General features: G+C 39.6%; 3 protein-coding genes and 3 pseudogenes across 7 annotated transcripts; 2 read left to right on the top strand and 4 right to left on the bottom strand.

Moving 5' to 3' along the window:
• Positions 1-6,006: 6,006 nt before the first annotated feature.
• LOC118997082 (spliceosome RNA helicase DDX39B-like) lies at positions 6,007-7,353 on the bottom strand (annotated as a pseudogene).
• An 11,218-nt stretch (positions 7,354-18,571) lies between these two features.
• On the bottom strand, positions 18,572-19,039 carry LOC118997080 (probable ribosome biogenesis protein RLP24; annotated as a pseudogene).
• A 23,918-nt stretch (positions 19,040-42,957) lies between these two features.
• Positions 42,958-197,778, bottom strand: MYOM1 (myomesin 1). 2 transcript variants are annotated; one of them, XM_037060703.1, is made up of 39 exons: positions 196,935-197,778; positions 180,052-180,102; positions 175,863-176,211; positions 149,654-149,794; positions 144,214-144,445; positions 143,613-143,770; positions 135,252-135,344; positions 133,375-133,463; positions 133,182-133,244; positions 129,438-129,602; positions 126,945-127,106; positions 119,314-119,455; positions 116,351-116,550; positions 114,544-114,600; positions 111,934-112,058; positions 103,821-104,004; positions 103,282-103,456; positions 101,382-101,503; positions 99,344-99,640; positions 97,398-97,594; positions 91,557-91,683; positions 88,512-88,696; positions 84,065-84,179; positions 68,828-68,984; positions 67,145-67,251; positions 66,978-67,022; positions 63,937-64,073; positions 61,696-61,840; positions 60,882-60,941; positions 60,525-60,592; positions 59,118-59,231; positions 58,344-58,431; positions 57,286-57,324; positions 57,090-57,195; positions 52,123-52,286; positions 49,328-49,364; positions 49,049-49,071; positions 46,777-46,832; positions 42,958-43,747 (listed from the first exon to the last, which is right to left on the bottom strand). In XM_037060703.1, the coding sequence occupies exons 1-39, from the start codon at positions 197,086-197,088 to the stop codon at positions 43,457-43,459; spliced, it is 5,220 nt and encodes a 1,739-aa protein (XP_036916598.1). In that variant the 5' UTR covers positions 197,089-197,778; the 3' UTR covers positions 42,958-43,456. The 2 variants fall into 2 exon arrangements, with proteins under 2 accessions (XP_036916598.1, XP_036916599.1); XM_037060704.1 differs by lacking the exon at positions 180,052-180,102.
• LOC118997056 (sorcin-like) lies at positions 166,208-166,841 on the bottom strand (annotated as a pseudogene).
• Positions 197,779-198,080: 302 nt separating the features above from the next.
• On the top strand, positions 198,081-207,497 carry LOC118997067 (myosin regulatory light polypeptide 9). Of its 2 annotated transcripts, none has more exons than XM_037060699.1 (4): positions 198,081-198,198; positions 203,436-203,634; positions 204,301-204,462; positions 207,003-207,497. In XM_037060699.1, exons 2-4 carry the CDS (start codon positions 203,451-203,453, stop codon positions 207,173-207,175), a joined length of 519 nt encoding a protein of 172 aa, XP_036916594.1. In that variant the 5' UTR covers positions 198,081-198,198; positions 203,436-203,450; the 3' UTR covers positions 207,176-207,497. The 2 variants fall into 2 exon arrangements, with proteins under 2 accessions (XP_036916594.1, XP_036916593.1); XM_037060698.1 differs by lacking the exon at positions 198,081-198,198 and adding an exon at positions 202,351-202,427.
• Positions 207,498-210,668: 3,171 nt separating this feature from the next.
• LOC118997068 (myosin regulatory light chain 12B-like) lies at positions 210,669-225,881 on the top strand. Of its 3 annotated transcripts, none has more exons than XM_037060701.1 (4): positions 210,669-210,948; positions 220,356-220,554; positions 223,302-223,463; positions 225,400-225,881. In XM_037060701.1, the coding sequence occupies exons 2-4, from the start codon at positions 220,371-220,373 to the stop codon at positions 225,570-225,572; spliced, it is 519 nt and encodes a 172-aa protein (XP_036916596.1). In that variant the 5' UTR covers positions 210,669-210,948; positions 220,356-220,370; the 3' UTR covers positions 225,573-225,881. The 3 variants fall into 3 exon arrangements, with proteins under 3 accessions (XP_036916596.1, XP_036916595.1, XP_036916597.1); XM_037060700.1 differs by having other exon boundaries at positions 210,670-210,948; positions 220,350-220,554; XM_037060702.1 differs by lacking the exon at positions 210,669-210,948 and having other exon boundaries at positions 220,322-220,554.
• The last annotated feature ends 35,933 nt before the right edge of the window (positions 225,882-261,814 follow it).

Below are 261,814 nucleotides of genomic sequence, written 5' to 3'. Positions count from 1 at the left end.
TGATTTCCCTACACTTCCTGCCCCTGACACCCAAGCAGTGTGTGGTGAGCCACTGAATTCCCACCTATCTACTGGGAAGTCAGAGGAAGGAAGCTCTTCCTTCACTTGTCCTTTGACTCCAGTACCCTCCAGCTCCATCACTTAAGAAGAAGAGGGGAGAGGAAGTAAAGATTGAAGAGGAGGAGGAGAGAAGGAGAAGTAGGCTTTGTGTCCCTTTATTCCCCCTCAAGCTACCAATTTATCTCACAACTTTCTCCCTAGACAAGTTACCTAGGGAGAGGAGTCTCAGAATTTTTAACTTCTTCACAGTAGTTCTCCTGCTCCCCCTCCACCCCTGAAACAGCCCAGACTGAAGTCTCCAACAACTTTCGGGTTGCCAAATACAGTGGATCCCTCTCAGCTCCTCTTTCTCACGGTCTCAATAAGGAAAGACAATACTGACCACAATTTCCTCCTTGAAACTCCTTCCTCTCGTCAGCCAGAACGTCTCTAAGAGCCACACATGTCTGCGCGCAGTGACTTTCAACATTTTCACCAGCATGGTCTACAGTGACGTCAATTCAGGCCCATCACATTTGCTTTCAAACCTGCTCCTTCTGAAGCTGCTATTTTGGCTAATTGTACCATCATCACATTTAGTCACCCTGGCCGGAAACCTAGGAGGCAGTTTCATTGCCCTCCACTCCCATTCCATGTCCATAAAGTCCTATCATTTCTGCTCTCTTAAACTCTCTATAGACAATCAGGCCCTGCCTTGTGGCGTTTCTTATGATCCATTGCAGGAGTATTCAAGCTGGTCTCTCTGCCCAACATTTTTCTACAATTCTAAGTAGCCTCCCCCCTGAATTGCAGATCTGACCACAGCACAAATTATTGAAAATCCATCCCCTAGAGGAAAAAGTTCAAGTTCCCTAGAATGGCACCCAGAGTGCTCTTTTTCTTTCAAATCTCTCCTGCTTCTTGTGGCCAGTATCCTTTAGCCATTCCTTTTACAATGGGAAATTTTAAAAAAAAATTTACTTCTGTATTGCTCCATGTATTTCCTCTTTCTTTTCCCCCTTATAAGAAATGCACCGAGGCATTCTGTTTGTCTCAAGGAACTTCTGGAAAGCAGAAGTTGCCTGCAAGATATTTCCTTCCTGTCTTAAATTTCCAAAATCTAAATCAACAGGGTCTCACAGGGACCCCATAAAGAAAGGGCCTATTTGAGGGAGTCCAGAAGGGGGAAGGATTTCCCCTATAGTAAGAATCCAGTCTCCCCAGCTCAGAGTTGGAAGGGAAGTGGTCCTATGCCCTCTGTCTGGCACTTCCCAGGAGAGGTGATTAAGCCTTAGAGAAATTTTTGCTTCCAGCCTGTACATCTCTTCTGTAAGGATGAAGACTAGTTAGCACTGGCTGAATCATTACTATATGCTTAGCTCTTCTAGTAATTTTGACTACAGATTTCTAAGGTAGGTGCTATTATTAACACCAATTTATTGATGTGGGAACTGAGGCTCAGAGAGGTTCAGTGACTTACCTCAGGTCTTAGAGTCAGTAAGCAGTGACCCTGAGCTTTGTCTCCAATTTCCACCACCTTCCATTCATTGTCTCCACTGTCCTACCCGAATCACTGTCTCTTTTTTCTCATACTACTAGTGCACCTTGTAGACATCACTGTCATAACACTTATTTTGTACATAGTAGGTGCCCAATAAATATCTGATAAAAATAAATGAGGATTTCCATTTCTAATAATATGTTAACTTGGGTTTCTGGGCTGAATTTCACTGCAAACAGCAACAAAAATACTGGGTAAATATAACGGTTACAAGAATACTAGTTAAAATATATTCTGGAAGGTGCCTATAAACTGGTAAGAAGTTCAGAAATAGCACTAGGACAGAATAAAGGCCAGACCCCACAGAAGCAAGCAGAGCCCAAAGTCAGCTTTTGACTGGAAAGTATTTGCTGAATCAAGTGAATTTGAATATTGGTTTTTGCAGCCTTGGGAGCCTTGGGAGCCTTGGGAACAGGAGTGAAAACTTAGTGTCTGCTTGAGGCAGGAGTTTGATAAAACCCCAAAATCAGTTAAGGCAAATCTCAATAAATTTTGAAAACTTTATATGATATTCTCACAATTCAATTAAGTCAAAAATCCATTTTTTAAAGATAACTAGAAAAGCCTATTTGTTTGGAAATTCAGGATTAAAAAAAACAAATTATGGAAATATGACAATATTTCAATGCTATGTACCAAGCATTTGATACTATATGTGGAAGCTTGAGAGGTAAAACTGAACAAGGAGTTAAAGGGAAATTTATAGACCTAAAAACTTATATTAGAAGAGAAAATTGTTGGAAATACAAAGAGCAAAAGAGTTAGAAAAAGAACAGCAAAATAAAGTCCAGTAAAAGATAAGAAAGATAAAATTGAACATAGACATGCAATAGGAGGGACCAATTGAGTCAAACACTGGATTTGTAAAAGACTAATAAGTTTTATAAGCCTGTCATGGAAAATGATCAAGGAAAGAAGAGAATGTAAAACAACACCAGGAATAAAGAAAAAGCTATAATCACACATGATGTAGAAATTACAGAGATAAAATAATTTTTGAACATTTTTAAGCCAATTAATTTGAAAACTTAGATGAAGTGGAAAAATTCCAAGAAATAAAATTTCATAAAACTAATATAGAAAACCAGAATAGACTCATAACCACTCAAGAACTTGAATCTATTATTATTAAATATTTTCTGCAAAGGAAAAGCTGGGCTGAAACGCTTTTACTAGTGACTTTTATCAAACGTTCAAGAAATAAATCATTTTAATCTCACACAAGAGATTATTTCTCAACTCACTTTATGAGGGTAGCATTCATAACCTTATACCAAAATCTGACAAGGAGAATATGAGAAACAGCCATTTCCAGCCAATCTTACTTATAAATATAGACGTAAGTCCTAAGCAAAATTTCAGGAATTTGAATCCAGCAAAATGATACATCGTAACTAAATTTGTCTACCTAAGAATGCAATGTTAGTTTCAGATGAGAAAAAAATAATGTAATTCACCACATTAAAGTATTAAAGAAGAAAAATCACATGAAGATCTCAGTATATGCAAAAACAAAACAAAACAAAAAAACCTTTGGTAAACTTCAGTAGCCACTCAGAAAGAAATTTGTAGTGAACTAAGAAATCTTTTTAAATAAAAGATATTTACAAAAATCTATAGTGAACAACATAAGTAACCATTTATTTTATTTGAATTTATTTTTAAATTTTTTATTTATTGATTTGAGAGAGAAAGAGAGGAAGAGGGAGAGAAAGAAAGAGGGAAACGTCAGTTTATTGTTCCGTTTATTTATGCATTCGTTGGTTGTTTCTTGTAAGGGCCCCACTGCAGACCAAACCTGCAACCTTGGCAGTGTGGATGATGCTCTGACCAACTGTGCTACCTGGCCAGGACTAAAGAACCATTTCTTTTAAAATGGGGAACATGGTGAGAATGCTGCCCCCTCCACTTTTATTCATTATTGTGCCAGAGGTAATAAATAGGTTAGTGAGATAAGAAAAAGCAAATATATGGATGGGAAAGGAAGAAATCATGGCATAATAGTATTTGCAGGAATTCAAAAGAATATGTACATAACCTATTTGAAACAGGATAGAAAGTCCCCCAAAATATTCCCCATAGCCCACAGTTGGGGGAGGGGGCAGTCAATGATACAGCACTTAAGATACTTTGCATAACTATGGCAAGTTGATAGCTGTGTTTCAGCTTCAGGCAAAAGGTCTCTGAGGACATAGCCAGGGGAGGTGGCCCACCCCAATGTCCAGATGTCCAAGTGTGGTGGGCAACTCTTGCCCTTGCTAAAGATGACACCTTAGACAAGGTAATAGACAGGGGGAGCACTGGCCGGTGTAGCTCAGCGGACTGAGTGCTGGACTGTGAACTGAAGGTCACTGGTTCGATTCCCAGTCAGGGCACAAGCCTGGGTTGCAGGCCAGGTCCCCAGAGGGCACACGAGAGGCAACCACCCGTTGATCTTTCTCTCCCTCTCTCCCTCTCTTCTCTAGAAAAAAAATTTTTTTTAAATTTTTTTAAAGATATGGGGGAACTGGCAAAATAGCACACTGTAGGAAGGGCCAGATATGAAGTTACATAGGAAGCTCCGGGTCAGCATTTAAAATAAGGGAGGGCTGAGAGAGAAGAGGTAGCAGCCATGTGGTTTAAAGGGTGTAAAAGGGCCACCCCCATCAGCCATGAGGAAGGCAGCTCTGAGGAAGGAGCCACGAAGTAGGTCTGGTGTGTAAGGAGATGCCACGTGATTTTGAATTAAAGCTGGAGTAAGAAAAAGGAAGTCTGCTGGGAAACCTGCCTGGAGGACACGGTGGTGAGCAGATGGAATGGGACCTATCTAACCAAGCATGATTAGTGGGAGATGCCTGGGCTGTTGAACTGTGACTAGGCCTGCTGAGCTGAGGACTTCTGTTTTTCTGAAAGATGGTAACTCTGTCTGGAGTATTCTGAGACTGGCCTGGGTTGGCAAAGGGGTAGAATTATGCATTTTGGGTTGTTTTAAAGGAAGTGGGGCCTAATGGCATAAATCTACCATTATTCTGAATCTGTATAACGTGTAAATAAACAACCCCTTTCCTTTTTCACCAAACTTGTGCACTGGGAGTCATGCTTCTTGGTGGCAGGCAGTCAAAGGCCATAGCTGTTTAGGAACAGCATAGGCAGGGTACTCCAAGAAATTGGTATAAATTACGACAATAAGTTATAAATCATTTATAAATAAATAATAATTAGAAATTATTTTTTATTTTTAACAATAAAAAATCATTAGCATTTGTGTATCAAGTCTCTCCAGAAAGTATCCAGCCATGTAGTAGGAAAAATAGAAGCATTTATTGAAGAAGATATAAGGAACATTGTACATGGCACAATGACACTTTGGTCACCTTCAAAGTAGGCACCCTGGGACCTCACACAGTTCTCCCGATCACCATCAGCTGCTCCATTGTATTTTCCTGAATCTCATCGATGGTGTGAAATCTCTTCCCTTTCAAAGGTGATTTGAGTTTTTGGAAAAGTCAGGAGTCACAGGGTGCCAAATCCAGGCTGTGGTGGGGTTGAGTCACCTGAGTGATTTGATGTTTTGCCAAAAAAGACTACACGAGACGTGATGCATGAGAGAGTACATTTGATGAAGCTGCCAATTACCATTGCTGTAGAAAAATGTTCAAGCTCAATGCAACATTTGATTCAGATTTGTTGCTCTACTCACTCAGTCATTTTGAATGCAATGGCCACAAAGTACACGTGCTCACTCAACAGTGCCTACCACCCCCACTGACTAGCACAGTGAAGTTGTCATTGGTCATGCATGTGCATTTCAGTCCATTCTCCTTGGCTGCCAGGTTACACTGGTGTTGCACAAACTTCTTGTTTTATTAGCAATGGCTTTACTTTTTCTGGAAAGACCCTTATATGTGAGAAATAAAAGTCTTGGGAAAATGCCATGCAATGTTTACTATAATTACCTCATACTCCTTAACCTATCATATTTCTATAACACTGCCCATTCTTCATCAAACCTAGCATTAAAAACACAGGTTTAACTGTTTCTTTAGGTGTTCATTTCCTTACAAATCCTTCTGTGTCTTGTAAAACTTATATGAAATAAATTCGCACACTTTTCCCCCTGTTAATCTTCATTGGTTTAATTTTCAGACCCAGCCTGGGGTCCTGTAAGAGTGGAGGAAAACTTTCTCCTTTTCTACAATATCAAAAAAAAAAAAAAGTACTTAGAAATCAATCTAATAGAGTACAGTACTCACAAGACTTTCTTTTTTTTAATAGATGCATGTGTTTTTTAGTTTTGTTTAAAAAAAAGTTCTGACAAATAAGGAAACTGGGGTTTAGAAGGGATGATGCAAAGGAGGGAAGGCATGGGGGGCGGGGGTTGTCGGGGGTAGGTGGCAGTAGTGCACCCTCTGTCCTCATGCCTGGTATCATCTCCTGAAGAGGGACAGACTATCACATTCCAGAAGAGGGGGATGAGTCCTCTCTTGTGTTTGCTCAACATACAAGGAGATGTCTATCTCATCAGGGAGCTCACTGACATCGGCCTCAAAGCAATTCTGCACATCATTGAGGATCTCGGCATCATTCTCATCGGACACTAAGGTGATCGCCAAACCCTTGGTGCCAAACCAGGCTGCTCTGGCCACCCTGTGCAGGTAGGTGTAAGAATCTTCAGGCATGTCATAGTTAAAGGCAGTGTTCACTTGTTCCATCTCTGTGCCTTGGCCAAATAGGTTGGTAGCCAGAAGAATTTGTCATTGGAAATCTTTAAATTGCTGATACCGAGAAAGCCTCTCTTCCTGGGGCACCCAACCGTGGATGGCAATGGCTGGGAAGTTCTGCTCCATTAGGAGCGGGGCCAGGGCAATGCAGCGCTGCACAGACTTCACAAAGATCCCCCCCTGGTTGAACTCAAGAACATCCAGAAGGCCAACGAGCTTCCCATTCTTCTCATTGTCCTTCAGTTTCACATAGTACTGCTGCAACCCATGCAACATCAGCTTCATCTCATCATGCATGGAGATCTCCATTGGGTCTTGCATGGACTTGCAGCAGACTAGATGGACCTCTTTGTTCAAGGTAGCACTGAACATCATGACCTGCTTCTCATGGGGGGTCATGCAAAAAATATCCTGGACATCCTGATGCATGTCAAGCTGTTCAAGCATCTTATCACATTCATCCAAGATAAAGTGTTTAATATGTTTGAGGTTGAGGCTCTTATTTCAAGCAAGGGTAAAGATGCAGCTGGAGGTCCCCACGATGATATACAGGCAGTTCTTCAGCATCTCTTCATCCTTCATGATAGACAAACCACCAAAAAAACACCACAACCTTGATGTTGGACATGTATTTAGAAAAGCGCTCATACTCCTTGCTGATCTGAAAAGCCAGCTCCCGAGTGTGATACAACACCAGCACAGACATCTGCCCAGTAACTGGCTCCAGCTGCTGCAGTCTGGCCAGCACAAACACTGCCGTCTTTCCCATGCTTGACTTGACCTGGCATAGGACATCCATTTCCAGAATGGCCTGAGGGATGCACTCACGCTGAACTTCAGACGGGTCCTCAAAGCTACACTTAGCAATGCCCAGAGCAACTCTGGCTTGAGCAGGAAGTCCTGAAAGCCAGAGCTATGGATGGAGATATAGGAACCCTTAACAACCTTCTTGGCAGGGGCCTCAGTCCCATCTCCCCCGGCTATTGTCTCCATCTCATCATCTTCATTGTCCAAGAGCTCATTGTCCACATCACTCTCTCCCATAACCGGGAGACAGGCAGATAAGAGGGAAAGGGTCTCTGAATGGGTTCACACAAAGTAACAGAAAACAAGGGAGGAAAGTGGGGGTTTAAGAAATAGAAGATACACTAGTTTGACAGAAGAGCTGAGCAAGGTGAACACATGGCGGCAGCAACAGCAATGAAGAAGGCAACCTTGCAAGACTTTTATATAGAGTTTTATATAATTATATAATTATAAAACTTCATTGAAATGTTATGACGAATACCTAGTTAGGGATATATGATATTAATGGGTAGACAAGACCCAGTCTCATAAAAATATTCATTCTCCACAAATTATGGTAGGTTTAATGCATTTCCATTCAAAATCCCAACAGAAGTCTCTTCTTTAAAAAACTCTGGAAGCATTAAAGAGCTAAGGAGCAGACCCAACTTGTGCAGACACTTGATGTACTGTAGTGGTGGCAATTTCATTATTAGGGGAAAGATGAACTTTTCAATAAATGGTGAGAAAGTAGGTTGTTATCTACGTGGAAAAATGCATTTAGACCCTACTCTAAACCGTATCTCAAAATCAGCTTTAGTTGGATTACAGACCTATAATAAGAAAAACAAGTTTGCGCCTTCATTTTAAGGGTACATTTTCTTTTTTACATTTTACTATTTCTGAAATTGTAATGTTTCTTACTACCAATGTTAACTTATGTGTAATGATATGTGATATATACCTTTTAGGAAAAATATAGAAGAATACGTTAACAAATTCTGGGTAGGAAAAGATTTCTTAAGCGAGACACAAAAAGCACTAACTACAAAGGAAAAGATTGATACAATTAACTGATTTGAAATTAGAACTCCTTTAAAAGAGACAAGAAATAGAGAAAAACAAATTGAAACCAAAATAAGCATCACCTAGAAGGATACATTTACAACATACATAATTAACCAAATATTAGAATCCAGAATACGTAAAAAACTCATATCAATCAATAAGTCTAGCGGGCAGTAGAAAAATGAGCAAAGAAAAAAATAAAAGATTTTCACAAAAGAACAAGTACAAATCATCCATAAACTTATGGATGTCTTACTAAAAGACATTTAGTTTCATTAGTAATCAGGGAAACGTGAGTTAAACTTCAATGAGATACCATCACACACTTATCAAAATGGCTAGTTTGAAAAGCTATTCAACCCCAAGTGTTTACAAGGGTGTGGAGAGACCAGCCGGAACTCAGACATGCTGCTGGTTGGAATTCAAATGTGTAACAATTTTAGAAAACAGATTGATGTTATCTAGAGTGGAAATGCATATACATGAAAGCCAGAAATTCCGATGTTAAGGATATGCCCTTGAAAAATTCTTGCCCAAGTGTACTCAAAGTCACACAAAGGAGAACCTTTATGGCAGCATTGTTCATAATTTCAAAAAGTGAGAAACATCTAAATGTTCACAGACGGTGGGAGATACGATTAAGTTATGCTATAATCAAACAATGAAATACTACACAATTGTATCAACATGGATGAATCAAAAACTAAAACATTGAACAAAGGAGCAAAATAAGATTCAAGTATGATTCTATTTATGCTGTAGCATAAATGGGCAACTCTAAACAATATCTTGTTTAAGTATAAAAGCATAAGTGATTTTAAAAACTATTTAAAAGGCACAAAAGCAACAGAAACTTCAAGACAGGTTGGGGAGACTGACGCAATCTGAGAGGGGCAGGCAGAGAGTCCTGGGTAGGGTCATGTGCTATTTGCTGACTTGGGTATCTGGGCACATAGGTGCTTGTGTGTGTCTTTATTTCACAATAAAATTTAAAACAAATGAAAGACAGATAAAATGAATTTATAACTGAAATGTCTGTATTTTTTAATGTTATTGTATGCCTACAAACTTTACATGTTTACCTTAATCTCTTGTAAGACAAAGTTTTACATCTCGCAACTTCCCTTATAAGCTGCAAGGAATGGTTTCTTTCCAACAAAGAGTTGCACAGGTTCTTTGTGATAAACCCTTCTAAGTGATGGAGAAGAATAAGTAATGTGAGATAGGCCGGAAGTACAAAAGGAAGCAGTAGAAGCAGTAGAAGCAGGAGCACTGTTCTAACTAATAAGTCACTCATAATACACCTATCTCTAAATCTCTTCATTTAGGTTTGTTTGCATTGCTCTAAATCAGTGGTTATAATTCTTATCCCTGGGAACAAAAACTATTCCAGTCATTCCATGGACTTGCTAATTTTCACTGGTCATGTAAAAATGACTGGTTTATGACTGGCTGACAAGGCCATAAAACCAGGGATGTGGGAGGCCAACGGGTCCAAATGCTGCTGGAGCGGGAATCTCAGCTGTGCATGTTGTCCTGTCTTTGCCTGGTTCTCTCCAGTCCCGGGCAGTTCACCATGCTTGGGGCAACTCAGTACAAAAGTGGTTAGGACGATTGCCCTACTGAAGTCCATCAATGTCATCTAGGAGACAGACTCTCCCCAATATACTAGTCATTGCATTACCCACCATTTTTCACTGTTTTCAATTGATAGGAGTTTAGAGAAAATGTATTCTGTAAATTTTGTAGGATTTTTATTATCAACACCTTGAGATTTTTCTGCTCTTTCATAATGCTAAGTTTCATCAGCATGTATTTTACATTATAAGCAAAAAAAATTGTTAAGAATAAAATAAGATAACCATAATTTTAGAAGGGGAGAGGAGGAAAGATTTTAATTTGTCTAAGAAGGACTCTGTCCCCAGCCTGCCGGAGAGCCCTCAGCATTTCACGGCTACAGCAACATTGCTGAGACCAGCCTGGAGAATTTTTCCATATGTGAATATTAACCGTCCTGTGCTTCCAGATTGCCTGTTTCAGCAGCTACTGTCTTTATTTCTTTCCAAAATAGCCACTAATTTGAATGGAATGTCTGGACTACCATGAACTGTTCTTAAAGAATGCCTTTTCAGAGTATGTCTGCTCTCCTTACTCCCTTCCTTCAAAAACCGTCCTTCGTTCCTTATCAGTTTGGGGTTGTTAGTTCTGACCAATGATTCTTGATGATGTGTGCACCCTTCCCCATTTTCTCCCTCACAAAAGCTCTTCGTTAAGTTAATTTTCTTGGCAACACAAAATGTTTTTTTTCTATTTTTCCTTCACATTTCTCTAAATGGCTTACTAAAGATAGACACATTTCTTCCAGTGTTAGAAAAGTCAGGGGAAAGTATATGGCTTTGTAGATTTTCTCATTAGAACTTGAGTTTCAGTATTTCACTAAAGGAGTCTCTTGTCAGTAGGTAATAATCCCCAGAATTTATTAAATAAATGCTAAGCACATTTGGAGTGCTCTGTAGTTATTAATTAATTAGCTAATCTCGAGCCCGGTAGTTACTAAGTACCCTCCACAAACATTTATGAGGAAGTAGACTGCTTTTGAACTGAGGGATGGCCCAGTTGGTGCCTATTAATTTGTGGGTGGAGAAAAATACAGTACTCGTCTCGTACAGGGAGAAAGAAAAGGTCCAGTTGGAAAGGGGATTCTCAAATGTTTCCTTGTTGGAACAACTTCGATTCCCAACCGTCCTTCACCCTCAGCCAATACATCCCACTCCCTTTCCATTCTCCCTTCCAAAAACACGCCACAGGCTACTAAGACTTTCTGTTTTATCCAGAAGGGAAAAGATAAAGACAAGGCACAAACAGAGGAGTAGGGTCGGGGAGGAACACATTTTCCTCTCTGAAGTTTCTTCTATCTGGTCTAATCAAATAGACAGGAGACAGATTAGCAAGAGAAAATAACCAAGTTTAATAAGTATGGGAACTCCGCATGCAGGAGGGAGTCAGAGACCCCACGTGCAGGAGAGGTTCAGAGACAGAGACATCCTGAGCTAGAGGTGAGGTGAGGTTCCTTGGGAACTTCCAAGGGTCACTGCAGGACAATGAGAAGAGCAGATGCTTAGTAGATAGAGGTTTGTCCTGTCCTGCCCTTAGATGAATCAAAGAGGTTATCTCTGTTAATGGCTAATTACGGGCAAGGCCCCTAATTTAAGTTCTTCTAGGTAGTTAAGAGAGGGGCAGAAGTTTCTCTTGAGCCTGCGGCTGTAGCTCACAATGATCTGCATACCACGGAGGAACATTTGGGGGCAACTTGTTCTGCAGCCCCAGTAGCCAGGAGGAAGACAATAGGAGAGAACCCCACGCTTCTGCACACAGTCAGAAATCAGCTGTATTAAATGAGAAACAGGAGCCATTTGGAGGTGGGGGTAAGGAATGCTGTGGAGGAAAACCTCCAGAGCTGTTGTTATCACCACCCAATGACCTCCTTTCACTCTGAGTTTAATGTCTCCTCACATTTTCTGGAATTTTCTAATGATTCTGTACCAGAAAATATAACTCCGTGTGTCTATAGTCTGGAAGAAGAGGCAGCCTGGGATTTGAGGGGAGACATGGGGGTATGTTTTGAAAGGTTTCCACAGGATATTCAAGGAAAATTCAGACTGGGAATATGGAATTTACAACAGAAACACGTAGTTTATCCTCCTGTTCTTAGATTTGAGTCTAAATTTAGAGCGCTGTATAAAAGGGCATGGCAGGCTCCTCTTCTATTTCAGCTTCGGGAGGGAATTTTACATTGTTACTGTTGTGGAGGTAGAAGACTCCTGGGAAGCTAGCCCCCTCGGCATCAGAGAGTCTTACCAACACTTTGAGTCATACTCAGTAAAACCTCCTAATAATGTTGTGTTTGCTAAAACTTTCTCCATGTTGTTAGAGTGGTCGGTGTCATGGGCTGTGAAAGAATTCACAAAGAGAAGACACTGTAGAAAGTAAAGATTTTATTCACGCTCTAAAAAGGGAGAGGGGCAGGGGGTGGAGAGGTACACCAGCATTCAGGGCCCACCCCTGAATGAGTACAAGAGCCCACCCCCTCCAAGCCCACCCCCTCAGGGCTTTGAGCTCTCTCTGGGTTATAACTGGATTAAAAAAGGATGGGAGGGTTTGCTGCTGTTTGTGGCCCCTGGGCTTTTCTGGAGTTGTAACCGAGGCTGCAGTTTGTTTCAATGTTATCTTCTGCCTGTGGCTGTAGGGAGCCTGTTAGTTCTGTTCTTGCTTCCAATAATTTCCAGTCCTGGGGACAAGCTCAGAAGAGGAAAATGGCAGTCACATTTCACCACATCACAGGCCTGCTAGGCATGGTGCCACAATAGCAAAGGGGGGTGGCTTTGTCCTTTCAAATCTCCCTCTCCAGATACATGGTTCGTTTGGCTAGTTTGTTATAATTGCTTCAAAACTATCTAAACTGTGTAGAGCACATTGCAAAAGGGAAGTTAATAAATATTTGATGCACAAATGGAGCAATGGAAAGTTGTAACAGTGGGGAATTCTAACCCACCTCACTATTCTTTTGACATTCTTTCTATAAATGCTGACCCCGACCAGTATGCAGTTTATAGATAAACAGCATGTTCATATAAGAATCTTAGGAGCTAACTTCAGAAGATACAGACTCCCACCTTCCGGCATCTCAGCTCCGAGAGATTTGCTGAATTCCATCCGTGCAAGTGAGGATGATGTGAAGCTGGGATGACGTGAAGCCAGGATGACTAACCCAGGACAATGCACACCAGGCTGTCACTTGCCTTATCGGAATGGACTGTGCTCATCTGCCCGTAGAGAACTTTTCTGCCCTCTCCCTTGACCTCTTTGTTCTTTTTCCCTCCCCCTTCTTACAAAAACCTCTGCATGCACTGAGATGTGGAGATGGGCTTTGGCATGTGAGTCCTCCATCTTCCAGGTTGCCAGCACATGGAAATAAACCACTTTCCTGTACATCAGCACCTACCTCTGGAGTAGTGACTCTTGTACTGGCACCTGGACCTGCTTTTGGTTATACAAATACATGAATGTGGCCTAAAGTAAAAGCAAAGATGGATCTACTCAGTGAGTATATCTATACAGCTGTTGTACCATATAACTATGGGAAGAAATATACATGACAGTGAGAAGTGTCCCCAGCCTTGTCCCCAGCTAGAACAGAGCCCACTGTATTTGCCTCTAGCTGTGTTGCCCTCTTCTTCTGCATACCAGTCAGACTCATGCCGTCACTGCTGAGAAGCGTTATGCTCACTCCTGGGTCTGCAGCCCTTAGGATAATATTCTTCCTACCTGAAATACCTTACTTCTCTGCTTTTAATTGCATAAGTTTTGCCCTCCCTTCCAGCCTCAGTTTAAAGCCCACCTCCTCCAGGAAGCCTTCCTCGGTGTCCATTGGTAACAGTGTTATAAAGAAAGGGCAACAGATTAAGATTCACTGTCCTTGGATTCCAGTTTCTGCTCATCTGAACAATTTGCTTTGTAGGGCTTCGGATAGAGCAGCCCCAAGATGTGCCTCTGTGGTATGCAGTTTATGTAGAGCTAAAGGCCTTTAGCTGGGGTCTCAAGAGTTATTTCTGCCCTTCCTTTAACTGCCTAGAAGAACTTGAATTGGGGGCCTTGCCCGTAGTGAGAGATGATCTGAAATCACATGCTTTTCTCCATCTGTAGAGCAGGGCAGACTACTAATTACTAAGCATGTGCTCTCTCTGAGATGGCCCTTTAAAGCCCCCAAGGCACCTTCCCTCATCCCTAGCTCAGAATGTCATATATGCTCATTTTTCTTTTCTGTCTTTGAACCTCCTGTGCATGTAGAGTCTGTGACTCTCTCGTGTATGCACAGTTAACATATATATGTATTAAATATGGTTATTTTATCTTGTTAATCTGTCTCACATCTATTTGATTATTAGACCAGCCAAAATAACTTTGACTTTAGAGGAAATTTTCTTCCACTCCTACAGCCTTGTGTCTCTTGACTTCTCACTGCATGGTCTCTAAAACTCTTTCTTAGTTTATACAGTCTATGATACTAATCTCTCCAATCTTGGAAATATTAGCACATATATTGTTGTAGTCATTCATTTGGTACCAAACCTACTGTAATCTGCACTGTTACTGATCTTCTTTTATTCAACTCTAGTCCATTGAACTCATTTGTAATTCTGTCAAGGACCAAAAATATGTCCTCTAATTATTTGTAGCCTTATCATTTAGGGTAGAAGTTTTGGTGGTAAATATGAAGTCTGTCTGGAAAAAGTCCAACCATTGTTAATATAATGAGAATGGTTTGTGTGGACTATCACTGTAACCTAGCAGCCAAGGAGAGTGGACTGGAATGCTCATATGTGAACAATGATGACTTCACTGTAATAGTCAGTGGGTCAGTAGAAGCCGTTGAATAAATGTACTGTGTGGTTGTTGCATTCAAAACGACTAAGTGAGCAGAGCAAATAATCTGCATTAAAATTTTACATTAACCTTGAACATTCTTCTGTGGAAACTCTTGGCATGATTCAGAAGGCCACAGTTATAAGCAACTGGTGATTGGCAACTTCATTATGACAACACGCCCATTCATGCATCATGTCACATGCAGAAGTTTTTTTGGTGAAACATCAAATCACCCTGGTGACTCAGCCCACCTACAGCCCGGATTTGGTGCCCTGCAACTTCTGGCTTTTTCCAAAACTAAAATCACCTTTGAAAGGGAAGAGATTTCAGACCATCCATGAGATTCAGGAAAATACGACAGGGCAGCTCATGGTGATTGGGAGAACTGTGTGAGGTCTCAAGGTGCCTACTTGGAAGAGGACTGAGGCATCATTGACCTACGTACAAAGTTTCTTGTATCATGTAACTTATTCAATAAATGTCCCTATTTTTCAAAGCACATGGCTGGATACTTTCTGGGCAGACGTTGTATTTTAGGTAACAGTAGCAGATAGTTACCACCGATCTCTGTACAGTTTTTCCTGATGCTGCTGTTCTTATGGTTAGAGTTGGCTGTGGGGCACAGTTAACACCAGTGAGCAGAAATATAGAGCGATCCTGGGGTCCGCTGCAGCATCATTGGGCGGCTCTCCTAGCCCGGGACTGCATACCTTAGAAGTTCTTGTTATATGAGTGGGGACCCTCCAAAACTGGAATTTATTTATTAAAAACTGTGTATTTGTTCCTACATGTTTAAACTCCAGTCATCTTCACAGCACTCTGCCCTTAACGAGACATTTTTCCACTGCTCAAATCAGTTTTTGAATCATTGATTTTGATACTGTTTAGTGCTTCTATCATTTTTGTTGTTGTTGTTTTTACCTCTTTCACATCAGCCAAACATTTCTCTTTTAGGAATTTATCCATCCAGGGAGACAAAAAGTCACTTGGGGTGAGATCAGGTAATTAGGGAGGGTGGCTCATAGGGGTCATGCTGTTTTTGGTCAAAAACCACTGACCAATCAGAGTGGTGTGGGCAGGTGTGCTTGTAAATCACCCAACCTGAAATGGGCAAACGTGTTGAAAGAGTCTTGAAAAAAACTCACCGAAGCCGAATGCAGCCTCTCACAACAACACCAGCTGGTGCACTGATACGAATGGCCTCCTAGAACACTCAGCTAGCGGGGAAGCCTGTACTACAAGGGGTCTACTTTCCAGAAGATAATTCCGTTTTGGGGGGTCCCCCCTCGTATGAGAAGAATGTTCCCCTTCCTTATCTATTTAATCCACTGTCATTGAGGTTTTCTATTATTTGCACATGAGCAAGTCTCTAATGGATATACCAGTTCACTGGTTTGTTGTAAGGGTAAATGAGATACTGTAAATTCCTTATAAATCTCTTATAGGAAGCCCTCAACAGGTGGCTGCTTTTATTTTAAAGTTTGCTTCTATTACCACTTCCTTTCCCTCAGCCTCTACCCTATGGTATATGAGCTTCATAAGGAAAGAAATACAGGTGTTAATCTTTTTTTTTTTTTAAATCACTGACATATGACTCTCTGAAGACATACTATTGCGTTTGTCTGCTCAGGCTGCCATAATAAAGTAGCTTATACTAGGTGGCTTATAATCAACAAAATTTATTTCTCACAGTTTTGGCAGCTGGAAGTCCAAGATCAGGTTGTGTTCTGGGGAGGATCCTCTCCTGGGCTGCACTTATCACAGCCCCACATTATGGGAGAGAGCTCTGGGTCTCTTTCATAAGGGCACTAATCCTGTTCATGAGAGCTCCACCCTCTTGACATAATCACCTCCCAAAACACCACCTCCTGATACCATCACCATGGAGGTTAGGGCTTTAACACATGAATTTTGGGGGGAACACAACATTCAGTCCACACAGTCACGAGATTTCAAAGATGCCATCATAAGCAGCATTTTCTTTAGAAAGCAAGAGAACTAGAAAATTGAGCCAAGACATTGGCTTTCACTTATTTCCAATTTTCTCCTCTAGGGGTACCAGACAAACCCAGGTCCAACTAAAGACCCTCCTTGAGGCCTAACTTTGCTCCTGTGCTTACAGAATCTTGCCACAAGTCCTACCTAACTACCCCTCCCCCACTCCTCACATGCTGGTCATTCCTAGCCTTCCAGCCTTAGCTGAAATGGCCCCTCCTCAGAGACCTTAACTGATAACCTTTCCTAACTTTGCTTATCTTCTTCTATGACTGTGTGTTTGCTTGTCATTTCTCTTCCCTGCTGGGCTGTGCACTTCATTAGAGCAAGACCTTGTTTATTTTGTTATCATTGTGCCCTTCGTAGAGAGCACTATACCTGGCACTTTGTGGGTGTTTACTGTGGACTCAATGGAATGAGCTTCCCCTCTCTCTGCCATGTGGGGCCCAACAAGAAAGCAGCTGTCAGAAAACCAGAAACCACCAAGCTGGCGCCCTGATCCTGGACTCCCAGCCTCTAGAACTGTGAGAAACAAATTCACATTGTTCAAGCCACCCAGTTTATGGTGTTCTATAAGAGGAGCCTGAACTGACTAAGGTAGTGCTCCATAAATATTTGTTAATTCAGCAAACAAACTTCTTTTTTTAAATCAGTGATCAGTCTACTTTATTAGCAATACTAAAGTAAAAATTTAGCCATTACTGTATAATTATATAACCCTAAGAATTTGTAATTTATTCTAAATTCTGTCCTAAAAAATATAAAAACAGAATTACTTAATACTCTTTTTTTAAAGATTTTATTTATTTATTTATCTATCTTTAGATGGGGAGGAGAGGGAGAGAAACATCAATGTATGGTTGCCTTTTGTGCATCCCCTGCTGGGAGTTGGCCTGCAGGGAACCAGTCTGCAACCCAGGCATGTGCCCTGACTGGGAATCGAACCGCGATCCTCTGGTTCGCAGGCCCGCGCTCAATCCACTGAGCTACACCAGCCAGGGCTCTTAATACTCTTAACATACTTACTCATAGATAATGTACAGAAACATGAAATATCAAGTATGTATTTTTCTTTAAATATATCTCCTATTTCAGTAGCATATGTGGGGGAAGTTATTTTCTTCCAAGTAATCGATATTTTATCTTTAGTACCTTTAAATAATATCTAGGCACCCACTACAGAAATGATTTTATGTGCAAATAATATATAGACATTCTAGTCATGAATTCAATTTTCCCCCAGACAATTAACTCAAAAAAAAAAAAGCACACAAAAAATTTTAAAGGCTCTGGATTCCTCTGCTTCTAAATCATTGTTGAGCTGGAAAAATAAAGCTTGTTCTACCAGGAATCTCAAGTTAGAATTTTCTCCAAAGTGGAAATTGGAGAGCAAAGTGCCATTTCAGAAATGACTACTCAGCTCTCACACCCAACATACACACCTGCCCATGCTCACAGCTAAACCAGGAAGAAGTGGTGCAAGAGAATCAGGCTTCAACATATGAGGCCATTACATTCTTCTAAAATGTTAATTAACTAAAATATTAAATACTGAAATCAAAACAAAAGATACTAGTACATGAGGCTAATTATCATACAGATTGTTAGTTTCTTAAATGGATCCCTCCTTCTATGACATTATTAAAGAGAATACTGTTGCAAAAATACTGCAAAGAAAATTTTATTTTATATATCACTAGCTATGAATTTTTGTCATTAGTTATTACATAAATGGGGGCATTATCCAAACGGCATGATCATTTTATGTCCACAATTCACTTTGTATTTACAGAATTTTCATGATTTACATGAATCAATCTATGAGTGAAGGTCTAACAGTGAGATGCAATCTAGCATCCATATTATCTAGAGCAATAAAGAGAGAGATGCAATTTTAACAACCTTTTCATTCACGTCAGCTTATGTAAAAAATAAATGAATAACGTAAAACATCTAAATCTCTAAAAGAGATTTTCCAATGCGCTCAGAGAAACGGTTAAACAGCAAGATTGTCAGAAACAACTTCTCCGTCCACATCCTCTTGTAGTTTCTGTACCACCTTGTCTTCCAACTGCTTTCCTTTGCGTGCACGGGAGAGATGTTTTGCTTGACTTGTTTGATGTCCTGAGCTTTCTGTAGTTCTTTATTTTTCTTCAACCTGTACATTATAAATTTAGCGTGGGGTTTCTGTCTGATCTCTTCGACTCTTCATTGTGTCAGCCGTTTTATTTCGCAGCTCTCACTGGCGTTTGACAGGTTCATTTCTAACGAATCATCCGCGGTAAGCTCTTTACCAGCAGCTTTACGGAGGATTTAGCTCACCTGACCTTGCCCTTGCAAGGACTGCGCTTCTTTTTAAAGTTTTTAGGACTCTAGGATTCACAGAACCTGAACTCGTTCGACCACTGCGGACGAACGTCATGCCTTGGCCAGGGCGTGTGGGACAGAAATAACACTTCTCCATATGCGTGTCGAATGTGCGTGGGGACCCAATAAACAAACTTCTAAAAGCGGATGCAGTTTTAGTTTTAGGCTAAAGTCTATGCTGATAAAATATGGCAACGCAATGGCTTATTGCTCAAATGTCAGAAAGATCCTTTCTTTTATAAAAAGATTTTAAAATAATTAAACTTCACTTTCAAAAATTCCTTTAATGTTCCAATGTTCAAGAGCACGACAATCATATCAAGAAGTGAGGTACATCTCTATCCCCTCACACACATGCAGGATTTAATTTGAAGAGATTGCTAAAGATGCTAATGTATTTCAAAATATGTACACTTTTAATGAAATGTTTTTCTGTTTTATTTTGTTGGTCAAAGCCATAAAATGGTGGGCAGATCAATGTACAGCAGTGATATTTCTTTTAAATTTAGCACCCTAAATCACCTTGGCTTCAGAGAGGCACACATACAGGATGTGGGGGATTTATTTGGTCTGTTGTGGTTAGCGGCTGTTTACTTTTTGCAAAAATGTCAGAGGTGGATGAAAGTGGGAGGGAAAGCACGAGGCAGAGAGGTGCTTGCATGGATGTGTGTGTTCCGAATGCGATGTATGTGTGCACACCTGTTAAAAGATAGAGTTGGCTTATTCAACCTTGGGCACATAGTTTAGGACAGCTGGGTCGAAACACTTGAAGGAGACTGAAATATAGCAGTTCTTCCTTATCCACATTTTTGCTTTCTGTGATTTCAGAAAATATTACATGGACAATATTTCCAGAAATAAATGATTCATATGTTTTAAATTGTGTGCCATTCTGAGCACCTCTCTTCACCTCACCGTGTAGGCATTGTATCATCTCATACCACCACGAGAAGGGTGAGGTTAGTACAGAGGTACTTTGAGAGAGAGAGAGAGACCACATCCACATAACTTTTGTTCCAGTATGTTGTTATAATTGTTTTATTATTGTTGATAATCTCTTACTGTGCTTAGTTTATAAATTAAACTTTATCACTGGAAAAAACAATATATACAGGGTTCGGTACTAGCTGTGGATTCAGGCATCCATTGAGGGTCTTGGAATATATTCCCTACTGATAAGTAGGAACTACTGTAATAATTACAGGAGACATGAGAAAATTTTAATCCACATTTCTTAAGAGGTTAAGCGATGCATCTCTAGGGAAAAAAAAGAAAAACAAGACATAGGAACTGAATTTACAGAAACTCCTTAAAAGAAACAATAACAAAGAATATGGAATAGTACAATAGAAAATACACAATTTAACTAAAGCTGAAAAATGGTAGCTATTAAATAGATTCACAAATAAAAGGGAAGATTGAGGAAGAAAGGTTTTCCAAATATCCAGAAACTGGAATTAGGGAGTTTGGGCATGTAGTAGAAAATTTATTATACTTTCATAATTATATAAAGAATATAATAAGTTCATGTTTATAATACTACCTAGTAGAGAAATTTCTAGGAATTTTAATTAAACAAATTTAAAATCTGTAATGGGATAAGTATTTGTGAGTTAAACATATCTTATCTTTCACTTATTTTATCTTAAACCTACTTTATCTTCTAGTATACAATAGAAAGACAATTTCACTAAGGGAACCCCAGCTAATTTTCACTCACTGATTAATCCTTACATCATTCCAGTGAGGTGAGTGGGTTCATTTGCATTTGATATGTACTGACCTAGAAACTAGTAACTGACTGAGATAGTTGTGCGACTTCCCAAAGACACTCCCTAACGCAGAGTGGAGGTAGCTGGGAAGACAGCATAAACTCCTGACTCACAGTGCACCCTGTCCTCGTTGTAAAACTTTTCTTCTGGACTTCCGCCAAGATGGAGGCATAGGTCTAAACACTGTGCCTTCTCCCACAACCAGGTTTGAATACAACAAAGGTTTAGTAAACAAAGACACAGCCAAAGAACAGAAAATCGAACTATAAGGAAGTCCGACAACTAGTTCAACTGGACGGTAAGAGGGGCAGAGCCAGCAGCAGAGCAGGGTCCAGCAGGAAAGATCCCCTGACCCAGGCACGCGGCAGCTGGGGTAGCAGTGTGGACCCAGTGAGGGTGCGGGACAGACTGACCTTGGTCACACATTCGCGCACAGATAAACCATCAGAGTGAGCAGTGAGACAGATCACGCAGGCCCCCGCAGGCGAACCCAGCGGTGGAGGGCTGACCACGGTCGCACATTCACATGCAGTGGGACTGAACGCACGGACCCCAGTGATGGTGGCAGCTGCAGCAGCAGCAGCGGCTGCGGAAGGCGGCAGATGGGACCGCCATTGCTCCTCTTTGGCCCCACCCTCACATATAGCGTCACAACCCAGCGACTGAGTGGCCCCGCTCTGGTGAACACCTAGGGCTCTGCTCCTCATACATAACAGGCACAAACAGTCCAAAATATGGCTCAAGAAGAACTCAAAGCCCCAGAACCGATAACTCTAAGTGAAAAAGAAATAGTGAACCTCTCAGATGCACAATTCAAAATACTGGTGATCAGGATGCTCACAGAACTGGTTGATTATAGTCACACAGTAGAGGAACATATGAAGGCTAAACTAATTGAAATGAAGGGACATGCACAGGAAACCAATAGTGATGGAAAGGAAACTGGGACTCAAATCAATGGAGTGGACCAGAAGGAAGAACGAAACATCCAACCAGAAAAGAATGAAGAAACAAGAATTTGAAAAAATGAGGAGAGACTTAGGAACCTCCAGGACATCTTTAAATGTTCCAACATCCAAATTATAGGGGTACCAGAAGGGGAAAAAAAACAGCCACGAATGGAAAACTTATTTGAACAAATAATAAAGGAGAACTTCCCCAGTCTGGCAAAGGAAATAGACTTCCATGAAATCCAGGAAGCTCAGAGAGTGCCAAAGAAGTTGGACCCAAGAAGGAACACACCAAGGCACATCATAATTACATTAGCCAAGATACAAATGAAGGAGAGAATCCTAGAAGCAGCAAGAGATAAGAGGACAGTCACCTACAAAGGAGTTCCCATCAGACTGTCAGCTGATTTCTCAAAAGAGACCTTACAGGCAAGAAGGGGCTGGAAAGAAGTATTCCAAGTCATGAAATCCAAAGACCTACATCCAAGATTGCTTTATCCAGTAAAGCTTTCATTTAGAATGGAAGGACAGATAAAGTGCTTCTCAGATAAGGTCAAGTTCAAGGAGTTCATCATCACCAAGCCCTTGTTATATAAAATATTAAAGGGACTTATCTAAGAAAAAGAAGATGAAAAATATGAACAGTGAAAGAAAACAGTTATTAACAATCACAGCTAAAACAAAAGCAAACTAAGAGGACAGCTAGATCAGGAGTGGAACCATAGAAATGAAGAACACATGGAGGGTTAGCAACAGGGGAGTGGGAGGAGGAGAACGGGGGAGAAGATACAGAAACTAGCATTGACAGTAGGTAGAAAATAGACAGGGGGAGGGCAAGAATAGTAGGGAAAATATAGAAGATAAATATAAATATAAATAAAGAAGTTGAGACACGTGGTCATAAACTAAAGAGGGGGGAATGGTGGAGGAGGGGATGTGCAGGGTGGAGGGGACTGAAGGAGGGGAATAGAACAACTATAATGGTATAATCAATAAAATATATATATTAAAAAAACTTTTCCTCTTCCTGTTTACATATTCAGTTTAACCAACATAGATTGTATACCTGGAAGTGTTCTAAACAAGACAGAAAGAAATAAGGCAAGTTCTCTTTCTGGCTTTTCCCACCCAGATCCATACAGTGGAGTCTTCCCTGAACTTAGGAAGGGGATTTGGACGTTGAGCAGCCTGCAAATGGCAAGTGCCTACTGCAGGGCCAAAACTTGAAGCAGAGTTATGAAGTGAAGACAAACATTTTGCTTTTTAAAAATTGCCCTTTATTAGAAGTCGGTGCTAAATATATGTTAGCTTTAGATTCCAACCATGCTAAACAGGGTCTCTACCTCAACCATGTGGCTTACCATTTCATATTTTAACCTTTTGCAAGAAACTTGCAAATGAAATTCACTTTTTACACAGTAATAAAGAACATTTAAATATATATTAAATCTCATTTTTAACCAAAGATTTCTTGTAAGTATTCAAATGGGTATTACTTCTGACTTCTGTGGCTTCTCTGAATATAGCCTTCTCTGAGTATGGCTATAATTTATTAGCTAATAATAAAAGCATAGTCTTAATAAGTGCTTTATATTATACGAGCCCATTCTCATAACAACTCTAACAGGTAGGCATGATTATTATCTCCGTGCTACAGATAAAAAGCTGATGCCCAAAACATCAAGTACAACAACTTGCAAGTTCACACAGCTGACAAGTGGCAATAGCCCCAGGCTGGCAACCTGCAGAGCCTGTATCATTAGCCACCGCAATATTTGAGCCAAATTAGTATATGTGAGAAAGTCATCATCATACATGTTCAACTTTATGTAATGTCTGGGCAAAATTTAGTTTTTTCTGTGCATTGTTTTCTGCCCTGCTCCACTAAAATGGTGTAAACCTGAGATACGTTTTCTGCCATGGACCCCAGATTTAGTATTGGGGGCCTGTGTTAAAATGAAATGTGTTTTTCACTAGGAGTCCTATCACTCACCAGGAAGGACACTGAGGGAATGGAGCTCAGGACAGGGAAGTCACCGGGGGGCTGGGCTAGTTCTTGGGGCAGGAAGGCTGTAGTGGGACCATCAAAGCCCTGGGGGCTGAAGTTTGATCAGTCAGTAACTAGCATCAGGTGAGCGGCTTCCAGGCAGAACGTACAGATGGAAGGTGTGGGATACAAAATGGAAAAATAATGAAGGTAAGTTCCCAGCTTAATAACTGCTGCAGGGCCAACTCTGATTAGTTCTATTATACCAGGAATTTATATTATTGGAGAAATGAATAGTAACATTATTCCCTTGAGTCCCCATCAAACCTGAGAAACACAGAGTGAAACTCACTTCACAGAAAGAAATTTTCTTAGGTAAAGTGAATGGAGAAATGTGTTAGGCATCCATTGCTTTAACGACTTCAGTACACAGAATGAAAATATAATCCTATATATTTATTTGCCTACAACATAACTCTAGTAATCACAACAAACCAAAATGAAGAAGGAAGTGGGACTTGGAAGCGTATTTTGTACAGAGCTGCCATCTAGGAAAGTTTCTTCAAGAACAGAACTTCTCCCCTATTGTATTATCTTCTGTTTCACCCCCTCCCAGTTCTCCTCTTCCTTTCGAGTCAAAGCTTTCACTCACTTCAAGAGATACAGAAATAGAACTAGACTCCTTAGGGAGGGTCATGGGAAGTTGGGTTTTTCCATGGCAGTGTAATAGAGGAAATTAATTGGTGTTTGAGGCAGCTGACATTTCCACTCACCATCTTAGTCAAGGATGTTGTTCTCTTTATACTGCAGCAGCAAGTCACGAATTCCTCTCACAAAGGCTGGGGAGAGGGAGTAAGTGGCTTGAGGCTTTGAGAGGCCTGAGTTCCACTCTTCACCTACTCATTTGACATGTGACCTGAGCAAAGCGTTTCACCTCCCTGAGTGCTAGTTTGCTCATCTATAAAATGGGGACCATAACCTGAGCCTGAACTGCCTCACGGACTGTATGTATTGCTTCATGGACACCAAAGTGACACCCTAATGTGGAATCACTCAAAAACATATTTAACACAAACATTAAATAGCTTCATTAAAATTTTTATATAACCCAAGTAAGAAAAATATAAATTCCTAATTTTATGCAGTTGAAATGATTTCTGTTCTATAGAGGGGAACAGAGGCCTTCCCCATCTCCACAATTTCCCCTTTGAAAAGTTACCCTCAGGAAAACAAAGCAGGGAATAATGAAGCCCCTTACTATATACCTACTATGTGTTAGACCCCTGCCTGGGCACTTCTTAAATGAATTAACTCATCAGTCCTCACAAAATCTCCATGTGGTAGACACTGCAATATCCCAGTTTTCTGGGGGCTGAAGGGGGGCATCTAGCTTTCACACAGTAGGAAACTGGAGGGTTTGAGCCCAATCCGTATAGCTCTGTGATTCTGCCACTGGACTGTGCTCAACCCACTTGCTGATCTATAAGTGATAACAGTCACCAGGGGAGCAAAGTTACACACACAAAACTTAACTTTTGTGCCAATGGCCTTTGATCAAATTTTTAGCATAAGACAAAGAACCTTTGATTGCAAGTAGCAAGACTCATTTGAATAGATTCAGCTTAATAAAATGAGTAAGACTCCACCTCCATTGCAATATCTAATAAGATAAGGTAGAATTTCATAAGAGATCCCTTAGGTGACCTTCTGTTCCTGTCAGGAATGGTAGGTCCAGACTTTTGGTCCAGCCTGGGGACTGACTCTATAAAGTATTTTTTTCTGTGCTAACTTTCCTCCAGTGTAATAGCATGGATTCCTACGTAGGAAAGAATGGAAGTTATGACACTATTTAGCCTTCAGGAATAAAGATTTACTGAAAAGTATTGAAATATATATATATATATCTTTCATATATATATTTGAAAGATTAGAAAATATATTTCTAATATACTCTATCAGAATTCTAATATATATTCTAATATATTCAATTAGAATATATATTTTATATATATTCTATTTGATATATATATATATATAAAACAGCAGCCAGTGCTTCTGTTCTGACTTCCCTTGCATGGCTGTCATGGTAACTAGTGGCTTCACCTAGACTGTTTCATACACCTAAACTCCCTGTTAAAAGGACTTTTATTGTGGAAAAGTAGTCTGTGGATTCCAGAATAAAAGATCTAAAAGGTTTAACAATGATCAAAAGGTCTAGTCTAGTTCTTGCTTGCTGAAAGTCAACAGTGTGGACGGGCTACTCACAAATGGCCCAGGGTTGGGCCGAATGGAAAGTGTTTATTCAAGACCATCTGAACAGAAAGCAATTCCTGGTGGAAGGCAGTCAAGATCCAGCGAGGTAATGCTAAGCATGCTGGGAAGGAGTCCAGAGAGGACAGAGGCTCTGCCTGTGAAGAGGCAGGTGGAAAAGGCCACTCAGGGTAGAGGCTGGGCTGCACAAAGGTGGTGTGCTCTTAGGGATGCTTATTTCAAGGCCAGCCAAGGGTGGAAGGGGGAGAAGCTAAAAGGGACTGTACAGAGGCTGCCTAGGCAGCTGTAAAATGAGCAAGACAGTTTGGGTGATGAGGCCAAGGGATAGTCAGCAACAGAAAGCAGAAGGAGCAGCTCCTCTATTCAGTGGCTTTATGCTCCCAATGGACAAATGATCAAACAACAGCAACAAAATACCAATTATGGATTGGTTTGCATTCAGTTCTGTAAACATGCACGGAATGTCTACACTGTGCAAGACCCAGTGCTGGATGCAAAGAGGAGGAATTAACTCTAATAAAGTCATAAAGGAAAGGACAGAAGGGCAAAACACTAGTCGGGGGGAAAAAAGCAAGAAGTCTCTGAATAGAGTTCTCTCAACTGTCTGACCAGATTCGCCTGAAATGGCTTCTTTCTCTGAATATGTATGTCTGTATCACCCAGTAGGCACTTTCTTGAGGCTTTCTATCTTATTCTTAGCTCATTCATTTATCATGTAATATTTATGGAGAAGCTACTGTGTGCCAGGAATTAGGAGGTAAAATGAGGGATTAGACTCAGTTTCTGCTCTCAAAGAATTTTGCTCGAAGCCTCCTGTCTTTCTTTTCAGCTAAGCTCTTACTATCACCCTAGACCCCTGAGCCCTCAGTTCCCATGTTAGGGTACACACAGCACGGGGTTCCCAGTGCTTTGTGCTTCAGCTGCCACCCTGCTGACACAGCTGCAGGCCACAAGCCCACTGTGCTCCCCAATCTTCCTGCTCCCTGCACCTCGCCCCACAGGTCACCTTTTTAGCCTCACCTGGTGATCCTTTACACCTTCTGTTCCAAACTCTCCCACCCTTCCTTGCATTTCTATTGCATCTGCCACCTCACATCTCAGATTTTTGGAGGCTTGCCCAAGTATATCAAAGAATGCAATTGCCGGCCTGGCCAGTGTGGCTCAGTTGGCTGGATTGCCATCCCGAAACTGAAAGGTTGGGGCTTCAATTCGTGGTCTGGGCACATAGTAGGTTGTAGTTCAATCCCTGCTCAGAGAGCCTAGCAGAGGCAACCGATTGATGTTTCTTTCTCATAATAATGATTCCCTCGTTCCTCCTTCCTCCTTTCTCTCTCTCTTTAAAAAGCAATGCAAAAAATGTCCTCTGGTGAGGATAAAAATTGCAACTCCCTTCACACTTTCTCTTGTCTTTCCCTCTGGCCTCCATTTCTGCTCTCCTGTTCCAGAGGAAAACAATCTCTCTTGGTTACCCTTTAGCTTCTCCAGAGGGTCCTTCTCTCTGCTCACAAACACACTGAGGATGGGTCTCCTATCCCACTTTCATCTCCAGCTCTTCCTTCTCCCCAGTGATCACTCTCAACGGGAGAGAACATTTGAACTCTGCTCTCTCCTAGCCACTCCTACCTCATACCACTCCACATTCGGCAAAGGTCACTGCTGTCCCTTTCACTGTGAGACGATCATCGCTCACCTGCCCGTGAGTCTTAGGGCTGTCACCTTCCTTGACTCCAAAGACACAGAGCATTCCTAACTCTCCTTCTGTTTGCTGACAGCGCTCTTCCAGACCCTGTCTTGGCTCCTGGGTACTTGGTACTTGTTTTTTCCTCACTGTGTCCCTTCTTCTTGGGAGATCTCACGGACTCTGCACTACTGCTGTCACCCCCACATCAGTGTGTACTAAATGTGTGCAGAGGGAGTTGATGTTTTCCTCAGTGTCAGACCCGAGTTTATAATTGCTTGCTGGATATCAGTAGTAACTCAATACATCCCAAATCAAATGTGTTATGTTTCCCAAATTCTATTTCTTCTGACTGGTTTCTCTCAGATACACATATTTCCACCTTTCCGAAGGTTAGGTATGAACGTCAGTCATTTCTGATTCCTCCCCTCTCTCCTTCCCCACTCACACCACTTACTTACGTACCAGATCTGGCTCTTCCAGAACATCCTCATGTCTCTGTCCTCTTTCCTGTTCCTTCTGCTACTTCTGTAGTTGAGGACTTGGAGGCACATGGCATGGTTGGAAACATGGAGGCTTTGGAGGCCAGCAGAACAGATTAAAATTCAGATTCCACCGTGACCTGGGAATCGGGCCTAAGTTAGGTCACCCTCTAGTACAACATGTGGCACAACGTAGACACCAAAATATGTTAATTCTCTTTTCTTTACTTGGGTTATTTTGATATTCACTTTTATCTTCCTAGAACTCTGTTTAATATTACTTCATTTCTCTGGTCATCCACTTCTGGTAAGTCCCTGTTGCTGAATAAATTTTATAGCCCAAAACATGATAATCCAGGCCTTCCATGGTTTGCACCTACTTATTCCTATTAGACTGTGAGCACCTCTGCAGGACTGTAAACAACTACAAGATCATCTTTCTCCAACTCAGTGAGTGGAACACAGTAGAAGATTAATGCATTTGTATCACATGTTATTTCTGCTGATACATTTCTGACTTCACCAAGTGTCCATTCATTTTCTTCAATGAATTACTCCCTGGGACATACCCACTATGGCATAATTTCCTTGACGCCATTGCTTTTTAATCATTTCTATATTCCTACTTGAAAGACTACTTTATACCTCTTTATTGATTATTTTAAAATATTAATAGTTCTTAAAATTGTTGATGAGCACTAATGGTTCTTTATAGTATTCTCTGTACATTTGTGTATGATTTGAAAGTTCCATAATAAACAGTTCTTAAAAAATTAATAAATACAGAAATGAAATGGTGAATGAATGTATATTTTTCCACTTCTATACATTTGTTCATTCCCTTCACCCTACTTGTCATGTTCTCTTCATTTATACCAGTCCAAACCATATAACTTTGAAGACTCACCTTTCTTCCATAAAATGATCTCCAATTCTCCTAATTTTAAATTGACCTTTATCTACTCTTTGTTTATAAATTATCTTTGCCATTTGTGGATGAGAAGATAGTTCTACAATATCCATTCTCTCCTTCTTCCATAGAAAGATCCCCAATTTTTAGCTGAGCTTATGGTCACTCAGAAAAGATTTCATTTCCTACACTTATTTACGGCTTGAAGTAACGTGGCCATGAAGTTCTCCCCACTGAGATATAAGTGGGATTGTACCATGGTGAATTCTGGGACCCTTCCTCAAAAGACAATGCATCCCTTGCCTCTTCTTTTTTCTGTGACCTCTATCATACTGCCTGGAATAAGGGTGTGATAGCAGGAGATGTAGCTGCTATTTTGGAGTCCATAGCCACATCCTAGAGAGGCTGGAGCAATGACTTGGAAAGAGCTGAATCTCTGGGAAGTTCATGAAATAGACCCTGGAATGGATGCCTAACTGTGGAATTTTACACGAGGGAAAATATACCTTTATCTTGTTTAAATCATTGTTATATTGGGTTTTTATTTCTCAGAGCCAAAGCTATTCCTAACAAATACATATTTTTCAATAATATTTATTTTTTATATTCTATTTATTTATCTTTAGAGGGGAAGGAAAGGAGAGAGGGAGAGAAATATCAGTGTATAGTTGCCTCTCATGTATCCCCTGCTGGGAACTGGCCTGCAACCCAGGCATGTGCCCTGACTGGGAATCGAACCTCGATCCTCTGGTTCACAGGCTCGCACTCAATCCATTGAGCTACACCAGCCAGGGCTCTAATAATATTTCTGAGTTGTGAATATGCTGCAGGACAGGATGTTTCTTTTCTTTTCCAAGGAAAAGAAACCTTTGGCCCTCCGCTTTCTACCTTACTCACAGATTACAGAGATGTGTCAATATAAGCAAGGGGACAGTTTGCTTGCCTTATGGACCAAATGTGAAAGACCTAGGCCCAGCGGGAACTTATGGCTGCCCTGGCACCACGGAGCCTGAGACAATGCCTAGTATTTGGGATCCTGCAGGAGGAGGGCCATGGGTTACTTCATAATTACTGAAGAACAAACTAAATGACTATCATAATGGCATGGTTACTAATCAGTATTCCCCATTTGTCAATTTCTGTGTTAATTAGTGGGAGGAACCCACAAGACCCACCTTACAAATAGCAGGAAATACACAGGTAAATAGGGAATAATTTTATTCTAACATGTAAATATAATATGTATTATAAATGAAATGGGGGTTCAAAGAAGAAATATTCACATGGCCTAGATGGAAAAGTTAAAGATGACTTCATGGAACAGATGAGTAGCAAAGAACAATTAGGATTTGGCTAGGCAACATGGAGGAAAAAGTGATTCCAGAGCCTGAAAAATGATGAGCCAAGCTTATGGAACAGAGTGATGAGCCAATGTCTTGAGTTTTTGAGCAGAGGGATAACAAAAAAGTACATTCTAGAATACTGGTCTGGTTGTGTGCACCGAGATGGGAGGAAGATGCCTTTCTTTCTTGTCATAACATAGGTCCTGGCCATTGAGAGGGCCTAATCTACGTTTGTTGAGAAAATAAGTGAATAAGTAAATGTCTTATTTATAATAAATATAATCATCCTCCCTTTTTTATAACAGTGGAGATATAATATGTGACACGGTTCTCCCTTCTACTTCCCCTTTTTTCTTTTTATTGATCTTCTCTGTTTTTGTACATTTGGACTCATCGCCCACCTTTCTCTCCTCCTTTCCTTCTTGGTCTGTTTGGAGTCTAAGGCAGAATCACAGGAAATGGAATAGAAGGCAGCACAGCACTGGGCAACCTGCTCATTCCTGTGTCCAGCAAGATGGACAGTGGTCACTGTAATCACCATGTGTCATTTGCTCCTCACAATGTTCCTAATCTGACCCCAGAAAGATACAAGAACTGTTTTTGTTAAGCTTTACAATACAGAATGTCTTCTAGTTCTAGCTACTGCATTACCTACATTTTCCAAAATAGAATAATTTAGTTATCAGAAAAACTAAATAGTGTCAGGAAAAAAATGTTGTACCTTCTCATCTATTCATGGGCATCCTCATTTTCTGACAAGAGTAGTTTCTTTTTTACAATCAAGTAACTCATCTTGAGTCAATTACTACTTTATGATAGATGCTGTCAGAATACATGTTATAAATTAAAAGCTTTGTATATTAAAGTTAATGAAGTCCTGTGGTAGAATTTTAAGGTTAAAATATATATATATTACACAACTAGGAGATACAGTCAAGTTGGATATTTTCTTTGATGACTAAATATACTCATATTTGGTTTTGCTTTTGTACAAATTTAATAAAGCCAAAGACAGACCCCCCAAAGAATCACTCATAATCTCACTCTATACAGTTGTTAACAGTTTTGTATATGAACCCTTTATCTTTTCCCCCTGCATTTATTTACATGACTTTAAATTTTTAAAAAAGAAATGCACTTTCTTCTTCAATGAAGCAGCATATCAAATTAGTCAATATTGCTGCATAGCATCACCACAGATTGCTTTAGTTTTCTAAACTAATCTCCTATATTTTATCACTAAACTTATTTTTCACATTTTCATATTGTAAATGATATTAGGATGAACAGTTTTATTTAAATGTCTTAGTATGTCACCTCTATTTCCTTATGATAAATTGTTTAATGCAGATTTTCTGTGCCTAGGAGTAAACATTTAAAATATTTTCAATGCATATTTCTGCTTTCTATTCCCTTTTAGAAAACGTTTATGCTCTAACTTTAGGGAAACGATATACTAGGCCTAGGTAAATTGTGAAACTCAAACCTTCTCTTTCATGTGCTTTATCTGTCTGCTCTTTCCCACATCTAAACCTGTTCTCTGGAGATACCTCTGTCCCTTGGAATCATGAGGGAATTGGTTCCAGGAACCCCCACTCCTCCCAGCAGGTTCTGAAGTATCTGAATGTTCAAGTCCCTTTATAAAATGGTAGAGTATTTACATACAACCTATGCACATCCTCGTCCCAACCTTTTTGCCAGCCGTAGACACCATGGTCCACCTCTGCAATCACTTCCTTGCAAACTGCCCTTTACTCTGTTTCTCCATTCTTTCTCCATTCAGTCACCAGGCAATGCCCCAGTTCTCCATCATAACTACACTTGTGCAAGTGAATATTGAAGAGAGTTACACAACTGTGCTGATGAGTCTCATATGAAGTTCATGGCACGAATTTCAAACGGGCCCTAGACACTTCCTGAAAACTGTACTACATTTTCTGCTCTCTGATATACAAAGTCTGTCCAGAAAAAGTCCAGCCACTGTTCATATAACCAGAATGGTTTGCATGACATCGATGTAACCTGGCAGCCAAAGAGAGTGGACTGGAATGTGCATATGTGAACAATGATGACTTCACTGTACTAGTCAGTAAGGGTAGTAGACACCGTTGAGTGAGCATGTGTACTATGTGGCCATCACGTTCAACATGATTGAGCAAGTAAAGCAATGAATCTGCATCAAGTTTTGCATTAAGCTTGAACGTTGCTCCATGGAAACTATTCAGATGATTCAGGATTTCAGGGATGATGGAAGGAGTGCAGCACAAATACGAATGAGACAAATGCTTCAAAGGTGGTTGAGAATCTTTTGAAACTGAATCTTCAAACTGAATCAATCTTTTGAATCTTTTGAAACTTCCATGTTCTGGAAGGCCTACAATAAGCAGAACACCTGAGAATGCTGAATGCGTACAGGCTGCAGTCAACAAAGATTGGTGACCAACAGTGCAAGAACTAGAAGCTGATCTGCGGATTCTGAAAACTACTGTGTCCAAGATTTTGATGCAGGATTTTGGCATAAAATGTGTTGTGGCAAAATTCATTCCATGGCTTCTGCTACCAGAGCAGAAGGAATATTGTGCTGTAGTTGCTAATGACTTGAGTCAAACTGCTACCAATGAACCAGATTTCCTTACGTCCTTTCACAAAGGACATAACTGGAGATGCATTGTGGGTGTACAGCTATGATTCGGAAGTGAAGGCCCAGTCATTCTAATACAAGTTGCCTGGTTCTCCATGTCTAAAGAAGGCATGACAAAGTCACAGAAAGATCAAGACCATGTTAACTGTGTTTTTAGATCGGGAAGGTGTTATCCATCACCAGTACACCCCTCCAGGCCAAACGATTAATAAGAAATACTACCTCAATATTCTTCATTGGTTGAGAGATGCAATATGAAGAAAACACCCACAACTATGGGCAACTGGTGACTGGCAGCTTCATCACAGCAACCCGCCAGCTCATTTGTCATGTCTCATGCAGAGTTTTTTTTGCAAAATGTCAAATCACCCAGATGACTCAGCCCTGCAACAGCCCAAATTTGGCACCCTGTGACTTCTGGCTTTTCCCAAAAGCCACCTTTGAAAGGGAAGAGATTTCAGATTATTGATGAAATTCAGGAAAATATGATGGGGCAGCTGATGGCAATTCCAACAGAGGATTTTGCAGACTGTTTTGAAGAGTGGAAGAGATGCTGGGAGAATGGTGTGAGGTCCCAAGGTGCCTACTTTGAAGGGGGCTGAGGTGTCATTGTCCTGTGTACACTGTTTCTTGCACCTTGTATCTTCTTATAAATATCTCTATTTTTCATAGTACATGGCTGGATACCTTCTGAATAGACCTCTGTATTTATATCATAACTTTTCCATTTAAAAAAATTTTATTTTAAAATAAAATTTTAAAATAAAAAAATTATTTTAAAGATAAAGAGTAAGGTGAAATACAGGATTCAGGAAGATAAAGAGTAAAGTGAAATACAGGATTCAGGAAAGCCTGAAAGAAGTAGAAGCATTTTATGAGCTTTGATGGGCAGGTGGGTTTTAGCTATTTTAAGACTGAAGGGAGCCCTGGCTGGTGTAGCTCAGTGGATTGAGCTTGGGCCTGTGAAGCAAAGGGTCACTGTTTTGATTCCCAGTAAGGAGGGCACATGCCTGCGTTGTAGGCCAGGACCCCAGTAGGGGACACATGAGAGGCAACCACACATTGATGTTTCTCTCCACTCTTTCTCCTTCTCTTCCCCCCTCTCTAAAAATAAATAAATAAAATATTTAAAAAATAAATAATAAAAACTTTTAGTTTAGAATTTATTTATTTTTAGAGTGAGGTGAAGGGAGGGAGAAAGAGAGAGAGAACTCTGATGTCTGAGAGCTACATTGATAGGTTTTCTCTCACATGCCCCCAGCAGGGGACCTGGCCATAACCCAGGCATGGGTCCTGACTGGGAATTGAACTAGCAATCCTTTGCTTCGCAGGCCTGCGCTCAATCCACTGTGCCAAACCAGCCAAGGCTCCTTTCAGTCTTAAAATAGCTAAAACCCACCTGCCCATCAAAGCTCATAAAATGCTTCTACTTCTTCCAGCCTTTCCTGAATCCTGTATTTCACCTTACTCTTTATCTTCCCCTCACTATAGAGCAAGTATTGCACCCCTGAGCTAAGATAATAGCATGTTGTCTGTACTTTCCTTGTAAACTTGTTGCTTGTGTTATGGTACATCATATTCCCATATTGCATCTGTTAGATGTGGCACCCTGAGTGAAAATCTCCATCATAACTCGTCTTTGTATCCTCACGGTCTTTGCTCAATAAATATTTGTTGAAAGGATAAATGTATGATAACAAAAACAGCCAAACTCGCCTATATTTCCCAACTGAAGTCAAGTGTTGAGAAGATACAAAAAATGTCTAATCAATAATCGACTCATTTGAAAACATTACATGCTTAGCAAAATTTTTGCCAGCTACTCAAGGAGAGCACTTTGAAAGTTTTAGTGGAACAGGCATGACATACATGTGAACTTTTATACAGGCGGGTGAATACCTTCAGTAAGAGAGAATGTCATGCTGTAACCATGTGAAATTCTCAATGATTCATACAAGAGGCCCACAGCAGAGGTGAATTGAGTTAGATTTTTTTCCCAGTGACTTGCCTAATTTCTACATAAAATACTTTTAAGATTAGAGAAGTAAACACTTTCTGATATTTTTCCCATTTAATTTTAAAGGGAATTCCCAGAGTTTGACTCTTATTTTGAATGCTGTCTTTGTAACAAACGTTCTGAGTTGACAAAGAACACATGGCGTTTCTGTAGCTGTGGCTACCATGGAAATGAGGAGCATTCCAAAGCCTTTACTATTTTCAGGTCCTTATGTAATTTTTTTGAGAGCTCAATTCCTCTAATCTTTATCATGTGTGTATCTCTATAATATACAACTATAATACAGTACAACTATAATACAGTAATAATATACAACTATATATCTATAACATACCACTGTAATAAACAGTTGCAGTGATGTGTGTTCAGCTTTTTTTAAACATTAAATGTTTTTTAAACATTCAGTCTCTTGACTTATTTTGCTCTAAATTACTTATCAACAAAGGTCTGAGCACTTACTGAATATCCTCACCCTTTATTTTATTTTCGTATTATAAAGAAGGGACACATTAGCTCTATTTCTGTGTCATTGACTTGGATTCTAGCAGAACTAGGGACATCAAAGTGTCTCTGTTTTGTAAGATAGAGTGATTTTAGCATAGCCATATTTTAAAACACAAATAAAAAATTTTACTATTCTAGCTAAAATGGCTTATTATATTTTTACTTAAGGCTTTTCTATTTATTTTGTGGCTTATATTTTAAGCCAATGACCTTCTCTAGAACAGCATTAGAAGTACAGAGCAAGTTTGTGAACTGGCAAGAACCCTAAGGTAGCCTAGATAAGGACAAGAAATTGCTGATTAAAAATCTGAAGTAATATAAAATGGAGGAAAAGTCCAATTAAAAATCTTTACAGAAAATTGTCTAATTCTTTATAGATAAACTGTTTATGCATTAAAGCCAATAATTATTCTCTTCCCTTCTTTCTTTTCTCCCCTCACCTCCCTCTCAGGCACCAACACACTGAGCAACTCTCATCTTGCCTTACTCCTTGTCCATTGAGAGGGAAAAAAACAATTCTGTCCCCAGTTTGATCCCATGACTTCCGGGAATGCCTGTCCAGAGGTCAAAGATTCCTGTGATTTTCCACTTAGACCAGACACAAATGCTGCTAGAAGGCAGAATCTTAGAGGGTGCGCTACCATTGTGGGTCAGCCTTTTGTGCCGAGGGGCCTGCCCCAGGCCCGTTGATTTTTGTTGGATGAACAAATGAGTAGAAAAAATGATATATTGTATTTTTATAAGATATAGGTAATTGCCTTCTATTTTAGTTTTGAGGAGAAAACAAGGAATTTTGAAAAAAATTTTCATTATTTCTTCATCTTTACTTTAGTACTGCTCAAACTTTCTCCTGAGAGGAAGATCTCAGATTTCTCAATTCTGTCTCAGTAATGACTTGCTCTCTTCTTCTTCTGCAGAGTTTTTTTTTTTCCAGTGAAACAAAAAGCTCCTCTTGGCAATGTGGTTTCTGGTTTTGGATGTGTGAGAAAGAGACACTTCTCATGTGACATTCTGGTGAAAGGGGACTAGATCGTGGGGGAAGCTCATGAACTGGATGTCTGTATTGACCTAAGTCTGAGAGCCAAGAGGGTTCTGAGACCTGGTTAGAACTTTCCAGGTGGGAAAATTAAACTGTAAAGAACAGAAGAGAATGCGGGGGAGGTTGTTAATATGTGTGCTGCATTTGGCGTGGACATCTTCTTGGAGAGGCTTTCTATAGGCAGCTACTGGCTGAGTATGTGGGCATACTCAGTAGGGAGATATGTTTAGATAACTAAGATCAACCTGGGAGGTCAAAATAAAGTCTATGTAGTAAAACACTCCCATTCTGGTGGTCTCTGCGGAAAGTGTTCTCTTTGCCCAGTCCCAGCAATGTGGCTTCAGTGGTGGCATCTCCTCTCTGATTGAGAACCATCTTGTGGCAAGTGGTGTAGGCAGCTTTCATGTGCTATCATGGGCAATATTAATTCTTCAGGTGGGTTATACTCCTTGCTCTTTTTAAACTAGAGAGGAGAGGAAAGGGAGACCAAGAAACTCAAGAGCAGGGAGGGGAACACTCCTTTCATTATTTATTCAAGGCAGGGTGTATTTTGTTTCCAACATGTTTTAAATAAAACTGACTTGCATGTTGTTCTCTCTCCTTTTCAAAATGAAGACATTTATCCTTAAATGGAGAAGTACTATCTCTCGGTACCCACAGCATGTATGTGAGCTTTGTGACAAGTACTGTCTTCTTATCTCTGCTGGACACTAGACTATAATGAAGTGTGTTAAAAATATAGTATGAAAGTCACTTAGATCTTGATAACTATGAGTTAGGTAATTTTGAAAATATTATATAAATTTTAGAGACTAAGATGATAATAGACATATACCAATTGAATTTTTGGCAGTGTTTAAATCATCTAAGACTTTTATTAAACAACTTTATATAGCCTTGAAGGAAAGGTCAAAATGTAAATATCTAAAGATAGGACAAGGTGGTCATTGTGTATTAAGTATGTAACTTTCCATAAAAATCTGTGAATTTTATCTCAATGTCTTTCTGTGGATAAGCAAAGCAGGACCACAGAGAAGAACATGACGAACACTTGACTCTCTCTTGGTGGAACTACTAATCTATAAATCATGTTTTCAGTTGATAGCAGTGGATACTTAGAAGTAATCAGAACATACAGTTTGTGCTCATAACAACACAATGTTAGCTGGCACCAGAGAAACAATGTAGTACCTGGAAGTATTCCAGTAGCTGCCAAAGCAGTAAAAAAAATTCCTGATTGTATGCCTGAGAGAACAGGATTATAATTCCTCTATTGTAAATGATTTGCTGCCCTAAGATAGATTTGTTAATGCATCACAGTTTGTTTTTTAATATACGGTATATGGTTAAAAATTGAGTTTCCAGTATTTTAACTCACAGTTTTTCTTTTATTTTATCTACTAATTCAATCCAAGTAATCACTTAATACCATGCTCTTTTGCTGTCTGGTTTTCCATCTCATATTGCATCCTGTTCTTGTAGTTGGAGTACTTTGAGGCTGGTATCTTTTGAACACAGTAAGTTCTTACCCAAGTTTTTGCCATGGTGTTATATGCCCTGCCCTCAATAGACACCTTTCCTCCTGTCTCTGGGCTGCTCCCCTTTCAGAAGACACAAACATCCACTCAGCTGCTCACACCTGCAGCTAGTCAGTGAATCCTTCTGAGCAATTCCCTCTCTTCCAATCCCTCTCCAATCCACAGCCAAGTCCTGCCCATGTAACTCCTACATGTCTCTCTGATACCTGCATCCTCATCTCCTTGGCCACCGCTCTCGCAGAGATGCTGTAAGACCCTCCTGAGTGGTTCAGCACTGAGTAGGATTGGACTTACTGTGACTACAGGCATGGAGGAGGGCACATGCATTCAGTGGTGGGGCCTGCATCTACTCCACACAGCACCTGTGATGGGAGGGACACTAAAGCCTGAGAACCCTAGCGCTGGCCAAGGTCGGTGTGGAGGGAATCCATGCTCCTGGTACGTGGCTGGGCCAGACTGCCTCTGGCAGAGGGGTCTCAGGAGCAAGAAAAAGACCTTAAAAATGAAAAGAATGTACTTAATATTTGAACACGTTTCCCACTTCTACTATTTTTCATTCGTTGTTGATCTAAATTTCTATCTCATACCATTTGCCATCCGCCTGAAGAACTTCCTTTAACTTTTTTTTTGCAGTGCAGATCTGCTATAGTAGATTGCTCAGCTTTAGTTTATCAGCTAAAGTCTTTATTTTGCCTGAACTTTTGAATACTGTCATCAGTAAAGAGGCTTTTTGTTTTTCATTTGGCACTTTAAAGGCCTCGCTTGCTCTGTGGTCCTCTGGCTTCTACAGTTTCTCAGGAGAAGACTGTGTCATTCCCCGTTTTGTTCCTCTACAGCAGGGGTGTCAAACTCATTTCCCCCCGGGGCCACAGCAGCCTCACAGTTGCCTTCAAAGGGCCGAATGTAATGTTAGGCCTGTACAAATGTAACTACTCCTTAACAGTTAAGTGAGAGCTCGGCACCGCCACCGGGTAGATACAAGGTGCCGGATAAAACAAGGTGGAGGGTTGCATTCGGGCCTTGTGTCTGCCACCTGTGCTCTCCATAATGTCTTTTTTTTTCTCTAGCTGCTTTTAAGATTTTCTCTTTATCAATGTTTTTTAGCAAACTCATTATGACATGCCTTGGTATCCTTCCATATCTCTACTTAATATAGCCAGTCTTTCCTCAGGCTTCTTAAGAATATAGAATATAGTTATATCAGGTATTTTAAGGTCCATGTCTGCTAATTCCATCATCTCTGTCATTTTGGGGTTTGTTTTTATTAATGCACTTTTCCCCCCAAGTATGCATTATTCTATCAAATTACAGAAATCTTCTCACTTAACAGGTTAATGTTCATAAAGCTATAGCAATTGCATTTCAAATTACATAGTTATAAGCCACCATCAACAAATATTAATGTACACATAGGTCATCATATTACAAGAGATATGTAAGCATCTTTTTTGAAATTATGCTCACATTTGCTGTTAGGATTACAGTGTTAAAATGACTAAAAATTACTTGGAATTTTTATTATCTGCTCAAAGAAGCAGATTAAATTAATAACTGATTATTCTTGATACTTCCATAATATTTGTGCATAAAATGATTTTTCCTTTTTTTTTTTTATAAAATGACTTTCCCCAATTTTATTGAAATAAAAGTGACACATGACATTGTATTAGTTTTAGGCGTACAACATGATGGTTTGATATATGTACATACTGTGTGAAATGATTACCTTAGTAAGTTTCGTTAATCCTGTACATAGTTATATTTTTTCCTTGTGATGAGAACTTTTAAGATCTCCCTTAGAAACTTTCAAATATATAACAGTATTATTAACTATAGTCACCATGCTGTACATTACAACTCCAGGACTTACTTATTTTTAATTTACTTTTCTTTTGGTGATTGGTCATGTTTTCTTGCATGTTTGTACGCCTGCTGATTTTTTATTGGATGCCAGCTATTGTGAATTTCACACTGTCAGGAAATGTGTTCATTTAAAGTGCATTGCACTTTGTTCGAACACACACCATCGGATATTTGATCCTTTCGAGGGTTGCTTTTAAGTTTTGATAGAGTATTGGAGCAGCTTTTAGTTTAGGATGAATGTACCTCCACTACCAATACGAAACACCTCTGAGCACTCTACCCGATGCTCCGTGTATCATAAGGTCCTTTCATTCCAGCTGATGGAAAGGAGAACTGCTTCCAGCCCCTGTGAGGAGTGGTAACTCCTGGTCTACTACTTCTCAGCAGCTCTTTCTCGCCACCCACAAAGCAGCTCAGCTAGAGACCCACCTGCAGCAGTCCGGTGCTCCTTCTCTGTTCAACTACCTACTCTCTAATATTCTTTCCCAAAAATTCTAGCCATTTCAGCCTCCTTGAATTCCAGACAAACAGGTTCTATTTGGGTTCCCACTGGCTGCAGCCTGAGCAGTGTGTCCCAGCAATAAGTTGGGGTGAACATAGTCTGTCATTACTATTTCCCTCCCCGCAGGTCACAGACTTGCTGATGCCCCAGGTTTTTTTCCCATATATTTTGCCTGTTTTTCTAGTTGTTTATGGTGAGAGCACACTTTCCATAACAGTAATCCTTTGTGAGCAGACACAGAAGCCCTTTTTAGTATAGCTTTACACTTGCTTCTCTGAGGCCCCATATATTAGCCATTTTTATGGGAACTCTTGGCTTGGGGTTCCTACACCATGTGGTACTATAAATTTAGACCTCACAAGTATTCAGTACTGGTGTGAGGAATTGTTAACTTTCTTTTTCTACTCAGAACCAGATGGAAAACTTCCATATAGCTTCTCCATGTTAGTCGGTGATATTTTTATTATTCGCATTTTTTAAAGCTAGTCTACCCTTTGTGCATGCCAGCTTCGTACAGAGACCTCGGTGTGCAGCTTCCATTTTGAACAGTGAGCGATGTCTCTTGTTCTGCTATGGGTATTAAAACTCTAGTCCCAGTACACAGGGGCTGTAGCTGGGTAATGTTATTATTTTTTATTATGGCATCTCTGCATATTTGATTTTCATGTACTTACAATGGTTTCATAAAGTTTATTCTAGTAATAGCTCAGCTTTATGATTCTAACTTAAAATCTTTAATGATTGTGACTTTTGTTGAGGTCTTACTAAGTCTATATACAAATAGGTACATTTGAAAGAATTCAAAATTTTTTCGTATTTATGTACTTAATTTTATAGGTTATTAAAGTTATTTAAGTTATTACAAAGTTTTTGTTTGGTAAGTCAGACAATAGTAGTATTTAAAATGGAAAGCAAATATATTAATTACTAAATACAGTTTAACAAGTTGAATGAAATTTAGTTATACTATAAAGTACCCTTATAATAATTGTTCTCAATAGCTAGATTTTTAAATGGAAAAATGAGATTTTAAAGCTAAACTTCAAGAATTTAGGAATATCTAGATTTTTAAATTTATTACTTTAATATATTGAATATCAATTTTATAAAAGTAAACTCTGAGGAGTCTTTCCTATGCTTCCATATGATGCCCTGCATACCAATAAATCACATTTAGCAGGTCACAGATTCTCATAAGTTAAAAGGATCTTCAGCTTCATTAAACTGATGGATATATATAGTTTCAGTTCTATTTCCCTGGAGAAACAGCAGATTTTTACCTAAGCCATGAAATCTGAGCTGATTTAGTTTGGTTATTATACTGGCAGAAATCATTCTTACAACCACTTGAGTAGTCTCAGCTTATAGAACTATGAATACAAAAACTATTTTCCTTCCTCAATGCCACTGTGTTCCATCGAGTCTGTGCTGGACGGCAGGGATCTTAATGGTAACCCACTTTGATTTCCTAAACTCTCAAATAATTTCAGAATTCAGAACACATGGTTCTAAAATTGTGTTTTCCTTGGATCCAAATCCTTCTGTTTCCTCCTCGATTTGGGCCCCAGTAGCATGGAATTGAGGGGTGGGTAGTATATGACTCCCTCCCTCCCTTCTCCCAACACTGGGACTCTGTTGTTGGTCTCGTGAGAGGTGCGTTTGGGTTCTGTGTAAAGTCTTCGGGGCCTCTCACCTGCACAGTTCCTTAACTCACAGATCTGCCCCTGCTTCCCCCTTTCCCCTCTCTTCGGCTCCCCTGTTTGTGTCCATCTCTTTTTTGGGTCCACTTGTCAGAGGGAGTCCTCTTGCCAAGAGCGGGGAGGACTTAAGACTGCCTAAGGTCAGCCACTCTCAAAAGGGTCCCCGTGACCCTCAGGGATCTCATCAACTTGCCATGCCTGTGAGTGAGAGTACAGCATCTTGCTCCTGCCCAGTGTTCAATGTCATGGCAACAGCATGGGGCACTGGGCTGGACAAGGGAAGGTTGATACGGTCAGATAAGACATAATTTCCAGCCCAAACTTTGAAAAGGAGAGGATGAGTAGGTGCCCCTCCAAACTGTATAAGGGAGTTTGTTGTCCTGTTCCTGACCCTTGGCAGCATCCTAGAGCAGAATGCTGCATATAGTCACATCCTGCAAGGAGGGGCAGGCCCCAAAGCTGGCAGGTCTCATTTTAGAATGAGAGTTGTTTGTTTTCTTAGCTGTGGGACCTTAGGCGCCAGTTCTAACACTAGACACCCACAGCCTCTTATCCTTAATTGACGCATTGCATTCAATTACTTTGGGTATCTTAACAATGGAATCAACTTGATTGTCCAGTAAGCTAGCAAGTGTACAGTGACAGAGCAATTTCACACCTCTGAACTTCAATTGACCTTGGATGACTTATCAGATCCTACTGCTTTAACCCAAAGGAATTTCCAATGAAAGGTGAGCTACAAGAAGTGGTGAGGGAGATGCAGCAGAGGCCATCCAGCCGAGCAGCCAAAGAAGAACAGAGAGAAATGCTGGTGAGAGAAGAGGAAAGGTGAGGACTGTTTATTAATACCGAGAAGGTTCCAAATCAAAAGACCACCAACAGAAATGCACACCCCTATCTCAACAACACGTGAAATGTACTGGTTTGCTTAACTAGTCACTGTCTTGATTTGATGCTGGAGCTTAGCTGCAATCCATGAGAATTTACTGGTAAAAGTTGAGCCAAGTCCAAATTCTGCTCCACAACACATTCGCCTGCTTTCTAATCATCATTCGATGTCCCTCTCTTTTTCTGGTCTTTTGCTTAAAAACCAGTTCTTCCTATCTGTGCTACCAATGATATTGTCTTAACTATTAAAATGTTAGCTGGTGCTTTTTAAAATATGAATAAAAGATTTGACGATGTCCCCCCAGGCCAACAATAATAGGGAGTTGAAAGCACAAAGACTTCCTTACACTTTGCCCAAACCATTCGCACAGGAGCAGCACAAGGCGGACCAGCGCAGATCCCCTTGAATGCCCGCCCAGGGGTGCCCGGTCACTTGGCCTTAGCGCCTTTCTCTGGCTTCCCAGCAGCCACCCTCGCCTCCTCCTCTGGGATGAACACACTGATGGTGAAGTCGCTTATCTCCGAGCCGTACTTGTTCTTCACAACCAGCCCGTATTTGCCAGAGTCAGAGGTGGTCACCCCGTTGATAGTGAAGAAGGCCGTCTTGCCTGCTTCAAACCTGAGGCTGCAGTGGTCATCCGAGGCCAGGGACTTCTCGTTCTTCAACCAGGAGATCTCCGGAGTCGGGTCACCCCACACGTTGCAAGTGAGATTAAGTGCCTGAAAAACAGGTTTTATGAGAGGAGAGGAGAGATATCAGATATAATGTTCCAACTTAAAGAATCCTTTGATGGTACGGCATGACTCAGTGGAGGATAAATATAAACCTCCCAGAGGAGGGTTTGAACTTGGTACGTATATGCACCTGTGTGAGTTACAGTTCGAAATCAAACCTGAGAAGGTTTCTTTAGAGTGTTGGCTTTCTGGCTTTGGGAATACTTGTTACCAAAACCACACTGAGTTTGCTTCCAGTTCCCATCTCCATTTTCTCTTTTGTAAACACATAGATGCTTTTTGCACTAATGTGGCATTTTGGGTGCTGTCTCAGTAGAGAATTCTCATTGCCATAATCACCACCTGCTCCCATTTGCATTTCACAGAGCTCAGCCGCAGAATCCTAACAGCTGTTTCAGATAATGTGGCTAATTTTCAAATCCCATCTTCCTTTTATTTCCCCCCAAACCCGACCCAATCTGTTGCAGTTGCAAAGGTGCTTTACCAAAATGTACTCCTATTTCCTAATATTTTATTATATTACTGTCTGTGTTGAAACCCTCTTATTTTAAAGATCAGTGTTTACACCTATAGTTTTACTTTACCTAACATTTTGCTGAAAAAAATTTAAGATAATTATAGGTTTATATACAGTTGTAATAAATAATTGAGAGATCCTGTGTACCTTACCCAGTTTTCCCCAATAGTTACATTTTATAAAGCTATAGCATACTATGATAACCAGTACATTGACATTGGTACAGTCCATTGATCTTACATAGATTTTCCTAGTTTTACTGTACTGGTTTGTGTTTGTGTATGCTTACTTCTATTTACGTCCATCACTGTCTAGGTTCACATTTCCACCACCTCAGTTAAGACACAGAACATTTCTATCACCACAAGGATCTTTTGTGTGGCCCTTTGTAACCACCCCCTCCTCACTTCCCCAAACCTCCCAGCCTCATTGCTAACTCCTGGCAATGACTGATCTATTTTCTGTTTCCCAAATTTTGTAATTTCAAAAACATTATATATATAGCATCATACAGTATGTGATCTTTCAGGATTGCCCTTTCCACTCAGTATAATGCCTTGCAGACTCATGCAAGTTATTTCAGGTATCAATAATTTGTCCCTTCTTATCACTGAGTTTTGTGTCACAGCGTGGTCATGCCTATAAAGGTTGGCCTGTTAACAGTTTTGAGTTACTATGAATAAAGCTGCTAGACCCATTTGTTTTTCTATGTGAACATAAAAACAGGTATTTATGTGAACATAAGTTTTAATTTCTCTATGATATGTGCCCAAGAGTGCAATTATTGGGTCATGTGGTAAAGGCATGTATCATTTAAAAAAAATGGTCGCCCTGGCTGGTGTGGCTCAGTTGGTTGGAATACTGTCTGTAACCGAAAGGTTGTGGGTCTGATTCCTGGTCAGGGCACATGCCTGGGTTGTGGGTTTGATGCCCAGTCAGGGCACGTATGGAATGCAACCAGCCAATGTTTCTCTCTCACGTTGATATTTCTCTCTCTCTCGCCCCTCCCTTCCTCTCTCTCTAATAGCCATGAAAAAATGTTCTCAGGTGAGGATAAAAAAAATTTGAAAAAAATCACCAATTTGTTTTTCTGAGTGGCTGTACAATTTTGATTCACAGTTCCACCAGCACTCTCTGCATCCTCATGAGCATTTGTTGTTTTCAACATTTTTTATTTTAGCAATTCTGGTAGGTGCATTATGATTTTTCAGTGTGGTTTAATTTGTAGTTCCCTGACGGCCAATAATGTTGAATTTATTTCACATTTTAAATTCAATTCTTGCATTTTTCTTGTTTTTAAAATTCAGTAATTATAAGGAAAAGAACTAAAGCTCACAATATACAGAAAAAATGATATCCTTCTATGCATTCTTCTAAAGAGTCTTATATCATCACTTGTTACCTCTTCTATAAGAGTAGCTCCTAAAATTAATTATATGGATTAGGAAATCTGTTTACTTTCCATGGTTAATTAGCATTTCTCACTGAATTATTCTGCATATACATTGCAACAAATATGAGTCAATCCATTGCCATTAAACTTATCTAAGTGGAGCAGGGATATGATTTTGGAAACTGTGATTGCAGGTTAAAACTTTTAACAAAACCAAACAAAACTAAATACCTTAGATATCAAGGAAAACTATTATAATCTGTCTCTTAATTCTCACTATGACCCAGTGAGTTGAATATCCTGAACCTCGTTAGATGAGGAGAATAGAAGATAAAGTTTGAAAACAAAAGCAACCCTGCAATGGTTGAGCTTAGTGGCAGCGGTGGTCATATGCTTGCCGATGAAGAAACCCAGCTGGATGAATCCCACCCCTCTCTAAAGCTTTTAGATACGCCTCGTTTTATCACCCGAGTTCCAATCAGCCATCATATGTCTCCATTACCATTTTGAAGTGGGGAAAGGTTTCAATCTACTACAAATACCCAGATCCCTGTGACTGGTATGTTAACTTTGTTTTAATGAAACAGGTTAAAAATCGTGTTCATTGCTTTTCAGAGGTTATTATGGAGCCAGGAAATACTAGTTTATAACTAATGGAGAGAAATCGGTTTTCAAGTAACATAGAACCTGTAGACATTCATGGAGCAGCAGGTTTCCCATAAAAGGTAAGGCAGTTAATAGGACAGCCCATTTTCCACTAGGTGTTAGAGGATGCTTCATTCTTCATTCATATTTATCATGTACCTATGATTGAACATTTTTCTCTTCTTGTGATTTTAAAGGTCTCTGGAAAGAGACTAAGTGGTCTACATGTGCCCACATCAGACAAACTTGCATCCTGATGCTTGACCCAAAATATTAAGATGATTGGAAAAATGACTGAATTTTTAACCTGGCATTTGGCTATTCTGAAGTCAAGCATAGTAGCCATGGCATGAGGATGGTGGGATGTATCTTAAGAAAAAAAAAACAAAAACGAAGTTTGAGGCACCAGAACCCATTCCTAGAGTGGAGGAAGCAGGGACAGGACTGCTCCGTGCTTACCTTGCCTTCCTGGATGGTGACCACATCAGGGAGACCGCCCACCACCCGGGCGCGATCTGCAAGTACAGGCACTTTTGGTTAATCACTGAAATGCTGAGCATCAGCAATTACCCTGACAAAACCACTCCAGGGAACTAATTTTCCAATTTCGTCTCCCTCTCTTTTCAGTTATTTTATACCTGCTCTTAACATGCAAAATTAAACAATGATCCGGTGATGCTGAATGTTAATCCTTCTTCATACACAGAACTCATGTGTGCAGCTGCCTCTCTCTGTGCCTAAAATGTCAGCTTGAGATTGCTTTGTTGGATCAAGACCTGCTCTATGATTCTCGCAGCTGTTTTCAGGGCTGGCCCTGTTGCAGCTCAGTGGGGCTCAGGGCGAGGAGGCAGAGCAGATCTCGATGGAAAGCTTCCAAGCTCAGCGTGGCCTCTTTTATGGGCTTCCCTATGATTAAAAAAGGTTGCATAATTGGGAGCTTGATGCCAGGGAGATCTGGAGGCTCTTGCAGATGTGGGTTTTCTTTACACAGGTCTTTCGTATAAACCTTCCCTTTCCCGTCTCTTGATAGTTCTTGGTAGCGCTATGCAGGGCTGCTCTCTTTGGCCATGAGTATAACTACAAAGTGCAGCAAAGGTGCTGGAATCCAGTGCTGACTCCCAACCAAGCCATGTGCTCTGTGTGTGACTACATCAGCCCCAGGGAAGGACACCTTCTCTAATTCACTCAAAGTCTCCCTCTCTGGCACTAACTCAGTGGCCACCACTGTCTCATTTTCAGGCCTACTTTATTAACGTGTGACTCTAGATCCGTATTTTCACAATTCCCTTCTCCATTGAGTCAGGCAAAAGCTTTGACTAGTGTTGGCTGCATTCTGTTGATTCCACTGCACCTTATAAGCCCGACCTGTCTCCTGTGCCACTTGATGTGTGGCATTAAGCGAGTTGCATTGGGACCTCAGTCTCCTCATCTGTAGATGAGGAGGAGGGGGTTGCATTAGACATGTGTGCAGTGTCCATGGGATTCCTCGGGGGGGCCTGAGAGGAGGTCAAGATGGGGTATTGAGTCAGGGCGCCAATGAAGATAACTCAGCCTTTACCTGTTTCATATATTGACTCTGTGTGGAAGATTTTAATGTCCCGTGGTTTGTAAAAGTTTAAAAACATGAAGCTAAAAGAGCTCTAACATCTCTTCCAGCTCTAAACTCCTGTGACCCAGTGATCTTAGGGAAATGCTCAGGAACTAGAGGGAAGGTCAGACTACTTGCCCGCAAAAGCATTCAAGAATAGGGAGTGGCCGTCAACTGCTGTGGCCCTGGCTTTGTTTTTGTGCCCAGGAGCAGGAGGGACACACTCAGCGCCAGCAAGAAAAATGCCCTGTTGTTTGGACACTCCCCAACACATCCCTGGTGTGGCCACCTCACACACCCAGGGCCGGAGCAGGGAGAGAGGGAAAGAGCAGAGAGTGAGGAGGATAGCAGTATGTGACAACGGTGAAAAGGTCCATCCTGAGTGACCTGGAGCCACCGAAGGGCAGACAGACAACTTCACTTCCTGCTCCTCCCCCTGGCTCCCTTCCCTTATAGCTGAGGATAAACTCTATAGTCTTAACCTCAACAATTTTCAAATTCTGCCTCCCACACTGCAGAAGAACCCAAATTATTATGGCAAATTAGTCTGTGACTTCTGGAATGCTATAAGATTATCTGAGCGCTTCTCGAAATATCTGTGTGTGAAGCAAACAGATGATAGAACTTAGTAGTGAGCTCATTTCTGGGTAGACGTGACTGTTTGGTGTGTGTTCACCTGGACTGCGTCCAGTGAAATGGAAGGCAGAGAGGCCATGCTCGGAATCTTTTCTCCCACGGGGGATCTCAGGATTGTGTGGAGTGCTGGTCAGAGGGCCAGTGCCAGTGAATTACCTGACGTCAAATTTACAAAGACTTTTTCTTTAATGTATGTAAATGTTTCTGATATGTTGTGCCTGTTGCAAGTGATTAACAATCTACTGTGTGAGGTGCAGCCCAGAGATTTCCCCACACAGCTGGCTCAGGTTAAGAGCTGGGTGATATTCTTATTCTGTAACCTGAGACCTTCTTTTCATAGACATTCTTACTCAAGAGACTAAATGAAAACATATGTAGAACACCTAAGATTTTTTTAAGAAAAGAAAGAAAAACATTTTCAATCTCCTCCGTCTGAAGTTATAATAGAGAAATAGAAGATACATTTTGAAACTACACCAGGAGTAAACAGGCAGGGGATTTACTTACTTTTCTCGGCAATGGCAGCTTGTCTGTGGTTGGGAGAGACGAACAAACATAGAAACAAAGAAGAGTTTGGTTTTAATGTTATTTCAGAGCAGCTAACCTTGACTGCATTTCACTGCCTCGGGGAGAGCTGGCTGTTGGAGAGCGCTGGGGAGCACTGCTTTTACTGCACTGGTGGCCGTGGCCGTGAAAGACTCTGTCATTCAGATGGCGGAGGAGCACACCCCACGTTACAGGGAAATTAATGCATGCACATGGCATTTGCTAGGGAAAAAGACTTACTTTAATCTCTGGAATTCAGCAAAGGCTTCATCATATGCTTTAAAAGGGAAAAAAAGAGAAGTTAGAATTTTCTTATCCAGAGTTAATGACACACAGGGGCTGATTACAATTCACACCTTGAGGCCAATGTGACTGGTGCAGGTACAACTAAGCTGACTCTGGATAATATTGCGCCTATGCGTTAACTCTACAACTTGATGGACTTAACAAGCAAATACTTTCTAGGTAGAAAATATGAAATATTGGATTTCAGAAGATCTCAGTTCTGAGAGACCTTCAACCTTTCAAACAAAAGGTAAAGAATTAGTTCCACCGAAGTTAAAATGGGAATAACAGTCTGTTTCAAATAAAAGTTAGTTGTCTAATAAGCATGGTGAGCTTCAAAAAGGCCTTTCTCCTAGTGAATCATCCCACATATCATGGCCTTCTAGCCAGACAGTTAAATGTTTCTATGCTACGTGGTCTGGCCCACGTATTTGTATTAAAGAGCACAAGGTGCACAGCAGTTGCCGCATATGCCAACGCTTGCCTGAAGCAATGCTTCTCTGCTGTGCAGAGATGAGATAAAGACAGTGAGACGGGGAAATGAGAGCTACAGAGTTCTACAATAACTTTTTCCCTGAGTCTGCAGAGTAAGCCACTCTGAAGACTTCAGGGGGAAAGGCAGCTTCATTTTTAAATCTCTCTCACCTTGCCTTTAAAGCCTTCAGTGGTTTGAAATCAAAATATTTTACATCTAGAAAGTATTAGCATAATACTAGTCAGACTCCCCTCCTTTTACAGATGGAAAAAATGCGCATAAGGTCAGGGTTAGCATCTCTGGAAGTGCAGTAGTGTGGAAGGAAGAAAAGGGGCCACGTGTGAAACCTGACAAGCTCAGGGGAGGCCTGTGTGGCAGCCTTACAGACTCAGAGACCGAAACTAACCACACAGGATGGTCTGGGATTAAAATTTGGAAACTAAAATCAGTTCATAGTGGGTAGTCATGTCCTGGGCCAGTATTTTTCCCTAACACAGGTCAACTTTTACCTTAACTGAAGCCCATCTGTTGTCTTTTGGCATCTGTAATAACACAGCTTTGGAATGTCAAATGTCCTTTCTCTGGACCCCCTCCACTTCCCTCAAAGTGCAGGCACTGCAGCAGAGGGGGACCACAGATCCCCTCATCGTTACTGTTATCATGTTAATTGCCGACTGTTAATTATGTAAAAGATGTGTCTATCATTTTACTTTTTATCCAATCCCAGAGGCCCCCCTGCACTTTGCTTCCTTCCACCTCCCTGCTCTATCACTAGTGAGTATCATGTAACCCGCTCATGCCTCCTCTTTCTATTGTAGTATATAAAACAAGGTGCCAAACTGCCATTCTCTGGAGCATTTTCTCACCTCGTTGAGGTTTTGCTTCTGGCCATTGTCTTCAGTTTGGCTCAAATAAGGTCACAAAAATTCTCTACAGGTTTTGATGTTTCTTACATCAACATTAGTTAGGCTAAACCACACTAAGAGCTCAATACTATTGTTTTTGCCCATGCCATTCAGAGAAAGAGACAGGTGCCTCGAGCCAGTCTGCGTTTTGTGGCAGTTAAGGCTGGTTGAGACAACCCACAGCTTTTTGAGAGCAGGTTAGTTAAGTAAGCTCTGATGGGCCAAAGAGTAAAAGAAAAAAATTTAAAAATTTTTAATTTATCTATCCACGTCTTATTTTCCTTTTTCTATTGTGTTTAACAGTATCAGATGAACTGCAGAAGAAGTCCTCTCAGCACAGGATGTGACTCAGGCACAGTGTGGCCTGGAGGGTGGAGTCCTCAGGGACAGCCCCTCCATTCCCTGCAAGAGAACCTTCGGCAAGTGTTTCCTGCCATCATGGGTGGGTGGGGTGAGGTTAAAGGACTCAGCACAAAACAACTCAAGACAGGGTTGAAAGGCTGTTCTCTAAATTATGAATCAACTCTTGGAGGATTAAATCACTGAGAGTTACTGCACATTTAGGATGCATTTTAATATTTGAAGAAGGGGAAGAAAAAATCAGTCCCCAGGCTTCTCTGGTAACTTCATACAAACTATTTTATTTTTTAAGGAAAGAATAAGATGAAGAATATAGTTCCAGGAGAGAGAAATGACACAGTGCTTTTAATGTTTTATTTATGACTGTGTATGCTTTAACTTTAAAAATTTTAATTAATACTTGTATGTCATCTGTCATCTATGCTCTTAGGTAGAAAGCCTTTTTCCATGTCTCCTGTGACTTTCTTCTGTTCCCTGCTCTCTCCAGAAGCCCCCACTCTATAGCAGATGACCAAGAAATCTGAGGCCCTAAGAATCTAACTTTTACAACTTTGTTCTATTCTTCTCAATATTCGTCTCTGCTTATTCGCTCTGACTCCCACTTCTGCCCTGGATCTCCAGCGTGCCATCCTTCAGACCTCTGCTACATCAATTACTCCCCTTCACTCGTATCGTCAATCCTTCCAACTCAACTCATTTCTTTGACTCCATGAACATGCTTAAATATCAATCACCATAAAACTAAGCTTTTTCTGTGTTTGTTCTTGCTCAAGTGATTATAAATCAGTGTGCCCCCTTTTGGTACACATCTTGACAGAGTAACGCTTACTTTTCAATAATTCTCCACCTATTGAAATTCTTGTTTCTACCACCATGGCTGACTTGAAACTGCTTTATTGAAATCTCCAATCCTCTTTCAACAGGAAAACATATGGCCTTTGATCACTCTTCATTGTTTTTAAAAAGCCCACTCCTCTACAGTAAGTAAAATTTTGAGAATATTCATTTACCTTCTCCAGAAAGATCCACTGTCTTCTGGTGTCCTGTTTTGCCATCAAAGAGTTCCATTACATATTTCCCTTTGTCATTTGGAGTGGGTTCATTGATCTGCAGCCAGATCTGCTGTCCAGTGACCCCACTTTTAACTCTGTCTGTGTACTTAATAGCAGTCCCACTGTTCAAATGAAAGGAAATATCCTTATTGTTTGCTTTTATCTAGAGCTGACATTTACTTTGTCTCTTATTGACAGTCTTACCATAAAGTTCTACAGGTTTTTAAATAATATGGAATTCAGATTTGCTTCTGGTCAAGATGAAGGCATAGATACATATACTTTGCTTTCTTGCACAACCAAAAGAAGGACAATAACACATTTAAAAACAAGCAAAAACCAGAACTGCCAGAAAAATCAAATTATACAGAAGTCTGACAACCAAGGAGTTAAAGAAGAAACAGTCATTCAGACCAGTAGGAGGGGTGGAGATGGGCAGCAAGGGGGCAGAGGATGCTTGGCAAGGCAGCGGCTGGAGGACCCAGTGGGTGAGGTGGCAGCTGGCAAACCAAGCAGCCCCACACTGGCATGTGGTTTTGGATAAACCAGGAGGAACAGCTAGGGAGCAAGAGACCATTAAAGGGGAATTAAAGCTACAAAACCTCTGGCTGTAAAAATCTGTGGGGATTGTGGTGGCGGGAGAAACTCCCAGCCTCACAGGAGAGTTCACTGGAGAAAGCCACAGGGTCCTAGAATGTACACAAGCCCATTCACCCAGGAATCAGCACCAGAAGGGCCCAATTTGCTTGTGGGTTGCAGGGGAAGTGACTGAAAGCCTGCCAAGAGCTGAGCAAGTGGCATTGTTCCCTCTCTGACCCCTCCCCCACACACAGTGCCACAACACACCCTGGAAAATACTTAAGGCTCTGCCCCTTACAATGTAAGAGGCATGCCAAGACAACAAATACGGCCCAAATGAAAGAACAGATCAAAGCTCCAAAAATAGAACTAAGTGATGAAGAGATAGCCAACCTATCAGATTTGGAGATCAGAACACTGGTAATCAGGATGCTCACAGAGATGGTTGATTATGGTCGAAAAAATATAGAAAAAATAAAGTCTATGCAAAGTTAAATAAAGAAAAATATACAGGGAACCAAGAGTGAAGGGAAGGAAACCGGGACTCAATCAATAATTTGGAGCAGAAGGAAGAAATAAACATTCAACCAGAACAAAAGGAAAAAAACAAGAATTGAAAAAAATGAGGGGAAGTGTAGGAACATTCAGGATAGCTTTAAACATTTCAACATCTGAATCACAGGGGTGCCAGAAGAAAAAGAGTAAAAGCTAGAAATGCAAAACTTATTTGAAAAAATGATGAAGAGAATTTCCCCAATCTGGCAAAGGAAATAGACTTCCGAAATCCAGGAAGCTCAGAGAGTCTCAAAGAAGTTGGACCCAAGGAAGCACATACCAAGGCATATCATAATTAAATTACCCAAGATTAAAGAGAAGGAGAGTATCTTAAAGCAGCAAGAGAAAAGGACACAGTGACCTACAGAGGAGTTCCCATAAGATTCTCAGCTGATTTCTCAAAAGAAACCTTACAGGCAAGAAGGAACTGGGAAGAAGTATTCCAAGTCATGAAAGCAAAGGACTTACATCCAAAATTACTCTATCCAGCAAAGCTATCTTTTAGAATGGAAGGGCAGATAAAGTGCTTCCCAGGTAAGACAAAGTTAAAGGAGTTCATCACCACCAAGCCCTTATTATACAAAATGTTAAAGGGACTTATTTAAGAAAAAGAAGACGATCAAAGATATGAACAGTAAAATGACAACAAACTCACAACTTAGGTTTAATAACTAAACCTAAGAGTACAAAAACAAAAACAAACTAAGCAAACAACTAGAACAGGAACAGAGTCACAGAAATAGAGATCACATGAAGGGTTATTGGTAAGGAGGCAGAGGAGAGAGAATGGGGAAAAAGGTTCAGGGAATAACAAGCATAAATAGTAGGTACAAAATAGACAGGGGAAAGTTAAGAATAGTATAGGAAATGAATGTTCCTAAGCCTCTCCTCAATTTTTTGAATTCTTGTTTCTCCCTTCTGTTCAGGTTGAATGTTTATTTCTTCCTTCTGCTCCAAATTGTTGATTGAGTCCCGGTTTCCTTCCCTTCACTCTTGGTTCCCTGTATATTTTTCTTTATTTAACTTTGCATAGACTTTATTTTTTCTATATTTTTTCGACCATAATCAACCATCTCTGTGAGCATCCTGATTACCAGTGTTCTGATCTCCAAATCTGATAGGTTGGCTATCTCTTCATCACTTAGTTCTATTTTTGGAGCTTTGATCTGTTCTTTCATTTGGGCCGTATTTGTTGTCTTGGCATGCCTCTTACATTGTAAGGGGCAGAGCCTTAAGTATTTTCCAGGGTGTGTTGTGGCACTGTGTGTGGGGGAGGGGTCAGAGAGGGAACAATGCCACTTGCTCAGCTCTTGGCAGGCTTTCAGTCACTTCCCCTGCAACCCACAAGCAAATTGGGCCCTTCTGGTGCTGATTCCTGGGTGAATGGGCTTGTGTACATTCTAGGACCCTGTGGCTTTCTCCAGTGAACTCTCCTGTGAGGCTGGGAGTTTCTCCCGCCACCACAATCCCCACAGATTTTTACAGCCAGAGGTTTTGTAGCTTTAATTCCCCTTTAATGGTCTCTTGCTCCCTAGCTGTTCCTCCTGGTTTATCCAAAACCACATGCCAGTGTGGGGCTGCTTGGTTTGCCAGCTGCCACCTCACCCACTGGGTCCTCCAGCCGCTGCCTTGCCATGCATCCTCTGCCCCCTTGCTGCCCATCTCCACCCCTCCTACTGGTCTGAATGACTGTTTCTTCTTTAACTCCTTGGTTGTCAGACTTCCGTATAGTTTGATTTTTCTGGCAGTTCTGGTTATTGCTTGTTTTTAAATGTGTTATTGTCCTTCTTTTGGTTGTGCAAGGAAGCAAAGTATATGTATATATGCCTCTATCTTGGCCGGAAGTCGAAAGACAGTTTCTCTGGCTTGCTAAAACAAATGTTTGAATTCTTTAATCTCTGGCTAACATGCATAATAGTACCTTAAATTTGTAAACCACTCTATGGTTTACAAAGTACCATTACTTTCATTATTACATTGGTCCATGAGTGTTATGAGATAGAGCAGGTATTATTAAGTGATCGCCAGAAAATTAAATGGCTTGCTTACGATCCAGAAAAAGATAGGAGCAAAGTCAAGACTAAAATTCCATTTCAAGTTTTTTCTCAGTTATTCACACACCTACATAAAGACAGTGGAGACAGACCTTGACTCCTGAGTCTTTCGTAGGCATGTGCATACACAACACACTCATTTAAATGACTAGGGCAAATAAAGTAAAAAGTTTATGCTCTCTAGCCTAATGGCTTGTTCAAAAGTCAATGTCCTAATTTTCTGAACAAATTATCCTTTTAGAAATGACGTGTAAAGCTTTTTGATTGATGATTCAATTAATTTATCTTCTCATATTCTTCAGACCAACATATTAGAAAGTCTTAAATGTCACAGAGGAATTTCCTGGAATTTGATCTATTTTAATTTATAACTCTCTACAATGTAGTCTGAAAAAAAATTGAACAAAAGAATGAAATCTCAAGAATTCTACATTGGAATTTCACTTTTCATAATTTTTTAGAACTCAGGAAATTAAGAATAATAAATAAAATACTGTTCTACATAATAGGAAAGTCACTTTAAAGAAAACACAAATGATTGCTTTGTGGGACCTAGCTCTGGTTAAATATTAATCTAGACTTTTAATGCTCGTTGCACACAGGGGTGATGCCAGGACAGGGTCCTCTGGAGCCAGGCTGCCTGCGCTCGGCCCTCCCTGCCAGTTAGCTGTGTGACCTCAGGCAAGTCAGCTCCCGCAGCCTAAACTTCCTCTTCGCTGAAGTAAGATGTACCCATGCCAAAGAGTTGGGTATGTTAAATGAACTCATACATCTAAATGGCTTGGAGCAGTGCCAGGCATACTGTAAAAACTCACTGAAAGGAGGATCTAAGTGAACAGTGTTGTCTGCCCCCTCCTGGGGTGCCACAGCGGGTCTCACAGGACTTCGGGATTGAGTGTCAGCTACAACCTAAGTGTGGACTAAAGTGGCTGTGCCCCACCAGATTTCTATGTCAGGCTGCTGCTCCCTTTAAGCTCAGGAAATTTCAAGGAAGCACAGAAGTTAGGGATAACATCCACAATATGAATGGGAGAACTCGTTTGACTTAGAAATCTATTCTGGCTCTTAAAATCCCAGTGCTGAACTTCAGTGGAATCTCTCTAGAACTCCACAAAGGCAGCCTGGGATGAAAACAGATCTTCAGGCTCAATTTAATTCAAATACATTTTCCCAAAGTGATTGTGAGCTTGCCAAAGCCTTCTAAGGGTGGACAAGAAACATGCTAATGACCAACTATGCTAACTGCTACAAACAACAACAAAAACAAATTTGGACACTTCTCTGGATTAGGCTTCTTTGGTGAATGGCCACTAATTCACATAACAGGAGATTTGGTGTCTCTTGGTGCATGCTGCTTCAGTTTTGTACCAGATCATAGCAGCATGGGTAAGCTGTGTGCAGAAAGAGAGAATCAGAATCTGGCTCTGGATGCCCACAAAGCAGTGAGAGCTCAAACAGAACCGTCCAAAGGTGTAGGTCACATTATAGAGATATCTGTGAATTACGGTACTACCTAGATCACAAAGACAGGTGCTCTTAGGCAGCACTGGCCTCACCCTGTGTGTGTTGAGGGAAAGTGTTAATGCACACTAAGGACCTGGGTGGTTCTGTCTTATACTCATCAATGTTAGACCTGAGAAATAAGTAGATTCCTTAGCTGAGAGCACAGAGAGTTTCCACTTTCTTTTTACTCAAATGGAGAATTTCTACACAGCAATTAAGTGCCCATTTACTTACTTGTGGGACCAATTCACTTTCAGATCATCCAGGTAGTAAGTAACGAAAGAGTACAGCCGGATGCCTTCAGCCGTACTCTGGATTTTCAGGTCTGTAGCAGACAAAGCTGGAAGAAGAAAAAAACATATTTCATCCAGCTGTAGGCCTGTCCAGGAGAATAATGAAGCACTGTCATGCTGAGAACACATTAACTTACCTATTTTTTTACATATTTCAGTCATCAGTTCTTGAAAGGCTGTGGATAGAGATTTATAGGAAAAGTTTTAGCATAAAAACACTCATTTTAAGGTCAAATCTCAACTGTTTGTCAGCATTGTGCTCTGAGAACTATTCTTTCTGGTGAAGGGTATGGGGCACAAGGAGACTTTGTTGAGCAATTGATCCTAAGTGTTTTTGGTGTGAATCACTCAATTTTTATCAAGTTGTAACAGATCCTTGCTCTTATTTTGATATTTCCCCCTGTAATTCTCTATAACTTTCATCATATTTACATTGTAGACAAAGAACCACAATGGGATTTCCAGGAAGTTTCATGGCTTCAAGATTCTCTTCTTCTTAAGTCCCAGGAAGCCTTTGTTCACATTAGAGGAAGCTTTCTTATCTGTGTCATCAATTCATAATGAATTCACCATCTATTAACCTCATATTTTGCAGCCTAATAATGCTTTTTTTGCCTATAAACACAGTTAGTCCCATGTCCACCAAGAGGAAGCTAAAATCAAAGTCAGACTTCTGCTGTTTGTTAGCAATGCTGTTACAGATCTTGTTCAGGGGAAGTTTGTGGGTCACACAGGAGTTTTTGTTATCATGATATATTTGTCCTTAGTAGTGTCTGAAAAGTGGAAATTGCTTTTATGTTGTGCTAATAACTAAAGGCTTAGAGATTCCTATATAAATCTTTTCTGTCACCTTTTAAGAGGAGATTAATTTGCAACATGTTTTTCACAGTTTTTGATCCTGTAGCATTTTTTTGAGGGTTGAAACAAAAATGATTATTTATATTGAAAACAAACCTCTGCTGGGCTGTGTACTATAAATTCTCTGATGATCAAAATTACACTTCTGATTTCTACGAAGACTAAAAGTAAACTATTTAAAAAAAACATAACAGTAGTTCACTTTGCTGCAATTTCCATTAAAACCTATGGACAAACAATCAGTGTGTCTTGGATCGTTAGCTCAGCCTCACTCATAACTCAGGTAACCTGTACACAGGACACACATGACAGACCCCCCGGCAGTGGGTGGACTGACCTTCATCCACAAGCTTCAATCTGCTCTTATCTTTTCCTCTGTCATCTTTCAGGACAACTTCATAGATCCCAGCATCTTTCTTGGAAAACTAAGGGAGGGATAGATATACCACATTGCAACTTATTGTAGCCTCAGAGTTTGGTGCTTGCATTTTCAAAGCCCTGTTATTTATAGAACTGCCATGAAAACACACTACGAACAGGCATCTAACCATGTGAGCAATGAACAATTCACAGATAAACCTACCCATTATATTTAAACTAGCAATCCTGATTTTCCACCCTCCAGGGCTATAACTGATTTGAAACTTGAAGTCCTTATCCTTTACTCTGCCTCCAGATTAAAAACTAATGATCACATGCATTTGAAAGGTGTGCTCTTTCAGACAAAAAAAGGAGATAAAAATCTATACTGAAGTGAATATTACTCTGATTGTACTTTTAGGGAACAAGTAATGAGGCTGAAGAGCAAACAAAGCAGGATCCACTTAACTCCCTGCCACTCACCCATCCACGAAAGTGAGAGACCAGAGTTGTGGTGTCGAGCCAATATTGGTTAAATATGTGACAAATCCATGCATATCACAATGTGAGAGAACCTTATGTGTTCCTATAGCTTGCTTTTTAGTTAAAGTCAGGGCAGAGATCTTTGGAGCAGCTAGAAGTAAGATATTATAAATGCCCAGAGCAAAAGAAGATAGAACCTACTCTCTGGTTTTGGGAGGAAGCAGGGTACAGAATTAATACATTACGTTTCACAATTATAGTCACCTACCTCTGTTATAAGCAGGGTACATATACCATCTTTAAAGTCATGCTTTTCATCCACTGATATCTCCCTTTCATCTTTGTACCACAAAATATGGGTCTCCTTCTTAATATTTGCCACCTAACAGAAAAACCATAATTATACTTCTTGAGATCAGTATGCCACATTGCTCACATGTGACATTGGACAGAAGAAACACTGAACTTAGAGTCAGAAGATGCTAATGAAATTAACTCAAAACAATTAAAAATGACAGAGTTTAGAATAAAGTGGATACAAATGTATAAACCTAAATCATTAGCATCTCTATTTCTAGCAGTAAAAATTAACTTTAATGTCATCTAGTGGCCAAGAAAAGAAAGAATAGGATCATACACACTGACGTACAAACAGACTTAAAATAAAAATCTGAAAACCATAGGAAGGCACATCTCATCAGATTAAAATACAGTCTGTCAGTGATAAAGCAAATGGCTTTATCAAAGGGACAGAAAAACTAAGTCATGAAATACATATCTAAATATTTTTAAAAAGATAAATGAAGCTTTGAAAATAAAGGTGGAGGAAATCATGTTTACATTTTTTAAAGAGAGTATACATTTTCTTTGTCTGTTTTTTCATAGTTGTATTTCCTCTTTGGGAAATTATTGTCCAGTTATTCAGTATGGTCTTAGTGATTGTTTTCTTTTTCTTTTTTTGTTTCTTTTTTCTTGATTTGTATGGTCTTTATTTTTTTTAATTGATGCATCACTTTCACTTTTGTTCGATTATAGTTTACATTTAATGGTACTTTGTATTAGTTTCAAGTGTACATCATAGTAGTTAGACAATCACATACTTTACAAAACATTCCCCTGATCTTTTTAGTATTAATTGGCACCATACATAGTTATTAAAATAGTATTGACTATACTTCTTAGGCCGAATTTTACATTCCCACGACTATTGTACAACTACCAGTTTGTACTTCTCAATCCCTTCACCTTTTTCACCCAGTCTCTCAAGTCTTCTCCCTTTGGCAAAACCATCAGTCTGCTCTCTGTATTTGTGAGTTTGTCTTTGTTTTGTTTGTTCATTTATATTGTTCTTTAGGATCACATATAAGTGAAATCAGATGGTATTTGCCTTTCTCTGACTAACTTATTTCACTTAGCATAATACCCTCTAGGTTCATTTGGTGAGATTTCCTTCTTTTTTATGGCTGAGTAGTATTCCACTGTGTAAATGTACCACTAGTTTTCTATCCACTCATCCACTGATGGGCACTTGGGCTCCTTCCATAGCTTGGCTATTATGAATAACACTGCAGTGAACATAGGAGTGCATATATTCTTTTGAATTAGTTGATCTTCTTACATTCTATTTTATCTTAGTTCACTTGTATAAACTGTTAAAAATTTATCTACTTCTTACCTTACATTTCAATAGTACATTACATTCACCAGTCACTTCCCAGCTCAAATACTCAGCAAAATGTGGGCCTGTAAAATATTAATAATATCAGCAATCATTTTATTAGTCATGAAAGCAAAATCAAAAGCCATTCTTAACTTCTGATGTGATTTGTATTTGAAGCAAAATTTTTAAAATTCAAGATTTAATTTTAAATATTTAAATATATACCTATTTAATAATACATATTTTCAATTATTTTTTATTTATAGAGGTCTTAACATAAGTGATAATTCATTTTAATTTGTTATACAAATAATCTTGGAATATTTTGTTCAAGAAACTGAAGCTTTTTGTTTATTCATTGATTGTTTTTACCTTGTTTCCTGATCCATTCTTGTCGCTGGAATTCAGCTTCTTTCTGGAGCTTTTTATAAACTAAAAATTGAAAAACAAGAAAGTAATAAATTAACTGGAGTGGTATAAATGTACATGACAGTCACTGTGTTAAGTGATTTATACTCATTGTTATAACACTCATTCATCATGACCACTTTATTTGTTTTTAGTCTTCATGGCTGAAGGGACAGACTTCAAAAGGTTAAACAATTTGTTCAAGGTCATGAGGCTAAAAAACAGTGAAATAGTGCTGGACATTATAAATGCAGAGATCTGGCCAGCCTTTCCACTGCTTTGTTAAATGCCATATTTTAAATCTTGGTCATTTCCACAGTGGCTTATGGCAGCTGACGTGCAATCTAATTGTGATATATGATTAATTAATTTGGTGTGCTCTATGTTTTGCATATGTTCTTCTTGATTTAAGTAATTTAAAGTAAGTGTACATCATAAAATAGTATCAGTTTGTTTCTGAGACACACATATAGTATTGGTTGTATTGCAGTCTCCTTCACTGGAGAATTTTAATAATAAATATTTGTTTAATATGAGATAATTTATACGCAATCCTGCCTGTAGACCAAGAATAAATTTGGTGTCATTTTAAATTAACTTTCACTCCTATGTAATGAAATACTACAGAAAGCAATAACCGAGAATTGTATTCAAACACGGGAATCCAAACAAAAACACTTGTGTCTCCCTTTCGCAGGACCGCACTGTGCCGTGCGATGCCCGCCCGCATTAAAGGGAGCGGCAAAGGCTTCCAGTCTGTGTTACACAGAACTCTTACCGTCTCCAATGAGAACCAGAGTAGAATGGCCAGTCGCTCTTCCATCTTGGAGCTGGAAAGTGTATGTTCCCTCGTCTTCGTCCAGTAGCTTTTCCATGAACATTTCAATTATACCAGTGTTTCGGTCAATATGCATCTTGTATTTCTTCAATGTGAAAAGGGAAAAAGAGAAATCAGTGAGGTAGATAGGGTGATAATAAGCCTGATAAAATAAATGCAGACTCCAAAGAATCATAATTTTAATAAAACTTACTATTAACATTTTTTAGGTGAGCAAGGTTTCAAAATTAGTATCCAGAAAAAGGGAAGTATTGTGGAATAAATGGCCTTGACCAGAAATGATTACTAAAAAGACTAAAATTTACTTTTAAATATAAATAAAGTTTTGTTATCCCAAGTCACAAAATGTTATCAAAAAGCTGTTTTTAGGTTCCATTTACATTCCAGATTATATTAGCTTTAATTAGCAGAATAATGCAAAACTGTAAGGTAGCATGAGGAAAGTATTTGTCTCATTATTGCTATATTTGCTGAATTAATATTTGAAAAAAATGCTTCCAAAGCATTTGAAATCCATTGGCTCCCAATGAGCTGAAATTGCCCTGTTAGACTATATTTATTGTATCATGTTGCTTGGGCAATGTGGGGGTTTTTTTTTTCAGTGTAAAGATAAATCTTAGTCCTTGGGCATACCAGAACAAGTTCCATAATGACTTTGAATTAATGAAATTTTCCTGTAAAGTGTCACAGAATGGAGACTCAGATCTGAGATTCATCCTGTGGTGCCATCCAGGTTCTGGGGCTTCCCCAGAAGGAAGCCAGTGTCCAACTGAGACCACATTTTTGCTTAGCTTTCTGCCACCTTCCTTGTTTCCCTTACTTCCTACCCCTGAGAGTGTGTCCTCATAAATCACTAGGAGAGACTCTATTTCAGAATCTCCTTCCAGAAAACCTGACCTAAGACTGTATTTTCCACCCAATAAAATGCTCTGATTAGAACCAACTGCAGTGACAATTAACTGTGTGTGTGTGCACAGAAACATGCAAGTATGTGTACACATGAAGGGGAGTGAGCCCATACACACATATGCATGAGTTCCCTCAGTTGTGATGGAGGCCGAGTGATGCCAATAAAGTTTTTCTTTCATCTCCACTGGCCAGGTGGCGATCACAGCAGACTACGAAAACATGTTGAAAAAAGGGAGGAGAGGGGTCACAGTGGACCCACGTATGACTTGTTCTGGATCTACACACAATTGCTACACGGGACACAATTGCTACATGGGTTGAAAAGAAATACACCAAATAGCTGTCTACTTGTTATGTTCCTCATTCTTCCCCTCACTAATGAAGCCTCAATGTCCCCAAAACATATTGTGATCAAAGGAGAACAGGTTGTTAATAGTGGCCACAAATCATACTTCTCCCCTATTTTCTTAGTCTCCCATTTACACCTGTGATAACACAGGTGGGAGCCAGGATCCCCAAACCCAAGTTCTTTAGTCCCTATAGGCGCTGGCCTGATCCTGGCTCTACTGGTATGTGGGGAAGGCAAATAGAGCCTAGATGCTGTAACTCTTTCTATGGAAACTGTTTACATTAAAAGCAAGGAACTTAAACACAAAGATATACATAATCATCTATGTAAATAAAACACAAAAAGACATGCACCCACGGAAGAGTAGAAAAAGACCAAAAAGGTACTAAAATGCACCTCAAAAAGTTGTGAAAATCTGTGATTTGTCTGAGTCTGTAATGTTTTTTACAACATGGGTGGATTGCATTTTTAACCAGAAAAGCAACAAAGGTACTTTTAACCAGAAAAAAAGTGCAACTTTTTTCTGAGTGATTGCAACAATTGAGGCCATTTCCTCCATATGAAGAACCACGTCCCTACTGGGATTCTGATGTATGTGAGTGAGTTCAGGTCAGGATCTGGGCTCCTCTGCCTTCCCAAGAGCAGCTATTTTATTGGGTGATTATACTTTAGAACTTACCTGCGACAGTTTTGGTTTATGACTCTTGTCTTGGAAAAATTAGTGGTACACTCTTTCTCAAAAGTGCCCCAGTTTGAACAGTACGATACAATCAATTTGCTTTCCTCTACATTTTTTGCATGTGAAGTTTAAACTCCCCACCCCATGCCCAGTGATTTTCATGATGATTTACCTGTAGTCTAACAGGCTTCCCTAGCACATTTCTATAATAATGTGTTTAGAAATACAAACATGTAAAACCTACCGGCCCTTCAAAAACTTCCTTATCATTAAATATGAAGTTGACTTTGGCATTGCTGGACAGCTTCTCAGCCTGCATCCAAAACCGGACCTGGCCTTTCTCCAAAATTTCAACAGCCAGCTCTGATTTAGCTGGGACAGCTAGGAAAAATAAAAGTATATTGGTAAGCAGCTATATTGATACAGACTCTTCCAACAGTGAAAAAACACTCAATGGAAATCGCAGTGGAGAACCTTGCCCCTTGGAAAGCGTGGAGGCAGTGTGAGAGTGTCGTAGGGCAAGCACCACACTGAGGGGAGGAAGATTGGGTTCTAATTCTGTCCCTCTGGGCAAGACATGGGCCTTTCTGGAGTCACAGATGTCTCAACTGTAAAAATGAGGAGGATGAACTTAAATCCTGCGGTCCTTCAGCTAACCTTTGTGACTCTCTACTGTGGCGTTGGTTAGGTCTATTTAGGAACAACGCCAAAATGTGATGAAAAGAGTCGGGCTGGCCTCAGGAGGGCTGGGGACTAGTCCAACATCAACTACTAACAAACTGTATGGTATTAGGCAGGTCCCTTTGCATATCTGGACCTCATTTGACTCATTTATAAATAAATGAGATTGAAGTGAACATCCTACTTAATCAAGATATTTTCCAGTTTCATCATTCTACGATCTCACTTCAAAATATTTGGAAAATAACTATAATTAATTTATTTCAACAGTTTAATTCCCTTTGCAGGTTCTTTAAAATGTTTTTAAAAATGGATCTTAAAAAAATAAATGTGGGCCTGGCTGGGTAGCTCAGCTGGTTAGAGAGTCATCTCAGTACCCCAAGGTTGTAGGTTTGATCTGGTCAGGGCACATACAAGAAGCTACCAATGAATGCATCAATAAGTAGAACAACAAATTGATGTCTCTCTCTCTCTCTCTTCTAACCTTCCTCTCTCTATATAAAATCAATAAAAAATTTTAAAAATAGTTATTTTGATTAGATATATAAGATGAACTATCTTGTCATTTAAGCCATATCTATCCCCATAATATGCCAGTTCACTGAAGTTCTCAGACCAAGCAAAAATTTTCAGAGGTATATAAGCAAGTCACTGTTAAGAAGCTATATTAAGCCCTGGCTGGTGTAGCTCAGTGGATCGAGCATGGGCCTGTGAAGCAAGGTGTCATCGGTTCGATTCCCAGTCAGGGCACGTGCCTGGGTTGCAGGCCAGGTCCCCAGTGGGAGCCACAAGAGAGGCAACCACACATTGATCTTTCCTTCCCTCTTTCCCCTTTCCTTCTCTCTCTAAAAATAAATATATAAAACCTTAAAAGAATAAAGAGGAAATTGTTTTTTAAAAAAGAAGCTATATTAAAATATCACATGGATTGCTTCACAAAGAAAGCAAAGGGACCACGTAGTATGATTTACACCTGTATCACTTAAAGCCATTTGAGTGCAATTTAAAAGTTGGCTGACATCTCTCAAAACCTGTTTTTAAATTTCTTGTAATGTGAAAATGTTCTCTACAAAGCTTCCTTCAACCAATCAGAGGTGGCTCCAGGGAGCATTTTGTCGAAAAGCATGGTTGTTTCTCAAAGTTTAATAGTCCTTCTTCTTTCTTTAGGGGAAATCATCACTTTGCTTGCTGTGTTCTTAAACCTTTCTCAACATTTTGTGTAGCATTGCTACCTTTTAAATTATATGCTCCCTAAACTTGTACCAAGTGTACCTTGATGCTTCTTTGTATTTATCCTAAAACTGCCCCTGTTAAGCATTCAGGAATGCCTTTCATTTGCACTTTTCCATATTCACTGTAAAACTCAGTTATGCAGTTGCTCCAATACAGAGCTAAAAGGAGGCTCAGACCAAATCTCTATCTTCCATACAATTTTTAGAAATATTTAACTGTTAAGACACCATTCATGGTATTACTTTTCCAGTTTTATGGTGAACAAGCATACGGGGGAGGAAGGGTTCTATCCTGGAGTTCAGGAATTCTGCATTCTACATTTACACTCCCCTGTGCTGCTTTGCTGAACAAAGTAGTTTTTGAGAACATTACAGCTGAGGCCAATAGTCATCAACACTAAGTCTCATGATCAATCACTCCTTGGGAATGGAAGAGAGGTCAGGAAATCCGTTGTAGAGCAGTGTTTGCTTTTTAATCAGTCTTATTTGAGAATTTCAGGAAAGCTACAGACTCCCTAGAAAAATGCACATGTACAAACATGCAAAATTTTGCCTGTAGTCTGGGGTAAGGCTATGGTTTCCCGTGTTCCTGAAACTCCTGTATTATAAAGGAGTTATAGTTTAGGGATTAATGAGTGGAAAAATTTTCTGATTTAAAAGAATGAGGATATGCTATACCTTTCTATTTGTTTTCTCAAACTCTAGGGTGTAACTTTCTGGATAAGTCACTACTTTGGTCAAAAGGTGCAAATGACAAGAGATCTTATCCGGCCAGTGGAACTTTCCGAGTTGTCATTTCAGACTTCTTTCCTTCTGTTAGGTATCAACTGTGAAATTTAATCTTTTATGTGGAAAATGTTTTATTAAGTGTTTGTAGATAGTTTAGAAAAAATTTTTTTTTCTGACCAAGGCATCTTCACCTTATTTTTCAGGAGTTTAAAATGGTAGGTAATGCCTTTATTTAGAAGTTTGATTCTTCTATTTAGGGCCAACATTAAATTGCTTAGGAAGAGATTAGTTTCCTGAAGGACATAGGACTTGACGCATCCAGAAAATATATATGCATCCAGGAAATAAATATTACATGTGTAATATTACATACAGACAAAAAAGAACTTGAGTACAGAGCTGTTATGCCTATGTAACCTGCCAGTGCTCTATGAAATAGAACATGAAATATAGTTCTTACGTTAGTCTTCTTTGTATCTCTTGAAAACAATGACAAAGATAAAAGCACTTTTAGAAACTGCATCCATAGCTACCAATGTACGTTCTCTTGTATGCGCTCGAGAGCCTCCAATGCCATTTGCCCTATTCCAGAAGTTGTCACCTAGTAGGATGGCTAACCTCTTAAAGGATTGTGGACACTTACTTGGGAACTTGTGTTCTTGACTAAGAGCAAGTAAACGTTTCACCTCTGTAGGGAGAAAAAGAGAACAATTAAACCTTAAATTACCAAAACAACAGTCACTTGATCCTAGAGCATCATTGAGAACACTCAGCAGCATTGGACTAGTGAATGAATTCATTTGAACTTACCTTCCTCGTCTATCAAGTAGCTTGATGCTATTCCATCAGTGTCTGTTACATCACAGGAGTAAATGCCCAAATCTTCCATCCCAAGGTCTTTGAAGGTTAGCTTTGTCCTTAAGAACATAATATTTTTGTAAGAAATGAGGCCATGTGGCACCTGGGGACCTGTGTCCTGCATTGCCTTGAGGCACTTGCACATGCCAGTCCCTCCATTTGCAGCACATGTTCCTATGCCCCTTATTGGCCTGAAGCCTTCTCCTTCTTGCTGTTTCAGGGAAGTCTTTCCTGACATCCTCCTAGGGGGTCATGGTGATGGGAGCAGGGAACTGATACAAATTTCCCATCCCCAAGCTATGTTGCACACCAGTACACATGCCAAATAAAGATATTTTTAGTTGACCAGCCCTTGCTAGGGAGCCCGACGATTTTTCCCCCCCAGGGCAGAGCCTGCTGTTGGTAACTCCAGTGCCTCTCTTATGTCATCCCCTGCGTTTCCCTTTTTTGAGGTTACCAAATTGCATTGGTATTGCCTATTTCATTATCTCTATGCCTCTATTGTGTGGCTTTAGGGAGGAGATCTGTTTTGTTTACCATTGGGTCCTCCGGCATCCATCAGTGCCTTCTCAGTAACATAATATGTGCTTAATAAATATTTGTGGAATGCATAAACAAATCGGCCCATGGTCTAGTCCACTGTGTTTCCTAACTTTGGAAAGTCATATTGCTAGTCAGTATCTAAGATCAGCCAAACATTTAAATGTTACTCAAGTGCACAAAGTGAAAGAAAATTTTACAGTTTCATTGTCTTTTCTTTGGCCTATGTATGTTTTACTTCAAAGACTTCATAGCATAGCAACAGTAAAATGTTCTTTAATTCTATCCTGTATTTCTTTGCCATTTTCTAACAAAATTACTAGTTATTTTCTTTATTTTTGATATATATGGGGCTGCTTTGTAATAGAAATAATACTTAGGAATATTGTGTTTTACCAAATATAATCCAGTATGACTGGTGCTATAAAAATATAAACTTTGATAAATCAGGCAAAGTAAAAAAAAACAAAAAACCAAACCCGGAATCTTGGGGTTAAAAGTATTAAATGATAAAATTAGCCCCCTTCACTCTCTCCCATTCTGCAGGAAAAGTAATCTGAGGTCCGTGGAAACTAACAACTGCCCCAGGTCACACAGCCAGTTCCTGGTAGAGCTGGACCTGGAGCTCACCTACCCTGTGCTTCCCATACAGGGTACTTTTCAGCAAGTTCTTATGTCCCTCACTATTGGTGGTACAAAAAGCAGAGCGGATTATACCTAGTCTATTTAATTTACCATAACTCAAATCATTAAACAACGTGTTCTTCCTTGTTCCCTCCCCTTAAATATACTCAGCATTACTTTAAGATTTCAAAATTTTGTAGAATAATAAGAATCATTTTAAAAATTTACTTTTATGTCAATCAAAGCTCTTCTAACAACGTAAATGAGAGCACTTTAAATGGAAAAATGTAAAAAGAACTTTATAAGAATTTTTTTTAAGGTTCATACTGGTTATTGCTCTTTACATTACCAGATATAAAATACTTGTGATCCATCCCCTTATATCAAGTATTTAAAATGGAAAGCAAAGAGCTTACTTCATCCTCTTATCATGAAAAGGAAACCCATGATTATGATCGAAACAGTCCATACTTGTTGCCTTTGCTTTCAATGTCTAAACGTGGAGAATCCTCAGTGGATACATAATCTTTGGACCAGATGAACTCAGAATTTGCAGTCATCTGATCGCATTCGAAATTCAAGGAAATGACTCCATCATCATCCACATTTACAACAACCTCTTTGGTTCCTAGAATAAGAAGGAAAAAGAGGCATTGGTATTTTCTGGTAAAAACCAAGCAAGTAAGAATTCATTGAGATCCTGTACTTTATTTAGCCTTAAAGCAGGGCTCTGAGCTTGTGCAAGAGAAAAGCCCCAGCTGTTTGCTGTGACTGACAATCTGCCTTACAATTCAAATTTTATACTGTAGCAGGGAATTTTAAAAAAAATATATTTTATTGATGATGTTACTACAGTTGTCCCATTTCTCCCCTTTCTTCCCCTCTGCCCTTTACCCTCGCTTCCCACCAGCATTTCCCCATCTAAGTTCATGTCCATGTATTGTACATATAAATTCTTTGACTTCTCCTTTTCTTATACTATTGTTAACCTCCCCTATCTATTTTGTACCTAGCAATTATGCTTCTTATTCACTGTACCTTTCCCCCATTTTCTCCCTCCCCCCACTGATAACCTTCCATGTGATCTCTATTTCTGTAATTCTGTTCCCGTTCTAGTTTGTTTAGTTTGCCTCTGTTTTTGTTTTGGTATTTTTAGGTTCAGTTGTTGATAGTTGTGAGTTTGTTGTCATTTTGTTGTTCATATCTTTGATCATCTTCTTTTTCTTAGATAAGTCCCTTTAACATTTCATATAATAAGGGCTCGGTGATGGAGCAGTGCTTTAACTTGACCTTGTCTGGGAAGCACTTTATCTGCCCTTCCATTCTAAATGAAAGCTTTGCTGGGTAGAGCAATCTTGGATGTAGGTCCTTGCCTTTCATGATTTTGAATACTTCTTTCTAGCCTCTTCTTACTGTACAGTTTGTTTTGAGAAATCAGCCGATAGCCTTAGGGAAACTCCTTTGTAGATAACTGTCTCCTTTTATCTTGCTGCTTTTAAGATTCTCTCCTTGTCTTTAATCTTGGAGAGATCATAATCATAATGTAATTATGATATGCCTTGGTATGTGCTCACTTCTTTGGGATTGGACTTCCTAGAAGTCTGTTTCCTTTACCACATTGGGAAAGTTCTCCTTCATTATGTTTTTCAAATAAGCTTTCCATTTCTTGCTCTTCCTCCTCTCCTTCTGGCACTCCTAGGATTCGGATGTTGGAATGTTTAAAGTTGTCCTCTCCTCTTTTCAAATTCTTGTTTTTTCCATCTGTTTTGGTTGAATGTACATTTCTTCCTTCGGCTCCAAACCGTTGATTGAGTCCTTGTTTCCTTCCTGTCACTGTTGGTTCCCTGCATATTTTTCTTTATTTAACTTTGCATAGCCATCACTTTTCCCTCTATTTTGCAACCATACTCAACCATTTTTGCGAGCATCCTGATTACCAGTGTTCTGAACTCTGCATCGGATAGGTTGGCTATGTCTTCCTCACTTACCTCTATTTTTGGAGTTTTGATCTGTTCTTTCATTTGGAAAATATATTTTTGTCTTGGCCAGCCTGTTATGTTGTAGGGAGTGGAGCCTTAGGTATTTGCCAGGGCAGGCAACCTGTTTCACTGCATTGTGGTACTGTATGTAGGAGAGGGATCTGACAGGGATTAATGACACTTGCTCAGCTCTCTGCCACCTTTCAGTCACTTGCCCTGCTTTCCACAAGCAAATTGGGCCCTTCTGGTGCTGATTCCTGGGTGAGTGGGTTTGTGTACTATTTAGGACCCTGTGGGTCTCTGCAATGAACTCTCTTGTTGAGGCTGGGAGTTTCTCCTGCTGCTGCATCTCCCACAGAACTATATAGTCAGAGGTTTTGAGGCTTTATTTTCCCGTTCTGGAACCATAGGTTGCTTGGTCTGTCTTGCTCCACAGTTGTTCCCCTTGATTTATCCTCACACGAATGTGGGACCTCCCAGTCTGCCAACTGCCATCTTGCCACAAGTCCTCTCAGCTCCAGCTGCCCATCTCCACTCCTCCTACCAGTCTGGATGAATGTTTCTTCTTGAACTCCTTGGTTGTCGGACTTTCATACAGTTCAATTTTCTGGCAGTTCTGGTTATGACTTGTTTTAAAATTTGTTGTTGTCCTTCTTTTGGTTGTGTGAGGAGGCAAAGGGTATCTACCTATGCCTCCATCTTGCTGGAGGCCTACCTTCTCTGTAGCAGGGGATTAAATAAACATGTCATGTTACTTAGAGTCAACATCATGGAAAGTATTGTTTGGGCATGAATAAAATTGGTTGACATGACTGACGGCTCAATTATGGGACTGGGTTGATTTTATAAATAAGGGGGAAAGGGCAGCATTGGGAAGGAAAACTGATTGGTCCTTATCAGAACCTAATTTAAGACTTTGCTTTAAAAACATCCATATCCAACTCATCATCAGTAAACGTCAGATAAGAAATAAGAAAACCAAAAGGAAATCAAAGGGAAGAAAGTGGAGATGCCAAGAATGGCCTATATTCACAAGCTCAAATTTTGTAAGTCATTTAAGAATAGAGAAATATATGAAAACTTGTTCTGCTAATCAGGCAATCATAAATCGATCTAAAGAGGCCCCTCAGGATAGGAACAACAGCAGCCCAGAAATGACTTTTAATGAACTGTATAGGAAGTTAAATGTAAAGAGATCTATGTTTCAAGAAGATTGGTCTTTAGATTTTAAAAGGAAACAGTTCTGTTAATGTCTTGAGTTCTTTTACTTGTGAGAGTTATAAAAAATTGAACCTACATGTAATATAGCAATTCAAAGAGAGTTTGTACAGCAGATAAAATGTTCATATCTACATCAGTAAAATGCTCTTCTTAAACTGAAAGGTAAAATACTCTTCTTAAATTGACATGCATGCAATTACCAGTATAAACTTGGTTTGTTTCCATGTATTAGGAAAAATACATTATATTTGATCTCAAAAAGACGTAGCTTTATTTTTTTAAAAAGCACATTTTCCCTCAAAAGATACAATACTTCCCAAGGGATTGAAGTTTTTCTCTTTAGAGTGTACCATGAGAAGCCAGCATCCTGGCCTACCACCCAGTAGAACTTGTCAGGGAGAAAAAACTTCAAAATTTCATTCAGAGGAAGCCGGAAAAAAACATGAGTTCCAAAGAATGAGCAGTGATATGAGGGCCTTGGTTCCTAAGCCTGGCAGTTGATCTAATTTGTGTCCTTAGTGATAGCAGTGAGTCCTTCATTTATAAATGGAGTTTTAACACATTGGAAGTGTAGAGAACACTAATTCTAGGAGATTTTTAACATTACTTTTTAAAAAACAAAGTTATTTTCATATTTGGCTATATGAATAAAAGGAAATTATGATCAGTTAAAAATTCATTGTTTCTTAACAAAACAAACAAGCAAGCAAAATATAACCAAAGACATTGAAATAGAGAACAGGGGGACAGTGACCAGAGGGGAGAGGGGAGGGAATTTCAGGGGAAATAGGGGAGGGATTGAGAGGAACATATATAAAGGATACATGGACAACAACTGAGAAGGGTGGAAATGGGAGGGAGGCGGGGAGCTTGGGAGGTGGGATGGGATGGGAGTAATAGACAGAAAACTGTACTTGAAAAATAATTAAATAAAAAATAAATAAATAACTGTCAAAAAATTAATACGGTGAAGCTCCCCCCCCCAAAAAAAACCAATTAATTGTCTCTTAAGTGAAATGTCTAGGTATATTACTTTTCAGGGGCTGTTTCTACTCCATTGGAAGTTGCTCACCATGTTTTCTTTCTAGTCCCAGTAACATATGACTAATCCTCACAACCCACTGTTGTATAACAATAGAGAACAAGGACTCTAATTAAAACTTAAGAAAAGACTAACCCCTAAGCATGCTGAGGATTAGAGAGTGTTATATTTACACAGCGTGACTGAGTCACAGGCAGACTATACATCAGAAGTTTTCTGTACATCTGTATTGGCATAAAGAGGAAAACAAGTGATGGGCATTAACTGAACTTCCTGCTATTTGTATAATACTCATTTTGAAGACATAGCAGTTCATATTAATCATTCATTGCTTATCTATAATGCTTTTTATTTTTTTCTGCATGTTTTTAACTTATATTTTACTCATTATGTTCTTAATTATCCTGATTATTCCCGTTTGCCTCTCTCCACTCAGCACCCTATCCTGCCTCAGGCAATCCCCCCGCTATTGTTCATGTCCGTGGGTCATGCATATAAGTCCTTTGGCTACTCCATTTCCTATACTGTACTTTACATACCTATGGCTATGCTAGAACTACCTATTTGTATTTTTTAATTCCCTCACATCTTCACCCACTCCCCTACACGCCACTCCCACCTAGCAACCATCAAAATGCTCTCTGTATCCATGATTCTGTCTGTTCTTTTTGTTTGCTTAGTTTGTTTTTTAGAGTCAATTGTTGATAGACATATGGTTTTGACATTTTATTGTCTATAGTTTTGATCTACTTATCTTTCTTAAATAAGTCCCTTTAACATTTCAGATAGTAATGGTTTGGTGATGATGAGCTCTTTAGGATTTTCTTGTCAGGGAAGCTTTATCTCTGTCCTTTGATTCTAAATGATAGTTTTGCTGGGTAGAGCAATCTTGGCTGTAGGTCTCTGCTTTTCATGACTTTAATATTTCTGCCAAACCCTTCCAGCCTGCAAAGTTTCTCTTGAGAATTTAGCTGACAGTCTTATGGGAACTCCCCTGTAGGTAATCAACTTCTTTTCTCTTCCTGTTTTTAAGATCCTCTCTTTATCTTTAATTGTTGCCATTTTAATTATGGTGTGTCTTGCAGTGGACCTCTTCACATCCACCTTGTTTGGGACTCTTGGTGCTTTCTGAAATTGTCTACTTCCTTCACCAAATTAGGAAAGTTGTCTTTCACTATTTTTTCAAACAGATTTCCAATTTACTGCTTTCTCTTCTCCCTGTGGTACCCCTATGATGCAAATGTTGGACCTCTTGAAGGTGCTCCAGAGGCTGTTTGTACTATCCTCATTTTTTTGAATTCTTTTTTTCTTCTTATTGTTCTGGTTGGTTGTTTTTCGCTTCCTTATGTTCCAAATCATTGATTTGATTCTTGGCTTAATTCACTCTTCTATAGATTATTTCCCTGTAAATTGTTCTTTATTTTAATTAGTGGATTCTTTGTTTCTGACTGGATCTTTTTATGCTGTTGAGGTCCTCACAAAGTTCATTGAGTATCCTTATAACCAGTGCTTTTAGCTCTGCATCTGATAGACGGCTTATCTCCATTTCATTTAGCTTTTTCTGGAGTTTTCATCTATTCTTTCATTTGGGCCATGTTTCTTTGTCTCCTTGTTTTGGCAGCCTCCCTGTGTTTGTCTCTATGTATTAGATAGAGCTGCTTTGAATCCTTGTCTTGGAAGTGTAGTCTAACATAGTAGGTGTCCTATAGGGTCCAGTGACACAGCCTCCTTTATCACCCAAGCTTAGTATTTGAGGTGTGCCCTTTGTGTGGGTTTAGTACACCCTACTCTTATAGTTGAGCTTTGGTTACTGCTAGCAGATAAGTGGGAGGGATTTACCCAGGCCAGTAACCTGCAATGATTGGCTATGACCACTTACCACTGCCCTCTGCCATTGGTGGAGGATCAGCTGTGCAGGGGCAGGGTGGTGGTGCTCCAACATGGTCTGTGGCTGCCCACTGGGTGTGCCGGCCCTGGGGTTTCCCAGATAGTGCAGGCCGAGGTCAGTCCCCAGCTGTATTTTGCCTTCATCCACTTTGCTCAAGCTATAAAGCAACCTGAGATGGCTGCTACTTGTGCTGAGCTTGAAGATTTCCAGGCAAAGCCAAGCCATGAATCTAGGCTGTCTGCTGCTAGTTTCAGGCCTGGGGATCACTGAGGCCACTGCTGATGTTTGAGAAGATTTAGGAAGTTGTCTATTTTTATTTTTTAAAGATTTTATTTATTCATTTTTTAGAGAGAGGGGAAGGGAGGGAGAAATAGATAGAGAAAGATCCATGTGTGAGAGGAACATTAATCGGTTGCCTCTCACACACCCATAACTGGGGACCTGGCCTGAAATTCAGGCATGTTCTCTGACCAGGAATTGAACTGGTAACTGTGGGTTTGTGGGACTATGGCCAACCGACTGAGCAACATTAGTCAGAGTTGTAATCCCTCTTAAAAGGAAGTGAATCATCCATATGTTTGCTGTATATTTTATATTATGTTACGTTATATTATATTATATTAATATTAATTATATTATACTATACAGAACAAATATTCCTTAGGTTAAGAACTGAAAGACTCTAAACAATATAATTAGCTTAGTCTTTCTCCAGTTCCATGGATAACCTTTGTGTTCTAAGACCTCACCCACCTGGAATCTTTCCTAAAACCAAGAAGTAAGCAAAACACATCTCCAAGAGCTGGTGCTGATGTGACAAAGTCTATACATTAGTGGTATTTCTGGAAACCCAATGGAGAACCCCATAAACTGTCACTTGGAAGCTATGCTTAGCTTGAGAAGATTCTAACAGGCCTAGCTGGTTGGTTCTCTCAGTAGATTAAACCCTAAAATGAGGGAAGTAAGAGGCTACTATTAGCAGGCACACTGAGAATAAAAAAAAAAATGATAGCAAGACAGGGGTAGAAAACTAAAAAGTAAGCCCAAAGACATTATTTCACAGAGGTACAAATGGCTCCTCACCCCATGAGACATCACTGTATTTACTTATTTATCTATTTATTTTTAATTTAAAAATTTTATTAAAAAATCCTCATCCAAGGATATTTTTGTTAAATTTTACAGAGAGGGGAAGGGAGAGAAACCTTGATGCGGCAAATATTGGAGGGCTGCCTCCTGTACCCACCCTGACTGGGAATCAAATTCTCAACCTAGGTGTGTGTGCTCAATGGGGATTAACCCCTCAGCCTTTTGTTGTACGGGATGATACTCCAACCAACCAAGCCAATGGGCCAGGGCATCACTATATTTATTGTAACAATGTGCAATACATAAGGTTGGCACTAATGGCTCTGAGTCAAACAAGAAAAGCTAAATAAGATTAAATACATTGCATCCAATAAGGTTGAAAAGTATGCACTGAAGTGTGCAATCTATTTTGTCAGAATTTTCACCAAAAAGTCTTAAAAGGATGCTTCAGCACTAAATTCTGAAGTAAATAGAACAACTGACTATTTAATACATAATTTCTGCAGGTTTCTAAATGACCAAATTTGGTTTCAAACCTATGTAACTCGAAGAACAGAAAACCCCTGCTTAGCTGTCGTCTCGGTTGCCTAGTTACTAAAAGAATACAGAGCTGTCTTATTCAGTTATTCTGGAAAACTAATTTTTGTAAAGTAATCGGACATCTTCTATAAATATAGAAAATGAAACAAAAGGTGTTAATTTTAAAATGCCAGGCAATATATGTGTTTCCACCTAAACCTATGAATTTGTAATTTAAAAATAAGTAATTTCTTTTGCTTTTTTTCTTTTGTTGATTGTGTTCCAGTTAAAAGTGAGATCATGTGGCATTTGTCCCTAACCAGAGTCATTGAAAATAAGAACAATCTAACAACAGCCTGAGGAGAAGGGGGAGGGGACAGAGGGGAGATGGGTTTTCAGGAACTACTATAAAGGACACACGGACAAAACCAAGGAGGAGGGTGGAAGCAAGAGAGGGAGGTGGGTTTGGGGGTGGGGTGGGGAAAAATACAGACAACTGTCTTAACTGAACGATAAAAAAATAATTTAAAAAATAAAAATAAAATAAAATGTTTAAAAATTAATAAAAAATAAGTAATTTCTAGGAAAGACAAAAGAAGTAGGGATTGGATATGATGTCAACTAGTATATAAGAGACTTTTTCTCATCTGTGAAGCTTTTCTTGATTAATTGTGTCAAATCAGCACATGGAAGACAATATCTATAGTAGATAGGAAAGAGAGGCAGGGACACTTCTTCAATTTATGTACACATAATTGTGGCTATGATGAGTGCTATTGGTTGATTTATTTAAAGAAAGTGAAAAAAATTAAAAAATTAAAATTATATCTGACACTTCTGTTTTAAAAATCAAATACTTAAGATGAGCTTTTGATTAGATTTTAATTTTTCAGAAAGTTGCACTGGTTGCTTATTTTGAGTAGCATTAAATTCTACAAGGTCAGGAATTTTTTTCTTCCATATTTTCCATACATATTTATTTGTGCCAGTGGCTGGGTTGAAAAAACAGATTTAAAAGAAAAATGTCAGTTCAGATTTGTAATATTTATTTTACTGGAACTTGTAGTAAAGCTTAAGTGTAACACTGATATTTTGATAAACAGATAAAGTAAAATAAAAGTAGCCATAAAGAAAATATTCTAGGCAGAGTGGGTTTCCTACTTGATTTTATACTCAGAAGGCAAAGTTTGATCTCCTTTCTGACAAATCAATTATTCTGTCAACTGGCTGAAAGCATCCTTTAAAATCTCAAGATTTTGAGAAATGAAATTTATTGAAAATAATTTAAATATTAGTTATTTAAGCATATTTCTTGAACTGTAACAATTCTCATTAGAAAATAATGTTTAGTCAAAATAACTTAATGCTATGTTGTAAAGAAAAAATGCAGTTTAAACAATATCACTTTGTAAACATAAGACAGGATTATTGTCTTAAAATGATCAATGCAACAAGCTTATTGCCTATTTGTCACATGAATTACAATGCTGATACTATCAGACTCCTTTTTTTTTAAAGATTTCATTTATTTATTTTCAGAGAGAGGGGAAAGGAGGGAGAGGGAAGGAGAGGGAGAGAAACATCAATCCATTGCCCCAACTGGGGACCTGGCTCACAACCCAGGCATGTGCCCTGACCAGGAATCGAACCTGCCACTTTTTGGTTCACAGGCTGGCACTCAACCCACTGAGCCATGCCAACCAGGACACTCTTTCAATAGGCTGTTCAAATTCGAAGAGTTCTGTTATTGTCAAGTTTTAATTGATTTGTTAACATAGTTCTTTGAATAAAGGTGTTTTAAAGAATGACTTAGTAGACTAAGTATTCTACAATAATACCTAGAATGGGAAATTGAAGTTGCATTTGAAAAAAAAAAAAGGAGACACTTTCAACCTTCTGGGTTTACAAAGAGAAAAAAGGTGTTTTAGGAAAAACCTTGAAAATACTTGGGATGACAAAGAATAAGTGAGAGAAGTTTAAAACAGAAAAAAATCTCTTGGAAAATTCCAAAGTATAGAAAACAATTTAAAAATTAGCTCAGGGATGTTTGTATGTGAAATGGAAGAACATTTTGGAATGTAGATTTCTCTTTGTATAAGAAGGGCAGTATGCAGATTGGTAATCTGGGCGAGCCAGTTTTGCCACATATTAAAATCTCAGGAAATCAATAGTGGAATTTCTTAAATAAAAGGGTTCAGAATACACAGTGTGCAAAAATTCTATTGCAACTTTTAAAAATACATAAGACATGCAAATAAATGGTTCTTTTTATAAACACTGTAGAAAAAACAAGAGCAACATAAATGACAGCCTTTCTGTGGGCCTCGGCCTAACCCGTCTGACAATACCTGTGGAAACGAACCTGGTGCAGGCTCAGAGTGAGACAGGTGTCACTACAGAACCCTCAAATTTTCTTCTTAGAATGTCCCGTGCCCTAACTGAGTTTTTGCCCAACATTGAGCAGCTGTCAATTTGTGGCTGAAATGTCTGAAGAGTCACGTGCTCTAAAACTGATTAATATATGATCAAAATGGTTCATACACTTAGCAGGTAGGGGGTAGCCATTAATGGTCTCCTGTCAAAGTAAAGGGATCCCTATGGATATTCTCATCTAAAGGAAAGGCTGTCCTACTTCTCCGTAGAGCTGAGCTGGAAAAGTAGACCAAAATTTGTCAAGACTTAGATTTTCTCAAAAAGCAGCCGGCTTTGAGTCGGCTCAAGAACATGAAGAATTCAGTTAAAAGCGCAGGAGATTTGACTACAGAAATGAAAAAGAATACTTCAGTTTGAAAAGGATTTGAGAAGAGTTGTCTCTAGTCAGCTGTCCAATCCTAAATAAATCCTTAACATGGATACAGAGGGATACTGTGTGGAATGGCATTTTAATAGTCCCTCTCGGCTTGCCGTGACCCAGGGCTAAAATAGACTATTTGGAAACGAATCCTGTCTTATTTTTACCTCCCCTCTTAAAAGAAATATTTTTTAAGAAATAAAATGAAAAAGCTGAAATAAAATCACAGAAAACTGTTTATGTTCCCATGCATTTCATAATCTGATATGAGAATTCTTTCTCATATAATTTAGTCTTTTACACCAGCATTAATGGATCAGTTTTATGAGCTTTTAAATTTTTTCAATTAGAGTTGATATTCAATATTATGTTAGTTTCAGGCATACACTCCAGTGATTAGACATTTATAAAACTTACTAAGTAATCACCCTGATAAGTCTAGTACCCACCTGGCACCATATATAGTTATTACAATATTATTGACTCTATTCTTTATGCTGTACTTTACATCCCCATGGCTGTTTTATAACTGCTAATTTATACTTCTTTTTTTTAAAGATTTTATTTATTTATCTTTAGAGGGGAAGGGAAGGAGAGAAGGAGAGAAATACCAATGTATGGTTGCCTCTTGTGAGTCCCCTGCTGGGAACTGGCCTGCAACTCAGGCATGCGCCCTGACTGGGAATCGAACTGTGATCGTGTGGTTCGCAGGCCCGTGCTCAATCCACTGAGCTACACCAGCCAGGGCTAATTTATATTTCTTTTTTTTTTAATATAATTTTTATTTAATTCTTGTTCAAGTACAGGTTTCTGTCTTATAATCCCAACCCTGCCCGCCCCCCACCCCATGCTCCCCGCCTCCCTCCCCTTTCCACCCCCCACCCTTAGTTATTGTCCATGTGTCTTTTATACTTGTTCCTGTGAGTCCATTCCCTTTTCCCCTATGATTCTCTCCCCTCTCCCCTCTGGGCCCTGACAGCCTGTTCCATATTTGAGTGTCATTGGTTGTATTTTGCTTGCTTGTTTGTTTTGTTGTTTAGATTCCTGTTTAATTTATATTTCTTAATCCCTTCATCTTTTTCATTCAGCACCCAAATCCCCCTCCCACCTGGCAATCATCACTTTGTATCTGAGTTTGTTTCTGTTTTGTTTGTTTTATTTCATAGCTTCAATTATTTATCATCCATGGTACAAGCAGGTGTGTGAGCATGTGCAATGTTTAAAAACTGGAGTGAGACAGAATAGAAGCAGATGGAAGTGAATTAATGTAATCAGTGACAAGTAATACAGAGCTCCCCTGTATTCAAGATGAGGACCGCTGGCTCACTCCCCACATTGGTTCCTCACTGCAGCCTCCATTGATGCTTCTCCCTAGCACGCCCTTCATAAGCAGGGTGTTTACCACGAGGTTTCTAGAGTTAGTTGTTCTGTGGCTTCAAAACGGAGTCACACTTACTCACTAAAACGTGGTAGTCATTTTTTTTTTCATTTAATAAATGACTACTATACAAAAGGTACTGGGCTCTCAGTGTATGTAGAGAAAAGACAGTTCCTATTTTGAGGGAGCTCACAGTCTAATGCACGGTTTACAAGCTGGTGTTACGCTACAGTTACCCAAGGTGCTAAACAAACAAACAAAGAAATGACCAAATGCCCAGGCCCAGTACTAGAGATTCTGATATAATTGGCCTGGAAAGGAGAATGGAATACAGTCAGTAGTTTCAGAAAGTTCTTGGCATGATTCCAATGCGCAGCCAAGGCTGATAACTCCTGTTTTAATGGGTGAGAGAGATCAGATATTAAGCAAACACAAGAGCAGTTTTCTAAATCAGTTGACCTAATATTTAATAGTGAGCTTGGCTTCCTTCTTCAGAATCCTTCAAGACTCTGCCACTAGGCCACTGGGCATACATTTGTATTCTCAGCCTTACCAGCTTCTATCACTAACCAGTTTTTAGAAACTTGGTTTGGATAGTAGGTTGTCAACCTAATCCCAGGTCATTATTTTGTCCAATGCTGTGTTCTTCTAATCTGCCTTGTTCTAGATGACCAAGTCCTAACTTCCGGTAACCCAGTTCTCACTTGGGACTCTGTCTTGCATCTGGGTTCTTATGCCCACTGGTGTTTCTCTGGTAAGAACACCTGCAGCTTGTACTGTCAGTCATTTGTTGCCCTCTAGATCACCTGTCACACCTTGGCAGGTCCCTTTCTTGCCCCTGTCTGATCTGGCTCACATAGCCTCCAACTACATACCAGGCCTGATTCAATAAACACAGATACTGCTTGATAAATATCAACTATCAAGAATAAAAGTGACTTTTATGTGCAACAAATATACACTAAATATTTTTCAACTTATTCTTCTTATAGGCATTTTTAGCTAAAAGATTTCTTGGTAGAGCATGACACCCTTAGTCCATTTTCCAGATCCTCATCACCAGCGGTGTTAGACTTTGTGGCGGTGGCTGGGCTATTCCTGCTCGTCTATTTGCGGACATGAAAGGAAGGCCAGTGATCCTACCAACCTCAGTGGGTTAGGTTAGCTTTTAACTGGAATTCAGATTACACTTGCCGTGTCCTGTTAGATGTATTTGAGGCTTGCTGTTACATGATAAGCTTTATTTTCTATCAGAAATTTTAATAATGCATTCCAAAAGATGTTCTCCTGAAATAATCCTCTGAGTTTCACGTCCCAAATCTTGAAATTGATAACATGCCTTCCCCCCTCTTCTCATCCATTGTTACATAAAATAAGTATCTGGGTAAAAGTAATATACTAGTATTTAACAAAATTAATACATACAGACAACCTTAGGCTTCATATAAGTTTTTCCAATGAGTTATAAAAATGTAATACCTAGCTTTATAGCCTATTCAGCTATGGGAAATATTTTATATTTATGCTAGAAACATCTTTCTAGCTCTCATTGCACCATGTTGTAAACTCTGGCTTTTTCACTAGATGATGTGTCTCGTATGCATGACAAATGTCACGTGACTCTACTCCTGGTGCCCACACAGCACCTGAAGAAATACATGTTGCAAGAATAAATGTGCATGCTGCATAGGGAACAAGTCCAGGGGCCCCCTGGACCTTGGTGCTCCTCCATGGCGAAACGTCTGGACTCTGTGCCTCCCAGGAGTCTTTTCTAGGCTGTGGTCCAGTGGTTCCAAAGTGGGTTAATCTGGTGCTGTTTAGTGTGTTAATGCCTATAGCTATTGTTTGTAATTATGTTCTTAGAATGAACTGGTCACAAAAAATGACTTTTGGTGTCTTATTCCTGATCAATGAAACAAAACTCTAGTGCAGAGCTCAACAGCAGATCCCTTTTGGATGGCAAATCTTTCATAGTGAAGACTTTGTTATGTCATGCATGGCCACCTGCCATTCTGAGGCTACTGGTGAGAAAATAATAAATCAATTTAAGCTTTCTTCAGTTGATCACATTTGGATTCTACTGCTTAAAGTATGCTTTTAATTTACCCATGACTAGATTGAGAGTTTACTCTTATAGTAATTTAAATGTTCTTTTTACAACGGTGGACTCTGCAGTTGGGTCCTTTTACGTGTCCATTTGCCACCTTATATTTTCTCACAGTGGGCATGCGAAGAATCTGATTTCTATAGGAACATGTGTGCTGATATCTTTGTGTGTAACTTTTTACCTGGCATGTATGTTCCTAGCATTTTTATGTTTTCTCATAAAATTTTTCAAAGAGGACTTACGTGAGATATGGCACTCCGGCCAGACACACCTACCACACTGGGGCATAAGAAGGTCGCCCCTGTCCCATCTAGCTCTAGAGTGTAGTTGTAACAGTAGTTGAAAGCAGGTTACGAAGCAATAAGATGGAAGGAACAAATATTTCCTCAAAAGATACATTTGATGTACTTTCCATATAACATAAAGCAATAGAAGAGTTTTCTGTTTACATTCTTTTCTCTTCATAAAAATAATACTCCATTATTTATCTGCTCTTTATTTCCATCTGAAAATAGGGATAAATTAAAATGAAAGTGCTTGGAGTAGAATGAATCTAAATTTAAAATAACTGGTTAACATTTTTTAATCCCCTCTCATTTCCAGTACTTTCCTTCTTGCAGCTTTAATGAACTGAAATATATAGCTTTGAAAAGTAACAGAGGTTATAAGACAAAAGAAATTATTATACAGTGCTTTGAAACTGCTTGCAGTGAACACTGTAAACTTTGTCCCCACAACAAAGGAGTGGGCTGGGATGGGAGTAAAAGACAGAAAACTGTACTTGAACAACAATGAAAATAAAACAAAAACAAAAACAAAGGAAAAGACTGTCTTCCCCAGTTCCATCATGGCATACCTAAAGCTGGGAAGTGAGGGCTGCCTCAGCTCCACAGATGACTCAGTTAGGAGTGGTGTTGGTTTAATCGGGGGCTCAGCAGACTATGGCCTGTGTGCTAAATTGGACCCATTTTCTCTTTCTATGGCCTGCAGGCTAAGAGTAGTTTTCACATTTTTAAACAGTTGCAAAGAATCAAAAGAAGATGAATATTTCAGAACGTGTGAAATTATTTAAAATTCAAATTTTATAATGTATATAATACATTATATTAAATAATGTATATAATGTGCACAAGAAAGTTGTATTGGAACAGAGCCGTGCTCATTGGTTTATGTATTGTCTATCGCTGATTCTGTGCCATGGCAGAGTTGAATATTGCAACAAGAACATATGGCCAGAGACACAAAAATATTTACGGTGTGGCCCTTCACAGAAAAAGGTTGCTGACCTCTGGTTTAACTTAATTTTAAAAATCTTGCTAACCTCTATTCCAGCTTTCCCTGTGATTGGAAAGATATTCTTGTGGGACTTTATGGCCATGGTGTAAGAGAAATAACATCCCAGGAATGTAAGCTTGAAACAGTTAGTCCAGGACCCATAATTTGATCGAGAACATCCCTGTTTTTAACTAAAAACCAGAATAACCCTGGACCAACTTCAAAGCCGGCTCACCCCTGTCCTGAGGCTCCTACGATGTCGTCAACGATTGCCATGGCCTAAGTCATACTGATCAATTATTCAAACAGCTATATAGTGATAATTTTGAAAACTAGGAAAAGCAGAGAAAACTAGGTTGAATGTTACTTTGATATGTTACATAGATGAGATTAATTGTAATGAAAGAACAAAGGCCCACCTGGACGAGTTTCTGCCACAACAGGCCCAGCAAGGTCAGATGGCTGGCCAACACCTGCCTGGTTTATGGCTCGGACTCGGAACACGTAGCTGACACCCTCCTGGAGGCCTTGCACCTGAAAGAAACAGGTATAAATGCAATGGGTGTTTTGTGTCATTTAAACAGAAGTGCTCTTCCTCTGTAATAACTTACAGTTGAACAATGAGGTTTGAAGTGCATGGGTTAATTTATATGCAAATATTTTTTTCTTTTAAACAACTTTGTATTGAATTTATTGGGGTGACACTGTTTAATAAAACTATATAGGTTTCAGGTGTACAATTCTATAATATATCATCTGTCTGTTGTACTGTGTGTTCACTACATAAAGTCAGTCTCTTCCTGTCACCAGTTATCCCCTCTTGACCCTTTTTGACCTCCCTCCACCTCCTTTTCCGTCTGGTAATCACCAAACTGTTGTCTGTTTCTATGAGGGTTTTTGATTGTTTATTTGTTTCGCTTAATCCCTTCACCTTTTTCACCTAGCCCCCATTTCCCCTCCCCTCTGACAGCTGACAGTCTGTTTTCTTTAACTGTGAGTTCATTTCTATTTTGTTTATTTTGTTCATGAGATTCCACATATAAGTAAATCATATGGTATTTGTCTTTCTTTGACTGGTTTATTTCACACAGCATAACACTCTCTAGGTCCATCCAGGCTGTCACAAAAGATAAGATTTCCCTCTTTCTTTTTTACAGCTGAGTAGTATTCCATTGTGTAAATTTTTTGTCCACTCATCTATTGATGGGCACTTGGGCTGCTTCCAAATCTTGGCTATTTTAAATTACACTGAAATGAATGTAGGGGTGCATATATTCTCTTGAGTTAGTGTTTTGGGTTTCTTTGGATATATTCCTTGAAGTGAAATCACTGGGTCATAAGGCAGTTCTCTTTTAATTTTTTGAGGAAACTCCATACTGTTTCCCACAGTGGCTGGACCAATCTGCATTCCCACCAACAGTGCAGAAGGGTTCTCTTACCTCCACATCCTGGCTAACACTTGTTGCTGGTTGATTTATTGATAACAGCCCTTATGACAGGTGTGAGGTGATATCTCATTGTGGTTTAATTTGCATTTATCTGATGATTAGTTACATTGAGCATATTTTCATGTGCATGTTGGCCATCTGCATTTCCTCTCTGGAGAATGCCTATTCAGATCACTTGCCTGTTTTTAATTGGACTGTTTATTTTTTTGGTGTTGTTTTATGAGTTCTTTATAAATTTTAGATATTAACCCCTTATCAGATGTATCATTGGCAAATATGTTCTCCCATTCAGTGTTTTTCTTTACTTTGTTGATGGTTTCCTTTGCTGTGCAAAAACTTTTTCATTTGATGTAGTCCCATTTGTTTATTTTTTTCTTTGTTTTCCTTGCCCGAGGAAATATCAGAAAAAATATTATTAAGAGTGATGTCAGTTTACTGCCTATGCTTTCCTTTAGAATTTTTATGGTTTGGGGTCTTACATTTGAGCCTTTAACCCATTTTGAGTTTATTCTTGTGCATGGTGTAAGAAGGCAATGTAGTTTCGTTTTTTTGCACATATCTGTCCAATTTTCTCAACACCATTTTTTGAATCTGCTGTCTTTATTCCAGTGTATGTTCTTGCCTCCTTTCTCAAATATTAATTGACCATAAAGGTGTGGGTTTATTTCTGGGTTCTTTATTCTGTTCCATTGATTTATATGCCTGTTCTTGTGAGAATACCATGCTGTTTTTGTTACTATGGCCTTATAGTATAGTTTAATATCAGGTAGTGTAATTCCTCTAACTTTTTTCTTCTTTCTCAAGATTGCTGAGGCTATTTGGGGTCTTCTAAATACACACAGAGGGTGCTATATATTAAATGGTTAGGTTGTTAGTCTAACTCTTTAATTGTATTCTGTGTATGATAATGGAATGTCACTATGCAGTGATAGCTTTCACTGTAGCTAATAGAGTTTTGAAACAAATTTTGGTCTGTAAATGAACTTGACTATAGGTACTGACTAAATACACAGAGTTTGATGTATTTAAATTTTTTCGTTTAGAAATAATGCCAGGCAAGTGTGGATTTACAGAAAGGAACAGACACATTTCCTTGTTGTGGAAAAAATAGACCAGTTGCCAGGTGCTTGCTGCATTGGCACCTGTCACTTAGGTCACATGTAGCTGTGAGTCAGATTTTTGCATCATGGCACAGGAGGTGAATCCACATCCTAGTGTCTAGTCACTGGGATGACAATAACATCCTTCCACTCCGTCATTGCTGCAGCAACAATGACTGCTGGCCTTAAAGCAGTAGAGAAGCACAGTCTATGCACACCAATATTTCTTAGATTTTTCCCCTTCCTTGTAATTTCCAAAGGAATTGCATTCCCTTTACTTCTCCATCCATGTCATCTACCCTTCTGATATTCACTCGCTTCTCACTATAGTCTCACCAAGCTGTAATTAGCAATATAAGAGGAAAACAGTGAGCTCTGTTTGGTTCAATCCTTTTGGTTGAAAGTAACACATCTTTAACTCTCTCTGGGAACCCAGAGACGTGGTGCTGAAGTGAACATGGGTGCTTCCAGGAGAAGCCACACGCTCCAGCTGCAACTGTGCTGAAGTTCTCCCACTGATGGAGCTGTGTCTCCCATCCTCACTTGCGTTTGCCAGACTAAACTTTTTAACATGTACATTTGTTTATCCACTTCAGACTTGAAAGTTTTCTGAATATAAGACATCTGGAAAAGAGAATCTACATCAAATGTATATAGTGATTATAGGATACCTTTGTTTTTCTTCTTTATACCTTCATAGTTTGAATTGTTTATCATGAGCATGTGTCAGTTTTATAATCAGAAAAATCAATAATTGTATTTTCACTATAATAACTGGCTAAACTCTAAGATAATTTCCTTACAGAAAGTTCACCTTTAGGCACACTCCACCTCAGTCTCTTTCTTCTCTCTCCCCCAAATTTGCCTTTCCTTTTTGTCTTTTTATTTTTAATGAGTGACATTAACTTTTCTTTGATGTGTTTAACTCTATTTTTTCCGGCCCATTTTTTTGGTGGCGCTTGGTCCTTTTTGTTTGGCTTCTCGCTCCTGCTTTGCTTCACCCCAGTCAGGTCCAACCTCAGGCTCTTGGGAGCCTGTGCTGTGGCAGACTGATTTAGAGAACATCTGGCCGTGAACACTTACACCACCATCCACGATGGGTCTGTCCTTCACTTTACACTGGCCTTTGGGGGGGTTGCATCTAGAGGCCTCCTGACTCATCTGAACAATTAAGCAGCATCCCAGGCTCCAGACTTTCCTTGACCTTTGCTTGTCCCCATGATTTTCCTTATCTCAAGGTTTTGTAAGGGGTAGAGAGCTCACTGGCATATGCTAAACTGAGTTGATGGCATATTGGGTTTAAGGGTCATTTCTCCTGAAGGATATATTTACATTTTTTATGGGGACTATAAATACCTTAAGTCCAGAGCACAGCTGCCACATGGTATAAACCTTAGTCCCTAGTGGCAGGTTGGTGGGAGAGACCATTTAGACCAGGCATATGTCCCAAGGCCCACCCTCAAGGCAGTGACCTGTTGTGCCAACAGATGGGCCACTGAACGCAGCATTCAGCTTTTTGTATGTCTGGTTAAACCACACTGAATTGTGGGTAATAAGAACTAGAATCATACTGCCCCAGTTTCTGAGGCCCTACTGTGGGCCTGATTCTCAGGTTCTCTGGTTCTGCTGACAATAAAAGAAAACATTTTTTTGAGATTTCCATTTGGTACAAGTGAGAGATTCAGTGGCGTTACCAGAACAGTCTTTGGTAGATAAGGTTAGAAACTGGTTCAATTTGAACACTAGAGAAATCTGGAAGGCAATGACATGGGTAAGGGTGAGGATAAGGTCAAGAGTTGAGTGAACCGGTTGTGCTGGCCTCTAAGAGCTCACATGAGCACAAGCGTGAGGGAGCAGGTTAAGTGAGACAGGGCGGGACTCAAAAGAATCAGCAGCTAAAGGCTTGCTGGCATGAATCCTATAATAATAGGCCCTCAAATAAAAAACCACCTTCAAAAAAATAGAGGTAGGAACAAGGTTACCTTTGAGGAATGGTAAGTAAAAATGTCATAAGGCTGTGAGTAACAAAAATATGAAGTAGGTAAGCGAAGGCCAGAAGGGAAAGACAAGATCGAAGGGAACTCGTAGATATTTTCCAAAGTTAGGCTAGGAATTCAGGTTAAATGTAACCAAATTGTTTTAAGCATAAGAATTATCCCCAAACCCCAACCACTGCCAAATGAAACCTTACCAAGAGCCCAATGTATGATGCAGACAGGAGCAGAGATGTTGTTTTGCTTTGCTAACTTAAAGTTGGTATCATTAGAAGAGCCCTTTTTCTTTTAAACAGGCTTCTCAAACTACGAGTATCCCCTTACCCTTAGGTATTTGTTTTTAATAGCCGCCTCATTGAGTCCTCTCCATTGGTCATCTTTGGCCTTGGCCTCCTTCATGTCCACAAAGTAACCGGTGACTGGAGTCCGTCCAGAGTGGATGGGAGGCTTCCACTGCAGAACCAGGGAGGTTTTCCTGACTTCACTGTACTTGAGACTGTGCGGTGGTCCTGAGAAAGACAGAGAGACCAATGCATAAAAATCGTAATACAGATTAAAAAGCCTCAAGTATGTGTAAATCTAGAACCACATTTAAGGTTTTATAGCTGAATCTGATGCTGGTGTTCTTTCTTCTTTTTTTTTTTGAACCTATTATTTCTGTGGAAGTAGGTATTTTGTAGTCATTTCATACCAAGTTTCTTCAACAGCTCTACACCACTCCACTAAGACCCTTACGGCAGCAGGTGGAAGGTCTGTGTATGACCCTCCTCAGAGGCTGGATGAAAGTTTCCTTCAGGGTGTCCTCAGGCCTGTGCCCCTCATCTTTTATCAGAACAGTTTAATTTGGTTGAAGATTCAATCTCAGGTTCCTTTTGGATAATAACCTGAAAATTCTCCCAAATCTCAAATTAGCATGAAGAAAAAACTCTGTTTGGTGGCATCTGATCGTAATATTTCTTACAAAGTAAAAAAGAATATATTGCAAAATAACTCTCCACTGGAGGAAAACTTTTCCTGTAAAACATATAATCCTACATAGGGGTAAAAAGAAACTATAGTTATAGTTTATGGTTTACAAAGAACTTTCAATCCTGTGGACTCTGAACCTGTGCCAACACTGCCAGGTAGTTTGCATTCATTTATCTTATTTATTCTTAAGACAATTAACAGAAAGCTCAAAGAAGCCAAGTAGCTAGATCAGCTTGTTAAGAAAGAAAGCCAGAATGTTCTCCCTGCATGTATGTTCTTCATACTCTTGGGAGAGTCCAAACTACTAAGTGATTTATCTTTGCATGACCACCATCTGCTATGCAGGTGATACATTTATTTATTTTCCTTAAAAAGAAATAACAACTGATTTCTAACCAGCCGATCAAAATGACCTGATCTGACTCCTAGTGGCCTGAAGGCCAACTGTAAGCACAGACTGTATCATGCTATGCTTTGGCATTTTGCAATCGATAGTTCAATATTTGTTGGGTATTTTACTTTGGCTTAAGAGTCACAAATATGTGTCATCCTTGTCCTCTGATGACACGTTGTACGGAAATAGGTTTAAATAATAACACCAATAGTTTACACCGGATGTGACATGCTCTATTTTGCAAAGGGCTTCTATGACCATTTTCTTGTGTCATCCTCAGTGAGGCAGTCAGACGGGTAACACCACCTTTGCTCAACGAGAAGGAATGCGGTTCTGCTGCTTCCTAGTCCCTCTCGTCTAGGAATAAGAAGTCTTAGTTTCCAATCTTAACTGCCACTTCCTCCCTGGGTGACCTTCTGGGTATCATTTAACCCAAGTCTCAGTTTCTTCATCTGTAAAACAAAGGAATGACAAAACATTCTGAATGCTCTCTTCTGTAAGAGCTTTCTTGAGTTATGGCTGGCCCCACACCACTCAGTGAGTCCAGGGCGGATCTGAGGAACAAGACATCGTGGGCGAGGGGACTGTCCCCTTCCTTTCTCCTCTGAATTCAGAGCTCTCATCCTGCAACCTCTCTTGCAAACTGTATCTTTCCATCAAAACAGTTTCCACAGGTCTGCGCAGAAATTCTATCTCCAGTCACTCCCATTTTAACTCTATTCAGGAATTGCAAGAATTTAAAAACAAACCTGCTTTTGTGTAGGTGACAAAGAACTTAACAAAGATCAACTGGGTTCAAGGAGGTACAAAGAAAGGCATGTATCTGCCTCTTGTATTTGCTAAAGTTGAATAAACACTTCAACTTCTTTTAAGTTTATCTTGTAATTGTTTTATTCACACTGGATAGAGAAGTGATGTGGATGGGCATTCACTAATTCAAGGCCAAATGATGGTTCTCCAAGAGCACTAGTTTTCAGACACAGGAGGTGGTTGGCACTGGGGCAGGCCTGGCCCACCCGGTGTACCCAGTGTGGCCTGGTGTCTTGAGGCGGTTGATACTGGTGTCGTAACAGTTGCTATGCATGTTGAATATTAAACCCAGGTGGGAATATTTAGTTATCCTGTGGAACTAAAGCATTTGGGTCTCTGAAGTTAGTACCATTTAAAGCAAAAGAAAACCATCCATTGAATACATTAATGTTGCAATTCTGAATCTTAAAAAGTTTAGTAAATTTGTATTCAATTTTTGAATTTGTTCAGTGCTGTAGCTACGCAAGAGTTAAAAGCATAGGTGAATGTTTTTGCCTTCTCTCAATTTCTTCCCAGCCCCAGCCGACCACCCTCTACGACAATCTCCAAAGACTAGTATTTCCAGTCTGGTTTCAGGATCTTTATTGTGATGCAGAGTTGGGAAAAGTGGAGAGAGGGGGAGAGAGAGAAAGAGAGAGGGGGAGGGAGAGAGAGAGAAAGGTCTGGAGAAATCAGTGGAGAGAGATACGTGGAGACTTAAGTCTTAGACAGGCATGTCAAGTTCACAGTGCCTGGTTCTGGAATGAGATTTTGGTTGACAAATGAGAGGGTCCTGAACAGTGGGGGAAATGCATGAGAACTAAGAATACAGAATAAGTTTTTGAAGAATTTTGCTGTGTCATATGAATTGGATTCTCTTTAACAGCCTGTAAGAAGCACAAGCAACAACTGGAATTCCTTTTAGATGATCGTCGGTACACAAATTGCGTTGCTGCTGTCAACCCTCCTCTATGCAAAGGCTGAGCTGGGGGGCTATAGGATTTATTTGAAATACAAACATCAGAAATTTGTACTCAGTGTTATATTGGTACCTATTATTTAATAGCATTATAAAATATTTTACCTAAATTAGAAGGACCAAGAGAATTCATTTCCCTTAGAACTTATCTCTATAGCACTTCAATTTAGCTCCAAGCTGTAGGTTCTGTCGGAGGAAACCAGAGTGTCAGTGCTGAGACACGGTCGTCACAGTTTACCTGGAACAGCAATGGTCCACTCTTCACATTTGAAGCACTCGCTCACCGCCGAGGGCTCTCCCAACCCAGCGATGTTCATGGCTGCCACTTGGAACTGATACACTGTGTTTTCCTTCAAGTTGCTAATCTGCAACATGAACATCCCAGACAGTGAATGTTTCAGGTTTGTTTTTTCCAATTGTTCACTATTTTATTTGCTTCCTGTGTAGGACACACTCTAGAATGACCTTCAGTGAGTCATACCTTTTTGTAATTAATCTTCTCTTCTTGAGTGTGGGTGAAACATGTGACCCCTTTCTAGCCAATAGAATATGGCAAGGGTATTGGAGTATCAGTCCTGAGGTTATGTTACATCATATAGCAAAAGAGAATGGGTATTTCAGATGTATTGAGTTGGCCAAAAAGTTCATATGTGTTTTTTCATAAAATCAAAGACACGTTTTTCATTTTCACCAATAACTATTGCTTTGGATATTTTCAGTATGTCAGCTATTTCCCATGTGGTATAATGTTGAGTGTTCTTAATCAATGTCTTGATTTGATTGCTATCAACCTCAACTGGTCTACCTGACCATGGAGCATCATGCAGCAAAAAACTTTGCAAACCACTTTTGACACGTTTGATCAGTCACAGCATCTTCCCCACACACTGCACTAACATTTGCATTTTTGTGTGTTTCAGTTACATTTTTGCCTTTCTTGAAATAAAGCATATTATGCTAAAATGTTGCATATTTTATTCTATCTTCAATATTAAAATGGCTACACTAAATTCACCAATTTTCATAAGGTTTTTTTAAAGTACGTTGATATGACAGCTGTCACAATAAAATCTAACAAAATTGTTTCAAATGAAGTTAAAGACAACTAAGAGCTGCTAGAGTCATCTTATGGAAAATACCAAATGATCTTTTTGGCCAACCCAATGATTAAGGTCCCCAATTAGTTAATTTTGAGTTAGTCAAAGGGAGCTAGATTATCCTTGGTGGGCCTGACTATGATATTGTAATTAATAATAAAAATATACATATTTGGTCTTTGTTACCATTTTTAGCACAGACCTCCTAAAACCTTTGGTATTTTACTGAGTGATACAAGCATAAAAGTTCTTTCGTTATATTAATAAAGTGACTTTGGGGAAGGCCCTAGGTAGTCTAAGTATCTGGGCTGGCTGCTAGGGAAACCAAGCATGTAATTAGAGGGTTGGAATTTTCAGCAGCACCGCTGGGATCTCCCAGTGGTGGCCTGGGGAGAGTGAAGGAAGGGGAGGGGCCAGAGTAAGTTTAGCCAAGGATTTCTTCACCCCTGCCTAGGTAATGAAGTCTCCACAAAAACCCCAGTAAGGGCCCTGGCTGGTGTAGCTCAGTGGACTGAGCACCGGACTGCAAAGCAAAGGGTCACAAGTTTGATTCTCAGTCAGTGGACACGCCTGGGTTGCAGGCCAGGTTCTCTGGTGTGGGGAATATGGGAAGCAACCACACATTGATGTTTCTCTCCCTCTCTTCCTTCTTCCCTTCCCTTTTCTCTCAAAATAAATAAATAAATAAAATCTTTTAAAGAAACAAAACAAAAAGGGTTCAGAGAGCTTCCAGGTTGGTGCTGGGAGACTGGCACTCTGGAGAGAAGGCACGAAAGCCCGTTGCCCTGTACCACATACCTTGCCCTATGGGTCTTTTTCATCTGGCTGTTTCTGAGCTATAACCTTTTGTAAAACAAACAAACAAACAAAACCTGGTAGTCTAGGAAGTAACAACCTGGATTTAGCCCTGGCATCTCGAATGGGGAAAGAGGCACTCCTGTGGGGTCAAACCCCTAACCTGTGGGATCTGATTCGACCTCCAGGTAGATAGTGTCAGAAGAGAGTTAAATCATAAGACTCCCAACTGCTGGGAGCGAAGTGTTGTGTGTGATAGCAGGGTAAGAATACGGGAGAAACACACAGGAAAAATAATGAATTTTTCAAAAGGACTGACTTCATCAGATAGAAACTCCTAAAATAGGGTATGGAAACTTTCTGAAGAAAAACTATCTCAATGGCCTTGAAGAAGCAAACTGTTCTGAGAACTGTTTAGCCCTTTGCATTGGGAGAAGGGCAGCTTCAGATCCACAGCAGCAAGGAACTCAGTCCTGCCAACAACCTGAATGAGCCTGGGGTTGTAACTCAGAAGGAGAATGCAGCCCAGCTCACTCCCAGATTGCAGCCTTGTGAGACCTGAGCAGAAGACCCAGCTAAGCTATGCCTAAACCCCTGACTTGTGGAAATCGTGATATAACAAACAAGGGTCGTTTGAAGCCACAAGGTTGATGGTAATTTGTTATGCAGCAGTAGAAAACTAATGCATGTAGAGATAAAAATGAAATGAATGCTAGGCTAGAAATAAAAAAATTCAAATTCTTGTAATGTTTCTGCTCTTCAATGAATGACCTCATGTTTTCTATATTTCTCAGTAGGAATTGGATTGTTAATGAGGATAAAGGTAGGTAATAAAACAAGAAATGTGAACATACCTGCAAAATAGAAATGATGAAATATATTAGTGTGAAAAAACCCATGGACTATAAACAGTCCTTTAAACATTAAAAATGGCTTAATAAATGGAGATACTGATGGAAACAGCTGAGTTAACAAAGCTCACCTACTGCATTATTTAAGCCAAGACAAATATATGTCCATGAGCCAGTCTACATCCCATTTGCTCATGAAGTCATAAGGTTACCCACAAGAGGGCTTGTCTTATCAGGTAGTTAGGGTATAAGTAGAATATAATGGCTATGTGTTATAGTAACAGAATGACACAAACACTCTTTTTGGTTAAATACAAACACACACACACTCCCTTTAAGAAGAAAAATTATTTTGAATTATGGGATAACCATGATGTAGAAAACTCGAAGTACTTTATTTAGAGGTTTGAGGGTTACTTTGGGGCCCAATTACTGTGACCAACCATTCCAATGTTCCTGGGAGTACAGGGTCCCAAGGACATAGGACATTTTGTGTCAAAACTGGGAGAGTCCCAAACTGAAAAGTTGGTACAGTGATAGACAAAATCAATTTATAAAAATTAGGTATACTTTTTTATTCCAGTGACAACAAAATGATATACCATTTAAGATACCACTGAAAATATATGGTATCTATAGATATCAGATATCTATAGATAAATAAAAAATAATGAGCAAGGCTTCTGTAGAGAATTATAAAGCTTTACTGGGACTTTAAGGAAGACCAAAGTGAATGGAGGGAAATGTGTTCATGAGTTAGAAGACTCACTATTTTAAAGATGTCAGTTATTCCTCAATTTATTTATAGGTTCAGTGTATTTCCAATCAGAATTCTAATATGTTTTCATTTCTAATTTTGTTTATTGTTGTATTTTCTTTTGCTTGTTTCTTTTTCTTTTTGGTAAAATTTCATAACCTAATTCTACGTTTTATATCAAAGTGCAAAGGGCTAAGGCTAACCCTGGTTGAGGGAAAATAAGCAGGTAGGACTTGATCTGCCAGTTATCAAACATATAGTAAAGCTATGATAATTAAGTGAATACTGGGCTAGTGGTAAAAAAAAATAGACCAATGGAACAGAATAGACAGTGGAATAACGGACAAAATAGAGAAACAGACACATGCATATAAGGAAACTTGATATATGATGCAGATAGCCCAGCAGAATTGTGAGAAAGAACAAACTTTTCAATATACGATGCTGGGACAACTGAATATCCACACAGGCGGGAAAATAAATTTTGACACTTAATTCACATCATACACAACATATATAGGTGAATTACTGATGTAAATGGCAAGCTGTAAAGCTTTTAGAATATAATTTAGTACAACATCTCTATGACCCTGGAAAAGAGAAGGCCTTTCCCCTTCCTCTTCCTTCCTTCCTCCTATCCTTCTTTCTGTATTTCTTTTAAATAATGATATTATTGTCCAGTGTAAGGACATATGAGATCATCTCACGGAGGAGGAAGATGACATCTTGAGTTTAAGTAATTGGCCCCAGTCACAAAACTAGGACCAGGATTTTCAGGGTCCCTGAACTAGAAGGTATTTCTTTAAAAAAAGAAAAGAAATGAAGAGGCACAGAAATCATTAATGACAAAGCAAATGTTGGTTAACCTGACTATAATAATTTTTTTAGTCCATAACTGAGGATATGTTTTCTTTGACCTTAAAGGGAGAGGAAGGGAGACAGAGAGAGAAAGAGAAATACCCATCGGTTGCCCTCTGTACATGTCCCTGGCTAGGTGTCAAAGCCACAACCTAGATACGTGCACTGCAGAGAAATCAAGCCTACAGCCTTTTGGCGTATGAGACAATGCTCAGCCAGTGGAGCCACTAAGCCAGGGCTGACTACAATAAATTCAACATTAAAATTAGTGTAGTTTACCATAAAGAAAGGAAAAGGCTAGCCACTGAGTGAAAGGAGATTATACATACTTACCTAACTAACAAGAATTTATACTCAAAATATAAAAAGAACTTCACAAGTCTACCACAAAGCTCATTAGGAAAATGGGCAAAAGCCTTGAACAGCTGTGTTAGAAAAGAAGATTTCAAAATGCACTAAATACAGAGGAAAAGACATTCACACCCATTTGCCATCCAGGTTATCCAAACGGTGTTGAAAATGTGTAAATACACCAAGCGCTGGGAGGATGTAAAACAATGACAATTCTTGTATTCTAGAAGAACAGCAGAGAATGATCTAGTAAAGTTGAAGATAAAGAGGACTCTCTGCCCCAGCAATTCTACTTCTAGGTAGTCACCTAAGACACTAGTGTACAGTGCACCAGGAGGCACACCTCAGAGACACTGGGGGCTGGGTTCGAGACCACCACCACAGAGCGAGTATCTCCATAAAGCAAGTCATAATCATTTTGCTGGTGGAGGGTAAATCATTTTATCCTTTAATATGTAAAAAACCACAATATCTGTGAAGTGCAATAAAGTGGCACAACAAACAAGTATGCCTGTACAAAAAAAATTTCATAGCTACAATATTTAATATAACCAAAAAATGCAAAAATGCCCAAATGCCAGGTAATAATTGAATGGAAAAGTATACCGTGAGATGGTCATATAACTAGTACCATGCAGTAATGAAGTCATAGGTATGCACACCAACGTGGAAGAATCTTCAAAATACGATTTTGTTTTATGTTCTCAGTACGCGTATGATCATAAATTTTAAATGTTAAGTTAAAGGAGTGTATCTCTGAGTTGTGGAAAGCATAGTTCCCAAAGCCTGGCCCTGCTCTCGCCCTTGAGGCATAGGGTTCTGTGAGTGGCACGAAATGGCGGCAACTGTGGGACCCTGCAGGGGCTGTGCTCTGAGGTGGGCTGAGCAGGGAAGCCCACTTTGTGGCCCCCAGAGCCACTTCACAGGTGGTAAGCTGAGTCTGGCCAGGAAGCCCATTTCCCTTTGCTCTTTGTGATTTGGACATTGAAAATTAAAAAACCCAGGGTCATTTGGATTTTGAGACTCTTGAAGCTAGTGGCTTATTTGTTATAGAAATTTTGTAAGTTAATTTTTGTAAGAAATACTACTTTACAGAGAAAGTATACACTTCATAGTAAACATTCTAAGAAATTATATTTATGTGTATGAATCAGAAAATATACATGCTCCCTGGTCAGCAAAGTCATGCTTTGACTTTGACTTTGACTTCTACATATCTTCATACATTTGTTACAAAAGTCATGTGATTGCAGACAGTGGACACTGGAAAAATGACACGAATCATTACAAGGCTCTTGGCACGTGCATGTGTGTGTGCACGTGTGTCATCATACGTGTGACATTCCACACTACAGAAGTCACATGCTTACCTTATATGCCTCCTCACTGACAGCTTTGATGTTGGCTTCTCTCCATTTTCCTGGTACCCCATCAATTACCTCACGATAGTTCACATAATAGCCAGTAATTTCAGCCCCACCACTCTTATCTGGTTGCTTCCATCCAAGAACCATGGAGTCACGAAAACTTTCAAGACAAGTGATATCGTAGGGTGGAGATGGTGCCGCTGTTGCAACATGAACAGTGGTGAGTAGACAGAAATGCATCTGTGGTTCTCTGTACATCACACTTGTTTCACCGGTGCCATGCACGAGGGCACTGGAGGGCACTTGTGGTATAAAACTAAAACGTGACACTGATCGGTAACTTGGCATCTGACTTGGCATTTGGGGAAAAAATTGACATGTGGCAAAAAGTACACTGCAATTATTATTTTAAAGATAAAAAGAACCTGCCCCCAACCCAAGAGAGAAATAAGTTTTAAAATACTGAAAGCAAAATGGTCCAATATCCTGTGAAATGATTCTGTTCCCCTTAAAAAGGAATATTTTCCCCAAGATATATAATTTTGTTTTGTTATGTCATTTTGTTTTTATTTGATCCTTGAGGAAAATGGAATATGTACATCAATTTCTGCCTCAATTCACTTATTGAGAATTTCCAAAGAGTTAGCATTTAACCTTTCAGGCATGGGTATCCTGGGGAGGCCTTAAACTCTGCAGGTTCTTTGTGCACAGCACTTTTTGTCTCATCACCTTCAACTTGATGTGGGAATATTATTCATACAGCACAAAACACCATGTCGCCATCTCTGTGATTGTTAGTGCCCCGCCAGGAAAATATTTAGAGGATGTTTTAAAAATCTTCTTCATTTATGTGGCTTTGCTGATCAACTTTTCACTGAACTACTGAAATTATTAGCTTTTGATAAAGAGAGGGTGGAGTGCTGAAAAAAACTAGCTAGATATGCAATAACATTAGAAAAAATTAAATATTTATTTGGATTATTGAAGATAAAGATACTATCTCATTACTATTCAAAAAGATTCTCAGAATAGTAACTACTTTAGAAGTAAAATATATATTTTTCTCTCTCCCTATTCCCAACCTCCTTCTTTCCTTACATTTTAAAAAAGTGCTCTCTCTTTCTCTTTTTCCCTATTTCAGAGCAACTTCGAATGAGAATATCCTATCTTATACTGAATTGAAGAGACAAATAAAAGTGTCAAAAAAAATAGAGACTGTGGCTGCAGTTGGAGGTGGGTAGAAATAGGAGGTAGATGAGAGACAAGTTTCAATGTATCATAATATGCTTATTATTTCATTTTTCTTTGATAAAATACATTGTCTCCTAAAATATATGTCACACATACCAAATATCTGATTCAGAAAGTTCTTAACTTCTCATAAATAGTCTTAAATCAGCACTGGGAATGTGGATAATATGTCACAGGATGTAGCCATATGTGTCTACAATACCATGTTAAACTTTTCAGGGAAACTCAGGGGGTACTGTTACTTTTAATTATTTGAGTTAAACGTGAAGGGTAGTTTGAAAACGTGAGAATGAACAACAGAAGTTGTTCCTGATCAAATGTCGTTTCTTTGTGAAATATTTTTCCTGTACATGTACCAAATATGAATATTGCCAAGATCCTAACATGAGCTATGAGGATCAAATCCTTCTGGCTCTCTCTTCACAAAATGAGGCCAGAGGTGTATCTGCCTCAGAAATCAATAAGGACTCTATGACCAAATTCCTTTAAATATGCTATTATCACCAATCACAATGAATTATGTATAAAAGCCAAACCCACATAAGTTTATAAAACTATTGCAAATAAATAGTTGAAAACGCAAAATGAAGAATAAACATTGATGAAAGTGGACACGGATGGAAGAGTGTGATCTGGACAATGAGAGGTGAGGACGCTGATGGAGACAGATGGAACAGTTTTATTCTTTGAACTCTCACCTCTGTCCTTCTCCTTTTTCGGGGCATCAGACTTACTTTCCCCCTTTTTATTGTGGAGAGCTGCTTTCTGTGGTGATGGGGCAAGCTCTTCCTGAACTGTTTCACTTACGTTACTCACTTCTGTTTGGCCCAGGTTGTGGGAGCTACTGGGTAGTGAAGGTTTGCTAAGTTTGCTACCAAGTAAAGCATCTTTCTTAAAGGCTGGCTGGGAGGTTTCATGCATGCCTCCCCTGGAGTCTGTTAGTCCAGCAGGTGCATCACTCAGTTCAGGCCACACATCTGGAGACACTCCTCCCCCTACAATCGCCAGATAACAACAGAAACTTTAAGCCCAGACATACTGTATATGCTCTTATATAACAGAACAAAGGAAAAAACATAGGACCACAGACAGAACAAAAACAATCTTGGTTTAATGGAAGTCACTTGGATTTGCAAGAAATACAGAGAGCATATGTTTCACATAATTTGCACCAAGGAAATATTTCAACCTCTCCATATTCTGGAAAAAAGAATTGAGAACATAAAACTACACACAGAACAGGAACTATTTTGATTCGCAGAACTCAAGTATACACAAGTGAAAGCAAATCTCAGACATTTCTCGAAAGATAATGGCCCTATTATTCTGCAGAATGGGGGCGGTGGGAAAGGACCATAAAATACACAAGACATATAACAGTAAGGATCCAGATTTCGTAAACAATTGTGCAACATTATTGAAATATCAGTGGTGTATACTTCCCAATCTCAAAGTAGCATGTTCACTATCATCTATACCATAAGAAATATTTTCCCTAGGGTATACATTTTTGTTTCTTTATATCATTTTGTTTTTATTTGATCCTTGAGGAAAATAAAATGCATAAATCAATTTCTGCCTCAATTTACTTATTGAGAATTTCCATGTATTTCCAAAGAGTTAGCATTTAACCTTTTCAGATACAGGTACCCTGGAGAGACCTTATAACTATACAGGTTCTTAGTGTATAGCACTTTTTGTCTCATTATCTTTAACCTGATGTGGGAATATTATTCAAGTAGCAAAAAATACTTTATAGGCCTCTCCATGTTTGTTAGTGCCCCACCAGAAAAACAAATGTTAAAAAGTAATATGGGCCCTGGCCAGTGTGGCTCAGTTGGTGGGAGCATCACCTGTAAACTGCAAGGCCACAGGTTCAATTACTAGTCAGAGCACACACCTGGTTGTGGGCTCAGCCCCCAGGTGGGGTGCGTATGGGAGGCAGCCAATCAATGTTTCTTGCTTCAGTGTTTGTCTCCATCTCTCTAGCCCTCCCTTCCCTGCTCTCTAAAATCGATACGTATACCCTTGGGTGAGGATAAAAAAACCCAGAAAGTAATATAGGATGCTAACTGAAGACAATAAATATTGAATAATCTTTCTCTTTAAATGTGTTACAATATGACATTTCATTTTGATGGTTCTGAACTTCCTGGGTCCCTTCGTCATGTCATCTAAGATTGGGAGGTACATCATATACATACATACAATTACTTTATTACTGGTTTTATTCTACTGGTTATTCGCACACAGAGATGAAACATGATTAAGCAAGCACATGTGTCTTTGCAGAAATTTTAGAAGAGTTTATATTAAGCAAGTTAATGTGCTGTTAGTGAAAACAAGTGAGGCTCTGTTGCAGATGGAATGGCTGTTAGGTACAAGATGACCTGTGTTACGGGTGCTATACCACTTCATGGAATTGGATGGCTCTTTACGTTCCTGTGATGAGCATGAAGTTAGAATGGAGTTTCACACAATGGGAAATATCTGAGGAAACTTGGACTTGTGAAGATGAAAGGCTACAGATGCACATGAACTGGGTAAGTGATGAAGATCTGTAAAATGACAGCTAGGGAAGGTTAGGTGTCACGTGGAGCCAGAAAAAATGGTCACTTGAGGATGGAATCAATGAGTGACATTAGCAGCTTTAAACAGTTTCTGGAGAGAATGGTATCTCCTTTATAACTTAGAAAAATTCGTTTTTTCCTTACAAAGTTATGTATAGGAACTTACCAATTGCAGCTTTTACTTCAATTGCTTCTGAATCCTGTGAATATTCACTAAGTCCAGCTGCATTAACTGCTCTGACCCGGAAGATATAACTTTGACCAGTGGCCAATCCATGGCACGTAAATCTAAAAGGAAAAAAAATTTTTAAAAACTTCCTTAGGAGGAAAATTAGAGAAGATGATTGTTAGTTTAACTAAATGATCAGGCTTTACGAAAACGAATCATTTTTTAAAAGGAAGAAAAAGATGCAGAAAGATGCAGACAACATTAGTGTTTTAGACAAGCAGGCAGCTCAAGCAATTTTTTAAACTCACTCTGTCAAACAGCAAGGAGTCCTGCTTTCTCTTAAGTAGCTTAACCCTTCTGAGCCTCTTAGTGCTCATCAATAAGATGGGGATAATTATGCCTACATAATAACTTTAATGTAAAAATGGTCCATAAGATATTTAAAGTACCTATTAGAAGACTCGCATATAGGAGGCACTAAATAAATAATAGAAGGTACTAATAATACTATTAATGGCTATTTCAGGTATGTACTCATAGGCATAGGCATAAGCTGCTCCTTGTCACAGAGGCCTAGTCACTGCCTTCCTGAATGCTGGGGAGGCACCATTACTTGAGAAATTACACTAGAATTTGAAAATAAGGTGAAAATCGACTCCCCAATTACCATTTAAATAAAAAGATCCAATAACAAGGTGTGAATTCACAGGCAGTTTTACACAAAACAACTTCGCTCTTTAACAGCCATTATGGTTACAAAAAGCTGTTTAATGAATCACTGTAACATTTTAATCCATTCTAAGGACTGTAACCAGAGGAAATAACAGATCTGCTAATGACTCTATTGCTATTAGATGTGAACATATTTAATAAAGACAACCACAATCTAGATTCATCCTAAATTTAGGCCAACCCTCACGTCAGCTCAGTTCAGCGAATATCTATTGAGCACTTCAGAGTTGCAGACACTAAGCCAGGCATCGTGGACACAATGATGAGGGAAATATGGCGCCCATCCTCAAGAAGCTCCCATCCATTTGTGGAACGGTGGACTTTGCTTACCCTCCCTGAATGTTTCTAAACAGTTCCAGGAAAATGCTGGAAACTCAGAGTGAAAGTGAAACGAGCAAACCAGCTACATGAATCTTTTGTAAAACAGAGTGCCTTCTCTCATTAATTGGTTTGTCTCTACTCTCGAATGCTCTAGGAGAGGTGTCCTTGGACTTAGAAGTGGTCAAAGAAGGTGCTGCCTAACATGCCTGCTTGACGGTTTTGAGGGTGGAATTCTCCTCTCAGGTTGGGCCTACGTCAAAGGAGGTCCAGATTCTGGGTGCAGGCAAGAATTCTTCATCAGCTTGCAAAGCTGGATGATAAAATATTTGAAAGCAAGAAAAACAACCATCCTCATATTAGAAACAAAGAAGCGGCAAAGTATTCTGAGTGTCCTTGATTTGGTGTTATTTATGTCTCCTTAGTGTAAGCACGCCGATGTTCAGAGTTGGTAAAATGTTGATGCCTTTTCTCTGTTCATTTAAAATGCCTGAATCATTTATGCTAGCTCGAGCCTATCAAACCCTTGGAATTTAGTATGAAATGTCAGAATAGAGGGAAAAGAACCAGAAGAGAGCTATAAAATGAACTCTTGTCATAGTTGGCATTAAGTATTTCAAAGTGTTTAATATAACAAGTAAGCCTTTTCTCGAAATGCATTGCATGTTCAATTTTAAATTGATTTGGATATTTAACGTTCAGTGTTTTTTTAAAAAATCTCCCTCCATTGGATGTTTGTGCTGCTCTATGGGTCCATGGCTGTGTTCCCTCTTTGCAGCCTCTGTGGCTCTAGGGTCAGACATTCCCCCTGCCCCGCCTGCAGCCGCCACACACACAGCACAGTTACCGTGGGCCCTTCACCGGGTTGTTGTTGCAGGGCTCCCATTTGCCAGAGCCAACAACGCTAGACTCTATGTAGTAACCAACCAGCTCTTTAGCATCTTTGGACTCCTCCCATGTAACTACCACCGATGTGTCTGTATTTCTGCTTGGAATGATGTTGCCTGGGGCCTTGGGGATATCTGAGGAAAGAGGAAAATGATGTTCAACTCAGGGTGATTTCAGAAAACTCATTCTTAACACATATTGCACACACATAAATTTTATTCAAGTAATCATATCAAACATAGTTGCTTTATTTTATAATATATTTGTTAAGAATAATAAATATATTAGATTGAGAGATTAGTGATAAATTAAAATACTCAGGTACACACCAACCCACTCCAGAAAAAAATACATTAGCAATACTGTTAAAACTCCTGGTTTACTTTCATAACTTAATAATTCTTAATAATAAGTTTTTAAATTTATTCTTGCTTAGGAATTTTCTCTTGAATTGAAATAAAATAAGTTTACAGTTGTTCAACCAAACTCTACACATACCAAGTTTGTCCCCGACCACAGTCACTTCCGTTGCCTCTGATGGCTCCCCAACTCCTGCTGAATTAGAACAGCGGACGCGGAAACGGTAGGATTTCCCCTCAGCCAAGTCGAACAGCGCAAAACGGGGAGACTTCACGGGAAGTTCTGTGTTCACCCGCTGCCAGTTTTCTGTTTCTGTGTCACACTGCAGGCAGACAGTGAAATCCACTGAAAACACGGCAGGAATAAATGGGAACTTTAGGCAGGCCACCTCCTAGTGTTATTTATCTGTCAACAAACTATATATATCCTGTTACTTGCCTTAGACAGGGGCTGTGAGGGATTTGGGGGATTTGAAGTCCACAACCTGGGTAAATCAAATACAGCTTCGTGTTTTTTGACAAATATGCTACTTTAATACTTCCTTCATCTCCACTATTAACAGTAATATTACTGACCTACTTACAAAGTTTCTTTATTTAGAAAACAGTTTGGGATCACATAGTTTCCTAATTCTTAGAGTAGGTAATTAAATTTAATATGTTATATTAGACACCTAATTTTCATTATACTGTTATAAACTGTATTACTTATTTAATGACTCATAACATTATTCAGGCCTGTGCTCAAATATCACGTCCTCAGAAAGGCCTTCTTGATTGCTGACTCCCTATCAGCAATCAAATATTTCTTTGCTTCTTTCTCATCAATCTCTATACCTTACCCTGGCTTACTTTTTCTTCAGAACACTTATCATATTTGAAGTTAAATTATTTATTTGTCATCTCCTGCATTGGGAAGTGAATTCCAATGAAATAAATTCAGGAGGCTGTCTTGCTCACTGCTATACCCCAGAGTCCAGAATTGTATTTGGCACATAGTAGATAATCTGTAGGGTTTTTCCCCCCTGAAATGAATGCATTTTTCTGAATTCTAAATGAATGAGTAAAGTTCATGAAAGATAAAGATATTCTTTTTTTCCTTGCCCATGTTTTGGTATAAGTAACAGGAAAAATAATTTAAAGAGATTCTATTTTTGGAGTTAAAATGATCTAGAGTGACTTTGCAGCCCTTGAATGAAGAGTATGGTGTGTATTTTAGCTTTGGCAGAGAATGGGTGAGAAAACTATCAATAGCCCTCAGTAATCCTTTTCCCTTCTTCTTCTAACTTTCCATTCTGCCCAGGATCGGTAGAAGCAATATTGCTACAGAACTTCTTAGCAGTTTTAACAGACTTTTCCAGAAATCCAAATCCATAAGACACTGATCAGCCATCAAAGATGATACATTTTGGGGCTTATAAATTTACTGGCACATCACTCAGCATAATCTTCACTGACTTGAAATGGGAGGCAATATGACATGGTAAAAAGAAGCCAGAGGTATTGATTCTGGTCCAAGCTTTAATAACAAGCTATGTGATCTTGAGAAAGTCAAACAAGGGTTCTTGACCTCAGTTTTATCATCTGTAAAATGAGCAAATTTGACAAGGTAACCTCTAAGACCCTTGCAGTGCCTTTCATGGTAATGTCTTTGTGTGGGGGATGGTACAGAGGATAAATCCTCCCTAAACAGTTGATATGCTGACCATTTATCCAGAGGAATACAATTCTCCTGGACTTTTAATCCTTTAGTTTATGGCTTTAATTCATTTTGACATATTCTCCCCTGGGGAACACATAAGCAATTATCAATCACTTACACTTTCAAAGCAAAAATGGTAGCAGCCTTTCACCGTGCTGAGGACTTTATTCACCATTGTAATTCTTCAATTCTCTAAACCAGGGGTATCAAACTCGTTTTCACCAGGGGCCACATTACCTTCATGGTTGCCTCCAAAGGGCCAAAGTAATTTTAGGACTGTATAAATGTAACTACTCCTTAACTGCTAAGGAATTAAAATTATATCCAGCCCTTCGAAGGTGACTGTGAGGCTGATGGGGCCCCCGGTGAAAATGAGTTTGACACCCCTGTTCTAAACTGTGCTCTGAAATAGGTGTTACAGAGGCAGTATTGTGGGATTGTTCAGAGTTTTCCAGAGAAGACTTAGGCTTTCGGGAGGTTTAAAAGCAGCAATGTGTAATAGTTGGATCTACAGCAAGCGAAGCCAGACTGCTGGGTTCAAATCTTAGCTTTGCTTCTTGCTGTGTGATGTTGGGCAAATTATTTACCCCACAAATGCCTCAATTTCCTCATCTAGAAAGTAGGCATGTTGAAAATAAAAGTATTTCCCTCTTAGGGTTACTGTAAAAATTAAGTGGGTTGACACGTGTACAGTGCTGAGAACAATGCCTGGTCCTGGGTAACATTCCCACTGGTGCGGACAGAGCTATCGAGTGGTGCTGTGCTTGCCTCTGGCATGACCAGAGCTAGATAGGGGAATGGGGGGAAGAGCTTGAGACACAAAACACCTGAGGAAAAGACCACCAGAGGGCAGGGAGGCTGGGAGCACTGCAGACCGACTCATCCGATTCCCTTGCTAATAAACCCCTCAGTTTCAACCACATCAGGGCATATTGACATAGTGTTAGAGATTGTAACCCTGTGGCAAGCACGGCAGGCAAGTGCTTTATGTGCATGCAACTCCCAGGTGGAAAGTTCCCTGAAGAAGTGCGAGCATGGTGATAGCCCAAGGGGCAGCACTGCTGTGGGCGTGAACATTCTGGAGATGGAAACTTGCCACAGGACAAGAGTACACGAATATTTCCCTTTGAAAGGTCAATGTACTAGAAGCGCTTCATCAGAAATAATTTGAGACTCAGAATGGTTCGGATCGTTCTGTGGACATGGCCCAGGTCTCTGGACGTGTTCTGCTTCCCCAGCACTTTAACATCCTGGATGTTTTGAATATGCTGCTTGTGCCTGTACAAGCCTCAGGCTACTCAGTTCACTTATTGGCGATATGTTCTTGGAAACTCACTTTGAGTAAAAGGATGTATAATAAAACCAATTTTATCATAAGCTAATTGATATAAACAAGAGTTATGTTTCTACAGCATATTTCTGGTCATAAAACCCACCAAATATCTAAATAAAGACCCAAAACATATCTAATATTAATCACTGAAATAAATGTACATATAAGAATGATTCATTAAAACCAGTAAGAATTATTTTCCAACCTGCTTATTTCAGTTCAGGCTTGTGGGTGACCCAACCTTGTCCTGGCAGCTTAAGACACAAGGCAGGAGCCCACCCTGGCAGGATGCCCTCCTATCAGAGGACCACTCACACACACCCACACTCACTCAGACTGGGACACTTCAGACACCCCAGTTCATCTCCATGAATCTCTGAGATGCAGGGGGGACTGGAGCACTTGGGGAAAACCTACTTAGAAATGTGGAGAGTGTGCAGTCTCCACAGAGACAGTGTCCCAGGCCAGGAACCAACTTTTCCCCCGATTAAGGTTATAATAATGAAATGATGTTGAGAGAAACTTATTTGAGGACCTGCTGTTCTCAGAAATGTCCCTTTCTGCTCCATACTAATAGGTATGCTTAGAGAAGAATACTTATATTTTTAACCACAGACTCGTATGTGTTTAGGTCTAGGGAAGTTACAGACTATTGTGGAGAAATTAAGAGTTGACATGACCAGAGGAAATGTTCAACAGAAGCCCAAGCTGACTCATCTGAAGAAAACGTCTCGCTCCTAGGCTGGTGCTGGGTCCTTATTACAGGAAAGGTGGTGATTGCCGTCACAGTTCTCATTCACAACCCCTTCCTGAGGAGTGCTTCAAAAAGATCCAGTCAGGGTGTGCATTATTAAACACAACCAGAAGCGAACATTGACTGTTCTACTCTTGCCTTTAAAAATTTTAATTGAGACTAATACTCAAGTTGTATTTTATTTGAAGTTCATATCTATAAAATATAAAAATTAATAACATATAAAATGTTAATATTAATTGGATAAAATCAGACTGCCTTGGAAGATACACATATTGCAGGCTGAAGAGATGATCCATTTATCATTTCCAACTTGCTAGGGATAAGAAGGAAGTGAGGCGTCCTCCTGAAGGACATGAGCTAAATGTTCTTATTAAAGAAAAGTAATTAGTAGTGTGAAACCACAGACCGTGGCATGTTAGGCCCCAGTATACTTTTCGCAAGCACCACTGATACGATATAATTAAACCACCGTAAAGATAGTTGCATATTATTTTTATTTTCATATTTTACCTAACTTGCATATACCTGTATATCTATATCTATTCTCTTATAATAATATGTCAGGACAGGTGACCTAATTGGAATTCTAAAGGTGAATGATCAGAATAGCATTAAGATAAAAGGCAGAGGCTCTTAGGAAAATTAATTGAATGCCATAATATTTTTCCAAAAAAACCACTTTTCTATGATTGAACTTCATAATATGTTTGCAAGAGAGATAATTTTCTACAATTTTGCTATGAAAGTAAATTGTAAAGTAAATATACCTTATCAAGTTATTGCACAACTTTATAAAATTTTCTCTCAAAGACAAATACTGTATAATCTCACTTACATGTGGAATCTAAAAATAGGCAAGCAAACAAACAAACAAACAAAAACACCTTAATACTAGCTCCCCCCCTCTGCAAAAAAACCTAAACTTAGTGATACAGGGAAGAATTCTGTGGTTTCCAGAGGCTAGGTGGGGGTGGGGGGTTGGGGGGGTCAAAAATATACATTTCAGTTATAAAATACAGTCACCATGTACAGCACGGTGACTACAGTTAATAACACCATATCATAAAACTAAATAAAATATATTAAAAGGCACGAATACTTTTTTCATTGATTGTTCTAAAAAATGGTACAGAACTGCCAGTAAAAATATAAATATTCTTATATATAAGATAAAATAAACTCTTTTTTCTTTTTTCAATTATATCCTAATCTAAACTTCTAACAAATTGATTTTAACCTTATTTTAAAATTAATTTATTCTATTTACTCATTTATTTTTATTGAATGGATTTAACTTGTAATTGTGTAGATTTAAGGTGTACAGCATGCTACTTTGATACACTTGCATATTGTAATATAGTTGCTAATGTAGCAGTATTTATCACATTACATAACTATAGTACAACATTATTGTCTATGTAATAGGGGAATTCGAGAGTTAAAGATTTTAGCCTTAGTTGATAGACAAGCGATTAACCCATGTAGAAAGCTGTTATTCCACGGCCTGGAATGCATGACCACAGTAACTCCAGTAGGTCCATAAGCAATTCAACCACGGTCCCCCACGGGGTTGGAGTACAAAGCCCAGTAGACAGCATCTGAGCCATTGTGTCCCAGGTGATGCAGATACAGAAGTGTGGATCAACTGATAAAGAAGGACTAGGTTTATTCCCAGATATTTTATTTTTGTTTTTGCTATATCGAATGGGATTTTTTTCTTGATTTCTGCTTCTGCTGTTTCATTGTTGGTATACAAAAATGCCTTTCAGAGAGATGCAAATTAAAACCACAATGAGATACCACTTTACATCAGTCAGAATGGCTATCATAAACAAAGAAACAAACAACAAGTGCTGGAGAGGTTGTGGGGAAAGGGGGACCCTAGTTCACTGTTGGTGGGATTGCAGACTGGTACAACCACTATGGAAAACAGTATGGAATTTTCTAAGAAAACTGAAAATGAACGCGCCTTTTGACCCAGCAATTCCACTATTAGGAGCATATCCTAAGAACCCTGAAACACCAATCCAAAAGAACCTATGCACCCTGATGTTCATAGCAGCACAATTCACGATAGCCAAGAGTTAGGAAGCAACCTAGATGCCCATCGATAAATGACTGGATCAAAAAGCTATGGTACCTTTACACAATGGAATTCTATGCTGCAGAAAGGAAGAAGGAACTCCTACCCTTTGCAACATCATAGATGGAACTGGAAAGCATTATGCTGAGTGAAATAAGCCAGGCAGTGAAAGACAAATACCATATGATATCACCATTAACAGGAATCTAAACAACAAAACAAACAAGCAAGCAAAATATGACCAATGACACTCAAATACGGAACAGGCTGACAGGGTCCAGAGGGGAGAGGGGAGAGAATCATAGGGGAAAAGGGGCTGGACTCACATGAACAAGTATAAAGGACACATGGACAATAACTAAGGTGGGGGGCGGAAATGGGAGGAAGGTGGGGAGCACTGTGGGGGCAGGGCTGGGAATATAAGACAGAAAACTGTACTTGAACAAGAATTAAATAAAAATTAAAATTAAAATTAAAAAACAAAAAGAAGGACTAGGAACATTGCCACTGGACTGCAACTCTTATCCAATTAACTTTTCTCCAAACTCTTTACTTACCCTTTCTTCTCCTTATAAAAAGGTTGGGTTGAAACGAAAAGTTAAGATGGTTTTTGAGGGTACATAAACCTGCCCCCTCCCACTGTCTTTTCAGATTGCTGGCATCTGAATGAAGTGCCCATAAAGGGCCAATCTTTATCTCTACTTATTGGTTCTGGAAGTGACACGCAGCACGGATGCCAACGTTTCCAGTTTCATGCATTCATCATACTGTACATTAGATCTCTATGGCTTACTTACTACTCACTGCAAGTTTATATCTTTAAGCAGTATCACACTTATGCCCCCTTCCCCTCACCTGGTAACGCCCACATTACTCTCTGTTTTTAACAATTTACTTTTTTAGAGTCCACATATAAGTGATATCCTACAGAACTTGTCTTTCTCTGTCTCACCCATACCCCTTACAATAATGTGCTGAAGGGCCATCCATGTTGTTGCACGTGAGAGAACATCCTCCACTCCCATGGTTGAATATCATTCCATTGTGTGTATGCGCTACTTCTTTTGTGCCCATCCATCCACTGAAGGGCATTTGGGTTGAGTCCATACCTTGGCTATTATAAATAATGCTGTGATAAACATGGGAGCGTATATATCTCATCAAAATCCTGTTTTGTTTTATGTTTTTTTCATCTCCCTCCTTCTCCTACCCTCATGCCATGTATTTTTTGAAAACATTGAGTCACCTCCAGTATTTTTTTGTGACATCAGTGCCCTTATCTCTAGGATTTACGTTTAAAAACAGCCAGTATCTGATTCCTTGGTCTGGGGCCTTCTTTAAATTCTGTTTTAATTTCCTTTGGGTATATACCCAGGAGTGGAATTGCTAGATATATGGTAGATACATTTTTAATTTTTTGAGGAGCCTTCATATTGTTTTCCCTAGTGGCTGGACCAATTTACATTCCCACCAACAATGTATAAGAGTTAAACCTTATTTTAGGTAACTTCTCTTTAAACACTCTCAGTAGCAGTTACCCTGTTAGCCAAGGACTTCTTCCACTCCTGGGCTCTGTGCCTTGCCGGGCAGGTTCTCCTATGTCTGCACTTGCAGTGAGAGTAATGTCTGCCCATTACTTGGGCAGATCCCCAAGTAATGTCCTGCACAGTTACTGGCTCTTCTTTATTTCTCGGGCATAAATATTTATTAGGACTCCCCTCAAATATTGGTATATGATCGGTTTGCATACAAGTCTCATGATTCCATTCACTTTAAGCCTTCATTGTATGCTGCCCTCTCTAACATAATATAATTACAATATATTTGCAAGATACTTGAGAGAGAGAGAAATAGCCAGTATCTTAGATTGTTTTTTAACCCATGACCCCATCCTTTGACCTGCACTTGGAGCAGTGCTAGCCAAGCGTGTGGCAGCACGTGAGCACTTTCTGTCCTCAGCCCTCCGGCCATTGGAAAGTAGGTTGACTTCTACTCCTCTCGGCTGTCTGATGTTCATGCCCTACTGCAGAAGGACAAGAGGCAGAGGGAAGAAAAGCCATTACTAGAGCAAAGGAGGCAGAAAGGTCTCCAGAAAACAGTGCCACGGAGGAAATCTACAAGTTCAGGAACACCTCTTTTCATAAAGGGATCAGGCTTTGGGGTCTGTGGAGCCTTAGGAATCTATAGATGAGCCTTGGAAGTCCATATATCCCCTGGGCTTTCTGGCAAAGTTCTGTGTGATACACATTTTTCTGTGGAGATTGTTCACAGTTTATATGGTTTTAAAGAGTTCGGGACACAGTGAAAATTTAATCTCTGCTCTTTAAAAGAAATCAGAAAGTGGTGTGAGGGAATAATGCCGATCCCAGCGTCTTACCTTTTCCACAAAGTACAGAATGCCCTCGTGGCCACGCTGCCTGGGGGGCTTCCAGCTTAGCACCACGTAACTCTGGGTGGCCTCCGTGACAGAGAGGTCTGTGGGAGGCCCAGGAACAATGCCCTCTGAAAAACAACATGGAAAAGTGAGGAGCACGTACTCTGGGAAACCCGGGGTACTCAGAGGCACAGATGGTTCCCTGTTCCCGGAGGAAGACCTAACTGCTGCTCCATAGAATAAAGGCGTACCTTGTCTCTAAAATTCTTCCTGAGAGTCATGCATTCATTTTAATTTCTTTGTTTGACGATTTAAGTTTCTTTAGTAGTCCTGAAAACCAGTTGCAATGACACAACTTATTTTTTTAATATTTTTTCAAAAAGGATTGGAATCATAGTTTTTTTGATGCAATTAATTAATTAATTAATTAAGATTTTTGCAGTTTAAAAAATTACAGTTGACACACAGTATTATATTACTTTCAGGTGTACATCATAGTGCTCGGACACTTATATAACTTATGAGGTGCTTCCCTGATAAGTCTTATACCCACCTGACTCTATACATAGTTATTATAATATAGGGAGGGGCAAATAGGCTTACAGCTGTGAGTATGTGAAAGACAGAGCTTATCTTGTACTAATATTTATTAACTGTTGTATTTTTATATAAACAACTGTGAAACTACTTTGCCCCACCCTATATTATTGACAATATTCCCTGTGTTGTATTGTACACGCCTGAGACATTTTGTAACTGCTAATTTGTACTTCTGAGTACCTTCACCTTTTCACCCAGTGTCTCAGACTTCCTCCCATCAGGCACCCATCGGTTTGTTCTCTATGAGTTCTATGAGTTCTGTATCTATGAGTTCATTCCTGTTTTGTTTGTTCATTTATTTTACTTTTTAGATTCCACATATAAGTAAAATACATAATATTTGTCTTTTTCTTAGCATAATACCCTCTAGGTCCATCCATGTTGCCACGAATGATAAGATTACCAGATTGTATAAAAAGCAAGGTCCAACTATATGATGCCTACAAGCAACATGACTTAAACATAAACATACACATAGGTTAAAAGCAAAAGAATGAAAATCGTATGTCATACTAAAACCAGTCAAAAGAAGTCTGGAAAGGTTATATTAATACCAAAGTAGATTTCCAAGGTGGGGAAAACATTACTATGGATAAAGAGAGTCACTTTATAACAATAAAGTGGTCATTTCATAAGAGAATATAACAATAACAATGTTTATGCATCTGTTACCAGAACATCAAAATACATGAAGCAAAGCCATCTAGAACTACAAGAAAAATGATAAATAAATCACTTAGTTGGAGATTTAATCACTACCAATAATTGATAGAACAAATAGAGAGAGAATCATTACGAATATAAAAGATTCAACAGAAATCCCAGCAGGTTTTTGTAGAAATTTATAAGCTGGTTTTACATTTTACATGAAGATGTAAATTAAAGAGTTAGAATAGCCAAAACAACTTTGGGTGAGGGGAAGATTGGAGGACTTGTATTATCTGATTTCAAAACTATGAAGCTTAAAAAAATAAATGGAACACTTATAAAAGCTACAGAGAAGAGAAAATAAAATTTAGCAGTAGAGCCTGCAGAAATAGGTCCACAAATAATGCAATCGGTTTCTACATTAGCAGGGAATGCCAATTAAAACCACTACGCGCCCACTACGAAACACCACTATGGTATAAAACAGCACTGTGCACCACTAGGACGACTGAAAGCAAAGAGACTGATCTTGCCTAGTACTGGTGACAATGGGGAGCGATTGGAGAATTCCCATAGAAAAACTACTGACGAGAACATAAAGTGGTTACAACCATTTTGGAAAATAGGTGACTATTTCTTTTAAAATTAAACATAAACCTACTGTATGACATATCCATTCAACTCAGAGGTATTTATCCAAGAGAAATGAAAACATATGACCACATAAACACTTCCTAAGAATTTTTATGGAAACTTTCAGTGATGAATGGATAAATTGAAATGAAATGATACATCCATCATCGTGGATAAATCTCAAAATAATTATGCTGCATGAAGGAAACCAGACAAAAAATGAATATGATTCCACTTATCTAAAATTGTGGACAATACAGATTATAGTGACAGAAGGCAGGTCAGTGATGGCCTGGAGATTACAAAGGGATCTGAGGAAATTTTAAGGGCAGTGGATATTTTCACTATTTCGATCACAGTGATGGTTTCATAGGTGAACACACCTATAAAATTTATCAAGTTGTATATTTCACAGACATGCAGTTTACTGTATATCAAATATACCTCCCTGAAGTTTTTTAGGGAAAGTGATTCTCTGACAATATAAGTTACTTTATGATCTTCAGCTATTTCAGAATGTTCTTCCCAAAACATCCTAATATGCACTGCACCATCGATAACAAAAGCTAACCCGCATCAACCAGCTATCAAGTAGCATGATTAGAAAAAGTCTCCATGAAAAAGTAGCTTATTTACTTAGATTCTCATGATGCCACTACATATACTTATGGCAAAAAATAACACTGCAAATGAAACAGCGGCAATAGCATCTGAGGAAACCATAGCTTTTACCTCCAGGTTCCTCTTCAGTGACAATGATCTGTCCAGTCCAGGGTGCTGAAGGGCGACCTGAACAGGGATAAATATAAAAATCACAAACATTCACAAACGCAGTTTCAACCACACTGAGAAAGTGGCCAGATTGGTCACAAATGGATTTGTTACTTAGCGGACTTATGTACTTTGCTAAAGAATCTTACTGAGCCTGTAAACGGTATTGTGTCTTTGAAGAATTCACAATCTGCTGGAGCCTAGAAGCTGCCTGAACTGAGCTGCCATTTCTAGAATCGTACTTACACAAGCGAGGTAAACAGCCTGTGCTCATTCGTTGTTCCATGTGGCTCTCCTGAAACATGCAGGCTCTCTTGTCCCTTCTTAAGGGATGACATGTATTTGGGAGAAAACTTTCTGGAACAATTATAAGCCCAGCAGTTATTTATGAAGATGAAAGAGGAGAGGGACGCTGATCAAAGAAGGCAATTTGTTCTCATTACATTAGACAGTGTTGTCTACAAAGAAAACCAGTTTAAATCCTGAGTAAGGAAAATGAATGAGACAGGCAGTATAAACTTAAAAAGGAAATTCATTCCTGTGATCCTACAGACATCAGAAATAGAGAATCATTCAATTCCTGCTTTGTTCAAGGGATGTTTCACCACACTTTGTGAAAAAACAGAAAGGTAATAAACAAGATAACGTATTTGCAATTCAAACAAATCTCACTTTCATTGGAATTTGTAGAAAAAGAATTAATGAATATATGAGATGGAATTAGAAAAGAGAGATGGAAGTCAGATGTTTGGTGCAAAGTGATTGGAGAGCTATCAAGTAGCATGATTAGAAAAAGTCTCCAGAGAAAAAGTAGCTTATTTACTGAGATTCTCATGATGCCACTACATATACTTATGGCAAAAAATAACACTGCAAATACGGCATAGACCAGCCGTCCTCATCTAGGGTGAGTTTGCCTGCCCAAAGGGACATTTGGTAATATCTAGAGACAATTTTGTTCGTCACAAGGTGGGGAAGCTGTGCTATTGGCCTTTAGGGAGTGGAGGCCAAGGATGCTGCTAACATCCTATGATGCATGGGATACCCCCGCTTAGTATAGAATGATCTGGTCTAAAATGTCAAGAGGACCAAGGTTAAGAAATCTGGTATAGAGTAAAATGTTAATTTCCAACAATTCTTTTAATGTCATTTTATGGTCCTTTTTATTGAGGGTGCCATATGGTTTCTCGTGAAACAAATGCAGAGCATAGTTCATGTATATGGTTTTGACATTGACACTTGGAGACTAAATATAGGAAAAGATTATTTCTGTTTATGTGGAAACTCAAGTACAGATCAGATATAATGTTGCAAATGTGTTTTTCCTTTGATACAAAGAAATTCACTATACTGTGATATTAATACTCTAAATTTAAGCTTAAAAAATTTACCTTACAGTTTAAAAAACTGAACCAGAAGGAAAACTATATTTGGAATGTGCTAATAAAATGAATAAAAGTGTTCTCCACGTTCTTGATTTTCATATTTCATTTCAAGCACAATGCGTGGACTCAGTTTTAAAAAGCAAAGCTGTCTGAATCAAATAGGAATAAAATAAAACCCTTAGTAAATAGATGAGTCAAAAACAAATGCTTTTTATGTTCTTGTTTCCCCCCCCCCCCCACCCCGGTCCCCTACGATTTTCTGATCAGTAGATTATTTCTTATTCTCTTCTCCCTCTAGAGGAAGGGGGAGGAATGGCTTTGCCATGAGATCTGTAGTTACATAAAAAAGATTCAGGAAGATCCTGGAAAATGAAAACGCTTACTTTTAAGTCTAGCTTTCTCATCTGGGTCCAGAGCAGCCACAGGCTCAGAAACACGAGATGGCAGACCTATTCCAGTTTTATTGACCGCTCGGACTCGGAATATATAAGAACGACCTTCTATCAATCCAGTGACTGGGAAACGAGCAAACTTCACAGGTGTGTCATTGCATTGAGACCAGCTATCTGTGCCCACCTCACATCTAAGGGAAAGAGAGTGGTCAGTAAGAACATTAAAAGAAGTATAGCTAAATTAGTTCCAAAGCTGTAAACCCACCCAATTGCTTCCGACTTTTCTACAAAATATGTAACTCAAGCGCGGTTCAATAGTTATTTAACTGCAGGTACTCAGTTCCACTCAACTGTATGCGTCTTCTCTAACAAGGAAAGAAGCTCAGCTTCTTCTTAAACACATATATGTCCTTGGACCTGACTGAAAGCATGCCGTTCAGGGGCACCGTGCGCTAAGCACAGGAGCTTTGTGGGGGAAAACAGAAGCAGGTGGGTATGTACAATCTTTATATTGAGCAGGCTAAGGGGGAAGGTTACTTAAGACATCATCCACTTGGCTGATGTCTTCAGTTCCATCCACCGTTAGTGGCTCCTTTCGGCACTGTCTTTTAAAAATGGACCTGCTGTTGAGAAAGCTAACACCCTAGAAGATACTTATCTGCACTGTGGTTTGGAGAGAGTTCACTTGGTGGTCACTGGGCGATTTGTGGTGGGAGAGTGAGGAGGGTGCTGTAACGCATTTGTTTCTTGACAGGAGAGACTGAGGAGATGCAGTGAAATTCCCAGGCCTGGCAGGGGGAGTCTAAGCACTTCAAATCTCAGATTTCTAAATGGGTGCTTTTCTAGCCATTGGTGGCTGGGAATAGAGTGACCACATCCCAGAAGACAGAGATGAGGGTTCATATCATGTTAGGAGGCTAATCAACAGAACTTTAGAGGCTCAACATGTGGTTGAAGTATACACTACAGAGATTAAGTAACTTCTCATTTTTTATGAGTAAAGTACTGCACTTTTGGTTTATATCACTTCCCCAACATAGCTCCATGTCCTAAATGTAGAGTTTCCAAATGATTCTCATGAAGGACGGGGTTGCCTATAGCAGTGCAAAGGTGGTGGGAGTGTGTGTGTAGAGGTTGTCTTTATTTCTTTACCATCACCCTTCCATTCTTTGAGATAAATATTTTCCTCAACTTTATTTATGTGAAGTGCTATCAAATGTGGCTTCAATCCTTGCTTGGATTCCACCCACTCTCCCCTAACCCTTCCTTTGTAGAAATTATGGATCTGCTTATAAACGGGGTGTGGGGGGTTAGGACAGGTCTTCAAACTGCCCTTCTCTTCCCTCTGTGCAGACACTGTCCTGGTGGCCCAGGGGTCCTAGCGCACGCTTCCTGACCCTCGTGTGGGCAGAAGGAAAGGTGGAGAGCAAGTGCTCAGGAGCCGTCTGCAGCACGGGGGAGCAGAAAGAACACGTTTGCAGCCAGGCTGCTCTTTGAATTCTAGTTCTGCTGGAATTACTCTCTGTGACTGTGTTTCCTCATTAGCCTGTGGCCGTGGGTCAGCTACTCACTTCCTACTTGTAATAGCAGCACCTACCTTTCAAAGGATGGTTATGGGTTAATGGTCAATACATGAAAAGTATTTAGAACAGTGCCATTCACTTGGCAAATGATTAATAAATATTAGTTGTAGTGTGGTTATTTTCATTTTGACTAAATCAAGAGAAAAACAAGATGTACTCATTGTTCCTTGTCGTTCACTGATCAAAAGTTGCAAATTTTTTAGAAATTTGTGAGAGACAATAGGCAGAAATTGTAAGGATGAAAAAGAACTTATCTAAAACTTTATGTTCATCATTACTAAAAGATAAAATAATGTAGAAGCATTTAGTATATAATTAAATAGTATATAACTTATTACAAGTATTTCTCCAAGTGGTATTGAACCCAATAGACATATATTTATATACTGCTATAAATATTAGATTTAATATGCCTTGGTACAACACCACTGTACCATACCAGCCAAATTATCTGTTCCTAGTAGTTTCTACAATGAGATTTTATTACTCAAAAAATAGAAAGAATTGGAGCAACTATTTGAATAAAAACTAAGTCAGACAATAATGTATTTAGGTTGATAATGTAATATTTTTGTTCATACTGTCTAAAATTAGTGGATAATTAATGTGTAAGACTCAATTACCATAAATTGTAAAGTCGCTAAGTTTCGGTGAATGTAGATAGTAAGAGCCTGTCTGTCACTAGATAGAACATTGTTTAATCCTATTGATATTGATATTTGTAGTTTCTTTTTCTAACTTGAAATCACTTCCTGAAATGTAAATACGATTTTGTTAGTATTTGTAAAGTATTGCTATTATTTTTTAATTAATCATCACCCAAGGCCATGTTTACTGATATGAGAGAGAAGTCCTGATGGTTTGCCTCCCATACACACCCAGACAGAGGATACAACCCGCAACCTAAGTATGTGCCCTGACCAGGGATTGAACCCACAACCTCTGGTGTATGAGATGATGCTCCAACCAAAAGAGTAACCTGGCCAGGACTAAAGAATTATTCTTTATGTAACATTCTTAAGTTGCTGACATACTAGGAATATGGACATTAAATAGATTGAATACCAGTTATTTCCAAAGTGGTCTCTATTAGGTCTAGAAATTCATAGTTTTCTTGCCAAATTGGTGACCTGTGCTTTTGGAATTTAGGTATATCTATGTCTATGTTTGTCTATATCCACCTATACATGCATATATTTACATATATGCATATATACATTTATACATATGGCAGAGAGAGAGAGAGAGACAGAAAGAAAGAGACAGCGGAGGGAGAGAAGACCAGAAAAGAAAATGTTTCACCTAGAAATGGGAGAGAAATCAAGCATGCATCTCTATGGCCACATCACTCTAACTGAAGTTAGTACTAACTTATCAATAAAATATCCCAGAATAGGACTCCCTCCATCCACAGCTGGCTGTTTCCAAGAGACGATGATATAATCTTTGTTGGCATCCAAACCCACCACATCCAAGGGAGAGGCGGGGGCTCCTTCGATCGCTGCGTCAGCATCTGTGGAGATACGGGAGGATCCCATGAGCCCTCTCAGATATGCTCTGTCAGCCCCCAGGCTGGGCTCTTGGTGCACACATTTCTTAGCACGCCACCACAGTGGCTACATCTTTGGCCTTAGTACAGCAAGCTTCAGTCTTGTGATTTGCTTACCCGCGTAACAATATGTGCTTTTCACCATCAGTACAAAGAATATTATGTTAGAAAGGGCTCTGAAAACGACCCATGACCTTTGCCTCATGGCCCTTGCTTGCCCAAATGTTCTAAAAGAAAGTAAATACATAGCTGTTGAGGCTTGTTATCAGAAAAGTCTAAAGCAAGTTGTGCCAGAAAGTCTGTGCCTGAGATATTTATTGTGTAATGTTTAGAAAGTACGAATGGCTCCAAAGGGGAACAAATAGCCCCTCTGTCACCTTCTGATGCACCCCCCCAAAAATAGAAACATGAAGCTTTGCCCATCCCTACACAGGACACTGCCATTTTGGAAGAAAATAGAAAACATTCATTTTAATCAAATGTTTGTTCCCAAACTAAAGATACTTGTGAAAGGAACTCTGATGCAATACCCACATCTGAGCTTGGCTTATCTGAGTTTAGTAAAAGTCCAGGATTATACAAGAAATAGAGGACAGTGAGTGTTTATGAAACGGGATCCTGTGACAATGGGGTCCCCTCAGCAGGGTGTCTTGGGCACAGCTAAATTGGTGAATCAGGGTTGTTTTTAGAAGAGTAAAAGGAATGAAAATAAGCAGTAGCCTTTTAAGTGAGAATGATTAAAAAAGGAGGCAGAATCCCTGAGGGAGGGAGTTCACATTTGCCAATTTCTTGTGACATCTGGTCAACCCTTTCATAACGAATTAGTAGGAGAGAAGGCTGAGACGTGCAGGAGCCACTTACCCGAGGGAAACCACTCTTGTTGACTAAATAAACACTTTCTTTTTCTATCAGCTACACTTGTGTAAGTCTTATGAGTTCCTAAAGCATGTGATAACATGGCAGAAATATTTGTCTGCTTCTGAATTTAATAGGTCCTCATTACCTATGAATAGCTCCAGTCACTTTGGTCTTGAACACTCTCTTTCTTGCCCCATGAAACCTGCAGGAAAGTGCCTCTAGGCAAATGCCTCCTGCATAACTGCTATAGCAGAACATAACTAACTAGTGCCTAAAACTTCATGTAGAATGTCTGTGTGCCACACAACAGGGAGTGAGCATCTTGGTGGGGAGAACTGTCTTTTCTTCCAGACTCTGAGAGCACTGGATGAGGGAGAGGGCCTGCTGCTGGTGAAAGCAGAGCGGAGGAAAAATAGAGGTAGACGTGCTGAGGTTAACAGGGGTCAGTTACTGCTGGAAAGCTGCTCAACGGCTAGGGGGACAGCTGGCAACGGCAAGCCCTGTCCTCTTCCTAAAGGCCCATAACATTAACAACCAGCAATCCCCGAATTGATGGAGTGGAATTCAGTTCACTGAATGCCCTTTGTGTCTGATAGCTGGGCAGCTGTAGGCATTTAGGGAACCACTTTTCAATACTTTTATAGAATTACTTATGCCATTTGTGGGGTGGGCTTGACAGTCTTTCAAAAACAGCTTGTTTAGCAGCTGCTGGAAGCCAAATCCAAATACTGTGTTATGTTACTTCACACTTGCACTCTTGGCTCCCAGCAGCTGCTGTGGACAGTCTGACTCACAGCGCCCAGTCAGTCTACGTCAGTCCTTCCCTTAGCCTCTGCCGTCTGTCTCCCCACCCTCCAAATAGCCGAACTTTTTGTAGGTTTGATTAATTAGGTCAAAGATTATCCTGTTACTCTTTGTATTTGACCTCTGACACTGGCTATCAATAACTTTTCAAAATTTAAGTAATTCTAATGTTTATTTGTATTATAAAAGTACTGCATGCTGGTAAAATATACGATAATAAAAAAACCCTTAAAAATCTCTTCTGAATTTCATAACTCAGAGGTTACTACTGCTAAGATACTGGCCAATGTTTTTTAGATTTTTCTATATTTATAACTCAAAAGTGAGTATTTTTGAAATAAGAATGGAATGGGACTATACCATTTCATGTAAAATGATTTTTCTTTTTAAATATGTTTTATTGATTATGCTATTATGGTTGTCCAATTTTTTCCCCTTTATTCCCCTCCCCTCGTCATACCCGCTTCCACCCATATTCTTGCCTCCTTAGTTCATGCCCATGGGTCGTACATGTAAGTTCTTTGGCTTCTTCATTTCCTATACTATTCTTAACCTCCCCCTGTCTATTTTTCCACCTATCATTTATGCTACTTATTCCCTGTACTTTTCCCCCCATTCTCCACCCAGCTTTCCTGCTGATAATCCTTGATGTGATCTCCATTTCTGTAATTCTGTTCCTCTTCTAGTTGTTTGCTTAAGTGGGACTCTCTGAGCTTCCTGGACTTCCTGGAAGTCTATTTCCTTTGCCAGATTGGGGAAGTTCTCCTTCATTATGTTTTCAAATAAGTTTCCCATTTCTTACTCTTCCTCTTCTCCTTCTGGCACTCCTAGGATTTGGATGTTGGAATGTTTAAAGTTGTCCTGGATGTTCCTAAGCCTCTCCTCATTTTTTTGAATTCTTGTTTCTTCATTCTGTTCTGGTTGAATGTTTATTTCTTCCTTCTTCTCCATACTGTTGATTTGAGTCATGGTTTCCTTCCCTTGACTGTTGGTTCCCTGTATATTTTCCTTTATTTCACGTTTCATAACCTTCATTTTTTCCTGTTTTGTGACCATACTCAACCAATTCTGTGAGCATCCTGATTATCAGTGTTTTAAACTGTGCATCTGATAGGTTGGGTATCTGATAGGTATCTCTTCATTGCTTACTTATATTTTTTTCTGGAGCTTTGATCTGTTCATTCCTTGGGCTGTTTTTTTTTCTCGGTGCACCTGCTACATAGAAAGGGGTGGAGCCTTAGGTATTCACCAGGGCAGGGTAACCCAAGTTGCTATGTTGTGGCACTGTCTGTGGGGGAGAGGTCCAAGAAGGAACAATGCCGCTTGTTCAGCTCTCAGCCAGGCTTTCATTTACTTACCCTGCTACCCACAAGCAAATTGGGCCCTTCTGGTGCTGATTCCCTAGTGGGTGGGTTTGTGTACCTCCTAGGACCCTGTGGATCTCTCTTATGAACTCTCCTGTGAGGCTAGGAGTTTCTCCCACCACCTCAACCCCCACAGGTTTTTTCAGTCAGAGGTTCTGAGGCTTTGTTTCCCCACACTGGAACTCTGGGTTGTGCTGTCTGTCTTGCTTCCATGTTGTTCCTCCTGGCTTATCCACATGCAAATGTGGGAGCGCCCACTCTGCAAGCTGCCACCTTGCTGCAAGTCCTCTCCGCCCAGGCTGCCAGTCTCTGCCCCTCCTACTGGTCTGGACGAATGTTTCTTCTTTAACTCCTTGGTCATCAGACTTCCATACAGTTCTATTTTCTGGCAGTTCTGGTTATTGCTTATTTTTAAATTTGTTACTGTCCTTCTTTTGGTTGTGTGAGGAGCCACAGTATATCTACTTATGCCTCCACCTTGGCCGGAAGTCTAAACTGATTTTTCTTGATAGTTCTATATCAATAAATGTAATTATGGATCATTAGTTTCCATTGCTGTATGGTGTTCCTTTGGTTATATGGAGCCATTGATTATACTTTATTTTACAACTGCCATTGGTGAATATCTAGATTTCTTCCAGTTGTTTCCCAATACAATTTTTTTCAGCTTTGTCCACTCATGTCCCTAAAATTAAAATTGTAAATGTGCCTGCAATATGTGGTGATGAAACACCCTGAGACAAGTTGAATAATAGGAATGGTCCCTCCATTCCTTTATCACAGAGAATTTTTAAAAATCTTTTAAATCTCTTCAATACAATCTATTAATATATTACATTATTTTAATTTAAACTACTTTGATTACTAGTGAAAACTTTTTCATATATTTGTGTGCCATTCATAATTCTTTTTTTCATGACATTTCTATTCCAACCTTTATCATGTTATTATCTCTTCCCCTCACCCTCTCTCTCTCTGGGAAATGGTGAGGAAAGAATATAGGAGTGGGGCAAAATAGGTTTACAGTTGTTCAGATGGAAAATAGTACAATAATTAATAAATAAATAAGAATAAACTCTGTTTCATGAACTCACAACTGCACACCTACTTTTGCCCACCCCATATATAAAAGTCTGGAAGACTATGTAATAAAATGATAACACTGGGTATCTCGGGATGGTAAACTTATGGATGGCTTTTCTATTTCTTTTTTGCTTATTTATATTACTTTTTCCCCAAAAACCCACATTGTCTATGTACTTTATAAAATCCTGGACAAATGAGTACAGCTTTGGAATGTGTACAGACATATGGTGCTATATATACTGATCAGTCTGGTTCAGAAGTTATTTTTTAAGTAGCAAAAATACCAGAGCTCTGAAAAAATGCATTGAAATGGCCTCACACAGCTCAATACAAAGTTTTAAAAAACATAGAGAATGTCATTTAAAACACACTGGCAATTTCTTAAAGGGTTAAATGTAAATTTAACTCATGATGAGAAATTCCACTTATAATCATCTATCTACCCAAGAGAAATGAAAACCTAGACCCATGGATATGAATGCACGGTTTCATAGCAGCCTTATTCATCACAGCCCAGGAGTGGCAATCATCCCTTCAGGGGGGTCAAACTCATTGTCACCAGGGGCCGCATCAGCTTCACAGTGGCCTTCAAAGGGCTGAAATAATTTTAGGGCTGTATCAATGTAACTACTCCTTAACTGTTAAAGATTTGAAATTACATTCGGCCCTTTGAAGGCCACTGTGAGGCTGATGTGGCCCGCAGGGAAAATGGGTTTGACACCCCTGCATTAGCTGGTGAACGGATAGACACAGGGAGGTGTATCCATTTTGTACAATACTAGTCAACAATAAAGAGGAACAAACCATTACCATGATGAACCTCCAAATACATGCTCAAGGAAAGAAGAGAGATGTAAAAGGTCACATGCTCCATCCAGAAATGCCCAGAAAAGAACAGTCTATAGAGAAAGAAAGCAGACTAGCGGCTGCCTAGAGGCCAGGCTGGGGATGAGCGGGGCATGGGCAAGAGAACTCTCTTCAGTGACAGACATATTCTAAAGCTGGATTGTGGATGATGGTTATACAACTCCATAAATATTCTAGAAAGCATTGCCCACTTTACATGGTTAAATCTTACACTATGTAAATTATACCTCAATAAAGATTCTTTTAAAAGAATCTAAAATACATAATTTAAAAGAGACTTAATATGGGAAATCTTTTTCTAAAATTTGTCAAATTCCCAATGCAACTGCTGAAATTGTCTTTTCAATTTTGCCTTTCCCTGTACCTTTCCAGTTCTCTCATATCAACATCTGGTAAATTTTATAATCTTCCATTTTCTTGTTTTACGGATTTGAAAACTGGCTGAAGTATACATTTAAATTTTAAGACCTTCCCTCTGTCTACAGTTACTTATCTGAAGTCTGGCCTAAACCTGACAGAGAGCCACAGCTCTGAGTGTGTGCATTGAGAAATGTTGAGGAAACTCTGGACTATGTCAGAGTGCCCGAAAAGTCCACAAAGAAGTCACCAAGGCATCACTAAGGATTTTGGAATCACCAAGGATACTCTCTGGTTCAGGTAAAATAATGGAGAACAGCGGCAAAGACTGCTTATTCAGTTCTCACTTAGTTAGGTTCATCCAGATGGTTCTGCTAAAGAATCTTGCTGATAACTTACCATGTGTCTGTTTTCACTGCAATTATTCAGAAAGCTAGCTTCTTTCTTCCTCCCAGTGATTTCTAATTTTCCCCATAATGCTTTCATGTAGGAGAAAGTCTAACACATTTTCTATTTGGTATAGATATTCATGTATCTTTGTCAGTTGCTGGTCAGTGGCAGAATTCAATGATCATTTATTCTTATTCAGTACTGGTGTTGCATAGACTGATTGCTAAGTGTGCTCAGTATCCATTCTTCCTCTTTCCTTTTAGTACTTGAATGGCTGAGCTTTAGCAGGGAACATGGCTGCCCAACCAGAGACTAGACACCCTGGCTTCCCTCACCGTGAGATGTGTGCATGTGGCCAAGTGTTCACATGCAGAAGTGATGTGTGCATGTCTGCATCTCCCCCTCCACTTCCTTTCTCTGTTTTCCATAGTCCATAATGGGAACATAGACAGCACCACCGGGGGGCAATGTAACGGTGTAGATGGGATCTGAGACTCTGAATAACCACACTGAATGTAACCATCCGGCCCACTCCCCTGGATTAGCAAGTCTAAAAAATTAGCACCTGTACTGTTTATATTTTTAGTTTCTGTCTATTAAGATTTTTGGACTTCTAATAAACCTTTCTGGCTGGAGAGAGATTGCTCCTTCTCCTTTCCTCCCTCCACCAGCCAAATCTTGGAGATAGGAAAGGGCTCAGTCTGGCCTGTCTGTGATGTACAAACTAACAACCAAAGCCCTATCTCCTAGATCTGACCCATGCATTCCAGGCAGAAATATTCTCCTGGCTTAATCAACCCAAGGCCAGGTACCAGACAAGTAGGCACCACTATAGTTTAGAGTCTACCGAAACTATTCACACTAGGCTATCCTAAACTGCCTTGCTTGCCTTGCCTTTCCCACAGAAAGTGCTGTAAAGGCCAGGGCAATGCTCTTCCCTAACTCCTGCCCCTTTTGCCCCGAACCAGCCAATGCCAGTGCTTCCTCACGTGGCCCTGCATGGCAGGCTGCCCCTCTTCTCTCAAGGGTTTGTGAGTATAAAACACCTTTTTCCTGAGCCTCTCCTCTGACCCCTGTTGTGTCCACACCTAGCTGACCATCACATAAAAGAACACTGAACACTGCCCTTGTAGCCTGGAGGTGTAAATGGTCTTCCCAGTGTGCTCGGACAACATGTAGAAATAACATTTGCCCTTGTACATATTTGACACATGCAAGGCATTGATGAAAAAAGAAAGACTCTTGAAAATCAATGATTATAATAGTTTGTCTTATGAATTAAATTTTAGCACTTTGTTTCCTAGTTCATTAAAGCTAAACCTATAAAACATATGAAATTAAATAATAAATTTGTTTCTCAAAATAGGTATCAAAGAGTAAGTTCCCAAATGACGCATCATTTTTTTTGTTGCAGCTCCCATAAACTAGGATGGTTTTTCATAAAGGATTTAACATTTGTACTCAAACTGCATTGTTGGCTCACCAAAGACGAGGAATGTGCTATCATTGGTGACAGTAACACAATTTGGAAACTAGTTATTTTTGGGTTGTTGCCTTCAGTGTTAATTTTTTTTGCATCAGGTCTGTAAGTTAATATACCTATGCCATGCCATCTGCAAGAATTTTCAAATGGCTCTTTTATCATTACAAAAAACATGTTTGGATAGATTAATGTGGCCTCATTGTTTTAAATATTCTTGGGTGTTCTGCTTTCTGTTAAGTCTTACCTCGAACAAAGACGTAAGCACTATACTGTTCATAATACTCTCCCATTCGTACACGGACTGTGTAGAGGCCTTCGTCTTCTTTATTGAGATGAGAAAATGTCAGTGTTGCCCGGTCTCCACTCCACTGTGTTTCCACCCATTTTGATGAAGAAACAGGTGTTCCTGGGGTAGGGGGAGGGGGAGGAGAAGTCAGCAAATTAACCCATCTTTTTATTACTCCCTTCCTCTCTCCCCTCCACTCCTCTCCCCTCACTCCCTCTCCCTGAACCCCCTACCTCTTTTTCTCTCTCTATTCCTCTTCTGTATTGAAAGCTATTTGACTACTAGAGGAAGTCTCTAGGGCTTTGAGCCATCCTGCCATGTTTATATTGGTAAAAATACTAGACCAGAAATGAGGGTAGCAGTGCCAGATACACAATCTGCAATGCAAAATGAAATGGCAAGTACCCTTGTTCAAAAAGCAGAGGAAAAAGCACATAAAGTATGAGGCTTTTCCCTCTAAAAATAGTTTATTGCTTATAAAGTATAATATGGAATGATATAAATTGCATAAACTAATATTTTTGTGCCATTATTTTATAAAAATAATACTTCATTATGATATTTTGATTATAATAAATATTTCTGGCTTGCTTCTCTGCAAATTCAGTAATTAGATAATCAATTCATATCTTTAGCAATTTAATTTTAGTTGCTTATGCATTTACTTACTTATTTTAAAGATTTTCTTTATTTTTAGAGAGAGAGGAAGGGAGAGAGAAAAACAGGGAGACAAACACTGACATGTGAGAGATTCATTGATCAGTTGCCTCTCGCACACAACTGGGGACCTGGTCCACAAGCCAGGCATGTTCTCTGACTGGGAATCAAACCTGTGACCCTTCAGTTCTTAGGCCAGCACTCAATCCACTAAGCTGCATCAGCCAGGGCAGCAACTTCATCTTAAATGGATATAATTTAAAGCAATATCAGTCACACTTTGCAAATGCAAGATCACAAAGGAGATTTGAGAAATTTTTATTTCTAGGAAGATCTTTCTGCTGATGTACCTATGACTGCAGCTGTTAAGAGTGTTGTGTAGTCATAGTATGACACAGATGTATACTGAATAGTATTATGTAGCTGTGGTATTATAAAGTTAATATTGGGCTAACTTTCTGGTAAACTATTTCAGAATATAAATTTTACTACTCTAGAGCTGATTACTCTTGAAAAACAATTTTTCTAACAAGATTTAACTCATACAAGTCAGTTTCATGTAAGTCTAAACTTTTAAGTGCAAATTTACATAATTGCATTTTAATGTTTTCTTTTACATGTCCCATAATTTGTGAAGGTCATAGAAGAAAATGAAAATGACTTCATGGTTTGTACAGAATTCAAAAAACCTGTTTATGTATTCTATCACTATTCTATCACTATCTCTTCAATTAGGAGGAAAAATTAATTTTAAAACGATCTTCCTTGTTAATAACTGTTTTATCCAGAGTTTCATATAAAAAGCATTCTTTTACATTGAATGTGACAATATTTAAACTTGATTTCTGCCCTGCCTGGTGTGGTTCAGTTGGTTGGGCCTTGTCCCACAAAGGGAAGGGTCGCCGATTCAATTCCCAATCAGGGCACCTACTTGGATTGAGGGTTTGGTCCCCAGTCGGGGTGCTCATATGGATGTTTCTTTCCTCTCTTTCTCCCTCCCTTTCCCTCTCTCTAAAAATAAATTTAAAAAAAACTTAATTTCTATTTCTAAGCCTGTATATAGTTGCTTTGCCATGTTGTGACAGTTTTCATAACCAGAGGTTCTAAACTCTTTGAAGAATCCTACCAACTGCCTTCCATGTTTCATTGCAATGCCAGCAAAGATTACCGCCCGATTGCTGGCAGTTCCTGGCAGCACTCAGGCCAGGGATCTAATATCTGGCACAGGCCCCACAAAGATAAATTCTGGGGATTGCCTGGCAAGCTGGCCTCCCACCGATGGTTCCCACGCTGTCCCTCTCCTCCTCTAGGGACACGTCCACCACTGATGCTGCTGCTGCCACTGCCATGCTGGTTTCAGCCTGAGCCCAGGTTCCAGCCCCTGCCTTGGGACTGCACAGTGCCACAGGCCACCCCAGCTGCCCCCATGCACAACTGACATGCTCCATAGTCTCACTGGACTATAAATTTCATTTATTTTGCCAAATAAAATTAACTGACAAAATGAACATATATACGGGTAACATAAGCAAAATCACATTTTTTGGTAGTCCTTTCCATACATTACTTGGTGGTAAATTATAATTTCTTCAAACATATTATGAAAATTCTGCTACTTTGATACATCTGTAAAAAAACTTTTTAAACTTTCAATAGGCTATGCCCTCCAATGTCGAGTTTCTGCCAGCTCTGGTAAACAGATCTGCAGTCTTATGGACATTCATTCATGCTCTGGTGTCAAGCCCAACCTTCTGTGAACAAGAACCTAAGTGAGAATTTGTTATCAAGGCTCACCATTTCGGTACCACTGGACCTCTGGCTGGAAATGCTTAATTTCAGGAGTGATGACTACACGGCAGCCTAGACTCAGCGTCTCACCCTCTCTCCCAAATGACACATCAAACTTGTCATCAAAGTGGATCTCAAACTTAGACGCATAACCGTAAGGTGTCACGGCAGCTGGGTACAACAAAAACACCAGTAATTTATTTCTTCTCGTCAAAGAGACATAAGCATTTTAATAAGCACTGGCAGAGAGCAGTCACAACAAATATAGATCAATTAATTTATCTGGGCAAAAATTAAGTCTTATGAAAGAAGTATGTAGCATATTCACACGTCATTATGAGAAATAGAAATTCTGAGTATGAAAATTCTTGCTTCATTAGTCAGAAAAGCTTATCTATAATTAATAGAATTTAAAGGTCAGGTTTAATGCCTTATATAAAATGTAAATTAATACCACATTTGGCTTAGACTTAAATAGTTAGTAGAGATATATTAAATACGTATGCACTTTTTAATTTTAGATTCTGAGTTCATTTAAACTATTGCTTGTAATCTTAGAACAAATAGCCATATCAATTAGTCATGAATAATGAGTTTTTCAGTAAGTTGCTTTAGTTTCTTTAATAATTTAAATTTAAAAATATAAGAAATGTCAATGGAGAATGCGAAAAGGTTTAAAATATTGTAACTTAAGAATTTTTTTCTTAGAAATGTCTTATTTATAGATTGTATAAATGCTTGCATCATGAACTCTCCTAGGTTTTATATTTTCTTTTCTCAAAGAAAAGGGCTTGAGAAAATAATGACTATTTATAACAGGTTATTGCAATGCCAGGCATGTTACATTTGACAGGTCATCTAATCCTTGTAAAAACATCATGGCAAAGATACTAGTTTTTCATTTCTTCCAGATGGGGATATAGAAGTTTACAAATATACAGCTAATGACAAGGTTTCAAAGGTATCACATGTGAAATTAAAATTCAAACCTATACCTGTCCATCTCTAAAACTCAGGACCTTTCTCTCATATTTCATCTCTCTGTCTCCCTAAGATCTCTTAGTATTAATTTGAAAAAGCAAGTTAACATTTATTGCGTTCAACCTGTGCCAGGTATTGTTCCAAGTGCTTAATATCCACTAACTCAAGCCTCACAAAAACCCTATCAAATAGGTACCATTACTTATCTCTGTTTTATAGACAAAGAAACAGCAACATGGGGAGATTAAATAATTGCTCACATGCACCCCACAGAGCCAGGATTTACACTGGCAGGATGTCTCTACAGTTTGTGCTCTCAACCAGTCCATGATATTGCCCTGAACTTGTGTGTTGCCAGGAAACCACTGGCAACCCACAAACTGGTTATAACCAACAGGGGAATAACTTCTCTTTGAAGCATGTCTTATCTGCTCTACTTCTGTATGATGATGTCCCACTGAAATTGAAAAGCAAAACAACCTGACCAGACCTTCCCCAATGGGAAGGAGGGCTGATTCCGAAGCCGACTTAGGGGGCAAAGATAAGGGTTACAACGGGACTGAGGCTGAGGAGTTGGCAAATCCGTGAGCTAAATCTACACTGCTTTCTGTTTTGTGCCTTTAAGAATGGTTTTAAGTTTTTTAACATTTGAAAAAAGCAAAAGAAGAATAAGATTTTGTGACATGTGAAAAATGATAGGAAATTAAAATTTCAATGTTTATAAATGAGGTTTTATTGGAACACAGCCATGCTCATTCATTTACCTACTGTCCGTGGCTGCTTTTGTGTTACAATGGCAACACTGAATAGTTGTAACAAAAACCGTAGGGCCCACAATCTAGTCTTTTACAGAAAATATTCACTGACTCCTGGTTTAGAATGTGGCTTAAAATTAGACAGACCAGGTTATAAGTCCCTATATGTCTCTGCCAGTGTTTGTCTTCTAGTCCCATGAGTTAATCTCTCTAATCTGCTTCCTCAACTGCATGTCACAGATAAAAGGGCACCTATTTCATAAGCTTTGGGAAAGCATTAAATGAATCAGTGCCTATGAAAAACGACTTAGTACAGTGTCTGGCACAACTAATCAATACATATTAGCTGTTAGAACAGAACCAAGGGCAGGAAGCTTCATCTATGATATTTACCAGCACATTCTGAGCACCTAAACCAGTTCCTAGCACACAGCAGATGATCTATGAATATTAATTGAATACGCTGATGAGTCCTCTGTTTTCTACATTGGCAACAATTGCAGTTAATTCAGGGGTCAGTCAGAGGAGACTCAGAAAGATTAAGTTATTAGAGGAGTCGAGTGGAGCTGGACTTTCAGACCCTGACTTGATGGAGAAGAGGGAAATGGGAGGAACACGGGTGACGACGAAGTGGCAGTGAGAACGAACAAGATGCACTCAGAAACTTGTGTAATGGTCGACAGGCTAGTCTTGGGGGGGTAAGTCATAGTTTGAGGATTTCTGCTGGAATACTGTCTCCAGATGAATCTAATGATAGGAGGACAGGATTTGGAATGCGTTCCTCCCTCACTCCCACTCACCATCCCTTCCTACCCATGGTATCAATGCCAATTATTGTAACTGAAATATTAAAATTAAGAGCTATTTTTAAAGTTGATAGAGTAGGTCATCTATAGACATCAAACTAACCAGTTAGGTGAAAAGCTGACCCCTGAGAAAGTATCTTCATCAGTCATTTTCAAAACTACTACTTATTCTTTAACGTTTGGAAATTAAGAAGTTAGAATTTGGCTCCCTTTTTTAGTCTGATCATTGTAAGCATCTAATTATCTGAACTACTATAAGGATTTTATTTTTATAGCTTCCCATGAAAAGAAGTTTTGACATAGGTGAAATAATTGAAATTCACAAATTACCACTAATTGGAATATTTTAATAGCTTGGTATTTAACCGCATTTAGACTTCCTTTTAAATTGTACTTCATAAATTAATGTCCTTGTTTATTCATTCATTATTGAACAGCTACTCTGTGTCAGGTGCTGGGGTGTAAAGATTAAAGTGCAGCCCTGCCTTCAAGTGGCTCACAGGCCACTGGGAGAGGAAAACATGTAACAGTTAACAGTGTGACAGGGGTTCCTATGGGGGGCCTGTGGATTCACCGGGGACACCCAACTCTGAATGGGTGGGGGCAGGGGTGGCAGTGAGGGTCCACATGGGTTTCTCAAGCAGAGGATGCTGACCTGGATATTGAAGGATGAGTAAAGCTGCTCTCAACAGTCCCAACTCATGTGTGTGAGGTTAAATCACTGCCCAGGGTTGTGCAATGATCCTTCTCATTTTATGCAGAAAGTCACAAAAGTGTTTGCCTTTTTTAACCCATCACATCTCAGCTTTTATAAAACCCAAACAAAGCAATTATATTCAGAAAGAGAATAGTAACCAAAGAATCTAAAAATACAAACCTGACCATAGGTAGCTATTATGTACATATTTTATAATAGCAAATATTATAATATATACTATGCATTTATTTCAGCATTATAGAATAGCTCATTATACCGTATTTTATTTTATTATCTTATTATTTATTTTTCCCATTTTTTAAAGTCAAGTTTACTTGACTTTTAAAGCATTATTACATACAGTAAATTTCACCCTTTCCAGTGTACAATTCCATGAGTTTTTTCTTTTTTCAATTTTTAAATTATAGTTGACAGTATTATATTAGTTTCAGGTGCACAGCACATTATTTTAAGTGGAGATGGCACTTAGCAGACATATTTTTAAACTTACAGCTCAGGGGCAGGGTAGAAACCCCAGCATGGAAACGAGTCTCATCGAACTCTCCCTTATATCCTAGAAAAGAAAGCAGAAATGCATGTGAACTGCTTCTTCACTTATTTTTTAGCAACGGGAATAATTATAAAAGTACATTGTGAATAAAAATAAAAATACATTGTGAATAAAGCAAGTCCAGCAAACCTACTCTTTACCACAACCGAGGCATACGCTGAAAGCTCTCCTTTAACATTCATCGCTGAGGCCCGGTACTGAGCCGTGTCTTCAAAGTCACATCTAAAAGAACAAACAGAAGGGCATGGCCATCACAGTGATAGTCCTTGCAATTACTAGCTATTCCTTCAAGAATCTCTTTTCTACCACGACACACTGCAAATCAGTGGTTAACATGTTGTGCCAAGGAGCTCCTGACGAAGCTACTCTCTCTGATCTGGCTTCCTGTGGGATTTCTCGTAGTTCAAGAGATTTACAGCAGGTTCAACTCCACAGCACAGAATGGGAGAAAACCTATAGTCCATTGTCACCCTAGCCCGGGTTCATTTATGATGTTCAAGAAACGTCAACAAAATGCTAAGCACATACATCACAGCACAAACAGTATTATGATACTGGGGGCACAGCCTCCCTGTTGGTCTCCCTCAGGGTGACTTCAGTCTGGGGACAACAGGACAAAAGACAGGGAAAGAAAGAAACAGCCTCTGCTCGTAGACTTCCACAGCCTCCCTGAGCCACAGGCCAGATCCTGGTGGGTCTAATGTATTGTTCTGTGTTCTAGCCTCAAAGTACAAACAAGTTATTTATTCCTTAATTCTACTAAGGTTCAGGGCATACCTGGAGCTTTGGCCCACAGTACGACACAAGAACTGCCATTTGGAAGTTACTCTGAGTTGTAATACGGGAATCGGGATGTCTTTAACAGTGGAGTTAAGGAGACAACAATCTCATAGAGAGACGAACAGGCTGAGATTCCAAAGCAGGTTGTTTTGTGTCTTATTGCTGCTCCAGTCTGTGCTATTCCATGTCCCTCTAAGTTTAGTTTCACTTCTGTAAACTTATTTCTTGTTCAAATTTTACAGACAGCAGTAGAGTCCCGGGAACATCAATATAATTGTCTTTCCTGTAACTGTTTAATTGTCAAGCAACCACAGAGCACACTGTTTTCTCCGTAGAACCACCGACTGGCAGAACTGGTGTGACCTGAGGTCAGGGACAGGGCTTGGTGCATATCACAGGGTGCCAGGGTTCAATGTGCAGTCCAGCATCACATGTGTCAATTGCTCTGCTCTGCAGAGAAGGCCATAAATCTCTGAAGGTCAGCGCCATGCAAATCTTACTTTGACATCTCAGCATGTCATGGTTTTATGTGAACTGAAAGTGGTGGGAGCTTGTTTAACCTTTTTATCCAGGTAACGAGGCGTGAGTTTCAAAACTATCTTTGGAGACATGATAAACTTTTGAGGGCTTAGAAATTCTTATGTGGGTTCTGCTTTCAAATCTGGCTTTGGATTTTGCTTTAAAAACACCCCAGTGTCCACCCTGCCTCCACCTACAGGTTGATAGTGTGGGTGCACTGTTTTCCACAGCCCCTGGTGAGCAGAAGGAAAGAGCAATTTCTCCTAGTCCAGTTTACTTTCATTGCCACCCAAACCAACTTCCATGTACTTTACTGACTGAAGGCAAAAGAATGTGATAATGATGATGTTGATTTGGAACTCTGAAAAGATAATTGAATACGTCTATTTTTGTAACTTATTTTCTTAATGATGTCTAAGAAAAACTCACCAATATGTAAAAGGATAAATAAAAAGATACAAATTGTGTTTTTCTCAATATTTTTGACCGAATTCAAACATAAGATCACTTTAGTAGGTAAAGCGGGCTTGGCAAGAACCAGTCTTGCCCACCACCCATAGCCGGACACCTGGAGAGGCACTGTGCGTGCGGGTCCCCCATTGTGGTTGTGCTGCCCTGGGAACAAGGGCGGAGGGCGGCTACTACACGGAGCAGTGAGGTGCCTCCCCCTAGTGGTTGGGAGGCAACACACAGAGACTCTGATGTCCTTACTTGTTAATCTCCAGCGTGTGCATTCCATATCGACTTTCTATAATATACTTTCCAGGGTTTGCATGGACATTTATTGGCACCTGGTTTTTATACCTATGAGACAATGAAACAAGAGGAAGTAAGTCAAAATGTAAACATCTTCACTATTAAAACTGCACACATACGTAATTCTTGTTCTTGAAGGAACACCTGTAAACACGGCACTGAGGTCAGCAGCAGCACCAGTTCGACAAAGGCAAATCTATGGTAAACTAGATAAAATGCGCAGTTAATATAACAAAGCTTCTCACTGTATTTCCTTTCCTGTCCATCATAAAAATTACATTTAAAAAGCTGACCATTCATAACAATGTGGTTGAATCCTGCATATATAATGTTGAGTGGAAGAGCCAGATACAAAAGAGTACACAGTGCAGTGACTGCATCTCTGTAAGTGCAAAACCAGAAAAGACCAATTCATGCCGCCAGAAGTCAGGAAAGTGATATCCCCCTGGGGTCGGGGGTGTAGAGGAGTGGGTGGGGGGACAAGAAGGAGGCATCCTGGGTGCTGATCATGGTTAGTTTCTTGATTTGGGTGCTGGTTACGTGGGTGTGTGCAGTCTACAGAAATTCATCAAAGCTCTACATTTCTATACAATATGCACTCTTTGTGTGCATATTATACTTCAATAAAAGATCTACAGAAAAACTTGACCATTGTTGACACGACAGAGGAGAAGTTTTTGTGCTGGGCGTTTTATTGTTGGCTCTCTATGTAGGACGAGAGCAAAACATTCTTCCTCCTAACATTCTTGCATGTTGTTCAAAAACAGTGTGATTGTATTGGAAGCTCACTAGAGTTGAGTGTTTTATTCTGTCATAGGCAAGAATGGTTCTTGGCTTGGAAGAACGTAAAATACATTAATCATGAAAAAACTTATGACAAACGAAAGCTGAAAGGTTGATTCTCTTTTCCTGACTGTCCTAGCCCTACTTAAGTCTTTCAGGCCTCAGAGAGTGAGGTGACATGGAGGGGCCCTTCCTGAGAGACTCTCTCCCAAATCCAGAAGCAACATCTTGATTCTTTACCACGTCCTCATGATCTCAATTGCCAGTGACTATGGTGCCAAATCAGGCTCTCCTGCATAAGCCATTTTCTGCCCCAAAGAGGAGCTGGATTCAACTTGTTTCCTTTTCAGACACCCGACTTTTCATGCACAGATAACATAACACTAATAACCATAACTGACACAGAGCATTTACTATGAGCTAGGCGAGGTTCTAGTGCTTTGTGAATAGATTAGCAAATTCAACCCTCACAACAACCACATAAGGCAAAACTATTTTTAACTTCATTTTCCAGATGAAGACACCAAGGCACGAAGAGGTGAAGTAACTCGTCCCAGTTCACACAGCTAGGAATAGCAGAGCTGGGATCTGAACAGGCAGTCTGGCTCCTGACAACATGTGATGCTTCCATTTTCCAGTTGTTCTCTATTTAACTCTATTTTATTTCTTCAGACTTCTGGAAATGGTTATAAGGAGATTTGGGATCAGGGAAAGTGATGGAAAAGGAGAGAAGAAAACAATTTCAAATCAGTTCTTCTCTCCAGCTTGCACACTCACACACATGTGTGCACACAGGCTCTGTGTTGCTAAAACACATATAGATTCTCTCTGCTTTTTAGAAGGAATCATTCTCCTTCATTTAGCAAAATCCCAAGTGATCCTTTAAGGTTCATATCAAATGCCACTCTTCAATAAACTCTTCCCTAAAACACCCACACAATATTAATTTTTTTCCTGTCTCTCTGCATCAGTGTTACTTGGATCAAATTGCAAGATATAACACTTATTAAATTATGGCTGAATATATGTCACTTCTACTAAGCTTCCAGTGCCTTGATAATAGGGATTATGTCTGATCTATATCTATTTCTATTCCCACTTTCAAGAAAAATCAGTCATAGGCACATATTAGGCACTCAGTGTCTGTCAAATTGGATTGAATGGAATTATTTTGTAATGCAATAGATTAATTATAGCTTCATAATTTTTGGCCAAAGGAATAGTTCCTTTTTAAATTTTATTTATTTATTTATTTATTTTTAGAGAGGGGAGGGGAGGGAGAAAGAGAGGGAGAGAAACATCAATGTGTGGTTGTCTCTCATTGGATTCCCACTGGGGATCTGGCCTGCAACCCAGGCATGTGCCCTGATTGGGAATCGAATGGGCAGCCCTTTGGTTCACACGTTGGCACTCCCCACTGAGCCATACCAGCCAGGGCAGGAACAGATATCTGACAAGCATACACTTACTTCATGATGTGGACATACATATGAAAACAGTAAGTTGAGGCTCTTGTATCTCGGTTCTCCCTGATCTAAAATGAGAGGGGTGGACTGATTTAAAAATTGCAGTTACATGTATGATGTCAAATGGGTACTAGATTTATCATGGTGATCACTTCGTAAGTTATATAAATGCCTAATCATTGAGTTGTACCTCTGAAACTTATTTAACATTGTATATCAACTATAATTAAAAAATAAAAAAAATTTTTAAAGTGAAAAAAGAAAATTGCGGTTGCGTGGCAGTCATAGCGGCATAACCTACCCAACCTCGGAGCACACTGCCAGCTGCTTCTCGGAGGCCCGGCAGCAGCCCCAACCAGCTGTCTCACCACAGGCCCCAGCCCGGCAGGACTATCTGCTCAGGGATGGCCTGTAAAAAGAAATCTGCTGGCTGCTTCTCATATCTAACATTCCTCGTTTTGACGAATGACAGGGTAGGGCCTAATCATTGACATGATCTTCTGATTGAATTGGTTTATTTAATTTCACACTTGACTCAGAAGCTCCTTCTTGCTCAGTTTTTTTATGTGCTGTTTTTTAATAGTTCTTTTCAGCATATGACAGAAATATGACACCAAAGGCTGTGGAATGTGCTGCTTGACCCAAAACTGAGTGACACACAATTTAGCTTATGACCAAACATCTCCATAAAGTTTGACTTAGAACAGTATTTTGCATTTCCCAGGATTGCTTCACTTTCCTCACTCTGCAGTGCTACCCAACTTAGCTCCTTAATGATTTTTCTAATGTGACTACCTGGCACATGAAATAGGTTTAAAACATAAACCCTCATCTGCACACATCCAACATTGAGAATCTTCTGGTCTTTCCTCTGGTACCCCAGATGTTAGTGTAAGAAACACCTGTTTCAAAGCAGTGGACAAAGAGTAAATCAAGAAGCAATTCAATTCTCCATGGACTTCACCAAGGCATTCAGGTTCGGGGTCACTTGAGACTGGCTGTCTTGAGCATTAAGTCAGGGAAGGAAGGAAGGGTGTGTGGCCTGCTCTGAATATGCTTCACAGCTTGTTATTTCTGGACAGTGAAATTCCAAACTCACCAGTCATCAGCTAATTTTGGAAAGCAATCTACACCCTGGGATTATCTGTCAAGAGGTTTCTGAAATTCTTGTGCATATTCAGAGATACCCTATTTTTCTTATTATTTTCATGTAGTAGCTACAAACAGTTAATGAGCTTCCATTTACTCTAACTATTTACAGACTAATACTCTGTGTTTAAAACACACACACAGTTCTGTTAAACAAATGTCTGGGTACTGGGTTGACTTTGGTAACGAGGGTAACAAGGAAGGCTCTTTGGTAGTGGGAAGCATGGTCAAATAAAACGGCTTCATTCCATTTTTTTCTATCCGCACATAATGCATGCCAAAATGATATCCTGTTTAATCTCTCCACAAAGGTGACTGACTACTGCTTAGACTCCAACCTTATGTTTTGAATGAATAGTTATTACCCACTTTAAAAACCAGTTGGCCAAGAGAAACCAATCCCATTTGGACAGATTTTGGAATTACATAAATAAGAAAAATCTAAACTAAATCCCAGACCCTGATGTTGGGAAGTAATTAAAACTTACAAATAGTTGTTTGTAAGTTTTTAAACTACTATTTAAAGGTAGATTGTTTCCCTAAGACAATATAATAGAAACTACAAAACTTAAATAGTACATTGTGGATAACTATACTCTTATAAACAAATTCAATACATAATCCTATAATTAAATTTATAAATTCTTTTAATATGTGAAAATAGAAAAAAACCTTTTCCAAATTTCATTCTTCTTAAGATATAGTTCTCATACTATTTCATTCCCAGGTTTTAAATTATTATCATGCCCAATAACAATTTCTTTAAGTGTGTATTTTCAGATGACTTGAGGGGCAATGTGAAGAATTCTAAACATGTATTTTAAGTGTCTCTCTTGAGGATCTAGCCCAATATCCACACATGGATTAAAAAACTGTGAGTGAGAGAATGAATGAATGCAGCTCACTAATGCCAACATACGCCCCTGTGAGTGCATGTAAATCTCTCTGCAGACGACAATGCATATTTTCATTGATAAAATTGATCTAGACTTTGGGTTGGAAATCCAATTAAATCTGACTCTTATAACTCAATTCTCCCCTTCTTTTAAAGAGAACATTCCTATTGTCCCATTTTCATATAATTTTTCAAAATGACTAGGCAATACGTTTGTATGGTCCAAGAACCAGAAAGTATAAGGGTGCACAAGAAATAGTCTTCTTCCTGACACTTTCCTACTTTCTACTCAGCTCTTCCCCACAGTTAACTGTTCTCCTTAGATTCTTACATCTTCTCCCAGAGTTCCTTTATGTAAAGAAAGAAAATACAGTCCTCCCTCCATATCCACAGTGGATCAGTTCCAGGACCCCCTGAAGATACCAAAATCCACAGATACTCAAATCCCTGATATAAAATGGTGTAGTATTTGCATGTAACCTATGTTCATACATTGGCTACAACAAAGTATGCCCTAGCATAACTTGATTTCCATGGATCCAACATAGTGCTCGGCATGTGACAAATTCAAATTTTGCATTTTGAACATGACTGGGATGTTTTCCCCCCAAATATTTTCAATCTGCAGTTGATTGAATGCATGGATGTAAAACCTATAAGTATTGAGTTTCCTGACTACACAAACACAAATTTTTCCCCTCCTCTTTAAACCAATATACAGCCTATTATGCAAGCTATTATATAAATATAGCTTGTTTAGGAAAACAACTTTGTTTTTCCACCACATATATTCTTTTCTTTCTATGTTGACAAAGCCATGCTTCAGGGTGGCCAGCCTCACTGTAGTAATGCAGCAGTGTCTTCTGCAACTAACTTTTCCACTGGACCCAAGGCCTATGCAGGCTTCTCTGTTTTCAAAGTCAGTGGGGAATAGGGCAGTGCTCCTCAGGATCTCTTCACCTGGCCACGATGAGCAATGTGTGCTCCTGTCATTTAGCATCTCCGGCAACCTCTAGATTCCACCCACATAGGCTTGGTTAGCACGTGGGACTGACCAAAGAGCAGCTGCTGCGTGTTCATGTCATTTGTTAGACCTCAGGGATTTCCATGATCTGAAGGTGCTTAGTGGAAACTTGGAATAAAACTGTCTTTGGAAAGAGTTCTAAGGGAGCCAGGCCCAGGGAACACATGCCGGTGAAAGACATAGCTAGGGCCCTAACTGCTACAAGTAGAGGCAGCATGACTGCGTGAAACAGTATCACAAACTTACTTCTGTAATTTAACTCCTTCTAACCAGGGAGATCATTCTCAGTTATTTCTTTCATATTTGTCTTCAGTATTAGACCCAAGAAGCTGCAGTTGGGACCCAAAAAGGCATAAATGCCAGCAAAGTAATCAAGTACCTTGGTTCTTGCTTGGGCTGTGAGGGGAAGGATGCTTACTGAAGATTGCATGACCAGTATTGTAAAATCAGAGCTTCATGTAATGATTATTTTTTTGAAAAGGAAACACACCCAGGAGTGTACACTAATCCTACATAGTAGTTTACTCCCAGAGGTGGATTTATCTCGGAGCCAATGAAACTGAAGTTGTAGGGTCTCCCACTAGCACAGGTCCCCACGAGACTCCATGCCTAATCTATACTACCAACTTCATATTCTTTTTTGTAAAGAGTACCCCCAAACTGTAGAAGCTTCATGCCCCACAAAATCTGGATCTAACCTCTTAATTGCCATTGCCAGTTTTCTGTCATCTGCTAGCAGATTGTCTAAATTTTAGTTCTATCCAGGGACAAATCTTGCTCTCTGAAGTATGGTTAACTATTTTCTTAGTGGTCCACTAGTTCTTTTGTTGTAATATTTTACTTTTTACTTGACTTGCAAGGCAATAGGATTTTCTGTGAAGTGTCCCAATCCATCCCTAAAGGGGGAATTTGGGTAAAAATGAAGCTGTCTTCTCCAAGCACTAACGGGGGTGTAGAAACTAGGGAAAGGCTCGTTCCAATAGATGACCAGCCACCTAATCATTCCTGAGACAAATCTTGCTTTTGTCTTTTTAGTTTTGTTTAAAAGGAGCCCCTAGGACATAAAAGTCACATGTTAAAAAGATAAATATTTCAACACCAGTTATGAAAGTTTTGTAACGAATGGCACTACAATTCAGTTCCATTAGTAAGGACAACTGAAAATTGGCAATATATTCGATTTTTTCACTGTGACTGGAATTCTAAGAGTTGACAATTTGGTCATCTCAAATTTCCCTGGGGAGCTTTGATCTTTTATTGTTTGTTTTTAAATCACTCTTTTTTTTTCCAGTCAAAAAATACAATGTAAGGAGTTTAATCTTCAACATATTTTGAGCTCTACCTTTGTGGAACCACATAACTCTGATTTAATAAATAACACCATCAATGTATATAAGCATGTTTGCACTATGGTTTCTGTGTATTTAACAAAATTAATAAATGCATGAGAAATTAAGATTTATCTCCCAGATATTACTTTGTATCCTTTCAAAAATCATCTTTAATTTGAAGTTTTAAAAAGCAGGAAAACAGAGATGGGATGCTGTGTGATAAATATATGTACTTAATTCAGGACTCTGATTATTCATTTATTAATAGTAAATTTCCATTTTACAAAAGGATATTTTTACTGACCAAAGAATATATCTTGGAGCTGGAAATTTGTTATTCTTCATGCACTTCTATAGGAAAGTTTGGATTTTTTTGAAGGTGGGAAGTAATCAGTTTTTGAACAGAAAATGTCCCTTTAATAGGCCAAATTGTGCAACTCTATACTCACAGAGAAAGGTGAGGCAAAGATAGGTTGATTCTTAGCTTATTATAGTATACCTTTGTACCCTAAAGGTTGTAAATTTATTTTTTAAACTTCATTTGCATTGAAATATGTTTCTGTAGTTCTCATTTTTGTTTCCTATAAATTATTTGCCTTGGTAATATATAGTTGGCTTAGGTTTTCATTCTTTGCTTTTCAAACTCAAGAACCCTGAAAAAAGTTTACATACAAGAAAAATTATAAGTAAATCCAATATTATCAGAGGTAGGTTGATATTGTAGGTGAATTTTTTAAAACACACCACCTGTTCCTTAAGAATGACCTTAGACAGGGTCTATCTAGTCAGCTACCTCCATTTGTGCTAGCCAGGTGTCCGACCAACACTAGAGATGGTGGGGAAGAAAGAAGGAGGAGGCGGGGGCCCTGGGGGCAACAATGCTGTCCAGTGTAGTGTTTATACTACAACACAGGGTGCATTTACCACTACTCCTGAGGAGAAGAAAACAGCATGCAAAATACTCATGTCAGAGAATAAAGTAAAAAAACATCTTTTTGAGTTGCCTTAATCATTTTCGCACTTCTGCTCTCTGTAGCAGACATTTATGACATAAAACAAGAAAATTCTGAGCTCAGGGATCAAAAAATCATTGACAATTGCAATAGGAAGGAAATACAATGGAAGGAGAAAGAGGTGCTTATCCTTTATGGAAAGAAAACTCTTTCTGGCCCCACATTGAGTGATATTTCCCATCAAATCCCAACTTTTTTTTTGCTTTAGAAAACTCACTGAGACCTGAGTTCACATAAGGAGTAGAGTTTGAGCCGTTTGGCCTTTAATTATGTTTAAAACAGCAGTATTGCTTCTTCTCACAAAATGATACCTATATTTAATGAGAACAAGTTTGTATGGCTCATAGCAGTTGTACGTGTATTTTTTAATTTGTATGTAAATATGTTGATGACATTTTAACATGATACAAGGTAAAGACCTACTTGTATAATGCAATTATAAAATATCGTAATGCATTATAATGTATGAAAGACTATTCTTCTCATACATAAAATATTAATCCCAGTATCCTTTCTTCACTATTTAAAAAATATATACAAATTTGTCAATGTTTTCATTGACTCCTGCATATTTATAATGGTGGATGTTTTCACAAGAGGTACAGTTAACTTTGTTTAATTGATTCTATGATCAGCTTTCATAAAGATAACATACCATGTGACACGAGGTTCTGGCCAGCCTGATACCGAGCAGTATAATTTTACGTTTTCTTTCTCCCAAACAGTGTGGGAACGAAGCTTAATGACAAACTCAGGAGCATGGAGAAGATGATCTTCATTCAACTTTCTATGAAATGCCTCAGTTTCCTCCAACTGAAAAAAATAAAAATATTATAAAATCAAAGTGACTTGTGCTACTAAAACAACAAGCAGAAACCAAAATTATATCTATTTTTCCATTTGGAACCTGACTTCTGTATTAAAATCAAATGCATACCCCTTAGTACTTTTTCAACAAATATACAATTTAATTTTTAAGCCTGAGGAACATATTTTATTTCCCTAAGGTGGACTTCTTAAGGTTCTTTAGAAGCTTAATTTCTGTAGAACTTAAAATTCTATGGAGTTTAAAACAATTAAGTTTGTCTTTCTCTGACACATATATTTTGATGTCCTCCTCTTTGTTTCTCTTGTTTTGTTTCTCCACAAGATTATATTTCTTCATTTGAAACAAATCAATTTACACACACACATACACACACACACGTTACATGCATTTCTACTATTGTAAATTATATTGAAGTGTCTTTTCTTACTTTTTTTCTTAGTGACAGATGTTCTGCCTTTTCTCGAATTGCAACTTTCCTCGACTTCTTCTCAAAAATTTCCTCCTGCTGAAGAGTGGATGTAGACTGTTTTGACGAGGTGGACCGTTTGGATGTTGCGAGTCCTTCTTCACTAGCAAGAAGATTCCTCTGGGCTATATAAGCAGCAGCTTCTTTAATCCTTTCTTCTTCTGTGTCTTCAATTCCACTGACATGCACTTGGCTAGAATATAATAATGGCAAAATATAGGTACTGTGTGTGGCAGTGATAAGATTGCCTGATTTTACTAAGTTCAAAGTACCAGACCTCAGACATTGTGCACCACATCCAAAGAAAACCTGGTAAATCAGAAACTCTTCACATACGAAGTCACAAACAATGATAACAACCATAATAATACCTGTGATCACCCTCGAGCTTTGCCTAGTGCTTTTTTAAACATTATCTTGTTTTACCACCACAACCACCTTTTTTAAAAAGACTTTGTTTATTTATTTTTTGACAAAGGGGAAGGGAGGGAGAAAAAGAGGGAGAGAAACATCAATGGATCAATTGGTTGCCAACGGGAGACCTGGCCCCCAACCCAGCCATATGCCCTGACAGGGAACTGAACCACTGACCTTTCAGTCACAGGCTAGCACTCAATCCACTGAGCCACACCAGCCAGGGCCAATTTAAAATGAATTTAAAATCTATACAATACTCTATCCTTGACTGTCTTAACTAAAAACCTGTCATGGACGCAGTAAACTCAAAATATTTCAGTGTAAGAAATGAAATTTTCTTTTTTAAAATTATATTTTACTGATTAAGCTATTACAGTTGTCCCGATTTTCCCTCTTTGCTCCCTCCAACCAGCACCTCATACTCCCTCAGGCAATCCCCCCACCGTTGTTCATGTCCCTGGGTCATGCAGATAAGTTCTTTGGGCACTCCATTTTCTGTACTGTACTTTACATCCTCATGGCTATTCTGGAACTACCTATTTGTACTTCTTAATTCCCTCACCTCCTCACTATTCTCCCACACCACCCTCTCATCTGGCAACCATCAAAATGCTCTCCATATCCATGATTCTTTTTCTTTTCTTCTTGTTTGCTTAGTTTGTTTTTTCTATTCAATTATTGATAGATTTGTGGGTTTTGCCATTTTATTGTTCATAGCTTTGATCTTCTTTTTCTTAAATAAGAAAAAGAAGCTTTCCCATTAACATTTCATATAATACTGGCTGGATGGTGATGATGAACTTCTTTAGCTTTTTGTTGTCTAAAAAGCTCTTTATCTGTCCTTGTTGTCTAAATGATAGCTTTGATGGGTAGAGTAATCTTGGTTGTAGGTCTTTGCTTTTTCATCACTTTGAGTACTTCTTGCCAATCCCTTCTAGCCTGCATAGTTTCTTTTGAGAAATCAGCTGACAGTCTTATGGGAGTTCCCTTGTAGGTAACTAAATTCTTTTCTCTTGCTGCTTTTAAGATTCTCTCTGTTTTTAACATTTGGCATTTTAATTATGGTGTGTCTTGGTGTGGGCCTTTTTGGGTTCATCTTGTCTGGGACTCTCTGTGCTTCCTGGACTTACATGTCTACTTCCTTCACCAAATTAGGGAAGTTCTCTGTCATTTTTTTCAAATAGCTTTCAATTTTTGCTCTTTCTTCTCCTTCTGGTACAGTACCCCATAATGTAATATTTGTACTCTTGAAGTTGTCCTAGAAGCTTCTTACACTAGCTTCCTTTTTTGGATTCTTTTTCTTCTTGCTGTTCTGAGTGGGTGTTTTCTGTTCCTTATATTCCAAATTACTTGTGACTTTCAGCTTCATCCACTGTACTGTTGATTCCCTGTAATTGTTTTTTATTTCAATTAGTATATCCTTAACTTTTTTGTGTGAATTATTTTTTATTGTTGTTCAAGTACAGTTTTCCCCATTTTTACCCCACTGCCCCCCCGCCCCACCTATCCCCATCTCCCACCCTCAAACCTATCCCCTTTGGCTTTGTCCATGTGTCCTTTATAGATGTCCCTTGACATCCTTTCCCCTATTATCCCCCTATTATCCCTCTCCCCACTTCTCTCTGGTTTCTGTCAATTTGTTCTTTATTTCAATATCTCTGGTTGTATTTTGCTTGCTTTTTTGTTTTGTTGATTAGGTTCCACTTATAGGTTAGATCATATGGTATTTTTCTTTCACTACTTGGCTTATTTCATTTAGCACGCTCTCCAGTTCCATCCATGCTGTTGCGAAGAATAGGAGCTCCTTCTTTCTTTCTGCTGTGTAGTATTCCACTTTGTAAATGTACCACAGTTTTTTGATCCACTCATTTACTGATGGGTACTTAGGGTGCTTCCAGCATTTGGCTATTGTACATTGTGCTGCTATGAACACTGGGGTACATCGACTCTTTTGAATTGGTATTTCAGGATCTTTAGGGTATAATCCCAACAGTGGTATTGCTGGGTCAAATAAACAAATGGGACCTCATCAAAATAAAAAGCTTCTTCATGGCTAAAGAAAACATCATTAAAATGTAAAGAGAACCAACTATATGGGAAAACATATTTGCAAATGACCCTGGACAAGGGGTTGATTTCCAAAATACATAAAGAACTCACAGGATTCTATTGCAGGAAGACAAACAACCCAATTAAAAATGGGCAAAGGACTTGAATAGACCCTTCATTTTTGACAGGATCTTTTTTTATGCTGTTGAGGTTCTCACTAAGTTCCTTGAGCATCCCTATAACTAGTGTTTTGAACTCTGAATCTAAAAGATAGTTATCTCCATTTTGTTTAGTTCTTTTTTGAAGTTTTGTTCTTATCTTTCATTTGGGCCATATTTCTTTTTCTTTTCATTTTTGCAGCCTCCATGTATGTGTTTCTATGTATGGAGTAGAGCTGCCACATCTCCCAGGTTTGGTAGAGTAGCCTAATGTACTAGGTGTCCTTGGAGTCTGGTGGCACAAGCTCCCCTATTACCCAAGCAAGGTACTCCATATGCCCTCACCATGTGAGCTGTGTACACGCCCTGTTGTATTTGGACCTTGGTTGCTATTGGTATGCCCATGGTCAGCAGATGACTATGTTCTGTCCAGGACCACACAGCAGAAACTACAAAGTGATCTGCAGATGGCTGCTACTTGTGCTGGGCTTGGAGGTGCCCTGGTAAGGCCAACTACCTATTTGGTTCACACCAGAGCTCGCTGCTGCTAGTGCTGGGCCTGGCACCATTTAGGAAGAGGAATGGGCTCATTGAAGCCAGATGCTGCTTGTTTGAAGGAATTTAGGAAAATCTGAAGCATAGGTCAAGATAAGCCATTCATGTGGAAAAGCCACTGGAAACAGCTTGGGTGGGCCCAAAAGTTGGGTGGGGCAAACAGTGTGAGCCAGGTTGATGAAGTCTTAGATATGGCAACTGTCTGCTGGCTCTGTGGCTCAGTGAGGGGAAGGCTCAGAAAAGGAACAATGGTCTCTGCCAGCACTTCTGTATTGGAGAAAGCAGCCCTCCAGCTCTTGCCCTGTTGTTGGACAATTCATCTCCTCCCCATAGGTCTCTGATGCCTTTCAATCTGCTGTTCCCACACTGGAGCACAGAGGGAGTAAGTTCAAGAAAGTCTGTGTGTGGGCCCTTTAAGAAGAAATGGCTGAGACTCCTACATTTCTATCTTCCAGAGCCTCAATCTCTGCTGTTTTTTACAGCCAGAAGTTATGAGAACTTACTTTCCTGTTACTGGACCCCTAGACTGGGGACCCTAGTATGGAGCTGGGACTCCTCACTCCTGAGATATCCCTCCTGATTTTTATCCACATTATGTGGGTGTGGGACCAGTTTGTTCCATGTCTCCACCTCTACTACCACTCTCGATGTGGTTTCTTCTTTAATCCATAGTTATAGGACTTCCATTCAGCCCAGTTACTGATGGTTCTGAATGATGGTTGTTCTTTAGTTTAGTTGTAATTTTGATGTGGTTATGAGAGGAGATGTGCCGTGTTTACCTATGCTGCTATCATGATGAAGTATTATTTTTAATGTGGTAATAGCAGTAAAATGTAGCAGATGTCTCCATATAAAAATAAATAACTGAAAATAAAACCTAAAAGATAAATTTTTATTCACATTTTCTTTCATCATAGTTAATTTTATAAATTATTATTTCTTGAGACTGGCCTGGAAGACACAAAATTGTTTGGTGGGCAAAGGGCAGGAAAAAGACAGTGGGAGCTTCATCTGATGCCCACACAGGTAGAGAAGCTTGCCATGAAGTTTAATGCTAAGCTAATGTGGTTTTTAAATAATTTTTTTAAATGTTGAGGGTGGGGGTATAAAATATTTCACTCCTCCTCCCTAGCCATCTCCTGTAATGAACACAAACACACATTACATTAACTGTCAAGAGGCTAAGTATGGGCAGGCATTCTTAGTAATATAAGGATGTTTCTCTGGAAAGCTCACTTAAACAATCAGATATCAAAAAAATCAAACCTAAAAAAATCAAAGCTAAAAATAGAATATTATTTATTCCTTTATGTTCGTAATTGTGTTCAGAGCAATTATGATATTAGCTTCTGAAAGAATTCAGAAAGGAGTTATTAGAGATCATAGGAAAGAAAAATACAGGGAAACAAAAATCACAACCACGTTATTGCCTACTGAATGTCCTGATAGCATTTGTCCTGAGAAAAAGACACCCCTTTGAGTATCAATTTAGCTCTGTTAATAGTTCTCCATTAGAAAGGAAATCAATAGGGGAAGCTACAGTAAGTTCCCCTTGAACTTTAATTTGGTGTCTCAGAGTCTCAGACAAGTTTCCTTTCATGATTCCATTGGATATTATTATCATTCAAAAATGTTTATATTTTAAACACAGAAATTTGGTATTATACTTGTGATTTAATGATTATTTTGTTTGATATTTACCTCAAATAAATAGTATTTTATTATACACTCAACAAATATAAGCCAGGTATTCAAGTTATGATGCAATTCTTTTACTTAGTCTAGTTATCTAAGATTTCTTTTCTTCTAATGAAAAATAACTAAAACCACATAGGCAATCATAATTTTTCCAACTACTTGAACATATCATCTCATTTTGCTTTTTTAGATCACCCAGCGTTTGACAGTTTGAACATCTCTTTCTACTCTATAGTGACTAGACATAGTATTCAACCACTAGCATTCAACACCCTCCTTCTAATTTCAACAAGTAACAAAAGTAAAACTAAGTTCCTAATCATTCTCTTTCCTCATGTAGCCATGCTGTGTAATGGCAAAGACTTTTACAATAAACACACCTCAGTGCAGAGTTCAAGGTTCTTCAGACCTTTCTCAACCATACATAGCAAGTGTTCAATAAATGGTAGCTGCTATTATTATTATTACTTGACAGCATTTACTGTATACTTTATTATAATCAAAGCCAGAGAATTCATACTCACCGTCCTGAGAAAATGGGCATTATATAGTTGCTTGGCAGATTTTCCTTCTCCTCCCCAGAGAGAAGGCTCTTCTTGGCTCTCTTTGTTTGGGGGCTCAACTTGGATGAATAATCTTCTAACATAAGACTGGAATCTGTAAGTCTGAAATAAAACCCCAAATATTTGACAGTAACAAAAAACTACTTAAAATATTCGAAATACTTTTAAAACAAAGATTTAACTAGGGGGAATTTTCACAGAATCCTAGATCTCCAATTTTATAATTACCTTTTATCTTTAGAACAAAAGTGGAGTGAGAAACTCTATACAGACACAAGAGAAAATAGGCCTAGCATAATTTCGTGGCTTTCTCCCTAGGTGTCAAGGAAAAGCAGTGGTACTTTTGTAATAGTTCCAAATATCCTTTGCTGTTAAGTTAATGTTCATAATTTAGGCCGTTTATGTAAATGGCTTGGATACATTATGCATCCAATTTGGGGGGCTGTTAAAATGCGAAATATTCTGGATAGGGACCCCAGGCAGTTCAGATGCAGGGCCCTACATTCAGTTTGGGGGACTTAATGGATCATAGAAATACCCAACCATTTGAAAGAACACTGGATTTGTCCAACAATAGAGTTAACATATTTCATGTGAATACACAGTGACTCAGAAAATTACAGGGTGGGATAAAGAACCCTTTGGCCAGGTCTGCTGCACACAAAAATCTGCCCTTGCACACTGGTGCAAAGGTGTGCTTGGAGACGGCGTGCCAGTGAACCCAAAACATGCATCAGGGAAGAAAACATGAAAACAGAGATTGCACCTAGAGAAAAAGAGTTGATGAAACTAAAACACAGCCTCTGATTCTCAAATTAATTTAAATGCACTTCATTCAAACATATACAATGTGGGAAAAAGAGTTGATGAAACTAAAACACAGCCTCTGATTCTCAAATTAATTTAAATGCACTTCATTCAAACATACACAATGTGGCATACGTTTCAGGTGCTCATGGAATCCTTGAAGGCAATCCATGGACTCATGTTAAAAGCTGTAATGAAAGATGTTTCCAATAAGGAGCTGTACCAGACGTCTATGAACTACCCTATTTTTCTGTACATTAGAAATGATTCTAAAATAAAAAGCTAAAATTAAAAAGGCTGCTAATCTAGAGAAACTTTGAAAAGAAAATGAAGTGTGTGAGTGGTGTGACACGGGATAAATGAGCTGCCCAACTGACACAGAAAAACCTTTCAAACTGTCCGAACCTTGACCCCTTTTCAACCTCTAACAAGCCTTAGGGAAAGCAAAGGAGATTACCTAAATCAGAAGCAGAATGTAGGCCACACAAACATAATACAAAAAGGAATATATAATAATGCAAGTAAACCAGTCCTCTGCTAAACAAGTAGCTCAAAAATGTGAGGACTTCTGGGAGGTACAGGGGCATGGTGGCACTGTGCCTGGTGGAGAGGGTGGGTACTGCCTTTAAACCCAGGACTGGAAATGGCTAACTCCTTCTTACCCACTAACTACAACTTCCCCTGGGGTGAATTTCTAGCTCTTACTATATGATCAGCATGAAAACCAAAGGTTAGCCCTGGCCAGTGTGGCTCAGCTGGTTGGAGCAGTGTCCTGTAACTAAAAGGTCGAGGGTTTGTTTCCTGGTTAGGGCACATACCTAGGTTGCCGGTTCAATCCTTAGTCTGGGTGCGTACAGGAGGCACCTAATCAATGTTTCTCTCTCTCCCTTCCTTACTTCCTCCCAGCGATAAAAAATGTATTTGGGTGAGGAGAAAAAAAAACTCACTAAAACTAAAGGTTAGAACCTTTAATTAAAACTTGGGGGTCGGTTACCAACTGGAAACCTTGGTGAAATTTGTTCCTGGCTGGGTGTTCCTAGCAGGCAGCAGCAAAATGACCACACTCTACCCCCAGCAGGCTACAAAGTACAGGCTGTCCTGCACTGAACACACTGACAGCTGCCAGAGCGGGGGAGGCGGGGGACTGGACGAAAGAAGGTGAAGGGATTACCCAAAGAACATAGACACAGAAACGGTGTGGTGATGGCCAGAGGGGAGTAGGGTTGAGGGCATGGGGGAGGGTGCAAAGGGGGGGGGATGGGACATCTGTAATAGTGCAAGCAGCAAGCTGTGATTATACAGGTCTAGCTTCAAAGTGGTATTTTCCTTTACTCTTTTATTCCATTACTATACAAAATAAAGTTAATTATGGAGTTTAAGACTCTCTTTTTTTTTCTATTTATAGAACATTTGCATTTTCAGATTTTTCTCCTGTTGTTCTGGTTTGGCTCTTTTTTCTGTATAGCAGTCCCCTCTTTTCTTTGGGGTATACACAGGGGGACCACCCCCAAAACCAGAATTATCTTTTGTAGGGCAGGCTAGGTGAGTGTTCTAGGAACCCATTGGTCAGTGTATCAGCTGGTGTTGTTGTGAGAGGCTGCATATAGCTTCAGTGAATATTTTTTTAAGACTCTTTCAATGTGCTTGCCCATTTCATGATGGGTTATTTATGAGCACACTTGCCCACACTGCTCTGAGTTTTCAGTAGTTTTTAAGCAAAAAGTAGCATTCCCCCATGCCCCACCCTCCCTATTCATCCAATCTCACCCCGAGTGACTCTTTTTGTTTTCCCACATGAAAAAAATCTCTCAGAAGGAAATGTTTTGCCACTCTGGAAGAGGCAAAACAAAATAAAAAGTGGCAGAAGCACCAAAAGGCATCAAAATCGACGAGTTCAAAAACTGTTATGAGCAATGGAAAAAACTTCTTGATAGGTGTATTGCATCAAATGGAGAGTACTTTGAAGGTGACTAAAGTTTAAACATGTAGGAATAAATGCACAAGTCTTTATAAATAAATTCTGGTTTTTGAGGGATCCACTCTTATATGTTCCAAGATTCCAAGTGGAAGCCACAAGCAACAGATAGCACTGAACCCTGTACATACTATGTTTTATTCCAGTGCATACATACCTATTATAAAGTTTACAGCTTCTCATTAGCATATCTGAATGCCGACAACACTACTCTCATGCTTAGGGGCCATTACTAATTAAAATAAAGGTCCCTGAAACACGAGCACTGCAACAGTTGTTCTGATAACCAAGGTTGTGGCTACTAAGTGACCAACAGGTGGGAATGTCTACAGCACGAACATTCTGGACAAAGGGATAATTCCCATCCGGGACAGGGTGCAGCAGGAGATTCTGAGATGTCATCTCATTACTCAGAATGCCACATAATTTAAAACTGAGGAGTTGCAGCTCTGACCAGTGTGGTTCATGGGTTGGGCAGTATATCACAAAGCAAATGGTTGCCAGTTCGATTCCCAGTCAGGGCATATACCTGGGTTGTAGGTTCCATCCCCAATCAGGGTACATTCTAGAGGCAACCAATCAGTTTTTCTCTCTCACATCAATGTTTCTCTCCCTCTCTTTCCCCTTCCCTTCCCCTCCCCTCTCTCTATAAATAAATAAATAAATAACATCCTAAAATAATTATGAATTGTGTATTTCTGGAATTTTCCATTTAACATTTTTGGACCACAGTTGACCTTGGGTAATTGAAACCCAGAAAGGGAAATCACAAATAAGGGAGGAGATACTGTACTTGCATTCTAGTGTTTACAGTTATATTCTTTTTTTAAAAAAATGTTCACCAGAGCCCTGGCTGGTGTAGCTCAGTGGATTGAGCACAGGCCTGCGAACCACACGATCGCAGTTTGATTCCCAGTCAGGGCACATGCCTGGGTTGCAGGCCAGTTCCTAGCGGGGGACTCACAAGAGGCAACCATACATTGATATTTCTCTCCTTCCCTTCCTCTCTAAAGATAAATAAATAAAATATTTTTAAAAAGTTCACCAGAGAATGTGTTCATTGATTTGAGAGAGAGAGGAAGGGGCAGAGAGAGAGAGAGAGAGAGAAAGAGACAGAGGGACATGAGAGAGAAACATTGATTGGTTCTCTCCCATACATGCCTGACAAGGGATTGAACCCACAACCTAAGCATGTATTGTGACCAGAGTTGAACCTGCAACCTTTTGGTGTACCAGATGATACTGCCACCAACTGAGCAACCCGACCAGGGCTACAGTCATATTCTTATGAGCTCATATTTTTAACATTTATTTACATGGAAACAGCTATGACATCACTCTTTTTGTTGTGTTATTTTCCCTTTTCCCATCATTTCCCCTTTAAAATAAATCTCTAAAANAAACATTGATTGGTTCTCTCCCATACATGCCTGACAAGGGATTGAACCCACAACCTAAGTATGTATTGTGACCAGAGTTGAACCTGCAACCTTTTGGTGTACCAGATGATACTTCCACCAACTGAGCAACCCGACCAGGGCTACAGTCATATTCTTATGAGCTCATATTTTTAACATTTATTTACATGGAAACAGCTATGACATCACTCTTTTTGTTGTGTTATTTTCCCTTTTCCCATCATTTCCCCTTTAAAATAAATCTCTAAAATTATGGTTTTATTACACAGGATATTCCAAAATGGATTATTCCATTCTCACAGGTAGATCACAGCAACTGATTTTTAAGAGTTGAACTTTATGGTAAAGATTCATGACACTATCATCAGTTTGTATTCCATATTTCCTTAGGAACAAAAGGCTTCATAAAAAGCATTGTGATGTTACATACTGTATAGTATTATTTAGAAACTCCAAATTATTTCAGAAACAAAATGAATCTCTGCTATGCTTTTAAAGTTTCTTCAAACTTTGAATTCAAAAAAGGAGCATATGAAGGATTATGATATTAAAACACTATACTATTTAGTAATGCTTATTTATTTACTAAAGTTAGCAAACAAAACTAAGTCAGAGAAAGTTTTAAGGAACTGACTCTATAATAAGAATAACTAATTGTTTGAAGAAAAACCATTAATAGTCTAAATATGACCCATGAGCTCTGAAGTCTAACATCTTACTTTATGGGATTTTAAAGTTGAATAATGTTTTTAGAGGAGTTAAATAGAATATGTGAAATTTTAAAGTTCTTTGAACTGAAAGAGCTATATAAGGGTTTATTAACTGCTTGGATTTTTTGTTGCATCTAAATTTTGAAAATAATCCTCTGTCTTTCAGTCAGTTTCTGAGTAATATTAAACTTGATACACATGAGTGTGTGTGGTTCTTTTAATTATTAAAACTACATTTAATGTTTTTTATGTACTCAGCTTAAATCACGAAACTTTCTAAATTTCAATTTGTGAAGGCAACGAAATGAAGCAACAGGCAAGAACTGACTGAATGTGCACACAGGCACCCATACACCTGTAACTACGTCTAGGTAAATCCAGACAAGGCTATGGGTGGACCAGTTATGACCTGTGTTCACACGTGTTGTGTTATGGCCTCTGTTATGTGCTATGTTGTGTCCTTGTTAGTATACATAAAGTTAGAAGAACTTAAGATAATATTGTGGTATGTATAATATCATCATACTTCTGACCAGCGGCACCACAGAGAAGAGATAGAGTCAAGGAAAAGCGAGCTTTCTTGGCAAATATTGCAGGAACTAGGAAATAGGCTCACACCTGCCTCCAAATCAGATGATGAACAACAACATCAAAACGATAACCTGCTCTTACAACCTCATCATTATTCTTGACAAGAAAAGCAATAACAAAGACAGAGCAATAACACTGACAGAACTCCAGAGCTGGAAGGAACCTCAGGGCACTAGTACCATTTCACAGACGTGGCAGACCTGCAGCATCTTTGGAGCCGCCCGTGTTCACACAGCCGGCTGGGAGCTGCCCCAGCTAGGACTAGCAGCCATCTGGGTTGGTATTCGTTCTACTAACGCTAGTGACTGAGTATTCTTTTATTTATTTATTTTTTAGATTTTTATTCATTCATTTTTAGAGGGGGAGGGAAGGAAAGAAGAGAGGGAGAAAAACGTCAATGTATGGTTGCCTCTCATGCATTCCCGGCCAGGAACTGGCCCGCAAACCCGCAACCCAGGCAATGTGCCCTGACTGGGAATTGAACCGCGATCCCTTGGTTCACAGGCCTGCGCTCAATCCACTGAGCCACACCAGCCAGGGCATGACTGAGTATTCTTGATCCAAAAATATTGGAGGCATGCCACTTATACATGTTTGTTTATTTACGAGTTCCATGCATAGACTACTGTATAAATATGCTCACATTTTGAAACATTCAGTCAACAGAAACATTTTAAAGACCAAACTTACTTTCTTTGAGAAATAGAAATGCTAATATTTCTCCTCACACCTCTGGGGTGTGCCTTTCTGGGCTCCCCATTCTGGAGACCCTAATATCATGTCACACCACCCTTAATGACGAGGAGGTGGATTTGCTACTCCTGAATTTATTCATGTAAATTGAGGTTACAAAACCATCACAGTCCAGTTAAAAATAGAGCATAAAAAATGCATTAAACTTTACATAAACGTCAATACTCGTTTCTTAAAGTTATGTTTATAATCACCATATAATTTTAGGAAATTGTCCTAGGTTCCCCAGGATGAATAACTTATTCATACTTAAGTATGGGTTGCTTAATGGCCATTACTTTCTGAAAATAGTCTGACAACCTATCAGCGTGTTTCAGAAAAACAACGGGTTGTGGGTGTTGTTCTTTGCTGACCCTGCTCCCACACCCGGCTGCACACATCCCTCTGTGCTCATGTTTGTAATGCGTTACTGGTTTCCCCTCTACCTTTCCCGCTCCCTACAACCACTAAAGAGGAGAGATGGTCCATTTATCTTTGCATCCTCACACAGTCTCCAGTGGCTGACATTGTTCAGTAAATGTTTACTGAGTGAAGTAAATTCAAAATCCATCCACCTGTAATCATACTCTAGCTCAGGGATTGTCAGCTCTGGCTTCACATCAGAATCAGCTGAGGAGCTCCTAAAAACGACCAGACCAGGGACACGACTTCCCGTGTGGTGAAGTGAGTAGTTCAGCCATTTCACTCCTCCAAAAGCAGTGATAAAACTAGACATGATTGTCAGAAACAACCCATTCAGGACTCATAAAAAGTTATAGAACTTGCCCTGGCCAGGTGGCTCAATTGGTCTGAGCGTCCTGCAGTGCAACGACAGGCTGTAGATTTGATCCTGGGTCAGGGAACGTGCCTAGGTTGTGGGTTCGATCCCTGGGTGGGGTGTGTACATGAGGCAACCATCTGTGTTTCTTGCTCACATTGGTCTCTTTCCCCTCCCCCCCTACTTCTTCTCTCTCTCGCTAAAAAAATCAATAAATATATCCCTGGATCAATTTTTTTTAATTGTAAAAAGTTACTGAACTTCAGTTGTAAACAGTAGTAGTCTGTGACATTTCTGCCTAGTTTCCCATCCTCCTCCTCCAGCTCAGTCCATAAGGTAGTTCTACCTAGGCGGGGAAATGTGTGAAAATCAGAGTGTTCTCTGCCAGAAGGGGCTAATCTGATACAGAGAATAGCATGATAAAACTTCCAATCCAGGAGCATTGTGAGTAACAGTAGTAAACTAAGTGTAAACAAACAAGGGAAGACCAGCAGGTGAGTCACCCAGAGGTTGCGATCATAACTGGGGCCAGCAGAAGACTGGCAAATCATCCAGAAATTTAACAGAAAAGCCTGAGAGATAAGATCACCATAAGGGGCCTTAATAAGCTCTCCACATGACTTAAAGGAAAATCTGGAGAGGGCCCAATTTATCCACACATCACTGACGGACTGTAATCCCATGTGTATGTGCAGAGGAGGCAAGAGAGTCTGGAGGTATGCAAAGCCAGAACACACTTAAAAATTACTAGAACATTAAACGTGTGCTCCCCAACACACACACACACACACACACACAAACACACACACACACACTCACACAGTCTATTGCCAGTGGGTGAAAGCTTTCCTGGCTTAAGCTGTTGGTGCACAATATCTGACCATTCACTGACCATTAACCTACTAGTGTGATTGATCCCCATGAATTCAGGCTTGAGAATAAGAACAACAATTTGTCAAACAGAGTAGAGACATCAGCAGCCACACAGTGGTGGGTAAACATTTCACAAATGTGTTTGGACAAGTTAGTAAACAAACAAAAACATAGCAGCAACATACTTGGGGGAAATTCAGAAACATAATCACTACAATATATTATTGATACTTAACATTCCATTCTCAAGAACAAAAATTATGAGATATGCCAAGAAGTGAAGAAGTGTAACCTGCACCAACAGAAAAGAGCAGTAAATAAAAATGTTCTCTAGGTAATTCCTGATGTTGGATTTAGCGACAAAGACTTCAAAGTACCAATTATAAATATGTTTAAAGACTAATTTTAAAACCATGCTTAAAATGTTGAATGAAAGTATTATAACAACGATTTTCAAAAAAGAAAATATCAACAAAGAAAATTATAGAACAGGAGCAAAGGAGCATTCTGGAGTTTAAAAGTAAAGCAACTTGCCCTGGCTGGTGTAGCTCAGTGGATTGAGTGCGGGCCTGTGAACCAGACGATCGCGGTTCGATTCCCAGCCAGGGCACATGCCTGGGTTGCAGGCCAGTTCCCGGCAGGGGCCAGTTCCCAGCAAGGGATGCATGAGAAGCAACCATACATTGATGATTCTCTTCCTCTCTCCTTCCCTTCCCCTCTAAAGATAAATAAAATATTTAAAAAAAAAAAGTAAAGCAACTTATATGAAAAGTTTATTGAAGGGACTCAACAGCAGATTTTAGATGGAAAAATAATCAGCAAACTTGTAGAGAGAAATAACCCAATCTAAAAATCAGAGAGATAAAAGGATTTAAATAATTAAAAGAGCCTCAGAGATCTGTGGGAAAAAATAAAACACACTTATACATGAATAACAGCAGTATCTGACATGGAGGAGACAGTAAAGATAGGAAAATATATTTTGAAAAAATACCATAGAACTCTTGATATTTGCTGAAAAATATTAATTTATGGATCTAAGATTCTCAATAAACCCAAGTAGGATACAAACAAACAGACACACATCCAGATATATCATAGCCAAACTACCGGAAGCCAAAGCCAAAGAGAAACTTTGAAAGCAACAAGAGTAAAATTATTTATTACATACAGGGGAAAATGTATTAATGCCTGGCTTTTCATCAGAAACAGTGCATTCCAGAAGACACTGACATGGCACAAAACAGGCAGTAAAGAAGGAACACATGAACAAACAAACAAACAAAAACCCCATGGAATACACACAAAAAATAACAAAAGTGGCAGACATAATTCCACCTGTACCAGTAATGTGAATGGATAAAAACTCCAATAAACAGGCAGATTGTCAAACTAGATTTCTAAAAAAACCCCTAATACATGATGCTGTGACAGGCACACTCAAATCCTAAGACACGAACAGTAGTCCCATCTTATATCCATGAAGGATATGTTCCAAGAACCCTCGCTGGTTGTAAATAATGCTGGACCCTACACATACTATGTTTTGTCTGTACCTGCATACACTACTGTACATGTTAAAGTGAAAGGATACAAGAGATATGCCAGGCAAATGATAACCATGGGAGCAGTTAAGATCAAACAAAATACACTTTAAATCAAGAAATGTTACAAGAGACAGAAAGGGAAATTTCACAATGACAACAGGGTTGATTCCTTGGAAAAATATAATAATTATAAATTGATGTGCATAATCCTACCAAAAGAGCCCTAAAATACATGAAGCAACATGTAGTAGAATTGAAAGAAAAAAGAGAAAATTAAAAATAGTTGGAAATTTCAATACTTCATTCTCCAAAATTGGTAGAATAACTAGAAAAAAATTAGCAAGGATATAGGAAATTTGAATAACACTATCAATCAAATTGACCTAACTCACCTTTCTGGAATACTTAACCCAATGAAAACAGAGTACATATTCTCTTCAACATTCACTAGGTGAGTTCACCTACTAGTCAATAAAACAAGCTCAACCAATTTTAAAACATTTAAATTATACAAAATATAATCCTAGATAACAAAAAATTATATAAATAATAATCTACAACAGAAAGAAATTTAGAAAATCTCAAATATCATACTTCTATATAACTCATTGTTCAAAAAAGTTATCACAAGGGAAATTAGAAAATATTTTGAACTACATGAAAATAAAAATACAACATATAAACATTTATGGGATACAATTAAAGCAGCAGTTAGAGGAAAGTTTGTTGCTTTATGTGTGTATATGAAAAAAGAAAGGTTTCAAATTAACAAGTTAAGTTTTCACCTTAAGAAGTTAAAAAAAGATAAGCAACAGGGAGGGAGTTATAATAAAGATTAGAGGGGAAGATCAATGAAGATCAATGAAGCAGAAAACAGAACAACAATGGATACAATCGGTGGAACAAGTTGGTTGATTTAAAAGACTAAGAAATTGTCAAAACTTTCTGACAGATTAATTACCAAAAAAAAAGAGAGAAGACACAAATTATCAAAATCAGGAATGAAATAGGAGACATTACCAACCCCACAGAAATGAAGAGGCTCACAAAGAAATAGTATAGATGTTTCATGCCAATATATTAGACAGCTTATGAAATGGAAAAATTCCAATTAACTAAAATTACCAAGATTTATTCAAGAAGAAATGTTTATAAATTTGAACAGACCAATAAAAATTAAAGAAATTTAATTAGTAATTTAAAATCTTCCCATAATGAAAAGCCCATTCACCGAGGAACTCCACCAGATACTTCAAGAAACAATACCAATCATTCCCACTTCTTTCAAAAACTTGCCAACTCATTCTATAAGGCCAGTATTACCTAAAATTGGAACTAAATGAAGACATTGTAATAAAGCTACAGATCAATATTATTTATGAATAGAGAAGCAAAAATCCTTTAAAAATATTAGCAAACTGAATACAGAAACATATAAAACCAAGTGCAATTTATCCCAGGAATGCAAGGTTTATTTAACATTTGGAAAATCTACTAGTATAATATACCATATTAAAGAATACAGAGCACTAACTTCCACCAAGATGGAGGCATAGGTGGAAACACTGTGCCTTCTCCCACAACCATGTTTAAATACAACAAAGGTTTAGCAAACAAAGACGCAGCCAAAGAATAGAAAATTGAACTATAAGGAAGTCCGACAACAACAAACCGTTCAAGCAAACCAGTAAGAGGGGCGGAGCCAGCAGCAGAGCGGGTAGGGCAGGGAAGTTCCCCTGACCCAGGCGAGCAGGCAGCCAGGGTAGCATCTCGGATACAGTGAGGGCGCGGGGCAGGCTGACTGCCACAGTCACACATTTGTGTGCAGATAAACCAGCAGAGCAGTGAGCAGTGAGAAGAACCGTGCAGGCCCCCGCAGGTGAACCCAGTGAGTACGCAAGGTAGCGGGCTGACCTCAGTAGCACATTTGCACCAGATCCTGTGGCCCCGGCAGCGGGAGGCGGCAGAGGGGGCTGCCATTGCTCTCCTTTGACCCCACCCCCACATACAGTGTCACAACCCAGGAACCGAGTTGCCCCGCCCTGGTGAACACCTAGGGCTCTGCTCCTCATACGTAACAGGCACGAACAGTCCAAAACATAGCTCAAGAAGAACTCAAAGCCCCAGAGCCAATAACTCTAAGTGAAAAAGAAATAGTGAACATTTCAGATGCACAATTAAAAACACTGGTGATCAGGATGCTCACAGAACTGGTTGATTATAGTCACAAATTAGAGGAACATATGAAGGCTAAACTAATTGAAATGAAGGGAAATGCACAGGAAACCAATAGTGATGAAAAGGAAACTGGGTCTCAGATCAATGGAGTGGACCAGAAGGAAGAACAAAACATCCAACCATAAAAGAATGAAGAAACAAGAATTCGAAAAAATGAGGAGAGGCTTAGGAACCTCCAGGACATCTTTAAACGTTCCAACATCTGAATTATAGGGGTACTAGAAGGGGAAAAGAAACAGTCATGAGTGGAAAACTTATTTGAACAAATAATAAAGGAGAACTTCTCCAGTCTGGCAAAGGAAATAGACTTCCAGGAAATCCAGGAAGCTTAGAGAGTCCCAAAGAAGTTGGACTCAAGAAGGAACACACCAAGGCACATCATAATTACATTAGCCAAGATGAAAATGAAGGAGAGAATTCTAGAAGCAGCAACAGATAAGGGGACAGTCACCTACAAAGGAGTTCCCATCAGACTGTCAGCAGATTTCTCAAAAGAGACCTTATGGGCAAGAAGGAGCTGGAACGAAGTATTCTAAGTCATGAAATCCAAAGACCTACATCCAAGATTGCTCTATCCAGCAAAGCTTTCATTTAGAATGGAAGGACAGATAAAGTGCTTCTCAGAGAAGGTCAAATTCAAGGAGGTCATCATCACCAAGCCCTTATTATATGACATGTTAAAGGGACTTATCTAAGAAAGAGAAGATGAAAAAGATGAACAGTGAAAGGACAGCAAACTCACAGTTATTAACAACCACACCTAAAACAAAAGCAGACCAAGAGGACAGCTATATCAGGAGCAGAACCATAGAAATGAAGAACACATGGAGGGTTAGCAACAGGGGAGTGGGAGGAGGAGAAGGGGGGAGAAGGTACAGAAAACAGTATAGACAGTAGGTAGAAAATAGGGGGAGGGCAAGAATAGTAGGGGAAATATAGAATCTAAAGAACTTGAGACACATGGTCATAAACTAAAGGGGGGAATGGTGGGGGAGGGGGTGTGCAGAGTGGAGGGGAATGAAGGGGGGGAATAGAACAACTGTAATGGTATAATCAATAAAATATATTAAAAATTTCAAAAAGAATACAGAGCAAAAACCATATTATCAATTAATAGATACAGAAAAAATTACTTGACAAATTTTAGCATTCATTCATGTTAAAAAACCTCAAATCAAAATAAGAAGAGAAGGGAACTTCTTCAACCTGTTGAGGGCATCTATGAAAAATCCACAGCTAATATCATACCTTAGAGCAAAAAACTAAATGCTTTCCTCCTCAAGCTGGAAACAAGGCTATCATTCAATTGCTTGTGCTCAACATTTTATTGTAGTTTCTAGCCAGGGAAAATAGTGTAACAACATAACAACAAAATTACATTGTGGGACTGGTGTGAGGACAGGTACACAGACCAATGGAACAGAACTGAGAGTCCAGAAACGGACCTTCACATTCACGGTTGATTGATTTTTGATAAACGTGCTAAGGAAAGTAATAGGTGAATGGAAAACCTTCAACAAATGGTGCTGAGGCAGTATATGCAAGTAGGAATTTATAATTTTTCAACACCACACAAAAAATAATTCAGAATATATTATATTTCTAAACATAAAAACTAAAATTATAAAACCCTCAGAAGAGAAACTCTTTTAAAAAAGTCTTCACCCAAGGACATCTTTTTTCGTTACTTGTAGAGAAATATCTATTATTTGCCTTTTGTAAGCACCCCGACTGGGGATCAAACCTAGATTGTGCCCTGACTGGGAATCAAACCTGCAACCTTTTGGTTATGGGATGACACTCCAACCAACTGAGCCACACTGGTCAAGGCAAGAGAAACTTTTTATGGTGGTGAGTTAGCTAAAGAGTTCTTAGACATAACACCAGAAGCATGATTCGAAAAAAAAATAAAAAGAAACTTTACTAAAATTAGAAATTCTGATCTTTGAAGGACGCTGTTAAGAGAATGAAAAGACAAGGCACATAATAAAATAAAATATTTGTAAACTTACATCTAATAAAATATTTAACTGACAACTTAAAAATAAGCAGAAAAAATTAAAATAGGCAAAAGATTTGAATAAGCAGTTCATCAAAGATATTCAAATGGCTAATGAAAACATTTAAAAACAATGGTAAACATCATTAGTCATTAAGTAAATGCAAATTAAAATCACAATGTGATCCTATTACACACCTACTAGAATGACTGTGATAAATAAGACAAAATAACTAATGTTGGCAAGGATGTGATAAACTGGACTCCTCATACATTGTTATAGGAATATACAGTGGTATAACTGTTTTGGAAAACAATTGAATAGTTCCTTATAAAGTTAAACACAAATTTAAGATAAATCCAGCTGATATTGTAGAAGTGGGAATAACTTGACTTCAAACATTACGAACAATAGCCTTTCAGACTGGGTTATATATTAGCATACCATGGAAATTCTCAAGTTTTATTTTTGAACTTTCCATAGCAATTTCATTTATTTGGCAGAAACTGATTCAGCATCCATTGTGTGAAAAATGTGGTGCTTACCACTGAGATGGGAGGGAGGTACGAGGATAAAGACCCTTATTTTCTGAGAGCTTTACATCTTGTGGGGCAGTAAATGCTGCCAGGCCTGACACATGGGGTTATGCCGATCAAGGAAGAAAGGATAGAAGGACAGAAGGAGGGCAGGCAGATAAGCAGAAAGACTAGTACAAACAAAATGAGAATTCACAGGCTTGGGAGAGAATTTTTGCCTTGGGTTATCAGAGAATTCTTTGTGAAAGCTGGACATTAAAAGATGGATAGGACATCTCCAGATGAGCTAAAAGTATAAAAACTTAAAACAACACTTAATTTTGACTGTTGAATTATCCACGTGTTTCCATTAGACTTTACTGGGTGACCAGAAAAGGGCTGAGTTCATTTTTATTATTCTAAAACTTTTCCTTTAAAACCAGATGTTATATATATTTACAACACAGTGCTGTTGCTTGAAAACAAAATGCTTAGCTGTTTACCAGGAGGAAGAGGCAGTGGTTCTGGGAGGGGACACAAGAGTTGGAAAATTTTAGTTTAAGGTAAATAGTTCTAAGCTTAGTAAGTAATCTATATGTTAAAGCTATTGTTTCAGAAACTACAGATAAGGGAGATAAGGCAGCTGTTAAGGGAGAGTGGCCTGTCAGGCCCATGAAGAGACTACCGACCTCCTGGGCCACTGCTAAAGATGACCGCCTAGAGACAAGTGGAGGCATCTGGGCCATCGTGTCCCAGGGACAGACAGATGACCACTGGTCCCTGGGAATAGCTAACTGCCCAGGACAAGAACGCTGCAGTCTCTTTCACCTAATTCTCCTGAATTTCAAAGCCCCTCACCAACCTTGTAAACTCCTTGTTATAAAAACATTGGCCTGGAAAGAAAATGTAAGACAGTTTTTTTTAGGTGGGAACCTTCTGTCTTCTTAGATCACTAGCCATCTCAATAAAGCGCCCATAAATATTCAATCTCTGAACAGTGGCTGATGTGGCTCAATGGATTGAACACTGGACTGCAAAGCAAAGGGTCACTGGTTGGATTCCCACTCAGGGCACCTGCCTGGATTGCAGGCTGGGTCCCCAGTAGGGGGTATATGAGAGGCAACCACACATTGATCTTTAAAAGAAGATTGTGTTAAAATAAATAAATAATCTTTTATTTATTTATTTATAATTTTTTAATTTAATTTATGTTTATTTAATAAAAATAAATAAATAATCTTTTAAAATGATTATTTATTTATTTATCTTTAGAGGGGAAGGAAAGGAGAGAGGGAGAGAAACATCAATGTATGGTTGCCTCTCGTGAGTCCCCTGCTGGGAACTGGCCTGCAACCCAGGCATGTGCCCTGACTGGGAATCTAACTGTGATCCTTTGGTTTGCAGGCCCATGTTCAGTCCACTGAGCTACACCAGCCAGGGCAATAAAATCTTTTTTAAAAAAGATTCAATATCTGTCTCTGCTTATTGGGTTTGGCAAGTGACAGGCAGCACAAGCTCCAGTGTCTTTTGCAGTTTCAGTTTTAGTGAACTATGGGACAGATTCTTGAGAATGGCCCTTTTTGGTTGTCACTGCTCATTTAGTCCGCCATGCCTCTCAGGGCTTCTGGGGTCTGCAGCTCCATTTCTTTCACCTCCAGAACCTCCAGGAGAGTCTGGAACCAGCACTTGAAGTTTGCATTCTGTTTTCTTACATCAGCTTTTCAATTGACCACATTTTCCCCTCTTGAAAGAGCATACTTCTTTTAGGCTTTTGTGAAAAGTTATTTTGGATCTACTTTTGAGTTAGAGTAGTTTTCTTCTCTGCTCATCCTTTGATATTGGCATCTTATCAGGCTCATCACTCTCTCCTGATTTTTGATTCTCTGGTTTCCTAGTCTTCACACTTATGTAGGTTTCAGAAGAACATCAAAGTTAGTGGACAAGTAGTTGACTGAAAAGAGTCCACCTTTTGCTAACACACTACACAGGAAAAGTTGCTTGTAAGATACAAGCATAAATTTAGTTTGACCAACATCACTCTTGAAATTTATAGACGTATAGTGTCAAAATAAATAAGCATCTCTTGTGGTATTTGTTTTTATTTTTTGCATTATTTACCCTACACTTATCTTTTTAAAAATAGAATTCCAAAAAAATTAATATATAAACTGAAAACAAAAACTTCAGATGTAAATATGGTAACAAAACTTTACAGCAGCTGTTAAGGGAGAGTGGCAATGCAACTGTACATGCATTACTGAAGTCACGGAGTAAGAGCAAGAAAGAACTCCAGCTGGAATGTGGATTACATTTACACAGCTTCCTCTTGATTTAAATATGCATGGCACACTGAATGAAGTCATCACATGAGAAATTCACAGCACCTTGCTGAGCATCCCATCTTCAAAAGCTATCTGTTAGAGCTCAGCAGCTTGACACAGCAGGTGACGTAGTAATCATGAAGGTGATCTTTCTGTAAATGCTATATGGTGCTTGTATCATTTTGCAATTGAATTCAGTCTGGAGACTCAACCAAAATCCCATTGTTGTCAGGGCCTTCTACAATTCTTGAGGATCCACTATTCTACACTATTGCTGTCAAACCTGATGAAATGTTGTCTCCAGCTATTCAGTACAGACCAAAGTTCTTTAAATTCACTGAAGCCTATTGTGCCTGACAGGTCTCTATCCAACATTGAAACCATAAGCAGACAAGTCTCCAGGTTAAAAGGTTTACAGCCTCCAGCAATACCTGACTGTGTCAGGCATCTCTGCAATTCATCAGCATCTATTTGTCCATATTGTCCAGCCACTGCAGCAAAGCAACCATACACTGGATCCTGAGTTCGTTTGGGAAATGTAGGCCCTCAGGGAGCCCCTCCAAACCTGCCTGGGTCGTACGGCCACTCGTGCCAGGCTGCCTGGGATAGCATGGTGCAGACTTGTTTTTTATTCCCCAATCCATTTCAGTCTTTTGCCATAAAACTATCTCATTTTTAGTTTTTTTGTAATTTAGCTAAGTAAATAGAAATAGAGCCGCCAGTTTTTCTTGTATTTGTCATTTGTATTATTTCAATTTCTATTGAGAAGTAACATTGTGCTTTTCAATAACTATTCCCAGCCATGATCTAAAAGCAAATACCATGAGGGTCTGAACCACCGCTCACCGTGAATGTAGAACAGTCATGTGCTCTAGAGAGGGTGGGTGGGTAAAGCATTGAGAGATTTAATTTTTTTATGGTTCTTATCTATGCCACTCTTTAATCTTTAAGGAGACTGGATTATGACCTATTTTTAAGCAGAGTGAAAAGAGTTTACTCCATAATCTTTTAGAAATTATATTATGCAGGACAATTCTCCATGGTATAAGGAGATGCCTTATGCAGGGGTGTCAAACTTGTTTTCACTGGGGGCGACATCAGCCTTGTGGTTGCCTTCAAAGGGCCGAATGGCATTTTAGGACTGTGTAAATGTAACTACTCCTTAACTAGGGGCAAGGAGCTCGGCGCTGCCCCCATGTAGGAACAAGGTGCCAGGCCGGATAAAACAAGGTGGAAGGGGCTGGATTCGGCCTGCGGGCCTTGTGTCTGCCACCTGTGCCTTACAGAGCCTAAGTCTGCAGACTAAAAATTGTCCAGGGCTTATGAAGATTAGACCTATTATTTACAAAGCAGCCTAGAAACCCACATCTCACTCCACTTTGGGGACGGTCCCTAACTTTATGAAAGTTACCTTCCTCATTCGAAGTGCTTCTGATTTCTCATCTCATCTAGAAAAGCTGCTGTGGGAAAGGTCACGCCTGTTGCAATGGACCCCTTGGCCTTCCAGAATTCAGAGATCCCTGCGGGGAGCTCAGCCACACCCCACTGTGTGCAGAGCTGCGAGAGCACAGAGCCAACATTTCACCTCCAAGCTCAGGGAGGTAACAGCTTGTTCCTCCTCTACCTTCAGCTGACTCATTCTATTCCTACTCTCTTAAAGGGCATGCCTTCCTTCTCACAGCATAACCCATCTGCCCATGGAAGATCATTGTCATTGGGTGGTATCTTGTATCATTTAAACTTGAATTTAACCTGCAGAATAACCAGACAAATAATATTTTCAATGTGAGTAAAGCACAGGAAGCAGAAAATAAATCACATCTTTCTGGGTCTAGGTTAGAACGTCTGTAAAAGGGAAGGCTTGAATTAGAGGAGGTTTTGGTCTCCTCCTACTTTAACAGTCCACAGTTCTATGCATCTACAAATTGCTGATTATATGAAACTCGTATTACCGGAAGTGAGATTCCCAGTTCTTTCTCAATTACAGCAGTGAGGTGGTGGCAGATTGGTGCATGGTGAGAGCTCTCTCCTGGGACTCAAGGTTTATCATTGAGATTCAGAACATAATTCAACTTCCTTTTAAAGAACTAATGGTTTGGTGGAAAGAGGAAGGGTTTACAGAAACAAGTATAAAAGACACATGGACAAAAACTAGGGGGGATTGTGGAAATGGGAGGGGAAGGGCTGGGCGGGTAGGCTGGGATGGAAGTAAAAGACAGAAAACTGTACTTGAACAACAATTAAAATTTTAAAAAATTTAAAAAAAAGAAAAGGTAAAAAATGAGAAAAGAACTAATGGGCTTTCTGCTTTCATTAGATTTTTTCTTTGACTTCCTCCTACTGTATAGGAACTAATGTTAATTCTCATTTTTTTTCTTACTTAAATTCTGGAAGACAAATCCCAGAATGCTGTACAGTAAGTCTTCATATAACAAGGTCAACAGGTCTTGGACACTACAACTTTAAGTGAAATAGCACACAACAAAATAAATTTTTACCACAGGTCAATTGATTTAAGTTCTTACAGCATATTTTTAGTCACAAAAACATCATCAAACTTCTAAATAAAGAGCCAAACACTTCTAATATCAAACATTGAAAGAAACATACATTTAAGAAAGATTAACAAAAACAAGTAAGATAATGATTTTCCAACTTGCTTATTCCCGAGCAGGGTCACGGGTGTTCCCTGACTATCCTGGCAGCTCAGGGTACAGGGCAGGATCCCGCCTTGGACAGGACACCCATCACAGGGCCACTCACACGCACCCTCGCTCAGACCAGAGCAGCACAGACACACCAGTTCAGCTCACACAGACATCTCTGGCAGGTAGGGTAAAACTGGAGTACCTGGAGAAGACCCACTCAGACACGGGGAAAATGTGCAAACTCCACACAGACTGTGGTTCTGGCTGAGAATTGATTAATTTTCCCTCATCCATGTTATAATGAAACAACATTGAATGAAATGATGCTATTTGAAGACCTGCTGTACTGATTTTTAACCCAGTACATAATATATATTGAGTATGGAGATTATATATATATATATATATATATATATATATATTACTTATGTATAATAATAATACTTTTATTTAGAGAAGAGGCCATAAAACTATCTCTGAAATACAAAACCTTGATATAATAGCGGCTTTTCAAGCAAACTTATTTCCCACAACAGCCTATTGGTTCAGTAGTTTTACATAATTCAGATTTAGCCACCTGAATCTCATATGGATCAATCTCCATACAACTATGCTTATTTCACGTGTTTTTCTAAATACCATAGAAGCAGTAACAATAGGTCAAAGTACTTCATTGGAATCTTTGGGAATGAAGAAGAAACAAATGGTTTTATCGTTATCATACTGCTAGATACAGTCTCCAAAGATCCACTGTATACAGAATATCGACATGGATCTTTTTGCAGCCTCAAAACTCCATGGGAACTTAGTAGAACTTAAGAGGTCTGTGAAAAATTGGTGGAGTTTTGAATTTGGCAAAAATTAATAGATCCAAAAATATGACCATTGCTCACCACATCCTTTCTTACTGCATATCACCAGCTCTTGCCTGGCGATATGGAGAGCTCTTGGAGAGCTCTTGGCTCTCCTGCCGTTTTCATGCCCCACAGTCTGTTCCCTAATCAACAGCCACAAAGATCCAGAAATAACTTAAATCATACCATGCCACTCTCCTGCTCGAAACTCTGCCATGGCTCCTCCCGTTAACTGAGAATAAAGTCTTCACAGCAGCGCACAGATGTCAACATGATTGGTCCTGCTCTGTCCATTAGCCTTCTGACATCTCTTCCTTCTATTCCCTCCTTTGCTGGCCTCAATGCTGTTCTTGCTGTAATAACAGCCTTGCAGTGGCTGTTCCTGATACCCAGCATACCTTTCCCCCAGATAAGCTCATGGCGAACTCCCTTAGCAACTTCATGTCTTTGCTCAGATATCTCCTTCTCAATGAGGCCTGACCTCCCTGTTGAAAATTGCAGCCTGCACCCCACCCCACATTCCTGATATCTCTTATCCTACGCTAATTCTATTGCTTTTGTGACATTTATTACCTTCTAGCATAATATACAACTTAATATCTTTTTAGAATTACATTTATTGTTTATGGCTTATGTCTATGTGCTAGAATATATGCCCCGTAAGCACACGAATCTTTGTCAGTTTTGAGCAGTAATTTATTCTGAGCACCTAGAGCAGTACGTGGCACACACGAGGCAGTTGGTAAATATTTACTGAAGGAATAAACAGCAACACCTAAACCTCATTGAGTGTTTCCCGCATGACAGCCATTACACTGAGTACAGTGATGATTATACCTTTAAGACCTCCCAACCTGAGGAACATTCATTTTTCTCATTTGTTGGATGAAGAAACTGAGAGGTTAATTAGCTTATTCAAAGTCATAAGCCCAACTGCAAGTACAGTAGTCCCCTCTTATCCAAGGAGACATATTCTACGATATCAAGTGGAAACCCTATGTATACTGTTTTTTTTCTAAAATATACATACCTTTTCACTTAAAGGAAGCACTTTATGGCTTCTCCCTGGCATAGTGACTTGCCAGCATCACTACTCTTGCTCTTCACAGTATTAAGTAAAATAAGGGTTACTTGAATACAAACACTGCAGTACCAAGAGAGTCAGTCTGATAACCAGACATCTACTAAGTGACTAACAGGCAGTTACTGTGTACAGTGTGGATACACACACAAAGGACTGATGCACACTTTGGGTAGGACAGTGCAGGGCAGTGTGAAGTTTCATCGCCATATTCAAGAGGTGTACAATTTAAAACTGATGGATTGTTTATTTCTGAAATTTTCTATTTAATATTTTGGGACCAAGGTTGACTGTGGGTAACAAACTGTAGAATGTGAAACTATGACTAAGGGAGAACCACTGTTTACATGGGCCTATTTGATCCTAAAAGCTATTCATTTCCTATTATAACCTCTGGAGATGGATATGTAGAAAATGGACACCGAACTATGCCAATCGCTGAGATCAAGACACAAAAATGTAGAGGCAGTAGATTTCTTTGGTTATATCTTTTGCAACTACTTTGGAGTGGGAGATGAAACAAGTTTTCAGACCCCACTCAGACCTATAATCAGATCCACCAATAAAAGGTGGGGGTTTCTGTGTTTAGTGATCTCTATTTTTAGCACTAGTATCTTGTATCTGAATTTAGAATTAGTTTGAGCATTACCATGTTCTTTGCAAACACTAGTAATTCCAAAAAAGGTTATTGTTAGGATAGTAACAGAGGAGTCAATTAACTTGACATGAGTGTAGATAAGGGGCACAATTTAAAGTTAGGCAGACTTTCCTGGGCAAGTCACCCAAGTCCCAGTTTTCTCATCCCCAAACTGGTATCTTCCAGAGTCCCATGTGAATCTCTGTTTGGTTCTAAGTAAGAAGTTAAAGAACCTGTAAGGTTCCAAGCTTGGCATTCATGAATGCCCTAGGACTTTTTGACCTGGAGTTTGTTCCTGTCCATCTATTGTTCCTTGCTCTAAATCTTGGTTATTTTGGTGCTCAGTGGCTTCTCCAGAAGAAGGGAAAATACAAGGAAGCACAACAAAAACCCACGTATTGATGCTTCAAGAAAAATCTGGTGGCAGTGTGGTCAAGGAGAGTTGCTGACCGTAGCTGGCTTTGGATTCCTATAAAAAAGGGTTGGGGAACTTCTGTGAGAGGGTAGTTCAAATCACTGTTTCACTACTTCTTAGTGTAACAGAGGTCATTTAACCTTTTTGGTCTACAATTTCCTCTTTCTGAAGTAAGTACTTCTCAGGGCCAATGTAATGCTGTGTTAATTGCATCATATGTGCTCAATTTTAGTTTGTTTAGAATCAGATGATTAAATGTCTACCATGACCACAGAGACTTCAGACAACTCTAAAGCCCTCCATCACCCAAGAACTGTCCTATGTTGTTCACTGACTTTTTAAAGTCATTCATTCTTAGCCCTGGCTGGTGTAGCTCAGTGGATTGAGCGCGGGCCTGAGAACCAAAGGATCGTGGTTCGATTCCCAGTCAGGGCAAATGCCTGGGTTGCAGGCAGGTTCCCTGCAGGCCACCTCCCAGCAGAGGATGCACAAAAGGCAACCATACATTGATGTTTCTCTCCCTCTCTCCTTCCCCTCTAAAGATAAATAAATAAATAAAATATTTTAAAAAAATAAAGTCATTCATTCTTACTTATCAAATGTAACAAAATATTTCTTTTATTATTTCCATTTTAATGTGTGATCCAGCTTACTCAACAGAACAGAAGGTAACTTGTTTTCTATAATAGCACATTTTCTGTAAACATCTGCCTTATTTCATCTTAAATCCTTATAGGATTGGCACTACAAAAGGAATTCTCGGGTCGCACACTGGGCTGTCTGGTACATATGTAGACTTTCTAGTGCAGGGGTTCTGACCATTGTTGACTCGTAAAAGTTCCCTGAGAATTGGATGAAAGCTCCAGCCCTTCTCAGAAAAAAAACCTCTCATCTGTGTATAATTTTTCACATAACTTCAGATCATCCAAGACTGTTGAAACCTCTTTAAGAACGGAGGTTAAGAACCTCTGCCTGATGTTTGCAAGTGGTCATGAGCGCCATCTCTCTTTCAATTCCTGATAGTATTCGTGGATTGCTAGCATAATACAGTAATTTTGTGTTATTTTGTTTTCCTGAATTATTTTCTTTACTTTAGTTTTTTTCCTCATTGTGACTAATAATACAGGCATTTAGAAGAAGCCTCCAGAACTTATTTTATAACCCTTGGCTCAAAATGCAATTGGTAAGTGATTAGTGCTATAGCCACACTGACGCCGAGTGAGCCATTGTTCTTAAGACTGAGGTCCGCCAGCTCCTGAGCACAACATAGATCTCCATAGTTTCCACGTTAACACTAGACATCTAACTACAAAGCAGAGGCTAAAATTAGATCACACCCTGTGCTTACATATACTCCACAGAAGTGCAGTTCCAGCCCTAGAGGGTTCATTCAATTGACAACACTGTTGACCATCCAGAGAGAGATCCTTCCTTTGGCAGGAAAAAGTTGCCCCACTTGGGAAAAGCTAAAATAGGACCTATAGGCATGAAGAGGGTTTTGAAATGTTCGAAGGTGCACCTGTTAACTCTAGGTCTAATTAAAAAAAGACTAAAATATTCCCAGAATTAGGTAAGCGTTTTCTTCCCTTTCTTGTTTATAGGTCCACATGTTTTTACCAAGAAGTTTGAGTTGTGCAAACATAGCAAACTGTTAATAAATACCTACATACATAAATATATACCTAGCAGGAAGAAAGAAGATGTGAGGTTGACTATAGAAAAATAATTACAGTTCCATAATACATTATAGAAAGTGTATTATGTGAGGCTCTTTACAGCTAAAATGACTAAGCCTTTCAAAGATTATATAGAGCAAATGTTTTCTAAAAAAGCATTAAAATTTCCAAAAGTTCAATTACTAATGTATGGTAGGTGTATCAGATCAGATTACAAATAAATATACATTATAATTGAACATGTGGCTAAAAGAAGGACTTGTGTAAAATTAAAATAATTTTAATATGAAATTTAGCAATAGAACTGAAGAAATAAAGAAGTCAAAAGTACAAATTCATTAACACTGTAGATTCTACAGCACGGAAAATGAAATCAGAACAGAAGGAGTTACACTAACATGGGGTGATGATAAAAATACCTATCTCCTATAGACTCAGCACAGATAGTCCGGGAAAGTGAATACTTAAAATACAACCCCCTTTCTTATAAGACAGCTGCTTTCCCCATGGGGTTATTAAACGAATCTGTGGAACATTGCTCAGGAGTTCAAAATGATGCTATCACATACACATGGTGTGAATTCCTCCGGACTTTCCTTTGAGAGGCAGTTCACTTGAAGCAAGTGCTAAAAGAAATGAATTTCACTCAGTGACAATATTTCCACATCTGCAGCCAATTCAAGGTCCTAGTGAATACCCAGTGGCAGAATATGACTCATGAAAGTGAGATTGCAAAATGATCTTGTTCCATTTTAAATGGAATCTCAGAATGTTGACATCACACACTTCAGGTAAACCCCATCGGACTCTGGCTCTGTTACTGCACATAGCAGAGGCTCCCAGAAGGTCGCTGTCGGAGCCCATGAAAGGACAGCCATAGTCAGGTGCCACTTACTCCCGCAGGAAATCAGGACTCTGCCTTCAGAAACCTTCCTCACTTCTGTTCATACACACCACTGTGTTATTTCCTCAGTAACCTTTTAAAGTCCCAGAAATAAATGCCCTTTCCAGATGTCCTAGTAGCTATTTTGTGGGCTCAAATATTGTAAGACATAACATGTTATTATGTTTATAACAAAAAAATGTGACCTATGTCAGATGCTTTGGAGAGAATTCAAGGCAACAGGTGGTTATTTACCACATAGCCAGAAACTTTTACGTGTTGAAATTCAGCAATTCTTTCTGAGGACTATAGACAGATTTTTAATAAAACCACACACTGAATCCCCATGAAACATTTCTTTCTGAGTATCGAAAAAAATGAAAATTAGCTTGGACCTAGAAAATGAAAATTAGCTTGGACCTGCTCAGCAGGCTGGAACAACAGACAGAGAAGCCAACTGCAAAATCACAGGAAACATTTCTCCTGGGGACACTGCTGCTACAAAGCGTCACGGTAGCCCCCTTCCTCGAGTGACTACAGACCCACCGAGGAGCTTTCTTCTCTAATGTAAAAGTCTATCAGTAAGGTTGCTGTTTGGAATTCTATCAGTAAGAGTGGGACTCTTGCCTGAAAGGTCTCAGGAGCTATTGACACAGAAAAGTAGCTTGATCCCCAGCCCAGGAGCTGAGTTCCACACAAGGGTTTTCTTAAGAGGACAGCCCACACTTACCTCAGCTTACTGTTCCCCCCCAAACAGATGAATAAATAAATAAAAACAGCACTCTGGGCTCACTTTGCAGAACAGACTTGCATCTAAATTCCACTCTTTGTAGAATCCTATAGTTACTCTCTCTTTCCTCAACCTTGTTTCCTCATTGCAACGGGCTAATAAGTCTAATTTTGTGGGTCTCCAGATTTGTTTCTTGTATTCTTAGGTTGACTGAGTGAGATAGGGCGCGTTTTAATAAAATGCTCCAGCTCAAGAAAATATCTGCTGTTTGAATAACAGTTCTGCATTTTAATATTGTCTTTCAGATACTGAAAAAAAAAGAACATATCTTTGCTGTAGTTTTGACTCCTGTGACCTGTGAATTTTAAATTCTCTACTGTCTTCTCATCTAAGTAAAACATTCTGAAAGCCAGGAAATCTGCTGTGAGTGTTGGCACGGTATTTTCTGGGTCTGCTGCTGCGAATGCGCCCTGTGCCAAACCATCTCGTTCCTAAGAATCAAGCCAGACTCCCCAACATGACTGTGAAGCTCTTTGCAAAATTTAAAAGAGGCGGAATGAAGGGAAACAGGTAGGCGGAAGCCCCAGGTCTCCCAAATACACCGGCGTGCTCCGCTCCACACCTGTTGTAAATGTGGGCATACCAGATTTTAAAAGAAAAAAAGACGTGATGTGGGAGGAGTATACAGAGACTACCCTAAGGTTGTCTCTGCCCTCAGGTTCAAGGCTGCTTTTCACATACCCGTGGGAGTAGCCATAATCGTAGGCTGAGGCGGCCTTCCGACTGACTGCCGACGCGAAGGAGGACTCGGTGGCCCTGGCCGCCTGGTGCTGGTAGGAGGCCGCCTGGTGCTGGTAGGAGGCCGCCGCCGCCTGGCTGAAGGCCTGGGATTCCTGGCGGTGCGCTGCCGAGGAGCGGCTGCTGTAGGCCGCCGCGCCGTGGGTGTAGATGGCAGAGCTTTTCTTCTCCTGCTCGTGGTACTGGCTCGTGGCGGTGTGAAGGTCCTTGTTGTAGTAGCTGCGGCCGTAGTGCTGCTGCAGGGTCTGGTAGAACGGCAGAGACATCATGTGCCCTCTGGGAGCCAGGCAAGCTGTAAGAAAACAGTAATGTTTGAGTGGATTAAGAAACAAATCCCACAGAACAAGTCATCGAAACCGATGCGTAAATTAATACTCTTATGCTTTCGAGAGAGTAAAGGAAATGAGATGAAATTGAGTTTAACCAGTTACTCAGTCATCTTCCTACTTCATGCCCAGGGGCGCCCCTTCCTGCCTGCCCTTGGGCAGCTTTCTCCTTCCTTCCCTTTCGCTCCCTCCCTTGTAGGTATATATTCTTCACAAAGTTTCCCTGCCCGAGCGGTTGTGCTTTTCCTCAGATCTTTCATAAAATTCTTTCTAAGTTTCCACCATTTTATTCTGATGGAGGCATCATTGGGAGAACAGGTAACAATGGAGCCGATGTGGTTTTCATTCAATAAATAATGACTGAGACCTACTATGAGCATGGTACTATTCCAGCACAAGAAATACAGAGATGAACCAAACAAACACAATCCCAGTTCCGATAACCTTATGTAGAAACTTATACTGTATTTCAGGAGATAGACAATAGAGAAAATAAATAAAGGATAAGGTATATTAGAATGTGCTAAATGCTATGGAGAAAAATAAAGCAGTAAAGGGGGATGGGAAGCAATTTTGAACAGCTTCACTGTTAAGTGACATTTGAGCATGAGACTCTCTGGGAGAAGAGTGTACCAGGTATTAAACCATTGCACTGGGGTGTAGGCATGCTTGTTATACTCCAGGAGTAGCTGGTAAGCCAGCGAGGCCACCTGAAGGCATGAGTTGCAGGGAAAGGTGTAGGAGGTGATGCTGCGAGGTGGGGAAGCCAGCAGAAGGTTCTGAGCTGGGACTCCCTCTCCCTGATGCTGAAGAATAGACGGTTGAGGGACAAGAATAAAAGTCAGGAGACCAATGAGAGCTGTCATGAGCTAACTTGTATTACCCAAAATTCATAGGTAGAAGTCCTACTGCCAATGTTTCAGAATATGACTGTATCTGGAGATAGGGTCTTACAGAAGAAACCAGGTTAAAACGAAGTCATTAGGGTAGGTTCTAATCCAACATGACTTGTCCCTGTAAAGAGGAAATCAGGACCCAGATACGTACTTCTTGTGAGGATGCACAGGAAAACAACCATCTTCAAGCCCTGGGGCGGGGGTGCCTCAGAAAAAAAACAACTCTGCCACACCTTGATCTCAGATTTCTAGCCTCCAGAAATGTCAGGTAAATTTCTGTTGTTGAAGCCACCCAGACTATGGCACTTTGTTATGGGATCACTGACAAGTTAATGTAAAGACCATTGCAACAGTCTAGGCTAGAGATGGTAGCGATAGCAGCGTGGGAAGTGATTAGACTGCACATTTTTTGAAAGTGGAACCAGTACCATCCGCTGAAATTACTGGATTAGGGTGTGATAGAAAGAAAGGAGTGAGAAGTGACTCTAAGGTTTTTGCTTAATTACAAGATTGCAGCTGCTATTAACTGAGTTGGGCAAGAGTATAAGAAAACAGCAGTTTGGGGTGGAAGAAGAGACTGATTTAAGACATTTTACATTTGAGATACCTACTAGACATCCTAGTGAAGATGTTAAATGAGAAGATAGGTATGTGGTTTTGGCGGAGAGGGTAAAGGTACAGGATGAAGACCTATTAAACTCACCAGTTTATGGATAAACCCACCTCCCCACCCAAAAACAAAGATTAGAGTGAAAGTAGGTGTAAAGGGAGGTCCTAAGACTGAACTCTGGAGTATGCTTATGTTATAAATGAGCTCTATCAAATCTCACAAACACTTCAAAAAGGTATAGTGTCAGAACAGAAAAATTTGCTCTATTAAGAATATGAAGGTTTCTGACCTGGCTGGTGTGCCTTGGTGGCACCAAAGGGTCGCTGGTTCAATTCCCAGTCAGGGCACATGCCTGAGTTGTGGGCCAGGTCTCCAGTGAGGGGCATGTGAGAGGCAACCACACAATGATGTTTCTCTCCCTGTCTCTCACCCTCCCTTCCCCACTGTCTAAAAATAAATAAAATCTTTAAATAAAAAGAATATGAATGTTTCTAATTCTCTAACATAAGGAAGAAAGTCAGTGATCAGTGTATCATTTGCATTGTGTAATTGAGCTAACAGTTCTGCTCTAAGTCAAAGATTTCTTTGCTTAGAATAGGGAGGAGACACTTCACACTGCATTAGCTTTCTTGAATAACGTATCCACTGGCAGAAGCCTATCGGCCACACTGACAACCCTGGATGAAGTAATGGTTTTATGGAGCCCCTACCTCACTTTTTAATGCTATGGTGCATGTTCTGAAATGTTATTTTTAAATTTTACAAGTGAAATTGTTGTGAGGCAGTCATTTTTTCAAGTCTTTTTAAGTTCTACATGAGAAGTGAATCCTTCTAAATTTGCCATGTTTTTGTCCAGCTTAAAGCTATCTTTTTATTTAAACTATTTTAAAAGTCAGCATGTATTCCCTAGAGAAGAAAGTCCAGCAAACTTCACTCTAGAAATATTTATCTTAGGGTTCATGGAAGATATCAGTCTACATCACAATTCTCAAGAGGAAAGAAATAGCCACCAGCAAGCAGCTTTGCTTCAACCCTTAAATAGATTGCTGTTTTATGTCCTAAAATATACAGAATTATCATGTGTAATGAATAATTATTACATTAATTTTGATAAAACAAAAGGACTAGAATATACTAATAGAAAAGTATATTATGTTTGGCAGTTGTAAAGATGTTAGGTAAGTTTCTGTCATGATACATACTACATTGAAACATGGCAAATGTCATTTGAATGAGTTCAAATACATTAAGAATAACCCTATGTATTATGTTATAAGCTAAATTCACAACTCAAATGACTTAAAATGCTATTATTTTCACAAAATAAAATCTTTAAATATCCTGTCTCATTTCTATTTTCTACTCTACTGTATTTCTATTTTCTTCCAGTATATCCAATTTTAACAATACTTAATATTCTAAGTATAAAGGTAATGAATTACAAGTAAACAGGTTTGGCTTTAAGTGAATAGCTCTGACCTCTAGAACGAAGGTACAACTGCCTCCTCTTGAGGTAAATGAGGATTATTCCCAACGTATGACAGCTAGAGTATGTGGGTGGGTGGGGAAGAAGATGGTTTGGTTGTCTTCTTTTCCTCTAATACCTGCATTTTCTGCTGGAAAATAATTTGGGAACTTAGGAAGAAATATTAATCCTGACATGATGCTTTTGTACAGGCATTAGAGGCCAAAAGCTGGTAAAAATTATTCACAGAAAGTGGGAACTTCAGGATCACTATGTGGGGATCTATGTTGCTCTGAGATACCACCTAACCATTTTCAGGTTAGAAACATCCTAATGCACTCCCACATCTACCCGCATGGCATTGTCCGAGCAAAATCACCGAATTAGACACTAGGGACCTCAGAGTCAACTCACCTCCTTTTGGTCTAATTTGTACTCAGGGACTATTGTAAGCATACGGAGGATTGAAAGCACATGAATTCCTGACACCTAATCCATTCCGGATTTCAACCAAACCACTGACTTACAGCTTGGAAAGAGTACCTAATTCACACTTCCAGTTCCATCTGAGACAGTTATTATTTCCGTATAGTTCCAGGAATGGTAGCTTAATTTAAAAGGAATACAGTGAGCTGGGAGAATAGCTGTGCCAGCAACAACTGGCACTCTGTTGCTCTTGTCTTCCTTCCCAGAGGCTCCACTTTCCTATTTCTCTGCTATTCTGGCATCTCTTTGAGAAAACTGCTGAGCTTAGAAGAAAGAAACCACACACACCATAGTGCTGTTAAGCGCGTAAAATATCAAGTGCATTCTTCTGTCTCAATGTCACACTTACCAGTTTCCAAAAGAGTGATGATGGTGGAAATGTTCCGATGTGGCTGTGGAGCTGGATGAAAGATAAACACCCACGGAGGTTAAATCCAAGAAAAAGTTAAGAGGCAGGGCTAAAGGCAGGAAGGACCCTGGGGCCAGTTCAAAAATAATGCGTGTGGTCAGGCAGTAGAATGTCAGAGCCACACAGCCAGCCTTTTATGGCAAAGGAGGCAGATAAATATAGCAGCATATGCAGAGGGTAGTCCTAAACGGCGAGGAAGAGAGAGGCACTGGCTGGGAGCTGCCTCAGTAACGTCATTGTATTAATGCCAATCAATGGGTCTGGCCTGCTTAAACCAAATGTGGGATTTATATTTGGCTAGAGGAGTTATTTTCAACATCACTTTATCACTGGATATTTAAAAGTGCAACAGAAAGAGTGGTTTGCGTTGAGAGCTAAAAATAAGGGTAGTCATCTGATTCCCCACATGGACTTCATGGAATTTTAATGCCAAGACATGTTTCTGGGTGTGCTGTTCATAACACATGTAGAGTGCATTTAAAAGACACAAGGTGAAAAAAAGAGCTAGCGGCTAACTAGAGGCAAAACAAGAAAGAAGTGGGTTACACATGGAAGCAATTGTGGCTTGATACAGTCATGGTTTTTTCCATTTCAAGAAAATTTACAAAGTCACAGCTTCAGGTTTGAATATCTGACTCTCTATTCATTAAGTAAAGCCTGTGAGAACCAAAATGTTTTACTTTTCCTGAAGGCAAAGTAGAGTCATTCTGTCTAACAAAAGATTTTCTTTCTTTGTGTTTTTTAGGCTGTATAACTAAGGAGGAGGTAGTAAAACCTGGTAGTTAGGGCCCCTGCTTCGGATTCATACCAAATGTAGATTCCAGGCCATCGATGGCACTTAATAGCCATATAACCTCAAGCATTTTACTTCTTATCCTTAGCCTTCATTTGCCTTCTTTATAAAATTGGGGTAACAACATCCAAATCATGGGACTGCTGTGGACATTAAATGCGATAATACAGAGAAAGATTTAACACAATGATTGCCACAGAATAAAGACTCGGTAAATGTCAAATTATTAACTGACAATAATAATTTAAAAGCTCATTGTTCAGATTAGATGTATTGAGTAGCTTATGTTCTGATAGTACTAATATATCAACTAAATACAATCACTTGCATCTATCAAAATACTGAACAGACCCAATATAGTAGTCTGCTTTACAAGTACTTCCTTGATGATAACGACAGTTGGCGTGTTGCCAGAAGCTGTGGTAAGCACTTTACATACATTACCTCAGTATTTCTCACAATACCCGAAAAGGTAGGTATCATCAATTTCATTTTCTAGCTGAGGAAACAGAGGTTTCAAGTGGCCAAATCATTTGCCAGAAAGTGCATAGCCAGTAAATGACATAAATGCAATACTTGTACATTCAGAAATATTTGAGTTCCAAAGCTTGTGAGCTTTTTGTCAAGCATTGCTGTGTGTCTCTGCAGTGATACTTGGTTTATAATAAGCTAGATATTTTGAAACAGTTTTTCAGGTGCAGTATAGGCCTCCACTTATAACTGATGGTCAGCTTGTGAGCTACCCAAAGTATATGAAAGAATGTATTCTACTTAGTTTTGATCAAATTCAACCTGGCATTTCTTTATGTAAATACACCTCGTGTGGGTGTGTATATGGACATTTTAGCTTTCTGGAATCCATAGGAAAATTTCCCAAGCTTTTTGTCCCCCAAGGACTCGTTTGTTCCCTGGACATCCCAAACAGAATGACAGTGGTGCTGCCGAATGTTCCCATCAGCCACTGGAGTGGTTCCCAGTGAGCTCTTTTTCTAGAGAACATTGCAAATTGCTACAAATCTTCTCAGAGCAAAAATGAGGAAATATGAACAAAAATAAGAAATATAAATCATCATCATAATAGCGAATGGCCAGTTGCTGTACGCTAGGCATTAATGCCGTTTTACAGTATCTATTTGATCATTATGCACATAAAAACTTTTTATGGGCTACGAAATTGAGATTTAGGGAGAGTCACATAGCTGTTGTAGAATGTGACAGAAGATTCAAGCCTACGTCTATTCTACACAGAGCCTAATCTATATAACATATTATACTGGTTTTCAACCATTTAGTTGTGTGTGTGTGTGTGTATGTGTATGTATGTATGTGTGGATGCATACATGTATATTGTAGTTAGATAGAGAAGGAGCCATGTGCCACTAACATCCAGTAGAAGGAAGAAGTATCACCAAAGAAGAGTTTTAGTTATATTTCCTATGAAACAGACTACTATTTATTAGATAAAGATGTACTGGGTTACAAAGTACCCCAGATGTAAGACATAAGGCTACAAATATCAATAGATTAACATATTTACTGAACTTTGATCCCTGTTAGGAATGAGACAAGTCCATACCCACTTGTGGAAAAACTAAATTATAATTTATTTATTTACACTCAGGATCCTAGTGATAGTCAAGGAGTTTATTTCAAATAAATATGCAAAATTGACAAAAGAAGTATGAGAAAAACCTAAGTGATTTTTCTGCTATAGCATCGTCTAGATGTGGTTTTTTCTAACAAAATATTTATCCCAAATATAATTGCCCATGTAATAAACTACATACTGTGGTGTACTACATGACAAAAGTAAAAATTTAAAAATTTAGTTGGGCTCATATAAATGAATTATTGTGATTTAATTATAATTTCTTATAGAGCTATAGTCATTTTGTTGATTACTCTGATTTAATCATAATGCCCTATAAATGTGTAGTTATTCTGGAAATTTAATGAAATGTTAACAACTCTCGATTTTAAAATTCCCAGAAAACTTTTATTTTTATTTTTAAATTATATTTTATTGATTATGCTATTACACTTCTCCCAATTTTTGCCCCCCTTTGCTACCCTCCCACCCAGCCCCACCACTCCCTCAGGCAATCCCCACACCATTGTCCATGTCCATGGGTTATGCATATATGTTCTCTGGCTAGTTCATTCCTTATGCTATATTTTACAGCCCCATGGCTATTCTGTGACTACCAATTTGTACTTATTAATCCTCTCATCTCTTCACCCACTAACCCATACCCACCTTCCATATGGCAATATTTTCTTAAATAAGTAAGTCCTTTTAACATTTCACATAATAATAATTTGGTGATAATAAATTCCTTTAGTTGTTTCTTGTCTGGGAAGCTGTTCATCTGCCCTTTAATTCTATATGATAACTTTGCTGGGTAGAGTAATCTTGGCTGTAGGTCTCTGTTTTTCATGACTTTGAATATTTCTTTTTTTTAAGTATATTTTTTGGATTATTCTATTAGAGTTGCCCCATTTCCCCCCTCACTACTCTCCACCTTGCACATCCTCTCCACCCACATTCCCCCCTTTAGTTCATGTTCATGTGTCATACTTTTAAGTTCTTTAGCTTCTATATTTCCCACACTATTCTTGCCCTCCCCCTGTCTATTTTCTACCTACCATCTGTGCTACTTATTCTCTGTACCTTCCCTCCACTTCTCCTCCTTCCACTCCCCTGTTGCTAACCCTCCATATGATCTCCATTTCTGTGGTTCTGTTCCTGTTCTAGTTGTTTGCTTAGTTTATTTTTGTTTTAGGTGTGGTTGTTAATAATTGCAAGTTTGCTGTCATTTCATTGTACATGTTTTTTATCTTCTTCTTAGATAAGTCCCTTTAATGTTTCATATAATAAGGGCTTGGTGATGATGAACTCCTTGAACTTGACCTTATCTGAGAAGCACTTTATCTGTCCTTCCATTCTAAATGAAAGTTTTGCTGGATAAAGCAATCTTGGCTGTAGGTCTTTGGATTTCATGACTTGGAATACTTCTTTCCAGCCCCTTCTTGCCTGTAAGGTCTCTTTTGAGAAATCCGCTGACAGTCTGATGGGTACTCCTTTGTAGGTGACTGTCCCCTTATCTCTTGCTGCTTCTAGGATTCTCTCCTTCATTTTAATCTTGGCTAATGTAATTATGATGTGCCTTGGTGTGTTCCTTCTTGGGTCCAACTTCTTTGGGACTGTCTGAGCTTCCTGGATTTCCTGGAAGTCTATTTCCTTTGCCAGACTGGGGAAGTTCTCCTTCACTGTGTTTTCCATTTCTTGCTCTTCCTCTTCTCCTTCAGGCACCCCTATGATTCAGATGTTGGAACGTTAATAGATGTCCTAGAGGTTTCTAAGCCTCTCCTCATTTTTCTGAATTCTTGTTTCTTCATTCTGTTCTAGTTGAATGTTTATTTCTTCCTTCTGGTCCAAATCATTGATTAGAGTCTCAGCTTCCTTCCTGTCACTGTTGGTTTCCTGTATATTTTCCTTTATTTCACTTAGCATAGCCTTCATTTATTCCTCAATTTTGCAACCATACTCAATCATTTCTATGAACATCCTGATTACTAGCGTTTTGAACTCTGCATCTTGCCACGGCCGATGCTAACCAGGTCGGCTGACACAGTCACGGCCTGGGGATGCCACGTCCAATGCTAACCAGGTCGGCTGACACAGTCATGGCTTGGGGACAAAGGCTTCACAGAAGCATTTTCTAGCCATGTCGGTTGACACAGTCACGACTTGGAGATGACGGCTTCACAGAAGCGTTTTCCAGCAGGACAGATGTGGCATTAATGTATATATGGTGTTGCTTTTATTCTTACTGTTTCTTAGTATTCTAACCTTTACACTTCTGATAATTTGGAATCTCCTAGAATTAATGACCACTCTCAGAGAAAAAACAACAGTTGGCTCAAGTCCTAAGCAATATCACCTTGGCTGATTTAAGGCATCGTACTTTACTTATTTGTTCCTGTGAAAGCCACCCAAGAAAGAACAGTTCAGGGGAAAATATGTATTCCCATAGAACTGCCTCATAGAATAGCAAAAACCCCTTTAGAAAATAGCCCCTGATTATTAAAGATTTGTTAGAATAACAGCCCCTCCTTTACCTTGAATAGGAATATATATCAATTAGAATTAGACAGGCATAAAAACAGAAGAAGCTGGTTAGCCATTACAAACTAAGCACTTAGAAACAACTACCAAGGAGTCAGAGTCCTCAGTATACAAAAAACATTTTAGACAGCAAGATAGATAGCTAAGTTAGATATTACCAAGGCTTATTGTGTATTTCCTAACCTCTGCTTGGTCTAGCGTACCTGTTGCCAATGACAATTTCTGAGAACTTTAATAAACAATAAGACATTCAAACTGTATACATAGAACTATTTCAAATTGTCTGATTAATGGTTTTCCTGGTCAAAATAACTTTTGTTTAACATAACTGAAACTATGGGAACTTTCGTACTTTTCCTGGTTACTGTTGTATTGATTTTTTCTGCTTAACTGATCATGCTATACACCTGTAAATGTTAATCTATGCCAAAAATGAAAATATAAAAAATCAGCTTGTACTTGCAATAAACGGAACAGTGCTTCACCTGCCTTTGAGCTGTGTAGTTGCCTGTTACCCAGCGCCGATGCCTACTCTCACCTGAGGACCCTTAGATGGGCTGCGGCTGGACCGCGGCAGCATCTGATAGGTTGGCTATGTCTTCATCACTTAGTTGTATTTTTTCTGGAGCTTTGATCTGTTCTTTCTTTTGGGCCACAATTTCTTGTCTTGGGACACTTGTTATATAGTAAGGGGTGGAAGCTTCGGTGTTCACCAGGGCGGGGCAACCCACTTTTGCTGCATTGTGGTGCTGTATGTGGGGCAGCAGGGGACGTCCAAGAGGGAAAAATGCCACTTGCTTGGCTCTTGGCCAGCTTTCAGTCACCTCCCCTGCTACTCACAAGCAAATTGGGCCCTTCTAGTGCTGATTACTGGGTAGGTGGTTTTATATACATCCTGGAATCCTGTGGGTCTCTCCTGTGAACTCTCCTGTGAGGCTGGGAGTTTCTCCTGCTGCTTCAACCCACACAGGTTTTCTCAGTCAGAGGTTTTGATGCCTTATTTCCCCATGCTGAACCCTGGGTATGCAGTCTGTCTCACCCCCCACTTGTTACTCTCGTTTTATCCACACACAAATATGGGACCACCCACCCACCAGCTGCAAGAAAGAGTGTTCTTAAAATCCCCTAAATGATTCTATGTCCAGGCCAATAGGAAGAATAATCTTTTACATCTCTTTCAGTCCTAAAATGATAAAGTACGTCTGAATTAAAAAGAGAGCTATAAATATTTTGTACAGCCCTGGCTGGTGTGGCTCAGTGGATGGATTGCCAGCCTGCAAACCAAAAGGTTGCTGGTCTGATTCCTGGTCAAAGCACATGCCTGGGTTGTGGGCCAGTTGGGGGCATGTGAGAAGCAACTATATATTGATGTTTCTCTCCCACTCTTTCTTCCCCTCACCCCTCTCTCTGAAAATAAATAAAATCTTTTCAAAAAAATAAACATTTTTACAAATAGAAGTTTGTCTTTTCAAATACTTCCTTGGGAAGAAATCCCCCAGAAGGGGACTATGAATTGAAGACTATGTTTTGTGAGATTGCTATTTGGAATTGTCAAGCTAATCTATAAGCCACTACCAACTGGAATCTTTCTTCATTGCTCTACCAATATTGGAATGTATAATTTAATTTATTTTATTAAGTTTAACAGATGTGAGATATACCTCATAGCTATTTTTATTTAAAATTTTTTAAAATTATAGTTGGCATACAATATTAGATTCAGGTGTACAACATAGTGCTCCAACACTTATATACCTTATGATGTGATCACATTAAGTCTTTCTCTAAATACTTAAAAAAAAACTTGTGAGGCTGGACATCTCCTTCAGTGTTAGCTAACTATTTGGTCTTCCTTTTGTGTGAGAGATCTTTTGACTTTTGCCCAGAGATTATTTTTCCTGAGATAATTATTAATCTGTTAATATAATAATAAAATAACTAACATAAAATAGAAAAGCTATCATTAATTGAGACCTACTGTGGGCTAGATAACTGTATCATGCTTTACACATTTTTTTCACAAAATCTGACAAAGCAGTTATCATCCCAACATTATAAATGAGAAAACTGAGGTTCAGAGGATAGCATTAGGCAAGTTACCCAAAGTCACATAGCTTTTATTCTTCTCCCCAACCAAGAAACCCGGGTTTGACCCAAGCCCCATCTGGCTCTAGAGCTCCATTTCCTTTCCTACACAGGTACGCATCCGATGCCTGCCCTGCCCACAGCACCTGCTCTTGTTTTGTAGCACTTGATTCCTGTTCTCGGACCAGAGGCGATGGGTTATTTCAGACCCCAAAATAATTGATATATATCCTGGCCAGCAACTTGGATGTATGGCCTGGGTTAAAAACGTGAGCCAAGCCAATCATATTCATCTCTTAAATTCTCAAATACTGAGCATTGATGTGATTAACAGGAGTAAAAGTCAAAAAGTCTGAACCAAGAGATGCCATGGGTATATCTGGAGTCAGAAGAGCCATGGCAAGCTGAAATTATGAGGGACCAGACTAAGGTTAGCAGAGAAAGGCAGTTGGCAGATAGAAAATAAAATAAGTGAGCTTAAAGAAGCAGGTGCACTTAGGGAACAACCATTTGTCCTATGTGAGGAAAACCAGAGTCAGTCTGTCAAGCTACCTCTCTTTTTAGCAACCCTCTTCTTGAGATCCAGGTCATGTATATTTTTAAACTATGTATCCTTTTTCTTGTGCTAATTGGACTGTATCTCTGTTCCTTGCTATCAAACAAGCCAAAATAAAAACACTTTTTATTAAATCTTTAAAATATTCTGGATATTGAGCTCTTATTTATCATATTTATTACAAAATGTTTCCATTTCAATTCTTTCCTTGCTTTTTTCATTACAATTTGACTTTTATAGAAGTAGAGCCATCAATCTTATAATCAGTAACACTTTCTCCAGTCAAATCTTACATTTGTGCAAACTAAAGTGACAGATTAGTCGTTGCCTGGGGATGAGGGAAGGCAGAAGTGGGAGGAGTCGAGTGGAATGGATTACAAACGGGCACGAGGAAACCCTGGGGGTGAAGGGTATGTGCAGTATCTTGATTGTGGTGATGGTTTCACACGTGTATAGATGTGTCAAAATTTGCCGCATTGTATGCTTTAAGTATGTGGAGTTTACTGTATGCCAATGATACTGCAGTTTAAAGCATTTAAACTACTTATATTCTTCTCCCCAGCCAAGATATACAATTCTCTTCATTCAAATTACTATGCTTTGTGTTTTATACTTAACTATAACAATATTTGTAGTATATGCTAAGAAAATTTTAAGTTTATTTTTATCACTTTTCATATTATATTTTCAATGGCATTTCATAAATAGTTATTTCTCTCACCATGTTCATTACACTTGAAGTCAAATGCTGAGGCTTATAGTTTTAATTCTATTTCTATTAATATTTTTCATTCCTCAGTCAATGTTTCTATTTTTAAGCCTAATACTATCTAGTGTGGAGGTTTGGAATTTTGTTCCTTTGTAACATTTCTAATGTTTTAAAGTCATGTAAAGGACTTTACATTAGGCAAGAATGCTAATGTTAGTTTACACACACACATAATTATTCCTACATAATGTAAATTTAGTGTAACTATTATACATTATTTTAATTGAAGCCTGAGGCATTTCATATGAAAAGAGTATAAATAGAAAAAGTACTTTAAGGATTAATGTAAAAGATTTCATTCATTGTTCTCCTCTGCCTTGGACAGTGATTTTTATTAAGTTTATGTGTCCAAACAAGACCTAACCTGCCTATGGCTAATCTGGTCATCTCAACTACTTATGTACCAAGATAATGTACCACAACTTTCATTGTGGACCTGGTAGGCCATACAGAAATTTGATAACATTTATCTAGTTGAGTTTCAACACAGACCTATTTTCTTCACTTAACCGCTTCCTAAATCTTCCCCATTTTTTCTACTACCATTGCCCCAAAGTTCTTGAATAAGGCTTACATTTTTAATTTAGGTTTTAATGAACACAGATGACATGCCCGACAGGGTGCTAGGTACTGGGAATACAAAGAGAAGAAGGTACTCTTGGAAATGTATTTACCTTCATATCATGATTCTTTCTTCTTCCTGAAGCAAGTAATGGATTGTGTTGCATACAGCAAAACTCTGGAGAATACTGACCTCAGCAAAGTTCCTTCAAACATAATTTCTGGCTCTTTGACCTTTCAGATTACTGGGTAATACTGCTAGACCAGTGCTTTAATGCTTTACTGAATCAGCATTTACTCCTTGGAGCAATGCAGAAGGAGTGTTCTGTGTTAAATGTTGACAAGTTATATGGAATGGAGATTGTCCATACAAATTAGTTTCATTTACCATTATTTCTCTAGGAGTAAGAAAAACTCAGAATAATACAGTTATCTGGCAAAGTAGGTATTTCTCTAAGGCACTAATTTCAATGGCATTGTCTTACTAGAAAGTCCATAAGAGACCATACAATTTCTTTCTCTGGGAAGACCAAAGAAATAAGTCAACATTTTTGGTAAATATTCCCACTCCAAATTATTTTTTTTAAGATTTTATTTATTTATTTTTAGAGGGGAAGGGAAGGAGAGAGGGAGAGAAACATCAATGCACGGTTGCCTCTGGTGTGTCCCCCACTGGAAACCGGCCCGCAACCCAGGCATGTGCCCTGACTGGGAATCGAACCGCGATAGTGTGGTTTGCAGGCCCGTGCTCAATCCACTGAGCTACACCAGCCAGGGCCCACTCCAAATTATTAACACAGTCATTCTTATCAAAAGTTAGCATGCTTCACTAATCAATGTATCATAGAGGTTTTGAAATCATACAGACCTGTGTCAGATTCCTGCCTTTTCTCTTCCCTAAAATACCATCTTTGGCAGGTTACTAAGCTCCCTAAGCTTCAAGTTCCTCATCTGTAAAATGAATGTGACAGTAACTACCTTGCAGGGCAATGACTGAGAGGTAATGCTAATAAAATACTTAGCAGAGTGCTTGGCTCCATAAATAATAATTTCAATAATTCAATATAACATTATTTTTAAAAGTATACATTGAAAAACTTCTCCTTACCTAGTGTAAAAATAATATGGGATATGTTTACAAGCTAGTTGGAAAGTAAATCAAACATACATTAGAAATATAGGACAATCAACATTGATTTAGTGGTTTTTAGTGCAAAAGAATGTTAAACATGAGGTCGTGTTATTTCAGAATTCTGGCAGCTGTCCCAAAGACTGAGCATATTAATAGTAAGAAGATCTATTCAGGACATCCTAAATCAAGACATTTGAAATCAATTTTGTGACTAACTCCTTAATAATTGAACTTAGGATTATAAGAGGAAAAAAGATCGATTTTAGACCTGAGAGAGTCTAGAAAGGCCAGCACCCCTGATGTTTTGGGAGTTGTAAGGATCTTGTGAGTCAATTCCACACACATACATTGTGTGAGGGGTGGGTGATGCTTTTCACAGCACTTGGAAGATATTACTGCACTACCGTCAGCATCTACTATTGTTGCTGGAGGAAAGCATACTGCTGGCCTCATTCTTGTGTAGGCAATCCAGTGCAGGCAATCTGTCTTTTCTCTCCAGACGTTTTTACTATTGTCCTTTTACCTTTGATGTTCTGAAGTTTCACTGTGACGTGACTTGGGATAGTTTTATTTTCACTTTTCCTGCTTCATATTCACAGTGCACTTTCAACCTGAAGATTTTAGATTTTCTTTCAATTCTAGAAAACTCTCAGTCATTATCTCTTTTAATATTGTTTTCCATCATCCTCTTTTTTTTATCTTGTTCTGGATTTCCTATTGAATACATAATGGATCATCTCAATACATTCTCCATAACTTTTGACAGCTCCTCTATACTTTTCTTTTTGTCTCTTTCTACTGCTTTGGTAAAGCCTCAATACTATTATCTTTTAATCCACTACAGTGGTGCCTTGGTACTCACCATTAATTCATTCCAGAACTTGGGACAAGTGCCAAAACCCATGAGTACCAAGCAAGCACCAAGTGCTGAAACTTTTCTTTTCTCATCAAAATATGACAACTACAGGGTTTGATGAGTTCTGAAGCAGACAAGTACCGGGGTATGACGGTACCTCAAACGGTCATTGCCTACTATTACTGTGCTCCCCATTCTAAACTATTTCTTCCCATGTTCCTTATGTCAATGATTGACATGACCATCTGTCAGATATTGTGATTCATTCTTTTCCCGGGTTTACCTTCTATGAATCCTCTGTACTATCAGCAATTTAAAAATAATACATTTCTGGGGCAGTGGGAGCCAAGGAGGAGGCTCTGGGTGCTGATCAGAAACTGAAAAAATTAGTTCCCATGCCCTACACACTCAGCCTGGAGGCATCAAGGCCAAGTACAAGACCCTCCTCCAGGATCAGACCAACAGCATCATCCTTAAAGATCTGGAACAGTTCAAATTGGCCTCCAGGGAGGAACTCCCCATTGAGATCACAACAGGCAGTGTCTGGTTTAGCTTCCTAGAGAACCACAACGAGCTGGACAAAGACAACCTCTACTACACTGAGTGCATCTTTGAGGCCACAGGTAACAAATGCAATGGAAAAAAAATAAAGCAAGGGAGGAAAATGCTGAAGGTGGAAGATGAATAATAAAAGTTTAAATATACTGACCAGAGAAGGTGTTACTGAGATAAAGATATTTGATTAAAGGCATGAAAGAGTTGAGGGAAAAAGAAATGAAAATATTAGAAGGATCAATGAAATCAGATGGAACATGAAATGCAAAGGTGTTGATGTGGAAAACCTGACTTCTTCAAGAAATAGCAAGAAGATCATTGTGGCTGAGCAACTGGAGAGGGCAGGCAGTAGGAGATAAACTCAGAGAAGTTCCCAGAGTCTGATCTCTTTGGTCCTCCTAGACCATTGTAAAGCATTTGGCTTTCACTCTCAATGAGGTAAGGCAGCATTACAGGGTGTTTAACAGAAAAATGACATGATCTAACTCATTATTTAAAAGAATAACTCTGGCAGTATGGAAGTACAACATATGGGAAGTAAGAAGATCAGTTAGAAGGCTTTGCAAAAATCCAGGTGATAGAGAAAAGCCCCCCTTTCCGCTAGCCTATATAAACCCCAAGAGCCCTTTGTTCAGGGCTCAGAATTTGGAGATCACCCTCCTCTGGGCCCGTGCACATAAATAAAGATCGTGCTCCTGAACCCTCGGTGTCCGGTCGCTTCATTTTTCTGTAACACAAGCTTGACAGAAGATGCCTTTCACTAGGATCATATTCTGATGTATTTTGAAAAATACTTAACAGGTCTGCACTAATTACTGTTCTAGACCCTGGAGACACTTTATTGGAAGGTTAGATGAGGGTCATGAAAGAAAAAGAAGTGGCAAAAATGAATCAAAGGTTTTTCTTCTGAGCAATTTAAAGTATGGGATTGCCATTAGAGAAGACAGCAGAAAGACAAAGCTTTAGAGGCATGATTCAGAGATCTGTATTAGACAATGAAGGGTGAGATGCCTACTGGACCTCCTGATGGAGATGTCAAGTGAATATTTAGATAAATGAGTCCGAAGTACAAGGCAGAAGTCTTGGTCAGAGATACATACTTGGGAGCAATCACTGTTTATATAGTTTTAAAGCCATGAGAGTGAATGAAATCAGCTGTCAAAGGAGTGTTGACAGAAAAGAGAGCCAAGCACTGAGTCCTTGGCTATTCCAAGGGACTGGGGAAATTAGAAAAACTAGTAAAGTAGACTGAAAAGTAGCCATAAGGAAGGATGAAAACCAGGAGAGTGCAGTATTTTGGAAATGAAGAAAAGTGTTTCAGAGATGAGGAAGTGATAACCTTATTGTTGGTTATCACTTGACTAGTTGTCATTGCCCTGACTAGTTTCAGAAGCTGTAAACGCCCACCCCCCCCAATTGCTAAGGCTGAGTGAGCGACCTTCAGACCATAAGCCACTAAGGAGACAAAGCTTATCTCCCTGGCAGGGGCAGTATCTCTGCCCCTTTTACTTCACCCTGATTGGCCCCAATGCATGATTGGTTAGCCAATGATGGGTAAGATTCCTCAAGGGAGGAATGACGTAAGACAGGCACAATCATGGGAGGCCCCCAGGGAAGAACTTGGGGGCTACAGAAAAAGGAGTTGATGGACCCGCACCCCTTGGCCGCCTTACTTCCCCTGCCTGACATAAGCTTGAAACAGTGCCAGAGGTGGGTGCGGCCCTACGCTGGAAAGGGCGAGTTTCCCAGGAGCGATCAGGCCTAAGACAGAATGCATAAAATCCTATGAAATCTACTTTGCCAATACCCTCAATTTAAATGATAAGTTTCCAAACCTGAAATGAATTTGTTTCCCCAAAGTTTTGTGGCCCTTTAACCATCTGACCCTGATTCAAAATAAGCCCTCAGAGTTCTTTGAATGTTATCTCTTATTTAATCATTCTGCCTGACAATGATTGATGAGCTTTATTTCTGTGCAAACTGAACCCAATAATAGCTTGTCAAGGCAAGGGTCGGGGCACTCTCCTCTTGAGAGAGTGGCCGTGCCATCTCTTTGCCTCCACAGGACTCGGTAGTCTGTGTGAATTTGTCTCCTATCTCATCCACTGCAGGTGAATGTCCGCATCACCTTATCAAACCTGTTTGAAGACTGAGAATTGGTCAAGATAATATTGAGGTCAACAGTGTCCTTGATAAGCCCACACTTTGTGGAGTGGTTGGGGGGAAAAGCCTTATTACAGAGGGTTTAAGAAAGAACTGGAGCCAGTGAGTATAGGTGACTCTTTTGAGGAGTCTTGTTAAGGGGAATCAAAAAATAGGACAATAGCTGGGGGAAAATACATCAGAAAGAGAGTTTTGGGTTGTTTTTGTCTGTATTAGTTTTCTATCACTGCTATAACAAATTACCACAAATTTAGTGGCTTAAAACAACACATGGTAATGATCTTACAATTTGGTAAGTTAGAAGTTCAACTTGGGTCTCACTGAGCCAAAAATCAAGATGTCAGCAAGACCGTGTTCCTTTGTAGAGGCTCTGGGGGAGAATCCATTTTTGTCTTTTCCAGCTTCTAGAGGTCACCCACATTCCTTGGCTCACGTCCCCCTTCCTCCATCTTCAAAGTCGGCAGCACTGCATTACTCTGACCATGCTTCTACACTCATACCTCCTTCTGACGGTCTTATCCTGCTTCCCTGTTATACTTTTAAGGTCCCTTGTGATTACACTGGGTCCCCTGGGATAACAGAGGATAACTTCTCTATTTTAAGATCAGCTCATTATCAACCTTAATTCCCTTTTGCCACATAACCTAATATATTCACAGGTTCTGGAGATTTGGACGTTGACATCTTTGGGGAGTCATTATGCTGGAACACATTACAGCATACTTGTTGATGGAAATAATTATAAAGAGAGAGAACCTGACGATACAGGAGAGAGCTGAATCATTGGAGTGACAAAGAGCAAGTGGAGGACTGCCTTTCCATAGGAGCAAGAAAGGTTCCTCTCTATTTCAGAGAGTAGCTTGAAAATCACATAAGGGAACAAATGCTGGCTGGTAGGTAGATACGGTGGTGGGAGCTTGTGGGAGTCATTGTTTTCCTCAGTGACCTAGAAACAAGGTTATAGACTAAGACCAAGGATGGGAGGTGTTAGAGGTATAAGAAGAAATGATAAAACTGACATATAAGAGAGCAAAAGCATGAAAGAACTAGAGAAATATCATGAGCATCAAGGTAGCATCAAGAAACTGTGGCCACTAAATGTAAAGTGTGACCATTCAGCTTGTTTCCTCCAGTAGCACAGACAAAGCACTGGTATAGTAATTAGCCAGGGTGGGGTAACTGCTCTACAAACTCCAAATTTCAGTGCCTTAACACAACCGAAGATGATTTCTCACTAAGAAATTTACATAGATTGTCTCACTTAATCATCACAATGGTTAAATATAGTGGCCGTTATTATTATGCCCCTTTTCAGATAAGGAAATTAAAGAATTTCTCAAAGTAAGCCTAAACCATAATTTTTGCTTTAGGTATTAATCTTGGGGTGAACTTAAAAATAGTATTTGCCTCCTGGTCACCTTCAGACAATTAAGCACACTGCTCCCTCTGCTGTTGAGAACCACTCTGCCTGGTTTCAGGAGTTGTAACTGGCCCCCGTGGCTAAGGCTGAGTGAGTGACCTCCAGAATGTGAGCCACTAAGGAGACAAAGCTTGTCCCCTGCCCCCAGTGTTTGGTCGGTTAGTCTATGATGAGTACAGTCCCTCAGAGGGGGGCAAGCTAAGCCAGACACGATCACCTGGGAGGCCATCATGGAAGGACTCAGGGGGCTACAACAAAGAGGGAGTGATGGACCCTCACCCCTTGGCTATTCTGACATAGCCAAGTTCCCATTTCCATCTGGGGAGAAGCGCTTCCTGGCTATAATCCACTTATGCCTAAAAACCTATGACGGGGGAAGGTGGTTCGGCCCCTTGCCAGCTAGAGCAGGACCCGGGATGATCAGGCCTAAGAAAGAATATGTAAAATCCTGTGAAACCTGCTTTGTTAGAATGCTCTCCTTTAAATGATAAGGATCCAAGCAAGAAGTTTGTTCCTCAAAGTTTTAAGGCTCTTTAGCTATCTGACCCTGACTGAGAATAAGCCCTCATAGTTCTTTGAATGCTATCTATTGTTTGATCCTTACCTGTATTCTTGCACAAATGAACCCAATAAAAGCCCCTTGAGGTAAGGGCTCTTAGCCTTTCTCCTCTGAGAGATTGGGCACCTCTCCTCCCCAAGCAGATCATGTCTTGGTAGTTTCACTTTAATCCGTGGTGGACGGGGGTGGGGTGGGGGGGGGGCTTTGCAGGCAAAGTTGCCCCCATCACTTTGCCTGGAATCTCTCCTTTCTTTTCTCACTGATTTCTAGAATCAGCTCTGCAATAGTTCTCTGGGAGAAACCCTCCCACAAATCTACAGACACATTTATTTCCTCCTTTGTGCTCTTTCTATAGGCCTTACATAATTACAGTATAGTGATCTGTTCCACAATTATTCCCTGACACCCCCTATGCCTTTGCAATCCTTTGTATTCCTTCTCCCCTCATCCAAGACATAGCAATGATATTCTATTTCAAAAATCATAAACCACAGCACCCACCACAGTGTTTGGCAATGCAGCTGCTATTTATCTGTTCATGAAGTGGAAGGAAAGAAGGAAGACAAACAAGGCAATTCTTTGACACTACAGAAGGAAAATAAGTATCTGCTCCCTTTGGAGATGAGTGGGAAACTAAACTATCCAGCTCATTGTTATGGCTTAGTTTTCTCCATGAAGGACAGTTGTGGAAGGCTTGAGCTCTCTATGGAGACAGTCCACCACTCAGTGGAGGTGTGTGTGCAATGCAGGAAGCTCCAACTATAGGGTGCTCTCACTGCTGCCCAAGACAAACTCCAAGAACAAACTGTAGTCACCCACCACCCACCCAATTTGCCCTCTGAGCTGTCACTGCCTCTGCCTTAGGCCCTAAGCCATCTACCTCTGTTTCCGCCCCCACCCCCCTTTTGTGATGAGACATTTAGGATCTCTGTTAAACTGATGATTTATTTTTTAATCTACTTTAAAGATTTTATTTATTTTTAGAGAGCAGAAGGGAGATAGAGAGGGTGAGAAACATCAATGTGTGGTTGCCCCTTCTACCCCCAACTGGGGACCTCTGCAACCCAGGCATGTGCCCTGACTGGGAATGAAACCAGTGACCCTTTGCTTCACAGTCTGGTGCTCAATCCACTGAGCCACACCAGCCAGGGCTGGACTTTAAGTTAACTTTAAATATATTATTGGTTAATAGATGAAAGTCCTTGGAGGTATAGCTTAATACTTATATAATTCTGCAGCTTTTACCTGTCTTTTCAACAGGGTGATTCAAGTGAGAGCAGCTTTTGAGAGCACCATGGGGCAACTCCGAACTTCGGAACTGTTCTGACACAGGAGCCAAAATAAGTATTGAATTGAACATTAGTGCCAGTATAATGATCTGGACACTATCGAATCCCATTCACCTCTTTCTTGGATGAGGTCAGAGATCTGAGGAGACCAGCACCATAGTCTTCTTCCTCATCAGACTTTGGACGGAAAAAGACAGAATCAGGGAACCCTATCTCTTTTCCCTGAGCAAGATGCACCTAGGCAAGGAGAGATGAGAAAAAAAAAATAGGCCGGACTATGTATTCCTTCTTTCGACAGCCACAAGTCTGCAACATAGTGAGAGAAAGGGGATAGGTTTAGTAAGTTCTTGTTGCTGGTCGCCTGTCTTCTTGGTCAGATGCAGGTAGGTTCTCCTTGTTAATCACTGTCAGAGGGGCTCTTCGGATAGGAAAAATAACAGCAAACGTTTTTGAAGAGGAAGTTAGTCTTTAGCCACTTGTAACCTTAAGAAATCCGTCTGGGCCAAATCCGTCTGGGCCGCTTGGCTGAAGGACCTCGGGACTTCACAAAACTTGCTCCCGTGTGATCTTGGCGGGACTCTTCATAAAACAACACGGCATACAAATAAGAAATCACTCAGGGGTTATGCGCGCCCCCAAGAGACGCATAGGTGGAATCCCAATTTCTGAGAGTCCCAAATTCAGGCGTTTGACCGACTGGCGGCAGCACCCGCCCTCGGTGCTCGGGGGCAGGGCGAAGGCCAGCCACCTGGGCCTCGCAGCCCTCTCTGCTTATTTCCCTTACAAGGACTTGGACTCACAAGCCCTGCCCTAGCCGTACTCTGGTATGTACAAAGACGCAAACCGCACCGGACGGACCCTACCATCTGCTCACATGAAAGGGGGGAAGAAAGAAATACATATAAAAGTGGGTACAAAACCCACAAAAACTCAGACATCAGACCCACCAAACCACTACATGTTACTATATTTCTAAATCACCGCTTTATATTCTTCCCCGTTCACTCGGTCAAAATCGTGCCCTTAGAGCGTTGGCAACTGCGCCCCCCATTAGGCCCTCTCCGTTGGCCTAGAATGATGACTTGTCTTCCTTCCGGTTTTCTAAGCGGAGGCCGGAAGTGTTGGATTTTAGCGACTTTGGGTGTAGAAGGGTGTTGTTAGCGGCACCTAGGGCTGCAAGAAGGGTCACCTAAGCGCTCAGATTCTCACGGTTGTGCAGGGTGAGTGGTGCTTGTGGGCCAGCGGGTGGGACCCATACTGCAGACCCATCTCCTCGGGGCGGCTGGGAGAGCAGCGGCGCACCTGGGCAGGTGTACTAGCCGATTCCCCGGTTCGAAGGCCGCGGTCCCAGTGGCCCAAACGCGGGATCTTAGCTCCTTTGCCTAACTTGGAAAGTGTGGCTTAGTTCCCCGCGCCGCGAACTTGGGCGATAGCCGAAACCGCGAAACCCGAGCCTTGCGGCTTTTGACTCCGGTACTATGTTTAGTTTCTAACGTAAACTTACCCGATTCAGTAGAGTTTGCGCGAAAACTGTAGCCCTGTGTCCTAGCCCAGCCCCACTGCTGCAGCTGTTGTTGCAGCTGTGGAGCTACATTTAGTGGAAAGAATTAACTCAAATTAGGTTTCTTAGCTCAGTACCCACTTCTGTAACTAGAACTTCTCTAAAAGATCAGTTGGACAAAGAGGGTTTAGAGTTTAGTTTGCGGTTTGAGAAAAATTCCAAAATATAGCATCGCGTTCTTTTTGGGTGGAGACTTTGGATTAAGTCAGTTTCCAGTGTTAACTTTTAAGTAATTGAGCATATGAAAACATATATCAGTTCTTTACAGAATTTTGGAACAGAAATATGCATTCAGTTGAGATTTTAACCTAAGTGCAAAAAATTTCATACTCAGTGTTGAAAAAAGTTGTAGTTTCTTAAAATTGCTATTATTTGTTCCGGACGGCTTTTGGTAAAACTTACTTAGAAAAACTTTTTATTTTCAAATGTGAAGCTTACTAGCAAGTGAACTCTGAAAACTAATTGCTTTTGTCAAGTGCTAAGAATTTTTTGGGTGTGGCAGGCTTAAGAAAACTAGCCCTAACTTCAAACGGAAGTTTGTGCAGTAATTGAAAATTTGGTTTAGTTAGAGTGGATGCAGCAACCTGAAAGCGTACTTCTAAAAAAACTGTGTTTGGCACCACAATGTTACATATGCTTAGCTTGAAAAAAAGGGCATTGATTAAATGATTTGATTTGGATTTGGGAAGTTGACCAAATTTTTCTAAGATGGGAGTTTTTCCTTAAAAAAATGTATCGTATCTCTTACAGTACTGTCAATTTGAGTTGTAGTTATGTAAGTCTAGTTTACTTTACATTTATTACAACAGTAAAAGTGTTGGACTGTAAGGTTCTACTAGAGTAACTTAATGTGATATTAGTATGGATTCATTCCATTTTATAAATGAAAGCATAGTATCTAGAGATTCTGAAAAATCTTCTGATTGCCTTTGGTGGAGGAAATCCTCTGAAGATTTTTATTTTTCATTTCTCCTACCACTTAATCTAGTCTAACATCTTCCTTACATGTATTTCTCCTTTTGGCATAACTCTAAATGATTTTCTTCCTATTTAATCAAGCAAAAATAAAACCACAAAGTCATTGTCACCAACACTCCACCCCCTTGGTTTAAAACAAGATTATATTCCCTTTAGATCTGTAAACTGAATCTCCTTGATTATCGTTGACTGTTTCTTTGACTTTCTCATGCATCTGAAATTTGTACGTGTATTTCGTAGAAGCCTGCCGTGCAAGTCACTGCTTTTAAGTCTCATACAACACATGTCCCTTCACACATTAAATATTTGAAAAGTAGATTCTAGACTCTTAGAATGAGTAAGATCATTATAATTTGGAAGTCTCGGGTGCCTACATGGCAATCTTACCATCCTAAATAAAGAATACTTATATTGATATATGAAATATTTTTATCTTACCCCAGATTTCTAAGTTTCTCTGAAAGTTGTATATTTGCTGAGGTCATTGAGAATTGTTTATTTGCTGAGGTCTTGTTACATGAAGACAGCTTACAGTCTTAATTGTTTGGGGAAAGTAAAAAATGGACAGAAAACTAGAGTGATGACAAGGGAGTATAATGACAATATCATGAGTAATTTGGTCCTTGGGATCATACCACTATTCCTGATTTGGCTTCCTCTCCACCAGTGTTTATTCCACCACATACTTTTAGTGTGGTAGGAAAAAATAAACTGCACTTCCCTTGTTTTGAAACAACTGACTATGAAGTTAAACTTCCTATCCCTGAAAGGCTCCAGGTTTATGGTGGGAGATTAACGCATAGAACAAAGTACAGTCTCCTTAGTAGTAACTTGCCCAATGTTAACGCTACCAGTTTTGGTAAAATTAAGACAAACATCTGATCTCTTAATCTTAAGAATCTCATGTAGCTTCTAAGCACAACAGCATTTTTCAGGGTCTTTTATTTCTCCCCTCTGAATTTGTCAGAAACAAAGATCTTTTCTGAACTCATGGTATTTGATAATCATGTGCCGCTTTGGGGTTATTTTTCAGTATTGTCACACGTTGTTTTAAATAGAGAGTCATACTTCTGGAATGAAAACTATGTGAATCATTTGAAAAGTTAAACCAATCATCTTATTTCTTTATAGTTGCCTCCCCAACAATATTTTAGGCTCCTTAAAGACACTTGCTTTGTATTTCTTAATTCTTAAATTGATTTCAACACTAGTGACATTTGATGCACATTACTGCCATTAACTGATCAAAATAAAGGTTGATGATTAAGTATTGAATGAGCAAAAGAAAAGTTATATGTAATACCATTGTCAGTGCTGACGCAAAAAACTTTGTAACTTTAAAAAAACTGATGCATTTACAAATTTAAAAAATGCGTGAATAAAAGAAAGATTAATAAATACATCAGAACTTTGTATATATTTACTTTATAGTCCAAACTAAGCGTTCTTTTTTATTTTACTGCTTTTTTTTAGAGAGAGAGGGAGGGGAACATCAATTTGTTATTTCACTTATTTATTCATTCATCGGTGAATTCTATTATGTGCCCTGACAGGGGGGTCAGACCCACAACCTTGGTGTATCAGGATGATGCTCTAAACAACTGAGCTAGCTGGCAGGGCCCAAACTAGAGAGACCCCATCTCCTCCCTCCAAATGTAGTAATAGGAGGTTTTGTAGATTAAAAAATCAGTTGTGGCCCTGGCTGGCGTAGCTCAGTGGATTGAGCACGGGCCTGTGAACCAGAGGATCGCGGTTCGATTCCCAGTCAGGGCACATGCCTGGGTTGCAGGCCAGTTCCCTGCAGGCCAACTCCCAGCAGGGGACACACAAAAGGCAACCATACATTGATGTTTCTCTCCCTCTCCTTCCCCTCTAAAGATAAATAAATCAATAAAAAATCTTTAAAAAAATCAGTTGTGAACTATTTAACTTACAATTCTTATCAGTATCTTTGTTCTTAAAATAACTGACATTCTTGTATCATTCTTGTATCAACATTCTAGTATCTTGTATCTTGTATCATGTTGTCAAACAAAACATACTATTTTTAAAGACATGCTTTGGTTTGCAATGACATGGCATACCTAAAATAATAAAGATTTGGACTGGTAAATATGTGCCACTCATCAGGTCTCAAACACTTTTAAGTCCTTTGGTACCTTTAAGATATGGGGAATAATATACTCCATATTCCTTACAGTTCTTAAAACTACATTTAAAATAGAGGGGAAAATTACAGCTCTATGTAGTTGAGATAATAATGGAATGTAATTACTGTCTGTAAAGGACATTACAGCATGAAAATATGTTTTCATGAATGGTTTAAGTAAATTATGAAAGGCAGCCTTCTAAAGGGTGATTAAAGGAAACTAGGACATTAGGGACGAGTATATATCATAACTCCATTGTCATGTAAGGTATATCTTACCAACACATTCCAATCTATCGCCAAGGGGTGCTATATTATATGGACTGGAATTTGTGACTCTTCTTTGTGGAGTTTCCTATTAAAATCTAAGAACAAATTTAGGTGGGGAGGGGACTAAGACTGAGTTTTTCTAATTGAGTTTAGTCTGGATGATGTGGTTTAATCAAGGAAAGAATGTAAGAAATAACTTGAAACTCACACAAAGCATTGTATCTAAGGTCACTTTGCAGTGCTGAGATTGAGGTAGTGCTTCATTCTTTGCAATCCACAGACTTATTTTTAGACCAAGGGCATAGTGTTTTGCTACGTCATAGCTAAATGTTGTTTTCAGAACGTAAGCTTTAAAATTGTTGTCCTGGTCAGGGAATTAAATCAGTGGTGCCTATTTTAGACCTGCTTGGAGGAATATAACTTAATACAGAGTTAGTCTTGCTTGTTAGAGGTTTTGCAGTCTACTGTCACCACTTCAGCTCTGAAGGATGGTACGGTAACATTTTACTCGAAAACTATGGGATTCTTACAGTTTTTTTAAAGATTCAGTGTTGAAAGGAAAAATTGCTTTTTCATTTTAGGTATTAAACATCCTTTTTACTTTTAACTTAAATTTTATAGGGATAAATTTAGAGTATTAGAGAGCAGAGTTAGTTCCTATACCTCTTAAAAATGTTTTCCAAACTTTTTGAAAAACTAAAATAGCTTTAAAAATTGTTGTGCTCTGATATCTGTATAGAGAACTCAGTCACTTCTGTGCAAGAAATTGATTTCTGTAGAGTGGGAATTCGGTAAAACTTAATTATAGATTAATTAACTTCAGAGTTTTCCATGCTTTTCAGTTTGCCTTTCAGCAAATATCTTTCTTGACAACTTTGATTTCAGAAGTGAGGGTACAGTAAGAAATGCTAGTTAGAAATAGAAGAACAATATTTGGCAATAAAGACTAGGAGATGTTCCATCCATTAGTCCTCCTTCCTATTTTCTCTCCATTTAAGAATGGAATAGCTAGTTTAGGCTAGGGCTGTAGCAAAATAGACTTGTTAAAGAGGTATTAGTATTCAATTCTTCCAAAACAATGAAGTTTAGAACTGGAACTATTTCCCCAGGATACCTACATTCTTTCGTTTCTTGTTTCTATATTGCTTGTAAACCAGTAGATATGGTTATCAGTTTTTATTAGACTAGATAGCAGTACAAGGGACATGCAATCTTGTTGATATCCTTTGCACTTTGACTTAACGTTGGTTGTAGTTTGGAATTTAAAGTTAGTGATGAACTGTTGATTAAATGTCAAAACTACTAAGGATGAGTGAGCTCAAAGCATGATTCTGGTTTTTCTCTTTGTAATTTGGTTCTATGAGTAATCGTATCAATTAGTTGAGATATTTTGCTAAGTGATACTATACTGCTAAATAATTTTTAGACACATCTCTAAGTATGTTTCACATATTAGGAAGGTTGATTCTTTGTCTTCTTGTATTTTTCTTCCTAATTAGGATCTAACCACCACCATGTCGAGCAAAAGGGCAAAGACCAAGACCACCAAGAAGCGCCCCCAGCGCGCAACATCCAATGTGTTCGCCATGTTTGATCAGTCACAGATTCAGGAGTTTAAAGAGGCCTTCAACATGATTGACCAGAACAGAGATGGTTTCATTGACAAGGAAGATTTGCATGATATGCTTGCCTCACTTGGTAATGATCAGTTTTAATAGTAATATATTATTGGATAGTATTTTTGTGATCTCTTTTATGATCATTTCTTAAACCTTAAATCTAATGATGTTATAGCTTACTAAATAAGATTCAAAGTCACCCTGGCTGGTGTAGCTCAGTGGATTGAGTGCAGGCCTGCGAACTAAGGGATGGCAGTTCGATTCCCAGTCAGGGCACATGCCTGGGTTGCTGGCCAGTTCCCAGAGGGGAACACATGAGAGACAACCATACATTGGTATTTTCTCTCTCTCTCTCCTTCACTTCCCCTCTAAAAATAAATGAATAAAATCTTACAAAAGATTCAAAGTCTTGAGCAGTGTCTCTCAAAGCATGGTGATCGGACTGTCTGCAGACCTGTGACCAGGTGTCATGACTGTGCTAGGAGCCAGTTGTGTGTGTATGTGTTGCAAACAATGATCTTGATTAAGAGTGGTGGTGTCCCTTTTGTCATCCCAGTGGAATAGCATGTAATCTCCACTTTTAATACAAGCCTTACTCATTGAAAAGGCTATTTTCCTAATGGTTTTGCTATCACAAATGGAAAGAGCAGAGTATAAATGATCATCTTTCTTGTCAAAGTATTTAGTATGATGAATAGTTGATGTATTTTGTGATATAATCAAAATTATGACCTTTTTTATTTAGGGAAAAATCCAACTGATGAGTATCTAGATGCCATGATGAACGAGGCCCCAGGTCCCATAAATTTCACCATGTTCCTCACGATGTTTGGTGAGAAGTTAAATGGCACAGATCCAGAGGACGTCATCAGAAATGCTTTTGCTTGCTTTGATGAAGAAGCGACTGGTAATTTACCCAGTGATTTAACTTTTAGTTATGGCAACGAAAGTATATAATGACTTTAAATATGACATCATACGCTCAGGTTTATGCCATACCTAACTGTTGTTTTGACAGACTTTTCCTATGGTATCACTCTCTCCACTGCCTCTGCCCTTAAACATTTGATTTATAATTTAATAGGTATATTTGAAAGTTCCTTAGGAAACTTATACTCCACACGGATTAGGCTCTCACTAAATACGTGGTGAATGAACAATTTGTACTAGAGCATCTTGGATAAAGTGAAAATTGCTATAGGCCACTACCCCGATACAGTCCTGTTATTTATGAGGTACCTCTCAGTTCTGAGATTGTTTAAATCTGGTATTAGACTTCATAGTTTTGTGTTTCTATTCTGTGTAATAGCTGTGGGTTTAGGGCAAGTTATTTAAATTATCTAAATCTCTGTTTTCTTATTTGTAAAATGGGCGATAATATTACCTAACTCATAGGGTTGTTGTAAGGATTAAATGAAGAAATGAAGTAATAGCCTACTGCTTGGCATAGAGTTAAATCTCAAAAAAAAACCCTCAAAAAAGTTAGCTGCAGAAATGCCTGATCCTTTAACAAAAGTGTATATAAGAGAAAAGATAAGGAGGCAACTCACATGGCAAGTTTTTGAGAGGGAAGGCACACTCTTCCGTTACCCATTGCTTGGAGTTTGACTAGAACAAGCATGGTCTGGTAATAATGGAAGCATGTTGTCCCCAGTTTGGCTTTCAGGGCTCCCCACAATATGGCCTTTGAGCCTATTTAAGTATACCACCCTCGACTCTTGTATCATCTTTCTAACCTCCTTCCAAGCTCCCCTGAGCATTGTTGTCCTAACTTAACCTGTACCATTTCTGCCTCTATGCCTTCCTCGTCATATCACCTTCTCTTTCTTCTTGAACTCGAAACTCCTAGCATTTGAAGGGCTGGGGAAGAGGCAGGCAGGGGAGACTTGATTTTTTTTCTCCTTAAAAACACTTGTGTATTGATTGAATTCTTTTGTTATGAGCAGGTATTAGGTTTTTTTTTCTTAATTGGGGGGGAATAAAACCTTAAAAGAGTGAAATGTCTTACCTATTCTTCAAACTCCTCTCAATTGTCATAATCTTTATAGAGCCTATTCTGCATTTTCATACTATTTTCTTCTGCTCCTAAGAAACTTAAAGTCTCTCCCTGCTTTCTACTTCCAAACAATTTTATGTCTCCTTCTCCTGGTACATAACTGTATCTCATCTTCTGTTTTATATACTTGCTCCTGATCATCATAGTGTACCCCCGCGTCCAGGGTCGTGGCTGTGTGTCTCGGTGGCATTGTATTCCCATCTCTGTGACCCTTTGAGCACCTCCCACTGTCCACCGCACATAGTTGGTGGTTAGTTTACGTAATAGTTGAACAATTTGGCTGTAGATGATGATTTATTTCTACATGCTGAAAGTCTAAGATTTGGGACCTCCCCCCTTTTTTTTTTAGTTTAGGGTTGAATTAGAATCCCGCCCCACCCCCCACCCATTAATCCAGAGTTTCTTATGTGAACTGACCTTCTACTTTAAACTCATTTTTTAGGAAGTATATTATCAATGTTTTAGCTTAATTTTATAAGCAAGGAAGTTGGTTGGGGTTTTTTTTGTTTGTTTGGTTTATTTTTTTAACATGAAATGCAAAATCTGTGGTAAAATTATCATTTATCACCTTTGGTGTAGTAGGATATTAGTGGTTCTCAGTCATGACTGCATGTTTCAGGAATTACTTGGGGAGACTTAAAAATATCAAAAAATATCAGTGCCTCTGTACTTTTTTTTTTAGTTCTCTGAATGGTTCTTATTCTGATGTGCAGTCAGGTTTTATGAGAATGTGGCTTTCACAATTCCAGAATAGAAAGCACACCTTCCGGCTCACTGCTCACATCCCCAATGCCTAGCCCAGTGACTGACATAATTAATGCTCAATTGTTTATTTGGTGTTTTTGCACACTCTGGGCCTGGCCTTATTTGTTACTAAATCTAAATTAGATTCTAAATGTAAAAAAAAAAACAAAAAACATTTAAAAATTTCATTTTATGTATTGAAAAAACAAAATCAGAGATAAAATAAATTACCTTAAATAACATAGCTTGTTAAAACTGGATCTCATGACTCAAGCATTCTTTCACTGAAGCACTTTATTGATTTGGTATTGATTTTAGTGTTATTTACTTATAGAATAAGTATGACCATTCATGCTACTTTAAGGAACTATGAGGCTTAGGTTTCTTAATCATACTTTATTCCTTTTGTTTAGGCATAGGTTTAGCCCTTATAATCAAGAGATCAAGAGATGGCTGTAGAGGAAGTTAATACAACAGAGAGCAGGTTAATACCATTAAGCAACTAGGTATTATCTAGGCAACTGCTTAGGCTTGTTTAAGCATGTGGAAACCCCATATTTCATGTAGAACATGCTTAGTCGAGTGTAGATGTTCCTTATATCTTCAGAGTGGTATGTATTCTGACACCTAGTTCTTCATTTTTTTAGGCACCATTCAGGAAGACTACCTGAGAGAGCTGCTGACAACAATGGGAGATCGGTTTACGGACGAGGAAGTGGATGAGCTGTACAGAGAGGCACCTATTGACAAAAAGGGAAATTTCAATTACATTGAGTTCACACGCATCCTTAAACATGGAGCTAAAGACAAAGATGACTGAAAAGAACACCATATTCCAGCCAAATGTTCCTTGTTACCATTTTGGGTGTTTCTGAGACTTTCTCTTAAAGCCTATAGTATGCCTTAGCTTTACAGCTCTAGCCTTTCTTGTGGTATTTATTCTCAGCCATTTGGGGCACATGCATCTCTGTAATCAGACTGGAAATGGGACTTTTTGTCATTTTCAGAATAGAAAAAAGGGTAATTTAACTTACTGGCTCCCCTTATAACTATAGTCTACCCAGAGTCAATATATTTTTTCAGAGAAAGTTATTCACTCAATTTTTTCTGAACCATAATTAAACTTTTATGATAAAAACTTACTTGTTTGAAACCTCTTTATTTACCAAAATTAACTTTCTTAGTTTTAGTTGCACCTTCCAAAGAACGGTAGATGAGGCAAATCCTAAAAAGTTGTTATTAGACCTTTCCCTTTATTTTGCCCAGTTTTCCTAACCTGTCTCCTCTGCTATCCCTTCCCCTGTCAAAGGAGTACAGGGGTACATTTATAACTGCCTTAATTGTGTTTCCTGTACTTTGTCTTGCAATTTTAAACATAAGTTCCTATAGAAGAGGGGCGTCCAACATGTGGCCCTTGGGCTGCACGCAGCCCAGGGTGGCTGTGAATGCAGCCCAACACAAAATCATAAATTTACTTAAAACATTAATTAGTTTTATTACTTAGATACGTACATTTTCTATATTAGTGACCACAAACTTGGGACCTGCTCCATTGACTTTAAAAGATCATCTAAAGGGCTGCTGCATAATTAGGGTCATGTGAGGACGTTTTTGCTTTTCTGTGGTGGCAGATAGGAAAATTATGCATGGACCTTTTTTTGCTCATCAGTTTTTGTTAGTGTTTGTGTATTAAGTTTTAACATATTGCCAACATCCCTCCTTATCTGTCCTAAGCTTTTGTATATTACTTGATGTCATTTAAAATTAGACCAGGCCAATGAGTTTAATTTTAATTTGTCCTCATTTTTAAAACTATTTTAGACCCAATCGTTCTCTGGAATGCTTCTACCAAAAAGCATTTTTTAAAAATTGTATTTCAAAGTGTTGGGAATAAAATACAGAATTTTTAATTATATAAAGCTTTTCTTTAACACAAGAACCTCTGTTGAAATACTATGTTTGTTTATGCAGAGATTCACTGAGTTCTTGTATGAATTTCGGACATTCTTGACCTGCCCACCAAAAAAAAAACTGCTGAAGCTAAGTGCCTGGGAAAGTGAGATCATTCCTTTAACCCTCAAAATAACTTCTATTTCCAGAAATACAGGACTATTTCAGAGTTAATCAGGAAATGGTTGACAGTTTCATTTGCTTTGTGCTTCAAAAATCTGAAAGATTTATGACTTTAAAAGTTGAAACATTGAGGGAAAAGTTGTTGAAAAAATTGAACAATTAGCCCACAGAGATGAGTAATTGACAATTACTCTAATAAGTTTGCATTTTATGCTACTATTAACTATCCTTGGAAAAAAACATTACCTCACTCAATAAACAATTACTGAATGCCTTCAGGGTGGCAGACCTTTTCACTCACCAAGATCTGTGAGCTTTCAACCTTGTGAGACCAGCTTGATAGGACAGGAATGGAAGGACCAATACTAAGACTGCACTTGCCCCTTTCAAGTTTAGAATCTTAGCACCTGCCTTAACTCTTGAATTTCACTCTGTTTTATGCAAACCACTTTCTCTAGGCTATTGCCATGATGCTAAAAATCTTGTTGAATTGAATTTTCATTTCAACAACAATAAAAAAAAAACATTTCTGCTTTATTAACAGGTTTCTAGTGAAGAACAAATAACATTGTTTTCACTTAGGAAAAAAGTGATCTCATTTACTAAAATTATCTTGCAGTATCCCCATTTCCATTTCAGATGACTGCTCAAAGAACCAGCTGCCATAAGGAACAGTGCACAGTCTCCCCTGAATGAAATAAGTCTCCTAATTTAGTAATAGCATTCTCTATGTAGTAAGTAAGCTTTGCTTAAGCAAACATGATCGCTAATAAAAAGCCAAAGCATCTACTCCAACAGTGGATTTGCCTGAAAAATGATTTTCCATGAAGAACATACTTGAAACAAATTGCTTCAAAAGTTCTGAGAAACCAATCTAATAGGGGTATAGCATCATTATCTACCTTCTTATGATTATATGGTCATTTGGACTCCCAGGTCCCAAATTTTACTTGATCACAAAGCCAGTAACTCAAGAGCAGGAACTGATGAGTGTTACAGGGAAAAAAGGAAGAAGGCCAGACTATGAGACAAAGCAAATTCTGAAAAGGAAAGGCAACAATTTTCCACAAAGAGAAAAGAACAGCAAAAGGTTTAACACCTAGACTTAGGTGCCAGCAAGTTAAGAGAAATGAGAAGACAGTAAAGGGGCTTGGAAAGGTACACAGAGCCACAAAATAGTATGGGAACCATAAATTAAAAATTCAGTTCTCCAGTTATATTAGACACATTTGAGGATATTGTACATTTGTGGGTATGCCATAAATAACCATTTCCCAAATGCGAAATATTTACTCAGCTTTCCATACTATTTTTCTTTTGTGTCTAGAGAGAAAAATACACCTTAGAATTACTTTATTTAGAATTGTTATCTAGTAGAATGTTCAGTGATAATAGAAATTCTGTCCAATAAGGACACTAGTCACGTGGCTATTGAGCACTTAAAATGTGTCTAATATAACTGAGAAATTGAATCTTTAATTAGCCACATGTGATTAGTGACTATTGGAAAACGGTTCTAGAAACATGAAATCAAAGTGAAAGTACAGTCATGGTGTCTCAGCTATGATCTTAAGGTTGTCCTGGTGTGGGTTTATAGAATGGTAATAGACAATACTTAGAAGAGCTCTTAAGACAAAGACCTAAGAAGCCAAAATATCATAATTGGAGAAAAATTAGACATTTAAGCTATTGGACCAAGGGCACAATGCAGCTGAGGGAAAGAGTAAATGCTTTAGAACCAGGTGTGACTTCTCTGCATTTGCTTTTCAAATTCTACTGAAAAAATGCATTCGCTTAGGAACTGGACCTTGGGCGGGTATGAGGACCACAGCACCAGCATCGTCTGAGTGCTTTTAGAAAAAGAAATTATCACCAATGATATAACTAGGCCTGGAATGCAGTTTTAAAAGGGCTTTTCAACAGGCAAGAGTTGGCGCGGCCATCAACCTCTTACCTTCCTCGGTATTTTGTAAGGACGTGCCTAGAAGTTAACTTGTTTTATGTGAAGTCCGAATTGAACTAGGTCTGCTGTACTATTATTTGTTTACTCTGGCAGCCCTGGGTGGGCGGTTTCCAATACCCGGGACCCCAAATCTTAGGAATCGCATCCTGCCCCACCCGGGTCAAATTCCTGGCCCTGCCCTGCGACCCAGGAATGCGGAAGGGCCTCGGGACTCCGTGGCAATCGGCGGGGGGAGACGACGGGTCGCTGGGCCGCAGGCGCACCAAGGCAAACAAATCAGCCAGGCTCAGGAAGCCAACTAAAATCCTAGCCACATTCTTCGGTCCGACTCCTGTTCCCCGGCAGACGCGGCAGGGCTTGCTCCCTCCTGAGCGAGAACTGCTGCACGTCCCCAACCCGGTCCCGAGTTGGATCCTGCCGCACCTTCCGCAGCGTTTTCCGGTCCGCCTCCCGAGGCAGGAAGTGCCGGGCGCCGCCTCTATAGCTCCACATCCCTGTGCTCGTCGCAGTCGCTGGTCATTTCGTCTGGGCAGCCTGGTTTCTGGTGTCTGGCAGCGGTGAGTGGCATTCCATCCCCGCGCGCTATACCCTTTGAGCTGCACCCGTTTCCCCTTCCACGCGTCACACGGCGGCCGGATCTAGGCAGGGGAGGAGAGGGCAGGGGGCTGTGGGAGCTGTCAGGGTGGGCGAGGAGGGAGGTTCGAGTCGCAGCCAGGCTTGGGCCCATCTTCTGTGCAATTGAAGCCGGCCAACAAACAGGTCCGGCTGGAAGAGATGGCCATGCCGCGGCCCTGCGTCACCCAGGATGACTTAACACACCTGGTGCCTCCCACCGCCCGGCGGCCTGACTGCAGACCCCCGCCCTGGCGAGCACAGTCAGTCGATTTGGTTGTTGAGCCGGTGGTCTGTACCGCACACACCGCTTGATGCTTTGGGGGATACGTAGTCTATTGGTGCATGGTTCTCGCCTTAAATGAAGTGTCCGAGGAAAATAGAGAAACGCACAGGATGTGTGGTTAGTATAGACTAAACTGTAATGATTTCCATAAGAGTGACAAGTCTCGCTGTATCATGCATCTTGTGAAGATTTCGTGCATTTATGTTGATGAAAAGGATAAATAAAAATCAAGAAAGTTTCTCTGAAAAATGAATCGTGACCTCACTGAAAACTTTGGAGTCAGCCCTGGAAGGAGGAAAATTGAGTATTTCTGGCTGGATGTGCGGTAGGAGGTAACAAAACCAAAAGCGCAAAAGGTGGGAATGTGTGCCAAATGGAAAGGAGATGGTGGGAAGACCAGCCTGAATGGAACAGAACTATAGTGAATATGGAAATAATATGGAGATAAGTGGGGCCTTTTTATGGGTGTCTTGAAAATTTGAGGAGAAATAAAAGATTTAAGAGGCATTAGGGATTCACCTAGGATTCTAAACCAAGGAAGTAATATGAAGAAAGTGTTTAGAGAAAATTGATTTGTCAGCCTTTGTTTAAGATGAAATTGCACTGGTCTTTTGGTAAGAAAAGTATTGTAGCATTTTAGGGTTCAAAAGAACTTTATAGAACTCTTTCATTTTATAATTGAGGAAACAAACCAAGACAGGTGAGATGATTTGCCTGATGTCACTTGAGGGATGTTCACATGGTACCACCCATTTGCTCTGTAAGCATTAGGTGGACCCTCACAGAAATTCCTCTGTGAGAAATTTCTAAAGATTCTAACCTCCTAACAAAGTGCACAGCTTTATTTTTTTGTTTAGGCTGTGTTGAATGAAACGACTTGTATGATGGCTGAATAAATAAATTCATTTATTGTTCAGTGAGACCAAATTTAGCCAGCCGGGCAGTCCCCAGGTCTGGGTTGCAGGGGTTAGGAAAGATGAGAGGACTTGGACCCCCGAATGGGGCTGACTATTCCTGTCTCCCAAGATTCAAAGGCACCAGAAATCTAGGAGTGGTTTTCATTGCTAGCAACTTCGGTTATCTTCCTTGTTTCACACTGTAGGGGTGTGGCAGTATTGCTTTTTACTCCTGACTGTCTCTCTGTATTTTTATGATAGAGACTTTCAGTTTCCTATATGTAGGATATTAGGGACTAGCAGTACAAGTTCTGGAGCTAGACTTCCAAAGTGCAGATCATGGATTTAAGCTCTTCCTTTTTCTAGCTGCAGGCAAGATGTTTATTCTCTTTTCCCTCATTTTCTCACCTAAAAAGGGGGAAAAGTAACTTTACCTGTATCACAAATTGTTATGTGGATTAAATATGTTAATACATGTAAAATGTTAAGACCAGTGCCTAGCACATGTTTAGTACTCAATTGTTGCCTCTTTCTTCTAGGTATGGAACAAGGAGTAGATGGTAATTTTGTTAAAGATCTCTTGAGGAAGAGTTCAGTGGAGTTTTTGCTAAACCATGGGTATACCGTAGAGAAAAGCTTGTTTTGGGAGTCAGATCCAGATCCCCTTGCTAAAGGGGACCTCTTAAAAATCCTGCCTCAGGCATCTGTCTCTTCTGCCGTTCTACTGTAACTTGGTTAAAACGTGAATTCTGTATCATCTCTTTGCTCACAAAACCAGTTCCTCCTCCCTCCTTAATGACCTCATTTTTGAGTAGTAGCTTTCTGATATCAGTTTTTTCAACCAGTACTTAAAAGCACAGTCATTCAAGAATAGCTTTGAAGAAAACTCCAGTTAGGAAGGAAGAACTAGCAAATCAGCATAGGAATCAGCCAGAAGAATAGGATAGTGGTGATGGTAATGTTGAAGAAAGGGTGACTCTGTTGGCAGTTAGAAGAGAAACCCACAGAACTTAGGAGAGAATAGAAGGAATTAAAATTTTCTAACCCAAAATTAATGGCCACTTTGAACTTTTAAAAAATTCTGTGATTATAATTCTGAAATAAATACATTGCCATATTTCAACATTAAAGAGACCAAAGAAACACAGTGACTTTATTAGTTTTCTATTGCTATATAACAAATTACTCCCAAAACTTAACACCTTAAAAAAACAATAAATGGTTTCTGAGGGTCAGGAATTTCAGGGTGGTTCTGGCTCAGGATCTCGGAAGATTGCCGTCCAGATGTCAGCCAGGTTTGCAGTCTTTTGAAGGAAAATCAACCTCCAAGATGGCTGACTCACATAGCTGGCAAGGTGATTCTGACCAGTGACAGGAGGCCTCAGTTCCCTGCCATGTGGACCTCTGCTTAGGGCTGTGTACTGCCCTCATGTCCTGGTGCTGGTTTCCCCCAGATTGTGATCCAAGAGTGAGCAAGGCAAAAGCTTCAGTGTCTGTTATGACAAAGTTGCACTATTATTTTTGCCATATCCCATTGGTTATGAAGGGTAGGAGAATATGCCACCCCCAAATATGCCATTTTAACATAAATAAGATTTTGAGCTAGAGGCAATTTAGAAGAAGCAGATTCAAGAAAAGCTTTCTGCCCTCTCCTTCTTTGTCTAAAAGCAGGATATAAATTTTATTTTCTCCACTGGGAGGGACCAAGATTACTCTCTGGAGTTAACTTTGGACTCTTATCACTGGAGAAGGCCCTCATGAAAAAATACATTACCCTAGTTTACTTTGATTATTCTGGTAACTTTCCTTCTGTAACTAGCCCTTTTCCCTCACATACCTTTCTTTTGTCGTCAGCTAAAGATGATATTTAAGCCCAAGTTCTAAGCCACCTCTGAGAAATGGTTTTGCCCTGGGTATGTCCCATGTATACTTGAGATATACATGTTGATAAGCTTCTCTTTGTTTTTCTCATTAATCTATTACCACAGTGCTGTCAGCCAAGAACTCAGAAGAGTAGAAGGAAAATATTTCACCTCCCCTACAGTTTCACAGATCAACCCTTTTTACTGTTGGATGGGACTACACAAAGACAAGAAAAGTATTGAGGGCCAGTTTGGATCCTGGCTACCACTAGATCCAAGAAGCAAGTTCAACACAGAGGCCAGGGGGTAACAAACAAATACTGCTGGAGTCAGGAAGTTGTAGGGAATAGTGGGGATTACTCACAAAACATTTATTAACCACAGGAATTTGGGAATGCTGGTCAAGTGATTGCTTATCGAGATGTCTGAAATTTGTTTTTATTAAAGAGAAATAGTATTTGAAAATGTTGACAAACTAAATAATTCAGAAGGGAATTTAAAAGGTCATCCCTCGAGGCACTAAATGAACCTTCCTACAAACTTCGTGTAGTTTGGTAGGTGCCAGTTTGTGACTTTTGACCTACCCTTTATTTTATAGATGAGGAAAATGAGAACCAGGAAAGCTAACATGACCAAAGGTCAACTTGAGAATGACAACTGGAATTAGAATCTAGGTCTCTAGCATCACCATTAAACCATAATGACCACATTTTAAAAACTAAAGGGAACTAAACAAACGGTCCAGTACCTTCTGAGTGGTTAACACAGTGGTTCTCAGCCTTCAAAGTACATTGGAATCACCTGGTTGCATTTTTTAACGTACAGATTCCTGGCTCCCATCTGTAGACATTAGTTTGTTTGATTAGAGTAAGACCTAGGTATCTGTTTGTTTGCTTTTTTTTTTTAACTTCATGGGTAATTTTAATGTGAAGCCAAGATTGAAACCAGAAGGTCAACTACTGTGAGAGCCACATTTACTTGCCATATGGTGACAACAGTTAGCTGACTTAAGATACTTAAAAGAAGAAGCCTCAAAGGAATGTTGAGGAAGTCATAAGTAGCTGATAGAATATGCCCCATGACTGTGTTTCCCAGGCTTCCAATAGAGTCATATAGGGCAAGTGAAGTTCACAAGCATTTTCTGCTCATTAATGGGATTATGGTGCCCATGTTTTGATTTGTACATTAGTATTACAGGTGATTTTGTACATATTTAGGTTATTTGAATATGTTGACACCACAGTTACGTGTAATGCCAGTGTTCCTACATCCCTGCCCATCTCGTAATCTCTGTGAACACTACATGTGACCTTTAGTTCACTCTGTATTAGAAATTTACGAAAAATAGCCATGGCTGGTGTGGCTCAGTGGATTGAGCACAGGCTGTGAACTGAGGGCTCACAGGTTCGACTCCCAGTCAGGGCACATGCCTGGGTTTCGGGCCAGGTCCCCAGTGGGGGCCATGTGAGAGGCAACCACACATTGATGTTTCTCTCCCTCTCTTTCTTCATCCCTTCTCCTCTCTAAAAATAAATAAATAAATAATTTAAAAAGATTTACAAAAAGTAATTAAAATTTGAAGAGGAAGTGAGTTTTCCTGCTGTTGAGAGTTATTCATTACATTATGTGCTATGTTATATGTGGATATTCGGTAACTAGTTTAAGGGTGAGGTTTGGTCATGGTTTTTTTTTAACATTTAAAGGTTAAACATTCATTTGATAGCCCTAGGTGAAGGTTTCAAATCTTTACTTATGTCAGGCCAAGACCATGACTGAAAGGAAATACTCCCACTTGATCAAACCCAAACTGGGGCTGCTACATTGCACAATTTCAAGGAGTGTCATTTATATTTTATTCTCTCACCATTCCACAGTGCAGTTGTGTTTTGTACATTGATTTCCCCATAGAGTTTGAATTTATTTGAAAACTCAGTTCGTCTAGGATTTGAGCTTATAGGAGAGTAGCTGCTCAGAAATCAGGGTCATGTTATATTGGTAGTATTGAAAGTTTTTGTTAATTGTGGTAAACTCAGAATATTAGAAGAATATTTAATACAAAGAAAATATGTAGGTAGAAGTAACCTTGAATAAAGGAGGTTTGACTCATAGCTCTGCCACTAGGTACCTCGGGCAAGTTATTTAATGTCTTTGATCCTTTCTTCCTTCATTTGCAAAGCAGGCAAGTTAAATTTAGTGCATGTAAATGTGCTTAGTACCTGAGTCACTTGATAAATGGTAAGGAGCCATAGGTCGAGTAGACATTTAATTTTTTTCTCTTGTCCTAAAGCATTTTGGACTAGAAAGACAGCAAGAACAGAAATATGGTGTATAAGGTTAAACACTTGCATGGTGCTTTGGGCACATAGAAGCAGTTTGGTGTTGCTGAAGGAAAAGTACAAAACAGAGACAGGCTAGAATTGAGGCTGGAAAGTTCATTCTAGAGGAGGCAAAGAATACCTGTGTACCGTGTTTGCTGTGAAGCAGTAGAGATGAAAGATTTTTAAGAGGGAAATGGTAATGTCATATTCATGTTTTAGACAACTCTGGCTGGAATATAAAATGTAGTTTAGAGGGAACTAAGAAGCAAGGATATTGGTTAGTTGGCCATAGAGGTACACGAAGAGATGATGAGGGTCCAGCCAGGGAATGAAGAGGATGAGTCAACCTGAGAAATACTTAAGAAGTAGGGCTTGATCATCAGGGGTAGGGATGAGTCAGGATGACTCCTGGGTTTCTGGTTTGGTGAGTGAGTTAAATGAGAGTGCCATTCACTGAGAGAAAACAGAAGGATGACAAAGTTCAGGAGGGGGAAGATAATTCAGTCTTCAACATGCTGATTATGAGTGTCTGTGGAATATTCAGATAGATGCGTTTCATCAGCAATTGGATATTTAAGTCCAACTCAAGGTCAGGTGTAGAGATAACAGACCTAGGACATAGGTGTGGTCAGAACAGTGAGTCAATGAGATCATCTAAGTAAAGTCACCACTGCTAGAATACTGAGAAACAGGAATGTTTAAGCGAGTGGAGGAGATAAAGACTTAACAAGAAAAGGGAGGAGGACCAGTCATAGAGATAGAGCTGAGAGAGAGTATGTGGGTGTTACCAAGTCAAATACAGCATTTTACATAAATAGTTCTTTTCAATATAACATTTAAGAGTCTTCCCCATTAAAGTGTAAGGTCTTTAAGATTAGGAACCTTGCAGTCTCTTTTCATTTGGGGCAGTTCATTTCTACCATGACTGTTCACTAAAACCAAGAGTTGTTGGGGCTCTGAAGGAAAGAGGGATAAAAGGATGTCAAATATAGCAGAATTGTCCAAGGAGATTTAGACTGGATTTGGTGATTTGAAAGTATTTGGAGTAGAAAAAGCCAGATTGTGGTGGGTTGAAAGTGAGTGGGAAGTGAGAAAGTAGAGAAAGCCAAGATACTTCTCATACTTCTCTCTTAGGATGGGAGATTCTTGGGGGGGGCGGGGGTGGAGGGGGCACACAATTCTCTTCAGATTGATTGTTTTGCTACAACTTTGCCTCACTTTTTTCACTTTATGCATCCACGTATATGATTTTTATAGGTACCATATATTTATATAAATATGCATTGTTTTTAAATGAAGTACAGAGGAAAAAATAAACTTAAAAAAAAGAAATTACATTGAGCCTATTATCTGCTGTGTTCAAAACTGTACCACTAAGCCTAGCCTCAAAATACCCAGTGGGGAATTTTTTATATTGAAGTAAGAGAAGAAACAATGTAGATTAAAAGTCCAAGACCAGAAGTTCTAGAGTCCCAGGTCTAAAATCCCCTTGTTCAGCCACTGTTGGAGCTGGTCACCTGCTTCCAAACTATGTGGTTGCAGAGTTAGAAAACAATCCCCAAGACCATCCTCATTGACACCAGTGGCAAGTTTGGGTTTCCAGGATGGCTCTCAGGTTCAATAATTTACTAGGATTTACAGAACTCACTAAAAGCTGTTATCACATGGTTGTGGTTTAGTACAATAAAATGATTCAGATTAAAATCAGCCAGGGGAAGAGGCATGCAAGGTGCATAGTCCAGGAGTCGTAAATGCAGACCTTCCAGTTGTCCTCTCTCATGGGAGAGTGTTAACTACTCCTGACAACAAGATGAGACAGTGTGCATGGAGTATTGCCAATCAGGGACGTTCATTTGATCCTTGATATCTATAGTTTTTATTGGAACTCTGTTACATAGGTACTATTGACTGCTGCATAGCTCATCTCAGTCTGCAGCCCCTCTAGAGGTCAACTAATAACATGTAGCCCAAATCTTCCACAATAAATCACATTGTTTGAAATCTGGCGTGACCCAAGACCCCGAATATCAAGCATGATATTCCAAGGGCTTAGAAATTTCTTCCCAGGAGCCAAGGACAAAGGCCAGACCTCTCTTTGGACAAAATTATATTCTTCACTGCACAAGGGCCATTGATTTTTTTTTTAACCTAGTTAGTACTTGTCTCATAGGAAAGTTGTGAAGAATGAGTAGGAGATTGAATCAAAAAATTACTCTGGTGTCCTCTGGTAGCTAGTAATGGTGGGGGAAAGATTCAAACTCAGGACTTTGTAATTCCAAGGCTGATAGTATTTTTGTGTTTTATGTATTATTTAAAAATACAAATAAAGCCTTGGTTGGGATAGCTCAGTGGATTGAGCATGGACTGTGAACCAAAGTGTTGCCAGGTCAATTCTCAGTTAGGGCATGTGCCTGGGTTGCAGGCCAGGTCCCCAGTGGGGACCATGTGAGACGCAACCACGCATAGATGTTTCTCTCCCTGTCTTTCTCCCTCCCAACCCCTCTCTCTCTAAAAATAAATAAATAAATCTAAATAAAAAATTTTTAAAAAGTGGAATGAAAAGTGTTCATTCTGTCTGACACTTATTGGTGGCTTTCAGTAGAATACCGGAGGCTACCATCAAAGCCGTATTGTAGAGAATTGGGGAGTGATTGGGAAGATGAGAAAATGGAGACAGTTGAATATTAATAAAACTGATAATCTGAAAGTTTTGTCAAGGGAAATGGGAAATGAAAAGGTGGAAAAAAGGGATACAAGATTAAAGAGTAGGTTTTGGACTTCTGGCACCAGGTAGATGGCCACCATGGAGTTCAACCTCTTTGTGAACTCAGACCTAAACAAAAACCCCAAACACCACTTCGGTGCCCCCTCGCATGTGTGTGTGGGAGAAAATACATTACCTAAAAAGAAAATTAAAATAATAAATACATACATACATACATACATACATACATTACCTACATGGAGCAGGCGCAGCGTGAGAAGGCTAATGGCACCACTGTCCATGTGGGGCATTCACTCACCCCAGCAAGGTGGTTTTCACCAGACTAAAACTGGATGGAGATCGGGGGGGAAAAAGTCTTGAACACAAAGCCAAGTCTTGACAAGTTGGAAAAGAGAAAGGCAAATATAAGGAAGAACTTATAAACGAAATGCCAGAATAAATAATTATGTGCTATGCAACCACAGGTTAGCTGTAGAATTTTAGCCTATTGTGTATTCCTTTGCAACTTTTTAAGATGTCTCTGGAATATTTCATTTCCTTCTTGTTTTGTTATTAATATGCGGCTCTGTAATCTGTTGTTACTGTTTTTATTAGTTTTTTGAATAAAAATGGGAAATGTTTCCAAAAAGAATAGGTTTTTATGGTTTTTTAAAAAGATATGAGCCTTTTTAACATGCTGTGCAGTAACTATACTAGTCTCTTTGCCTATGTTATCTCATTTAATTTTGACTTTCATCGAAGTAGATATCTTTTACTGTAAATCACGATCGAGTGAGATTCCCTGATTTACAAACTGTTTTTGGAAAAACTGAGGCTCAGTTTATGCAATATTGGTAATAAAGTGGAGATAAAACCCTACTGCATGGGATTGTTGTGAGCGTTACGTGGGGCTGTCCTTATAAAAGTAAGATACCAACTTTAGAACCTCTCCTTTTAAGAGAAACTCATGCCTTCATAACAGTGCTCGGCATATAGGAAGCACTCAGTAAATGCTGAGTATTGTTACGTATTTTAAAATGAGTTTCCACTTAATAAATCTGGGTTTAATGATTTTAGGGGAAGGTGCATCAGTAATTTCTGTTTCTTAATTTTTTTCAAAATTGCTTTTTTCCCCTGGCCATTGGAAATAAAGTTTAAATATATATGTATTCCTATTCAAATGAATAATTCTACATTAAGATATTTCTACTTCACTAACTAGATGTTATTTCATTTTTGCTTTGTGTTTTAGACTTTCTTTTTTGCTTGCTTTCTTTTAACTCTAGAATTAAACAGCCACCATGTCGAGCAAAAAGGCAAAGACCAAGACCACCAAGAAGCGCCCCCAGCGCGCAACATCCAATGTGTTCGCCATGTTTGATCAGTCACAGATCCAGGAGTTTAAAGAGGCCTTCAACATGATTGACCAGAACAGAGATGGTTTCATTGACAAGGAAGATTTGCATGATATGCTTGCTTCTCTAGGTAGACTTTTATATTCTCAATATGCCTGTTTCCCCAAAAATAGTAATTTAGCGTTTTATGGATTATTTTCTGTGTGATATTCAGCTATTGTTGTCCTTTTTCCAAATCCTATTGAGAGAAGTCTGTGTGGAAGGTGCCGCGTTAAGCCTTGGCCAATCATAAGAGGATAAACCTATAGGGGTGGGGACCTGGCAGGTACTAGGCAAGCCTCAGTTCCTCTCAGCTAAATAAGATAGGTCTACTAGGGGATAGCTAGGTGGCAAAATAACAGAATTGGAAGTAGAATGTATAACTAATAATATAGCCTAGTCAGTAATAAAGGTTGAGACTAGATTATAGATAGGAAGTGATAATGATGAATAATTGTCTTGAGTCCAGGAAGGGCTGTGCTACTGAAAAGGGGAATGCAGGAAAGCTACTTTCACCATTTTACTTACAATTATTTTTTATAACAAAAGAAAAAGAAATGTAAAAATAAAAGATTTAAAGCAAGCATAAACTGCCCTTTGTTATTTTGGTTATTATGGGTGTTCTTTTATTATTTCTTGTAAGATTTTTTACTTGTTTGTTTGATCTTAAAAAGAAGGAAGGAACAGAAGGTCTTCTGTGTTCTGCACTGAGTCAGCACTAATTATATGGCTGTGGAGAAATGAATGGCCAGCCTAGTTCTTGATAGACAAGAGTGACTGGGCATTCAAAGGGGTGTGGGTCGGAACGGCCTCCAGTTAGGCTGTACACTCTGGGGTGTTTTTGTGCTTGACTCTTAGGCAGAGGGTAAAGAGAAAGAAGTTATTTTTTTCCCTTTAGTAACCGCAACACAATTTGTTCCTCCGTCTTATTTTTATTTTTTTCTCCTAACCTACTATTTTGAAAATTTTTAAACCTACAAAAAGTTGAACATCCTTTACCTAGGTTCACCAATCGTTAACATTTTGGGGCGTTTCCTTTATTCAGAGTGAGAGTAGAGTCGAGATGTTTACCTAATTTGTTGACCTGCAGATAGGCTGGATCCCAGTGTTTTCCCCTCAGCATAGCAACTGTGTATTCACAGGTCATTATTGAAGAAGCCCACTGAGGAAAATTGAGGGACTTAGTTAACTATTACTAAGATTAAGCCTACAGCCTGTACCATGATCATAGTAGATGCTCAATTAATTTACAAGTGATGGTAGAGTCAGAGGTTGACTTTAGGGCCTCCTATTTTGGGAAACTGTCTTTTAAGATCAGCACAGTTTGCCTTTTATATGTAAATATATACCTTTTACATGTACAAGCTTATATATATGTATATGTATTTATCTTTTAAATCAGCAAATTATATTGGATGCCTTGAATGGGTCCATAGATGTTTAGCCTAAACCAGTTCATTTTAGGTCCCAGTGTCTTTTTCGTACCCATGCTCTTCTGGCACCTTTGGATTATAGTTTTCCCTCCCTAAAAAAAATTGCTGCAGGAGAAATGAGTTAAACCTGAACATAGAAAAGTAGCTTTTTTTTAGCTACTTTTACTTATTCAGTGTATCTTGAGATTAATTTTGGGCTAATTTTTGTGTTGGGCATGCTGTGTGGGTGTGAATGAGGGTTATGAGGCAGTAAGAGAGATGCCAACTTGGCTTTTAAATTTTACCCAAATTCTCGGGATTAAAACTTCGCATATGAACCACAATTCCAGATTTGACTATCATTGGCACTTAGTTGGGCATAATATTGAGGGTGCTTCCTTAGATGTGAATATCTAACTTACAGATGTTCCTTTCATACAAACTTAATGTTGGAAGAGACCTTTCAGATACCAAATTTAATCAATCAATTTTATAGATTAAAAAGAACCCCAGATACCTGCCACCTTCTCCCAGGTCACACAGCCAGTGGCAGAACTGGGATTCAAACTCACTGTTCCAGACACCTTGTTCATTGTTGCTTTTCCTGTACCAGGGGGTCCTCACAAATGCGTAGGCAGAGAGAAGTCCATTTTCACTCCTGCTGTGCCTGGCTGTCCCAGGGGAATTTCTCCCAACTTGAGGGAAGAGTCAGAGCAGTTCAGCGCTGTACGAGGAGAGGGAGAGGTACTCTCAGCTGGAACTGAGGTTGAGATTTCCATTATGAACAGTACTCAACAAGGCTACAGTTTTAGTGACATGGGTTGACAGCATTTGGTGATATGCCTGGCAACCTCAAAATGACCTTCCAATTCCTAATAGTTTTAGCTTAAATGACCAGCTTATAAATAAAATTTTTGAAGCATCATTAGTTTCATGTGAGTATGATGTTCATGGTAACTGTACTACAGTTGGAAATATGAATATTTAGATTTTTTTTTAAGTAACTGGTATTGAAAGGCCCTGATGGACCTTTAATGTTATCAACATTTAAGATTTAATAATGGCATTGCCTGGACCATAGTTTCAGGTGTGTGTTCTGTTTTGTTTAAAATAGTGAAGGAAAAGTTACAGAAAGTATCAATAAATGAACAACATTCAACCTTAGCCCATTTTTATAATGCTGTGTCAGATACTTTTTATGGTGTCAAAAATTGTCTTTTAAAAATGTTCTTAATGCACTTAACTCAAAAATGAGTTTCATGTGAGTATGATGTACCTTTTAGACGAGATCGGGAACGTTCAGGGTGGTATGGCTGTAGACTCATGTGCGTTTTAAAAATACATTGGAGAGCATAACATTAACAAAGCAATTATTTGTTGAAATTAGTTCTTTGTCCTTAAATGTTAAAATGTGAACTCTTTATAGGGAAGAATCCAACAGATGCATACCTTGACGCCATGATGAACGAGGCCCCAGGGCCCATAAATTTCACCATGTTCCTCACTATGTTTGGTGAGAAGTTAAATGGCACAGACCCAGAGGACGTCATCAGAAATGCTTTTGCTTGCTTTGATGAAGAAGCAACTGGTGGGTGCTCTTTATGTCCTTATTGCAGTATATGAAACACTTTTTAGGAAATGAAAAAGATTAGTAAAGTATACATTTTAAGAAATGAATAAAGGGAAACTATCATTTATAATGAGACCGTATAACTGAGAATGGCTAGGACACAGTTAATGCAGATCATAAAGCTACACAATCTGTGGTGTTAATCTTTGAATTTGGACCTGAGCTTTGTGAAAGCTCCCTTCCTGAAGGGAGACTTGTCTGTTAAATAGTATTTCTTTTTTCTTTTTTTTTTAAAGATTTTTGTATTTATCTTTAGAGAGGAAGGGAAGGAGAGAGGGAGAGAAATATCAATGTACGGTTGCCTGTTGTGTGTCCCCCACTGGGAACTGACCTGCAACCCAGGCATGTGCCCTGACCGAGAATCAAACCTCGATCCTTTGGTTCACAGGCCCACGCTTAATCCACTGAGTTACACCAGCCAGGGCTGTTAAATAGTATTTCTTAAACATGAAAGTTACTTCTTCAAGAGACTATAAATTGCACAGGAAAGTGTGACCATGTGCCACATAACTCTCTTTCAGTAAAGGACAGATGCATGTATAATGGTTTATAGTGGTTTATATGTAATGGTTCTCACAGGATTATAATGGAGCTGAAAAATTCCTGTCACCCTAGTGACGTTCTAGCCATCACATCATAGCACATGCATTACACACGTGTTTGTGGTGATGCTGGTGTGAACAAACCTGCATTGCCAATCATATAACAGTAGAATGCACACAATTAATGTACAGTACAGAATAAAGATAATGAATGACTGTTACTAGTGTATGTACTTACTATACTATTTATTGGTATTCTAGAGTGTACTCTTCCTACTTATAAAAAAAGTTTTCTGTTAAACGTTATGCTTTGTGTTACACCAGCATTGCCCATATATGTGTGTTTACTGCATCTCTTCATTGTAGCGGTTTTTCTTGGGCTTGATTTAATCTCATGTTGTTTTGCACAGGCTTGTAGCCTGGAGCAATAGGCTATACCTATAGCTTGGTGTATAGTAGGCTATACCATCTAGGTCTGTGTAAGTACACTTTGATGTTTGCCAACAAAATTTCCTAACAATGCATTTCTCATCACATGACTGTAGTTAACAAACATGAGCAATTCAAATGTTAGGGTTGTTTTCCTTTCTCATTTTAAAGTGGACAGAGCCTAACTATCCACTTTTGTTACTTCTCTGATTTTAGTCTTCTGCATTAACCCTACATTAACTCATCCACCTTCATCACCTCCTCAGATATTTCCTTGCGTCCTATTCCTGTTTCCCCATTTCTGCCTGTCAAAGCTGCACCGTTCTTCATGCACACGGGGTCACTTTTCTGGGTAGTTGCCCCTTTTTTTCCTCTTTATTTCTGAAATACAGGATTTTTTTCCTCCTAGAAACACTTGCTTGAAATAAATTTTATAAGCATATACTCTGCTAACTCTGTAAGCATATGCTCTTTTAAAAGAGCTTTTAAAATGATCTACTATTGTAAAGAACTCTAAGTAACAGGAAAACATAATGACATAGTTACATATTGCCTTAGTTCACTAACTTATTTTGTTCATGCAAATTTGGATGTTCTGAAATGTTTTATAAAATTGATCTAGTCTTGCCCTAGCTGGTATTGCTCAGTGGATTAAGTATGGGCCTACAAACTGAAAGGTCACTGGTTTGATTCCTGGTCAGGGCACATGCCTGGGTTGCAGACCAAGTCCCCAGTTGGGGGGATGTGACAGGCAACCGATCAGGGAGAGATGGTTGATTCTCTCCCTCCTTTTCTCCCTCCCTTACCTTTTTTCTTAAAAATAAGTAAATAAATTTTTGTTTTTAAAAGATTGACCTAGTGACGAAATGAACTATTAAAGTACCAGGAAGAATTCATGACTCCTTTCTTTCTGTGTCTCCCAGGCACCATTCAGGAAGACTACCTGAGAGATCTGCTGACAACAATGGGAGATCGGTTTACCGACGAGGAAGTGGATGAGCTGTACAGAGAGGCACCTATTGACAAAAAGGGAAATTTTGATTACATTGAGTTCACACGCATCCTTAAACATGGAGCTAAAGACAAAGATGATTGAAAGAACTTTAGCTAAAACCTTCCAATTACTTTCTTTTATTTCCCCAACACTTCCCCCCATCCTCATAGATCTGTTGCATGCAACTTAGTTTCACAGCTTTGCCTCTTTTGATGTATTTATTCTAGACCTTTCTGCCACTTAGTACTTGTATAATCAGACTGCAGATGGGTATGAGGTTGTAAATTGTGTTGAAAAAGAGTTTGCAAATAAAAATCAACAAATGTGAAAGCCCAGGAAAATACATTCAGAATTTCTGGTTTTGCTGGATTTTTACATTTTTATATAATAAAAACGCTATTTTGAAATAAAGATTATACTGACTCAAATGGAATATAATGAAAATTTAAACAAGTGGTACGTGGGGGCTCTCCTATTTTCATATTTTCAACTTTATATAATTTAAATTTCATGGTTAAACTGGTTTTTCCACATATATGGGACAGTGTGCTTCAGGACTTTGAGGGACAGATTAACATCATTATGCAGTAAAAACTAGTCTTCTCCCCCCCCCTCCACACACACACTTCTATTATAAATACAGAATTTATCTGAGAAAATGTTAAATGTTTTATTGATCTAAGAGTCTATGAAGATGAAGCAAAACTGAGAAGTATACTGTGTGTAAAGCTTGCACATAGATGATTTTGGGTGAATCTTCCCAACAAACTTGTGAGATAGGTTTCCATTAGCCTTGTATTTAAGGTGAGGGAACTGAGCTCTGAATAATTGAGTGATCGATCAGAATCACTGTTAGTGTGAGTTGGAATTCCAAAATAGGGCTCCTAACCCCAGGTCTTGGAGTGCTATTTCAGTGAAAAGCCCAAAGTGCCTAAAAGGTCAAGATAGTTCCATCAGTTTCTAAGATAATTTTGTACTCATATTGAAATTTAAAATATTTTTGGGAATTGATTATTTGAGTAGAATTTCAGAAAATTGTGTATAGATAAAACAGAAGACAAGCTTTCAGTCTAGATGGTGGTGTAGGTATACATGGCTCACCACCTTGCACAACCACATCAAATTTGCAGCTAAACTATAGAACCTTTGTCCACAACCATCAGAAATTGAGCTGAATGGAAGTCCTACAAGTATAGAATTGAAGAAACCACATCAAGCCTGGTAGGAGAGCCAGAGACACAAAACAGGCTGGTTCCATACCCACGTATGGCAGATAAAAATCAGAAGGGCTATCCCAAGAACAAGGAGTCCCAGCCCCACATTAGGTCCCCCAGCCCGGGGTTCCAGTGTCAGGGGGGAAAGTCATAATCTCTGGCTGTAAAAACAAAGGATTTAGGCTGTGGAACACACAAACTGCTGGAGTCTCAGGTGGTTCCTCTTAAAGGGCCCACACAGACAGTTGGACTCATTCCCTCTGAGCTCCAGCATAGGGGCAGCAGCTTAAAAGGCACCAGAGACGTATGGAGAGGAATGGAAATGTGCAGAATCGGGCAACAGCTGGGTGGCAGCTTTTTCCCAGACAAGTGCTGGTAGAGGCCATTCCTTTTCTGAGCCCTCCACTCATTGAACCACAAAGCTGGCAGGTGGTTGCCGTATCTGAGACTTCATCGACCTGTCCCACCTGTTTGCCTCACTCTAGTGATTTACTAAGGCCCTGCACACCCAACTTTCGGGCCCACCCAAGCTGTTTCCAGTGGCTTTTCAGTACAAATGGCTTGTTTTAGTCTATGCTTCAGATTCTCCTCTAAGTTTTCTCAAACATAGCATGTGGCTTCACTGAGCTCCATACCTGTTGCTAAGTTACCCCAGGCCTGGCACTAGCAGCAGCTGGCCTTGGTCCACAGACTGGCCTTGGTCCACAGACTGGCCTTGCTTGGGCATCTCCAAGCCCAGCACAAGTAGCAGTCATGTGCAGATCATATGCTGTGTGAGCCCAAACAGAACACAGTTGAGTGACCTTGGACAAGTCAATAACTATCAAGGCTACACTACAACAGGAGGGTGTGCACAGGCCACATGGTGGGCATACCTTGATTACCCGGCTTGGGTAATAGGGGAGGTTGTGCCACTGGACCCTATAGAATACCTTCTACATTAGGCCATTCTGCTAAGCCTGGGAGATGTAGCAGCTCTACCTAATACATGGAAACAAAAACAAGGAGGCTGCCAAAATAAGACAAAGGAACATTGCCCAAATGAGAGAACAGAACAAAACTCCAGAAAAAGAAATAAAGAGAAGCAATCTTCCAGATGCAGAGCTCAAAACACTGGTTACAAGGGTGTTCAAGGAACTTAGAATCTCAACAGCATTTTTAAAAAATCCAATCAGAAACAAAGGATACACTAATTGAAATATTTTTTTGAGCCAACAGTACAGTGGATGAAGCTCAGAATCAGATCAGAGATGTAGAATATAAGGAAGTATAAAACACTCAGAACAGCATGAAGGAAAAAAAATGAGGCTAGTGTAAAGAGCCTTGGGGACAACTTAAAGCATAAGCTGATTTCTCAAATGTGCAGGCTAGAAGGGATTGGCCAGAAATATTCAAGTCATGAAAAACAAGGACCTACAACCAAGATTACTCTATCCAGCAAAGCTATCTTTAAAATTCAAGGACAGATAAAGAGCTTCCCAGACAAGAAAAAGCTAAAGGATTTCACCACCACCAAACCAGTATTATATGAAATTTTAAAGGTTTTTTTTTTAAAAAAGAAGATAAAAATATAAACAATAAAATGGTAATAAATACGTCCTGGCTGGTGTGGCTCAGTGGACTGAGCACCGGCCTATGAACTGAAAGGTCACCGGTTGGAGTCCCAGTCAGGGCACTGCTTGGGTTGTGGGCCAGGTCCCTGGTTGGGGGCATGTGAGGGCAACCAATTGCAGTTTCTCGTGCACATTGATGTTTCTCTCCCTCTCTTTCTCCCTTCCTTCCTCTCTCTGAAAATAAGTAAAATCTTTAAAAAATAAAAAAAAATAAAATGCAATAAAGATGTATCTATCAACAATTGATTCTTAAAAACAAAATAAAGAAGCACAATCAGATACAGAAAATGTATTGATGGTTGGCAGATGGGAAGCAGGTGAAGGAATGAGCAAAAAAGGTAAAGTGATTAAGAAGTACAAATTGGTAGATACAGAATAGTCATGGGGATGTAAAGTATAGCATAGGGAATAGAATAGCCCAAGAACATATATGCATGACTCATGGGCTTGGACAAGTTTGAGGATTGCCTGAGGGAGTGGGTGGGGCTGGGTAGAGGAGGCCAAATGAGGAAAACCTAGGACGACTTTAATAGCATAAACAATAATGTATAAGTTAATATATATGCAAGACAAGATTATTATCAATACAATGTTCGAAGGCAATTCATGTGGTGTAGATATAAGGAAGGACTGATGTTCCGTCCCGCGGAACAGTCAACGAGGGTCCCGAGTCTACCTGAAACGGATGTATAGGGATGGGACAAGAGGCGCGGAGAAAGGCAGCAAGACAAAGGATTCTGATCAAGCTGCAAATTTTATTTTGGGCGGGGCTGTTATTTATAGAGAGGAAGGGAAAAGGGGAAGTGGTCCCGATAGGTTGTCCTGTGCATGCTCACTGCATGCTCTTGGCGACGGTTGGTGGGTGGGCGCGTGATCAGCATCTTAATTGGTAGGTAGTACTCGTGATTAAGAGATGCCTACAAGGGTGGGGGCTACCTGGCTGGGCTGCAGCATCCTGTTTGGGGCTGCCTCAGCCAAGCCCTCCTGGTGCGATTTTCTTAATGGATTGCATTCACCGTCTTTAGGCCCCGACAGACTGACAGACAAGGCTGCCCTCAGCTTGTTTAAAATTCTTTTTTTAAAGATTTTATTTATTTATCTTTAGAGGGTAAGGGAAGGAGAGAGGGAGAGAAATATCAATGTATGGTTGCCTCTCATGTGGACCCTGCTGGGAACTGGCCTGCAACCCAGGCATGTGCCCTGACTGAGAATTGAACCACGATCCTTTGGTTCACAGACCCGCACTCAATACACTGAGCTACGCCAGCCAGGGCCCTTTGCATCGTCTTTAAAATGAGATCAGTTCCACACTCCTTGTCTACAGTGTTTCACAGTTCATAAGAGCTTTCATATTTATTATCTAACTTTCATAGCCCAGGAGATAAATAGGGTGGGTATCATTCCTGATTCTTTTTGTAAGGTCTGAAGTTTGGAAAAACTGAAAAACCTGTCCAAGGTCCCGCAAGTCCTAGAATCCACATCTGTCTTCCTTTCCCACTTTCAAGCTTAAAGTCACCAGGGTCAAAAACAGTGAGGAATCACTGTTTAAGGAAAGGGGGAAATAGATTGGGATAATCTTGATCATCAGTAAACCAATGTTTATCAATCACCTGTGATGTGCCAGGCACTGCTTTAAGCGGTGGGGATAACGTGGGGGGGCAGGACGGACAGGGACATGTCCTCTTCAGCTCCCACTCCCTCAGGAGAAACAGGCTGGTAAGCCGCATCAAATTTCTGTGAGAGAGAGAGGGCCTCGGGTGTCATAAGCTGAGATCCGAATGGCAGGAGGGGCCCCATAGCTGAACAGGGTGGGGCTATCCATGCAAAAGACATGGCTTCTTCTAAGGCACATGTGCCAGGAGCATTAGAACACAAGGACATAAGGATGGTATTTGCTGTGTAGCGTAAGTACAAAATCATAGGGCTTTGGGTGGGGAAGAAATGTAAGTTATGTTTTTAAAAGCTCAATCTTACTGCTCTGTATGGAATGGAGGGACAAATGTGGAAGCGAGAATGCTCCCTGTTAGGAGGCTGTCACTGTCCCGGCAAGATCCGAGGGTGACCTGGGCTCTGGGAATGGTGGAGGAGGAGCTAGAACATGCCTCTCCTCATCCTTCCTATTTCCCCACTTCACCCTGCTTTGTTACTATTGCTTTGGCATCGTTTTATTTATTTTTTCTTTTTTAAAAAATATATTTTATTGATTATACCATTACAGTTGTTCTATTCCCCCCTTCAATCCCTTCCACCCGCACCCTCCCTCCCCCACCATTCTGCCCCCCTTAGTTTATAACCACATGTCTCAAGTTCTTTGGATTCTATATTTCCCCCACTATTCTCACCCTCCCCCCTATCTATTTTCTACCTACCATCTATGCTATTTTCTGTGCCTTCTCCCCCCTTCTCCCCCTCCCACCCCCCTGTTTCTAACCCTCCATGTGTTCTTCATTTCTATGGTTCCACTCCTGATTTAGCTGTCCTCTTGGTTTGCTTTTGTTTTAGGTGTGGTTGTTAATAGCTGTGTGTTTGCTGTCCTTTCACTGTTAATATTTTTCATCTTCTTTTTCTTATATAAGTCCCTTTAGCATTTCATATAATAAGGGCTTGGTAATGATGAACTCCTTGAACTTGACCTTATCTGAGAAGCACTTTATCTGTCCTTCCATTCTAAATGAAAGTTTTGCTGGATAAAGCAATCTTGGCTGTAGGTCTTTGGATTTCATGACTTGGAATACTTCTTTCCAGCCCCTTCTTGCCTGTAAGGTCTCTTTTGAGAAATCCGCTGACAGTCTGATGGGTACTCCTTTGTAGGTGACTGTCCCCTTATCCCTTGATGCTTCTAGGATTCTCTCCTTCATTTTGGTCTTGGCTAATGTAATTATGATGTGCCTTGGTGTGTTCCTTCTTGGGTCCAACTTCTTTGGCACTCTCTGAGCTTCCTGGATTTCCTGGAAGTCTATTTCCTTTGCCAGACTGGGGAAGTTCTCCTTTATTATTTGTTCAAATACGTTTTCCACTCGTGGCTGTTTCTTTCCCCCTTCTGGTACCCCTATAATTCGGATGTTGGAACGTTTAAAGATGTCCTGGAGGTTCCTAAGCCTCTCCTCATTTTTTTGAATTCTCATTTCTTCATTCCTTTCTGGTGGGATGTTTTGTTCTTCCTTCTGGTCCATTCCATTGATTTGAGTCCCCGTTTCCTTTCCATCACTATTGGTTTCCTGTGCATCTCCCTTCATTTCAATTAGTTTAGCCTTCATATGTTCCTCTAATTTGTGACTTTGTTCCTCTAATTTGTGACTATAATCTACCAGTTCTGTGAGCATCCTGATAAATAGTGTCCTGAATTGTGCTTCTGAGAGGCTGGCAATTTCTTGGTCGCTTAGAGTTATTGGCTCTGGGACTTTGAGTTCTTCTTGTGCCATCTTTCGGGTTGTTCGTGCCTGTTCCATAGCAGGATCAGAGCCCTAAAATGTTCACTAGAACAGGGCAACTAAGTCGCTGGGTTGTGACGTTGTATGTGGGGGCGGGGTCAAAGAGCGACAATGGCTCTCACCGGTATTGCAGGGCAACTAAGTCGCTGGGTTGTGACGCTGTATGTGGGGGCGGGGTCAAAGAGGGACTATGGCGTCCTGTCCGCCGCCTGCCGCCACGGCCCTCACCGGTGCCGCAGTTGCTGCCGTCACCTGGCCCACGCGTTTCGTCCCACTGCTCGCGAGTGTGCCACCGCCGTCAGCCCTCGCCCCCTGGGGCCTGCGTGGTCTGTCTCACTGTGCGCGAATATGCGCCCGCGGTCTGCCCCGCACCCCAACTGGTTCTCGTCTGCCTGCGCGCCTGGGTCGGGGGCCCTGTCCTGCCCGACCCTGCTCGCTGCTGGCTCCGCCCCTCTTACCGTCCCCGTTGAACGGTTAGATGTAGTCGGACTTCCGTATAATTCAATTTTCTGTCCTTTGGTTGTGTCTTTGTTTCTCCAAACCTTTGTTTTATTCAAACTTGGTTGTGGGAGAAGGCACAGTGTTTCCACCTATGCCTCCATCTTGGCGGAAGTCCCCTGGCATCGTTTTAATTGCACTTATTCTATTGCTCTGTTTAAAGCCAGATTTGAAAGACTGGGGTGAGGTGGTGGGTTTCAAGATCGAAAACAAAGGACTTCCGCCAAGATGGAGGCGTAGGTGGAAACACTGTGCCTTCTCCCACAACTAAGTTTGAACACAACAAAGGTTTAGTAAACAAAGACATAGCCAAAGAACAGAAAATTGAACTATATGGAAGTCCGACAACAACGAACTGTTCAACCAGACCGGTAAGAGGGCCAGAGCCAACAGCAGAGTCTGGTCAGGCAGAAAAGATCCCCGACCTCAGGCGCTCAGGCAGCTGGGGTAGCATCGGGCGGACCCAGTGAGGGCGCTGGGTGGCAGGCTGACCGGGTCACACATGCAAGAGCAGATAAACCAGCAGAGGAGTGAGCAGTGAGACGAACTGCACAGGCCCCAGCAGCGGACCCAGTGAGGGCGCAAGGCAGTGGGTTGACCGAGGTCGCACATTTGCGCACATTGGGATGGACTGTGCGGGCCCCAGCAGCGGTGGGAAGCAGCAGAGGGGACCACCATTGTTCCCCTTTGACCCCGCCCCCACATACAGTATCATAGCCACTGAGTTGCCCTGCCCTGGTGAACACCTAGGGCTCCGCTCCTCATCCGTAACAGGCATGAACAGTCCAAAATATGGCTCAAGAAGAACTCAAAGCCCCAGAGCCAATAACTCTAAGGACCAGGAAATAGCGAACCTCTCAGATGCACAATTCAAGACACTGGTGATCAGGATGCTCACAGAACTGGTAGATTATAGTCACAAATTAGAGGAACACATGGAGGCTAAACTAATTGAGATGAAGGGAAATGCACAGGAAACCAATAGTGATGGAAAGGAAACTGGGACTCAAATCAAGGGAGTGACCAGAAGGTAGAATGAAACATCCAACCACAAAAGAATGAAGAAACAAGAATTCAAAAAACTGAGGAAAGGCTTAGGAACCTCCAGGACATCTTTAAACGTTCCAACATCCGGATTATAGGGGTACCAGAAGGGGGAAAGAAACAGCCACGAGTGGAAAACTTACTTGAACAAATAATAAAGGAGAACTTCCCGAGTCTGGCAAAGGAAATAGACTTCCAGGAAATCCAGGAAGCTCAGAGAGTTCCAGAGAAGTTGGACCCAAGAAGGAACACACCAAGGCACATTATAATTACATTAGCCAAGATGAAAATGAAGGAGAGAATCCTAGAAGCATCAAGGGATAAGGGGACAGTTACCTACAAAGGAGTTCCCATCAGACTGTCAGCTGATTTCTCAAAAGAGACCTTACAGGCAAGAAGGGGCTGGAAGGAAGTATTCCAAGTCATGAAATCCAAAGACCTACATCCAAGACTGCTCTATCCAGCAAAGCTTTCATTTAGAATGGAAGGGCAGATAAAGTGCTTCTCAGATAAGGTCAAGTTCAAGGAGTTCATCATCACCAAGCCCTTATTATATGAAATGTTAAAGGGACTTATCTAAGAAAAAGAAGATAAAAATATGAAGAGTGAAAGGACAGGAAACTCACAGTTATTAATAACCACACCTAAAACAAAAGCAAACCAAGAGGACAGCTAGATCAGGAGTGGAACCATAGAAATGAAGAACACATGGAGGGTTAGTAACAGGGGAGTGGGAGGAGAAGGGGGGAGAAGGTACAGAAGATAGCATAGACAGTAGGTAGAAAACAGATAGGGGGGAGGGCAAGAATAGTATGGGAAATATAGAATCTAAAGAACTTGAGACACGTGGTCATAAACTAAAAGGGGGAATGGAGGGGGAGGCGTTGAGCAAGGTGGAGGGGAATGAAGTGGGGAAAATAGGACAACTGTAATGCTATAATCAATAAAATGTATATTTAAAAAAGATTTAAAACAAGAAAAACTTAGTTGCTTGTTAAATGCTTAATTTTTTAATTATTTTATTTTATTATTTTTTAAAGCTTTTATTTATCTTTAGACAGGAAGGGAAGGAGAAAGGGAGAGAAACATCAAGGTATGGTTGCCTGTCGTGCATCCCCTCCCCTCCCACCCCGGGAGCCGGCCTGCAACCCAGGCATGTGCCCTGACTGGGAATCGAACCACGATCCTCTGGTTCAAAGGCCCACGCTCAATCCACCGAGCAACACCAGCCAGGGCTAATGATTTTATTTTTTTAAATTACAGTTGACACTCAATATTACTTAGTTTTAGGTGTATAGCAATAGTGGTTAGATGTTTATATAACTTACAAAGTGATTCCCCTGTAAGTCTAGTATCCACCTGGCACCATACATAGTTGTTACAGTATTATTGACTCTATTCCCTATGCTGTACTTTACATCATCGTGACTATTTTGTAATTGATAATTTGTACTTCTAAATCCCTTCACCATTTGAATGCTTTATGTTGACTTGACCACATTGCATTTGTTTCATCTGTAGTATCTAGAGAAAGTTGTGGAATTCAGTACTATGAGGAACCTAGGCTGGGAACTTGTTCCTCTCTAGTGTCCCATAAATATCAATGATGATGATGAAAAACCTCTATTTAATATTTCTCTTTAAAAAATTATTTTTTTTAGAGAAAGGGGAAAGAAGAGAGAAAGGGAGGGAGAGATCAGTTACCTCTTAAATGTGACCCGCCCCAACCAGGGACCTGGCAAAATCCACACATGTGCTCTGACTGAGAAAGTAGTGACCTTTCACTTTGTGGAGAACGATGCCCAACCAACTGAGCCACGCCAGTCAGGGCTAATATTTCTGTTTTTGAGAGTCATACAGGGACAATCTCCTGAGTTCACAGTTGATCCCTGGGTCATTGCAGTGGGAATATCTGTGTGTTTACTATGTTCTAAGGATGTTACACTACAGTCCTTTGAGGTAGGTAGTTTTATTATACCTGTTCTCTAGATGATACACTGAGGAGTAGAGAAGTAATTTCCCCACATTATCTAATTAGTAAGCAGTGGGGCCATAATCTGGGCCCAGGCAGTCTAGGTCCAGTACCTGCCCTTCCAGGAAAATGATTGTTGAAAATAACAGCTCTAATTTCTTACCATCATAGAAGAGTTTTAAAGCATTTGCTATTACATTAGTTCCTCAAAACTCTAGGAGGTAGATTAAATAGGCGTGGTTATTCCATTTTACAGGTGAGAATACCGAGTTACAGAAGTCACTTGACTTGCTCAAATTTACATACCTAGACAATGTCTTAGCCAGAGCCAGCTTCTAAACTTTTTGAGTGAGATACAGTACTTCTCATTAAACTTATAGTTAGTCAATGATTACTAATACCTTTAGCCTGACTAAATTTTTTACTTTATTTTTATAAAGATTTTGTTAATTTATCTTAGAGGGGAAGGGAAGGAGAGAGAGGGAGAAATATCAATGTATGGTTGCCTCTTGTGTGCCCCCTGTGGGGAACCGGAAAGTGGCCCGCAACCCAGGCATGTGCCCTGACTGGGAATCGAACTGCGATCGTGTGGTTCACAGGCCTGCACTCAATCCACTGAGCTACACCAGCCAGGGCTAAATTTTTTACTTTAAATTGATATATATATATATATATATATATATATATATATATATATATATGAAAGGCATTGATAGTTATAAAAATAAAATTATATTTAATTACACACTTAATGAATCATCTTTTCTGATAAAATAATTGCACAAAAATAATTTTTTAAATTCAGCAACAGATAAATTAATAAATACCTGAATGGTAAAATTTCTTGATTGTAAATTTGTTTTTAAACATTTTAATATTTAAAAAAACAGGATGTCTTTTCATTAATGTTTATATTTACTACATTTTATCCTGAAAAGTAATTGTATCAATGTTGCACCTCAAAATTGATAGGTCTTAAAGAAGCATAGTCTTTGAAATATAAACATTCAAACTACAAAAATTTTTGATGTGAATAGGCCTCATAAATATGTCATCTGAAAAATATGATTGAGGTGAAAGTTTATCACATAGTAAAATATTGAGAAAAGATTTCTTGGAAAGCAAAATGATGAGGATCACAGGTTGCACATAATAATCTCTTTGATGGCTCTTTTAAATAACAACCCATTTCATAAGCAATTTTAGAGACAATAACTAGAAGTGTCACTAGATGGCGCTATTATTCTTGGTACTGTAGTAACCTATTCCTTAATGAACTTGACAGTGATAAAGCATGACTATGAATATGTGGAGAGCACTTGTCCCAGTAACGCTGTAACTTTGTCACTGATGACAAAGTCTATTACAATGAAATTTATACTATTTCGTGAATCCCAAAATGCAGGGAGCAATCTTTAGGACCCCTTTTAAAATGCTGTATTCATTCATTCATTTGGTCATTCACTCACTGACAAATATTTATTGTCTGGAAAGTGTTGTGATCTCAGCAATTCTCTGGTTATTTTCACATTGAAGTACTGACATTTTTTAAAAACTAGCTCTGTTCTCATAAGACCTGACTCCTTCACTTACTGACTGGGTCATCCTGTGCAAGTCATTATAATTATCATCTCTTCTATTTTAGAGATGAGAAGACTATGGAGCCAGTTGAAACTGCGTGAACCGCTTTGTAAACTCATGCTGTCTATATGAATATCACTACTCCCTCTAGAATGCTGACAACTATTTCTGTTAGTTCTGTAGAATATATTCTATTAACTCCTGCAGTGAGAGCTTATTAAGATCAGCCCCAACACAAATGATCGTGAGACAACATATTAGTGTAGCAGTTCCCTGCTTCTATTTACCTCTTGGAAGTATTATCAAAATAAAAAATGGAGTAGATAGATCTGAAGCGTTTTGGCAAAAGGATATTTGAAGTATGTTATAGGGTATGTATGAGGGGGTGTGTTTAAAAATATATAAAATTGTTTCGACGTATCTTGCATGAAACCAGCCTAATCTTTTTCCAGTCCCACCTCCATGGCAGCTGATTTTGCTCCTACCACACAATCCTGCCTTCCAGACTGTCATTCTAAATGGACACAAAGCCATTGCATATTTCCTCATGGACCTTGCTAGCTAGCTCAGCAAAAATAAATCTGAATACTTTATTCATGTTTTGTAATCACTTGAGTACAAATCGACAGTGGCTTATCTGGAAGGTTGTGTTCATTGTACTTTTTCTCAAGTTGTCTTTTGGTGTGTGATTTTTTAATTCAATTCTTATTGAAATGTATATTGTGTTCACGGGTTGCAGGTGATACAAAGATTCTGATCCTACTCTCAGAAAGTGTTACACTGACTAGCATTTTGGATGAATGTAATAAAGATTAATTCTCTCCCTTTACCAGAGTCCCCCAAACAGCTAAGAATTCAAGCAAAACACATGAAAAGAAATCACCTTGATTTTAAATGTTATATTGAAAATACTCAAGATTTCCTGCTTATTTTAGAGACAATTAAAGGAATTCAGTATCTTATTCATGTTAGGTCCCTACCAGATTATGAACAGTTGAGAGGAGGGTGCACTTGCTGAAAGCCATCTTGGGAGAGAAAGTCCCACTTCTTGGGTTAGAAAACTAAGGCCCCTAGTCTCTCAAGTGTCCCCTGAGGTATTCAGCTAGTTGTGGCAGAACTAGCCTCCTGCTCTAAGCTCTTTCCAGCCTCCATGGCTTCTTCCTTCTTACTCAGTCTATGGGCAGCCAGGTTGGCTCTCTCTATCCAACTCAAGACCTTTTCCCTTCGTTTTTAAATTCCCCTTGAGTTCAGCGCTCTTCCTCTTCCTTTCCCCACACAGTGTTTTTACAACTTGGGGCTCAAACCTTGAATGTGAATACAAAGATACAAGAATTTTTAAACATAGAAGCACATAGGGAACAATTCCTACATTCACTCAAATAAACAGAGCAATCTCAGGAGATAAGCTAGTGGCAAATTTTCATCAGTGATTCTGAGAAACTCAGTCTCAGTCTTTCTCCCTACACTCATTTCAGGCCAGAATTCCCAGCTCTAAGAAAGCCAGTGGGCGGGGGCAGGAGTTGCAGCACACTCCTTGAACCCTATCATATTCACATAACATTTTTTCTGACTTTGTTTGTAAGTCTGGCTATATCTTGCCCTGTTAAAATGACAAAAAAAGTTTATTATAGCCTCAATCTCTCTACATAATGCCAACCCAACTAGAGCAGGAACCTCCTCCCTTTATCTAACTGGCTTGCCCTTGCCAAGTGGCCAACCCACGAAGAGTCGTTGGCTGTTTGATCTGAAGCAAATCCATCACGTACTCCTAAGGGAAGGGGTAAAGTAAGTCCCGTTGCCAGTCCAACATGGTCACATGGAAAGATGTGCAAATCCAGGCTGGCCCCTCAAGTTGGCGGGATCAGCAGGGAGCTGAGTGAATAAAGTGAAATGGAAGGAAAATGAATGCAACCAAGTTATTACACGAGAAAATAGACAAGGTGATTTAAAGAGATGAAAACTAAGAATTTCTACTCCACAGTCATGGGGATTGAACATGTTAGTATTCTTATCTTTTGTGTGTGTGTGTGTCTGTCTTTGTATGCATTTTTTGTTGTGATTTTTTTTACCACCTGTGTTCCAGTTGCCTGTCACCTACCTGACTTTGCTATTTTGCTTGAATATTTCAAAACAGACCTCAATTTGAAACTCTCTTGTGACACATTCTTCTTTATTTGAAAAGATGTGTTTGATTTAGAAAATATAAAGACGTTGCCCTACTTTCTTTGCATCAGGGCTAAATTGGAACTAGACAGCAAAATGGGTTACCTCCTGATTAGTGGGAGAGACGTTTATCAACAGACTGGGGGTGGTGCGGACTCTGAGGTAGTAGGGGTCAGGACCAAGAGCATCTCCCCAAACTTCTTGCTTCATTGTGCCATACAGGCTAGGAATGACAGAAGGATGTGGGAACCTGAGGCCTTGGTTTAAAATGGAGTCCATACTCTTCTGAGAAATCTCTTTGTGTATGCGTGTTCTGCATACGTGAGTACACATGTGTATTCATGCAGGCATACGCTCACCAAACATCCCTGGAAAGACAAAAGAAGCTGGCTGCTGTTGAGGTGGCAATTTGGTAGTCATGAGCGAAGGGTGAAAGGGAGACTCAGTTTCACTGTAAATGCTTTCTTTTTCAAAATTGTGGAAATTTGCTTGCATTTCCCATTAAAAATTAAAACATGTGGGAATCATAACAAAAGAATATATCCCATAAGACATGGTAAATCTAAAAATAGTTCCCTGAAACCATTTCTCCCTTTGCATAGGAAGGAGAAAATCCTACTTGCCACCTCAGTTTGAAGGGAGATTAATGTGGCTCATCTATATACTATGATTCCTCTGCAGAGATATTTAAATGCCAAAGATATATGAGGTCTGTCTGGGAAAAGTCCAGCCATTGTTAATATAACAAGAATGGTTTGCATGACATTAATGTAAGCATGCAGCCAAGGAAAGTGGACTGGAATGCACATGTGTGGACAGTAATGACTTCACTGTACTAGTTCATGGGGGCAGTAGACACTGTTGAGTGAGCAGTGTATACACAGTGTATGTGTACTGTGTGGTCATTGAATTCAAAATCACTAGTGTGTAGAGCAAAGAATCTGCATCAAATTTTGTGTTAAACTTGAACTTTCCTCTTCAGAAACTATTTGGATGATCCAGAAGGCAGCAGCTATGGGCAACTGGTGATTGGCAGCTTCATCGTGACAATATGCCTGCTCATACATCATGTCTGGTGCAGAGATTTTTGGCAAAACATCAAATCACCAGGTGACATAGCCCTACTATAGTACCAGATTCGGCACCCTGTGATTTCTGGCTATTCCCAAAGCTAACATTATCTTTGAAAGGGAAGAGACTTCAGACAATCAATGAGATTTAGGAAACTATGACAGGGCAGCTAATGGTGATTGGTAGACCTATGTGAGGACCCAAGGTGCCTACTTTGAAGGGAACTGAAGTATCATTGTCCCATGTACAATGTTTCTTGTATCTTCTTCAATAAATGTCTCTGTTTTTCATATTATATGACTGGAACTTCTGGACAGATCTCATATTCTGAGGTCAGCAAATGGCTCTTGAATAGCATGGTGGCTCCCTGATAGGTGCTATGAGGACTTTGGGGTTTGTGTTGATTGGATCTGGATGTCACCTTCCTGCCACTGTTGTTGGGGGGGGGGTGCATTTTCTTGGGAGGAACTGAACAAAGACTAGGGGAATGGGGATTGAGAAAATGAATGATTAGAAGAACATACTAAAGAAGCAGACTGTGGAACCCTTATCTCCCCCTTCTCAGGCTGCCGGGGCACGGGGAACATCCAGATGCATACAACCCTTCGGTTATGTCACCTTGATTCAGTCTTGGCTGCCACCCTTTGATAGGCAACCATCTCGTTTATCTCGTTTCCTGAGACATGAATCCAGGCCTTTCCCTAAATCTTCCCAGATTCTCCAGTAGGATTTCATCTCCTCTTTGCACGTGGCCCAGAACCAATAGACGGGCCATAAGACAGGGTGCAAATGGTGTATCTCTCATACAGTGTATCTGATCAGATTCCTTACCTCTTTACTTATTTCATGAACGTGTATGGAAAACCTACCGCAGGCCTAAAGCTGTGTTGGGCTCTGGAGATGCAAGACCTCAAGAAGTTCACAGTCTAGCAAGAAACACAGTTTTAAAAAATATATGATTGTGAGAGTCTGATAAGTGTTCACGTAACCTAAGCCACAGGTAACATCAACCAGAGGCACAGGTAACATCAACCAGACTAGGGGCTGTGTTGGTGAGGGAGGTGCCCACACAGAATGGAAGGGAGTGTGGGAGAATGGGAGTGTCCGTGCTGCTGCTGGTTGGTGAGAGGAAGTGGATGTTGAGAAGAGTACAGGGCATGTAGAAAGAGTTAACAATGTGCAAAATGAGAAATGACCACAGCACATCAGGAACTGCAAATTGCCAGCATGGCTGAAACATAGAATCTGAGCCAGAATAGGAAGGGCTCTGAATGTCAAGCTAAGGACTTTGAAAAAACCTTAAGAAGGAGAATGACGTGATTTAACAAGATTTGTGTTTTACAAAGATAACTGAAGGCAGTAGAGAGAAGTATTGGGGGTGGGAAATATTACAGGTAGAAGACCATTTAAGTAGCTTCAACATTTCAGCCAAAGAGGGATGAGATGGTGAAGTAAGGCAGCAGTTGTAGAAAAAGAGGAATGGAGGTCAAACCGACAGTATGGGGTGACTCTATGATTTTCTTCTCCTGACAAAAAGGGATTAGGATGTCATTACAGGGCTGTCTCGAAGGGTGTTAGGAGGCATTATTAGAGCATCCAAGCCTATGTCAGATCAGGTCTATGTGAGTAGTCCAAAGCCAGTCCAAATATAACCAAGAGGAAGGAACTGAGGGATAAGACCAGTTGGGTAGAGAGTGAAGGGAGCTTGATTTGGGGGACACTTGCAGCTGCTGGTGAGTATCCCTGGAGCCCTAAAGGAACCAACATGGAACACATATATGGGGGTGGGGAGGAGCCTAGGCCCATTCATTTTCTGGTTTGCATATCTGGGTGGGTGGAAATACAGTGGAGAGAGAGAGTACAGGAAGAAAGATTTGGGGGAGAAGATGGTGAGTTCAGTTTTGAGCGTCTTTGAATTTTAGGTGCCTGATGGCCATCTGGTCCCTGTTAACTCTGGAACCCAACTGGATAATGCAAGGGGTGTCATGCAAGCTAAGGAAAAAGAGTTTCATGAAAGAAAAACTATAATAATATCTATTGCTTCAGGGAAATAAAATAGGTGTTCATTTGATTTGACAATATGGAAGTAACTGGTGATCTTAGCAAGAATGTTTTTGATAGAGGGGTGTTAATAGAAACCAGATTGCAATCACTGAAAAAGTAAGGGAGAGGTAAGGAGATTGTTATGGTGGGAAATAAACATGTTGCAATGATTATCTCCAATGGGGTGATCAACTGTTCCTGTTTGCCTAGTGCTAAAGGGATTTCCAGGATGCTAACTAAGCAAACCAGAACAGTTTGATCACCCTACCTTCAAGCTCACTACCAAGGAGGCTATCCTAGGAATCACAAAAAGACAGGTTGAGATCATATTAAGATGCCTGAATCACAAAGTTTATTGAATAAATTTAAAACATGCAGCAAAAAGCAAAGAAAAGAGATAAAGTAGGTATCATACTGAGGATAGAGTGACAGTCTGGTGGGAGGGCTACTTCTCCCCTCACTCTCCCTCTCGGCATCAGTCCTTGTTGACAGTGTGGTTATGAGCTCCGGGGTGGAGGGTGAGCAAGGGGGCTCAGCTGACCGAAGATTAGTAGAGCCAACACATACTTGCTCTTTCAAAGAGAGTGAGGGACAAGTAGCCTGAGAATAACTTAAAACTCACCAATAACCTACTGAGCAGCTATAGATTGATTTGTGTGTCTTCGGCAGTGGTCTCCTGGGGCAAGAGTGGCCATCACCAATTGGTAGCCAATTTAAGAATGGCATAATAGTCATTCTGGATCATACATGACCTTTATTAATGTTCTAGATTTACTTGGTTTTTCTATCCCTTTGTATCTACAAGTAGCACTCTTGTTTGTTCCATTCTTTTCATTATGCTCATCAAACATATGCTTTGTTTACGTTAGCTATGTTTAACTTAACAGGTTTCTAAATTGACGCATTTGCTGTCGCTTCTCAACACATTTTATGCATCTCACCTGTGTTCTACCTTTTAGTTCCACTTGTCATTTATAGAAGAATTGAGTATCCTCAAACAATTTAGCAAAATTATATTACACAAATGACAACAGCACCCACTGACTTTTCATTCTCAAAACTTGGCTGTGGGAAAGAGAAAGAAAGGATATTTGCTGGAGGGACTTTCAGAATCGTGAACTCTTCCTGGCCCCCCCCAAATAAACTAAAGATATAAAGTCAGAACATAAGATATTTAAACCAGGAACATAAGAAGTTAATTGATGGGGCATGATCCTCAGAAGAGCATAAATGGATGGAATTAGATCAGGTGGAGAATTGGTGGGAGGTCTCATCTTCTTATCCTAGAGAGGAGAAGGAGTCATGTGTGACAAGGCAAATATGTTTCCAGTGGTGGATGGAGTTGGCCATGTATGTCTCAGATTTCTTTGTGAAGCAGCTTGTTTCTTAAAAAATTATTTCTAGGCACATATTGATTTACAAATGTTTACTTTTATTTTAGGTGAGGTGGCTTTGTAATATATTGATCAGGCTATGTTGAACTACTTCCCTTAGAAGTTTATTTTCTGTATGTTTCTAGCTATGGTGGGCCACAAGGAATATTCTTGTGAGATTTGAAAGGCAGACGGAAGCAGTGGCCATTTCGTAGCTCACACATGTTTCTGATCTGCTGACTCACCCCCTGGGAGGAAGCAGAAGCTGGGCCTGCTCTGCCCTCCCCTGGATCCTCCCCAGCTTCTCTGACTCCTAGATGACGTCTACGTGTTCAGTTCGATGAGGAAACGTTGGTCTCCACCACCAACACAAGAGGCAACATGAACTGACACAGGCTTTAGTCTGTCCCTCCTGTAGGTTCCAGCATGTTCTTGATCTTCATCACTTTATATTCATCTTCCCTTCCTAATTGTTTACCATCTGAATACCAAGCTCCAGCATCAGATGAGAATATTACAGCCTTATAGAGACTGCTGAACTAGTTCTAATAAATGTGTAAGGCCAAATCCCTATAATATAATCTCCTCGGATCATACTTGAGTTTATGCTAATAACATGATTTAGGACAAGGGCTGTCCTTGCCAGAATAACTAGCCAGATGATTAGGAGGTTGGTATTTTGACCTACATGGTATCAACCCACCCTCTGACCTTTGGGAAGGGGAAAGGAGGGGGCTGCAGATTTAATTTAATTATTGGGCAAATGATTAAATCAATCAGGCCTACAGAATGAAATCCCAATAGAAACTTTGCACATTGGCCTAGCTGGTGTAGCTCGGTTGGTTGGGGCAACATCCCAGGAACCAAAAGGTTGTGGGTTCGATTCTAGTCAGGGTACATGTCTGGGTTGTAGGTTTGGTCCCCATGTCATGGCACGTGCAGAAGGCAACCAGTGTTTCTCTCTCACATCAGTATTTCTCTTTCTCTCTTTCTCCCTCCCTTCCCCTCTCTAAGCATGGCCTCTGATGAGGAAAGAAAAAAAAAGCTGAACATGGAAGCTTAGGTGAACCCCTTGGTTGGTAATCATATACTAATGTGCCAGGAGGGTGATGCAACTGAATTCAAATTACTGAATCTGAGGGTTAGCCCCTGAATTTGTAACCAGTTGGTCAGATACATGGGTGACCTGGGGACCCTGGAGTTTGGGGCTGGTAAATGAGGTGAGAGAAGTCTTGTGAGGGACTGTGCCCTTACACTGTGGATTTTGACCTAACTTCAGGTGCTTAGTATGCAATTTTAGAATGCAATTCTAAAATTGCATTACAAAGAAAAATAATATAATAATCCCTGATGTGGGCATTGACTATCTAAAACAGTAATCAACTCATTCCCAATCTTGTTTCATTAATAAATGCCACCACTGGATTATTTTGAAGTAAACCCATGACATGATACTGTTTCATCCATAAATATTAAAGTAGATAATCTCTAAAAGATAAGCCCCTTCTATCTTTTTAATAACTATAATGCTCTTAATTTATCTTTCAAAACTGACAGTGACTACTTAATATCATTACGTAATAATATTCAATTGGAATTCAAATTTCCTGTCACATCACACCCCCCAAAATTTTTTTCAGCTGGTTTGTGCAAATCAGGATAAAAACAAGTCCCCACATTGTATCTTGTCAATAGATCTCTTAATCTTTTAAAATCTTTCTTTCCAGGCTGAAGCCCTGGCTGGCATAGCTCAGTGGATTGAGCACAGGCTTGCAAACCACATGATCGAGGTTCGATTTCCAGTCAGGGCACATGCCTGGGTTGCAGGCCAGTTCCCAGCAGGGGGCTCATGAGAGGCAACCACACATTGATACTTCTCTCCTCTCTCCTTCCTTTTCCCTCTAAAAATAAATAAATAAAATCTTTTAAAAAAAAAACAGCCAGGCTTAAAATCTTTCTTTCCTTCTCTCTTTTTTTCTTGCAATTTATTTGTTGAAGATATTGTCTTATCCAGTAGAGTAGTACTTCTCAATTGTGTGTACTTGAAAGTGTGCACAATTTACCTGGGGATCTTGTTAAATAGTAGATTCTGCTTTAGAAAGATCTAGAGTGGGGACTTCTGGCTAAGATGGAGTCGTAGGTGGAAACACTGTGCCTCCTCACACAACCAAGTTTGAAGACAACAAAGTTTCAGTAACAAAAATGCAGCCAAAACACAGAAAGTTGAACTGTACAGAAGTCCAAACACAATGAACCATTCAGCCAGAGGGGCGGACTCAGCAGCGGAGCAGGGTTGGGCAGGAAAAATCTGCTGAACTGACCCAGGCACACAGGTGGCAGTTGGTGGATCCCAGGTGTGGGCTGGCTGACCAAGGTTGCACATTCACGCCCAGATAAACCAAGTGAAGGAGTGAGCAGTGAGACAGACCACTTAGGCTAAGGTCCCAGCGATGGGAATTAGAGCCTGAAAACACCAATTGGAAAGACTTTCAGTGTTGAGGTGCCAGGAAAGGCTCCCAGGCTCACAGAGAGTTTGTTGGAGAGATGTCCTGGAGGGTACACAGGCCCACACACCTGGGACCTGGCACCAGGGGGGCCAGGTTTGCTTGCGGGAAGCAGTAGAGGGAACCCAAGTCAGAGAGAGAGCAGAACAAACACCATTGCCCCTCTCTGACCCCGCCCCCACATACAGCATCACAACCCAGCAACTGGGTCACCCCACCCTTGTGAACACCTAAGGCTCCGCCCCTCATATGTAACAGGCACAAACAGACCAAAGCATTATGGCTCAAGAACAGCTCAAAGCCCCAGAGTCAATAATTCTAAGCGACCAAGAGATAGCCAAACTTTCAGATGCACAGTTCAAAATACTGGTGATCAGGATGCTCACAGAACTGGTTGATTTTAGTCACAAATTATAGGAACAAATGAAGGCTAAACTAATTGAAATGAAGGGAAATGCACAGGAAACCAGTGGTAATGGAAAGGAAACTGGAACTCAAATCAAGGGAGTGGACCAGAAGGAAGAAAAAAATGACCAAACAGAAAAGATTGAAGAAACAAGAATTCAAAAAAATGAGGAGAGGCTTAGGAACCTCCAGACATCTTGAAACATTCCAACATCCGAATTATAGGGGTACCAGAGGGGGGAAAGAAACAGCCATGAGTGGAAAACTTATTTGAACAAATAATAAAGGAGAACTTCCCCAGTCTGGCAAAGGAAATAGACTTCCAGGAAATCCAGGAAGCTCAGAGAGTTCCAAAAAAGTTGGACCCAGGAAGGAACACATCAAGGCACATCATCATTACATTAGCCAAGATTAAATGAAGATTAAAATGAAGGAGAGAATTCTAGATGCAGCAAGAGATAAGGGGTCAGTCACCTACAAAGGAGTACCCATCAGACTGTCAGCGAATTTCTCAAAAGAGACCTTACAGGCAAGAAGGGGCTGAAAAGAAGTATTCCAAGTCATGAAATCCAAAGACCTACATCCAAGACTGTTCTATCCAGCCAAGCTTTCATTTAGAGTGGAAGGGCAGATGAAGTGCTTTTCAGATAAGGTCAAGTTCAAGGAGTTCATTATCACCAAGCCCTTATTATATGAAATGTTTAAGGGACTTATCTAAGAAAAAGAAGATAAAAAATATAAATAGTGAAAGGACAGCAAACTCACAGTTATTAACAACCACACCTAAAACAAAAGCAAACCAAGAGGACAGCTAGATCAGGAGTGGAACCATAGAAATGAAGAACACATGGAAGGTTAGCAACAGGGGAGTGGGAGGAGGGTAAGGGGGGAGAAGGTACAGAGAATAAGTAGCATAGATGGTAGGTAGAAAATAGACGGGAGGGAGGGCAAGAATAGTATGGGAAATATAGAATCTAAAGAACTTGATACACGTGGTCATAAACTAAAGGGGGGGGGATTGGGGGGAGGGGTTTGCAGGGTGGAGGGAAATGAAGGGAGGAAAATAGGACAACTGTAATAGCATAATCAATAAAATATATTTTAAAAAGAGAAAGGTCTAGAGTGGGACCCAAGATTCTGAATTTCTACCAAGCTCCCAGCTGAGGCAGGCGCTGCCTACCCATTCACATTAGCAAACTCCAGAGCTTCCTACAGTCTGGACTTTGATGATCGCATCCCCACGATGTCACTACTACGTCTGTCCTCTCAGCTGATGGTTAGATCTTCTGGATTAAGAGAAAGTGCCTTGTGTGGAAAGCCTTGTGTAAGTGCCTTGTGTGGAAAGCATCCTTCTCTCATGTAACTTTTAGTGCTCCTTACAAAATGTATATTTAAGCAATTTGAAAGTTTTCTGTTAGTACCTGTGTAGCCGTCCCAACTCTTTTTTATATTCCCTCCAATTTAAAGTTCATGTCCAGTTTATAACAAGTGCACTGAATAAAAATATTTTTTAGGGAAAAGGGGGAATCTATTTGGTAGTTGTGAAGTTAGAGGACATGCCAACATGACACGGAATGAGGCCTCGTCTGAGTGGAAGACAAGAATAGAAGTGACTGTAAAGTTTCCTTGGGTAGAAGGAAGGGCCCTTGGGCAGGGGAATAAGGCGCAGTGAGGCCTGGAGGATAGAGGTGGGGGACAGAGGATGCGGAAAACAGCTGCACACAGCAATTCTCAAAAGCACATGAGAGGATTGTGGAAAACCCTTTCCTCTTCTGACCCATTGAATCCAAATCAGTGGAGAAAGAGCCCTGGAATATGCTTTACACGTACCCCCTGCAGATTCCACCGAACTACATGCAATGCCTTAGATTTCCAAAGCCCCTACAGTTTATAGTGCACTTTCATCCTTCGTAGGCACTTGGTAGTCTGGATATGTGTCATTTCATTTAATGCCTGAGATTTTCAAGCACAATGGTTAAGCACTCTAGCAAATTTAACCTCTGGCAAGGAGTGTTGTGTTTACACTTTTGTATATGGCACCATTTACATACCGACGATGACTATAGAGTTGCCAGGCTGTGAAGGAATTGGACCTTGGGCGAGAAAAGTGGAAATAAAATTTGTAAATTATTTACAAGTTCTAGTACTCTGTTTTCAGTCATGACACCAGACTTCACTCCCCAAAGAGAAAAGACAGAGAAACTTTTGCACACAACGGCGAGAACTTGCTGGGCTACTGCAATTTCTGAGCCCTTGATCTCCCTGTGTCCTTGGCCTGAGTGTCTCACACAAACCTAATTTGCAGCAAACTGCTGGCTTGATTGTGAATATTATCTTTATAGGGGCTTTGGCCATTCAGAGGGCAAATGGGTTTTCAAGGATTTGAGGGAGTCTCCGTGTTAGAATGTTTACATTATTTCCTCTTTACAGCCACATAAGCCAACAACAGGCACTGCTTCCCACCCTGCAGATTAAACTGCAGCTCCTCTCTCCTTGGCTCAAGCACTTATCACTTCCTTCTGATCCCGCCTGTTATTTCTGTTCTTTTGTCACATCTGGCTCTGAACCAAGTTCAGCCTCCTTCTGAGAGTGTGTTTATTGGCATTTCTGAGCACTTGGAGAAACCTGGTAGTGTTTCCACTGCATTAGAACATTCAGATTACAGGATGAATTGAATTGATGATGTAGGTTTTTTTCATTCCAGTTACTCTTCAATTAGCATGGCCAATAACATTAATAAATGTAAAAACCTGAACATGTCTTAAAGATGCTTGGAAATTTACTTTTTTTTCTTGACACCAAATGACATTTTGTCATAAATGGAATGCCAACTTTATTCAATATTCTAGGAACTTCCACCAAGATGGAGGCATAGGTGGAAACACTGTGCCTTCTCCCACAACCAATTTTAACTACAACAAAAGTTTTGGAGAACTAGAACACACCCAAAGACCAGAACACAGAATTATACGGAAGTCCAACAGCTACGAACTGTTCAACAGGGACGGTAGGAGAGGCGGAACCAGCAACGGAGCTGGGTCGGGCAGGACAGATCCCCCGACCTAGGCGCTAGGCGCTCGGGCAGCCCAAAGCCAGTCGGGGTGCGGGGCAGACTGACCAAGGTCGCACATTCCCGCACAGTGAGATGGACCACGCAGGCCCCAGGGTACGAACCCAGTAGTGGAGCACCGACAGCGGTGGCACACTCGAGTGCAGTGGAACGAAACGCGTGGGCCCGGTGACAGTGGTGGCTGCGGTGCCGGTGGGGGTTGCGGCAGCAGGCGGCGGAGGGAAGCCATTGTCCCTCTTTGACCCCACCCCCACATACAACGTCACAACCCAGCGACTGAGTTGCCCGGCTCCGGTGAAAACCTAGGGCTCTGATCCTGCTACTTAACAGGCATGAACAACCCAAAAGATGGCACAAGAGGAACTCAAAGTCCCAGAGCCAATAACCCTAAGCGACCGGGAAATTGCCAGCCTCTCAGAAGCCCAATTTAAGACACTATTTATCAGGATGCTCACAGAATTGGTAGACTACAGTCACAAATTAGAGAAACATATGAAGGCTAAACTAATTGAAATGAAGGGAGATGCCCAGGAAACCAATAGTGATGGAAAGGAAACTGGGACTCAAATCAATGGAATGGACCAGAAGGAAGAACGAAACATCCCACCAGAAAGGAATGAAGAAATGAGAATTCAAAAAAATGAGGAGAGGCTTAGGAACCTCCAGGACATCTTTAAACGTTCCAACATCCGGATTATAGGGGTACCAGAAGGGGGAAAGAAACAGCCACGAGTGGAAAACTTATTTGAACAAATAATAAAGGAGAACTTCCCCAGTCTGGCAAAGGAAATAGACTTCCAGGAAATCCAGGAAGCTCAGAGAGTCCCAAAGAAGTTGGACCCAAGAAGGAACACACCAAGGCACATCATAATTACATTAGCCAAGACTAAAATGAAGGAGAGAATCCTAGAAGCAGCAAGGGATAAGGGGACAGTCACCTACAAAGGAGTACCCATCAGACTGTCAGCGGATTTCTCAAAAGAGACCTTACAGGCAAGAAGGGGCTGGAAAGAAGTATTCCAAGTCATGAAATCCAAAGACCTACAGCCAAGATTGCTTTATCCAGCAAAACTTTCATTTAGAATGGAAGGACAGATAAAGTGCTTCTCAGATAAGGTCAAGTTCAAGGAGTTCATCATCACCAAGCCCTTATTATATGAAATGCTAAAGGGACTTATATAAGAAAAAGAAGATGAAAAATATGAACAGTGAAAGGACAGCAAACACACAGTTATTAACAACCACACCTAAAACAAAAGCAAACCAAGAGGACAGCTAGATCAGGAGTGGAACCATAGAAATGGAGAACACATGGAGGGTTAGAAACAGGGGAGTGGGAGGAGGAAAAGGGGGGAGAAGGCACAGAAAATAGCATAGATGGTAGGTAGAAAATAGATAGGGGGGAGGGTGAGAATAGTGGGGGAAATATAGAATCTAAAGAACTTGAGACACGTGGTTATAAACTAAGGGGGGAGAATGGTGGGGGAGGGAGTGTGCGGGTGGAGGGGAATGAAGGGGGGGAATAGAACAACTGTAATGGTATAATCAATAAAATATATTTTAAATAAATAAATAAATAAATAAATAACACATAGGCATATCCCATAGACACAGACTAACAGTGTGATGGTGGCCAGAGGGAAGGGGAGTAGAGGGCCCAGAAGGATGAGCAAAGGTGGTGGGGGGCGGGGAATGAGGATATGTGTAATAGTGTAAACAATAAAAACAAAGTAAAAAAAGAAAAAAAATATTCTAAGCCAATAAAATGTAAGGAGGCGACTGATGCCACCTGCCACTCTTCCCATCTTCCCACCTTCTTACACATTGGAAAGTCATGTAGTGCCTTCAACTGCCAATTTGAAATAATTCCTGAATTATCCACTCCCTCTTCCTCTTCTCATTGGATCAGATGTTGAGAGTAAGGGGAAAACTCAAATCAGACTTAGGTTTGAATCTCAGAAGTAATTAGCTGTACCACTTTGGACAAAACTACAAACCTCTTTAAGCCTCATTTTTATCACCTATAAAATAGAAATAATATTAGCATCACTTTCAGAAGGATGTTGTGAGCATTGCTTATTATAATCCTGGTAAACACAAAGCGTCTGGCTCATTATAAGTACTCACGATGCTTTGGTTGTTAATTTTCTCCAAGGTCTGTTGATAAATATTCTGTTGATAAATTATAAAGTCATTTTTGATAAAAATTTGCTGTCAAGAATATAACTGAGATAAGAAAAGACTAAAAACATAATCAATAAACTGAATTAACCTTTTCATTACTTTGATATTATTTAGTCTTATATGTTCCTTATTTGTAACTCTTATAGCCTTTTGAACACATGGACTGACACTGTAGATTGACCTTGTATTTATTGCCATGAGCCAAAAAACAGACTAAACATACTGTCCTTATAAAAGAGTTGCCACATATTATCATCGCAAAGGAAGTTCAGAAGGCCTGTTAATTTTAATTTTACTTAAAAGTAAAGTGCCACAAAGGCAAGTATTTAAGATAAAGCATCAGACTCTCTGATTCTATGTATCCTGAGTCATTCAGTGAGGAAATGTGCTTTGACTTTGTGTTAAAGTAATAAAGAAATTTTCATGATAAAGAAAATTAAGAATAAATAAGGATGTATAAGAAAAAGAACAAGACTTCCTGCCTGAGCCTTCCCTCCACTTCTCAGAGAGAAAAAAGACTGATGATTATTTGTTTATCTTTCCAAAAGTTGTATAGTTTTAAAACATAAGTATGTATTCTGGAAGCTCTATAGTTCAGCATGACCTCAGTATTCTGCAAAGTCCTGTTACATGATTTCATCTCAGTCCTGTGGAAGATCGCAGAGTCAAATACCAATTTACCATCAGTCTTGGCATTCTCAGTCTTGTTCAAGATCAATTATCATCTAAGTCAAGGGCTCAGAAATTGACCATCCTCAAGCCAAATCTGGTTTCTCTTCTTATTTTCTAAATAAAGTTTTATTGTCACCCACCGCACCTGTTTGTCTAGATAATTGCCTACAACTACTTTCATAGTAGGTGGTAGAGTTGAGTGACTCAGAGACTGGCCTGCAAAGCTTACAATGTATCCTGTCTGGCCCTGTATAGAAGAGTGTTGGTTGCCAATGATTCATCTGAGAAGGGATTAATATCAGAAATTTATAAATAACCAATACAACTCAACACCCAAAAAACTAATAGTCCAATGAAAAAATGGACAAAGGGCCTAAATCAGGGGTGTCAAACTCATTTTCACCGAGGGCCACATCAGCCTCATGGTTGCCTTCAAAGGATGAATGTAATTTTAATTCCTTAACAATTAAGGAGTAGTTACATGTATACGGTCCTAAAATTATTTCGGCCCTTTGAAGGCAACTGAGAGGCTGATGTGGCCCCATGTGAAAATGAGTTTGACACCTCTGACCTAAATAAACACCTCTCCAAAGAGGACACGCAGATGGGCAATAGACATGAAAAGATGTTCAATGTCACTAATTATCAGAGAAATGCAAGTTAAAGCTGTAATACTTTTAAAAAATCACCTTACACCTGCCAGAATGGCTATCATCAATAAAATCAACAAACAAGTGCTGGCAAGGATGTGGAGGAAAGAAAACCCTTGTGCACTGTTGGTGAGCATTCAGGATTGGTGTTGCCACTGTGGAAAACAATATAGATCTTCCTCAAAAAAATAAAAATGAAGCTGCCTTATACCCCTGTGATTCCACTTCTGGGAATTTATCTGAAGAAATCCAAACACAAATGAACATATATCCACACCCCTGTGTTGACTGCAGCATTATTTACAATAGTCAAGCTATGGAAGCAGCCCAAGTGCCATCAATAGACAACTAGATACAAAATTGGTGGTGATATAATGGAATATTACTGGGCCATAAAAAAGAATGGAATCCTATCATTTGCAGCAACATGGGTGGACCTAGAAGGCTTTATGCTAAGTGAAATAAGTTAGAGAAAAACAAATACCATCTGATTTCACTTATATCTGGAATATAAAAAATAATACAAACAAACCAGAAACAGACTCACAGATACAGAGAACTGACTGGTGGTTGCCAGAGGGGAGGGTGTTGGGGAACTGGGTGAAAAAAGTGAAGGGGTTGAGAAGTACAGATTCATAGTTACAAAAAGTCATGGGATGTAAACTAATAATTTTGTAATAACTATGTATGGTGTCGGATGGGTATAAGGCTGATCATGATGATCACTTTCTAAGTTATGTAAGGTAATAAGTTATATATCCTGTACACCTGAAGCTAATATAATACTGAATGCCAACTGTAATTTAAAAAAGAAAAAAGTTTTGCCATCTCTGACTGATTGTCACCGTAGCTAATCAGTATAAAAGCGTTGATCCAAACAAGGCAAGTCACTGATTGCGAATATCTGAGTTGCCACTTTAAGCACAGGAGAGTAAGTATAGTTTGGACAGAAACACCTCTCCAAGTGTTTTATGTTGAAATTCCTTCAGCTAAAGTATAGGTGTATACTTATCATTGCAAAAGAAAAATGTTGGAATAATTAATGTAAAAGCTTTTAAAATTTTGAAAAAAACAATTATGTAGAAGTTTCAAATAGTTCAATGCAATAGGTCAACAGTTAATGTGCATACTGACAGTTTATTAACTTTAGAAAAGCATAAAAGTCCTTTTTGAGTCAACAAATGTTTATTAAAGATTACACATTAATGTGAAGGCTAATAATTGAGATTAGAGAGTATCAAAATTACATATAGCATGCATATATGTATTTCTGTATTCAAATGGAATCAGTGCCTGTGACCTATTTTGTAACCACAGATTCTCTAGTCAAGTGGTTCTCAAGCTGGTGTGCCTCAGGATCACCTGGAGGCCTAGTAAAACACAGACTGATTCACTAGTTGTGGAATCATTGCTCCCAGTTTGCATTTCTAGCAAGTTCCCGGTTGATGCCGATGCTGCTAGTTCAGGGACCACATTTGAGAACCACTGTTCTATCTGTGCTCCTGTATTTTGATTCATTTCTGGGTTACCTTTATTGAATTACTAAAGAGATTTTTTTAAATCAAGAGTTTATAAATTTTATATTCTCTGGGCTTTTGTATGTGTAAAATATTTGTCTGTTGCTTTTATACTTACAGGGAACATGAATCAGTCTATCATTCTTTTTTTTTAAAGATTTTATTTATCTTTAGAGGGGAAGGGAAAGAGAGAGGGAAAGAAATATCAATGTATGGTTACTTCTCATGCATCCCCTGCTGGGGACTGGCCTGCAACCCAAGCATGTGCCCTGACTGGGAATCGAACCGCGATCGTGTGGTTTGCAGGCCCGCGCTCAATCCACTGAGCTACACCAGCCAGGGCCAGTCTATCATTCTTGAGTGAAACTCTTCTTACTCTCAGAATTTTGTAGGCTTCTACAGATAATGAAAAACTTGACTTTTGTAGGTGATTTTTCCTTCTTCTTTTTCTCCTCCTCCTCCTCCTCCTTCTTCTTCCTTCTTCCAATTTGACCCAAAAGTTTGGAGAATTCTTTCTTTCTTCTAAAATTTAGTAACTTAACTAGGATATGGCTTAGTGCTGATCATTCTTAACCAGTTTGTCCTAGAACACAGTATGCCTTCAATATGCAGATGTATTTCTTTCATTGTTTCCAATGTTTTTCTTTTACTTCCTCTTAAAATATCATTTCTATCCCATTTATTGTGGTTTCTGATTCTAGATAATAACCATCCTGATATCAGATTATTATTATATGCTCTATATCTAATTTCTTTCCTTAAAGTATTAAAAATCTTTGTCTTTTTCTATTGCATTGTTTGTGATTATTGCAGGCATTTTCTTCATGTTAATAATTTAATTTTCAGCCATGTCTTCTATTTCTTGATATTTCTAATCAAGTTTTTAATAGTACATTATGCTCTTTAATTTTTTTTACTTAGCATTGTCTATTGAAACTCTCCAGAGTGAAAAAAACAATAGGCTATATGTCTATAACTATCTATCTACCTATCTATCTGTCTATCTATCTCTCATCATCGTCATCAATTTATCACATCTACATCTATATCTAGAGAAAGAGATTGATGTAAAGTATTGGTTCATGCAATTACAGAGGCTGAGCAGTCCCAAGATCTGCAGTCTGCAATTTGGAGACCCAGGCGATCACATGTGTAGTTCCAGTACCAATCTAAGCACCTGAGTATCAAGAGACCCAATGGCATAAGTTTTATTCTGAAAGCTTGCAGGCTTGTGACCCGAGAAGAGCTGATGTTTCAGTTTGAGTCCAAATGCCAGAAAAGACCAATGGCTTAGCTTGAACAGTCAGATAGGAGGAATTCCCTATTGTTTAGCTTTTATGTTTTATTCAAGTGTTCAATGAATTGGATGAGACCCACACAACAGGGAGGGCATTCTGCCTCATCATTCACAAATGCCTCACAAATACATCCAGAGTATTAGTTGACCAACTGTTTGGCATCTTGTACCCAGTCAACTTGACACATAAAATTAACCATCACATATTGCAATCTCAGCCTTCTGTAGCCTTAGCTTACCTTCAATTTCTTGTTTCATTAAATACAAATACTTAATTTTTTTCATAAAATAAAAGCATTTGTTGTAGTTGTATTTTTTCAGGTTTTTGTGATACATTTCTTTTCATGCGTATTTTCAATCTTTGTTTCTTTCCTTTTTTTGACATAGTATTTTTGTATTGTTTTCATACATTACTCCTCTCCATCTTGTTATTTGACATGTGAAACTATCCAGGTTTCCTATTTTCACAGATATGTTGTGGAAGAATTTTTAAAAAATATGTTTTATTGGTTATGCAATTACAGTTGTCCCATTTTCCCCCCTTCATTCCCCTCCACCCTGCACACCCCCTCCCCCACCATTCCCCTCTTTAGTTTATGACCATGTGTCTCAAGTTCTTTAGATTCTATATTTTCCCTACTACTCTTGCCCTCTCCCTGCCTATTTTCTACCTACCATCTATGCTACTTATTTTCTGTACCTTTTCCACCTCTCTCCTTTTCCCCCTCCCCTGTTGCTAACCCTCCATGTGATCTCCATTTCTGTGGTTCTATTCCTGTTCTAGTTGTTTGCTTAGTTTGGTTTTTTGTTTGTTTGTTTTAGGTGTGGTTGTTAATAATTGTGAGTTTGCTGTCATTTTACTGAGCATGGTTTTTATCTTCTTTTTCTTAGATAAGTCCCTTTAACATTTCATATAATAAGGGCCTGGTGATGATAAACTCCTTGAACTTGACCTTATCTGAGAAGCACTTTATCTGCCCTTCCATTCCAAAAGAATGGATTGATTGCTGGATAGAGCAATCTGGGATGTAGGTCCTTGCCTTTCATGACTTCTTTTCAGCCCCTTCTTGCCTGTAAGGTCTCTTTTGAGAAATCAGCTGACAGTCTGATGGAAATTCCTTTGTAGTTTTTCTTTTCTCTTGCTGCTTCTGGGAGTCTCTCCTTCATTTTCTTCTTGGCTAATGTAATTATGATGTGCCTTGGTGTGTTCCTTCTTGGGTCCAACTTCTTTGGGACTCTCTGAGCTTCCTGGATTTCCTGTAAGTCTATTTCCTTTGCCAGATTGGGGAAGTTCTCCTTTATTATTTGTTCAAATAAATTTTCCACTCGTGGCTGTTTCTTTTCCCCTTCTGGTACCCCTATAATTTGGATGTTGGAACGCTTAAAGATGTCCTGGAGGTTCTTAAGCCTCTCCTCATTTTTTTGAATTCTTGTTTCTTCATTCTTTTCTGTTTGTTTGTTTCCTTCTTCCTCTGGTCCACTCCATTGATTTGAGTCCTAGTTTCCATCCCATCACTATTGGTTCCCTGTGCATTTTCCTTCATTTCACTTAGTGTAGCTTCATTCTTTCGTCTAATTTTTTTTGCAACCAAATTCAACCAGTTCTGTGAGCATCCTGAGCACCAGTACTTTGAACTGTGCATCTGATAGGTGGGCTATCTTTTCATCACTTAGTTGTATTTGCTGTGGAGCTTTGATCTGTTCTTTTGTTTGGGCCATTTTTTGTCTTGTTGTGCCTGTTACCTAGTGAGGGGCAGAGCCTTAGGTGTTCATCAGGGTGGGGCCACCCATGTTGCCGGGTTGTGACACTGTATGTGGGGGCAGGGTCCGAGAGCGAACAATGGCACTTGCTCCACTCTATCAGATTTCAGTCCCTTCTGCCACTTCCCCCAAGCAAACTGGGCATTTCTGGTGCTGATTCTCACGTGGGTGGACTTGTATACCTTCTAGGACCCTGTGGGTCTCTCCAATGAACTCTCCTTTGAGGCTGGGAGTCTCTCCCTGCACCTTAATCCCCACAGGTGTTTTCGATTGGTGTTTTGAGGCTTTATTTCTTGGCACTGGGACCCTGGGTTGCACGGGCTGTCTCACTCCCCAATTTCTCCTGGTTTATCTGCACACAAATGGGGACCGACTGGTCAGCCAGCTGCCTTGTGTGCAGTATCTCCCTTCACAATCACCACTTCCCAGTTTGCCCGTTGCCATCCCATGCCCAGGTAGGCCAGCCTCCACCTATGCGCCCAGGGTCTGCACTCTGCCATCTTGCGCACCTGGTGCCACCACTTTTTGTGCCTTGACCCCTCTCCTTCCTGCTTCCCAACTCTGCCCCACCTACTGGTCTGGGTGTGTTGGGAACCACCCTGCCTGGTTTCAGGAATTGTAACTGCCTCCCATGGCTAAGTGAGCAAACTCGTGGCCTAACCTTTGGACAGGAGGCAAAGCTTGTCTCAGGCAGCAAGCACTGCTTCTGCACCCTCCCCTTCCCCGCAAGGCATGGTCAATGTCCATGGTGGGTACGATCCCTCAGAGAGGGGCAATCTAGGCCAGACACGATCACTCAGGAGGCCATCATGGAAGAACCCGGGGGGCTGAGATAAAGAGGGAGCAACGGACCCTCGTCTCCCTGGCTATTGTGACATAGCCTGAGTCCCCATGTCCATCTGGGAGAAGTGCTTCCTGGCTCTAATCCACTTAAGCCTGAAAACCTATGATGGGGAAGGTGGTGCACCCCTGTGCTGGAAAGGGCAGGTATCCAGGGTAAATCAGGCATAAGAAAGAATATGTAAAAATCTTGTGAAACTGGCTTTGTTTAGAATGCTCTCATTTAAATGATAAGGGTCCAAGGAAGAAGTTTATTCCTCAAAGTTTTATGGCTCGTTGGCTATCTGACCCTGACTGAGAATAAACCCTCATAGTTCTTTGAATGATATCTATTATTTGATCGTTACCTGTATTCTTGTGCAAATGAACCCAATAAAAGCCCCTTGAGCAGGGGGCTCTTGGCCCTTCCCCTTTGAGGGATCAGCCACCTTTCCTCCCCAAGCAGATCATGTCTTAGTAGTGTTTACTTTCATCCATGGTGGACAGGGGGACTTTGCAGGCAAAGTTGCCCCCACAACAGATGAATGTGTCTATTTTATCTCCTTAGTTGTCCAACTTCCATACAGTTCAATTTTCTGTCAGCTCTGGTTGCTATTTTGTTTCTAAATTGTTGTTGTCCTTGTTTTGGTTGTCCGAGGAGGCACAATGTATCTACCTACACCTCTGTCTTGACCAGAAGTCTGGAAGAATTCTTATTTATTATTTTTTTCGCATTGATCTGGGACTTGTCTTCCTCTTAGAAATTTAGTTGATGAGAGTCTTCTGTGTTCTTCCTTCTCTCATTGACTGGGGGCAAGTTATCAATTAGTTAGAAATGAACTTGACTGTAGGATAGAAAACTCTAAGTAACAGTGGCTTAAATCAGAAGTTTGTTTCTCTCTCACAAGTCTGCACCAGCCATCACAGTTGATATGATAACCTGTAATGTTTCAAGCTCAAGTTCTCCCAGATGGTCACTCTCACTCTAACCATCGCATCTGTTTCATAGTCAGAAAAAAAGGTTAAAAAAGAGGAAATGGGAATGCCCACTATGTTTAAGTACCTTCTCACAAGTTATACACATAACTTCAGCCCAGAACTTAAAACCTATGTGGTTGCACGTAGCCACAAGGGTGGCTTGGAAATGCTTTTTTCTGGGTGGCCTTGTGCCCAGTAAAAATATGAGGTGTGTATATATGTGTGTGTGTATATATATGAAGTATGTTCAGAAACAGTCCAACCATTGTTAATATAATGAGAAGAGTTTGCATGACATCTGTGTAACCTGGCAGCTAAGGAGAATGTGATGACTTCACTGTACTAGTCAGTGGAGGGTGGTAGTGACAGGGAAAAAACCCTCCCACTAGCCTAAGAACGCCACGTAGGGAGATCTAACTTCCGCATCTGCTTCTGTAACCTGCTTCTGCCACGCAGCCAATGAGAGCCACAGCACCTCAGATATCCCCAAATAAGGAAATAGACTAACTTCCGCATTCCGCTTCTGTAACTCGCTTTGTCACGTAGACAGGAAGACCCTGCAGGCTATATAAACCCCAAGAACCCTTTGTTCAGGGCTCAGAATTTGGAGGTTACTCTCCTCTGGGCCTGTGCACATAATAAAGATTGTGCTCCTGAACCCTCGGTGTCTGGTCGCTTCATTTTCTGTAACAGTAGATGCTGTTGAGTGAGCATGTGTACTGTGTGGCTGTCACATTCAAAACGACCGAGCAAGTAGAGCAATGAATCTGCATCCCTTTTACATTATGCTTGAGCATTCCACTTCAGAATCTATTTGGATGATTCAGAAGGCTGCAGCTATGGGGAAATTGTGGTTGGCAGCTTCATCACGACAATGCACCCACTGATGCATCAAGTCTTGTGCAAAACATCAAATCACCCAGGTGACGCAGCCACCCTACAGCCCAGATTTGGTGCCCTATGACTTCTGGCTTTTCCCTCATCTATAATCACCTTTGAAAGGGAAAAGATTTCAGACTGTCAGTGAGCTTCAGGAAAATACCATAGAGCAACTGATAGCAATTGGGAGAACTGTGTGAGGTTCCAAAGTGCCTGCTTTGAAGGGGACTGAGGCATCATTGACCTTTGTACAATGTTTCTTGTGTCTTGTATCTTCTTCAATAAATGTCTCTACTTTTCATATTACATGGCTGGATACCTTCTGAACAGACTACACACACACACACTTTACATATATATTTTTATATACACTTAGTACACACACACTAAGGAAGAAGAAAATTACAGACAGTGAGTGTCTGCGAGGATGAGGTGTAGTAAGAGGAGAGGGGGAGTTTCACCTGGGGCCATGGGCTGTCATGATTGGTGGACCTGGCCATTATTCTTTTGCTAACCTTGAGTTAAAACTCCTGTACCAAAATTTATTACACTTTATTGGCAGAATACAATAAAAATGTAGGCATTAATTTCCTCTTCTTCACCCCTGTTTCACCTGCCAATGCCTCTTCCCGGCAACCACGCCACTCCCCTGTCGATGGAGGAACAACAGATAAACAAAGCATGTGGGTTTTGAAATCTGAAGTCAGGAACACGCATTTCTCTTTTGTTCACTTCATTTAATTCTTAGAGGAGATTCTGTGATCTAGCTTCACAAGTTTCTCATTGGACCCCCAAATCCTCTTCAAATATCCCTAGGTGGAGACAAATTATGTAACAGTACATTGAGCGGATACATTTGTCAGGATACAAAAACCCATCTCTATATCGCCTCTCATAGCCCCTAATGGCAGCCTGGTGATTCAGGCTGGTGCGTAACGGGTAACTCTTGCTTGTGCAAATAGAGAGAGTTATATGTTTCTTAGGAAACTATCAGTTCATGTATAAAATTAAAATTTTACCAAGAAGTAAAAATACTATCCTCTTGTGTGCCAGCATCTATTTCACAGCTCCTAACTCTGCTGGTTATGGTAACCCCAAAACGTTTTTATTAAGTAAATGAAGGTATTTTATCATCATGTGAAATAGACCTTCAGGGAAGCCTCAAAAACTCTTACTGTTAGATTTTTTGCGCAGTATTCATCTTTTCTATTTTTCCTCCTTAGATAGATGTCTCCTGAAACATTAGACTGGCCTATAGAGATAAACTGACTCATTTGAAAGGCCTGACTGGAGTGACTACGATGTATAATGGTTATTACCAAAATATTGAGCCCTAACCAATAATACCCTTACTTAAGCACACCTTAGTGCTACACAGAAGTAGAAATATTTGTTACAATTAGACCCTCACATCACTGTGAAAATTTTTCTTCATTTGCCTTCCTTGTTTTAACGGAACATTTACATTTAGACATTCCCCCACCCCAAACTATAGTATTGGCCTCAATGTCCAGAAAGATGTCACATAGTAGCATCTGCCATATGCCAGGAAGTCCTTAAGCACTGGGGATGCACTTAGTGAGTAAAACAAAGCCTCTACCCTTG

The sequence above is a fragment of the Sturnira hondurensis genome, unplaced genomic scaffold (assembly GCF_014824575.4).
Source record: "Sturnira hondurensis isolate 20B ecotype Veracruz unplaced genomic scaffold, ASM1482457v3 Scaffold0012467, whole genome shotgun sequence".
In the NCBI taxonomy this organism is placed as follows: domain Eukaryota; kingdom Metazoa; phylum Chordata; class Mammalia; order Chiroptera; family Phyllostomidae; genus Sturnira; species Sturnira hondurensis.
The sequence above is the reverse complement of the archived record's forward strand: the minus strand, read 5'-3'. Positions and strand labels throughout refer to the sequence as shown.

Bases quoted from the DNA above. Each gene is read 5' to 3' on its own strand.
- MYOM1 (XM_037060703.1), bottom strand. From the start codon at position 197,088: ATGGGATTCGATAGTGTCCAGATCATTATACTGGCACTAATGTTCAAT. The intron at 127,107-129,437 runs GTGAGCCTTGAT...CCCCTACCCCAG, and splicing joins GGTCCAGTGGTACCGAAATG to GAACACCTGTTTCTTCATCA. The intron at 84,180-88,511 runs GTAAGGGGATAC...TGTTTCTTTCAG, and splicing joins TTAAAAACAAATACCTAAGG to GTGCAAGGCCTCCAGGAGGG.
- LOC118997067 (XM_037060698.1), top strand. The intron at 203,635-204,300 runs GTAATGATCAGT...TTTTTTATTTAG, and splicing joins TGATATGCTTGCCTCACTTG to GGAAAAATCCAACTGATGAG. The intron at 204,463-207,002 runs GTAATTTACCCA...TCATTTTTTTAG, and splicing joins CTTTGATGAAGAAGCGACTG to GCACCATTCAGGAAGACTAC.
- LOC118997068 (XM_037060701.1), top strand. From the start codon at position 220,371: ATGTCGAGCAAAAAGGCAAAGACCAAGACCACCAAGAAGCGCCCCCAG. The intron at 220,555-223,301 runs GTAGACTTTTAT...AACTCTTTATAG, and splicing joins TGATATGCTTGCTTCTCTAG to GGAAGAATCCAACAGATGCA. The intron at 223,464-225,399 runs GTGGGTGCTCTT...TGTGTCTCCCAG, and splicing joins CTTTGATGAAGAAGCAACTG to GCACCATTCAGGAAGACTAC.